We start from the raw sequence: 288358 nt of genomic DNA on the forward strand, positions 1-288358 counted from the left end.
ACAGAAACAAAAGTGTTTCAACGCCTAAATGGCAGAGAAACTAAAGGTGTATGGGTGGGGTGGTCTATACACAAATGGATTAAGCTAATTTTGTTGCCTCTTACCTATAGTATCCCTTTTAGTAGTGAATGGACATGTGTAAACTGCCTTTTATGGATAGTTTTGGACTTCAAGATTTTAAACTGATGTTTATTTCACATCAGTCAGTACCTTGTACTTTTTTGGTTGTTTTTTTCACTAAACTCAAAATTCTAGTGAACCAGAACCAAAAAGGCAAAGATCAAGCTAAAATTGGCAAGCTATGGCTACAAGGCGAGTTTGATAATTTCTCCATATTAGCTATTTTTACCTGCATTTTGCTCTTTGCTATAGTTTGGCATTTATTGAATAAACCCGCTATGTGTTAAATGAGTCTTGTATAACACATCACGTGTCTTAAATATTGCCTATGACACCCATGAGGCATGGGTTCATTGAGGTTGACTGGAATGAGAGAATAACCTAAACATGGCCATGTCCATGCCATGTTTAGGGTATTTTCTCCTTCCAGTCTACCTCTATGACCCTTGGGCCTTGTTCACACCTATGCATTTTTATTGTTTTTTTGCATTTTGCAGATTTGCACTACAGTCTATTTAACATTGTTTCCAATGAAGCACACTCTGTAGTGCAAATATGCAAAAAGCACTAAAAATGCATAGGTGTGAATCAGGCCTAAAAGTGGGATAGTTCTACAATATTTAAAAATATACTATAGGCACCAAAATAACTTTAGCTTAATGAAGCACTTTTGGTGTATGAATCATGCCCCTGCATTCCTACATGCTGTCCCACGGCTCAATTCTCTGCCATTTAGCAGTTAAATAACAGATTTTTTTATTTTTTTTGTCTTTCGGCTTGACTGAGTCTAGTCATGCCTTGTGTCAGTCACTCACACAGCCTCCCTAAAATTTTGCTGTCAAGAGACATCCAATGTTTAGAATTCCTTTACTGTACATTGGGGTTGATTTTCTAAAACTAGAGTGCAAAATATGGTGCATTTGTGCATAGTAACCAATCAGCTTCCAGGTGGTATTGTGAAAGCTGAACTGAACAAGCTGAAGTTGGAAGCTGATTGGCTACCGTGCACAGCTGCACCACCAGATTTTGCACTCTGTTTTGTGTTTACAATTTCTCATCTGATTCATGCACTGTAATTTGCCTGTAGGAGCCACCTCCTGTATGTCATGTGCTTAAGGTTCAATTTACAGAGGACTCAGAGGAGATTAAAAACCTCTACAGTGTGCAAATTCTTATGGGAAAATTAAACCCTTTTTTCATGGCTGTGTGAGTTGTCAGTCACATCCTGGGGACGAGGTTTAACTAGGGCTGCCTCACCTGCATCCATTCCATGGACAGAAACAAAAGTGATTAAACGCCTAAATGGCAGAGAAACTAAAGGTGTATGGTCTATACACAAACTGATTGAGCTAGTTTTGTTGTCGATTACTTGTAGTATCCCTTCTAGTAGCGAATTGATGTGTGTAAGCTGCATTTTATGGGTAGTTTTTGAATTTTATATTTAAACAGATGTGTATTTCACATCAGTGAGTACCTTGCACTTTTAAGTAGTGAATTGATGTGTGTAACCTGCATCTGTTTGTATTGGATGTTGATAACTTTGTTTTAAGTATAATAAAAATACAACTTATTAAGACATTTTGTATGCTTTTTTTTTTTTTACTTGAGACAAGTTGATAGTCTGAATTTACTCTTCTGCCAATGTGTTTTGGTGTGTGCATTGAACAAAGGGGATGTGTGTGCGCAATGCCCAAGCATATATTCTATTTTGCTCCCTGCATAAGATTACTACTGACTTAAACATAGGTTTTTATAATACTCGTCGTAGGTGAGGTCAGTGTATGTCAGTTAGCCAGGTCAGTGTAGTGTATGTATGTCAGGTAGGTAGGTAAGGTGAGGTCAGTGTATGTATGTCGGGTAGGTGAGGTCAGTGTAATGGTCAGTGTGTCAGTTAGGTGAGTTTAGTGCCCATCATTGATGGGCAGCACTGGTAAGCCAGGCAGCAACCAGCAAGTTAGCTTACCCCCCACCACACAACCCCACCACCCAGCCAAAAACACCCGTGACATGACAACCCCGGATCCCCCCATGGTGCCACCATCGGCCTTCGGGCTGAAGCCCCTGGTCTTTTTGACACCTAGCAATGCCCCTGGTCACAGTCCCTGGGCATGCTGGCATAAGGGGACGGGGTCTCCGCCTATATAAGTCACATCAGAGCGCTCAGAGACCAGTCCAGCCGGAGAGACCGTCGTGTCAACATCTGGAGAAGAGAAGAGGGAAGAAGCCAAGAAGCCAGAAGTCTGGACCTCCGCTGGCAAGAGAGCGGCATGAAGATAGCGGAGGGGCCGGCCGAAGAACTGGAACATCGGGAGAAGAGGAACCGAAAGGGACCCCCGAAGCCGGAAGAAGACCCCCCCGGAGCTGTCTAATAAATTACTTCAAAAACCTGTGTAGTTTGTTTTATTATTGACACTTTTCCCTAGGTGAATGGGTAGGGGTACCATGTACCCCATACTTATTCACATAGGGTGGGGGGCCGGGATCTGGGGGCCCTCTTATTATAGGGGGCTCCCGGATTCCGATAAGCCCCCCGCCCGCAGACCCCGACAACCAACAGCCAGGGTCGGGCGGACCTGGCCTGCCTGAAAGTCCGGTCGTGTGTAGGCAGGTCCGTCCGTTCAGAAAGTCCGGCGGTAGTCCGGCGGGAAGAACGTCGGACCAAGTTATGCCAGAAAGTCCGCTCGTGTTCGCAGCATTACTTTGCTGCCCTGGGTCCCAATCAAATTGTTGTCAAGCTACCATGTAAAAATGTTTGCTTTTGTCTCTGAAACATGGCATTGTGATTTTTTTCTTGTTCAGCACATCGACTGCCTAAACTCATAAAAAAGGGGTTTGAGGATTGTGGTTTGCGGCTTCTACACTGTGTTAGGTAGATCACAAAAAGCTATGGTCTGACTTGCTTGGCAATTTATATGATGATGATACCTATAGCTTTTTTTTTTTTAAGTAAATGCCTTACAATAGTTTTTTGCTCTGTTGCCTCTGCTGCTGCAATGCTCAATTATTACTGCTAGACAAGATGCATACTAGATGGCAAAAACTACCTACTTTAACTACTCACACTGAAGTGCTGCAAAAACTTCCGATAAAACTCTGGTAGTTTTTGCCGTACTTTTGCGGCGCTTTTGAAGCGCTAGCGGTGACCTTAAAATTAAACAAAAAAAGACTGTTTGTGGAGCTTTTGAAACACTTTTAAGGCGCTTTGGAAGCGCTGCCCATTCATTTTATTGGACAGGGGTGTTTTTGAGGCGTTTTGTAAAGCGCTCCAAACATGCCCCAAAGATGCTGCTTGCAGGACTTTCACTGCCCCGCAAGCACACCATCCCACTGTGAAAGCATCCATTGAAATGAATAGGAGGCAGTTTTCAGGCGCTTTTCAGGTGCTATTGTTAGAGCAAAAGTGCTTCAAAACTGCCTCAGTGTGAAAGGGGTGTAGCGCTGGTAGATGTGCAATCTACCGCATGTTAGGTAAATTTAGTAACTTGTTTGTTAGGAAGGTTAAGTTTGCCTCTGTTCCAACTTGGCTGACGTTGTGTGTATTTCCATGCTGACCGGTGGGCGTTGCTGTTATCACTGGTTAGTGTTGGAGAGGCAACGCTCTTCTGTCCCGCAGACAACTCGGTGGAGGTGGTCCTCCAAGTTGCATTCTGGGCGAGGGTATTTATGGGACAGACACCATATTTTGGGGTTCGTTTTTCAGCCACCTGATGGCCCTCCTGGCCGACAGGTATGCGTTAAGGAGCTACCTCGTGGTCCTCCATTCCGGAGGCCCATGATACTACGGCGCAGGGGTGGGTCCAGAGGCTTGTCTGGGGCCTACCCCCATGGCCGAGGAATGGTCCTGAGCTGTCGGTCCTGTGTTTAGCGAAGCTGGACAACCGAGGAGATCCCAGGGGAGGACCCGTCTTGGAGGGATCACGCAGCGTGCTGGTCTATAGAGGGGCCTGGTGACTCGGTTGGAGGACGTATCCGAAAGTAACTATACAGCATAGTGTTGCCGGGTTGGCTTAAAGGTTCAGGCACTGTGACTGACATTTATTACAGAAAATCTGATACATCCTGTGGCAGAGGATCGTACGGATTTTGTTCCCAAGCAAGTCTGTGTCAGAGACTTTGATTCGTGCTGCGTACTGGCTGCTAGGCTGGTGAGAGAGGCCTATCCAGACAAGCAAGGAGTGTGTCCCATGAGGGGAGCCCATTCCATACAATATCTGAATTCTACCCGAACATTTGTTAAAAGAACCCTAAAGGAAGATGTTTGAGTTTCTTCTGCAGTTTCCCTTTTGTCTCTTTCCTGCCATTTCCTAAGTCAAGTGTTTAATAAAGCATTGAAAACGTACTCCAGTGTTGGTGCGTGTATCGTCCAGAGGTAAACTCAACGGAACTGTCAGGAAATGTTCCATCCGCTGGTAAGACCTGTTATTTGGCATGCAGTACTGAGGTCCACCAGCAGGTGTATCCTGGCAGTTTGGAACTGTCAGGAGAGCTTTTCCCTGTTAATAATATATCATCTTTGGGCCGCAGTACTGGCATCCACCAGCGGATGGATCCTGGCAGTGTGGAGCAGATAGTACCTCCTACAATCAGGTGTCACTTGAGGCCAATCATAGGCCTATAAATACCCGGCAAACATTCACATGTTTGCCTTGATTTCTTCATTGCCTCCTGACCTGCTTGCAATCCTGATCCTGTGCCCTGAACCTGATCCTGTCTCGGACCCTATCCTGTCCCACCTGTTACCTTGTATCCCTGCCTGCAGTCTGACCCATCCATCCTCTCCCTGTCCTGCGTTCCTTCCCCCATCTGCTGATCTCCCTGTGTATGACCTTGGCCTGGCTTACGTTTACGTCTCTGGAACATCCCTTGTCTATCTGCTGATCTGCTGTGTATGACCCTGGCCTGGCTATTGTTTATGAACCTGGTATTTCCCATTTATTGCACTTATCTATCTGTTGTTATTTGTGGGTCTCTGTCTGTGGTTGGTTATTGCACTGTGTCATATTGGAGTTGGTTGTATTATATTACTCACTTTCTTTAATAAATTATTATATTTTCACTTATATACGTTTGGGTGTCCTCTGTCGCAGATCACACGGTTCTGGTCACACCTGTTCATGACAGGAACCCTAGACCTGGTGCCGGTGAAACAGAGGGAAGCAGAGTGAAGGTAACAGACCCGCTTAAACCAGCAGCTCCACCGAGAGTTATTGCTACAGGGGTCTAAGACATCCCCCAAGTATGTTAATAAAAGGACTTGCATTTTTTTATTTTGCCTTTTTTTCCCTTGATACAAGTCCCCCGAGTCAGTGCCTGGCCCTCCATGCAATTTTTTTGCCAATCCCTTGACTCTCTTAGCTTAGAAAATGGCCATTTATATCCCATTCATATTAAAGGGGTTTCGACTGTGGATCAGAACTTCAGTAACATTCTCTGAACCGAACCAGGGTAAATTTTGTTTATCACTGTTTATAACCCAACCATGCTAGGCAAAGCAACCATCCATGCTAGGCAAAGCAAAGCAACCCAACCATCTGCATATACTCACTCATTACCCTCTCTGACTTTCCCACTTTCCTTCCACGATGTAGCTCAGGGTACTAAAGCCACTAAGCACCAAGCCTGAATACTATCATTTGGGGATTGTTCTTAACCAAACTGACTTTGGACATACCTGTACATAGGATTTTTTTTTCTGCAACCCTGCAGGCAAACATGACTGGGGGAGCAAAAGGAAAGTGATCATAAGCATTGGGAGGAAGCAATTAAGTGAACATATTACTTTGTCCTGCATAGGCACAGCACAGGTCACCTAAGTGGCAAAAAAGTCCCTATCCATGACACAGGTGTCGGTAAGATGTGTGTATAAAGTGGAAAATTGCAAAAATTACACCCTAGATGTAGCAATATGGACTACAATTGCAACAAACAGTTATTCCCTGCCCTATCTGTATACTATATTATCCCCCTAGTGCCCGGTGTTACTAAACTGACATCATATTTGTGAGCCCAACCAAAGGGATTGTGGGATTAGTAGTTCCACCAGATGGCTATTCCCCTGCATGGCTACACGCTCGGACCACATATCCCAGGTATATTTGCTACCATCGAGGAGATAGCTGGGAAGGTCTATAAAAGAAACCAGAGACCCGCCCCGGCATTCTTCCTCCCAGGCCTTGTGTGTGATGGGTCTCTCTGTGCAGGGAGAGTGAGATTGCGGCCTACCATGTGGATGTACAACATTCCTGCCCGACTTAGAAGAGGTTCAGTGTTGCCTGCTGTACATCGGACATCTGACCAGCACCAACTTGACCATACAGCAACCCACACATTGTGTTCCAGATTCGGGTGATCACAAGCGGGTCCGCAGTCAGGACGTCTATTCGGGAGTCACTGTCTGGAAGGCGCTTGATCGGCCTGGTCGCTGGTGAGAGGGCAATTGCCCACCTTTGCAAGTCTTTCCTTGGTTGTTTTACTGGGACACTGTGTACAGACAGCTTTACTTTGGGAACACTTCACTGCCCGTCTACTCGAACACTGTACATAGGCATCTTTAACTGCAATAAGCACAATATATACTATCACTCTGTTACTACACCCTATTGGATACAGTTAAGAGCTAAAACTGCCAGTGAAGACCGTCAGATCTGCAACGGGGACATTCTGTCATTGCTACTTAAAGGGTATTATACCATCCTTGTTTAGCTTCATCTCTCATTAGGAAAAAGGTTGAACATGCCAGCCTGGATTTTTTTGTTTAATAGTATTGTCAGAATCTATGCTTAACTTTGCTTATCCTTTCAGGTTATGTTCAAGTGATATTCCATTGTACATATGTATATACAGTGGGGACAGAAAGTATTCAGACCCCCTTAAATTTTTCACTCTTTGTTATATTGCAGCCATTTGCTAAAATCATTTAAGTTCATTTTTTTCCTCATTAATGTACACACAGTACCCCATATTGATAGAAAAACAGTTGACATTTTTGCAGATTTATTAAAAAAGAAAAACTGAAATATCACATGGTCCTAAGTATTCAGACCCTTTGCAGTGACACTCATATATTTAACTCAGGTGCTGTCCATTTCTTCTGATCATCCTTGAGATGGTTCTACAGCTTCATTTGACCAGCTGTGTTTGATTATACTGATTGGACTTGATTAGGAAAGCCACACACTTGTCTATATAAGACCTTACAGCTCACAGTGCATATCAGAGCAAATGAGAATCATGAGGTCAAAGAAACTGCCTGAAGAGCTCAGAGACAGAATTGTGGCAAGCCACAGATCTGGCCAAGGTTACAAAAAAATTTCTGCTGCACTTAAGGTTCCTAAGAGCACAGTGGCCTCCATAATCCTTAAATGGAAGATGTTTGGGACGACCAGAACCCTTCCAAGAGCTGGCCGTCCGGCCAAACTGAGCTATTGGGGGAGAAGAGCCTTGGTGAGAGAGGTAAAGAAGAACCCAAAGATCACTGTGGCAGAGCTCCAGAGATGCAGTCGGGAGATAGGAGAAAGTTGTAGAAAGTCAACTATCACTGCAGCCCTCCACCAGTCTTGGCTTTATGGCAAAGTGGCTCGACGGAAGCCTCTCCTCAGTGCAAGACACATGAAAGCCCGCATGGAGTTTGCTAAAAAAACACCTGAAGGACTACAAGATGGTAAGAAATAAGATTCTTTGGTCTGATGAGACCAAGATAGAACTTTTTGGCCATAATTCTAAGCGGTATGTATGGAGAAAAGGAGGCACTGCCTATCACCTGTCCAATACAGTCCCAACAGTGAAGTATGGTGGTGGCAGCATCGTGCTGTGGGGGTGTTTTTCAGCTGCAGGGATAGGACAGGTTGCAATTGAGGGAAAGATGAATGCGGCCAAGTACAGGGATATCCTGGATGAAAACCTTCTCCAGAGTGCTCAGGACCTCAGACTGGGCCAAAGGTTTACCTTCCAACAAGACAATGACCCTAAGCACACAGCTAAAATAACAAAGGCGTGGCTTCACAACAACTTCGTGACTGTTCTCGAATGGCCCAGCCCGAGCCCTGACTTAAACCCAATTGAGCATCTCTGGAGAGACCTAAAAATGGCTGTCCACCAAAGTTCACCATCCAACCTAACAGAACTGGAGAGGATCTGCAAGGAGGAATGGCAGAGGATCCCCAAATCCAGGTGTGAAAAACTTGTTGCATCTTTCCCAAAAAGTCTCATGGCTGTATTAGATCAAAAGGGTGCTTCTACTAAATACTGAGCAAAGGGTCTGAATACTTAGGACCATGTGATATTTTAGTTTTTCTTTTTTAATAAACCTACAAAAATGTCAACAATTCTGTGTTTTTCTGTCAATATGGGGTGCTGTGTGTTTTGTTTATTAATGAGGAAAAAAATGAACTTAAATAATTTTAGCAAATGGCTGCAATATAACAAAGAGTGAAAAATGTAAGGGGGTCTGAATACATTCCCTCCCCACTGTATAATATCCTGCTGTTGCCAAATATCTTAACTGTTTTACTGGGGGAATCATTCTACTGAGCTGATGCTGTTAACCAAAGCTCAGTTGAACCATTACCCCTCTTGTACAACTATATCTTATCTGAAGCATTCCAGTAAACATTAACAGAATATAACCATATTGAGTGCTGTCAAAGGTGTTACAAGGATGTCTGAACCCAGAGTGTCAGGTTGTTTGGAATGTTCACAGGGTCATGGTGATGCAGATGAGCAAGTAAATCCAAGCAGTCCCCAAGTTGACCATGGTACATATATATATCATCCAGCCACAATGACCTGGGTGTGTAGGAACCCCCAGTGCCTACTGCCTGTACAAGGATATTTGAATCACATATTCTTGAATGATGATACTTGAGAGTGAAACAAAAGTTTTTAATTTCTGTTGAGCAGAAAGCTGTCATATTCACAAGTAATATTTATGATTAAGTTTTATGATTACACAATTTCATACAAAACACATAAATGAGGAGTTCTGATAACCTGGGGGTCCCCAAGGAATACCCTTAATTTGCAGAGATTTCCTCTCACTTCCTTATTGGCTATGGGATAGGATGTGAAGGGAAATGTCTCCAATGGGACATAGAGGGCGAAAAAAAAAATATGACAGGGGTTATAACACTCCCTTACTCTATCCAAACTGAAAAAAAAGTTTTGCCTATAGTTCTACTTTATAACTCCATAGTAATTTAGCGACTAATGCTCATTTTAGGAAATATTAGGTGTGATTGCAAGAGGGAAGTGAGGAATGGAAGGGGAGGGGAGGGATAGAGGGGACTTTTTGCCAGGTGCTCAATTGCAAAAAAAAGGAGAAAAATTGAATGAAGGAAAGAGAAGAATGGCAGCAAGGGGGAAAGATTGTAAGTGGGGAAAAAAGGAGAGTAATTGGTGTGGCAAAAGGGACTCCCAGTCACCTGTGGTTGGCTTCTTACAGGGTTGTCAGACTTTTAGCAATACAGGGTTGGGTGATAATATAAATTCCACAAACTCCACACCTTGAGAAACCTGTCATATCTATCTGTGAGAATTTTATTTTCTTTGTTGATAAAAAGGCATTGATAAATCTTCTATGTAAATTGATTTTTCCACATGTGTCACTATCCACAGTGCCACTATCTGTTTGATTATTTAATAGATTCCTCTGATCTCCGGGTAAGATTGTGTGAACCTTATTTTTCTTATAAATTGCATTCCAGTGTGGCAAACTGTGGTCTAGAACTGGCACCAGGATAGATGTGAGCTGGTTTCTTATGCACCAGCAGGTTTCCTTTTGAAACAGGGTATTTTTGCTGGTTTGCAGTTTTTTGATAGCTTGTATGTTTAGCATTTTTAGTTCTTTTGCTTGAAGAAATATTGGTCCCCTCTGCCAATGAGTTGAAACCCTGCTTTAATATCACAGCTTGACCTGGTATATTATCAGGTGCCGTATGTACATAAGTTGGAGCTTCTTTTTCATAATTGGCTGCTGCAAGCTTGAGTAGTACGTTATGTGCGAGACCAAGATTCCTGTAATCAGAACAGGTATAGCCCATGCGTATTTCCATGGAGTTCTCTATTAAGCCCAAGGCAATCGGTTGATCCAGCCCTTTTTTCCGGACACAGATGGTAGGTAAGTTCTGAATGCAACGTTCTATAAAGCGAAGACTTCTCTGGTTCATTCCAAATGCCCATCGACTGTTAACAAGTGGAGCTTCATGAACCAAGAGTGGGGTGTACCACAATTCGTTTGAACTGTGTAAGGAAAAAGGGGGGAAATTGTAAAGGTAGTGTAGTCTTTACTAGAAGTCTATTTCACTTTCATTTTGTTTCATTACAAAGTACTTACAAATTAGTTGGGTAGGTCGTTTTGTTTGAAAATGGTCTGGCTAACTGTGGAAGAACTGCCACTGATGGGAGGAAAGTCTCAGAAGATGGATTAGGCCCAAACTGGGAGTCCCATTAACCTACAAAGGAGATGATAATGTTCCAGTGCTTATGGGTATTAGTAAATACCTAAGCTGGTAACTCTTGTTATTAGCCTGAAGACTCTGGCTAATCAATATGAATATTTGATTTCTACACTGCTGGGGATTCCCTCCAGATTGTATTTCTATGACTGGAATTCTGTAGTTCTGTGATATAAGTATCAGTACTACAGAAACACAATAGGCTACAAACTCTCACACATCCCTCTGGACACTGAGGGGATATGCATGTCCAAGTGAAGATGGAGCCTACTGCCTGTTGCTGAAGTCTTTGCAGTAGAAGTAAGGGGTCTTGGGCAGCAGACTGGGCTGTGGTGATTAAACCTGCATTTTAATGACTGTCCCTTCCTGCTATTGTCCATTTACTGCTTCTGTCTTGGCACAACTGCTAATTTGTTACCCACAGTGTTGTGTTTTCATTTGTGTGGGACTAAGTTAGTGCTGAATGTTTTGGGGATTTGTAAGTGTAGGACTAAGCTAGTGTTGAATTTTTTAGGGATGTATTGCCATAATCCACCCACCCCTCACATCCTTTTAAAGCTTGTCGTCATCATCAACCAATGCCCTAAAAAGAGCAATATTTGGGCCGCAGCAACAATGTAACTGTTTTGAGATACACATCTAAAAGAATCATTTTTATAGAATTTCTAAATTGGTGATGGCCAAAATAAAACCAGGAAAAGACATGCATATCATAAAAGGCATAGTCACCTTTGAGGAAGCTCCATCCTCAGGGGCCCCATCTCTCACCTTAGTATTGTCACTGTGTCCCCTTCTTACACCAGGCTGTATAGAAGCAACACACTGCCACAGATACAGCCATGTGGTGTTCAGTTCTGGGCTGGGGCAGCATTAATAAACCCATTATTGTTGTCAGTAATAGTGGCAGAAATAATAAACAACCCCTTCATTGAGGTCAGTCTAAATCAACAATAATATCCCCCTTATTGGTGTCAGTGAAAGTACCAAGGTTAATTTTACTGTGGCAGTGTTAGAAATAATATAACGCTCTTTTCATTGGTTTCAGTCACAAAATGACTACCCATCATTGGTGTTCAGTGCCAGTATCAGCACTAAATATCCAAAATCCTAATTGGTGTTGAATGGCAGTGTCGGCAATAAATATCCCCCTTCACTGGTGTTCAACAGTAGCAATAAACATCCTCTCCCCTTCATTGAAGGCAATGGCAGCAATAAAATTATTTATTATTTATTATTATATAATTGTCAGATTTAAAAAAAAAAACACACCTTTTATTGGTGTTTAGTAGTTACTTTACTGAACACACACAGCTGCTTTCCCTTTGCCATCAGGTCAGAACTACGCTACACCTGTCGGGTGGAGGGATCAGTAGATAACTCCACCCAACAGACAGTGCCAGATGCTGGAACACAGACCTTTTCAGCAGATTTCAGGTTTCAGGGGATAAAAAAAACAAAAATCTGGATGGTGTGTTTTTGAAAAGAAAAGTTTTTTTTCACCCCGAAAAGTTGAGCATGTATTCTTTGGATATATCTTGGATTTAATAGTGTAGCAAATACTCATTATGTCTTATGCTGGTTGTTATACGTACATGTCATACTTGGATATTGGTGCTTCTATATATACTGAATACACTTTTATTGCAAAAGCATTCTCTGCATGTGGTGTGCTTACTCTATATATTATTACATTTATAACTGGAGCCTTTAAACACATGATGCTCATCTAATGCCGCGTACACACGAGCGGACTTTCCGGCATACTTGGTCCGGCGGAAGGCTGTGAAGACTTCGGCGGACTTTTTCTCCCCAAAAGTCCGCCGGACCTAGATTTAAAACATGTTTTAAATCTTTCCGTCGGACTCTTTTTCTGACGGAAAGTCCGTTCGTCTGTATGCTGGTCCGACGGAAAGCTCGCTCGTCTGTATGCTGGTCCGACGGACCAGATACGACGCAAGGGCAGGGTATTGCATCTCGCGCTCGCTGCTATAAGAAAAATAAATTTTCCTATTGCGGCGAGTGCGGGGCATACCAGGCCCTTAGGTCTGGTATGGATTTTAAAGGGAACCCCCTACGCCAAAAAAACGGCGTGGGGTCCCCCCTAAAATCCATACCAGACCCCGATCCGAGCACGCAGCCGGCCGGTCAGGAAAGGGGGTGGGAACGAGCGAGCGCCCCCCTCCTGAACCGTACCAGGCCGCATGCCCTCAACATGGGGGGTGGGTGCTTTGGGGGAGAGGGCACCCTGTGGGGCCCCCCCACCCCAAAGCACCTTGTCCCCATGTTGATGAGGACAAGGGCCTCTTCCTGACAACCCTGGCCGTTGGTTATCGGGGTCTGCGGGCGGGGGGCTTATCGGAATCCGGGAGCCCCCTATAATAAGAGGGCCCCCAGACCCCGGCCCCCCACCCTATGTGAATGAGTATGGGGTACATGGTACCCCTACCCATTCACCTAGGGAAAAAGTGTCAATAATAAAACACACTACACAGGTTTTTGAAGTAATTTATTAGACAGCTCCGGGGGGTCTTCTTCCGGCTTCGGGGGTCCCTCCGGTTCCTCTTCTCCCAGTGTTCCAGTTCTTCGGCCAGCTCCTCCGCTATCTTCATGCTGCTCTCTTGCCAGCGGAGGTCCGGACTTCTGGCTTCTTGTCTTCTTGGCTTCTTCCCTCTTCTCCAGATGTTGACACAATGGTCTCTCCGGCTGGACTGGTCTCTGAGCGCTCTGATGTGACTAATATAGGCGGAGACCCCGCCCCCTTATGCCGTCACAGTCCCTGGGCATGCCGGGACTGTGACGTTTTAGGGGGCGTGGTCACCGAGTGATGTTGACCACTCCCCCTAAAACGTCACAGTCCCTGGGCATGCTGGCATAAGGGGGCGGGGTCTCCGCCTATATAAGTCACATCGGAGCGCTCAGAGACCAGTCAGTCCAGCCGGAGAGACCGTCGTGTCAACATCTAGAGAAGAGAAGAGGGAAGAAGCCAAGAAGACAAGAAGATCCAGAAGTCTGGACCTCCGCTGGCAAGAGAGCGGCATGAAGATAGCGGAGGAGCCGGCCGAAGAACTGGAACATCGGGAGAAGAGGAACCGGAGGGACCCGCGAAGCTGGAAGAAGACCCCCCCGAGCTGTCTAATAAATTACTTCAAAAACCTGTGGTTTGTTTTATTATTGACACTTTTTCCCTAGGTGAATGGGTAGGGGTACCATGTACCCCATACTTATTCACATAGCATGGGGGGCCGGGATCTGGGGACCCTCTTATTATAGGGGGCTCCCGGATTCCGATAAGCCCCCTGCCCGCAGACCCCGACAACCAACAGCCAGGGTTGTCGGGAAGAGGCCCTTGTCCTCATCAACATGGGGACAAGGTGCTTTGGGGTGGGGGGGCCCCGCAGGGCGCCCCCCCTCCCCCAAAGCACCCACCCCCCATGTTGAGGGCATGCGGCCTGGTACGGTTCAGAAGGGGGGGCGCTCTCTCGTGCTCGGATCGGGGTCTGGTATGGATTTTGGGGGGGACCCCACGCCGACTTTTCGGCGTAGGGGATTCCCCTTAAAATCCATGCCAGACCTAAGGGCCTGGTATGCCCCACAACAGGGATTGCAAGGTGTCAATCTCGCCGATAAAAGCGGCGAGATTGACTTCCTTTTCTAGTCCCGTCGTACCCGAGTCACGTTCAAAATGAACAGACTTGTCCGTGTGTGGGCAAGTCCGTTCATTCTGAAAGTCCGCCGTAACTCCGTCGGAAAGACGGGCGGACCTGGCCTGCCTGAAAGTCCGGTCGTGTATAGGCAAGTCCGTCCGTTCAGAAAGTCCGGCGGTAGTCCGGCGGGAAGAACGTCGGACCAAATATGCCAGAAAGTCTGCTCGTGTGTACGCGGCATTACTTTGCTGCCCTGGGTCCCAATCAAATTGTTGTCAAGCTACCATGTAAAAATGTTTGTTTTTGTCTCTGAAACATGGCATTGTGATTTTTTTTCTTGTTCAGCACATCAACTGCCTAAACTCATAAAAAAGGGGTTTGAGGATTGTGGTTTGTGGCTTCTACACTGTGTTAGGTAGATCACAAAAAGCTATGGTCTGACTTGCTTGGCAATTTATATGATGATGATACCTATAGCTTTTTTTTTTAAAGTAAATGCCTTACAATAGTTTTTTTTTTGCTCTGTTGCCTCTGCTGCTGCAATGCTCAATTATTACTGCTAGACAAGATGCATACTAGATGGCAAAAACTACCTACTTTAACTACTCACACTGAAGTGCTGCAAAAACTTCCGATAAAACTCTGGTAGTTTTTGCCGTGCTTTTGCAGTGCTTTTGAAGCGCTAGCGGTGACCTTAAAATTAAACAAAAAAAGACTGTTTGTGGAGCTTTTGAAACACTTTTAAGGCGCTTTGGAAGCGCTGCCCATTCATTTTATTGGACAGGGGTGTTTTTGAGGCATTTTGTAAAGCGCTCCAAACATGCCCCAAAGATGCTGCTTGCAGGACTTTTTTCACTGCCCCGCAAGCATACCATCCCACTATGAAAGTATCCATTGAAATTAATAGGAGGCAGTTTTCAGGCGCTTTTCAGGTGCTATTAGAGCAAAAGTGCTTCAAAACTGCCTCAGTGTGAAAGGGGTGTAGCGCTGGTAGATGTGCAATCTACCGCATGTTAGGTAAATTTAGTAACTTGGTTTGTTAGGAAGGTTAAGTTTGCCTCTGTTCCAACTTGGCTGACGTTGTGTGTATTTCCATGCTGACCGGTGGGTGTCGCTGTTATCACTGGTTAGTGTTGGAAAGGCAATGCTCTTCTGTCCTGCAGACAACTCGGTGGAGGTGGTCCTCCAAGTTGCATTCTGGGCGAGGGTATTTATGGGACAGACACCATATTTTGGGGTTCGTTTTTCAGCCACCTGATGGCCCTCCTGGCCGACAGGTATGCGTTAAGGAGCTACCTCGTGGTCCTCCATTCCGGAGGCCCATGATACTACGGCGCAGGGGTGGGTCCAGAGGCTTGTCTGGGGCCTACCCCATGGCCGAGGAATGGTCCTGAGCTGTCGGTCCTGTGTTTAGCGAAGCTGGACAACCGAGGAGATCCCAGGGGAGGACCCGTCTTGGAGGGATCACGCATCGTGCTGGTCTATAGAGGGGCCTGGTGACTCGGTTGGAGGACGTATCCGAAAGTAACTATACAGCATAGTGTTGCCGGGTTGGCTTAAAGGTTCAGGCACTGTGACTGACATTTATTACAGAAAATCTGATTTATCCTGTGGCAGAGGATCGTATGGATTTTGTTCCCAAGCAAGTCTGTGTCAGAGACTTTGATTCGTGCTGCGTACTGGCTGCTAGGCTGGTGAGAGAGGCCTATCCAGACGAGCAAGGAGTGTGTCCCACGAGGGGAGCCCATTCCATACAATATCTGAATTCTACCCGAACATTTGTTAAAAGAACCCTAAAGGAAGATGTTTGAGTTTCTTCTGCAGTTTCCCTTTCCTCTCTTTCCTGCTATTTCCTAAGTCAAGTGTTTAATAAAGCATTGAAAACGTACTCCAGTGTTAGTGCGTGTATCGTCCAGAGGTAAACTCACCTGGTGCCGGTGAAACAGAGGGAAGCAGAGTGAAGGTAACAGACCCGCTTAACCACTTGACGACCGCCTCACGCCGATGTACGTCGGCAAGGTGGCACGGACAGGCAAAATCACGTACATGTACGTGATTTGCCTTCCGCGGGTGGGGGGTCCGATCGGTCCCCCCCCGGTGCCCGAGGCGGTCGCCATTTCTTCCCGGGTGATGAGGGGTCAGGGGGAGGCCATCCATTGTTGGCCACCCCCTCCCGATCGCTCCCGGCGAATTAAAATGCTTCCTTTCCCTCTGTAATGTAAACAGAGGGAAAGGAAGTGATGTCATCCCTCCTCGAGCCGGTCTTTTCGTCGCGGCGCCGAGGAGAGAAGACATCAAGTAAGTCTGCACAACACTACACTAACAGTAGAACACACCAGGCACACTTGTCACCCCCCATCACCCCCCCGATCAACCCCCTGTACCCCCTGTCACTCTGACACCAATAGCATTTTTTTTTTTTTTTTTGCATTGGTGTCAGTTTGTGTCAGTTACAAGTGTTAGGGCAGTTAGGTTAGCCCCCTTTAGGTCTAGGGTACCCCCCCTTAGGTCCAGGGTACCCCCCTAATAAAGGTTAACCCCTTGATTACCCCCCGTCACCAGTGTCGCTAAGCGATCGTTTTTCTGATCGCTGTATTAGTGACACAGGTGACGCTAGTTAGGGAGGTAAGTATATAGGTTCGCTGTCAGTGTTTTATAGCGACAGGGACCCCCATATACTACCTGTTAAAGGTTTTAACCCCCTGATTGCCCCCTAGTTAACCCTTTCACCAGCGATCACCGTTTAAGTGTTACGGGTGACGCTGGTTAGCTAGTTTGTTTTTTGTAGTTTATTATAGTTTTAGGGCACCCGCCGTTTATTACCTTATAAAGGTTTAACCCCCTAATTGCCCGGCGGTGATATAAATTACATTTTTAGGGTCAGCTAAGGTCTGCGTCGCCCCAGGCAGCGTCAGGTTAGCGCCAGTACCGCTAAAACCCACGCACGCAGCATACACCTCCCTTAGTGCTATAGTATCTGAGCGGATCGATATCTGATCCGATCAGATCTATACTCCCCAGCAGTTTAGGGTTCCCTGAAACGCAGTGTTAGGGGGATCAGCCCAGATACCTGCTAGCACCTGCGTTTTGCCCCTTGGCCCAGCCCTGCCCAGCCCACCCAAGTGCAGTATCGATCGATAACTGACACTTACAAAACACTAAGCACACATAACTGCAGCGTTCGCAGAGTCAGGCCTGATCCCTGCAATCGCTAACAGTTTTTTGGTAGCGTTTTGATACAGTCGCTGACAGTCAGGAGCTTTTTTGCCTGTGAGTCTCACTAGTGTACCCCTAAATTTAGAGCCCAAAATGGCAAATCGAAGGTACACTAGTGAAGAGGCCTACACGTTTCTGAGCATGACAGATAGTGAAGAGGAAGTCACTCATTTGTCAAGTTCAGGCTCAGAATACGAACCTGTAGAGGACAGCGGCTCCATGACAGATAGCTCTGACGACAGAGTTGTGGTCCCTGCTAGGGTCAGGCGTACCAGACCCCAATCTTCTTCTGTCCTTGAAGTTCAAGAACCGCAGGGCTCTCGTATGGAGCAGAGAAGTACTAGCGCCGCCATTCCTTCTGGTGAACTGGCAAGCACCAGCGGCCTAGTACACCCTGGTCGTACATCCAGCACTGCAGTATCACGTGGTGACGTGGCGAGTCCCATAAGTGCAGTTCAAGCTGGTGAGGTGGCAAGCACTAGTAGTGTCCCGCTGCCACCAAGAAGACAAAGACAGGCCCGTCGTGCCCATAGTGCCCTTCCTGCTGCATTGGCCAATCCGAATTGGGAACCCACCACTTCTGCAGCACCCGTACTTCCCCCTTTCACTGGCCAACCCGCAATTCAGGTGGAAACAGTTGACTTTACGCCACTGGATTTTTATTCGCTGTTTTTCACCGAAGATCTCTATAGATCTATTGTGGACCAAAGCAATTTATACGCTGGTCAATACATCGCCGTTAATCCCCAGTCCTCCCTTGCCAGAGATTGGAGACCAATTACGGTCTCCGAATTTAAGACCTTTCTGGGCCTTTCCCTCCTCATGGGGTTGATTAAAAAGAGTAAGTTGCGGTCATATTGGTCCACTGACCCAATTTACCATTCGCCCTTGTTCTCTGCTTCCATGGCCAGGGCACGATACGAACAGATTTGGCGGTTCATGCACTTCAACGACAATGAACTCTGTCGTCCTCGTGGAGACCCTGCATACGATCGGCTCTACAAAATTCGGCCCCTCGTAAACCACTTCAACCAACGTTTTGCAGACTTGTTTACCCCCCATCAAGTTGTCTGCGTTGATGAGTCCCTGATTAAATTTTCTGGCCGCTTGTCATTCAAACAGTACCTTCCCAGCAAGCGTGCCAGATACGGGGTCAAGATGTATAAGCTCTGTGACAGGGCCACAGGCTATACATATAGTTTTATGGTTTACGAGGGCAAAGATAGTCACGTAGACCTGACAAACTGCCCTGGCTACATAGGAAGCGCTGGCAAGATAGTGTGGGACTTGGTGTCACCCTTATTCGGAAAGGGGTACCACTTGTACGGGGACAATTATTATACGAGCGTGCCACTTTTTAGTCACTTGTTTGATCAGCAGATTGGAGCATGTGGCACTGTGCGACCTAATCGCCGGGGCTTTCCCCAGCGGCTTGTAGATTCCCGTCTTAGGCTGGGGGAGAGAGCCTGCTTGAAGTATAATAATTTGCTCGCTATGAAGTGGAGGGATAAGAAGAATGTTTTCGTTCTCACCTCCCTTCATGCAGACACGACGACCCAAATTCCTACGGCGACTGGTGTTGTGGAGAAACCCCTCTGTGTCCACGAATACAACCTTAATATGGGAGGGGTGGACCTCAACGACCAGTTGTTGGCGCCGTACCTAGTTGCCCGTAAGGCCAGACGCTGGTACAAAAAAGTGTCTGTTTATTTATTTCAATTGGCTTTGCTGAACGCTCATGTGCTATACAGAGCTTCAGGACGGACTGGATCCTTCCTTAAATTCCAGGAAGAGATTGTCAGAGCCCTTCTGTTTCCAGACGGTGCTCTACCTCACCTTCCCCAACCAAATGCAGTAAGCCGGCTGCATGAGAGGCATTTTCTTTATGCCATCCCGAGTACCCCTACCCAACGAGCCCCCCAAAAAAGATGTCGTGTCTGCAGCAAGCGCGGATTTAGGCGTGACACCCGGTCTTATTGTCCCTCCTGTCCTGGCAATCCTGGTCTTTGCATGGGTGAATGCCTTGAACGCTACCATACACTAGTTGAGTATTAGCGTAGGGTTCAGCACTGCACAGACTAGGCACACTAACACAGGGTCTCCCAAGATGCCATTGCATTTTGAGAGACCCAAACCTGGAACCAGTTACAAAAGTTAAAAGTTACTAAAAAAAAGTGTAAAAAAAAAAAAAATAAAAACACAAAAAAAAATATAAAATAAAAAAACCAAAAATAGTTGATGTTTTATTGTTCTCTCTCTCTCTCTATTCTCTCTCTATTGTTCTGCTCTTTTTTACTCTATTCTATTCTGCAATGTTTTATTGTTATTATGTTTTACCATGTTTGCTTTTCAGATTTTTTATACTTTGCTGTTTACTGTGTTTTGTTGGTAACCATTTTATTGTTTTCAGGTACGCCATTCAGTTGCAGCGCGGATTTATTTATCTTGACAGCAACAGCGTTTGCTCCCACGATATATAAAGCCGTGACTCCAGTGCTGTCGGAGGTGATTTCACCACCACAGTTACATACTTCAGCATATATGCCGAAGCGTGGGGGCAGCAGTGGGTGGAGGAGCAATTTGCTCCTGCCTTTTGCGGGAGGATTCCCCCATGCTTCGGCATATATATATTTTAGGCACAGGTTGCGTTAAATGTTTTATTTTTTACTATGTTTTTTTTTTGTATTTGCTTTGCAGGTATGGTAAGCCTTACTGTTATACTGTAATGTTACTTTGTTTTATTGTTAACCATCATTTGCTTAGCAGGTACGCCATTCAGTTGCAACGTGGATTTATTTATCTTGACAGCAACAGCGTTTGCTCCCACGATATATAAAGCCGTGACTCCAGCGCTGTCGGAGGTGATTTCACCACCACAGTTACATACTTCAGCATATATGCCGAAGCGTAGGGGCAGCAGTGGGTGGAGGAGCAATTTGCTCCTGCCTTTTGCGGGAGGATGCCCCCATGCTTCGGCATATATAAACGGTGCATGTATGCCCATCATTAGAAGTGGGTGGATGAAGGGAGGTATTCTAATGGTGGGCATACCCACCGATCAATATCTTTTTTTCGTTCAGCCCACAGGCTGCATGAAAAAAAGTTTACAATATATGCCCAACAAGGACCAGCAACGTACTGGTATGTTGCTGGACTTTGAGTGGTTATACCAGAATGATGCCTGCAGGTTTAGGTATCATCTTGGTATCATTCTTTTCAGCCAGCGGGCGGCTTTCATGTAAAAGCAATCCTAGTGGCTAATTAGCCTCTAGACTGCTTTTGCAAGCAGTGGGAGGGAATGCCCCCCCCCCACCGTCTTCCATGTTTTTCTCTGGCTCTCCTGTCCCAACAGGGAACCTGAAAATGCAGCCGGTGATTCAGCCAGCTGACCATAGAGCTCATCAGAGACCAGAATGGCTCCAAACATCTCTATGGCCTAAGAAACCGGAAGCTACGAGCATTTCATGACTTAGATTTCGCCGAATGTAAACAGCGCCATTGGGAAATTGGGAAAGCATTTTATCACACCGATCTTGGTGTGGTCAGATGCTTTGAGGGCAGAGGAGAGATCTAGGGTCTAATAGAGCCCAATTTTTAAAAAAAAGAGTACCTGTCACTACCTATTGCTATCATAGGGGATATTTACATTCCCTGAGATAACAATAAAATTAATAAAAAAAAAATAAAATGAAAGGAACAGTTTAAAAATAAGATAAAAAAGCAAAAAAATAATAAAGAAAAAAAAAAAAAAAAAAAAAAAAAAAGCACCCCTGTCCCCCCCTGCTCTCGCGCAAAGGCGAACGCAAGCGTCGGTCTGGCGTCAAATATAAACAGCAATTGCACCATGTAGACCTCCTCTGTAAATCTAAAGTGGTAACCTGTAAAGGCTTTTAAAGGCTTTTAAAAATTTATTTATTTTGTCGCCGCTGCACGTTTGTGCGCAGTTTTAAAGCATGTCATGTTTGGTATCCATGTACTCGGCCTAAGATCATCTTTTTTATTTCATCAAACATTTGGGCAATACATGTCTTTGGTAAAAAAAATGTCAATAAGCGTATATTTATTGGTTTGCGCAAAAGTTATAGCGTCTACAAACTAGGGTACATTTTCTGGAATTTACACAGCTTTTAGTTTATGACTGCCTATGTCCTTTCTTGAGGTGCTAAAATGGCAGGGCAGTACAAAACCCCCCCCAAATGACCCCGTTTTGGAAAGTAGACACCCCAAGGAAATTGCTGAGAGGCATGTTGAACCCATTGAATATAGTGAGTATTTTGCAGACCTCACTTTTTGTCACAAACTTTTGAAAATTGAAAAAAGAAAAAAAAATACATTTTTCTTGTCTTTCTTCATTTTCAAAAACAAATGAGAGCTGCAAAATACTCACCATGCCTCTCAGCAAATAGCTTGGGGTGTCTACTTTCCAAAATGGGGTCATTTGGGGGGGTTTTGTGCCATCTTGGCATTTTATGGCCTTCAAAACTGTGATAGGTAGTGAGGAGTGAAATCACAACATTACGCCCTTAGAAATCCTGAAGGGGGTGCTTGGTTTTCGGGGCCCCGTATGCGGCTAGGCTCCCAAAAAGTCCCACACATGTGGTATCCCCATACTCAGGAGAAGCAGCTAAATGTATTTTGGGGTGCAATTCCACATATGCCCATGGCCTGTGTGAGAAATATATCATTTAGTGACAACTTTGTGCAAAAAAAAAAAAAAATGGCACTTTCCCGCAACTTGTGTCAAAAAATAAATTATTCCATGGACTCAACATGCCTCTCAGCAAATAGCTTGGGGTGTCTACTTTCCAAAATGGGGTCATTTGGGGGGGTTCTGTGCCATCTGGGCATTTTATGGCCTTCAAAACTGTGATAGGTAGTGAGGAGTGAAATCAAAAATTTATGCCCTTAGAAATCCTGAAGGCGGTGATTGGTTTTCGGGGCCCCGTACGCGGCTAGGCTCCCAAAAAGTCCCACACATGTGGTATCCCCATACTCAGGAGAAGCAGCTGAATGTATTTTGTGGTGCAATTCCACATAGGCCCATGGCCTGTGTGAGCAATATATCATTTAGTGACAACTTTTTGTAAATTTTTTTTTTGTCATTATTCAATCACTTGGGACAAAAAAAATAAATATTCAATGGGTTCAACATGCCTCTCAGCAATTTCCTTGGGGTGTCTACTTTCCAAAACGGGGTCATTTGGGGGGGGTTTTGTACTGCCCTGCCATTTTAGCACCTCAAGAAAGGACATAGGCAGTCATAAACTAAAAGCTGTGTAAATTCTAGAAAATGTACCCTAGTTTGTAGACGCTATAACTTTTGCGCAAACCAATAAATATACGCTTATTGACATTTTTTTTACCAAAGACATGTGGCAGAATAAATTTTGGCCTAAATGTATGACTAAAATTGAGTTTATTGGATTTTTTTTATAACAAAAAGTAGAAAATATCATTTGTTTTCAAAATTTTCGGTCTTTTTCCATTTATAGCGCAAAAAATAAAAACCGCAGAGGTGATCAAATACCATCAAAAGAAAGCTCTATTTGTGGGAAGAAAAGGACGCAAATTTCGTTTGGGTACAGCATTGCATGACCACGCAATTAGCAGTTAAAGCGACGCAATGCCAAATTGGAAAAAGACCTCTGGTCCTTAGGCAGCATAATGGTTCGGGGCTCAAGTGGTTAAACCAGCAGCTCCACGGAGTTATTGCTACAGGGGTCTAAGACATCCCCCAAGTATGTTAATAAAAGGACTTGCATTTTTTTATTTTGCCTTTTTTTCCCTTGATACAAGTCCCCCAAGTCAGTGCCTGGCCCTCCATGCAATTTCTTTGCCAATCCCTTGACTCTCTTATATTAGAAAATGGCCATTTATATCCCATTAATATTAAAGGGGTTTCGACTGTGGATCAGAACTTCAGTAACATTCTCTGAACCGAACCAGGGTACATTTTGTTTATCACTGTTTATAACCCAACCATGCTAGGCAAAGCAACCCAACCATCTGCATATACTCACTCATTACCCTCTCTGACTTTCCCACTTTCCTTCCACAATGTAGCTCAGGGTACTAAAGCCACTAAGCACCAAGCCTGAATACTATCATTTGGGGATTGTTCTTAACCAAACTGACTTTGGACATACCTGTACATAGGATTTTTTTTTCTGCAACCCTGCAGGCAAACATGACTGGGGGAGCAAAAGGAAAGTGATTATAAGCATTGGGAGGAAGCAATTAAGTGAACATATTACTTTGTCCTGCATAGGCACAGCACAGGTCACCTAAGTGGCAAAAAAGTCCCTATCCATGACACAGGTGTCGGTAAGATGTGTGTATAAAGTGGAAAATTGCAAAAATTACACCCTAGATGTAGCAATATGGACTGCAATTGCAACAAACAGTTATTCCCTGCCCTATCTGTATACTATATTATCCCCCTAGTGCCTGGTGTTACTAAACTGACATCATATTTGTGAGCCCAACCAAAGGGATTGAGGGATTAGTAGTTCCACCAGATGGCTATTCCCCTGCATGGCTACATGCTCGGACCACATATCCCAGGGATATTTGCTACCATCAAGGAGATAGCTGGGAAGGTCTATAAAAGAAACCAGAGACCCGCCCCGGCATTCTTCCTCCCAGGCCTTGTGTGTGATGGGTCTCTCTGTGCAGGGAGAGTGAGATTGTGGCCTACCATGTGGATGTACAACATTCCTGCCCGACTTAGAAGAGGTTCAGTGCTGCCTGCTGTACATCGGACATCTGACCAGCACCAACTTGACCATACAGCAACCCACACTTTGTGTTCCAGATTCGGGTGATCACAAGCGGGTCCACAGTCAGGACGTCTATTCGGGAGTCACTGTCTGGAAGGCGCTTGATCGGCCTGGTCGCTGGTGAGAGGGCAATTGCCCACCTTTGTAAGTCTTTCCTTGGTTGTTTTACTGGGACACTGTGTACAGACAGCTTTACTTTGGGAACACTTCACTGCCCGTCTACTCGAGCACTGTACATAGGCATCTTTAACTGCAATAAGCACAAGATATACTATCACTCTGTTACTACACCCTATTGGATACAGTTAAGAGCTCCAACTGCCAGTGAAGACCATCAGATCTGCAATGGGGACATTCTGTCATTGCTACTTAAAGGGTATTATACCATCCTTGTTTAGCTTCATCTCTCATTAGGAAAAAGGTTGAACAGGCCAGCCTGGATTTCTCTTTTTAGAAGTATTGTCAGAATCTATGCTTAACTTTGCTTATCCTTTCAGGTTATGTTCAAGTGATATTCCATTGTACATATGTATATACAGTGGGGACAGAAAGAATTCAGACCCCCTTAAATTTTTCACTCTTTGTTATATTGCAGCCATTTGCTAAAATCATTTAAGTTCATTTTTTTCCTCATTAATGTACACACAGTACCCCATATTGACAGAAAAACAGTTGACATATTTGCAGATTTATTAAAAAAGAAAAACTGAAATATCACATGGTCCTAAGTATTCAGACCCTTTGCAGTGACACTCATATATTTAACTCAGGTGCTGTCCATTTCTTCTGATCATCCTTGAGATGGTTCTACAGCTTCATTTGAGTCCAGCTGTGTTTGATTATATTGATTGGACTTGATTAGGAAAGCCACACACTTGTCTATATAAGACCTTACAGCTCACAGTGCATATCAGAGCAAATGAGAATCATGAGGTCAAAGGAACTGCCTGAAGAGCTCAGAGACAGAATTGTGGCAAGCCACAGATCTGGCCAAGGTTACAAAAAAATTTCTGCTGCACTTAAGGTTCCTAAGAGCACAGTGGCCTCCATAATCCTTAAATGGAAGACGTTTGGGACGACCAGAACCCTTCCAAGAGCTGGCCGTCCGGCCAAACTGAGCTATTGGGGGAGAAGAGCCTTGGTGAGAGAGGTAAAGAAGAACCCAAAGATCACTGTGGCAGAGCTCCAGAGATGCAGTCGGGAGATAGGAGAAAGTTGTAGAAAGTCAACCATCACTGCAGTCCTCCACCAGTCTGGGCTTTATGGCAGAGTGGCCCGACGGAAGCCTCTCCTCAGTGCAAGACACATGAAAGCCCGCATGGAGTTTGCTAAAAAAAACACCTGAAGGACTCCAAGATGGTAAGAAATAAGATTCTTTGGTCTGATGAGACCAAGATAGAACTTTTTGGCCGTAATTCTAAGCGGTATGTATGGAGAAAACCAGGCACTGCCCATCACCTGTCCAATACAGTCCCAACAGTGAAGTATGGTGGTGCTGTGGGGGTGTTTTTCAGCTGCAGGGACAGGACGACTGGTTGCAATTGAGGGAAAGATGAATGCGGCCAAGTACAGGGATATCCTGGATGAAAACCTTCTCCAGAGTGCTCAGGACCTCAGACTGGGCCAAAGGTTTACCTTCCAACAAGACAATGACCCTAAGCACACAACTAAAATAACAAAGGCGTGGCTTCACAACAACTTTGTGACTGTTCTCGAATGACCCAGCCAGAGCCCTGACTTAAACCCAATTGAGCATCTCTGGAGAGACCTAAAAATGGCTGTCCACCAACGTTCACCATCCAACCTGACAGAACTGGAGAGGATCTGCAAGGAGGAATGGCAGAGGATCCCCAAATCCAGGTGTAAAAAACTTGTTGCATCTTTCCCAAAAAGACCCATGGCTGTATTAGATCAAAAGGGTGCTTCTACTAAATACTGAGCAAAGGGTCTGAATACTTAGGACCATGTGATATTTTAGTTTTTCTTTTTTAATAAACCTGCAAAAATGTCAACAATTCTGTGTTTTTCTGTCAATATGGGGTGCTGTGTGTTTATTAATGAGGAAAAAAAAATGAACTTAAATAATTTTAGCAAATGGCTGCAATATAACAAAGAGTGAAAAATGTAAGGGGGGTCTGAATACTTTCCCTCCCCACTGTATAATATCCTGCTGTTGCCAAATATCTTAACTGTTTTACTGGGGGAATCATTCTACTGAGCTGATGCTGTTAACCAAAGCTCAGTTGAACCATTACCCCTCTTGTACAACTATATCTTATCTGAAGCATTCCAGTAAACATTAACAGAATATAACCATATTGAGTGCTGTCAAAGGTGTTACAAGGATGTCTGAACCCAGAGTGTCAGGTTGTTTGGAATGTTCACAGGGTCATGGTGATGCAGATGAGCAAGTAAATCCAAGCAGTCCCCAAGTTGACCATGGTACATATATATATCATCCAGCCACAATGACCTGGGTGTGGAGGAACCCCCAGTGCCTACTGCCTGTACAAGGATATTTGAATCACATATTCTTGAATGATGATACTTGAGAGTGAAACAAAAGTTTTTAATTTCTGTTGAGCAGAAAGCTGTCATATTCACAAGTAATATTTATGATTAAGTTTTATGATTACACAATTTCATACAAAACACATAAATGAGGAGTTCTGATGACCTGGGGGTCCCCAAGGAATACCCTTAATTTGCAGAGATTTCCTCTCACTTCCTTATTGGCTATGGGATAGGATGTGAAGGGAAATGTCTCCAATGGGACATAGAGGGTGAAAAAAAAAATATGACAGGGGTTATAACACTCCCTTACTCTATCCAAACTGAAAAAAAGTTTTGCCTATAGTTCTACTTTATAACTCCATAGTAATTTAGCGACTAATGCTCATTTTAGGAAATATTAGGTGTGATTGCAAGAGGGAAGTGAGGAATGGAAGGGGAGGGGAGGGATAGAGGGGACTTTTTGCCAGGTGCTCAATTGCAAAAAAAAGGAGAAAAATTGAATGAAGGAAAGAGAAGAATGGCAGCAAGGGGGAAAGATTGTAAGTGGGGAAAAAAGGGGAGTAATTAGTGTGGCAAAAGGGACTCCCAGTCACCTGTGGTTGGCTTCTCACAGGGTTGTCAGACTTTTAGCAATACAGGGTTGGGTGATAATATAAATTCCACAAACTCTACACCTTGAGAAACCTGTCATATCTATCTGTGAGAATTTTATTTTCTTTGTTGATAAAAAGGCATTGATAAATCTTCTAACCCCGGTAAATTATGTAAATTGTTTTTTCCACATGTGTCACTATCCACAGTGCCACTATCTGTTTGATTTTTTAATAGACTCCTCTGATCTCCGGTAAGATTGTGTGAACCTTATTTTTCTTATAAATTGCATTCCAGTGTGGCAAACTGTGGTCTAGAACTGGCACCAGTATAGATGTGAGCTGGTTTCTTATGCATCAGCAGGTTTCCTTTTGAAACAGGGTATTTTTGCTGGTTTGCAGTTTTTTGATAGCTTGTATGTTTAGTATTTTTAGCTCTTTTGCTTGAAGAAATATTGGTCCCCTCTGCCAATGAGTTGAAACCCTGCCTTTAGTATCACAGCTTGACCTGGTATATTATCAGGTGCCGTATGTACATAAGTTGGAGCTTCTTTTTCATAATTGGCTGCTGCAAGCTTGAGTAGTACGTTATGTGCGAGACCAAGATTCCTGTAATCAGAAAAGGTATAGCCCATGCGTATTTCCATGGAGTTCTCTATTAAGCCCCAGGCAATCGGTTGATCCAGCCCTTTTTTCCGGACACAGATGGTAGGTAAGTTCTGAATGCAACGTTCTATAAAGCGAAGACTTCTCTGGTTCATTCCAAATGCCCATCGACTGTTAACAAGTGGAGCTTCATGAACCAAGAGTGGGGTGTACCACAATTCGTTTGAACTGTGTAAGGAAAAAGGGGGGAAATTGTAAAGGTAGTGTAGTCTTTACTAGAAATCTATTTCACTTTCATTTTGTTTCATTACAAAGTACTTACAAATTAGTTGGATAGGTCGTTTTGTTTGAAAATGGTCTGGCTAACTGTGGAAGAACTGCCACTGATGGGAGGAAAGTCTCAGAAGATGGATTAGGCCCAAACTGGGAGTCCCATTAACTTACAAAGGAGATGATAATGTTCCAGTGCTTATGGGTATTAGTAAATACCTAAGCTGGTAACTCTTGTTATTAGCCTGAAGACTCTGGCTAATCAATATGAATATTTGATTTCTACACTGCTGGGGATTCCCTCCAGACTGTATTTCTATGACTGGAATTCTGTAGTTCTGTGATACAAGTATCAGTACTACAGAAACACAATAGGCTACAAACTCTCACATGTCCCTCTGGACACTGAGGGGATATGCATGTCCAAGTGAAGATGGAGCCTACTGCCTGTTGCTGAAGTCTTTGCAGTAGAAGTAAGGGGTCTTGGGCAGCAGACTGGGCTGTGGTGATTAAACCTGCATTTTAATGACTGTCCCTTCCTGCTATTGTCCATTTACTGCTTCTGTCTTGGCACAACTGCTAATTTGTTACCCACAGTGTTGTGTTTTCATTTGTGTGGGACTAAGTTAGTGCTGAATGTTTTGGGGATTTGTAAGTGTAGGACTAAGTTAGTGTTGAATTTTTTAGGGATGTATTGCCATAATCCACCCGCCCCTCACATCCTTTTAATGCTTGTCGTCATCATCAACCAATTCCCTAAAAAGAGCAATATTTGGGCCGCAGCAACAATGTAACTGTTTTGAGATACACATCTAAAAGAATCATTTTTATAGAATTTCTAAATTGGTGATGACCAAAATAAAATCAGGAAAAGACATGCATATCATAAAAGGCATAGTCACCTTTGAGGAAGTTCCATCCTCAGGGGCCCCATCTCTCACCTTAGTATTGTCACTGTGTCCCCTTCTTACACCAGGCTGTATAGAAGCAACACACTGCCACAGATACAGCCATGTGGTGTTCAGTTCTGGGCTGGGGCAGCATTAATAAACCCATTATTGTTGTCAGTGACAGTGGCAGAAATAATAAACAACCCCTTCATTGAGGTCAGTCTAAATCAACAATAATATCCCCCTTATTGGTGTCAGTGAAAGTACCAAGGTTAATTTTACTGTGGCAGTGTTAGAAATAATATAACGCTCTTTTCATTGGTTTCAGTCACAAAATGACTACCCATCATTGGTGTTCAGTGCCAGTATCAGCACTAAATATCCAAAACCCTAATTGGTGTTGAATGGCAGTGTAGGCAATAAATATCCCCCTTCACTGGTGTTCAACAGTAGCAATAAACATCCTCTCCCCTTCATTGAAGGCAATGGCAGCAATAAAATTATTTATTATTTATTATTATATAATTGTCAGATTTAAAAAAAAACACACCTTTTATTAGTGTTTAGTAGTTACTTTACTGAACACACACAGCTGCTTTCCCTTTGCAATCAGGTCAGAACTACGCTACACCTGTCGGGTGGAGGGATCAGTAGATAACTCCACCCAACAGACAGTGCCAGATGCTGGAACACAGACCTTTTCAGCAGATTTCAGGGGATAAAAAAAACAAAAATCTGGATGGTGTGTTTTTGAAAAGAAGTTTTTTTTCACCCCCAAAAGTTGAGCATGTATTCTTTGGATATATATTGGATTTAATAGTGTAGCAAATACTCATGATGTCTTATGCTGGTTGTTATACGTACATGTCATACTTGGATATTGGTGCTTCTATATATACTGAATACACTTTTATGGCAAAAGCATTCTCTGCATGTGGTGTGCTTACTCTATATATTATTACATTTATAACTGGAGCCTTTAAAACACAGTAGAACATACTGCATGTGTTCACAATAGGTTTTTTTTCTAAATTGACCCTGCTACAAGAGTGCCAATTAGGTGCATAGTTCAATATGAATGTAATATGTTGTTCTCTGTGCATGTGCCAAAATGCTCACCATGGTTAATACATAAAAAAAAAAATTGTTAGTTTTTTACAGCATACACCAAGTCAACATACCAAACAGTCCATAAATCTAACACCCCATGATAAAGAAACTTATTTTCAAAAAAGTGACAGTTATTTTTATCTGAGTCCAAAGAAATTTACAGTCACATGTCAGAATCAGAAATCCATATTCTTGTTTTAAAGCTTTGTGAAATGAGTCTAATGTGTGGTGTAGAGCCACCACAACCAGGACCAGATGTATCTCAATCTGATATTCAGTCATGTATTTTGGTGGGTTGAATCACAGCTTGCTTCCCAAGATCACCCCACCACAGCCATTATGAAGCCATTTATGTTTTTTCACGCTTCTGTTTGGTTCCCTTCATTTATCAAACACAGACCTATTATTAAACTTCACAAATCACATTAATGTTAGAGTTAACACATCATACTCTAATTTTGTTTTAAAAAAAAATCTTTAGTTTGGCATAAATTAACAATAAAAAAACAACAATAAATGCAATCATGCATTTCATGAAAAAATATTATGTGAATTTTTATTGTAATGAGTGTAAACACCTGAAATTCCATTGCTTTGAGCCTCTTGTGATCCCTAATAAACTAGAATTCAGGCTGGGAGAGGGCACTAGGGGCTTAGAGGCTCTACTGCATGCACAGGTGCTGACAAGGAACTAGCTAGTGAGCAGAGGGTGGAGCTAATCAGTTTGCTGCTAATCCTTTACTGCCCAATCACAGGCTGGCTTAGAAAGGTGACCAGGCAGTATTTCTTGAACGAAGTGTAGAAAAGTGAGATCACCAAAATGACTCTGCAGTGTTGTAAATGTAAATCCCAGAACTGGATGGAAAAACACACATTCTTTGACAGGTTAATCAGCATACATGTATTTCTTGTAGGTATGTTAAAATGTTCTTTAGAAAATGCTACTTTCAAGCTCCATTGTGTGACCTAAAGTCTGGGCAAAGAGACCCTGATTGGTAATGAGTAGAATTATAGGGGTCTGATAATGTTTATATGTGTGTATATAGCTCTATCTCTATCTCTATCTCTATCTCGAGAGATAGAGACTATCACTTTAAAATTTGGTAATGCCATAGCTCCCAACTGTCCCTGATTTTGAGGGACTGTCCCTGATTTGGAGCAATGTCCCTCTGTCCTCCTCATTTGTCCCTCATTTTGGTCTGATCTATATAGTTGTATATAAAATGCACTTTTTTATCTATCAAAAAGTTTTTCCAGTGCTAAACCTTTCATCTGATTTCTAAATTGCTGCATTTGTAAATTCCAAAAGCCAATATAAAGAAATAGTAGTGGTAAAAAAAAGCAATTGTGGGTTTAACCAATCTTGTTTTTTTGTACAATTCTCCTTTAAGGGGGCGTGACTAGGGGTGTGTCCTTTGTCTGCATACTTTTGCTGATAGGTGTCCCTCATTCCCATCTTAAAAGTTGGGAGGTATGGGTAATGCACTTTTTTACTTTCCCTGGGTGTTTTTTTTTTGTTTTGTTTCAATTCCTGGGAAATCGAAATTGTTGGTTATGTGACGACACAAACTACTGATAAGAACCCAGAAAGCTGCTCAAAATAGGCTTTCGTACCAAAACCAGTCTGAACTGACCAGATACTGCTGAAATCTCTTTTTGCCAGTCACACGACGTAACCACCCATTTAACTGTCCCCTTGCTACTAAGAAGATATGAATGCTGATTGGACTAAACTATACAATCACACCTATAACAAGCCTAGACCTTATGCATGTTCATACTTATATATTGGTAAACTTGATGTTTGTAAGTCAGAAACACTTTCAGTTTTACTCGCTTATGTGTTGTGTGTTGTGTCTCACCACTGCGGTGTATGAATAAAGCACCTACTTATATTTTACAAAGATCTGAATCTACTATCTCATCTGAATGTCTTGTTTTGAAGAATCCCTAATCTGATTTAACAGTAAACATGCAGTGAGATAGGGGGAAAACTTTATACAACTTCTGTGCAGCACCACTATACAGAGTCTCCATATCTAATGAACAAATGTGGCTGTCCCATGTATAAAGTGAATAATGCAATTAACATGTATGCATAAACAGTTTTATACATTAAAACACATTAATAATAATATATATATTACCTGACTTTAAGAACACAGTGGAGTCCCCCTCTTTTGCATGGATCCTGGAACATACCTGAACTGAAATCTAGTACCTCTATAAGTATTTTTCAATAGTACCTGCTGGTAAAATCTAGTATTGCAGCATGACAATGAAAATCAGTAGTTCTTACTGAATTGTGACAAAGTACAACATATTTTTGCAAAGGGGTTATTTTTAATTTATAACATAAAATTAAATAAGTAAAATAAATATTTTATACACCTAACAGAAAGGTATAGATTGAACATCACTTTATAACCTTGAGAACATTTGAAAAAATGTTAAATAAAGGCTAAAAAAAGTGAATTCTATAATCCACGTTTTCAGATAGACAAGTTCTGAAAACCTATTATAGGCACATCATAGGCATCTGACGTGTCTTGTGAGCTACTGACTGACAAGCATTGTTTCACTTCTCCATACCTTATACTGTTGATGTTCTCCAGCTCTTCATCTGTCATTCGGTCTCTCATGTATAGAAAGTTACTGGATGTGTTTATCTGCCTTCCATGTTTGGAACTAACTTCTTGCAGTAAACCTCCCAGTGCTGGCTGGCAACCTGTGTATGTATAAATAATCCAATAATATTGGTTCAGTGGCTATGAAGGTTCTCCTTTACTATAGTGCACATGACTGAGGTGTAAAATGAACTAAACTATGGTTTAACTACCTCAATACTGGGCACTTTCACCCCCTTCCTGCCCAGGCCAATTTTCAGCTTTCAGCGCTGTCGCACTTTGAATGACAATTGCGCGGTAATGCAATGCTCTACCCAAACAATATTTGTACCATTTTTTTTAGACCGATAGAGCTTTCTTTTGGTGGTATTTAATCACCACTGGGTTTTTTTATTGTTTGGTAAACAAACGAAAATAGACCAAAAATTTTGAAAAAAATAAGAATTTTTCTTATTTTCTGTTATAAAATTTAGTAAATAAGTAATTTTTCTCCTTCACTGATGAGGCTGCACTGACAGGCACTGATAGGCTGCACTGATGAGGCGACACTAATATGCAGCACTGATGGTCACTGATAAGTGGCACTGATGGGCAGCATATATGGGCACTGATGGACACTGATAGGCGGCACTGATGGAGGCACTGATGGGCACTGAAAGGCAGCACTGATAGGCACTGAAAGGCGGCATAGCTTTTTAAAATGATTGCCAATGGGAATGTATTTTGAAGTGTATTTGTATACAGCCTAAGTCTTGGAGAGTAGCCCTCAGCTATAGAAAATTTGCTCTTTTAAACTATGAATATGTAAACCCATCATTTCATATTCCTGATATGTGCCTGCTGTACCATGTACTTGTATGAAAATGTATCCTGTTCTCTTTGTATTGCTTACTTTTTGTGAAATCTCTGGTGTTCCTGCCAGACCCTCTACTCTCCCAATAAAAACTTACCACGCTAAACAGGAGAACACAGTGTGGTCAGTTCTCTATGTATGCTGGGAACTGAGCCTGCTGTCCTCCAATGATCAGACTTGTCCTGACACTCCCCCATTCTGCACAGTCATTCACTGGGAAGTTCAGCGTGCTGCTGTTTCTCCTCTCCTAGCTCTTACAGTTTGCAGTTGAGAACAAAAGGAACTGATGGATCGATAGAGCACAGCAGGCTTGAAACAGAGGCGTCGGCTTCTAAACATGTTGCCACCCCCGACATCACTTCCTGTTTCATCATTTTCTGTCCTCACATGTGCACCATTGTTCCACACGTGCTACTTCCTGCTTCCTTTGCTGAGGCTGCCTTGTCACCCCTACTACCAAACTCCACTCCTTGCAGCAGCAGGATCTTGGGATCCTGGATGCCGCCTCCTCCCAGCTGCAGATGCACCAATGACTATAATGCATGAGATCATCCACGCACTGTGAGTTGACAATTATTCTGTGTTGTATTTACCTCTCCACCTTGCTGCACTTAGATTGGGTTTACTTCTTCTTTGTTTCCTGCAAAGGTAAAGCATAATGGGCTACTATGAATCGCATAGTAGCCCATTATGTGTCACTTACCTGACACAGGAGCCTGCGATGTCACTGCTGTGCCCTCTTCCATGAAGCTTCCATCTTCCTTCCGGGTATCGCTGCTCCGGCACTGTGAGTGGCCGGAGCAGCGATGACGTCACTCCGGCGCATGCGCGCAGGAGCCATCAGTGATGGCATGTTAGCCTTCACTAACGGCATGCTCAGTGCGATTGCACCGTTGTCTACGGCGCAACATCTGTGCCCCTTTTTAGGAAAATATCTCCTTAACCGTGTAGGTTAAGGAGATATTTCTTGCACTTACAGGTAAGCCTTAATCTAGGCTTACCTGTAGGTTAAAGTGGTCTGTAAGGGTTTGCAACCACTTTAAGGACCAGCCGCCGCAGTTATACTGCGGCAGGTTGGCTCCCCTGGGCAAATCACTGTAGTTGTACGTCGTGCTCTTTAAGACCACTAGGGGGCGCAACGACAGAGCCGATGCGCATGCCCGTGGCCGCGACGTCCGCCAGGCACCCGCGATCACTCCTGAGAGAGACAGAACGGAGATCTGTCAATGTAAACAGTCAGATCTCCGTTCTATCAGGAAAGAGGAAACAGATCTGCTGTTCATACTGATTATGAACAGCGATCGGTCTCCTCCTCCAGGCAGTTCCATCCCCCTCACAGTTAGAAACACTCCCTAGTACACAAATGTAACCCCTTGAATGCCCCCCAGTGTTAACCCCTTCCCTGCCAATAACATTTACACAGTAATCAGTGGCTATTTTAGCTCTGATCGCTGTATAAATGTCAGTGGTCCCAAAAAAAGTGTCAAAAGTGTCTGATTTGTCTGCCGCAATGTCGCAGTCCCGCTAAATTAAAAAATAAATAAAAAATGCCATAAATCTATCCCCTATTTTGTAGACGCTATAACTTTTGCGCAAACCAATCAATATACGCTTATTGCAATTTATTTTTACCAAAAATCTGTAGAAGAATACATATTGGCCTAAGCTGAGGAAAAAAAAATTTGTTTAAAAACATTTTGGGGGATATTTATTATAGCAAAAAGTAAACAATATTTTTTTTTTTTCAAAATTGTCAGCCATCTTTACTTATAGCACAAAAAATCCTGCAGAAGTAATCAAATACCACCAAAAAAAAAAGCTCTTTTTTGTGGGGAAAAAAAAAGGACATCAATTGTGTTTGGTTACAGCGTCGTACGACCGCGCAATTGTCAGTTAAAGAGTCGCAGTGGCATATCGCAAAAAATGACCTGGTCATTAAGGGGGCAAATCCTTCCGGTCCTTAAGTGGTTAATAAATGTTTATACACCCACTACACTAAAGCCTGGTAAACACTAGGAGTTTTTTCCATTCAACCCAGTGGGTTGAATGAAAACAAACTGTCTACTTTGGTCTGACGTTAGTACAGTGATCTCCCCCACTGAGCTGTTATGTTCTGACAGGGGGACAGCCCCCCCGCCAGAACACTCCGATCTGGAGGCGGTCAGCTGCTGTCAAACCGGCTGCCATACACAGGGGCCGAATGTCGGACTTTATTGAACCTGCCGATGTCACGTGGCATTCGGCCTGTGTGTACGGGGCTTTAGTCTGCACACTTTGCTCTTTTTATCTTTTGCCGCTTAGAGATCTCTTCAGTCTTTCAGAAGTGCTGCATTAAGAGTGCTGGATTGGATTCTTAAATGGTTCCTGAAGCCATAGGATTTATCCCGAGGATTTGGACCATGCTGTACTTTCCATCAAGTAGTCGTCCCAGCCTAGGCTGCACCCATCGCGCTATATTGACATTTTTTTTTATCATAGTAGCACTAACACAACTATCTCTCTGTCAGAAACCATGAATCAGACCAAGACAGAAGTACAGTTAAATCACACTTGTTTAATAATCAAAGTAAATAGAACAAACGTAGTCAAAACATAGCCAAAGTTCGGTAGCCGGAACAGATAGACAAGCCAGAAAGTCAGGAAACCAGGAACAGTGTAGTGGAATAGCAAGCAGGATCTGGAGTCAGAAGGAATGTCAGCCAAGCAAGTCTTTAACAGGAACGCAGTCTCTGTGATATAGACCAAGGCGAAGGCAGAGATCATCTGTGCTGGACGGCTTAAGTAGGCAGGACTGACGAGCAGGATATCATCAACAGGTGAGTCACTGTGGAGAGATAAGAGCTGGCAATTAGCTGACAGCTGAGCGGCCAGCTCAGAGAAGGAAGGGCTGAGCCCAGCCCTAAAAGTACCCCCTTCTCAATGACCCCCCCCCCCTCGGAGGCTTGAGGGGAAACGTCTATGGAAATCACGGAGGAGGACAGGGGCATGTACATCCGAGGATGGGACCCAAGAGCATACCTCCAGACCATACCCTTTCCAATGCATCAGGTACTGTATGCGCCCACAGAACCTACGGGAGTCAACAATGAACTGTACTTCATACTCCTCATGGTTCTCCACCTGTACAGAGTGAGGACAAGGCACCAATGTGGTAAAGCGGTTGCACACCAAAGGTTTTAATAAGGAGACATGAAATACATTTGAGATATGCATATTAGAAGGAAGGTCTAATGTGTAAGCCACTGGTTTAATCCTGCAAAGAATACGGAAAGGCCCAATAAATCGAGGTGTGAACTTCAGAGAGGGAACACAAAGTTGGAGGTAGCGAGATGACAGCCAGACCCTGTCCCCAAACTGGTAGGAAGGTGCAGGCAGGTGTTTGCGGCCAGCATGGAGTCTATACCTATCATTAGCATGTCGCAAAGCCTCCTGGACTTGTGCCCAAGTGGAACGAAGACCACGGAGATGCTCCTCTAATGCAGGATTACTCTGCGGAACAAATGAGTCAGGCAACACGGAAGCCATAACTCGGGACAATCAGGAAGCAGAATTCAAGGCACTATTGTGAGCAAACCCCCGCCCATGGCAAGAGGCCTGACCAGTTGTTATGATGGTCAGAAATATAGCAACGTAGGAATTGCTCCAAGGACTGATTGGCTTGTTCTGCGGCCCCATCAGACTGTGGGTGATACGCAGAGGAGAAAGCAAGCTGAATTCCCAACTGTGCATAAAAGGTTCGCCAGAACCGGGACAAAAACTGACTACCCCTATTTGAGACCATCACCTTAGGTAGCCCATGTGAGCAAAAGATCTCCCAAGCAAAAATGGAAACCAGTTCCTTAGAATTGGGCAACTTCTTAAGTGGAATACAATGAGACATTTTCAAGAACCGGTCAACGACCATAAGGATAACTGTGTTGCCCTAGGAGTTGTGTAACTCCACAATGAAATCCATAGACAGGTGGGTTCAGGGCCTCTCTCCCTTGGATATGGGTTGTAGGAGGCCCACTGGAAGGTGTCATGGAGTCTTAATCTGAGCACACATGGAACAGGCAGCTACGAAGGTGGTGACATCAGCACGTAGACTAGGCCACCAGAATTGTTGGGAAATGGCCCAAAAGAGTTGATTCTTCCCAGGGTGGCCAGCAGCCTTTGGAGAATGGTAAGTCTGGAGAATGGCAGTACGGAGACTCTCTGGGACAAAGCAGCGGTTACAAGGTTTCTCACGAGGAGCATGGACTTGAGCAGCAAGAATTTTGTCACCCAAAGGAGAAGTGAGACTGGTGCGAACCGTAGCCAGAATACGATCAGAAGGAATCACAGGAACTGGAACAGATACCAACTTGGAAGTGGAGGAATATTGTCGTGACAAGGCGTCGGCCCTTACATTCTTAGTACCGAGTAAGAATGAGACAATGTAATTAAAACTTGACAAGAAAAGAGCCCATCGCGCCCTTCTGGGAGAGAGGCGTTTAGCCTCAGACAAGAATGTGAGATTCTTATGGTCAGTAAGAATGAGAACCGGCACAGTGGTACCTTCGAGGAGATGTCTCCATTCTTTCAGGGCTAAAATGATCGCTAACAGCTCTGTCACCAATCTCGTAATTGCACTCCGCAGGTGACCATTTCTTGGAAAAGTAGCCAGAAGGATGCATAGCTCTCTCAGAGGTAGGATGTTGAGACAGAAGGGCGCCAACTCCAGTCCCAGAAGCATCAACCTCAAAGATAAAAGGTAACGTAGGTTCAGGATGTGCCAACACAGGAGCAGAAAAAAAGGCAGCCTTGAGACTCTATTAATGGACTCCGGAGACCAACTCTGTGGGTTACCGTCCTTTCTGGTCATATCAGTCAGGGGCTTGACCAGAGACGAGAAATTACGAATAAACTTCCAATAAAAGTTGGCAAAGCCAAGAAAACGCTGCATAGGACGTTAACCCATGGGTCGGGGGCCACTGTAGGACTGCTAAAAGTTTCCCTGGGTCTACTGAAAAACCAACAGTGGAAATTACATAACCCAGGAATTTAACCTGTTCACGATGGAATTCGCACTTCTCCAATTTACAATAGAGATTGTTCTCTCTTTGTTTCTCAAGCACAGGACAGACATCTGTGTGGTGGCTCTCCAGGGACTTGGAAAATATGAGGATATCATCGAGATAAACTACCACATATAACTGCAACAAATCTCGGAGGACATTGTTAACCACTTGACGACCGCCTCACGCCGATGTACGTCGGCAAAGTGGCACGGACAGGCAAAATCACGTACAGGGTACGTGATTTGCCTTCCGCGGGTGGGGGGTCCGATCGGACCCCCCCCCGGTGCCCGAGGCGGTCGTCTTTTGTCCAGCGGCGATCGGTGATGAGGGGGAGACCATCCGTTCGTGGCCCCCCCCTCGCGATCGCCGCCGGCCAATGAAAACACTCCTTTGCTGCTGTATGCTAAACAGCAGCAAAGGAAGTGATGTCATCTCCCCTCGGGTCGGTATTTTCCGTTCCGGCCCGAGGAGAGAAGACATCTATGTGAGTGCACCAACACACACACACACACAGTAGAACATGCCAGGCACACAAAACACCCCGATCCCCCCCCCGATCGCCCCCCAATCACCCCCCCCCCTGTCACAAACTGACACCAGCAGTTTTTTTTTTTTTTTTTTTCTGATTACTGCATAGTGTCAGTTTGTGACAGTTACAGTGTTGGGACAGTGAGTATTACCCCCCTTTAGGTCTAGGGTACCCCCCTAATAAAGTTTTAACCCCTTGATCACCCCCTGTCACCAGTGTCGCTAAGCGATCATTTTTCTGATCGCTGTATTAGTGTCGCTGGTGACGCTAGTTAGTGAGGTAAATATTTAGGTTCGCCGTCAGCGTTTTATAGCGTCAGGGACCCCCATATACTACCGAATAAATGTTTTAACCCCTTGATTGCCCCCTAGTTAACCCTTTCACCACTGATCACCGTATAACCGTTACGGGTGACGCTGGTTAGTTCGTTTATTTTTTATAGTGTCAGGGCACCCGCCGTTTATTACCAAATAAAGGTTTAGCCCCCTGATCGCCCGGCGGTGATATGAGTCGCCCCAGGCAGCGTCAGATTAGCGCCAGTACCGCTAACACCCACGCATGCAGCATACGCCTCCCTTAGTGGTATAGTATCTGATCGGATCAATATCTGATCCGATCAGATCTATACTGGCGTCCCCAGCAGTTTAGGGTTCCCAAAAACGCAGTGTTAGCGGGATCAGCCCAGATACCTGCTAGCACCTGCGTTTTGTGCCTCCGCCCAGCCCACCCAAGTGCAGTATCGATCGATCACTGTCACTTACAAAACACTAAACGCATAACTGCAGCGTTCGCAGAGTCAGGCCTGATCCCTGCGATCGCTAACAGTTTTTTTGGTAGCATTTTGGTGAACTGGCAAGCACCAGCCCCAGGCGTCAGGTTAGCGCCAGTACCACTAACACCCACGCACGCACCGTACACCTCCCTTAGTGGTATAGTATCTGATCGCATCAATATCTGATCCGATCAGATCTATACTAGCGTCACCAGCAGTTTAGGGTTCCCAAAAACGCAGTGTTAGCGGGATCAGCCCAGATACCTGCTAGCACCTGCGTTTTGCCCCTCTGCCCGGCCCGGCCCAGCCCACCCAAGTGCAGTATCGATCGATCACTGACACTTACAAAACACTAAACGCATAACTGCAGCGTTCGCAGAGTCAGGCCTGATCCCTGCGATCGCTAACGTTTTTTGGTAGCGTTTTGGTGAACTGGCAAGCGCCAGCGGCCTAGTACACCCCGGTCGTAGTCAAACCAGCACTGCAGTAACACGTGGTGACGTGGCGAGTCCCATAAGTGCAGTTGAAGCTGGTGAGGTGGCAAGCACAAGTAGTGTCCCGCTGCCACCAAAAAGACAAACACAGGCCCATCACCATAGTGCCCTTCCTGCTGCATTCGCCAATCCTAATTGGGAACCCACCGCTTCTGCAGCGCCCGTACTTCCCCCATTCACATCCCCAACCAAATGCAGTCGGCTGCATGAGAGGCATTTTTATGTCCTCCCGAGTACCCCTACCCAACGAACCCCCCAAAAAAGATGTCGTGTCTGCAGCAAGCGCGGATATAGGCGTGACACCCGCTATTATTGTCCCTCCTGTCCTGACAATCCTGGTCTTTGCATTGGTGAATGTTTTGAACGCTACCATACACTAGTTGAGTATTAGCGTAGGGTACAGCATTGCACAGACTAGGCACACTTTCACAGGGTCTCCCAAGATGCCATCGCATTTTGAGAGACCCGAACCTGGAACCGGTTACCGTTATAAAAGTTAGTTACAAAAAAAGTGTAAAAAAAAAAAAATATGAAATAAAAAAAAATAGTTGTTGTTTTATTGTTCTCTCTCTCTCTATTCTCTCTCTCTATTGTTCTGCTCTTTTTTACTGTATTCTATTCTGCAATGTTTTATTGTTATTGTTATTGTTATTATGTTTTATCATGTTTGTTTTTCAGGTGTGTAATTATTTACACTTTACTGTGCTTTATTGTTAACCATTGTTAACCATTTTTTTGTCTTCAGGTACGCCATTCACGACTTTGAGTGGTTATACCAGAATGATGCCTGCAGGTTTAGGTATCATCTTGGTATCATTCTTTTCAGCCAGCGGTCGGCTTTCATGTAAAAGCAATCCTAGCGGCTAATTAGCCTCTAGACTGCTTTTACAAGCCGTGGGAGGGAATGCCCCCCCCCCCACCGTCTTCCGTGTTTTTCTCTGGCTCTCCTGTCTCAACAGGGAACCTGAGAATGCAGCCGGTGATTCAGCCAGCTGACCATAGAGCTGATCAGAGACCAGAGTGGCTCCAAACATCTCTATGGCCTAAGAAACCGGAAGCTACGAGTATTTCATGACTTAGATTTCGCCGGATGTAAATAGCGCCATTGGGAAATTGGGGAAGCATTTTATCACACCGATCTTGGTGTGGTCAGATGCTTTGAGGGCAGAGGAGAGATCTAGGGTCTAATAGACCACAATTTTTTCAAAAAAGAGTACCTGTCACTACCTATTGCTATCATAGGGGATATTTACATTCCCCGAGATAACAATAAAAATGATTAAAAAAAAAAATATGAAAGGAACAGTTTAAAAGTAAGATTAAAAAAGCAAAAAAATAATAAAGAAAAAAAAAAAAAAAAAAAAAACACCCCTGTCGCCCCTGCTCTCGCGCTAAGGCGAACGCAAGCGGCGGTCTGTCGTCAAACATAAACAGCAATTGCACCATGCATGTGAGGTATCACCGCGAAGGCCAGATCGAGTGCAGTAATTTTTCCAGTAGACCTCCTCTGTAAATCTAAAGTGGTAACCTGTAAAGGCTTTTGAAGGCTTTTAAACATGTATTTATTTTGTTGCCACTGCACGTTTGTGCGCAATTTTAAAGCATATCATGTTTGGTATCCATGTACTCGGCCTAAGATCATCTTTTTTATTTCATCAAACATTTGGGCAATATAGCGTGTTTTAGTGCATTAAAATTAAAAAAAGTGTGTTTTTTCCCCAAAAAATGCGTTTGAAAAATCGCTGCGCAATTACTGTGTGAAAAAAAAAAAATGAAACACCCACCATTTTAATCTGTAGGGCATTTGCTTTAAAAAAATATATAATGTTTGGGGGTTCAAAGTAATTTTTTTGCAAAAAAAAAAAACTTTTTCATGTAAACAATAAGTGTCAGAAAGGGCTTTGTCTTCAAGTGGTTAGAAGAGTGGGTGATGTGTGACATAAGCTTCCAAATGTTGTGCATAAAATGCCAGGACAGTTCAAAACCCCCCCAAATGACCCCATTTTGGAAAGTAGACACCCCAAGCTATTTGCTGAGAGGCATGTCGAGTCCATGGAATATTTTATATTGCGACACAAGTTGCGGGAAAGAGACAAATTTTTTTTTTTTTTTTTTTTTTTTGCACAAAGTTGTCACTAAATGATATATTGCTCAAACATGCCATGGAAATATGTGAAATTACACCCCAAAATACATTCTGCTGCTTCTCCTGAGTACGGGGATACCACATGTGTGAGACTTTTTGGGAGCCTAGCCGCGTACGGGACCCCGAAAACCAAGCACCGCCTTCAGGCTTTCTAAGGGCGTGAATTTTTCACAGTTTCGGAGGCCATGGAATGCCCAGGTGGCACAAAACCCCCCCAAATGACCCCATTTTGGAAAGTAGACACCCCAAGCTATTTTGCTGAGAGGTATAGTGAGTATTTTGCAGACCTCACTTTTTGTCACAAAGTTTTGAAAATTGAAAAAAGAAAAAAAAAAAGTTTTTTCTTGTCTTTCTTCATTTTCAAAAACAAATGAGAGCTGCAAAATACTCACCATGCCTTTCAGCAAATAGCTTGGGGTGTCTACTTTCCAAAATGGGGTCATTTGGGGGGGTTTTGTGCCACCTGGGCATTCCATGGCCTCCGAAACTGTGATAGGCAGTAAAGAGTGAAATCAAAAATTTTCACCCTTAGAAATCCTGAAGGCAGTGATTGGTTTTCGGGGTCCAGTACGCGGCTAGGCTCCCAAAAAGTCCCACACATGTGGTATCCCCATACTCAGGAGAAGCAGCTAAATGTATTTTGGGGTGCAATTCCACATATGCCCATGGCCTGTGTGAGCAATATATCATTTAGTGACAACTTTATGAAAAAAAAAAAAAAAAAAAAAAGTGTCACTTTCCCGCAACTTGTGTCAAAATATAAAATATTCCATGGACTCAATATGCCTCTCAGCAAATAGCTTGGGGTGTCTACTTTCCAAAATGGGGTCATTTTGGGGGGTTTTGTGCCACCTGGGCATTCCATGGCCTCCGAAACTGTGATAGGCAGTGAAGAGTGAAAGCAAAAATTTACACCCTTAGAAATCCTGAACGCGGTGATTGGTTTTCGGGGCCCCGTACGCGGCTAGGCTCCCAAAAAGTCCCACACATGTGGTATCCCCATACTCAGGAGAAGCAGCTAAATGTATTTTGGGGTGCAATTCCACATAGGCCCATGGCCTGTGTGAGCAATATATCATTTAGTGACGACTTTTTGTAAATTTTTTTTTTTTTTTTTTTTGTCATTTTTCAATCACTTGGGACAAAAAAAATAAATATTCAATGGGTTCAACATGCCTCTCAGCAATTTCCTTGGGGTGTCTACTTTCCAAAATGGGGTCATTTGGGGGGGTTTTGTACTGCCCTGCCATTTTAGCACCTCAAGAAATGACATAGGCAGTCATAAACTAAAAGCTGTGTAAATTCCAGAAAATGTACCCTAGTTTGTAGACGCTATAACTTTTGCGCAAACCAATAAATATACGCTTATTGACATTTTTTTTACCAAAGACATGTGGCCGAATACATTTTGGCCTAAATGTATGACTAAAATTTAGTTTATTGGATTTTTTTTATAACAAAAAGTAGAAAATATCATTTTTTTTCAAAATTTTCGGTCTTTTTCCGTTTATAGCGCAAAAAATAAAAACCGCAGAGGTGATCAAATACCATCAAAAGAAAGCTCTATTTGTGGGAAGAAAAGGACGCAAATTTCGTTTGGGTACAGCATTGCATGACCGCGCAATTAGCAGTTAAAGCGACGCAGTGCCAAATTGGAAAAAGACCTCTGGTCCTTAGGCAGCATAATGGTCCGGGGCTCAAGTGGTTAATAAATTCCTGGAAAACTGCCGGGGCGTTACAAAGGCCAAAAGGCATTACGAGGTACTCATAATGACCTGTTCTGGTATTAAACGCAGTTTTCCACTCATTGCCCTCCTTAATCCTCACGAGATTGTATGTCCCTCCCAAATCAAGCTTTGTGAAAACCGTTTCTCCCTTGAGGCGTTCAAATAACTCCAATCAACTGAATCGTATAGGCATTCTTAATCGTGAAACGATTGAGACCCTTATAATCAATACAATCAATACAAGGTCTCAGATTACCACTCTTCTTCAAAAAGAAGAAACCAGCATCAGCATCAGAAAGCAAAGATATCAAGAAACCTACTTTGCTTTTGTCCATAGGAAATGCCTGGGGCAGCATCTCAAAGTATATCTCAACATGGTTGAGAAACCCTCTGCATTGGACTGGATCACCCCCAAATCATTGGGAAAGCGGAGCAGAATCAAAGTTACCTCCTATAGAGGTAATACTTGAGGCGGGTGCCTGCACAGAGACTGGAGCAGCAGGGACAGCCTGCAACACAGGTTGTACCGGAGCAGCCACAGTAGGTGATTCCAGGTGAGCCGTGTGACTCAGGAGCGTTTGTAACCCCATGGAAAACTGATCCATGCGGTGATCCTGCTCATCCAATCTGGAAAAAATATTAGCAAGTGGATGAATTCATGGCCTTCGTCTACTGTCAGAAACCAGGAATCAGACCAAGACAGAAGTACAGTTAAATCACACTTGTTTAATAAAAAAAGTAAATAGAACAAATGTAGTCAAAACATAGCCAAAGTTCGGTAAACAAAACGGATAGTCAGACAAGCCAGAAAGTCAGGAAGCCAGGGAACAGCAAAGTGGAACAGCACGCAGGATCTGGAGGCAGAAGGAATGTCAACCAAGCAAGTTTTTAATAGGAACGCAGGAGATAGTCTGTGATGTTGACCAAGGTGAAGGCAGAGATCATCTGGGCTGGACGGGTTAAGTAGGCAGGAATGACGAGCAGCATATTATCAACAGGTGAGTCACTGTGGAGAGATAGGATCAGGCAATTAGCTGACAGCTGAGCGGCCTGCTGAGAGAACGGGCTGAGCCCAGCCCTGACACTCTCTCTGATATCAACTTTCCTTCACTATTCCAACTCAAATACACACCAGTGAACTAGCTGATGGGATAGCTTTTTTTTAACATGGGGAGGGGGCAGGCACATTTTCAAAGCTTATTATTGGCCATAGTTTGCCACCTAGTTCACAGTTCATGCAATGAACTCTGGGAGGCTTCACTTTTTAACAAACCCATTAGTCCACCGTTTGAGCCAACTGCGAATGTCCAAGGTTTGAGGCAAAACTAACCCAGCGGTGAACCCAAACCTCATGCCAATTCATGAATCTAGTAGTTGACTCAGACCACCAGGCTCTGCTTACAGCTAAAATATCAGTCTTGGTGAATTGTACTGACCTTTCAATTTTACCAGCAGATTCACAAATTCATTCAGAACCTCTTCCTCACCTTGTATTTGAAGATCTTGTTTCCAGTTTACAACACGAGGATCTTCCAGAATTTGGCGAAGATGCTGAAGGTCTTTACTGAACAGAAAGTAGGTATTGGTATAGTGATCTGAGGGGTCCTTCATGTCCTATACAGGGAATAACAGACTATTCATTACAAATTTGATCAGATATAAAGGACAGACTGTAATAATTACTGTTCCTTTTAAAAGCCCTATTTAGATGGTATAGGTGGCCAAACATTTTAAACTTTATATACCTAATGTTAAGTACGCCAATCAATTTATTACATTTACCTAATATTTCATATTAGGTACAGCGTTCAAATCCTGGCGTATCGAACCTTATCCATTTGGGACATTTTATAGCCTCCTCACAATCCACTTTAACTCCTTGATCGCTGCACTAGTGTACTGCAACCACATCCATTGCAAATGGATGTGGGGCTTTGCAGAGCAGCCTCATTCACTTAAATAGGTCACATTCAATTTCCAACGAAAGCAGCAGGGGGTATAATTCCTGCTGCAGCTAATATATGCTCACCCAGCTGCTGCCTTTGCAGGTAAATAAGATAGCTGTTGGGGGGCAGTAAAAGTACGTCTCAACCACAGGGTTTTACATCCCCCAAGTTTGACATGTGAGCAACCCCTTACAATGGCCAGATTTCCATAACATCATGGATAATCCAACTTTCCAACTGTCATTTTGCTGTGTGATGAGACTGTCCTAGTGGTCAATAAAGGTTACTCCATTGGACAACAGAATGTCAGTTGGTGAGGGTTAGTCAAAAAAGTCAAGGAAAGTCAGCCACCAGTGAGACTAAATCAGAGCAGAGAATGGACAAAACTTTTCTGGTTAATAAGATTAAGAGCAGACATGTCCTAGGCAGGACTTTTAAAAATGGAATATATAGATTCACTTGAAATATGCTGTTCTTTGATTTGACAAAAACCAAAGGTAATCAGAATACAGCATCATGGTTTTACACTGACGCAGAATTACTTTGTCAGTATCTCCCATACTGGTGCCATTGTTTAAACCCACCTCCAATGAGGGACGACATATGACGGTGGAGAAGTCTGGCCACTGGTCAACCAGGACCTCTAGTTTGAATGGGTTGCCAATGATCACGTGATGCAGAGCTCCACATGCCTAAATGATAAACATAATAAGGATAAAGTCACACAACTAACGCACTCAGGGGATTTATACTTTAGGAGGATAACTCTGACCCACCTTCAGCGATTCTGGAAAGCTGTGGACTAAAAGTCGTCTCAGAGTAGCAAGCTTCGATGAACAAGTAAGGACAAGCATTCTGTGAAAAGAAGAGTACATTCAATTGATTTTCCTTCACATCCTGTCCCAAGTGATACCCGTACAAGAAATGGGGAGTGCAGGTGTCACCAGGACAGGAGGGCACAAAAGGCAAGAATTATTAGAACTTCTAACCCTTCTCCATGTTCCTAAAAATGTAATTTTATTTTTGTATCTGTCCCTATTGGAGAGATTTCCCATCACTTCCAGTCAGAGCAAACCTCCACAGTGGGGACACACACAGCAATAAAAACCTGACAGAGAATCTAAGCCTTTTCTGCTCAATGCAGAACTAAATAAAATATTTTGACTGGAGTTACAATTTAACTTGTTTGCTGACAGAGCTGTTTTTCTTTTTATGCTTGAAGATGAATTTAAAACCACAAACATTTATATACTTTTTGAAAGCAGATACCCTGCAAAATAAAATGGTTGCAATTCCAATTTTTTTATGTTACTTGATATTTGCGCAACAGTTTATCAAGTGCAAACATTTTCAGTAAAAACCACACGAAAGTTCATTTTGGGTCACACAATTTTTTTGGCAAAATATAAAAGATGAGGGTTAACCAAGTAGGTACCCAATATATACAGTTTATATGACATAAGATTATTTATTTGTTATGCTTTGATACAGCCGATACTTTATGGTAGTAGAAAATCTCCTGACAAAGCCAGATTAAAGGCAAATCATGTTGAGATGACTACTTCAGACTATGGATATGTTCAAAAATCTGCATCACTCTATGTACATTGTCTAATTGATATGCCTTTGGATATACAGTACAATATATATATATATATATATATATATATATATATATATATATATATATATATATATATATATATATATATATATATATATATATATATATAATTTTATTTTTATTTTTTTTACAAAACAACGTAGTTTTTATGAGATTTTTGTATATCAATAAAAATTTAGAATTTTATATTATGTATTTGTTAATACTCTGCGCCTCAAAAGTCCCAGATTTGAGGCATTCCTGTTTTGCCATTTAATTGGGATGTTGGTGCCCTTGGTTTCCCATCTATCTTTTGCATATATCCTAACCCATTACCTAGTCAATCCCAAAAATGAAATTATTACTAGTGGACTACTGGGCCAATATGTGTATCATGCCTTAAAATTATCTTGGCCCACACACATCCTCTGTGTACCAGAAGATGTCAAGGTAACATTCACATCTTACCTGCTGTAGTGTAGCTTCACACAATGCCCAACTGTATTGTTATCCTTCCTACCTCATATAATACTGGTGTCACATGCACTAAGATCTTCAAGCCAGATCCTGGATAAAGTAACATCAAGTGATGATAAGCCTTAATATTAAACCAAAGCTTCCAACTTTCAGCTTTTTTGGCTCTGTTAAAGCCTTGAGTTTTCCAAGGTAGTCTACCATATAACTTGCTAAAGTTATATATTAGTTTTTTTGGCAGTTCACTAGACTTTGAGACATGGAAGGTTGTTTAAAAAGGTTTTAAAGACTCCTTAAAATGTAACTTTACTTTAAAATCTAATGCCAGCCAGAAGCCACTTTCTGGTCCTGTTGCACCTGTACTGTGTAAGAAATGGAGGATGTGGATGTTACTAGAACAGGAAGCCATGGATAGGAAAACAAACACTGCCCATAGTTCTAACCCTTTCTCACTGTGCTATAAACATGTTTTTGTCTGTATCCCAAGATATTTTCCAGGCAAATCTCCTCCAGTATTGACATAGAGGGCAATAAAATAAAAAATAAAAGAGCTGCTAACCCAACCTTACTCTACCCAAAGCAACATTTATGGCTAGATTTGAACCCAATTTAGGGGAAAGCAATATAATAGTTCCATCTTTATATGTACAGGATTGTGTGCCATTACACTCTTTTTGAGCAGAGTCCCCTTTGTGTAAACGATATACATTGCAATGATTTTAAAGATGCATCTTTTCAGATTCATATCTTTCGCTGTTCTGAGGAAGCAGGTGTTTCAAGAAGATCTAAAGTGACAGCATACACATTTATTTCATAGCATCAGCATTGTAATAACAATACAAGCAATGGTTATTTTTTATTTTTTACAATCCAATATAAAATTTCCTTTCATGCTGTGAGTCCTGCCTGTCTGCTGCCTATCTCTTTCCACAACCTCCTGGATTCTCTGCATGCTTTGCTGCTTCGCCTCTGCCCATTCTATATTTTACGTTCAAAGCAAACAAAAAAGTGCCTCTAAGTGCAGCAATTCTAGACTTTAATAGCCCAAAGGAGTTAAAATACACTTACTAGAAGTGAGATAAAAACAAGACTCATCATGGTAGGTATGGTGGAATAGTAGTCCAGCGTCAGGGTGGTCCCGGTGGGGTGGACCTTGAGGTAGTCCAGTATGCAGCAGGAGATCCCAGCAGACCAGCAGAGGGGAGCTGCAGCAGTAGGAAACGTCAGGCGGGACAGCCACGCTGTCGGGACCAGCGTGGAACGCAGGACCCAGAAGTGACGTCAGAGAAAGAGGACCAGACCCAGCATGGAACGCATTGGCCAAAAGTGATGTAAAAGCGGTGGGACGCGTTTCAGAGCTTCTATTGGCTTCATAGGTATGAAGAAGGAGCCAATAGATGCTCCAAAACGCTTCCTGCCCCTTTTTAGGTCACTTCCGGACAATGCTTTACACGCCAATTCTGGTCCTCTTCTGCTAACATCACTTCCGGGTCTTGCTTTCCATGCCGGTCCCGGCAGTGTGGCTGTCCCTTCTGGCATTTCCTACTGCTGCAGCTCCTCTCTGCTGGTCACTTCTGATCAATGTGTTCCATGCTGGTTCTGATCCTCTTCCACTAACATCACTTCCGGGTCTTGCGTTCGACGCCGCTCCTGGCAGCGCGGCTGTCCCTTCTGGCATTTCCTACTGCTGCGGCTCCCCTCTGCTGGTTAGCTGGGATCTCCTGCTGCATACTGGACCACCTCAAGGACCACCAACCAGGACCACCCTGACGCTGGACTACTATTCCACCATACCTACCATGATGAGCCTTGTTTTTGTCTCACTTCTAGTTAGTGTATTTTAACTCCTTTCGGCTATTAAAGTCTTGCATTGTGGAACTTAGAGACACCTTTTTGTTTGTTTAGTTCTTAAAAGAGATTGCTTCCCTCTTGAAGTGCTGCCCAAGTGCTCTGAGACATAATTTTGAGTTGTATCCATCCCAGGCTGCGGACATTATCTCTGGCCAGTCCTGTTATCCAGAGCGCCCTATATCTCTTTACCTATATTTTACGTTCAATTTCTAAGGACTAAGCATCCCATAGTACCTTGCTGCCTGAAAGCAATGATCATGTGGCATGTTTCCTGTACTAATTGTGCCTCCTGCAGTTCAGACAGCAGTCTCAATGAAATGTGTGACACAGTGGTGCATATTTACAAGGCATAGTAAAAATGTGTCACAAATCTCAAGAAATATCAAGTTTCTGTTGTAATGCACTTTTTGCTTGCATTTTTAACTCCTTGTTTTTGGCAATTTAAGTGTGTTTTATGTGTATTTTCATTTGCTGTGTGTGTTTGCTGTTAACCAATGAGGATCCTGTAGGTAATTGAAACATGGGTGATTTTGCACCCCTGTTTACAGATGCCACAGCAAGTGTTGCAGTCTTTACTGGAGCTTAGCACATAGGGGGTATCCATGGAAGGTGCTTCTAACCATGGGATGACAAGCTGACATGTGCTCACCCACAGCAAGTTGAAATGCATGAAAAAATTTGCATGCAAATTTGGACAAGCCTGATTTTATACAATGCAGCGCACAGATGTGAACTGCCTAGTTGGACTCAATGGGGGAGATTTACTAGTACACAGAGAATCTGGTGAAGCTGCCCTAGAATTGAACAGTGCCTAGGTCCATGCAGGCATGTGCTGGCCATCAGGACTACCGGGAGTTTCCCGGTGGGCCGATGGCTCAGTGGGCCGGTTTCAGTGACAGGATCCTGGGTACTTTCATTCTGGGACAATACAGTGTCCCGGAATTGCCCCCTGTTCCGATCTGATGCCCCCTAAAAAGGCCACCATTGCCGCTTTACCGACTGTCACTTGTTCTGGGCGGGCAGGCCGGCCGAGACCCGCTTTACGTTGTAGTTCCACAGCTGCTGGCTCACTGCCCGAAATGGTTGCTAGCCACCTGCCGCCTGGCGTATAACAACCAGTGCAGTGACGTCACCAGAGAGATGCCCCAGAATACAGAGCGGAGGAGGATTTAACTTCCTCCTCCTCCGCGTGCGCCTAGTACTCCACCCGCCTCCCCTGAGCTGAAGCCGAAATTAGTGGAGCCTGGAGGACATGTGCGGGACACAGTGCACAGGGAGCCGCCACGCCAACCTCCATTTCCTGGTTCTGATCTGACAGGTATAATGTGATCTGTGTGCTCCGCTGCTGGAGCTACACTTTCTTCCCCCACAGTCTCTCCACCATGTATAGTTCCAGCACTGCTGGAGAACTCTTTCTGTGAGCGGGGGATCTGATGGTAAAGGGGGGTACTTTCTGTGAATGGGGGATCTGATGGTAAAGGGGGGTACTTTCTGTGAATGGGGGATCTGATGGTAAAGGGGGGTACTTTCTGTGAGTGGGGGATCTGATGGTAAAGGGGGGTAATTTCTGTGAGTGGAGGATCTGATGTTAAAAGGGGGGCTCATTCTGTAAGTGGGGTTTCTGATGGTAAAGGGGGGCTCTTTCTGTATGCATAGGACGACAGTGGCAGTCAGGGTCATATCCAGTTTTCCCTGGGGTGGGGGGGGGTGGTAAAATGCACCGTTGCCCAAGTACACAAAAATTCTTGCACTGGCCTGTCCTCAGGAACATGGATCAGGAGGCTATGTGTGAGTGGCCAGAGCCAGCTGTGCTGGAGCTGTCAGTTCACTTGGGGGGCATGGCCGCCAGCTAGCTGACGCACCCTGTTGCATTCTGGGAGTTGTAGTCCACACACTCAAGCTCCCGGGGGGGTTGAAGGCATTGCTGAGGTGAAAGACCCTGACACCCCCAGTGCCAGCTGACCCCAAATCCCATCTATCCACCCCTCCATTTACCCTGCCCCAGTGCCCACCCAGTACCTCAAAAAAGGCCTCAACACTATGGGTCCTGTTGGAAGCTGGCCATGGCCTGTGGCCAGCTCCTTTCAGGGCCCACAGATCAGTGGCCGGCTCCCAGCAGGACCCACTGGCCGCTTTGCAGGGCGATCCTGGGTGGGTGCACCTTGAGCAATTGCATATAGTTTATATACTGTTTTTGTGCATGTCTGCAAAATTAAAGTGGGCCAGTCTGGAAGAAGTCCAGGGCCAAATTTTTGTCCCAGTCCAGCCCTGGGTCCATGTGACAGCAGGATGGAATTCCAACACTCACTTTGCTCATATCTATTATAAATTGGCCTCTAAGTCACAGAGGGGCCTCTTTGCACAATTTACACACAATTTGTTCGCCTGACCATAGGCTAAATACTGATATTTAATTTGTGTAAAGGCAGCCCCCAAAAGGATTGATTTTTTTCAGTTGTATTGAACAGTTGCAACCTGTTGTTCACAAGTATTCAATAGAGTTGAACTCCAGCCAAAACTTTATTTTTATTTTATTTTTATTTTCATAAGGCAGGCTTGCTTAGAACCTTTCCATCAGTTCCCAAGACAGAGGAAGTGTCAGCAAATCTCCTAAATGGGAACACAAACAGCAATAACAACCTGACAGAGATCTTGAGCTGGGTATACACTAGTAGAATTTAGAACAAAATTCATAAGAAAATTCTCAGAACATTTGAGATTGTTAAAAGCAAACAAATTCTTTCAAATGACAATCGAATTTGAAATGAATTGTCTTTACCGAATGGAAACCACATGCACGGTTAGAAATTTGTACATTGGAAAAATGTTTCCATCGTGTTCCTTTTTTTGCCTGCCAGTTCACAACCTTCTATTTTATGAGTAAAGTTCTACTTGAACAATAGCTTAAAACTTCCTAACAAGGACAGACAGCAAGAAAATTATATCTAAAATATTACTGCAGCTAAAAAAGAGTATTGTTGATTGCAAGCTCCTAAAAGTAGATAGTGATATTCCTCTTTAGTATTGGCCTAAACGTATGCTCCTCAGCAGCTGTTTATGTTATCCAGGTAACCAAATTATATTTCTGAGCCACTCATGATTCTCCTGTGCATAAGAAAGGTCACCTGGCAAACATACTGCTTAATAAATAGTACATAGTATTTGGGAAAATGCTACCTAGCAGACAAAAATACTTTCCCCCTCTCTTTAACCACTTAAAGACCAGGCCTCTTTTTCAGACTCTGTGTTTACAAGTTAAAAACAAGTTTTTTTGCTAGAAAATTATTTAGAACCCCCAAACATTATACATTTTTTTCCCTAACACCCTAGAGAATAAAATGGCGGTCATTGCAATACTTTTTGTCACACTGTATTTGCGCAGCGGTCTTACAAGCACACTTTTTTTGGAAAAAAATTCACTTTTTTGAATAAAAAAAATAAGAAAAGTTAGCTCAATTTTTTTTATACTATGAAAGATATTGTTACGCCGTAAATTGATACCCAACATGTCATGCTTTAAAATTGTGCCCGCTCGCAGAATGGCGTCAAACTTTTACCTTTAAAAATCTCCATAGGCGACGTTTAAAAAATTCTACAGGTTGCATGTTTTGAGTTACAGAGGAGGTCTAGGGCTAGAATTATTGCTCTCGCTTTAAAGACTGTGGTGATCTCACATGTGTGGTTTGACCACCGTTTTCATATGCGGGCGCTACTCACGTATGCGTTCGCTTCTGCACTCAAGCTTGTCGGGACGGGGCACTTTAAAAAAAAAATGTTTTTCTTATTTTATTTTACTTGATTTTTAGTTTTTCCCGGTTTAAAAAAAAAAAATGGGTCACTTATTCCTATTACAAGGAATGTAAACATCCCTTGTAATAGAAAAAAAGCATGACAGGACCTCTTAAATATGAGATCTGGGGTCAAAAAGACCTCAGATCTCATATTTGGACTTAAATGCAATAATAAAAAAAAAAATGTCATTTAAAAAAAAAATGACAACAGAAAAATGGCCCTTTAAGACGTTTGGGCGAAAGTGACGTTTTGAAGTCGCTTCCAGGTTTAAATATACCTCTGTATAACAGTTTAGTGCTTACAATAAACATTTGTTCTGATTAATACAGTAATTTTATGCTTTTGCACCCTTTTCACTGTTCCTAACACATGCTGTTCTGAAACTCTAATTACAGCAAAACTATGGCATAAAATCTGCTGAAACTTTTCCTGCATCTGCTTAAGATGTTTGGGAATCTTTCTATCACAGTTTAAGGCCCCTTTCACACTGAGGCGTTTTTCATGCGTTTTAGCGCTAAAATTACCGCCTAAATACCGCATGAAAAACGCCCCCCATGTATCTCAGTGTAACCTTTCACACTGAGGCGTTGTGCTGGCTGTGCGTTGGAAAAAATCCTGCAAACGGCTTTTTTGGAGCATCTTTGGGGCGCATAAAATAGCGCTGTAAAAACGTCTATCCCAATTGAAATGAATGGGAAACGCTGTAAAACTGCGGTAAAACCGTGGTAATACCGCTTTAAAAACGCCCAGAAACTGTGGGGAAGATCACATGACCGCATGGTCAGGTTTGCTGACGCTAACGCTTAAAAAATGCTATAAAAACGTGATTAAAACGCATGGGCGTTAGCGCTATTTTTACTGCTGACGCGGTAAAAACGCTGCAAAAACGCTGCAAAAATGCGGTAATAACGCTCATCGTTTTTACCGCGGTTTTGCAACGCCTCAGTGTGAAAGTAGCCTAACACAGATTAGAAACAATTTAAAGTACATACCTGCAAAGAATTACACAAACAGGAGAAGATATGACCATTCATTCACCTTTATCGCTGAAGCAAGTTTGACTTCAGTCACATGGTGTGTGGTCTTATATAGACTCTGTTTGTGTGTCTTCTCTGCCATCTACTGGTTGTTGATAGAATAGCAATTTCCTTTGCTTAGAAATAAAAAAAAATTAATATGGACTTTGGGGTGTCTGTTTTGTCTTTTATGTGACCATCATAGGTGTGCGCAGCCTCTTGCATTAGGGTGTGCACCCCAAAGCTCAAATACATATGCATGTGTATATGTACTGATGGTGTCATTAGGGCAGTGGACAGTGTCAGTAGTTTTATTTTTATTCTTTTTAAATTATTTTATTTTGTGACATTTTTTTTTTTGGCTGAAATATCAGTGGTCTAAACAGGGGGGAATATGCACCACACAAGGCGATTAGGGTGTGCCCAGACACACCTGGCACACCCTGTGCGCACGCCTATGGTGACCATATAAACATCCCAGTCCGTCACACTCTCCCCTCCTTTAGTTAATGGCTCCCGACATTACACTCAATGGTTATCTGAACACTATTTAGTGATTTAAGCAATCCAAATAGGTACTTGTTGCCACCAAGGAGCTAAGTTACCTACCTGGTATGTCATGGGGGTAGCTACTAATGTAGGAGTTTGTACGGTGTGAATCTGACTTGGTCTGTACCTTGGCTGACCTAGTGTGTCATATGTAAAGATCTCTTTAGGCTTAGCTTGTCTGGTAGATCTTCTGACAGGAGTTGAGTCTTCTCCATCAACATCATTCTTCATTTGCATATCTTGGCTCACAGGCAAGTCTTGACTTAATGGGGGTAATTCTGCAGTGTCTAGTCCCACCATGTCTGTAGGCCAGATTTGGTCGCCAACTACTGTTGCATAATTTTGTTCTTGTTCAAGATTGGGTGTGGTAGTTGTAGGATAGAACTCTTCAGCAGAAACTCTTAATGGGGGTTTCTGTACGTTTTGAGAGTTTTGTTGAGACACAACACGATCATGACTTTCTGTAGTTTCTGGTATATAAGGATAATACCATGTTTCTTCATCTGAACATTCCTCCTCCTGGTCCAAATCCGTTCTGGTCTCCTTTCTGTTACTTGATTGTCTTTGGTTCATTGGTACTCTTGGAATGTGTCCTTCAATTGGTAGGTCATTTACTGGTAGTAAGAGATTTCTGTGCAGTACTCGGATAGTCTTTTTACCACTTTCAGGCTGAATTTTGTACACAGGCCCAATCTTTGATTCTTTCTACCACTTTGTGTACTGATTCTTCCCAGTATGAACGAAGTTTACCAGGTCCTCCTCTTTCAGAGAGATTTCGTACTAAGACCCGATCACCTGGTTGAAGAGGTGCTCCTTTTATCTTCTTGTCATAGTACTTCTTCCCTTTAGCAGATGATTTTTGGCTATTCTCAGATGCGATTTTGTAAGCTTCTTGCATTCTGGATGCCCATTTCTGAGTAAATGTTGGTTGATGTTTTGATTCCTTTTCCATTTTTAGGTTGAGCATTAGATCAATTGGCAAACGAGGAGATCTTCCGTACAATAGAAAGAATGGCGAGTATCCAGTGGCTTCATGCCTGGTGCAATTGTATGCAAGAACCATATGTGGATGATGTTCTTTCCAATCAGACTTTTTCTCTTCCTCTAAGTTGCGAAGCATCTGTAACAAAGTACGGTTCAGTCTTTCCACTGGGTTACCCTGTGGATGGTATGGAGTAGTTCTTGAATGAGAAATCCCTGCCAATCGTTGCAATGTCTGAAACAAGTTGTTTTCGAATTCTCTTCCTTGGTCATGGTGGAGTTTCTCTGGATATCCAAAACGTAGTATAAAATCTTGAAAGATCTTTTCTGCCGCCGTTTTTCCAGATTTGTTCTTAGTTGGATACGCTTGTGCAAAGCGTGTGAAATGGTCTACTATTACAAGTATATACTCATATCCTCCTTTGCTTCTCTTCAAATGAAGATAATCAATGGACACTAACTCCAAGGGTGAACTGGTAGTAATCGAACCCATAGGTGCTCTTTCAGGGATATTTGGACGCTTTTGTTTGATGCAGTTGCACTTCTTCAGCACATATTCATCAATGTCTCTTTGCATAAATGGCCAGTAAAATCGTTCACGTGCTATGTGGGTTACCTTTTCAGTACCAATGTGACCCATGTCATCATGAAGATTTCTTAAGACCAATGGTTTTAGCTTTTCTGGTAGAACTAGTTGTTTTCGGGTTCCAGAGTGTCGGTAGAGGATTCCTTCATCAACTCTGAGTTTGTTCCATTCGTGTATCAAACGTCTTGTTTTACTGGTCATACTCTCCTTTTCTTTGTGGTTTGGGATCCAATCGTTCTCCTTAAGCCAGACCACTTCTCTAATGTTGGTATCGTCTTGTTGCAATGCTCTGATATTTTCCTGTGTCATTGGGCAGATTGTCTGTCCTTTCAGCAATTCTTCAGCCACATCACTTTCTGAGTGAAGAGTCAATGAAGCCACCCATAGTGCCTCTTCTTCTTCAACAGCTTTGCCACATAGCTGACACAACCTCAGATGGCACAGGCTCTGTGTACTCACTCAGATTCTTCGTGAGTTCCACAGGAAATCGTGACAGTGTATCCGCGTCTGCATTCTGTTTACCTGGCCAGTACCATCGAAGTCGAAATCGGCCAACTCGCCAACCCAGCGATGACCCACAGCATTCAGTCTGGCAGTACTCAATACATATGTCAATGGGTTGTTGTCTGTGTAGACTGTGAATGTTGGAGTGTAGTACAAGTAATCTCTGAACATGTCACAGACTACCCACTTGAGAGCTAAATACCCAAGTTTACCAGAGTGAAGATGGTAATTGCGCTCTGCTGGAGTCAATGTTCTGGAGCCGAACCCAATAACATGAAGTTTTTCTCCTTGTCGTTGGTACAGTACAGCACCTAGGCCTTCATTGGAAGCATCAGTGTGTAAGACGAAGGGTAAGTCAAAATCAGGGTATGTTAGTATTGGTGGATTGGTTAGCATGTCCACCAATCTGGATACTACAGCTTGATGTTTGGGTGTTTATTGGATCGGTGTTTTAGATGGCACTTGTGCTTTGTTCCCGTTTCTCTTTGTAGGTTCTCCTCGATTGTTTTTGGTGATGGATTTAGTAGATTCTTTCTCAGTGTTCTGCAAAAGTTCATACAGTGGTTTAGCAAGTCGAGAGAAATCTTGAATGAAGGACCTGTAGTAGCTCAGGAATCCTAACAAAGATCTGACTCCTCCCACTGTTTTTGGTTCTTTCCTTTTCAACTAATACAGCTTCAAGATCTTTTGGGTCAATTTTTATGCCTTCTTCTGACACCATTCGTCCAAGGTAGCGAATCTGTCGTTTAAAGAGTTCACACTTCTTCGGTCTAAGTTTGATACCATGCACGCGCATTCGACTAAGCACTTGCCTAATATCATTGACATGTTCCTGAAAAGTTTTGGAGTAGCAAAGTACATCATCCAGGTATGGAGAACAACATTTGTCTCTGATGTCCTCTAGTACATCCTCCATGCATCTCTGAAAAGCTGCTGGGGCGTTAGTTAATCCGAACGGAATACGATTCCACTCCAGCAGTCCCCAGGGGGTGTTGAAAGCCGTCAGATGTCTGGAGTCTTCATGCACAAAGCCTTGATGATACGCACTACCCTGGTCCAAGATTGAGAACCATGTAAATCCTCCTAAGCTATCCAGCAGATCTTGTATTCTAGGTAGTGGATGTCTATCTGGGATAGTCTTTCGGTTTAACTCCCTAGAGTCAACACATAGTCGTAGGCTACTGTCCTTCTTTCGAACGCAGACAACTAGTGATGAGTATGCGGAAGAAGATTTCGTTACCCAACCTCGGTCAAGAAGGTTTTGGATATATTCTTTCACTTCCTTGTATAGGGGTTTCGGTATCGAATTGTAGTGTTTCTGGACAGAAGTTTCATCTTTCAGATTTATCCTCAATTTCAGGTTAGGAATGCATCCTATGTCTCCCTCATCTCGAGCAAAGACATCTGATTCGTCATATAACATTTGTCTCGCTATCTCCTGTTCTTTTTTCTGAGAGATCTTCCAAATTGACAGGTGGGTGCCACTTAACAGATTTGTTAGTGGGTAGCTGATTTCCAGTGTCCACTTGGTTCAACTGGTTTACATGAAACACCCTTTTCTTCTGGTCAATTTCCTTTCCATTGTCTTTGTTTGGAGACAATGGTAGAATCTCAGCTGCTGGAGAAATAGTACCCAATACTGTTCTGGGCGGAAGGTAGATGTCACGTTGAGTACGGTTCAGTATAGGTATCTTCACCAGTTTAGAGAAACCGTTTGGCACATCTACCACTGAAGGAAATAGTTCAAGTCCTTCTTCAACTGGATATTTTGGAAGTGGTTCAAATGGCACGATTCCTCCTTTTGGCTACGCTCTAATTCTGCATTTGACTTCACAGAGCTCGCCTCCTTTAATCTGGAGTCCCTTCTTCCCCACTTTGACCACACGACTATCAGATATTTCTCCTGGGTCAGTTGCTTGACTGACAGCATTGACAATGTTATTCGCTACACTCTGTCTTACTTTCATAGCTTCACTCAGCAAGATAGTCAGGTTGGGTGCTGTTTGGTCGATCACGGTTTTCTCTGATCAATTCTTCGATAACATTAAACCCAAGAATTGGATTGTCATTACAGCAGTCGCTCACCAGCATTGGCACATAGATGGCTGAGTTTCCATGTCCACTACTTTCGAATTCTAGGCGGACTTCAATCCATCCGATGAATGGAATGATAGAACCATTTGCAGCTGTAATGGATAAGTTGTCGTCACAAAGTAAATCTTGTATGTGCCTAATGGAGACACTGGGTAGAAACTTTTCTAACCATGCCTTCCCGACAATGCTGACCTGAGCTCCTGTGTCCATCAACATGTCAACCGAAACACCATTCATCCCACATGACAGTAGGCATTTTCCTCCAATTAATTGTGCTACGCGTTGTTTGGAGAATCCATTCTTTTGGGAGTGTTCTAGTTGACCAGTGGGTGAATACCCTGTTTACCTTAGCATGGGACAGATCATTTGAGGTGGTCACTGGTTGTCCCTTCCCAGTGACCGTCTGTCGTTTCCCGACTGCTTTCTTTTCTTCAAGCAGTCAACCGCTCTGTGTCCTGTCCAACCACAGTAGAAACAATGGTAGCAGTTCTGACTCTCTTGTTTGATGCAATCATCACACCTGGGTTTGCAGTGAGCTGTATCTGGAACTTGAACATTGGTTAGTGGCTTAGTCATTCGGTTTCCAACAACAGGAGTTTGCTTCATCATCTTTTCCAGGTTCTTCGTGAGAGCAGAGACCTGTGTTGTTAGTTCCGTTAATGCAGTGTGATTTGCTCTAGCATCTCCCTCGACTTTCTTTTGCAATGTGTCTTTTTCACTATTTCCTGGTGTCTGTGATGAATGAATAGTAAGAGGTTTATGTTTAGGTGCACTGTTTAAGCGTCTCTGCCTTTGTTTCCTCATCAACTGATCTGGTGACCTGCTCTATAATAAAGTCATCAGTTACTGTCGAATCAGACACGTAAGGCTTGATATCTCGTCTAACATTAGAATTTTTCTCGTTTAGTCCCTGATACAGTGTATGAAGGAATACGCCTTGCACCAGTTTTTTGTCATAGTTAAGCTCTCGCCTATCATGTTGTGATGTAGACAGAACTTTTAACCCCACTAGCCTATAAACAAATTGTTGTGCCGTTTCTCTTTCTTGCTGGGTAGCATTGCTAAGGTCCTGAAATAACTCATTACCACTTCGTTCTCTCATATGTGACTTCAACAATCTTTTCAATTCAGCAACAGTAAGATCATCTTTGTCAGTCAATATATCTTTAAAATGACCAGGTTTGATTATTCTCAACACTGTGCGTATAATTTCAGATTCAGGGAATTTTTCTGTTATACCCTCGTCAATTTGTCTGCACGTGCTACTGTACTCATGTCCGAACCATGATCTGAAATTGCACCACCATGCATTTTGAAATCTCTACGTGGTAATAAAGCAACAACATCAGTTAATCTCACCACCTCCGATACCTGTTCAGTCCTTGCAGTCCCACTACTTATTTTTTTGGCAGTGGTTGCAATGTCCACAGTTGGTGTACTTTCCTTGTTAAGTTTTAGTTCATTGATCTTGTCTTTGATTATGAGTAGGTGAGACATACCTAGATCTTCTAACTTTTCCAGCTGATCACTTCTCATGTAGTCTAAAATAAATTCAACGAGTTCCATTTCGTTGGTACCAGTCACTGATGGAATGTCCACGTCTCTTTCATCTTCCAGCGTAATAGCAAGGCTATGCAGCTGTTCTATACTAAGCAGATGAATTTGTTTCCGGATATCCCACATCAGCACAGGACAAGGAGACGCCATTCCTGTTGCACTGTGAAGACTTGCACTCACAAGGCAGACAACACTCACGACTCTCCTTGTAGCTCTGCAGTAAGCTTACGCTTGTATCGCGCTTCCCTCTCACTGGTAACACAACGAATCCCGGCAGACGAGCCCCCAAAATGTTAACGGTCTCAAAATATAAATTAAGAGCCGATGGTTGTGGACGCGATGAGGTAATGTGATCAGCTCGGCGGGTACTGCAAAGAATTACACAAACAGGAGAAGATATGACCATTCACCTTTATGGCTGAAGCTAGTTTCACTTTTACCTAACAATACATATATTTGCTGAATGCTCATGTGCTATACAGAGCTTCAGGATGGACTGGCTCATTCCTTAAATTCCAGAAAGAGTTTTAGTGTAGGGTACAGCACTGCACCGACTAGGACACACTTTCACAGGGTCTCCCAAGATGCCAACAGACCCGAACCTGGAACCGAACCGTTACAGTTACAAATAAAAGTGAAAAAAAAAAAAAAGAGTACAAAAAAAAAATATGTACAATAAAAAAAAAAAATAGTTGTTGTTTATTGTTCTCTCTTTTCTCTCTATTGTTCTGCTCTTTTTTACTGTATTCTATTCTGCAATGTTTTATTGTTATTATGTTTTATCATGTTTGCTTTTCAGGTATGTAATTTTTTGATACTTTACTGTTCACTGTGTTTCATTGTTAACCATTTTTTTGTTTTCAGGTACGCCATTCAGCTGCAACGCAGATTTATTTATCTTGACAGCAACAGCGTTTGCTCCCACGATACATAAAGCCATGACTCCAGCGCTGTAGGAGGTGATTTCACCACCACAGTTAAAAACAAAATGGTGCATGTATGCCCATCATTGGAAGTGGGTGGAAGAAGGGAGGTATTCTAATGGTGGGCATACCCACCGATCAATCTTTTTTTCATGCAGCCCACAGGCTGCATGAAAAAAAAAAAGATTACAATATATGCCCAACAAGGACCAGCAACATACTGGTATGTTGTTGGACTTTGAGTGGTTATACCAGAATAATGCCTGCGGGTTTAGGAATCTTTTTTTTCAGCCAGCGGTCGGCTTTCATGTAAAAGCAATCCTAGCAGCTAATTAGCCTCTAGACTGCTTTTACAAGCAGTGGGAGGGAATGTCCCCCCCCCCCACCGTCTTCCATTGTCTGCTCTGGCTCTCCTGTCCCAACAGGGAACCTGAGAATGCAGCCAGTGGTTCTGCCAGCTGACCATAGAGCTGATCAGAGACCAGAACGGCTCCAATCATCTCTATGGCCTAAGAAACCGGAAGCACAAGCATTTCATGACTTGGATTTCGCCGGATGTAAACAGCGCCATTGGGAAATTGGGAAAGCATTTTATCACAACGATCTTGGTGTGGTCAGATGCTTTGAAGGCAAAGGAGAGATCTAGGGTCTAATAGACCCCAATCACTACCTATTGGGGATCAGGGGATATTTACATTCCCTGAGATAACAATAAAAATGATACAAAAAAAATGAAAGGAACAGTTTAAAAATAAAATAGCAAAATAAATTAAAAAAAAAAAAAAAAAAAAGCACCCCTGTCCCCCCCTGTTCTCGTGAAAGGTGAACGCAAGCGTCGGTCTGGCGTCATATGTAAACAGCAATTGCACCATGCATGTGAGGTATCACTGCCAAGGTCAGATCGAGGGCAGTAATTTTAGCAGTAGACCCCCTCTCTAAATCTAAAGTGGTAACATGTAAAGGCTTTTAAAAATGTATGTAGTTTGTCGCCGCTGCACGTTTGTTCGCAATTTTAAAGCATGTCATGATTGGTATCTATGTATTTGGCCTAAGATCATCTTTTTTATTTCATCAAACATTTGGGCAATATAGTGTATTTTTTCATGTAAACAAAAAGTGTCAGAAAGGGCTTTGTCTTCAAGTGGTTAGAAGAGTGGGTGATGTGTGACATAAGCTTCTAAATGTTGTGCATAAAATACCAGGACAGTTCAAAAGCCCCCCCCCCCCAAATGACCCCATTTTGGAAAGTAGACACCCCAAGCTTAGAGGCATGTCGAGTCCATGGAATATTTTTTTATTTTGACACAAGTTGCGGGAAAAAGACAACCCCCCCCCCCAAACGACTACATTTTGGAAAGTAGACACCCCAAGTTATTTGCTGAGAGGTATAGTGAGTATTTTGCAGACCTCGCTTTTCGTCACAAAGTTTTGAAAATTGAAAAAAGAAGAAAACATTTTCTTTCTCCTTTTTCAAAAACAAATGAGAGCTGCAAAATACTCACCATGCCTCTCAGCAAATAGCTTGGGGTGTCTACTTTCCAAACTGGGGTCATTTGGGGGGGTTTTGTGCTATCTTTGCATTTTATGGCCTTCGAAACTGTGATACCGTAGGTAGTGAGGAGTGCAATCAAAAATGCACGCCCTTAGAAACCCTGAAGGTGGTGATTGGTTTTCGGGGCCCCGTACGCAGCTAGGCCCCCAAAAAAACCCACACGTGTGATATCCCCGTACTCTGGAGAAGCAGCAAAATGTATTTTGAGGTGCAATTCCACATATAACCATGGCATGTGTGAGAAATATGTCATTTAGTGAGAACTTTGTGCAAAAAAAAAAGTTTGTCATTTTCCCGCAAATTGTGGCAAAATATAAAATATTCCATGGACTCAACATGCCTCTCAGCAAATAGCTTGGGGTGTCTACTTTCCAAAATGGGGTCATTTGGGGGGGTTTGTGCCATCTTGGCATTTTATGGCCTTCAAAACTGTGATAGGTAGTGTTAGAAATCCTGAGAGCGGTGCTTGGTTTTCGTGGCCCAGTACGTGGCTAGGCTCCCAAAAAGTCCCAAACATGTGGTATCCCCGTACTCAGGAGAAGCAGCAGAATGTATTTTGGGGTGTAATTCCACATATGCCCATGGTATGTGTGAGCAATATAATTATGGCCTTCAAAACTGTGATAGGTAATGAGGAGTGAAATCAAAAATGTACGCCCTTAGAAATCCTGAAGGCGGTGATTGGTTTTCCGAGGCCCCGTACGCAGCTAGGCTCCCAAAAGTTCCACACATGTGGTATCCCTGTACTTAGAAGAGGCAGCAGAATGTATTTTGGGGTGTAATTCCACATATGCCCATGGCATGTGTGAGCAATATATCATTTAGTGACAACATTGTGCAAAAAAAAAAAAAAGTGTCATTTTCCTGCAACTTGTGGCAAAATATAAAATATTCCATGGACTCAACATGCCTCTCAGCAAATAGCTTGGGGTGTCTACTTTCCAAAATGGGGTCATGTGGGGGGGTTTGTGCCATCTTGGCATTTTATGGCCTTCGAAACTGTGATAGGTAGTGAGGAGTGAAATCAAAAATTTACGCCCTTAGAAATCCTGAAGGCGTGGCTTGGTTTTCGGGGCCCCTTACGCGGTTAGGCTCCCAAAAAGTCCCACACATGTGGTATCCCCGTACTCAGGAGAAGCAGCAAAATGTATTTTTGGGTGCAATTCCACATATAACCATGGCATGTGTGAGAAATATATCATTTAGTGACTTTTTTTGATGGGCTCAACATGCCTCTCACCAATTTCCTTGGGGTGTCTAATTTCCAAAATGGGGTAATTTGGGGTGGGGGGGTTGTACTGCCCTGCCGTTTTAGCACCTTAAGAAATTAGATAGGCAGTCATAAACTAAAAGCTGTATAAATTGCAGAAAATGTACCCTAGTTTGTAGACGCTATAACTTTTGCGCAAACCAATAAATATACGCTTATTGACATTTTTTTTTACCAAAGACATGTGGCTGAATACATTTTGGCCTAAATGTATGACTAAAATTGAGTTTACTGGATTTTTCTTATAACAAAAAGTAGAAAATATAATTTTTTCAAAATTTTCGGTATTTTTCTGTTTATATCACAAAAAATAAAAATCGCAGAGGCAATCAAATACCATCAAAAGAAAGCTCTTTTTGTGGGAAAAAAAGGATGCAAATTTCATTTGGGTATAACATTGCATGACTGTGCAATTACCAGTTAAACAGCGCAGTGCCAAATTGTAAAAAGTCTTCTGGTCTTTAGGCAGCCAAATGGCCCGGGGCTTAAAGTGGGATTCCGGCCAGCTAAAAAAATTTTTTAAAGTCAGCAGCTACAAACACTGTAGCTGCTGACTTTAAATAAGTTGACTTACCCGTCCTGGGTGCCCGCAATGCCGGGACCCAAGAGCCGACCTGTCCCTCGGCTCTTGGGTCCTGGCACCGCCATCCTAGGTAAGGGAAACAGACAGTGCAGCCTTGCGGCTTCACTGCCAGTTTCCTACTGCGCACGCGCGAGCGGCGTGGCGATCTGTGAATGGCCCCGTGGTTTTCCTGGAACACACACAGTTCCCAGAAGGCAACGGGGCCGCTCAGCTAGGAGCAGAACACGCTGCGGAATAGGAACAGGCAGATTAGGAAGACTGCCTAGCAACAAGGGTTCAGGTAAGTTTAAAATGTTTTTTTTTTCAAATGTTTTTTTTTTTTTTTTTTTAGGATTTTTGGTGCAATTTTTTTTTCAGGGTGGCCCTCCACTTTAAGTGGTTAAAATAACTCATGTAGTATTTATCTCAGAAGCAGGCAATTCACAAAAATATACTGCATGCTTTAAATTTTTTATTTTGTGGTATTTAATGTGTTTTTTTGCATCTTTTTTTTACAGCAGAACAGATCTCCGGCTGCAGTGGGAAATGAAACATTTAGCAGTGGATTTTTTACCACTGCTAAATGTTACACTTCAGCTCAGGGATGCTGGTTGTTAAAGCAGATCTTCACTGCATCTGAGCACCACAAGCTAAAAACATAATATTCTAAGCAAACTCCCCCATCCATCCATGTCTCCATGCTTTATTTTGGAGAGAAATCACTTTGAAAAACACTCCCTAGCATTTCTGGCCATGGCAATCTTGAGTAAGGGCAGATGATTCATGTAGCATTTACTTCCTGGAATCCATCTGCCCCTAGCTCAAGCATGCAGGCAGGAGGGTGTGCTTAGCTCAGAAAAGCACTCCCCCTCTCCTCCCCTTCTAAAGACTCCTCATTTGCCTAGACAAGAAACCAGGAAATAACTGTAGAAATGTAAAAAAAATGTTTAACACAAGTAAATATGGTATACTTTCATTTTTACTGATAGGGATGTCACGTACCTCTTACACCTCTGACTTGATGGTAGAGTAAACAGGAGGCGCAGGAGTGCAGAGTTGCACGAGTGCTTGGCAGAGTTGCTAGCAGTGGAGCTTGACCAGAACTGATGGTAGAGCCGGGATGGGACCAGGAACAACTGTCAGGCTGGAGACTGGAGCTCAGGCAGGTGCAGGCAGGCTGACTGGAGACACTGGTAAACAAGTCCAGAACAGACATGGATACAGGAGCAGAGTCAGCTGCAGGCAGGTTCGGCAACAGGCTGGCAGCAGGGCTGCAGAAGGAGAAGGCAGGAGCGTAGTGAAAGACAAGCCGAGGTCGGGTGCAGGCAGATAGCAGGAATAGTTCGCCGGGTAGGTCAACTGGAAAAGGTACAGGCAAACGGATATCAGAAATCACAGGGAACACTGTGCGCGCGTGCACCCTTGTTGGCATTCCGTTCTGTATTAGCGCACACACTTGCCAGCATTCCATTATGTATTAGCGCGTGTGCATCGGTGCACGCAAGCGTGCCCACGCAGCCCTTCTCAGTGGGACATGCAGTACAGGGGAACGTCTGTGGCTGCCATCTTGATTATTGATGTGCCCTGACTGACAAGGGATGAGCCGAACACCCCCCGGTTCGGGTTGCATCAGAACATGCGAACAGGCAAAAAATTTGTGCGAACACACAACACTGTTAAAGTCTATGGGACATGAAAAATCAAAATTTCTCATTTTAAAGGCTTATATGCAAGTTATTGCCATAAAAAGTGTATGGGGAACTGAGTACTGCCCCATGGGACATGAATCAATGCTAAAAAAAAAGTTTTAAAAACTGACGTTTTTTCAGGAGCAGTGATTTTACTAATGTTTAAAGTGAAACAATAAAAATGAAATATTCCTTTAAATATCGTGCCTGGGGGTCCCCTTAGTCTGCCTGTAAAGTAGTGCATTTTTCCCATGTTCAAAACAGTACCACAGCAAAAAAGACATTTCTAAAGGAAAAAATGTAATTTAAAACTGCTCGTGGCTGTAATGTATTGCCGGATCCCAGCAATATAGATAAAAATCATTGAAAAAAACAGCATAGGTTCCCACCCAGTCAATTACCAGGCCCTTCAGGTCTGGTATGGATATTAAAGGGAACCCCACGCCAAAATAAAAAAAATGGTGTGCCCCCCCCCCAAATCTGTACCAGGCCCTTCAGGTCTGGTATGGATTTTAAGGGGAACCCCGCGCAAAAAAAAATGCTGTGGGGTCGCCCCAAAATCCATACCAGACCCTTATCCGAGCATTCAACCTGGCAGGTCGCAGGAAAAGGGGGGACGAGAAAACGCCCCCCTTCCTGAACCATACCAGGACACATGACCTCCCAGGTCCCCCCCAAAGCACCTTCTCCCCATGTTGATGGGGACAAGGGCCTCATACCCACAACCCTTGCCCGGTGGTTGTGGGGGTCTGCCAGTGGGGGGCTTATTAGAATCTGGAAGCCCCCTTTAACAAGGGGGCTCCCAGATCCCGGCCCCCCCTATGTGAATGGGTATAGGGTACATTGCACCCCTACTCATTCATCAAAAATTGTCAAATAGGTAAAAATGACAGAAGACAGTTTTTGACAACTCCTTTATTAAAAAATAATTTAAAAAAAGTGTCCCGCGATGTCCATCCATCGTCAATCACGGCCCAGATGGTCTCGAACAATAGAAAAAAAAAACAGGAAAACTCCGCCTCCATGGGAGGCGTCTCATCAGCTGCCGTCTTTTTGCTTTGACAGCTCTTATATAGGCAAGGGCAGGGCCACCCGCTGATGTAACTGGTGACCCCACCCCTTTCTGACGCCCTGTGACGTCAGAGGGGGGCGGGTCACCCCAAAGCACCCTCCCCATGTTGAGGGCACGTAGCCTGGTATGGTTCAGGAGGGGGGGCGCTCTCTCATCCCCACCTTTTCCTGTGGCCTGCCAGGTTGCATGCTCAGATAAGGGTCTAGTATGAGTTTTGGGGGGACCCCCACGCCATTTGAAAAAAATAGGGTGCGGGGTTCCCCTTAAGATCCATACTAAATCTGAAGGGCCTGGTATGGATTTTGGGGGGACCCCCACGCCATTTTTTTATTTTGGCGTGGGGTTCCCCTTAATATCCATACCAGACCTGAAGAGACTGGTATGGATTTTGGGGGGACCCCCCCCCCGGCATTTCTAAAAAAAAATTGGTGCGGGGTTCCCCTTAATATCCATACCAGACCCGAAAGGCCTGGTAATGGACTGGAGTGGAACCCATGCTTTTTTTTTCCAATGTTTTTTATATATATTGCCGGGATCCGGTAATACATTACAGCTGCAAGCAGTTTTAAATGACATTTTTTCCTTTAGAAATGTAATTTTGCTGCTCTCATTCATTACACTATATACAGCTGCTATGTAAGCAGCCTTATATGGTGTGGGGCGTGGAGGTAGCCCCCTGAGCCATGATTGGCCAAAGGCACCCTGCCTTTGGCCAATTATGGGTCTCTTAGCAGGGCGCGCTGTGATTGGCCAAAGCATGCAGGTCAGGTGCATGCTTTGGCCAATCATAGGACGCCAATGCACTGCGATCTTGCAGTGCATCATGGGGTGTTCCGTGGCACTCGAATTTGCCGTGAACGCTTCATAATGTTCGGTACTCGCTGAACGGCAAACACCCGATGTTCTAATCAAACTTACGTTTCACTCGAACATCGGACTTATCCCTATTTTCTAATGATAACAGCATGAGGATTAAAAATAATCATGTTGATTAGGAGAGTGAAGTTCCACTTTAAGGAGCTTGCATTCGTCGGTGTCCTAACAACCAATGACTTTTCCCTGCCCTGCTCATATAGCTGTCAGCCGGGGATTCCCGGCTGACAGGTAAATATTAACAAAGGAGCGGAGACATTTAAAGTGGAAAAAAAAAAGAGCATGGGGGTCCCCCACAATCCATTCCAGGCCCTTTGGGTCTGGTATGATTTTTAACCACTTCAGCCCCGGAAGAATTTACCCCCTTCCTGACCAAAGCACTTTTTGCGACTCGGCACTGCATCGTTTTAACTGACAATTGCGCGGTCGTGCAATGTTGTACCCAAACAAAATTGACGTACTTTTTTTCCCACAAATAGAGCTTTCATTTGGTGGTATTTGATCGCCTCTGTGGTTTTTATTTTTTGCGCTATAAACAAATAAAGAGTGACAATTTTTTTAAAAAAGCAATATTTTTTACTTTTTGCTATAATAAATATCCCCCAAAATATATATAAAAAAAAAAAATTTTCCTCAATTTAGGCTGATATGTATTCTTCTACATATTTTTGGTAAAAAAAAATTGCAATAAGTGTATATTGATTGGTTTGCGCAAAAGTTATAGCATCTACAAAATAAGGGATAGTTTCATGGCATTTTTATTAGTTTCTGTGATTTTTTATCAGGACTGCGACATTATGGCGGACACATCGGACATTTTTTTACGCTATTTTGGGACCATTGTTATTTATACAGCAATCAGTGCTATAATTACTGTTTACTGATTACTGTGTAAATTACACTGGCAGTGAAGGGGTTGACCACTAGGGGCACTGAAGGGGTAAGTGTGTCCTAGGGAGTGATTCTAATGCTCCGTACACACGGTCGGACATTGATCGGACATTCCGACAACAAAATCCATGGATTTTTTCCAACGGATGTTGGCTCAAACTTGTCTTGCATACACACGGTTGCACAAAGTTGTTGGAAAATCCAATCGTTCCAAACGCGGTGACGTAAAACACATATGTCGGGACTATAAACGGGGCAATAGCCAATTGCTTTCGTCTCTTAATTTATTCTGAGCATGTGTGGCACTTTGTCCGTCGGATTTGTCTACACACGATCGGAATTTAAAGGATCGGATTTTATTGTTAGAAAATTTTATAGCATGCTCTCAAACTTTGTGTGTCGGAAATTCCGATGGAAAAAGTCTGATGGAGCCCACACGGTCGGAATTTCCAACAACAAGCTCTGATCGCACATATTCCGTCGGAAAGTCTGACCGTGTGTACAGGGCATAACTGTGAGGGGGCTGGACAACACACTGGACAGTGATCACTGCTCTCGATGACAGAGAGCTGTGATCACTGTCCTGTTACTAGGCAGAAAGGGGAAATTGTTTACAAAAGCATCTCCCCGTTCTTCCTCTCCATGACACGATCGCGGGCAGCCGGCGGACATCGAGTCCGCGGGACCCGCGGTGACACAGCTTCTTACCTGTACGCTCTTTTGCCTGCCTGTGCCATTCTGCCAATGTACATCGGCGTGCGCTGGTCGGCAAGCGGTTAAGGAGAACAAACCAAAATTTGGCATTTTCTTTTACTTTCACTTTCAATGACAGTGGTAAACAGGACGAATGGAGAAGGTCAATCTCCCTAACGGGGGGGCACAGAAAGCAAAAAGAAAAACTTTGCCCTCTAAAGGTTCCCCAGTCTCCAAAGTCAGGACCTCACAGAGTTGGCATGCATGGATTTCCTGTATTTGGACAAAATGATTGAACAAGACAATGTCTTTGCATAGACAGATCACTTCATATGCTATGTCGAGGCTTTTCAAATGAAGGACCAATGAGCCCCAACTGTAGCCTAAGTCTTGGTGAAGAAATTCAGTTACTATTGAGGTATATGGGTAACCCCAGGAAGCATAAGCTTTATAGCCAGTGGGGTTCTCGGCCCTACATCATCTTCAAGCAGCTGGTGAAGAGGGGAAGTCAGGGCTTTTTGAAAACTAGGCATCAAAACCACCATTTGCCCCTGACTGAGGCTGTTCAAGTGCCCACACAAACCGAGTCACCTCCAACTAGTCCACACTCTACAGGACAAAGGGACTGCGTGACAAGCAGTGGTGGCCCTTCCATTAGGAGCCACCTCCCCATGCATGCATCCGGCCCCCTAATCTACATGCAGGGCGCCACACGCATGGATTCCAATGAGGGGGTGCTTTTTTTTTTTAAGCACGTGATTAGAGCCAGAGGCTCTAATAGGCTTCAAAAAAGGGTGGGCTCGGGCGCTGATCACTGCACCATGAACCCACCCAGTTGTATGCAGGGGCTAGTTGTTTCACAGCTCCAAAGAACAGGTCTTCTCTCTTTTACTGCATCGGCAGAGCTCCTTCTCCACCCATTGGTCTTTCTCCAGATTGTAGGAAGATTCCCTCCAATCACAAAAACGGACCTTAGTTACACACTCTATTGGATAGAACAGGGCCTAAATTTATAGTGTCTTTCCATTTTTGCAATCAGATTTGAGAAAACCCAAATATACATTTGTTATGTGTTCCCATTCGCACCGCATACCTACAAATAATTAAAAAACACCCTGCACAGACTGCAAGCTACTCTGAACAAATTCAAATTTCAAAGTGAATGTGTCCCCAAACATGGACCGGAGCATACAGAGGAAATTAGATTTTACTTCCACATAAGGAGCAATAGGAGCTGTGAAAATGTGGAATAGACTTCCTCAAGAACTAGTTCTGGCCACCTCAGATTGTTTTTATAAAGGATCTGCATGAAGTACTTAACATCCAATATATAAAAGAATATTAACAAATTTTAGGTAATAACACCGGAGATTTTTAAACCAGGGAATATCCGATTGCCTCCTAGGGGATCAGGAAGGAATTATTTTCTTCACCGAAGCATATTGGATCATGCCTCATATAAGTTTTCTTTGCTGTCCCCTAGATCAACTGTGGGTAAAGGATTGTGTATATGGAGGTTTTACATTTATTTATTTTCAACTGTGAGTATAGGATTGTGCATATGGAGGTTTTATATTTATTTATTTTTTATATTGGTTAAACTAAATGGATTTGTGTCTTTTTTTCAGCCTGACTAACGTTAACACTTTATTAGGACAAACAGTGCTCAAATCTAGTGTAGGGATCTGCTGCCCTCTACTGTTTGAATTTGTAAATAGTTGTTTGTTAATTAAAGTGGATGTAAACCCTCAGATATACCCAGTGAAGTGAACAGCCTTGAGATGATACACAGAGATTAAACTAATTTCCCTACATAAGTTTTACATGTATATCTGCTGTCTTCAGCTTTCTAGACTGTTTAGAAAGTGCACATCGTGTTAGAATTTTCTCTTCCTGTTCCACCACTGGGAGTGGATTGTTGGCATACACTGTGTGACAGCTGATTGGAGGAAAGGCACACACCCCCTCTCCACATAGGCAGAGGAAGGAAGAAGTGTGCAGAGCTGTGCTGTGAATAGACCAGCTGTCTGCTAATCTATTTCTATGCACCCACCCCAACACAAATTTCAGACTTGTTTTATCTCATGTGTCGGAGACCTTGTCAGAAGTTATCATGCATCAGCATCGGTTCTTCTGTTATGAAACAGAAGAACCGAGCAGTAGAAAGACACAAGACTTAGGGCTTTGGAGAGAGATAAGTAAACACTACAGATAGATGTGCCCAGGTCACATTTCATGAATCCAGTTTACATCCACTTTAATACAGAGTTAGTTGGTTATAGACAGCTACTTCCTACCCCTGCTAGCAGGGTCAGAAACCCGACTGGGGGACTGTGATATTTTATATAAAAGGGAGTTCCCAGGAAGTAGAAATAGAACTGAGGCACATAACCTTACATACACAGGAGCTGCTGCTGCTGTATTTCACCTAGACCAGAAGCAGAGACTATTAGGCATGTTTTCCTATGTTCTAATATTACCTGCAGCTGCCAATTGATTTTTGAGTGTCTATCTGAATCCCTGTGATAGACGAGTCTCTGTCCTATTGCTATTTTCTCACATGCACAGTGCCATATAGTTAGGTCTGTGCTACTGTATGTGTGTGGCGTTCACCTTCCAGTATATTAGTAGGTGAACCTTGCTATTAGAGTTTATATGTAGCTCCTGTTATTTTAGTTAACTGTGTCCCCCCTGGTCTGGGATTATATAGCTAGTTTTAGTTTGGGGCTCAATAAGCAGCATGGGCTAGAGCCAGATTAGGCATCTGATGCCCACTTGATAGTTAGAGGTCTAGTTGCATGGCAAATTTGAAGCTAATAGGGACTAAGATGCAGAGAGTAGAAAGGCTGAATTCCAGTGCCAGGTGACAGTTCCTGCTGGTGAGAAGCTGCATTTAATCATTGATTATCTAGTCTTCAAGTCTCCAACACCAAGATGGATGCCACATCCTCTAGGTTCCTGCAATGGAGTTTTCTGTTACATGCATCTGGAGGTATCTTTATTAACAACTATATACAGTATATATGTATGTAGCGCTGGTAGATTTCTAATCCGCCGCTTATAGGTAAATTTAATTCTGTGATATACATTGTTCAGGTTTAATCTAAGGTTAGTTTAGCCTCTGTTCCAGCTTGGCTGTGTTGCATGCAGTTCACATTGCGCCTGTGGGTGTCGTTGTCATTGTGGGTCAATGTTGGAAAGCAACAAGCTGAAGTGTATGAGTGCTCTTCTGTCCCGGAGATAATTCGGCGGAAGTGGTCCTCCGAGTTGCATTCGGGGAGAGGGTATTTATGGGGCAGACGCCATGTTTCGGAGAGCTTTTTGCCTCGTGGCCCTCCTGGCCTAGAGGTATGTGACAGTGAGTGCTATCTCGTAGCCCTCCGGCTTGGAGGGTTACGCCGCTGCATCTGGGCGGGTAGGCCCAGAAGTCTGTCTGGGGCCTGCTACTGCTGGGATGGTCCTGTGTTGTCTGTCCTGCGGGAAGAAGGGGAGGACCCGTCTTGGAAGGGACCATGCAGAGGGCTGGTCTGGAGAGGGGCCTGGTGACTCAATTGGAGGATGCATCCTAGATTGCCCTACCGCACAAGTACTGCCGGGTCAGCTTAAAGGTTCTGGTACTATGTTTGCTGTTCATCGAAAACTACTACATCCTGTGGCAGAGGATCGTATGAGTTTGTCCCACCAAAGTCTGTGGCAGAGACTTTGTTCATGCTGCGTTCCGGCTGCTAGGTCAGTGAGAGAAACCTACCCGGGCGGGCAGAGATTTAATCCTAATCTGAGGATACATTTATCCTAAAGATTTACATTCCTTGACGCCATGCCAAGAAAAGGTATTTGAACACCCCTGCAACTCTCCTACCTCTTTCCTGCTACTTCTTCCAGTTATCCCCATTAAAGCATTGGAAAAGTACTTAAGTGACTGGTGCCTACATTGCCTCACAGTAAACTCAACGGAGACCCCTAGACCCGGTGTTGGTGAAATTACAGATAACAAGGTGGTGACGGTAACAGCCTGCTTTAAACCAGCAGCTCCACCGTGAGTTATTGCTACATGTACAATTCCACCAGGGCTCCTGTTGGCCCCTTTGCTGATAATACCGGTGTGTACATTGGATGTATATACTATTATTGACCTTTTATCATATAAAGCTTGTGTTATTTTGTTACCGGTGTGCATCTGTATTCCTATGGTTAATATTATATGCTGTTTGCAATAGTTCTTCTGATCCAAATTACTTTGTTTAGATTATTAAGTTCTCAGGAAGGGAATCCCCACTTTACTATCAAACCCACTCTTCCAATTAGCAATAGTTCTGTTTCTCTTATTTACTTACAGTTTTAGAGCAATATGTTGTTTGGGAAGGGTCATTTCTCCTAACGCCCCACCCCCCTAAAAGAAGACTACACTAATTTTACATATAATGAGATCTTGCAGCACAGTACAGACAGGGTTCATTATGGTAAACATTAACTCCCCAGTTCCCTCCTTAACATTACATAGGAGAGGAAAACTTTGAAATTTTCAGAAAAGAGCAAGTAAAATGTAAGCAGCCTTTTTAAGCTATGTAAATGAGAATACGTGACAAATATAAAGCAGGTGTTATCCCAATTTGGCTGTGAAGGTGGAAATACACTTCCATGTTCACCTGCTGGACCAACGTGAAAAGGAGAGCATGTGGATCTCCCCGTCATCACATGATAGACATCACAGTTCATTAACAATCGTTACCATACCTGAAATTTGTCACATGGGAAAGTGGAGATTGCTAAACCTTTGCAAGCTTCTGCCAGACAAACTTGGAGCTTACACAAGGCTTTTTTTTACTGCACATTGATAGCATTAACCCTTTCGCTGCCAGAGCCATTTTTGAATTTTTTGCACACGTTTAAAAAAATAATTTTAGGCCTGAAGATTAAACAAAACCAGGGGCAGACTGACCCATGGCCCGGCCCCATGAGAGGCCACTTGAAGCGGCTGTAATAATACCACTAACGGCGCGCTGATCTCCGCTGCTCCCTTCCCTCCATCGCAGGTGCTTGCACTGTACGCGACATCACCTGGGACAGAAGAGAAGAGAGGGGCCGGCGGGGAGCAGCGCGCCGTTAGCGGTATTATTATAGGCATCGGGTGAGTGAAGCTTTTTTTTAATGGAAGGCCACCATTGGAGGGAGGGGGCAGTACAGATGTACAAGATACTCTCCTGGTCCCCCCCCAGTGTCCTCCTGTGTGCTCTCCCCCCCACAGTGTCCCCCTGTGTGCGCCCCCCTCCACAGTGTCCCCCTGTGTGCGCCCCCCTCCACAGTGTCCCCCTGTGTGCGCCCCCCTCCACAGTGTCCCCCTGTGTGCGCCCCCCTCCACAGTGTCCCCCTGTGTGCGCCCCCCTCCACAGTGTCCCCCTGTGTGCGCCCCCCTCCACAGTGTCCCCCTGTGTGCGCCCCCCTCCACAGTGTCCCCCTGTGTGCTTTCCCCACCACAGTGTCCCCCTGTGTGCTCTCCCCACCACAGTGTCCCCCTGTGTGCTCTCCCCACCACAGTGTCCCCCTGTGTGCTCTCCCCACCACAGTGTCCCCCTGTGTGCTCTCCCCACCACAGTGTCCCCCTGTGTGCTCTCCCCACCACAGTGTCCCCCTGTGTGCTCTCCCCACCACAGTGTCCCCCTGTGTGCTCCCCACCCACAGTGTCCCCCTGTGTGCTCCCCACCCACAGTGTCCCCCTGTGTGCTCCCCACCCACAGTGTCCCCCCAGTGTGCTCTCCCCACAGTGTCCCCCCAGTGTGCTTCCCAACAGTGTCCCCCTGTGTGCTCCCCCCCCCAGTGTCCCCCTGTGTGCTCCCCCCCCCAGTGTCCCCCTGTGTGCTCCCCCCCCCAGTGTCCCCCTGTGTGCTCCCCTCCACAGTGTCCCCCTGTGTGCTCCCCTCCACAGTGTCCCCCTGTGTGCTCCCCTCCACAGTGTCCCCCTGTGTGCTCCCCTCCACAGTGTCCCCCTGTGTGCTCCCCTCCACAGTGTCCCCCTGCGTGCTCCTCCCCCAGTGTCCCCCTGTGTGCTGTGTGCTCCCCCCTACAGTGTCCCCCTTTGTGCTCTCCCCCCAGTGTCCCCCCAGTGTGCTCCCCTCCACAGTGTCCCCCTGTGTGCTCCCCCCTACAGTGTCCCCCTGTGTGCTCCCCCCTACAGTGTCCCCCTGAGTGCTCCTCCCCCAGTGTCCCCCTGTGTGCTTCCCCCTGTGTGCTGTCCCCCCCACAGTGTCACCCTGTGTGCCCCTCCAGTGTCCCCCTGTGTGCTCTCCCTCCCCCCACAGTGTCCCCCTGTGTGCTCTCCTTCCCCCCACAATGTCCCCATGTGTGATCTCCCACCCCCCACAGTGTCCCCCTGTGTGCTCCCTCCAGTGTCCCCCTGTCCAGGTGTGGCTTGAGTGTGGGCGGGGACACAGGGGGCCCCATGATCTTCTATTGCCCGGGGGCCCCATGAGTTGTCAGTCCGCTCCTGCACAAAACTCACAACTATTATATATTTTCTGAAAGCAGACACCCTAGATAATAAAATAGCGGTAGTTCCAGTTTTTTTATGTCATGCGATATTACTGCAAAGGTCTAGGAAACACAAAATTTCAGTGATAAAAACACTAACGTGAATTTTAGGGCAAACAAACGCAATAAATTACTAACATTTTTGGTAAAATATAAAAGACGAGGTTGCGGCAAGTAAATAGATACCAAACATGACAAACTTAAAATTTTTGTGCGCTCGTGAAATGGCATCAAACTGCAGTACCCTATATTTTCTATAGGTGACGCTTCAAAAGCACCCTATAGGTATCAGTTTAGTGTTTCGGAGGAGGTCTCGTGTTCGAATTATTCCTCTTACTCTACCATTTCACAGGCACAATTTAAACCTATACAAACAGCGGGGGAGACCATAGTTCTCAGATTGTGCATCGCTGCTGCTGGAGGGCGGCTAGTGGATGTGTTGAAGAGCTGGTTTTGTCTGTGTTGCAACCCACCCTTTCACACAGGCAAAACCGGTCGTTCAACACAGCAAACCCGCCCTGCAACACAGACAAAATCGGAGCATCAGCACACTGTAAAGCTGCCCCGCAACAGCGAGGCACAATGTGAGAACTACGGTCTCCCTCTGCTGTTTGTATAGGTTTCAATTATGCCCGTGAAATGGTATCTCCCATCGAGAGATGTCTCCTAAATGTGCGTTTGTGCCCTGGTCACGTCAGCTGATCGGCAAATCAGCTAAAGTGCGTCTCCGTCCTGCACATGCGCGGGCACTATTCGATGGGGAGCACTTCGACAGAACACCGGGAGAGGACACACAGACTGATCACTGTCTCTGTCCTGCTTAGGTACGAGTCCTGTTCACCTCAGGGCAGGCCCTTACACTCTGTGCCGAGAGAAAGAATGCACAGCATTCACATCGTTCCTGACAGTGAGTGATGCACTCCTTTGAACTGCAGCAGCTCAAAGGAGAGCATTTAGGAACCAGTGTCCTGCTCTAAATCTTGCCAGTGCCATAACAGAAGAGCAGAATAGCTAAGGTGCAGTGTGGAGGCAGATGTGAGCACTGATAAAAGTCTAACTTAATATTTATTTTAGCATAAAAGTATACTTTTCTTCTCTGTTAATGGTGGGGTGCAGAGGTGAACTGCAGGCAGGGTACAGGGGTGAGCTTTGGAGAGGGGTACAGGGGTGGGCTGCGGGGGCAGGGTACAGAGGTGAGCTTTGGAGAGGGGTACAGGGGTGGGCTGCGGGCAGGGTACAGGGGTGAGCTTTGGAGAGGGGTACAGGGGTGGGCTGCAGGGGCAGGGCACAGGAGTGAGCTGTGGGCAAGGTACAGAGGTGAACTGCAGGCAGGGTACAGAGGTGAGCTTTGGAGAGGGGTACAGGGGTGTGCTGCGGGGGGCAGGGTACAGGGTAGTGTTGCCACCTCATCCCTTTAAAGCCAAACACATATTAATTACACAGTTTCTGTGGCTGATTAAGGTGATAATTAAACTCGCTTGGTGCCTTAGCTGCATGAAATTGGCCTCAGAACCTGTGTAAGTAATATGTGTTCGGGTTTAAAGGGATGAGGTGGCAACTCTACTATGGAGCCTGTTCACATATCTCCATGGTGGCTGCGGTGCAGCTTGCACAGGGGTCCTGTGCGTCTTTGGCTCCATTTCAGGGCAGGATTCAGGCAAAAATTTGGCCCTGATTCATCCCTAAAATGAAGGACCAGACCTAGAGTTGCCACCTCATACCCTTAAACCCGAACACATATGAATTACAAAGGTTCTGAAACTAATTTAATGCAGATAAGGCACCAAGTGAGTTTAATTACCACCTTAATCAGCCACAGAACCTGTGTAATTCATATGTGTTTGCTTTTAAAGGGATGAGGTGGCAACCCCAGTACAGGGTGAGCTGCGGAAAAGGTACAGGGGGGAACTGCGGGCAGGGTATAGAGGTGAACTGCACAGTGCAGTCCCCCTTTAAATCACAGTGCAGTCCCCTTTATATCACAGTGCCCCCTTTACAGAGCAGTCCCTGATACATTAATGTAAGGGGTGCTGTAATGTAAAGGGGGGCTGTGGACAGACTCTGTTAATATCCCCTCCCCCAACCTAACCCCCCCATTCCCTGGGAAAATTGGCTGCCGTGAAACTGCTGGGTTAAAGGATAACTGAACCCAACAGCAGGGGCAGGGTACAAGGGTGAACTGCACAGTGCAGTCCCCCTTTAACCCCTTCCCGCCGACCGTACGCAGATATGCGTACTCGGCTTTCCGGGGTTATACCGGGATGATGCCCGCAGCTGCAGGCATCATCCCGGTACCGTTGTTTATAGCGAGCGATCGGCTACCCGTGTATAACAACCGATGTGGCTAAAAGCCGCTCGGTTGTTATACCGGAGGAGCGGGAGGGGACACCCCCCCCCCCGCAGCCTCCTGCCGCTGTTACCGGGCCTCCCGTGCGATCGGAAGGCCCGGTGTCCAATCGGGTACCTTCGGCGGCTGGGGGCGGGCTGGAACGAAGCTGTGAGCGGCTTCGTTCCAGCCTTCTCGTTGTAAACGCGGAAGCGACGTCATGACGTCACTTCCCGTTTACTCGGCTGCCAATGGCGCCGAATTTAAAAAAGTACACAGTATTCAGAATCGCCGTTTTCGGCGATCTGAATACTTTGAAGTGTAAAGGAGGGATGGGGGGTCTTTTAGACCCCCCATCCCTCCATAAAGAGTACCTGTCACCACCTATTACTGTCACAAGGGAACATTCCTTGTGACAGCAATAAAAGTAAAAAAAAAAAAAAAATTTTTAAACACAATTTATAAAGTAAAAAAAGAAATAAAATAAATAAAAAATTTTTTTTAAAGTGCCCCTGTCCCCGCGAGCTCGCGCAGCGAAGAAAACGCATACGGAAGTCGCGCCCGCATATGTAAACGGTGTTCAAATCACACATGTGAGGTATCGCCACGATCGCCAGAGCGAGAGCAATAATTCTAGCCCTAGACCTCCTCTGTAACTCAAACCTGGTAACCGTAAAAAATGTTTAAAGCGTCGCCTATGGAAATTCAAAGGTACTGTAGTTTGTCGCCATTCCACGAGTGCGTGCAATTATAAAGGGTGACATGTTTGGTATCTATTTACTCGGCGTAACATCATCTTTCACATTATACAAAAAAATTGGGTTAACTTTACTGTTTGGATTTTTTAAAATTCATGAAAGTGTCCCTTTTCCAAAAATTTGCGTTTAAAACACCGCTGCACAAATACCGTGTGATAAAAAATATTGCAACAATCGCCATTTTATTTTCTAGATTCTCTGCTAAAAAAATATAATGTTTGGGAACTCTAAGTAATTTTCTAGCAAAAAATACGGATTTTAACTTGTAAACACCAAATTTCAAAAATAGGCTTAGTCATGAAAAAGGGTTAAATCACAGTGCAGTCCCCTTTATATCTGTCAGGAAAGGTTCTCTGCTGGTAATATCAGCTATTTGGCGTGCAGTACTGAGGCCCACCAGCAGGTGTCTCCTGGCAGTTTGGAGCTGTCAGAAGAGCTTCTCCCTGCTGGTATTATGTCATATTTTGACCGCAGTACTGGCATCCACCAGCGGAGGGATCTTGGCAGTGTGGAGCAGGTATTACCTTCTGCAACCAGGCTTCACCTGACCTCGTTAGCAGCTATTGTATAAATACCTGGCAAGTGCACACTCATCTTGCCCTGGTATTGTCCTTTTGCATTGACCTGCAGCCTGTTTACCTGTTATCCTGATGCCTGATGTCTGATTTCTGTATTCCGTATCCTGAATCTGTTATATCTGTTCCTGTATCCCTGGATCTTTGCCCTGCAGCCTGATCCCTTCCATCTTGTTCCCTGTCTGTTTACTCCTGGCCCCCCATCTACTGATCTCCTGTTTATGACCCTGGCCTGGCTTGACTACGATTCTGGTACTCCCTTTTGCTACATATGCTGGTTGGTTTATTATCACTGTTTGGTTGTTTGGTTTGTTCACTCTGTTTGTATTGGTGGTGTGTTCACATGTATATGCATGTACCTTAATAAACTTACTTTCACCTATTTATGTCTGGTTCACTCTGTTGCAGTCCATACAGTTCTGGTCTTATCTGGTATATGACAATATCACAGTGCCCCTTTTACAAAGCAGTCCCCGATACATTAATGTAAAGGGGACTGTGCTGTAAAGGGGCACTGTAATGTAAAGGGGGGCCCTCCCCCAACCTAACCCCCCCATTCCCTGGGAAAATTGCCTGCCGTGAAACCGCTGGGTTAAACGATAACTAAACCCAACAGCAAAAATGTTAAATAAAGCAACTTACAAGACCTAAAATATGTTGGCTGCATCAGTTTTATGCTAAGACTATTTCAGCAAGTACAAAAAACCTGTTGATCTTGTCAGAAATGCAGTCCTTGTGCCATGGGCGTCCGCATGGGGGGGCAGCGGGGGAGAAGTGCTCCCCCCTGGAGCAAGGTGTCCGCACACGAACACTCAGGGCTGATCCTGGGCGGGTGCCCATGGTGCACCGCGCCCAGGCGCCTCAAGCTGCCGCATAAGGGGGGCGCCGAAGCTATAGCAGTCACTTACTGTTACATTCAGCAGCAGCGGCGCCGCTCCGACCCTAGACTTTTTATTCCACCATCCGCTGGCCTCTCTTCTGCCCGCTGCACTGATTGTTAGACTCTCCTGCCTCCTGGTGTCTAGCAACCAGTGATGTCACGTCATGAGGCCGAGGCGAGGCCCCAGCATTCAGAGCGGAGGAGAAGCTTCTTCCTCCTTCGCGCCTGGTCAAGTTTGGCTCCACCCACCTCCTCCATCTTCTCCAGACAGCGCGACTCAGAGCCTGAGTAAAAGAAGGGAGCACACCTGAAGTGCAGAGTGTGAGCTGTCCACCTGCACCAGCACCTGCCTGAGGTGAGGCAGCCTGTGTCCATGTTCTGGAGCTCATCTAACAGTACTATTTTATCATTTCGGTCAAAGTGTTAAATTAATTATTTCATGATAGATATGTGAGAGATATCGTTGCAAACCTTCTAAAAATGCTCTTTACCTGGCTGTAATGCTGACGATGGTTGTGAATGCTTTCTAAGCCAGAGCCTGTATGCACATCAATAAAGTTTAAGGAAAGTTAAAAATTCTTATCTGCATACCTCCTCCGGGTTAATGAATATAAATGTTGGAACAACTGAGCCATTTTTCTGGCATTTTCAGAAAGAAAAGTCAGTAGTGGAAACCTCTGTAAATATAAAAACAGATTAGAAATTGCTAATTAGACAATGGCAGCTTGATCCTTCTATTAAGACTTTGCATCAGGTTTCCCAAACCTTTGCATGCCTGCGTTTTATGTGATAATGACTAAGCCCCTCCTCTTCATGACATTGTTGAAATGTGGAAGAGCATGGGTAACCTTAAAATGATGCCCCCCCCCCCTCAAAAAAGTTTTGCGGACGCCCATGCCATGTGATAGTATCAAGGCAGTGACAGGTGCTCGTAATAGAGACAACAGGGGTCTATTACCTCCCTGATGTCTTCTGTACCTGCAAACAATGCAAATCTGCCAAAAATCTGACATTTCTGAACCAGAAGAGCCCAGCTCTAAATTTAATGTAAGCAGAGAACATCAGATTGCCTCTTGAGGGATCAGGAAGGAATTTTTTTCCCCTGCTGGAACAAATTGGACAAAACACAAAAGAAGAGAGCGCAAAGCCTCCCTAGTGTAACTTGGATTTAATATGGTAACGTTAAAAACACTACAATGGTCAAACTCACATTGTGTGAAGATAGATACAGTATAAGGGTTCCACTGTGGCCACACTCCTTTAACTGCTTAAGGACCGGAAGGATTTACCCCCTTAATGACCAGGCCATTTTTTGCGATACGGCACTGCATCGCTTTAACTGACAATTACGCAGTCATGCGACGCTGTACCCAAACAAAATTGACATCCTTTTTTTCCCACAAATAGAGCTTTCTTTTGGTGGTATTTGATCACATCTGTGGTTTTTATTTTTTGCACTATAAACAAAAAAAGCCACAATTTTGAAAAAAAAAAGCAATATTTTTTACTTTTTGCTATAATAAATATCTCCCCTAAAATATAAAAAAAACTAATTTCTTCCTGGGTTTAGGCTGATATATATTCTTCTACATATTTTTGTAAAAAAAAAAAAAAAAAAAAAAAAAAATCGCAATAAGCCCATATTGATTGGTTTGCGCAAAAGTTAGAGTGTCTACAAAATAGGGAATAGATTTATGACATTTTTCTTTTTCTCATTTCTTTTTTTACTAGTAATGGTGGCAATTAGCGATTTTTATCAGGACTGCGACATTGTGGCGGACAGATTGGCACTTTTCACACATTTTTGGGACCATTGACATTTATACAGCGATCAGTGCTATAAAAATGCACTGATTACTGTGTAAATGTCACCGGCAGGGAACGACACTAGGGGACTATCAAGGGGTTAAATGTGTTCCCTGCTTACATATCTAACTCCACTTTCTCTTCTCCAATGTCTCTTACCGTTGGGGTCCCCCAAGGTCCTGTCCTTGGACCTTCACTATTCTCGATCTACACGTCCTCTCTGGGTCAGCTGATAGCCTCCCATGGCTTCCACTACCATTTATAAGCCGATGACACCCAAATCTATGACTCTACTCCGAGTCCTCAGCTCACCCCATCAGTCTCCTCACACATCACTGATTTACTAACAGACATATCAGCCTGGATGTCACACTACTTCCTCAAACTGAATCTATCTAAAACTGAGCTCATAATATTTCAGCCACCACGTGCCCCTTCCCCTGACTGTCAAGATCAATGGCACAACTATCAGTCTGTCCCCACATGCCAAGGTGCTAGGGGTAACCCTAGACTCTGAACTGCCCTTTCAGGCCCACATCCAATCCCTGTCCAAATCATGCCACTTTAGCGTCCGCAACATCTCTAGAATACGCCCCTTTTTAACCAATGACACCACCAAGCATCTAATTCACTCCCTGGTTATCTCTCGCTTCGACTACTGCAACTCCCTCCTCATTGAATTACCTTTACATACACTATCCCCCTTCAGTCCATTATGAATGCTGCTGCAAGACTCATCCACCTTACCAACCAGTGTCCTCCACCCCTCTCTGCCAATCCCTGCACTGCCTTCCACTCACCCAACAAATAAAATTTAAAGTACTAACAATAATTTACAAATCCATCCATAACTCTGCCCTCAGCAACATCACTAATCCAGTCCCAAAATATCAACCAAACAGCTCTCTTCGGCCCTCCCAAGACCTTCTGCTCTCTAGCTCCCTTGTCACCACCTCCAATGCTCACCTCCATGATTTCTCCAGAGTTTCTCCCATCCTTTGGAACGCCCTACCCCAATCTGTCCGACTGTCCCCTAATCTAGCCATCTTTAGACGATCCCTGAAAACCCTTCTCTTTAAAGACGCTTATCCTGCTTCTAACTAATACACTGTTTTATTTTCTCCATCAGCTCATTCCCCACAGTTATTACCTTTTGTATCAATTAACCCTCCCACCTAGATTGTGAGCTCTAACAAGCAGGGTCCTCTGATTCCTTTTGTACCAAATTGTAATATAACTGCAATGTCTGCCTTAATTTTGTTAAGCGCTGCACAAACTGTTGATAAGATATAATAATAATAATAATCTAACTGTGTGGGGATGTGATTTACTAGAGGAGGAGCCAGATCACTGGTCCTACTTAGTAGGAGAAGACGATCTGTCTCTCCTCTCCTGACAGAATGGGGATTTGTGTTTTTATACACATCCCTGTTCTCGCCCTCGTGCCCGCGATTGCGCGTGTGTAACTGCACTTCCCTGATTTCCTCCCACTTTGCGAGAAGCCTGCTAATCACTGGGGCTAGCATCACTTTAAGGCCTCATGTACACTGCTGCTGGTAAATGGACGTTCAGAGGCAGTTGGCGGCTTTTTTCAGCTGCCCCTGAACTCATCCAATGTTATCTTATGTGTACATGTACACAGGTTCATTTAATGTCGTTTTTAGGCAGTTGCATTTATAGGCTTTTCTTTGAAGGCAAAAAAATGAGTTCAGACGCTGAAGTTTCCGACGCTTCGGACGCAAAACGCCGCTAAACACAGGTTGCCGCAATTACCGCGATTTCGTTTATAAGCGTTTTTACAGGTGCCCTATTTTTTAAAATTACAAAACTTTAAAATGATAGCAAATGATGAAAAAACACTAACAAAATTAAAAAAAACTTGTAAATGCTTGCTATGCTTCATAGACCATTTACATACCCCTAATGAGCATGATCCAATCCAATACACCACTAGCATTGCTGTTAGCCAAAGTTTAATTGGAATTTGACCTATATGTTGTTAGATTTCAAGCAGATGACCGCACCATTGAGCTTCACTCCTGACTTGATCAAACATAGTTGCATGAAGTTTAGGGTTAGGGGTTAGGGTTAGTGTTTCCTATTAGGGTTAGGGGGTTATGGTTAGGGTTTTCCCCTTGAAGAACAAGTTTAGGGTTGTGATAAGGGTTATGGTTTCCCATTAGGGTTAGGGGGTTATGGTTAGGGTTAGGGTTTTCCCCTTGAAGAAAAAGTTTAGGGTTATTGTAAGTGTTATGGTTTCCCATTAGGGTTTCTGGTTAGGGTTAGGGTTTCCCATTAGGGTTAAGGGTTATGGTTAGGCTTTTCCCCTTGAAGAACAAGTTTAGGGTCATGGTAAGTGTTATGGTTTCCGGTTATTGTTAGGGTTTCCCATTAGGGTTAGGGGGTTATGGTTAGGGTTTTCGCCTTGAAGAACAAGTTTAGGGTTATGGTAAGTGTTATGGATTCCTGTTAGGGCTTTTGGTTAGGGTTTCCCATTAGGGTTAGGGGGTTATGGTTAGGGTTTTCCCCCTGAAGAACAAGTTTAGTGTTATGGTAAGTGTTATGGTTTCCCGTAAGGGTTAGGGATTCCCATTAGGGTTATGGTTAGGATCAGGGTTATGATAAGTGTTATGGTTTCCCGTTAGGGTTTTCCATTAGGGTTAGGGGGTTATGGTTTTCCCCTTGAAGAAGAAGTTTAGGGTTATAGTAAGTGTTATGGTTTCCAGTTAGGGTTTTCCATTAGGGTTAGGGGGTTATGGTTAGGGTTTTCCCCTTGAAGAAGAAGTTTAGGGTTATGGTAAGTGTTATGGTTTCCAGTTAGGGTTAGGGTTTTCCATTAGGGTTAGGGGGTTATGGTTAGGGTTTTCCCCTTGAAGAAGAAGTTTAGGGTTATAGTAAGTGTTATGATTTCCAGTTAGGGTTTCCCATTAGGGTTAGGGGGTTATGGTTAGGGTTAGGATTTTCCCCTTGAAGAAGAAGTTTAGGGTTATGGTAAGTGTTATGGTTTCCAGTTAGGGTTTTCCATTAGGGTTAGGGGGTTATGGTTAGGGTTTTCCCCTTGAAGAAGAAGTTTAGGGTTATGGTAAGTGTTATGATTTCCAGTTAGGGTTTCCCATTAGGGTTAGGGGGTTGTGGTTAGGGTTAGGGTTTTTCCCTTTAAGAACAAGTTAGGGTTTCCGGTTAGGGGGTTATGGTTAGGGTTTTCCCCTTGAAGAACAAGTTTTGGGTTATGGTAAGTGTTATGGTTTCCCGTTAGGGTTTCCAGTTAGGGTTTCCCATTAGGGTTAGGGGGTTATGGTTAGAGTTAGGGTTTTTCCCTTTAAGAACAAGTTAGGGTTTCCGGTTAGGGGGTTATGGTTAGGGTTTTCCCCTTGAAGAACAAGTTTTGGGTTATGGTAAGTGTTATGGTTTCCCGTTAGGGTTAGGGTCTCTGGTTAGGGTTTCCCATTAGGGTTAGGAGGTTATGGTTAGGGTTTTCCCCTTGAAGAACAAGTTAGGGTTTCCGGTTAGGGGTTAGGGTTTCCCATTAGGGTTAGGGGGTTATGGTTAAGGTTTTCCCCTTGAAGAATGAGTTAGGGTTTCCGGTTAGGGGTTAGGGTTTCCCATTAGGGTTAGGGGTTATGGTTAAGGTTTTCCCCTTGAAGAACAAGTTAGGGTTAGAGTATCCGGTTAGGGTCTCCGGTTAGGGCTAGGGTTTCCAGTTAGGGTTTCCCATTAGGGTTAGGGGGTTATAGTTAGGGTTTTCCCCTTGAAGAATAAGTTAGGGTTTACGGTTAGGGTTAATTAAAAATATTTTAAAAATTGCAATTCAAATTTGCATAAAGACAAAATAAATTAAAAAAAAAATGAAATTACACATACAGCTTTTAAAAAAAAAAATAAACAAAAAATTCTAATAATCAATTGCAATTTAAAAATTAAATATATTAAAAAAATTGCAATTACATTTTGCATAAAAAAGACAAAATAAATAAAAAAAAAAATGTAATTACATATACAGCTTATAAAAAAAGATCAATCAATTGCAATTTAAAAATTAAATATATAAAAAAATTAGCATTTTTTCCTCACATATGCTCATTATGGGATCCATAGTAAAAGCACCGAAATTGAGGTAGATACAACTACACTGCTGCTCTCTCAGCTGCTGCTACTCACTCTGGTCTCACAGAATGGCTGAAATTGTAAAAAAGTAATACTGTTTTTTGGGCTTTGGGAGGGTCCTATGATGTTATCCTAAATAAACGCTCCTAGACGTTCCAAAACAGCATGCAAACGCAGCAAAGCGGGCATTTTTAAACGCCGGTTTGAAGCTGTCAAAAAATTTGTTCAGAGGAGGTTGCCTCAGCGTCCCATGTACATTAAGCCTAAATATAGAAAAGATGGTTGATATCAGCTGTCTTTTCTATGTTTGTGGGCCTACCAAAGAACTAGGTACAATCAGAACCAGTGAACCATTTGTGACTCCAAAGAGCAAACAGGGGGGCAGGGCAGTGAAGGTTAGATTAAAGTGATTATAAGGGATAGTTTTTTTTTTAAATAACAAACATGTCATACTTACCTCCACTGTGCAGCTCGTTTTGCACAGAGTGGCCCTAAACATCCTCTTCTGGGGTCCCCCGGCAGCTCTTTCGGCACCTCCCCGCATCAGATAACCCCCTAGGAGAAGCTCTCTCCCGAGGGGGTCACCTTGCAGGCGTGCTCCCGAGTCCAGCATTTGCGTCCACAGACACGAATGCCGGACTCGGCCCCGCCCCCAGCGCCCGTGTCATTGGATTTGATTGACAGCAGCGGGACACAATGGCTGCGCTGCTATCAATCTATCCAATCAAGAGCCGGGATCCTGTGGAGAGAGGGACAGCGCATCCCCGAAGAGATGAGGGGGCTCAGATAAGTAAAACGGGAGGGCTGGGGGGCCGGTGAAAAAGGTGAAAAAACATGAGGGTTTACATCCCCTTTAAGATAAGCAGCATGGGTTAACATTTAATCAAACTTATTGGTTTGCCCAGCATGAGAACAACCCAAGTCACCTAAATCAGGTACAGGTCATCTAATCAGGCATCCTAAGCCACATCCAGATGCAGTGACCTAGGACACCCTGAACCCTGCTTGTACTAGAACTTATGACCCACATATTCTTCGAAGACAATAAAGTGGGGTGAAACAAAATTTTAGTATGAAGCAGATGCCAACACACTATGGGGGTCATTTACTAAGATGAATGCACTGCGCTGGTTCAGACCTTAATTGGTGCCCTGGATAGATCCTTAATTCAGCATGTAAACCGGCGCACACACAGGAGTACCTACACGCGAGAATGTTTCCAGTGCAATGGGATCACACTGGTTCTCGGCGAGGTACATCTCACGCTCGCTGCAATAGGAAAAACACATCTCCCTATTAAAGCAGCGTGAGAAAAACCGGCATGGGTTCCCCCTCCAGGTGCATGCCAGGCCCTTCGGTCTGGTATGGATTGTTAGGGGAATCCCCTACGCCTAAAAAACGGCGTGGGGGTCCCCCAAAATCCATACCAGCCTTATCTGAACACACAGCCCGGCCGGTCAGGAAAGGGGGTGGGGACAAGCGAGCGCCCCCCCCCCGAACCGTACCAGGCCGCATGCCCTCAACATGGGGGATGGGTACTTTGGGGAAGGGGGGGCGCTGCGGGAAGACCCCCCCACCCCAAAGCACCTTGTCCACATGTTGATGAGGGCAAGGGCCTCTTCCCGACAACCCTGGCCGTTGGTTGTTGGGGTCTGCAGGCGGGGGGCTCATCAGAATCCGGGAGCCCCCTCTAATAAGGGGGCCCCAGATCCCGGCCCCCCACCCTACGTGAATGAGTATGGGGTACAGGGTACCCCTACCCATTCACCTGGGGGAGAAAAGGGTCAAGAAAAAAAACACACTACACAGGTTTTTAAAGTAATTTATTAGGCAGCTCTGGGGGTCTTCTTTCGACTTCGGGGGTCTTCTCCGCACTGTCAGGCCTCTTCTCCCGGTGTCTGGTATCTTCTTCCAGCTCTTTTGCTAGCGGGGCCCGGTCTTCTGCCGCTTTCTGGTTCTTCTCCGGTATCTTCTTCCAGCTCTTTTGCTAGCGGGGGCCCGGTCTTCTGTTGCTGTCCGGTTCTTCTACGGTATCTTCTGCCGGCCTCCCCCGCTATCTTCTTCTAGCTCTTTTGCTAGCGGGGGCCCATTCTTCTTCTTCTACGTCCTTGTCTTCTCCCCTCTTTTCTTCCGATGTTGACACGACGCTCTCTTCAGCTGTAATGCCGTCTGCGAGGTATGCAGCGACTTATATAGGCATGGGGCGTGGTCACCGTGTGATATCTGCGGGTGACCCCGCCTCTTATGACGGCATAGTCCCAGGGCATGATGGGTACTGTCGTTTTAGCGGCATTATTCGGCTGCTAGCGGGGCGGTTTTAACCCCCCTGCTAGCGGCCGAAAAGGGGTTAAATACACCCGCAAAACGCTGATGGAGCGGCATTTTGCCGGCAGTATCACACTGCTGCCCCATTGATTTCAATGGGGAGGAGCAGTAAGTTCACCGCTCCAAAGAAACTGCTGGCAGGACTTTTGGTGACGCCCTGCCAGCGCACTGCTCCAGTGTGAAAGCCCTCACTGGAGTGAATGGAGCCGCTTCTTTAGGGCATTTTTCAGTTGCTATCTTTAGCGCTGTAGCTCCTAAAAACGCCCCAGTGTGAAAGGGGCCTAAAAAAAAGTCCTGCTAGCAGCATATTTGGAGCGGTGTATAAACCGCTCCTGCCCATTGAAATCAATGGGACAGCGCAGCTATACCGCCGGCAAAACGCCGCTGCGGTGGCGTTGTGGGCGGATTTATATAAACCCCCGCTAGCGGCCGAATACCGCTGGTAAAGCGGTGCTAAAAATAGCGCCGTTTTACCGCTGACGCCCGCACCTCCCCATTGTGAAAGAGGCCTAAGGCCCCTTTCACACAGACGGACCTTTCAGGTCCGCCTCGGACCTGCGGACCTGAACGGACACTCCATAGACCTCTATGGAGGGTCGGATGTCAGTAGTGACATGTCCGCTGACATCCGACCCACTCCAATCCGAAAAAGTGTAACGGAGGAAACACCTATTTTTCCATCCCTCTGCGGATCGGATTGGGTGACGACGGACTCTACGTTCCGTCATCATCCGATCCCCCATAGAGGAGAGCTGCACTCTGACAGGTCCATCCTTGCACAGTGTGCAGAGACAGACCTGTCATCTGCCTGCACAGCGGTGATCCACGGAGCAATCCCCCGCTGAACAAAGCGGGCTCCGTACACGGACACGTCCGTGTGAAAGAACCCTAAGGCCAACTCCCTTTGTACAAAAATCCATGGGAAAGTTTGTACAAAGTCCCATCGTGTGTATGAGACTTAAACACCAGAAATTCAACTTTTCATATCTCTAAAGGTCACCATACACTGGCCAATCAGTTAGATCTTCCATAAATTGGATTCAGTGCAAGAGCCTGTTTAGTTTTCTACAATTAGAAGTAATTCTTACAGTGCACCTTCCTATTACCACTTTAGCCTAATGCTCTCTTTCCACTATTTCAACCCCAAAGTTGCGTGATTTACAATGTGCTTTTTCGGCTTGTTTTCCACTATTGCAACTTGTCATGCCACTAGGGACTGAAAAGTTGCATCACAAGTTCTACTCCATGATTTACAATGAGTACCGTTCATATGTCTGCGACTTCAAGTCGCAGCAACTTCAAAGTAGTTCCTGCACTACTTTGGTCCCACTTTGATGCAACTTAAGGATCATAGACCTCAAAAATACACAGGCATTGCTTCAAGTTTCGGCAAAAAACACGCAACTTTGGGCTTGCAATAGTGGAAACCGAGCCTTAATGCCTTGTCATGCGCCTAGTTCAAAACATCAGAGAAAAAGTCGCACTGAAGTTGGAATAAAGTATTGCAAGAACTTTTTTTGGAGTTGCACCAATTAGAACGGGGAACATTGAAATACATGTGTTTTGACTTGTCCTGTGACTTGACATGTGTCAAGTCGCACAATAGTCGCACTCGCAGTAGTGGAAAGAGAGCCTAAGTCCACTTGGGACTGAAAAGTTGCATCACAAGTTCTACCCCATGATTTACAATGGGTACCGTTCATATGTGTGCGACTTGCTTACGCCCATGCCGTATACACAGCGGGCACACATCTTTATTACAGAAATCCACAGTTGGCATAGAAATTAACCACTTGCTTACTGAGAAAAGACAGATTTTTAAAAATAATTTTGTATATTTTTGGATATTTTGATATTAAATTTTGCAAACAGGTAATTTGTCTCCTTCATTGATGTAGGCTGATGAGGCGGCACTGCTTGGGACTACTGGTGGGCATTGATAGGTGGCACTGGCAGGTGGTACCGGTGGGCACAGATGAGGCAGAATTGCCTCTTCGGGACCAATGTCCCTTGCAGCTAAGCCGGCGATTAGTTTTATTTTTATCCTCATGCTGTCAGCGTGAAGAGAAAAAAATAAACAATTACTGAGCTGTAGTTTACATCATGTGATCAGCTGTCATTGGCTGACAGCTAATCGTGTGGTAAGGGGCCTGGGATCGTCCCCTTACTCGGATCTGTGATCACCCGAGTCTCAGTGACTCAGTGAGCACATGGGGAGCCCGTCCTATGACAGCCTCCCAGAAATTCAGGTCCACGCTGTGGCGGTCATTTGGCTATAGCACAGACACCAAGTGGTTAATAGAAAAACAGATCCAGATTTCTAGGACTGGCCAAAAATAATGTTGAGTCAAAGGCAACTGATGACTTTCTATTAAAGGTCTAAATGGGCCATTAACATGCATCACAATTGAACTTAGGAATGTGTCTTTGCAAAGTAAACTAATTAAAATCCTTTCTTATTTTTGCTTGGGGATGGACTGCAGGGGGATTAGAAGTTTTGTCAGATGTCTACACCCCTGATAGGGTGAAGACACCTCCCAAATTTTTAAATTTCTCATTCAAAATTATTCACTTCCTGTCACATTGCCAAAGAGGAAATGTGGGTAAAACCCTACCAATGTATGTCCTTGGGGACACACAGGTCAATATAAATAGTTGCCCAATTCGGGAAATTGCACTCTAGCATTTTGCCATGTACATCCCAAATTATTATGTATTTTGGGGTTTATTTACTAAAAGGTAAATCCACTTTGCACTACAAGTGTACTTAGAAGTGCAGATGCTGGAGATCCGAGGGGGACAAGAAAGGAAAAGAAAAAAAAACAGCATCTTTGCCTCTACATGATTGGATGATAAAATCACCAGTGCTTCTCCTCAGATTTTCATCAACTACACTTGTATTGCAGAAAGGATTTGCCTTTAATAACCCCCAAAATACCTAATAATTTGGGGTGTACACAACACAGCGCTAGAGTGCAATTTGCATAGTGGGGGCACTAGTTAGACTGACCTGTGTGTCCCCAAGGAAAAAATATTGTTAGGGTTTTACTCTCATTTCCTGTTTGGCTATGTGACAGGAAGCGAAGCCAATTTTAAGAAAAGGGACACAAAGCCCAACCTTAAAAAATAAATAAAAATCTTGATTTCCCTCAAATGTCTACAATTAGAATAGGATTGTCTTCAGCTTGAGTTTAGTTCAGTGCTCTAAATCAGTGCTTCTCAACCCTGTCCTCAAGTACCCCCCAACAGGCCACGTTTGCACTTTTTCCTTCATCTTGCACAGGTGCTTTAAATCAAAGTCAATGGCTTTGTATTTTGGACAGCTATTTTAAATAAGATAAATTTTCTAAACATGTCCTGTGGTGGGGGTACTTGAGGACTGAGGCTGAAAACCACTGCTCAAAGAAAATTGAATACTTACCACTCTGAAATGTTACTTTCCTGGTCACTAGCCATGGCAGCATATGCACAATCCATGCATGTGCTACCATGAAGGCACCAGGAAAAGAACACACATAAAACAAAGAATTTGAAACAATTGTATTGGTCCAACCCCCCCCCCCCCCCCCCCCTCCCAAAAAAAAAAACCACAGGACTTGGAAAAGCAGCAAGGAAACCAAAATGCAAACATATATGTTAATTTGAGACACTAACAGAATAGGTTTGAGGTTTGACCCTTTTGCAGTATAAATTAACAGGAGTTAAAAGGATTGCACCCACAAATGGACATCTATTAAGGATTAAAACAACATTAGGCACAACATCTTGAGAAAGAATTTTAAAAATAAGGCAGCACAGACAGTTAAATCAAAGTGAATGTAAAAAAAACAAAAATTGCCAACATAAAAAAAATTTCATGGTAAAATAACCACCACCTGAAAAAAAACAAACCAAAGTAACAAATAAATTGCATAAAAACACATCTGTTTTGCAACAATATAACAAACAAAATACAAATAGAAAATACATGTGATAGAAACTTGATAAGGACACCCAAATGTACTCTCTAGCCCCCCCCCCCCACACACACACACACACACTCTTGGCTCTTTTCAGGGCAAAGTAAAGATTGCTATCTGCAAGCTTTAGGCTAGGTTCATACTATACTACATGACAGTAGTACGACTTTCATCCTACTTTGCTCTGTGACATCAGTCCTACATTGGTCCTACATTAATGCTACATTGGTCCTACAGCCATCCGACTTTCATAAACAGGATACTACTTTGATCCGACTTTTCAGATAGTACACTTGTCCTTTAACCAATCAAAACTAACACACAATGGGAGGTGGCTACAGCAGGGGGCAGGAAATAACACAATGTCGGATGCCAAAGTCGGATGGTTAGAACAAAGATCCGATTTTGATCCTACTTCATTGATAATCAATGGGCTGAAGTAGGATCAAAGTCGGACCAAAGTAGTACCGGGAGCGTTTCTAAAGTCGGAACAACTTGTGTTGGACCAGTTAGGACGGCTCCCATAGGGAAACATTGGATGTCATGCGACATGAGCTCCCAATGTCGGAGAGTTTGTCGGACCAGTGTGAACCCAGCCTTATATAAGATAGGTTTGTGTGCTAATGTGGCAATTGCAAACACATGGACAGTCCATGAAACACAAAATGCAAGTTCACCCAGAGACTGAGCTTCAAAGTAGGTACACCTGTTAAGGATCTCCTTAAATTACTAACCCAAAAAAACACACTCTGAGCATGCCCAGAAACATCCAAGTGCTGTTCACACACAAAAAGCGCCACCAAAAAAAAAAAAAAACAAAGTCCCTGAGCATGCCCAGAACAACCCAAATGCAGCTAGCACAAAATAAGCCACCCCACTGTCCAAAATTAAGCACATCATCCAGCATGCACCAAAATTACAGATGGGACAAAACACCCCCCAGTCCAGGGGGGTAACTAAAGAGCCTATCATGTGCAAAAGTTACACAACAAATACCATTGCAGTCTAAGGGAACTGACTTGGCAATTTTACTAGTCCCCACTTGGCTGGCTTATCTTCTAGTTGTGTGTCAGCTCAACCACATCTTCCACCGTTAAATGAAATTGGGATCTGCTTGCTGTCTCTGTGTGTGTGTCTTTGGTATGTGGCCTTCTCTATCTGTTGCCCTGTGTGCATAACCATGATGTTGTTTTTTTGTTGCTCTGGACTATCTTACCTAAGTTTTATGTGTTGATCTTATCTTGGTCTCTTGCTATTCTGACTTTAGAAGCAAAAAGTCCACTTTGCTTGTTAGGCATTCTTATATTCACTTATGATTAATTAACGAACTTCAACCCCACCCTTATAAGATTATAAATTTGAGCATCCTTAAGGGGTCAGCACATTGCTGGGGTGTCTATCCTTAAGGCTTCTATCTCTAAGTGATTCTTTCTACAAGTGATATGCATGTCAATCTCTGCACTTCAGCGATTGCACGAAGCAAACAAATACAGCAATCTGCACTGGCAAGCACCTAACCAACTGCAGGTGACCCTGTCTCTCTAATAAGCTCTCCTTCCACTCTGTAACATGCACTCTCTACCACTGCTTCTGACACTTGTGTCCTCTCCTCAAACTCTCTTACCTTCACCCCCCCTCTCTACCCGCCTGCTTATACATATCACCCTGCCTTCTGTCCTCTCCCTACTACTGCTCCTACCAACTCTTGCTCATTCTACATCCATATACTGATAAAAGCTCCAGTACTCTGAGACATGCCCCTTCACATAAATCACATTCCCACATTACCTCCCTCACCCTCCTGCTTCTCCTAATCTCTGGTGACATATCCCCAAACCCTGGGCCACCATCATCTGTCTTTGCCCAACGCTCCCATCCCCCTACACCCTATGGCAGGAGCCGCAACCCACAGAACTTGGTCTCTATTCCTCTTTCCAAAACCAGCCCCCCCTTTTCCTGTGCCCTTTGGAATGCACGTTCGTGTTTGACAATTCCTTTATTTAAATGCTTCTTCTTTCTTCTATCTTCCTTCTTCTTCTGGTTCTTCTGGTTCTTCCTCCGGTGTTCTCGTCCAGCATCTCCTCCGTGGCGTCTTCTATCTTCTTCTCCTCGGGCCGCTCCGCACCCCATGGCATGGGGGGAGGCTCCCGCTCTTCTCCATCTTCTTCTTCATCCTCTTCTCTTCTTCCTTCTTCTCTTCTTCATTTTCTCCGGGCCGCTCCGCATCCATGCTGGCATGGAGGGAGGCTCCCGCTGTGTGACGGCGTCTCCTCGTCTGACGGTTCTTAAATAATGGGGGCGGGGCCACCCGGTGACCCCGCCCCTTCTGACGCACAGGACATGACGGGACTTCCCTGTGGCATTCCCCGTGACATCACAGGGAAGTCCCATCAAGTCACCGTGCGTCAGAGGGGGGCGGGGTCACCGGGTGGCCCCGCCCCCCGTTATTTAAGAACCGTCAGACGAGGAGACGCCGTCACACAGCGGGAGCCTCCCTCCATGCCAGCATGGGTGCGGAGCGGCCCGGAGAAGAAAATGAAGAAGGAAAAAGAGAAGAAGGAAGAGGATGAAGAAGAAGATGAAGAGAAGAGCGGGAGCCTCCCCCCATGCCATGGGTGCGGAGCGGCCCGAGGAGAAGAAGATAGAAGACGCCGCGGAGGAGATGCTGGAAGAAGAACCAGAAGAAGAAGAAGAAGATGAAGGAAGACAGAAGAAAGAAGCATTTAAATAAAGGAATTGTCAAAAACTGTCTTGTCATTTTTAACAATTTTGACAGTTTTTTAGTGAAATGGTAGGTAAGTACTCCCTTACCATTTCACACTGGGGGTCCCCTTGTTAAAGGGGGCTTCCAGATTCCGATAAGCCCCCCGCCCGCAGACCCCCACAACCACCGGCCAGGGTTGTGGGGATGAGGCCCTTGTCCTCATCAACATGGGGACAAGGTGTTTTGGGGGGATACCCCAAAGCACCCTCCCAATGTTGAGGGCATGTGGCCTGGTATGGTTCAGGAGGGGGGGGCACACTCTCGTCCCCCCCTCTTTTCCTGCGGCCTGCCAGGTTGCGTGTTCGGATAAGGGTCTGGTATGGATTTTTGGGGGGACCCCACGCCGTTTTTTTTTTTTTTTTATTTTGGCCGGGGTTCCCCTTAATATCCATACCAGACCTGAAGGGCCTGGTATGGAATTTAGGGGGACTCCCACGTCATTTTTTTTTTTAAATTTTGGTTTGGGGTTTCCCTGTGGGGAATTCCCATGCCGTTTTTATCAATGAACTTCTATGTGTATTGTCGGCAATGCAATAGCCGCGGGTAGTTTTAAATGGGTTTTTTCCTTCGAAATGTCATTTTGCTGTCAGACTGTTCTAAACACGGGAAACATGCGCCCCTTTACAAGCATACTATAGACACCCCCCAGGTACGAAATTTAAAGGGATATTACACTTTTATTGTTTGACTTTAAGCATTATTAAAATCACTGCTCCTGAAAAAACGGCCGTTTTTAAAACTTTTTTTTGCATTGATCCATGTCCCCTGGGGCAGGACCCGGGTCCCCAAACACTTTTTATGACAATAACTTGCATATAAGCCTTTAAAATTAGCACTTTTGATTATTCATGTTCGTGTCCCATAGACTTTAACGGTGTTCGCGCAAACTTTTTTCCTGTTCGCATGTTCTGGTGCAAACCGAACAGGGGGGTGTTCAGCTCATCCCTAGTCTTTGCCCAATGCTCCCATCCCCCTACACCCTCTGGCAGGAGCCGCAACCCACAGAACTTGGTCTCTATTCCTCTTTCCAAAACCAGCCCCCCCTTTTCCTGTGCCCTTTGGAATGCACGTTCTGTCTGCAACAAACTCACCGCCCTTCACGACCTCTTTATCACAAATTCCTTTAACCTACTTGCCATTACTGAAACCTGGCTTCATAAATCAGATACTACTTCTCCTGCTTCCCTCTCCCATGGGGGCCTTCTCTGGACTCACTCCCCCAGACCAAGTGGACGGAAGGGAGGTGGAGTGGGAATCCTTCTAGCCCCATGCAGCACCTATCAGGTACTTCACCCACCTCCCACTCTGACACTCTCCTCTTTTGAGGCACACTGCATTCATCTATTCTCTCCCATTTCTCTAAGAATTGCTGTCATCTACCGGCCCCCTGGACCAGTATCAGCCTTCCTTGATGACTTCTCTGCCTGGCTACCCTACTTTCTCTCTTCTGAAATCCCCACAATTATTCTCGGGGACTTCAACATCCCTGTTAACACTAACACTACTATTACTTCTAAACTTCTCAGTCTAACCTCATCGATTGACCTGAAGCAATGGATACAGGCTCCTACCCACTCCAACGGCAACACCCTTGACCTTGTCTTCTCCTATCTCTGCACTCCGTGCAACCTTTCCAACAATACACTCCCACTCTCTGATCACCACCTTATTAGTTTTGCTCTCTCCCTGTCTTCCACCTCTTCTCCCTCCAACCGCCTAATAGTTGCACGTAGAAACCTTCGCCACCTCAACCCTTCTCTTCTCTACTCTGCTACTGATCACCTCTATGACAAAATCTCACCCCTGTCCTGCCCCAACCTAGCCACTTTAATCTACAACAGCTCACTGTCTTCCTCCCTAGACAAGCTTGCCACCCTCACTACATGCAGAATTAGGCCCCGACTGCTACAACCCTGGCAAACAGATTACACCTGAAGTCTCATAAAACGTAGCCGCGCTCTTGAGCGCCTGTGGCATAAGACTAAGATCCAGGAAGACTTCACACAATATAAATCTGCCCTCCTAAAATACTATTCCTGCCTACACACTGCCAAACAGACCTACTTTATCACACTCATTAACACCTTCTCATCCAGTCCACGTCAACTCTTCTCTACCTTCAACACTCTACTCTGTCCTCCACTGCCTCCACCCACCAACTCACTCACTGCCCAGGAGATTGCCAATCACTTCAAAACTAAGATTGATACAATTCATGAGGAGATCGCCAATGCGCAAAAACCTCCCCCATGCAACACCCCATGTCCACAGATACAATCATTACTTCCCTCATTCAACCCTGCTACTATTACTGAGGTTGCTAAACTTTTATCTAACACTCATCTAACCACCTGCCCCCTGGATCCTGCTCCCTCGCAAATGCTACGCTCACCCTCTGACTTGATTCTACACTCTCTAACTCACATTTTCAACCTCTCCTTCTCTTGTGGAATCTTCCCAAACTCTCTAAAACACGCGCTAGTCACCCCGATACTTAAAAAGCCCTCACTGGCCCCCACCAATCTCAACAACTTACATCCCATCTCCTTACTCGCCTTCTCCTCCAAACTTCTTGAAAGACTGGTCTACAACCGACTAAGCGACCATCTGACCATGAATAAACTTCTTGATCCCCTTCAGTCCGGTTTTCGCCCTCAACACCCCACGGAAACTGCTCTCCTTAAACTCTCAAATGACCTACTAATGGCTAAAACCAGTGGACACTATTCTGTACTACTTCTCCTGGATCTCTCTGCTGCCTTTGACACAGTGGACCACCCCCTCTTCCTCAAAAAACTCCATTTCTTTGGTCTCCATGACTGTACTCTTCGTTGGTTCTCATCCTACCTATCCCACCGCTCCTTCAATGTAACTTACAACTCTACTTCCTCCTCTCCTCTTCCTTTTTCCGTTGGGGTTCCCCAAGGTTCTGTTCTTGGACCTCTCCTTTTCTCAATCTACACCACCTCCTTGGGTCAGTTGATTGCCTCCCACGGCTTTAAATATCATCTCTACGCTGATGACACCCAAATCTATCTCTCCACCCCCCAGCTCTCTCCATCTGTCTCCTCATGTATTACCAACTTACTAGCAGACATATCAGCCTGGATGTAACATTACTTCCTCAAACTCAACCTATCCAAAACCGAGCTCATGATATTTCCTCCCTCAGGTGCCACTTCCCCTGATTTCTCTGTCAATATCAACGGCTCAACTATCAACCCATCCCCCCACGCCAAGGTCCTAGGTGTAATCCTGGACTCTGAACTAACCTTTTGACCCCACATTCTATCGCTATCCAAAACTTGCCGCCTCAACCTCCGCAACATCTCCAAGATACGCCCCTTCCTAACCAATGTCACCACAAAGCTTCTAATCCACTCCCTGGTGATCTGCCTTGACTACTGCAACTCCCTCCTCATTGGTTTACCTCTAAATAGGCTATCCCCACTTCAGTCCATCATGAACGCTGCTGCCAGGCTCATCCACCTCACAAACTGCTCAGTGTCTGCTACACCCCTCTGCCAATCCCTCCATTGACTGCCACTCAGTCACAGAATTAAATTCAAGATACTAACTATAACTTACAAAGCCATCCACAACCTGGCCCCCAGCTACATCTCTAACCTAGTCACAAAATACAAACCTAATCGTTCTCTTCGCTCCTCCCAAGACCTCCTGCTCTCAAACTCCCTTGTCACTTCATCCCATGCTCGCCTTCAGGACTTCTCCAGAGCCTCTCCCATCCTCTGCAATGCTCTACCCCAATCCGTCCGATTTTCTCCTACTTTATCCACTATCAGATGATCCCTGAAAACTCATCTCTTCAGAGAAGCCTATCTGGCCCCCACCTAACAACTGTACATTTATCTTCTCAATCAGCACATCATCCACAGTTATTACCTCTTGTATCTCTTGACCTTCCCTCTTAGATTGTAAGCTCTAAGAAGCAGGGCCCTCTGATTCCTACTGTATTAAAGTGTATTGTATTTGTACTGTCTACTCTCAACTTGTAAAGCGCTACGTAAACTGTTGGCGCTATATAAATCCTGTATAATAATAATAATAATAATAATAATAGTTATTGACCTTAAAATGAGTATGTGGCCCAGGTCCCACCCTAAGGGACATATATCAATGTCACCAATTGGACAACCGCAAAAACGAAACAAGGAGAAATGCCTTTAAATATGCCAAATTGCTTAAGGGCCAGTTCACACTAATGCAGTCCAGTGCATATTTTATGCATCAAAAATGCATGGAAATTCGGTTATCTGGTTTGCAATGGCATAGTTCACACCAGTGCTTGCCGTTCCAGTGCGTTCCAGTTCCAGAAAAAAAGTAGAAAATGCTGCATTTTTTCTGCACTGGACTGTACTGGAAAGCTGTAAAACGCATTAAAAAACGCACTTGTCATTATTTAAGGTTAAGAAAAAAGAGGGGGGAAAAAAAAGCACTGGACTGCATCAAAAACGCACCAAAAACGCACTGGAACGCATCAAAAACGTGCATGCAGAAAAGCACCTGGAACTCGTCCAGACTGCGTTTCTATGGTGTGAACTGGCCCTAAGGCTAAGGGCCAGATCACACCATAGAAACGCAGTCCAGATGCGTTCCAGGTGCTTTTCTTCATGCACGTTTTTTTATGCGTTCCAGTGTGTTTTTGGTGCATTTTTGATGCAGTCCAATGCTCCCCCCCCCTTTTTTCTTAGCCTTAAAGGACAAGCGTGTTGCAGTGCGTTTTTGGTGCATTTAGGTGTGTTCCAGTGCGTTTTTGATGCATTTTACAGCATTCCAGTACAGTCCAGTGCATAAAAAATGCAGCATGTTCTACTTTTTTTGGGGGGAACTGGAAACGCACTGGAACTGCAAGCACTGGTGTGAACTATGCCATTGAAAACCATATAACCTACTTTTCGTGCGTTTTTGATGCAGAAAAAAAAATGCACTGGACTGCATGTGGTGTGTACTAGCCCTTAAGGAATAAAAGTTATTTAAAACTACTCGCGGCTATAATGAAATGTCAGTCCGGCAATACACATTAAAGTTCATTGATAAAAACAGCATTAAGAAAAAAAAAGTGTGGGGTTCCCCCGAAATTCCATACCAGGCCCTTCAGGTCTGGTATGGATATTAAGGGGAACCCCGCGCCAAAATAAAAAAAATGGCGTGGGGGTCCCCCTCAAAATCCATACCAGGCCCTTCAGGTCTGGTATGGATTTTAAGGGGAACCCCGCGCCAAAATAAAAAAAATGGCGTGGGGTCCCCTAAAAATTCATACCAGACCCTTATCTGAGCACGCAACCTGGCAGGCCACAGGAAAAGAGGGGAGACGAGAGAGCGCCCCCCCTCCTGAACCGTACCAGGCCACATGCCCTCAACATTGGGAGGGTGCTTTGGGATCCCCCGCAAAGCACCTTGTTCCCATGTTGATGAGGACAAGGGCCTCATCCCCACAACCCTTGGCCGGTGGTTGTGGGGGTCTGCGGGCGGGGGGCTTATCGGAATCTGGAAGCCCCCTTTAACAAGGGGACCCCCAGATCCTGGCCCTCCCCCCTGTGTGAAATGGTAAAGGGGTACAAAAGTACCCCTACCATTTCACCAAAAAAACGTCAAAAATGGTAAAAATGACAAGAGACAGTTTTTGACAATTCCTTTATTTAAATGCTTCTTCTATCTTCTATCTTCCTTTGGTTTCTTCCTTCATCTTCTTCTTCTGGTTCCTCTGGTTCTGCCTTTGGTGTTCTCATCTGGCATCTTCCTCTGCGGCGCCGGCGTCTTCTTCCCTTCGTCTTCTGGGCTGCTCCGCACCCAGCATGATGGGAGGCTCCCACTGTGTGACGCTTCTCCTCTTCTGACGGTTCTTAAATAACAGAGGGTGGGGCCACCCAGCGACCCCACCCCCCTCTGGACGCACGGGGACTTCCCCGAAGCTTTCCCCGGAGGAGGCGGACAGGGAAGTCCCCGTGCATCAGAGGGGGCGGGGTCACCGGGTGGCCCCCGCCCTCCGTTATTTAAGAACCATCAGAAGAGAAGAGTCACACAGCGGGAGCCTCCCACCATGCCATCATGGATGCGGAGCAGCCCGAGGAGAAGAAGAGAAGAAGACACCGCGGAGGAAGATGCTGGACGAGAACACCGGAGGAAGAACCAGAAGAAGATGGAGGATACCAAAGGAAGATAGAAGATGGAAGAAAGAAGATAGAAGACTTTAAATAAAGGAATTGTCAAAAACTGTCTTTTGTCATTTTTATCATATGTGACAGTTTTTTTGTGAAATGGTAGGGGTGCTTTTGTACCCCCTTACCATTTCACACAGGGGAGAGGGCCGGGATCTGGGGGTCCCCTTGCTAAAGGGGCTTCCAGATTCCGATAAACCCCCCGCCCGCAGACCCCCACAACCATCGGCCAAGGGTTGTGGGGATGAGGCCCTTGTCCTCATCAACATGGGGACAAGGTGTTTTGGGGGCTACCCCAAAGCACCCTCCCAATGTTGAGGGCATGTGGCCTGGTACGGTTCAGGAGGGGGGGCGCTCTCTCGCCCCCCCTCTTTTCCTGCGGCCTGTGAGGTTGCGTGCTCGGATAAGGGTCTGGTATGGATTTTTAGGAGAACCCCATGCCATTTTTTTCTTTATTTTTGGCGTGGGGTTCCCCTTAATATCCATACCAGACCTGAAGGGTCTGGTATTGAATTTCGGGGGAACCCCACGCATTTTTTTTCTGAATTGTGTTTGTTTTCTTAATGCTGTTTTTATCAATGAACTTTTATGTGTTTTGCCAGACCGACATTTCATTAGAGCCGCACGAAGTGAACCAGCGTAAAAAAAAAAAAAAGTCTAGAGGTGCGCCCGTTCAACCTATGCAAATGCTTTTACGTTGCCTGACATTTACTAATATTTTGCCGGCGCACTGAACTAAAGTATTTGAACAAGCGCAAATGCCGTTTGAGCATGCGCAGTGCATAAATTCATCTCCTGCAGTTTAAATGTATTTGCCGGCGCTGCCGGCTTGTTCATAGAAAGTCACTTTCTCATTCTATTTTGGCCATATTTGTGACTTGGGCAGTTAGTACTACAGTTCCCCACATCACCCCCATATTATTGGCACTTCCAGCTTGTTTAAATTTGAAGTTAAAGATGCCGTGCACCAGGTCTATAGTGGCGTACAGATCACCTCTTCCCGTGCGCCGGGAAGAGAATAGTAAATGGGGGATCGCGCTGCGTTACCGGCGCAAATGCTTTGTAAATACGAAAATGTAATTTGCGCATCGGCGTGCGCCGCAAGTCATGGCGCAAATGCCTCGTAAATCAGCCCCACTATGTCTTCAGACTGATGGACTCCAGAACAGCTTTTTTGTACTTTTTTTTGCACTTTTCTTTTTTTTTTTTCTTTCTACTGTTTTATTCTGAACTCTTCAATGGTCACACTATCCAGGACTTTTTTTGGTCAAGTTTTGGGGAAAAAGCTGCATGTACTTTTTGTTGTGGTTTGCTACACAGCAGCAGGGAGTTACGGGGGTTTTGGGGATTTTTTCTACTTAGCAGGTGCAGTTTTTCATTTTAGACTCTCTGATCTACCATTGATATGGTGCACACAAGATTTGCATGGTCTACCTAGTTACCTATTTATGATGCGGGTACACTACATAATGTATGTTAAACTAAAAGGTGATCATGGCAGGAGCAACGGTTAATGTGGTTTCTTGGAATGTCCGAGGCTTAAATGACAAATTTCGTAGAGCCTTGATGGTCCAATATTTTTTTTTTATACAATCTTTTTATTGAATTTTCTTGCATTGAATACATACAACACATTTGTGTAAAAACACAACACCAGGCAGGTGTAGCGGGCACCTACTTTTAAGTATGTGACCTTTTTGCTAGTTTATAGTTTCAGGTAAATTTAGGCAGGCTTGTACTATTATAGCAGGCCTGTTTTGTTCATTTGGGATTTGAGTGGCAGGTAGTTTGTATGCGAGTCCCGGCCAATCATTAATTTGTTTGACAATGCCCCGTGACCCTCATATAAAAGCCGGGTCACATGGTCAGTCAGGAGTTTCCTGTTGGAGCTTGGAGAGGAGCCCAGCCTGGTTCCCGGAGGGGAGATGTTCCCCCTCTGGGGAGCCAACTGAGCCCCCCCTTGTGAGAAGGGCGGGGAACCGGCCTCCATATAGGAAGAGATGACACCATACAGCATGTAATCACTGGTGTCGTTGGCCACCCCTGCGGGGAAGGGAGCGTGCCATAAAGGAGAAAAGGGAGCAAGGAATCATTGCTGAAGAAGTAGCAACTAAGCGGAGGACAACTGGGCGATCGATCGTTTGAGTGGCACATGGACTATTGATCACATGAGTGAAAGCCCAGGGGAAGGGTACTGCCAGAGGCTGAGGGATGTTGGTACGCAAGTCAGTGAGACAGGTGGTCATGGCCTGTGACTTTGGGTTCAACAATGCCCCGGGATTCCAATCAGTCAAGCGGGAGGAGTTATTCAGAGTGACTTTTCTTTAGCTCAACTTGGAAGTACCATGCAGATGGGAAGTAGTGGTAAAGAGGTGGCTGTGAAGCTGCTAATACACATATAGAGAAATAAACTGTCCTTAAAAAGTTCTGCAGATGAAGAAGTTATTCAGAGTGACTCTTTATCAATTATTCTCTATTAAATCTACTTCCATCTTCCCTGATAAAGAAATCGCCTAAAGTGATTTCCTATTTTCCTATTATCTGCAATGATTCTAAGTCCTTGCATGAAAGGAACAGAAAAGATTACAAAGCAACAAAAGAGCATCTCAAAAGAAATCCTTCTCCTATCCCAGTTCTTGTTAATTAAATAAAAGCAAAAGAAAAATGCAATTTGGACTGTGTCTAGTCATCTGGGCTGTGATGGGTCAGGTGGTAAACGTGAATTACGGATATAACAATTAATCAGCCGCTCCTTCGGGGGTAAGCGCTACATGTGGGGGCGTCGTCCAGGATATCTGTTTCACGTTTGCCGCTAGCCATCTTCCATAGCAACGAAGTCCACATTTCAGTAACTGTTGCCAAGATAGCCTACAGTATAACAGTACCACCAGGGGTCGCTGGGGAGGACTTTGAAAATGTGCAGCTACAGTTCCTCGCGCGCTGAACCAACAAGTGGGGGATGGAGCCACGCCCCAGAGGAAAAGTCTCTCAGCATTCAGCGTGCCACATGCCAGACCGAAACAGGCGGAGGAAGATGGCGGAAGGTGTTGGGAATACACTTGCCATGCAGTGGTTATCTGACTTGCATGACTGGGTTCTGATCGATACCGGTGTTCAGTTGGAGCTCACCGGAGGACTGGCACTGGGTGTGATTGACGGAGTGGAGAGGCTTTGTATGTTGTGTCCCGGATGTCAGAGGCCTACAGTTGGAGTCACCGCCTGGGCCCAGTGTGGACATTGCGGTGTTCAGTTGACATGGTTGGGACCGGTCCAACAAGAAGTCAAGTATTACTCTGTCAGTATTGCAACGGGACTTTGTCTGCCACAAGAACAGGTGATTCGGAAGGCCGGAGAGGGTCGTGTATCGCCTGCAGCAGCAGTGGAGGAGCTCCCATCTGATTTGGCTGAATCGGAGCCATCAGAAGGTCAGGTAAGATCTAATGGAAAAGCCTGTAGCCTGGCTGGGGACCCAGGGACTGTTGAAGTTATTGCCCAGTCTTTGGAAGAAACCCCTGAGGAGACAGTTAGCAGTAAGCCCTTTGATTTGCCCGTCTGGAAGGAGCCTAAGTTACAGGAGGGGGATCCCTCAGATGAGCCGGACAGGGTAGATGGAGGCCGGGCTGTAGATTGGGGATCACCGCAGATTTTGCAAAAATATGGATCTAAGGACAATTTGTTTGAGTGGTCATCCCCTGCGTTTGAGTCAAGTGACGAGGAAGAATGTTTCCTAGAAAGTTCTAGAAAGGTTGTCAGAAAAGTTATCTGGTATATCTAAAACTCCAGTACCTCCGTTTAATGTTTCAAGTACTACCCTTCCTATCAGGGCAGCCACATTTCAACAGTGGGTGAAGTAAACGATATAATAATTAATATTATATCTGTGTATTAATTTGTCTAGTCCCTATAATTAGTTGGTCTATTAAACTCTGAGCACGTTACTGTTAATATCACAATAATACAAGGTTAGCTATGAAACCAAACACACAATTTATAAGTAATAAAGTCTTATTTCCCAAGGAAATAAGAAGCTAACATGAAATACTAGAGAGAGATATTACAAACACATACCAACAATCAGAACATATAATACAAGAACATCAAGGATACTTATCACAAGGCTCTCTGTAAGGCTTTGTTTCTTCCAGCTATGAGATAGCTGGAAGATATCTGGAAGACTGAGGCATAGTCCCAAGCCATGATCCAAAGGGGAAGGGGCTATTTCTCTTCCTTGCTCAGTCTTTTATACTTCGATCATACACCATTCAAACCCAACCCCATTGCCATACCATCTAGACTTTTGACGAATCACAGTATTTATGGGGCAGTCCTTCTCAACAGTACTGTCTGTCCTGCTGTACTTTGGCATTGTCCATGTCAATCTTTAGGTGTCTGTTGATCCTTTGATCTTTGCCGCCCACCGTCATCAATCATCCTGTCAGCCATGGCCCCTTTCAAGTTTGCGTTATAGCAATAGACGGTCCAGAGCCAAGAGCTGAGAAACGACATTCCAGACCGTCCCCAGGAAAGCAAATGCTTGGTTGTATCCACCAGAAAGAAACCCTTTTAAAACCATGGAATTGCAAGGATTAGCCTGGGTGATCTTTGGGAATAGGAAACAGATATGTATCGGATTTATGACAGATCCAATTCAAATTCTGAACAGTCCATAAATGTCTTAACGCGTGTCGTTTCCCATCCTGTGTTTCCGAACCAGTACCTATGGAACAGTCCTTAACTGTATTACTGTGTTGGGTTTTTCAACATGAACATCTCCTATGGAACAGTCCATAACTGTCTTACTGTGTTGCGGTTTTCAACATGTGCTTCAGAAACGGCTCATATGGAACAGTCCATACTGGTCTTACGGTGTTTCACTTCCCCACACGTGCCGCTTTGTTACTGGGTCTGGTGGTTCCCATTCTGCCCCTCCAGAGGAGAAACCCTCCAAGAAGGGCCTATAAGAAATTGACCTGTTTAAACTGGGTGGCGAGGTGGCGTTAAGGCGAAAAATCCACCTCTGCTCTCGTTGGAGCAGGGTTCTGTTCCAATCGCCGCCTCGCATTTTTCCCCCCTCTGCTGCCGCTGGACTCACCTACGTGTGTCGGTGCGTTGACCTACCCCGCCGGCTGGGGGCCTCGCAGGCTGACGGCTGCAACACATATTGTCTTTAAAGGACAAATTCTGGATAGGAAACTATTTCAAGAACCACACAGTTTGCACGGTCAGTTTCCAAACATTCACATGTAAATCATGGAGTGATTACATACGTACTTTTTAAAACTGCACCTTTTGTATAACCAATGTTACGTATTTAATGTGCGTTTATGTGTTTACTTGCAGACGTTTGTACGTTCTGCGACAAAATCGCACATACCCCTGATGAAGAAATAGTAAATTTCAAAACGCGTTGGGTTTTTTCTGTTGTGTCCACTATCAACCCAACAGACCCTTGCGATCACCAGCTGTCCTGTTTGAACTGTCACTCTATGACTAGTTTTGTCCAGAATCGAATTGTGTTTTTTGATAAGTGTATTGTTTATAAGTGCTCATTATTTTAAACCAATGTTTCTTAATAAAATCTTATATTTTTTATATACTTTTTTCATACTTCACTGCGCTATCTGCCTGTCTCCAAAAGTCCCACTTAGAGGAAATTTGACCTTTTCAATATACTGTAATTAGGGATGTGGGGTAGGTTAGCGCCAACTCTGTGACATATAGCACAGTTTCAATTATTTTTTTACTAAGTAACTATAGACCTGTTAGTTTAACTTCTATAGTCGGGAGGATACTGGAGCGTTTAATAAAAGACCACATAGACGAGTTCTTGCTGGAAAAAAACATTTTAAGCAACAGACAGCATGGATTCATGAAAGACAGAAGTTGTCAGACAAACCTGATTTCTTTTTATGAAGAGGTAAGTAAAACCTTGGACAGAGGGGTGGCTGTGGATGTGGTATACTTGGATTTTGCAAAAGCGTTCAACACAGTTCCCCACACACGGCTCATGTGTAAGGTAAAGTCTACAGGCTTGGAAATATCAGTTTGTAAATGGATAGAAAACTGGCTAAAAGACAGAATTCAGAGAGTAGTGGTTAATGATTCTTACTCTGAATGGTCTAAGGTTATCAGTGGTGTACCCCAAGGTTCAGTGCTGGGACCCTTACTTTTTAATACCTTTATAAAGGATATAGGGACTGGGATCAAAAGTAACATTTCTGTCTTTGCAGATGACACCAAGCTATGCAGTGGAATAACGTCCTTACAGGATGTCCCCAATTTACAAGCCGACCTCAATGCACTGTCTAATTGGGCGACTATGTGGCAGATGAGGTTTAATGTTGATAAATGTAAAGTTATGCTCTTGGGGGCTAAGAATATGCATGCATCATACATGCTAGGGGGAGTACAACTGGGGGAATCCGTGGTGAAGAAGGATCTGGGGGTTTTGGTAGATCATAAGCTCAATAATAGCATGCAATGCCAAGCTGCGGTTTCCAAAGCGAGCAAAGTCCTTTCTTGTATTAAGAGAGGTATGGACTCTAGAGAGAGAGAGAGAATTTTGCCCCTCTACAAATCATTAGTAAGACCTCATCTGGAATAGGCAGTTCAGTTTTGGGCACCAGTTCTCAAAAAGGATAATCGGGAAACTGGAGAAAGTGCAGAGAAGGGCAACCAAACTGATAAGAGGCATGGAGGAGCTCAGCTATGAGGAAAGATTAGAGGAACTGAATTTATTCACTCTTGAGAAGAGGAGAATAAGGGGGGATATGATCAACATGTTCAAATATATAAGGGGTCCATATAGTGATCTTGATATTGTTATTCTCTTTACGGTCAACCCAGAGGACACGGGGGCACTCTTTACATCTAGAGGAAAAGAGATTTCATCTCCAAATATGCAAAGGTTTCTTCACAGTAAGAGCTGTGAAAATGTGGAATAGACTCCCGCCAGAGGTGGTTCTGGCCAGCTCAGTAGATTGCTTTAAGAAAGGCCTGGATACTTTCCTAAATGTACATAATATAACTGGGTACTAACATTTTATAGGTAAAGTTGATCCAGGGAAAATCCGATTGCCTCATGGGGGATCAGGAAGGAATTTTTTCCCCTGCTGTAGCAAATTGGAGCATGCTCTGCTGGGGTTTTTTGCCTTCCTCTGGATCAACTGAGGGTATACAATTGGGTATTTTGGATTGTATGATATTTTTTATTTTATTTATTGTTTTTAAGGTTGAACTGGATGGACTTGTGTCTTTTTTCAACCTGACTAATAAGGATGAGCTTCGAGTTCGAGTTGAACTCATGTTCGACTCGAACATTAGCTGTTCGCAAGTTCTCCGAACAGCGAACAATTTGGGGTGTTCGCAGCAAATTCGAATGCCGCAGAACACCCTTTAAAAGTCTATGGGAGAAATCAAAAGTGCTAATTTTAAAGGCTTATATGCAAGTTATTGTCATAAAAAGTGTTTGGGGACCCGGGTCCTGCCCCAGGGGACATGGATCAATGCAAAAAAAAGTTTTAAAAACTGCCGTTTTTTCAGGAGCAGTGATTTTAATAATGCTTAAAGTCAAACAATAAAAGTGTAATATCCCTTTAAATTTCGTACCTGGGGGGTATCTATAGTATGCCTGTAAAGGGGCGCATGTTTCCTGTGTTTAGAACAGTCTGACAGCAAAATGACATTTGGAAGGAAAAAACCCATTTAAAACTACCCGCGGCTATTGCATTGCCGATAATACACATAGAAGTTCATTGATAAAAACAACGGCCCTTCAGGTCTGGTATGGATATTAAGGGGAACCCCGGCCAAAATTAAAAAAAAAAAGACGTGGGGTTCCCCCTAAATTCCATTGCAGACCCTTCAGGTCTGGTATGGATTTTAAGGGGAACCCCGCGCCAAAAAAAAACAAAAAAAAACGGCGTGGGGTCCCCCCAAAAATCCATACCAGACCCTTATCCGAGCACACAACCTGGCAGGCCGCAGGAAAAGAGGGGGGGACGAGAGTGCGCCCCCCCCACCTGAACTGTACCAGGCCACATGCCCTCAACATTGGGAGGGTGCTTTGGGGTAGCCCCCCAAAACACCTTGTCCCCATGTTGATGAGGACAAGGGCCTCATCCCCACAACCCTGGCCGGTGGTTGTGGGGGTCTGCGGGCGGGGGGCTTATCGGAATCTGGAAGCCCCCTTTAACAAGGGGACCCCCAGATCCCGGCCCCCCCGTGTGAAATGGTAAGGGGGTACTTACCCCTACCATTTCACTAAAAAACTGTCAAAAATTTTAAAAATGACAAGAGACAGTTTTTGACAATTCCTTTATTTAAATGCTTCTTCTTTCTTCTATCTTCCTTCATCTTCTTCTTCTTCTGGCTCTTCTGGTTCTTCCTCCAGCGTTCTCCTCCAGCATCTCCTCCGCGGCGTCTTCTATCTTCTTCTCCTCGGGCCGCTCCGCACCCATGCCATGGGGGGAGGCTCCCGCTCTTCTCTTCATCTTCTTCTTCATCCTCTTCTCTTCTTCCTTCTTCTCTTCATTTTCTTCTCCGGGCCGCTCCGCATCCATGCTGGCATGGAGGGAGGCTCCCGCTGTGTGACGGCGTCTCCTTGTCTGACGGTTCTTAAATAACGGGGGCGGGGCCACCCGGTGACCCCGCCCCCTCTGACGCACGGGACATGACGGGACTTCCCTGTGGCATTCCCCGTGACGTCACAGGGAAGTCCCGTCAAGTCACCGTGCGTCAGAGGGGGCGGGGTCACCGGGTGCCATGGGTGCAGAGCGGCCCGAGGAGAAGAAGATAGAAGACGCCGCGGAGGAGATGCTGGAGGAGAACGCCAGAGGAAGAACCAGAAGAGCCAGAAGAAGAAGAAGATGAAGGAAGATAGAAGAAAGAAGAAGCATTTAAATAAAGGAATTGTCAAAAACTGTTTCTTGTCATTTTTAACATTTTTGACAGTTTTTTAGTGAAATGGTAGGGGTAAGAACCCCCTTATCATTTCACACAGGGGGGGGCCAGGATCTGAGGGTCCCCTTGTTAAAGGGGGCTTCCAGATTCCGATAAGCCCCCCGCCCGCAGACCCCCACAACCACCGGCCAGGGTTGTGGGGATGAGGCCCTTGTCCTCATCAACATGGGGACAAGGTGTTTTGGGGGGGCTACCCCAAAGCACCCTCCCAATGTTGAGGGCATGTGGCCTGGTATGGTTCGGGGGGGGGGCCGCACTCTCGTCCCCCCCTCTTTTTCCTGCGGCCTGCCACGTTGCGTGCTCGGATAAGGGTCTGGTATGGATTTTTGGGGGGACCCCACGCCGGTTTTTTTTTTTTTTTTGGCGCGGGGTTCCCCTTAAAATCCATACCAGACCTGAAGGGTCTGGTATGGAATTTAGGGGGACTCCCACGTCTTTTTTTTTTAATTTTGGTTCGGGGTTTCCCTGTGGGAAATTCCCATGCCGTTTTTATCAATGAACTTCTATGTGTATTGTCGGCAATGCAATAGCCGCGGGTAGTTTTAAATGGGTTTTTTCCTTTCCAAATGTCATTTTGCTGTCAGACTGTTCTAAACACGGGAAACATGCGCCCCTTTACAGGCATACTATAGACACCCCCCAGGTACGAAATTTAAAGGGATATTACACTTTTATTGTTTGACTTTAAGCATTATTAAAATCACTGCTCCTGAAAAAACGTCAGTTTTTAAAACTTTTTTTTTGCATTGATTCATGTCCCCTGGGGCAGGACCCGGGTCCCCAAACACTTTTTATGACAATAACTTGCATATAAGGCTTTAAAATAAGCACTTTTGAGTATTCATGTTTGTGTTCCATAGACTTTAACGGTGTTCGAGCGAACTTTTTTCCTGTTCGCATGTTCTGGTGCGAACCGAACAGGGGGGTGTTCGGCTCATCCCTACTGACTAACTATGTAACTATAAATCAACCCCTTATCATAACATATACATATGTGTCCCATCCAGTTATGCATCCCGCTCTTAACCTCCTATAACTCCTCACTGTAGACACGGGTCGGGATTAGGCAGGCTTGCTCACAATGACCTTTCCTACCGCACTTTTGGCATGTCAGCGGTATTGCAGGGCTCTGACTTGGCAGCAAAGTCTCTAACTTGTACGCAGAGACCCTACCGTCAATTCGTCCCTCAGCTTGCATAGATAACTGGGCGACCCTTCTATATAAATATCGAGTCTAACAACACATATAAATTTGCAACAATGACAAAACCCACACAATTCCATCCCTGTGCCTGGATTTCAGAAACCATGCCCAGGGTATACCATGCACCTCTACCTATGGTTAGGTTCAAGGAACCCCCTAGTTCCATGACTAACATTACATTGGTATTCTTTAGGACAAAGAAACAAACTCTTCTATGTCCCAAATAATACCCAGGTGCTTCCTTCCCAGCAATGATCCCTCTATCCCGAATACAGAATGAAATATCTTCCCAACATTTTTCGTTCACCACCATGTATTGACCTGGCATACAAAGGACATCATGGTCATGCTTCCGACCGAGGGAAGTATCAACCTGCCTCCAGCTTCCATCTTCTCTGATCATATGTGGGCAATTAGCCTCAAACGCAACAAGATAGAATCCCCAGTCAGTAAGCCCATTAATGCCACCAAATATACAGACCGAGTCTGCACTTCTGTATATGAGATCATACAGCATAACACCTTTCACAATCCAAACTGGTACAGCCCATCCAGGCATTCGACCACCACTTTTTGGATCTGTGTAAGCAACGTGTTTGGCAAAGTCTTACTGAGCGGTGATACTAACTCATATGGAGACTGTACAATCAGCTCAATGCTGGTTGACACTTCCACCTGCCACTGCGTGCACGCCAGAGCCAATGACAGATTTTTGTCCTATACCATCACATTCTCTACCAACCTCTCAACATGGTTGACAAAATCTTGAGCCACTTTAACCTGGGTATTCATGTGACTTTGTTGAATGTTATTAAGGATGCCACCAATCTCTCTGAGTAACAAAGCCCCACTTAAGCTATGGCTGAGAGTTTGTTCCTCAGGATTCCGATGTCCACTCCATTAACACCCCCATTCCAGCTTCTATTCCCCCAATATCGTGCTGAATACATCCCTCCTCTTCCGGTTACTCCTCAGACATACGCGCCCTGCATGAACCTTATTCTGTGTCCGCACATCTCTGGGAGCAAGTCACTGGTACAATGATCGCACTTGATTCAGTGTATACTCAGCACATATAGGGTAATAGGTTTTTATCAACCACTGTGAGATGTTGCAGCGCCATGTGGTGAAGGCATATTGTACCCTGGTAGCCAACGTTTGTTCCCTTTATCTAACGGAGCATGCTCCTGTGTGTATTCACTGGCCTTCCCTGTGCCGGGTTTCAAACTCTCAAGTGAGACATCAACCAGGTGTATCTCCCCATACAAGGACATTTTAACCCCATTAATGTGTCACCTGGCCAGCCTCTAGTCTGGCCAACCGACACCTTATTATGTATAAGCGCCAGTCTCCTGGGTACCTGCACCATATTACTTCCGTTACGTCAATACATGTCATACATTAAAAACCTTTTCTTCTTTCAATTCCTTCCTCCAACAAAAAAAAAAACATATTTCACATTTAATGTTGTGACAGATTGGATGTGTATATTCCTTTTCCAACCTCCAACCCATCGCACATGTATTAATAGCATGATTGCATCCATCAGGAGAGACTCTGGCAAAAATGTTTCACAAGTCTTGTTGATAGGCACAGTCCTTCAGATCCAGCATTACCCCTAAATTGTCCATAAGCAAAAACAAGTATTAAACTGAATCTTTTTGTTTGTCCCTTCTCTCCTGATGTTTATCAGAACAAATTTGCGGTGTGGTATGGCACAGACAAATTGCCAACCAGATGAACATCTGTCATCCATGTTCCAGAGACCTCTCCAATCTCGCTCCACCAGGACTCTGGAATTGAAACACAAGAGCAGCATCAAATTCTTATCCATAATATCTGCTCACTTGCTACATTTATTTACAGTTCCTGCCTTGGAACCCAGGAACTTAGTATTCCTGGCTTCTGCAACTCTGACCAAACTATCAAAACAACCATGACCTCTTTACGCTGAACCCACTGTAAAATAGATCCCCATGGTATGATCAAAATTTAAATAATACAAACGTCAATGTTGACTCTCAGAATTCTCAGTTTAAACACTAAAAAACAATGCATTTATCTATCTTTAAGATCTATGCACTAACTCCCCTCTCAGGTGGACAAAGGCTAAACCTTTTGGAACTTTTTCCACCTGAATGAACATAAAACAAAGAGGAAAAAAAAAAAAAAAACGAACTCCAGATTCTAGAATGGCTTCCTACCAACAACTCTTAAATAAACAAAATGTATTCAGCTGGAGGACATATGCCCATGACCATCTATTCAGCTGCTAATTGAGGGAATAGCCAATTACCCCCCTTTCAGGTGGACTAAACAATAATTTTTCCACCTGAACAAAACAAAAATAAAATTGAAGTAAACAATATCATTAATATTATATCTGTGTATTAATTTGTCTAGTCCCTATAATTAGTTGGTCTATTAAACTCTGAGCACATGTTACTGTTAATATCACAATAATACAAGGTTAGCTATGAAACCAAACACACAATTTATAAGTAATAAAGATCCAATTCAAACTCTGGATAATAAATATGACCCTAGACCATGTTGCTATCCAACAGTGGGTGAGCAGAGCTTCTGACGCATGTGTTTTGCCTGGCAGAGGAAAGGCTAAAGATTTGCCCAGACTCTCAAGATTTCAGAGAGAGGTTCAAAGAAAAGTGGCTCAGAAGTGGGGCCTAGATTATCCCTATGTTCCGGAACACATTATGGAAGTTGTTGAAAGTTCCCGGGAAGCATGGGAGGATGATCTTGTTTGGGACTATCTTCATGTTCCTAAACCTAAAAGGACACCTGACAGTGAGGTTTGGGTTTCATTTAAAGACATCCACCATGAATGGAGACTTGGAAGAGCGATTCACAAAGGCCGGACAAAATACCTGTAGCTACTCGGTGCGAGGACCAGGGGACAGTCGGAAAAGGTTGCCTGACCCGAGGTATTATTTGTGAGCAGGATTGTTGAAAGTGCACTCACAAATGTATGTTACTACCCAGATTGACTGCAGGATGGCAGATGGGTTAGGGTGGGTTTTCCCCAAATACTTTGCCCAGCAGGAGACTCACATTCATGGTGCCTAACAAGGACAAAATCATGGACACTAGGGTGTGCTGTCTCTGCTAAGTCCCTTTGCTGCACAAGTACTTCTACAAGGACTCTTGTTTAAGAGCCAAACAGTAAGTTTATTTGCCAACGGGCAGACTAATTGAATTGCTGAGCATGTCTGTTTAGGGTGCGCTCTGCAGGAGGACTGCTGGACTCCTTTTGAGGGAACGATGATCCTAACAGAAACGTACATGCCATAAAAGATTGTATATTTGATTACCCAATAGAGGATGATAACCCCCTCTGTTTGGTAATGTATGTGTAGTTGTTAGAAATGTTTACTGTCTTCTTTTAGGTATATTGAAGATGTGACGACTGTCTATCTTACAGATGAAGGCCTGTGGTAAGCAGAGTATTCCTCCTGCGGAAGCAATGCTTTGGTTCCGCTTGTATGGAATGTTAGCTGTAGGGATCTACAGTCAGGCCATGTAAATAAAAAAAAAAAAAAAAGTGCTGATATTGTATACAATGACATTAATGTTATTCCTGTTTCAAGTTTATATTTCCTTTTCCCCATTCCCATCTGATTAGTGAGATGCTCTTTCCTCCTTAAAATTAAGGAGGTACTCTAAATTCATTCCCCACAACTGGGGACAGTTGTGATTCAAGTGGGGGGTGCATATAGCGGGCACCTACTTTTAAGTATGTGACCTTTTTGCTAGTTTATAGTTTCAGGTAAATTTAGGCAGGCTTGTACCATTATAGCAGGCCTGTTTTGTTCATTTGGGATTTGAGTGGCAGGTAGTTTGTATGCGAGTCCCGGCCAATCATTAATTTGTTTGACAATGCCCCAGGACTCTCATATAAAAGCCGGGTCACATGGTCAGTCAGGAGTTTCCTGTTGGAGCTTGGAGAGGAGCCAACCTGGTGCCCGGAGGGGAGAGGGGGCCGGGGAGCCAACGGAGCCCCCCCCTTGCGAGAAGGGTGGGGAACCGGCCTACATAGAGGAAGAGATGACACCGTACAGCATGCAGTTGCTGGTGTCGTTGGCCGCCCCTGCGGGGAAGGGAGCGTGCCATAAAGGAGAAAAGGGATCAAGGAATCATTGCTAAAGAAGTAGCAACTAAGTGGAGGACAACTGGGCGATCGATCGTTTATGAGTGGCACATGGACTATTGATCACGTGAGTGAAAGCCCAAGGGAAGGGTACTGCCAGAGGCTGAGGGATGTTGGTACGCAAGTCAGTGAGACAGGTGGTCATGGCCTGTGACTTTGGGTTCAACAATGCCCCGGGATTCCAATCAGTCAAGCGGGAAGAGTTATTCAGAGTGACTTTTCTTTAGCTCAACTTGGAAGTATCATGCAGATGGGAAGTAGTGGTAAAGAGGTGGCAGTGAAGCTGCTAGTACACATATAGAGATACAGACTGTCCTTAAAAAGTTCTGCAGATGAAGAAGTTATTCAGACTCTTTATCAATTATTCTCTATTAAATCTACTTCCATCTTCCCTGATAAAGAAATCGCCTAAAGTGATTTCCCATTTTCCTATTATCCTCAATGATTCTAAGTCCTTGCATGAAAGAAACAGAAAAGATTACAAAGCAACAAAAGAGCATCTCAAAAGAAATCCTTCTCCTATCCCAGTTCATGTTAATTAAATAAAAGCAAGAGAAAAATGCAATTTGGACCGTATCTGATCATGCGGGCTGCGATGGGTCAGGTGGTAAACGTGAATTACGGATATAACAATTAATCAGCAGCTCCTTCAGGGGTAAGCGCTACACTGGCAACATACCTGCCTTCGATTTGGCCATGCAGGGCCCAAACAATAGAGAACTAACATAGTTCAAACTACCCCCCCCCCCCCCCCCCCCATCCCGACCATCTGCCACAAACTCGAAATTTACTTATACATGAACTTCCGTCTTGATATAATTGTGCAATGTCCTCCGTAAACTCAGCGTAGTCATCTCTCTTTATTTACAAAAATAGTTCAGAAAGCAGAAAACCCTGAGATAAGACAAAACACCATCTAGCCTAGCAATTCCCACTCAACTATAACACTTCTTACTTCCTACATTGTGTTGATCAATTTAACCCACAGTTACTGATGAATCCAGCCATGCTTGCCAGACTTTTGTAAACTTTTTTGCACAACCTTTGGCTCTATAAGTAGCTTTGTATAGGGGTATCACTGAGTTGATCAATCCCTTCCAGAAAGGGAGTGCATTTGACTTTTTCCATTGTAATAGGATAGCTTTTCTGCCATAGAATAAACCTATATTTAGCAATGTGCGATGTGCCAGAGAGGGTACCACTTCTTCCACCAACCCAATGAGGCAGACCCCAGGAGTCACAGGTACTGGAATGCCGAGCACCTCCGACAGACAACCTGTGACCTCCGTCCAAAAGATATGAATTGCTGGACACCCCCAGAAGATGTGTTCTGCATCCACTGGGGAGTGTTCGCATCTCCAACACTGGCCATCAGCAGACGGATAGCCTAGCTGAGGTGAGATAAATGCGATGTAGAAATTTGAACTGAATTAGACGATCCCTAGCTGAGACTAGATGTTTAAAAGGGTGATCCCACATATCCTCCCCTTGAATATCTGGAATTTCCTTCTCCCATCGTTCCCTGCATCTGGATACCCCCTGCGGTGTTTTTTTAAATAGGGATTTATATATTGTTGATAAAGGTTTAGTTAGGTCCTCCTCCTTTAAAATGGATTCAAGTGTTGAAAGGAGATATTCCACCCTTCAGTCACCGAACTTCGCCCGAAAGCCATGGCGCAGCTGCAGGTACCAAAAGAAGGTACAGTTCGGTAGATTGTGTCTTGCTTTAAGTTGATCGAAAGTAATAAGATCTCCTTCTCTGGTGATATCCTCCAATATCTTAATGCCCCTACCAGCCCACACTGTTGGATCTGGGATGGAGCAGAAGTGTGACAGATTCGGGTGTAACCATAACGGTGCTGAAGGTGTGACTCCCAAATAACTAGGCGATGCCAATGTAGTAGCGACCTCCCAGGCCCTAATGGTGGCTTTCATTGAAACAGTTATAGGTAAGCTGGATTTCGGGCCCCTGTAAAGGGCCAATCTCAGGCTTTCATACGATCCCATGTGTGCCGCTTCCAGAACTGAGTCCCCATCATCTGCCGTTAGCCAACGCCTGGCAAACACCATCTGACCAGCCAGATAATATTTTTGCCAGTCTGGAAGTGCCAAACCCCCTTGCCCCCCACGGTTCTTGAAGGGTTTTTATACTAATTCGAGGTGACTGCAGGTACCAGATGAAAGATCCTATTATTCCATTAAGAGTGGCATAAAAAGCTTTTGGGATCCATGTGGGAGAGTGAAAGTATAAGTAAAAACAGTATAACCGATAAGAATTTCATTTTAATCAAACTAACTCTCCCTAATAGCGAGAGCAGTAATTTTTCCATATTTGGGTCTTTTGTTTCAATCTAGTCAACAACGGAAGAAGGTTCAGTTTCATATACTCTTGGATGTTAGCCGTGATTTTAGCCCCTAAGTAAGTGATAGAGGAAACCCATCGCAACGGTAGAGCATCATCTCTTCGAGCCTGTGCCTCGGGACCCAGTGGTAATATAGACGACTTGCTCCAATTCACCCGTAGGCCTGAATAGGCGGCAAATTTGTCCAAGATCAAGAGAGCAGCCCTAAGAGAAGGCCCCGGATCTCGAAGGAATAGGAGCAAGTCGTCCGCATAAAGCGCTACACATTCTGTAATTGTTCCCACTTGAATCCCTCCCACCTCTCTGGATTGCCTCAATGCCCTAGCAATAGGTTCCATCATCATAGCAAAAATAAAAGGGGAGAGTGGACACCCCTGCCTAGTGCCCCTACCTAATATAAAAAGTCAGAGACCGTCAAGCCCAACCTGATTGCCGTCCGAGGATCACTGTCTAACATCGCTATCCAGCGACGAAAACCAACGCCTCCAGTACCTTATGCACGTAAGTCCAATCTACTGTGTCAAAAGCTTTTTCAATGTCAATGGAGACAATGACTTTAGCTGGAGACTCAGAGGTGTCTAGTTGGAGATGGGTGAATAATCTTCTCAGATTTGTGTCCGTTGACATGCCAGGCATGAATCCCGTTTGGTTAATATCTACCACGGTTGAGATGACCTTTGCCACCCGTAATGCTAAAACCTTGGCAAGAATCTTCAGATCCATATTTAGTAAAGCAATAGGGCAATATGAGGAACACTCCTTGGGATCCTTGTCCGGCTTCAGGAGGAGCACCATATATGCCTCCATCATTGACGCAGGCAAGGCTCCCTGTTCCCAGCAGTATGCAAAAAGTTTGTTCAATCTAGGGGCCAACTGAGGCAAATATGCCTTATAGAAATCCGCAGGAAACCCATCTGGGCCCGGCGCCTTCTGAGGGGGGAAAGCAAGTATGGCTGCCTCTACTTCCAGAACAGAGATAGGTTCTTCTAAAGATGCAGCATCTGCTCCTGATAATTTTGGCATGGACATATTCTGCAATAACTCAACCAACTCTAAGGGGTCATAAGGAGGGATGGGTGAATACAACGTTGAGTAAAAACATACAAATTGCTCTAAAATGTCCACCGATTCAGTAATGAGGATCCCACCCTCCCCCCTCACCACAGGAATACTAACCGGCGTCTTTTGTTCAGCAACCAGGTTGGCCAAAAGCTTACCATTCTTATCCCCTTCAGCAAAAATGGTCTCCGCCCTTTGCCTGACCTCATTGCTGGCCAAAGTTGCAAAATGTATTGCGACTGAGCGTCTAGATTCTAAAAGAGATACATAACTGTCCTCTGAAGGAGAGTCTGCATGAGTCTTTGCATCCTCTCGTTCTTTGGTCAGGAGAAACTCACCCTCTTGACTCTGATCCTTTTTGGCCGATTTAATTGCAGAGATGCACTCCCCCCTCACCACTGCCTTAAAAGCATCCCATTCTAGGGTGGGGTTAGCCGAACCCTCATTTGACTTCCAGTAATTGTCTATGGATTTTTGAACATGAGTAACCACCTGATCTTCTAATAGCCAGCCTGGTAACAGCCTCCAACACCCTTTCTTAGTCTTGTGAATCGAAAGTTCGGCATATGAAGGTGTAGAGATTTCCGTGACCTTCACGGGAGACTCCATCGGCAGTCCATGTAAGGGAGGCTTGCATCTGACCTTACGTAGCAACTTGGTTGTATTGAAACTGATCAGGTGTATTAGCATGGTGATAAAAATCTTAACGCATCGTGTACAACCCAGAGCAATATGTGCTAAGCATGAAGAGCATTCCACTCTGGAGCATGTACTGTCATGTTGAAGAAATAACTTGTGTTATGCACTGGTAGCAGATCAGAGTTACCACAGGACATAAGCCCCAGTGTGTCAGTGAAACGGAGCTTGTAGAAAAAAAAACGCAGTGCAGCAAATAGTAGGGAACACTGATCGAAAAAATTAAATAAGACAAAAAAGACAAAGAAAAAGAAACAACTAGCAGAAGTAAGCTTTCATGGGTTTTGATCCAGCCAGTCACATGCATCTTGCGGTGTTTCAAGAAACCTCACCGAGCCTTTATATTGAACCCGGAGACGACTTGGATATAACATGCTGTATTTCAGCTCTTTTTCTCTGAGCCGTCTCTTTACTTTATCAGTGAAGGATCGACGCCTGCGCTGTCTCCGCTGAGAAATCAGGAAACATAATACGTGCGTTCTCATATTTTAGTTCCTGGTGCTTCCTCACCTCAGCCAACAACATGTCTCTGTCCTTATAATTTAAGAACCGGACCAAAAATGGACGTGGTGGGGCACCTGATGGTCTAGCCCCTGTGGGGACTCTATGCGCCCTCTCTGCCACATAAGTGGGGGGAAGGTCACTCAGGGTTAATAGCGTTTTAAAGAACTGTTCAGCAAAAGTTGATGGGGCTGACCCCTCCACCCCTTCAGGAAGCCCCACCACTCTTACATTGTTTCTGCGTTGGCGGTCTTCAGCGTCATTTGCTCTGTGTTGTAGTGACTGAACCATGTCTTTCAGATCATTTAGTTGCGAGCCCTGTGTGTGAGACATCCTCCACCTCAGAGATTCGATCTACCGCCGTCGTCAGTCTGCCTCTGATCTTATCGAGGTCATGGCGGACAAAATTGCATTCTGCCGCCAGGCAGTCTATACGATTAACAAGTTCCGTTTTTGAGGCCGCTATGGCTTCCAGGATTGGTCCTGTGATGGCACCCGTATCTACCTCTATCTCCTGTGGCAGGATGGAAGGGATCTCCGGAGCCTGCGGTGATGAAATCTCACGCTGCGCCATCTTCACTGCAGGGGCGAATCCAGAGCCTAGTCTCGGGAGGGGCACTGCCAGAAAATACTTTTTTTGGGGTAAATTTAATGGGGAAATGGCTGGTGTTAGCGCTTCAATCATCATGGCACCATGGTTGTTATGGTGTCAGGATGATTGAAGCGCATTATTACTATTATTACATTGTTATAAAAAAAGAAATAGTTCAACTCACCATAATGCAGAATCAGTGGGAGCCCCGAGCGTGTCACTTGCCACTGTCACCTGCCACACGTTGCGGATTGCCACTTGCTATGTCGCCTGTCACTAGATGCAGATTGTCACTAGCCACGTCCCATGCCACACGTTGCAGATTGTCACTTGCCACGTCCTATGCCACACGTTGCAGATTGTCACTTGCCACGTCCCATGCCACACGTTGCGGATTGTTACTTGCCACGTCCCATGCCACACGTTGCAGATTGTCACTTGCCACGTCCCATGCCACACGTTGCGGATTGTTACTTGCCACACGTTGCGGATTGTCACTTGCCACGTCCCATGCCACATGTTGTGGATTGTTACTTGCCACGTCCCATGCCACACGTTGCGGATTGTTACTTGCCACGTCCCATGCCACACGTTGCGGATTGTTAATTGCCACGTCCCATGCCACATGTTGCGGATTGTTACTTGCCACGTCCCATGCCACACGTTGCGGATTGTTACTTGCCACGTCCCATGCCGCACGTTGCGGATTGTTACTTGCCACGTCCCATGCCACATGTTGCGGATTGTTACTTGCCTGCTATAATCATCTCTTGCTGCGTCCCAGTCAAGCAGCAGAGAGACGATGTAATCTCTCTGCTGCCGCGGCTGCCTGCACACTGCACACACAGTGAGGGCAGAACTGCAGGGATGCAGGGCGGGCGCTGGGCGGTGAGAGATTATGTTATCTCTCTGCTCCTCCGCCCGCCGGCTCCCTGATTGGCCAGCAGCCACTCACGCTGCCTGTCACCGAGCCGCACAGCTGCTCACTAACAGTGCAGCCTGCTGTCTCTCCCCAGTCCCCACCAGAGTCGCCCGAGACCAGCTGTCTCTCCCCACCTCTGTCTTTCAGCCGCGGAGCCGCCCGCCGGCTCTCTTACGTACAGAGACGCCTGCCAGCACATTCATTCTCAGAGGGGGCAATTGTCCCGTTGCCCTCCCCTGGATCCGCCCCTGCTTCACTGTCTGAGTTTGGGCGCGCTGTGTAGCAGACACGGGAACCAAGATGGGAGGAGCTAGTCGCCATGCTTTCTTGTGAGCGTAGCTGCCTCTGGCCTGACGGCGGCTGTGAAGTCTGCTTAGTTTGCTTCCTTGTCGCCGAAGAAGGCATCATTACAATCCCGGTCCGTTCCCCTAGGTTAGGAGCACACTTACAGCGAGTGATAAGCGGTCAGTCAGGCGCAAACAGGATAGTTAAACGGATACAAGCCGGAGCTCTCAGAAGACACGTCCTGCCGCGATCACATCTGGCCACGCCCCCCGATGTTCCAATATTTAAAGAAGAACACACCACACGTGGTGTTTTTACAGGAGACACATCTGGATGGGAGCAGGATACTGGCATTGCATACAGCCTGGATACAGCGGGCAATACATGCGACATACTCCACCTATGCTAGGGGAGTGTCAATCCTAATTAGCAAGGTAGTACCCTGTACCATACACCATGTCATCTCAGAGCCTGGTGACCGTTTTTTAGTAGTTATAGCCGATATTAGCACGTGCAAGATGGTTTTGGTAAATGTCTATATACCGCCTCCCTTCCAGGTTCAGGTCCTGTATGATCTCCTTAGTAAATTGGCCCCTTACATGCATCTTCCTCTCATAGTGGCAGGGGATTTCAATGCCATATTGTCTGCCGCCTTGGACTCGTCTAATGCATCCAGGGTGGCATCTGCCGACCTTTCTGCCTGGGCGCGGCTATGACCTCCCTGACAGAACTCTGACGATGGAAGAATCCCAATACCAAAAGCTTTTCGCACCTTTCAAAAACTCATAGGTCCTCCTCGAGGATAGACATGGCTTTTGCCAATGTGCAAATATTACAGGTAGTGGGAGGCGCAAATTATTTAGTGGGTGGCATCTCGGACCACACACCACTTTCAATACATATTGGTATCCCCTCTGCTCTCGGGGGGGGGGGGGGGGGTGTGGAGATTGAACCCAGGCTGGTTGGAGGTAGAAGAGGTGTCTTCCCCGGTGATGCCACATTTTGCTGGCTACTGGAGGGACAACCTTGGCTCGGCTGACCCCACTACAGTCTGGGACGCATTCAAGGCATATATGCGTAGACATTACATTTCAGCCATTAAGCAGACAGGTAGAGTTCACAATAGGAAGGAGCAAGAATTGCAAGACAAGGAAAGGACTTGTGAATTGGCTCATGCCAATGCTCAATCCAAAACAACAAGTGAAGATTTATTGGAGGCATGCCGCATTTTGGCACTGCACTAAACTGAACTTACGCGTACTTCGAGCAAAAAGCGCAGAATCCATTTTTCGAGCAGGGGGACAAAAATGGAAAACTATTAGCTATGCTAGTGGCAGAGCAGAGAATACAGACCAATATACCATGTATTAAAAACGCCCAGGGAGACATTCTCACAAACCCAACAGATGTCATGGACAGGTTTGTGGAGTGCTACTAGGACTTGTGTGCTCCTATTCCAGCCTATGATAATCAAAATTTAGAGGCACTGTTGTTGTCTTTGAATGTCCCGGTGTTGTCAGAGCCAGATAGGGACATTTTGGAGGCTGAGATAACAGATAAAGAAATAGCCCAGATGGCTTCTGTATAGAATGGTATAGACTAAAAACACTGTATTGCCACTGTCTGAAACATAAGTGTCTCCCGGAATCTTTGTTAGAAGCCCAGGTGATTCTCTTGCCGAAACTGGGCAAGGATCCATTGGCCTGCTCCTCATATAGGCCCATAGCACTCTTAAATCAGGACCTCAAAACTCTAACAAAGATACTAGCCACTAGAGTCTCACAAGTTATCGCTACCTTAGTGGACATAGACCAGACGGCGTTCATACCCCAAGAATCTACAGACACCAACCTACGTAGACTGTTTGCGCATTTGCAAATTGACCACGACAACTCAGGGACTAGAGTGGTAGGGTCTCTGGATATGGCGAAAGCCTTTGATTCTGTAGATTGGAATTATATGCTGACAGTGCTTTTCCATATGGGGTTTGGGGATGTGTTCATGACCTGGGTCTCGCTACTATACAGTAAGCCTCAAGCAGCCATAAAGTTGGGCTCCTCGGTTTCCCCTCAGTTTCCTGTTTGTAGAGGCACACGACAGGGGTGCCCATTGTTGCCATCTATGTTTGCATTAGCGATAGAGCCTCTGGCCATAGCTCTGAGGAAATCTACTGAAGTAAGAGCACTAGAGGTGGGAGGTATACAGGAATGCATTGCACTCTATGCAGACGACATGCTCCTCTTTTTACAAGATGCAGGGCAGTCATTAGAGGCAGTGGTCGAGATATTGGATAACTTCGCCACTTTTTCAGGGATACGGGTGAACTAGGAGAAGTCCAGTGTGTTGGCTATCGACCCTGACACTCAGGGTCTGGCAACCAAAATGGTTCCCATTTCCTGGTTGTCAGAGTTCAAGTATCTGGGCATATGCATTTCATCCAGAGTGGGAGACTTTATGCCTCTCAATCTACTCCCCTTGCTGGCTGATGTCAAACTGCAGCTAGATGCATGGAAACATCTGCCATTGTCCTTGATCGGAAGGGTTAATTTACTTAAAATGAAGATTCTCCCAGTCTTCTTGTACTTCTTGCAGAACTCACCAATATGGATTCCCTGTTCCTTTTTTAGATGGGTAAATAGCTTATTTAGCTCCTTTTTATGGTCCACGGTACATCCTAGAATTAGCCTCCGAACCCTGCAGGAAACCTGGGGTCAGGGTGGACTGGCGCTAACGGACTTGTTTAAATATTTTATAGCCGGACAAATGGTAATTGTAAGACGCTGGCTGACAAGAGATGATAGGGATGCAGCAACAGTATTGGAGGTGGCCCTCATGGGATCATATGAAAGTTTATTTTACCTTGTACATAGGGGACCTAAGGCCTCCACTTCTTTGACTGGCTCGATGCGGGTCACTATACACAGCCTGGGATGGAGTACAAAAATTATTGAAATCTGCAGATGGGGGGTGGTCACAGGACATTCGTCTTTGGTTTAAACCTAGGTTACCCCATTTTGGTGCAATCCCTGACCCAATAATATGGGCCAGGGTTGGCATCAAACAACTGAAACACATAGTGGGCGGGAAAAAGTTGCTTGCCTTTGATCAACTCAAAGACAGATACAATCTGCCCAATTGGTATCTATTTAGATATTTCCAGCTACGACACGCATTCCTGACTCAGTTCAATTCAGACACACTGGAGCTGGGAGCATCTCCATTAGAGAATATGCTCTGTAAGGAAGACTTACAAAAACCACTAATCGACAGTTTATAAGGAATTATTTGTAGAGGCTGAAAATGCATACCAAATGCAGAGATACATGGAGTGCACTGGTGACAGATTTTGGAGGGGAGGACTGGGACGATATGTGGGATCACCCATTCCGGACTTTGGTGTCGGCCAGAGATAGGCTTGTTCAATATAAAATATTACATAGGGTTTATTATACCCCAGCAAGGATAGCCGGTATCTATGGTACCGGTGCAGCAGAGTGCTGGCACTGCACGATTAGCCCTGCGGACTTTGACCATAGATTCTGGCAGTGCCGGCTGATACAGGAGTTCTGGATGGGGGTATCACGCACTATACAGAAGCTACTCTCGGTGCCGATTCCTGTAACAGTCTCAGTCTGTCTATTAGGCCTGGTGGAGGACTTGGCGCCGAGGAGGACACAGAGAACCATGACTTCCCTTTCCCTCTTCTACGCACGTAAGGCTCTATGCAGATGACATGCTCCTCTTTTTACTCTTATTATATTGGAAAAAAACTGAACCGCCCACAGTGTCCTTCTGGAAGGATATAATCAATAAAGCACTGCCATTCTACAAAGCAACATACCTAAGCAGGGGCTGTCTGAAAAAAATCGAGAAAGTGTGGCAGTGCTGGCTTGATGCCAAAGATACTTTGAGTTGACCTGCTAAGATGAGGGAATGCTTTAAAAACAGTTATCTCTGATGTGGGTAAAATGACCTTGTAAACATGGTTAAATACTTCTCTGACTGATGATTGGGTGCACTACTGACTCCTGAGTCTAAAGAATCTTGTTTTGTTAAGCTTTTGATCCTGTGATTGTTGAAAGGCTGCACAAGGGATAGGGAGGGAAGGGGGGAATTTTGGTACTTTGTACTGTTTGTGTTGTTGAAAATTGTTCATACTGCCTTTTAACTTCTCTAGTTCTCTGAGGAACTTACCTCCAGGAAGGGGCGGCAAATGACAGAAGTGAAGTCCGGGCACTGGTCCACCAAAACATGCAGTCTGAATGGGTTTTTGTCAATCACATAATGCAATGCTCCATAAACCTGCAGGATGGACACTGTGAGGATTATGTGCTGTACACAGCTTTTATAACACAAATCCCATATATTTCTACTCACCTTTAGTGACTCTGGGAAGCTGTGGCTCAATAGTTTTCTCAGGGTAGCCAGTTTGGAGGAACAGGTTAGGAAAATCATTACTGTGAATGAAGAGCTAAAGGAAAGTTGTAATATAGATTATATGTAGAAAGGAGGAAGGGGACCTCTTTTTGTGACCTTTTCACATGGGCTTTACCTTCTATAAGAGCAATGTGAACAGCAAGCTTGTATGAGTTTTTCAGCAACCTTTTGCAAAGCTTTCGGCAAGCTTCCAGCAGCTTTCTCTAAGCCTTTAAAGGAAATGTTAAAGATAGATCATAATGGGAGTGCTGATTGTCACTTTGAACAATCATCTGCTAGCAGACATTCAACAATATTCAAGCAGTGCTGAAGCCTGCTAGTAGCTTGTTTAAAGTGGCAATTAGCACTCCCATTAGGATCTGTGTTCGACACTTGCAAACTGGAGCTGAAGGTGCACTAAGGCTGGGTTCACACTTAGTGCGGACACGGCTCACAGTAGGGGACCGGTGCGTCCCTGTTCTCCATTTCAGGGACGAATCAGGCCCAAATTTGTGCTTGAATTCGGACCTGAAATGGAACCAAATATGCATAGGACCCCTATGCAATCCGCTCTGTAGCCGCCATGGAGATGTGTGAACCGGCTCCACTAGTGTGAACCCAGCCTTAAAGTTTCAATAAAGCTTGCTGAACGCTTTTGTAAAGGTTTGCCGTTCACACTGCTCTTATACAAGCTGAAACCCATGTGAAACAGGCTTTTGACTGATTCCCTTTGACTGCTTTTTGATGTGTAAGGCAAAGCAATTAATACTAGATACACCAGGACAATAATAGCATGGTTAGTTTATTTTTAATAAATGCATGCTGCCTATTCCAGTTGCTATACAGGTGACTATCAGTTACTGAATATATTTAATCTTCTGATATATACTGATATACTGAGAGCAACAACAACCGTCAGTGCATCTATCATTAAGTAATCTGCTTACCTGCAATCACCTAGTTCAATGCAATTCTTCTGGGCCAGATATCTGCATGTGGCTAACAAATGTGAGCTGTGCCTGCAGCGGGAAGTGGGTTGTGTTCCAAAGTATCCTAAGTTTCCCATTACATTCCTTTTTTGGCCTGATCTGCACGCTCACTCTTCTTCCCCCTCACCTGGCCTCCTGCATTCACCCTGTACACATTGTACTAATTCTCTATGCAGTATTAACTGATTGTAGTTACTGTTTCATCCTTTCTTCCTTATAGCTGCCAACTTTAGTTAGAACTGAAAAATAAAATGGAACACTTTATTAAATGGAACAATTTTACTAGTCTGAAAAGTTTCTGATATGGCACAATATACTGGATTTACATGACTGTGCCATCTCTAAACAGACATACCAGTCCAAGAACTACTGTTGCAGACAAGAACGGGCTTGGACGCATTTGGATCAAAACCACCAGCAGAGATCCCAACCTGCAAAAACTTTCAGGGAGTTGGCAAACTTATTTCAGGGAGGTGACGCTTTGCGCCGGGGCCGACCCCCCCCCCCCCACCTCTAATGAAATGCAGCCTTACCAGAGCCCAATAAATGTAGCCTATCAGTGTCCATCCATGCCACCTCATCAGTGCCTATCAGCACAGCCCATCAATGTCCATCAATGCAGCATATCGCTGACCATCAGTGCCCATTCGTGCCACCTCATCAGTGCCCACCAGTGCAGCCCATCAGTGTCCATCAGTGCAGCCTATCAGAGTCAACCAGTGTCCTTCAGTGCCACCTCATCAGTGCCCACCAGTGCAGCCCATCAGTGCCATCTCATCAGTGCCCACCAGTGCAGCCTATCAGTGTCCTTCAGTGCCACCTCATTAGTGCCCACCAGTGCAGCCTATCAGTGTCCATCAGTGCAACCTATCAGTGCCCACCAGTGCAGCCCATCAGTGCCACCTCATCATTGCAGCCTATTAGTGTCAATCAGTGTCCTTCAGTGCCACCTCATAAGTCCCCACCAGTGCAGCCTATTAGTGTCCATCAGTGCAGCCTATCAGTGCCACCTCATCAGTGCTGACCAGTGCAGCCCATTAATGTCCATCAGTGCAGCCTAGTGTCCACCAGTGCAGCTCATCAGTGTCCATCAGTGCCACCTCATCAGTGCCTACCAGTGTAGCCCATCAGTGTCCCTCAGTGCCATCTCATCAATGTCCACCAGCGGTGCGCTCCCAGCTCTGTCCCGCCCCCTCCCCCGGCCACAGACAGAAGACATAGCAGCCCAAGCGGCCGCCGCTGCCGTACTCCATTCGGCCGCTCGGGCTGCTCTGTCTTCTGTCTGTGGCTAAGTGACAGGCCCAGCCCGGTGCTCGTGGGTCCCATCTCCCTGTGCAGGGAGAGAGGCTGTGGCTGTGGCCTACCATGCAGTGATTCCAACCTGGCCCTGGGGACCTAATCGTGACCTGCTGTTCGTTGGACATCCACGTGGCACCCACCCAGCAGATCTACACTACAGTCGCCTGCATCCATTAGCTATGGGTCATCGCTGGTCGCTTCACTGAAGGACGTCTCTTTCAGGATTGCTGTCAGCAAGGTGTAAGCCAGTCTGGTGGTTGGTGAGAGGGCAATTGCCCATCCTGTGCAACCTTTCTCTGCTTTAGCTGAACACTGTGTACAGACACCTTTTCCTTGGGAACACTTTACTGCAATACTGTTTGGAACACTGTACATAGACTCATTTACTTAAAACCACTTCAAGGAGTATCACTGGCCTGTTCAAAGGGGTTGTAAATCCTTGTGTTTTTTCACCTTAATGCATCCTATACATTAAGGTGAAAAAACTTCTGGCACTGAGCAGCTATCCAGCCCCCCCCCCCCCCCCCCCCCCATTTTACTCACCTGAGCCTGTTCCTTCCCTCGCCTCTCTGGCCGGGGTTCTTGATTGGATAGATTGATAGCAGTGCAGCCATTGGCTCCCACTGCTGTCAATCAAATCCAGTAACGCCTGCACTGGGGGGCCGGGCTGAATCCCGTGGCGTCTATCCGCACTCTCCAGATGAAGGTCCAAGCCCTGGAATTTAAGGTCGCCGCCGCCGAAAATAGGAACAGGAGGAACAACCCCCGGATCTTCGGCATGCCAGAAGGTGTGAAAGGGAAGAAGCCTACGGTGTTCGTAGAAGAATTGCTGAGAGGCCTATTACCTCCAGGACGGTTCGAGGATTACTACACCCAGAATTCACTACATCAAGGTGGGCTCCTAGTGATAGTTAGGCACCTTTCCCAGTTTCCTGTAAGATTGTAATTTACATTGGTGAGAGAGTCTTTTGATTGAAGACATCTTTACCTTGTTATTGTTTGCAGAACTGATCCTTGCGGAAAGTCACGGTGGAAGCACACTAGTCAGAAGCAGCTATTTTACATCTTATTATATTTTGCATCCCTGGCCCAATCTCCTCTCCCCCTCTTGGCTTTATCTCCACTGAGGTAGGATGTTATGGGGTGTATCTGACGCTTTGGGGTGATCTGATCTATATATTAAGTTTTGGGGTATTACTCATGGGAACATATAGGCGTTTAGCTCAATAATGTGTTAACTTTATTTTTAGATCTTATTTGGATCTATACCTGGGGGATTGACCACCTCGGGGAGGTTTCCCTGATCGGTGTTATCTGGGTGGACCAGTGTGGATAAGGTTGGACCAGTTGTCCACCTCAGTTTCCTTTTGGACACTGGGGTGATGTTTGTCTGACATAGCCGGCAGTGAGACTCTTACGTTGATATGTTTGGGTATGTTTTCCTTTTATGCGATTACTATGCCGAATGTTCTGTAATGCAAAGCAACTGTTCAATGTATTTATGCAATGAGTTATTGATATACCTTTTCTAATTTTGACTTCACTATACAGTGTGATCCTTCTCCACAAATTGCCCCTGATGAAGGGACGCCTTGCCAAGTCCTGAAACGCATAGGGACGTGTGGAAGACTTTATATGCATCACTACCATTTCATACCATTGTTTTTAATGGTTCTATTGTTGTATGTTCTCTCTGTTTTCTATATATATATTGCTGTTTTTTGTATATGTCAGTTTGTACCAATAAATTGCTCTTTTAATTACCAAGTTGCCATGAAACTCCCAATAACCGTTGGGGGTACTTTTATTCTCTTTGCTATAACAAACCCCAGGCTAAACTGGAACCCCTCTGCTTTCTTGTCACCCCTCTCCATGTTATTTACGTGGGATCACAGGGCTGCATTGGCTTGATCTCTTTACTGTACTCTGCTTGGGAGGTTAGGACTAGACTGGCAGTGGCCTCTATGGATTTATGCTCCCCAGTTCAGGTTTAGTGTTGATATGGGAGCCGCATTCACCTGACATTAACACATAGCCTGATCAGCACACATGGAGTTGGGGCAATACATGACTGTACCTGGTAGGAAAATAACATTTCCTGCTAACTATACACCATTGCCCAAAATCATACTGTACTTTTTCTTTTCCTCACTCCTCTGCAGGAGATGTTGTGTTTTACTGTCCCCTCAAATACTCGTGGAGGATGCTTAAGAGACTCCAGCTTTAAGGGATGTAATCTAACATGGATAACCAAGTTATCACAGAGCTGGAGACCTCCTGTTGGAATCACAGGGTTCTGCACCTTGCCGGGGGCCTGGCATTTTCTCAGTTATGACTTAAGTGCTGGGGCTCTGAATGTCGGAAACATGCTTGTGTGATGCAAACTGGATTATTGTTTGTTCTTAAAATCATAGCCATGAGCTACCTTTACAGCAGGTTGTTTTCAACTAATTCACTAGTGACTGTTACGCAGTTCTGAGTTTTGTTTAGTAACTAAGCTAAGTACCCCTGGGGTCACCTAGGAGAATAACTATGCAGCTTTCACCAGCATCTCTGTTGCCTTGTTAGGTAACACCTCTCGCTCTGAGCACGCACCCTTGATAAATTACTGTTCTTGTTGGATGTTGGGGGATATGATACATTTCTGTGGGTGTGGGGAGGGAGGCGGATTTTTCTGCCGTTGCAGACATTAAGGGAATTTTTTTGTTAAAGTTTTAAGTGTGGAGTTGCTTTCTTACATTTGGAGTCCTGCTATTTCGCATGTGCAATACGTTCATGATGCTGTACTATGTGTTGTGATATTACAACTAACAGGAAACGTACAATGGTTTGATTTTCTGCCTCTATGGTCCAGTTGGGATGGTGGGGGGACATGTGAATTACGGTCATTTATCTATACCCACTAATTAATGGCCAATCTTTCTATCATCTCTTGGAATGTTTGGGGCCTAAATTCAGCCACCAAAAGGTCTCTGGTCTTTAAATACCTACAGAAATATAATACCCACATATGTGTTCTCCAAGAGACTCACTTGATAGGCACCCGGATACTCGGCCTTCGGTCGGAGGGCATGGATGGGGGCTATGCAGATTGTGATGAGTTTTAATACACAGGAAGTTTTTCTGTTGGGTGATTTTAATCTGGTGCCATCACAGGACGTAGACAGACTGCATGCAACAACCCACCTCTCATCAGGTTTACAAATTTGGGCAGATACGTTCCCTCTCACTGACGTATGGAATCAATGATGGAAGCCATCTGTAACTTTTGGATGTTGAATGGGGAATGCGTTAATGCCGCTACACTATGGGATACATTTAAATCCTGGATTAGGGGGGGAATTCATTTCCTGCATCTCTTCACTGCAGAGAGAGGCCTCCCGGTCCCTAGAGACAGTGCGAGGCAACTTATATTCAATCCCCCAATGACACTAATCATAAGACATGGCAGAGGGCCCTTCGAGATCTCTCCCTACACAATGTTGAACAGACCAAAAAATCAATGCTGTATTCTAAACAGAGGATATTTGAACATGGGAACAAAAATGGTAGACTGCTGGCTTGGCTGGCAAAGGGCCAGACAGCCTTCACTCACATAGCTAGCATTCGGGATGCCCATGGGCAGATGGTATGTTCGCCTGAGGACATCAGTGCTAGATTCCTGGAGTTCTTTCGGGAGGTATACACATCTAGGACCCATCTCTCCCCATCTGAACTGCGGGACTATTTAGATGAGGTCCCTTTCCCTACTCTGTCAGAGGAGCATAGAACACAACTGGATGAGGATATCTCCCTGGAGGAGGTCCAGACTGCAATTGGGGGTCTACAGAGTGGTAATCCCCCAGGTGCGGACAGCCTACCTACAGAGTTCTACTCACAGCACGCAGACCTCCTTGCCCCTAGACTAAAAACTCTCTTCTCTGGCCGCACGGAGACAGATGCTTTGCCCGAGTCCATGGAGGAGGCCATAATTATCCTGATCCCTAAGCCCGGCAAGGATCCCTAAGAATGTGCGTCATACAGACCCATTTCACTGTTTAATGTGGATGCAAAAATATTGGCGAGGATATTGGCCACCTGTCTGTCTTCCGTAATATCCACTTTGATCCATGTCGACCAGATCGGGTTTATGCCGGGCAAAGGCACAGACAGAAATATTAGGCGCCTCTTATTGAATTTGTCTCTAACCCATAACAATGCTGGATCCCGGGCGACAGCCTCCCTCGATGCAGATTGGCAATCTGGAGGAAAAAATATCCCTCTATGCAGACGACGCTCTGCTGTACCTGAATGATGCTGGTCTGTCCCTGTTGGCCGCTCTAGAGCTGTTTGACAGGTTTGGATCACTGTCGGGTATTCGTATCAATTGGTCCAAATCGGTCCTCTTTCCTCTAGATGACCAGTCCCGGGCCATGCTTAGTTCCACGCCACTGCAATGGGTAACAAAGTTCAAATATCTCGGGTGAGGGTGGCCAGGGATACCTATCAATACTACGCCTTGAACATACTTCCATTGCTCCGACTCCTGAAGGAGAAATGCCAGTCTTGGTCCAGACTCCCACTAAATTTACTGGGCCGTGTAAATATGTTAAAGATGATTATACTACCCAAATTCAATTACATTTTTCGGAACGGCCCGGTCTGGATACCAACTTTTTTTTTTTTTGGGAGGTGGATAGATGTATCACTTCCTTTGTATGGAATGGATCCATCCCAAAACTGGCAAAATCCACATTGTACTCACCAACTCACCTGGGGGGTCTGGCCCTTCCAAATCTCTGGGTTTATTTTTGGGCAGCAATGCTGGTCACGACATACTGGTGGTTCGAGGCAAAACGCTCTAATGCTGCAGTTTGTGCAGAGGTAGCCTGGCTGGGTTCATTGCAGGCGTTACAAAACCTGGTGTATAGGGGTATAGGGGCATATGAGGATCTTCCTGCCCCAATCAAGGCGCTGATCAGGGTGTGGATTTGCGGCTCGATGCAGGTTCTCCCAGGCGGAGCGCTGGTCTCCGGTCCAGCCTCTCTGGGGGAATCCCAATCTACCTCATTTTAGGTCAATACCAGACTCAGGGGTCTGGGCGAGATTCAGCATTAAGACATTGAGCCCGAGTTCACACCTATGCGAATTAGATGTGCGTTTCCCCAGATCTAATTCGCATAGCAGGAGAATGTGACTGGCTCCCTATGGAGCCGGTTCACATATCTCCGGGGCGGCTGCTGAGCGCACTGCCCAAAAACGTTGTGCGTCTTTGGCTCCGTTTCAGGGCCGAATTCAGGCATAGAATCGGCCCGGATTCATCCCTGAAATGGGGAACAGGAACGCACAGCGCTCCTTTGCGATCCACAGCCCGTTATAGTGTGAACCCGGGCTAAGAGACATCATGCCTACAGGTACCTTGCTGACACTCCCCCAAGTAACTAGAAACTATGCCCCACCCCCAATTTTGCAATTAGACCTGGTAGAGGACCTCCTGTCCTGTGACGATCTGAAAAAGCCTCTCTCTCTGATCTTTATGGTACCCTGCTAACCATCGATACTCCAAAGATAGATAGGCTCTGGGAAAGGTGGAAGGCGGATATCCCAGCACTGGAGAGGGAAGATTGGGAGGACTGTTTGGAACAAGGCCCCAAGTGGGTTATTTCTGCAGGAGACAAACTCATACAAACAAAATTTCTCCATAGGGTGTATTTTACCCCAGTACGTATGTCTAGAATATATCCTGTAAGAGACCCACACTGTCCTCGATGTCTGACGCATTTGGGTACCTATCTACATATGTTCTGGGACTGCCCCATGCTGTCGACATTTTGGGCAGGTATTTTTGACCAACTGAACGTCCGTCTTGAACTCTCTGTCCCTATGACACCTGAACTAGCTCTGCTGGGTATTCCTGATGACGATCAAAGATCACATCATGGTAAACTGCTGATATCATACCCTCTTTTCTATGCCAAAAAAGAATGTAAATGTAAATGGACCTCCTCTGCCCCCCTGTATCCTCCAGGGAAAACAAAGTCAATGCTGCCCTTCCTCTCTATAAATTGACATACATTAGTCGCGGATGCCCCTGGAAATTTGATAAAGTGTGGTTGCCATGGACAGCTTTCTAAGTAATTGGATGAAGTGGACCCTGACCCCTCTTCTTCCCTCCCCCCTATCTTTATTTCTCTAATAATAATAAACCCTAATTGGTAGTCGACGCACTGACGAGAGAGAGAGATATATCCTTTTTCCCCTGTACAATTCATTAGTAAGACCTCATCTGGAATATGCAGTTCAGTTTTGGGCACCAGTTCACAAAAAGAATATCGGGGAACTGGAGAAAGTGCAAGGGAGTTTAAACAAGACACGTGGCCACTCATTAAAATTAGAAGAAAAGAGGTTTAACCTTAAACTACATAGAGGGTTCTTTACTGTAAGAGCGGCAAGGATGTGGAATTCCCTTCCACAGGGGGTGGTCTCAGAGGGGAGCATCGATAGTTTCAAAAAACTAGTATAAAACTACTATAAACTAGCTAAGCACCCGAACGACCGCAACATACAGGGATATACAATGTAATACTGACATATAATCACACACATAGGTTGTCTTTTTTCAACCTCACCTACTATGTAACTATATAACTATGCAGAGAAGGTCAACCAAACTGATAAGAGCCATGGAGGAGTTCAGCTATGAGGAGAAATAGAGGAACTGAATCTATTCCCTCTTGAGAAGAGGAGATTTAAGGGGAGATATGATCAACATGTACAAATATATAAGTGGTCCATATAGTGAACTTGGTGTTGAGTTATTCACTTTAAGGTCATCACAGAGGACACGGGGGCACTCTTTACGTCTAGAGGAAAAAAAGATTTCATCTCCAAACACGGAAATGTTTCTTTACAGTAAGAGCTTAGAATATGTGGAATAGACTCCCTCCAGAGGTGGTTCTGGCAAGCTCATTGGATCATGCTTTGCTGGGGTTTTTCACCTTCCTCTGGATCAACTGTGAGTGAAGGATTGTGTATATGGGATTGTATTTTTTTTTTGTTTGAACTAGATGGACTTGTGTCTTTTTTCAACCTGACTATGTAACTATGTAAAAATAGTTCATGTTGATTGAGAGTTTAGTTCTGCTTTAACCTCATTCTGATCTGCAGTTGACCTTTTTGGGGCTTTGCGTTCCTATAGACTTGTATGAGAATGCAAAACCCCCTTGAAATGAGAAAAGGCCAGTTAAAGCAGGGTTCCACCCACTTTATAAACTTTATCTCAATCTATATATCACTGGCCATATTTTCTTCAATGGGCATTATTTTTTTTTCTTTCTGTTAGTTTACCATGATTGTAAGCTTTTCCATATCGCTTCCGGCTTCTCCCACCCATGGATATCTCCACCATATCCTGCGGCACACCGTCTCCTGGGAGCTTTGTGTCATAATTCCCAGGAGTCAGTGTGGCTTGCCGCCTTTGCTCAACATCGCGAGATTTGAAAACCAGATCTTCATTGCAATCACAGCAGGGGCGGGTACTTCAGACGACGACGCCCGTTGTGATGGCAAACTGATATGTTTCCTGCGCTGCAAGCTGTGCATACTGCGCATGCGTGAGAATGGGCGGTGCATGCTGGTTATTCAGCAGCCCCGAATCCCGGAAGATTATGGTTGTGGGCTTCACATGCCCACAAACAAGATGGGAAATGCCAAGAAAGAAAACTATAATGTGATTTTTGATCTAAAATAATAATTTTAGCGAATAGGAATAATGCTTGCCATTTTTCCATATTATGATGTAAATATATAAATTTAAAAAAAAAATGTTGACATGTCGTTGGAACTCCGCTTTAAGGCCTTTCCTGTAAAGAATAGCTTCCTAAACTAATGCAAAGATATATATTTTTTTGCATAGGCAACTAATTTGTGCAGTCCTAGAGATGAAATAACAGCCATCGATGGATCTAAATTCCGCTTGTTCAGCTGGGACCGCGTGTATTTCGATCCATCTATGGGCAGGTTATACTACAGTGTGCAGAAGGTTCATCCAGAATTTTTAGTGCTAATATGTGGTCACACCCCTTTAGTACCTGTTGGATTATACAGTATATATGTAGAAGCTACTGCGAATTCAGCACTGGTATATCCATACATGGTTAAGCCAGTTTGATCCATCTAAAGGCAGACTTCTACACAGGTAGATCTATTGTTTGACTTGTGTACAACCAGCCTTTTTCCTGAACAGTCAGTGCCACCGGATATAGCTGGCATCACTAATCAGTGTGTTTTGACTATGGGGAAGGCTCATGATATAATACCACAGCAGGAGGGATTCTCTCATCCACATTGAACCTGTGGATGGGGAAATTGAGGCGTTTGCTTTCATTCAATCCGCTGGTTAAACTAAAAAAAAAAAATGCATAATTGGCTGCTTTATTTCTATTGCATTGCAAGTCAGTGACCAAACCTAAAACTTGTAGCCCTCCTAAAGCTAAAACTTGTGTCTATCTGCCCTATATTGGCACTATCTCCACTGTAGAATTTGCATTTTACAGAGCAGAGTAGGGACTGGCCAGAGAGGGATCCTTTTAAAGAGGAGTTCCACCCAGGGGGGCCGTCAAAAAAAAAAAAAATTAAAACTCAGCAGCTACAAATACTGCAGCTGCTGACTTTTAATTGGACACTTACCTGTCCCTGTTTCCAGCGATGCGGGGGATCGAAGCCCCGCTCGTCCCCCCCCTCCGCTCGTCGGCGCTGGCATTTCAACTGTGGGCGCCGGGCTGTGGCTTCACAGCCTGGCACCCACTGCGCATGCGCGAGCGGCGCCGCGCGCCGTGATTGGCCGCTCAATCACCTGGGACCTGTAATGGGTCCCAGATGATTGACAGGAGGGAGGGAGCAGAGCGGAGCCCTTCCTGTGCCGAGGGGGAAGTGATGTCACCAGCCCAGGCAAAGGAACAGGCAGACTACGAGGGACCACCTAGCAACAGGCATTTAGAGGTAAGTGAAAAAAAAAAAAATATCCAAATTTTTTTTGTTTATTTTTTTTTAGAATTTTTTCAGGTATTTTTGTTTTTTAGGTGGAATCCCACTTTAATACAGGTGTCCAGCTCAAACATGTATTACAATGTATGTGAACTAAAAATCCCTGTTTTGTATGGCAAGTTTAGTAGAAAGGGTGCATTGCAGTGTGCAGAGGGTAAGTATTATTTCACTGAAAGGTTGCTTGATGATTGGAATAAACTACCAACAGAGGTAGTGAGACAGTCAACAGCAAACAGCTTCAAGCATGCTTGGGATAAACTTAAATCTCTAGTCAGACAACAAGGTCAATGGAACCTTCCCCCCCCAAAAAAAAAAAAAACAACCCCTCCCCCAAAGAAAAAAAATTAAATAAAAAACACAAAACAAAAAAAGAAACAAAAAGAGCAAAAAAAAAAAAAAATGTCGGACTAGTCAGTGTTTTTCTGCCGTCACTTTTCTATGTTTCTAGTGTCACTCTCTCAACGCTACCTGTTTCCCAGCTCTGGATGTTTTCAGGTGTACTGAGACAGCCCTGTTTATTACATGCTGAGTATGTCTAAACCACTCCTTTTGAGTCAACCCCACTTTAGATAAGTCACATCCGCCCCTGTGGTTTTTTTTTTTCCCCTACTATGAACGGAAAGAAAGATACACTGTATCTTTCTCTGCTTGCCAGAGGATAAAAATGTCCATAAACAAAAGTGTGTGTTAAAGAAAACAAATAAATAAAAAAATAAAGAATAAATAACTAGGTCAGTGTCAAAGTTAGTGCTAGGGTCAAGGTCAGGGTCAAAGTTCAGGGTCAGTATATTTTAGGTAGGATTTAAAACAAAAATGTAAGTATCAGTGCCTGTGTGTTTTAGGTAAGACAAATGGGTACAAATAACACACACATGTGAGGTATCACTGCGGTCATCAGGAGCAGGAGAATTTATTTTGGGTTGTTCTTTGGTGGTAAGTTATGTTACCAGAAAGATATGTACAGCTAAATTGAAAAATATATTGTATTTTTTTACTATTGTACTCCAGTTTTCCTTTGATAATTAAAAAAAAAAAAAAATCAGGAGATACCTGTTACCATTTACCACCAAAGAAAAGTCAATTTGACAATGATATGTATAGTACAGTTTTACTAACACATGTCAAAGTTACAAAATTGTGTTTAGGCGTTAGGATTTGTTAACGTAGGGGTTAATCATGCCAGTGTTGTTATTTTTGAAAAATGAAACCTCTAAGTACCTGTTTAGATCAGCAGTATACAGCAGTCACGTGACTCCTATGAATAGCTTGACTGATTGCAGGGAAAAATCCTCGGAGCAGCTGCTAGTTCTGTGTCAGCTGAAGAAGCTGACATCACCCGGTGACCACTCCCCCTTATGACGGCACGTTCCCAGCATGCCCAGGGACTGTGACCTCATAAGGGTCTATATATATAGCCCGCCTATATATAAGTCCATTGCGGAGCGCTCAGAGAGAATTCCAGCTGGAGAGAGCATTGTGTCAACATCGGAAGAAGAGAAGAGGGAAGAAGACAAGAAGGCAGAAGGCATAAGTCCGGGCCACCGCTAGCAAAAGAGCTGCAGAAGATAGCGGAGGAGCCGGCAGAAGATCAGGACACCGGGAGGAGACGCCGGAGATACCCCTGAAGTCAGAAGAAGACCCCCGGAGTCGGAAGAAGACCCCCAAAGTCAGAAGAAGACCCCAGAGCTGCCTAATAAATTACTTTAAAAACCTGTGTAGTGTGTTTTTTCATTGAAACTTTTTTCCCTAGGTGAATGGGTAGGGGTACGATGTACCCCATACTCATTCACAAAAGTTGGGGGTCGGGATCTGGGGGCCCCCTTATTAGAGGGGGCTCCCGGATTCCAATAAGCCCCCCGCCCGCAGATGCCGACAACCAACGGCCAGGGTTGTCGGGAAGAGGCCCTTGTCCTCATCAACATGGGGACAAGGTGCTTTGGGGTGGGGGGGCCGCAGGGCGCCCCCCTGCCTCAAAGCACCCACCCCTCATGTTGAGGGCATGCGGCCTGGTACGGTTCAGAGGGGGGGCACTTGCTCGTCCCCACCCCCATTCCTGACCGACCGGGCTGCGTGCTCGGATAAGGGTCTGGTATGGATTTGGGGGGGACCCCCACAACGTTTTTTCGGCATAGGGGGTTCCCCTTAAGATCCATACCAGACCCAAGGGCCTGGTCACACCAGTGTGAACACAGCCTTACCACCAAAGAAAAGTTAATTTGACAATGATATGTACAGTACAGTTTTACTAACACATGTCAAAGTTACAAAATTGTGTTTAGGTGTTAGGATTTGTTAACAAAGGGTCATCAATCAAGATTTTATATCCACCCCCCACCCCCAGTGTGTTTTATTAGTTAGCAGGCATAGGGGAGGTTGTAAGAAGTGGGCTGTCATTTATCTTCTGCGTGTCACGTGACTTGCACAGCTAAAAATCAGGGAGAAAAATGCCCCGCATTGAAACACGCAAAGAGCAGCACATGGGTACTTGCTTGCCAACAGCCACTACAGAATCGGCAGCTGGAGAGGGGACATAGAATGACATGATCAACCAGGTTTGTAACAGAATACAGACGATTAACCATTCAGTGCCTGAGTGAGTATGACAAGCATGTAATATTGCATGTACTAGCAGATTTTATTGTTGTGGGTTTAGTGACACTTTAATGCTTCATTCACATGGCTGTAAAAATATGCACATACAAATGTTTTAAATTACAGATTTGAATGCAGCCAACCATACAGATGCATAAACATGAGCTACTTTCAGATCCGTAACACAGAATCTAAAAATCTGTGTCTAAGAACATGTGTTTTACGCGCTTACGCATATAAACACATGCATACACATTTGTAAAGGTCCAAACAAAAGGAAAAAACGAGTTATTATAAAAAACAAATTATGTATATGCATATTTATGCTTTTAAATACATTTACCTGCACATATTTTACTGATCATTATGCAGCAGTAAAAATTTTTTGAGTGACTGTAGCCTAAGGAAATTCTCTGTGCTCAACCCACGACGTCCTCCTAGCTATCATCTCCCATTTCATGGCAATAGGATGAAGCCAGGAGATGGAGCACCTCATGGGTTGAAGACTTGGCTTGTAAAGCAATGGCATAATGTGCTAGTATGCATTGCATACTAGCAGCATATTATGAACTACATACCTTAGAATGAAGCCCTCTAGCAGCACGCTGTCACCTCTGAGAGGACTTCCATCTTACCCTGGTTTCCTTCCAGGTTCGTGGGCTCCGGCTGTATGAGTGGCCGGAAGTCGCAATGATGTCACTCCAGCACATGCACGCAGGAGCCCAAGGCTCCGGCACAGAGATCTGAAGGTCTGGTAGGATATGCTGGTGTTCCGTCAAAATAGCCAATTCATTGAAATATCCAATTAAGTCACTTCCGGTTGCTGTAAACTATCAGTAATTGGAGATTTTGATAAATTGCTGTTTTGACACAATACCGGGCAACCGTGTATACACTATATGCTAAAGATGGTTTGCACCTAAATGGATGGGGGTCCCCTGTGCTGGGGAGAGGTTTATGGGAAGGCTGGAGGAGTATTTAAACTAGAATTGTGGGGGGAGGGTGAATTAGATTATAATGGGGCAGACAGGTCAGACAGGGGTCAGACCCTATTGGTGGGTGGAATGGGGAAACATGGGGGAGAGGGCTATGGCAGATGATATGAAGATTCCTATGTTACAAACAATGATTGGAAATGGTACTATTTGTACTAAAATAAAAAATATGCAACACATGTTTGCAAAATGTGACAAGAAATTAAAGTGTTTGTTTACCAAGGCCAGAAGCCTGCCAAGCAAAATGGGTGAGCTGGAAGCTCTGGTGCACGAGGAGAACTATGATCTAATTGGTATTGCTGAATCTTGGCTTTATTCTTCTCATAACTGGGCTATTAATATTCCTGGCTATGCTCTCTTTTGGAAAGACAGGGTAAAACAGATGGGTGGTGGTATCTGTCTCTATGTGAGAAGTGATCTCAAAGCGAGTGTGAAAGAGGACCTAGTTGATGGAGAGTGTGATGAGTCTGAAGCATTATCGGTGGAACTGTACATGGGTGTGCATTCTACAAAGGTTATAATTTAAGTTTGTTATAGACCTCCTAGTGTTAATGAGGAGGTGGAGACTCAGCTCCTTGCACTATTGGAAAATGCTGCAAGGGCTGGGACAGTGATAATAATGAGGGATTTTAACTACCCGGAAATTGACTGGCGTAATTGCATTGCTGGGACAGTTAAAGGGCAAAAATGTATGAACCTATATGTTGCATCTTTCTCAAAAAGACTCATGGCTGTATTAGATCAAAAGGGTGCTTCTACTAAATACTGAGCAAAGGGTCTGAATACTTAGGACCATGTGATATTTCAGTTTTTCTTTTTTTAAAAATCTGCAAAAATGTCAACAATTCTGTGTTTTTCTGTCAATATGTGGTGCTGTATGTGCATTAATGAGGAAAAAAATGAACTTAAATGATTTTAGCAAATGGCTGCAATATGGTAACAAGACACTGGTCACCGCCCACACCCATAACTGGCCTTCACAGTAAGGAGCACATGGAGGGCATATACATACAAGAAAAAGACAATTCCATAGCTCAACTCACCAACCAGTCTGCTGACCAACCAAATTTACCTGTCTAACCGTATGTTAAAAGCAGGGGTTTAGTTAGCACACATTTGCAAACGCATGTGAAAGCTGCAAGGCCTCGTCAAGGCACCCTGTATTACTTGCAGTCCTAACACTAAATTTATAAGTGTCTCCACAGTGGAAGCACATGCATTGAATGGATAGGTGTGAGACAGGTGAGCCAGGAGGCCGCCCTAGCCCCCTTAAAGGGACAGGACACACACTGGACACCCAGCAATAGCAGCAGAGGCGTCCAGTGTGTCCCCGACCCAAATATACAAACGGTAACAAGACACTGGTCACCGCCCACACCCTGCAAGGGTTAGCCCTGCTAATCACGGCCGTTTACCATGTGATCGCTCCGTCAAATGACGGAGCGATCACATGTAAACAAACCGGCGTCATGTCATGACGCCGGTTCCTCCCTCCCCTCTGTGTACCGATCGGTACAGAAGTGGAGGAGCGGGGGAGGGATCGGATGGTAGCAGCGTTGTGGGCTGCATCTGTAGTGCCCACAACGCTGCTCTGTGACAAATACAGTCACATCCAGCCATCCATCCCTCCATGCTCAGCCATCCCTCCATACTATAATACCCCACAATACTCTGCACTACTCTACAATACCCCGCAATACCCCGCACTACTCTGCAACACCCCACAATACCCCGCAATACCCCACAATACCCCGCACTACTTTGCAACACCCCACAATACCCCGCACTACTCTGCAACACTCCACAATACCCCACAATACCCCGCACTACTCTGCAACACTCCACAATACCCCACAATACCCCGCACTACTCTGCAACACTCCACAATACCCCGCACTACTCTGCAACACTCCACAATACCCCGCAATACCCCACAATAAACAGCAACACCCCACAATACTCCGCAACACCCCACAATACCCCGCAATACCCCACAATACTCCGCAACACCCCACAATACCCCGCAATACCCCACAATACTCCACAACACCCCACAACACCCCACAATACTCTGCAATACCCCACAATACTCTGCAATACCCCACAATACTCCGCAACACCCCACAATACTCCGCAACACCCCACAATACTCCGCAACACCCCGCAATACTCCGCAACACCCCGCAATACTCCGCAACACCCCGCAATACTCCGCAACACCCCGCAATACTCCGCAACACCCCACAATACTCTTCAATACCCTGCAATACCCCGCAATACTCTGCACTACTCCACAACACCCCGCAATACTCTGCAATACTCTGTACTACTCTGCAACACCCCGCAATACTCTGCAACACCCCGCAATACTCTGCAACACCCCGCAATACCCAGCCATACTCGGCGATACCCTGCCATGCGCAGCCATACCCTGCCATGCGCAGCCATGCTCGGCCATATTCAGCTGTACTCGGCCTCTGTATGTGGCCAGGCTGTGGAAGTCTCACACATGGGGTATCGCCGTACTCAGGGGGAGTAGGAGAATCTATTTCGGGGTGTCATTTTTGGTATGTACATGTTATGTGTTCGAAATATTGTATAACTGGACAACTTTGTGTTAAAAAAAAATGTGTTTTAACCACTTCCTGCCCGCCGGCCATCATACGACGTCCTTGACTTTGTGTGGGGATATCTGAATGATGGGTGCAGCTACAGGCATCATTCAGATATCATCTTTTTCAGCCGGCGATTCCCTACACCATAGGAATGATCATAGCGGCTATTCCACTGCTTGATCGTTCTTATGGGAGGCGAGAGGGGACCTCCCCCCCTTCCCGCCGCCCTCTGGTGCTTCTACCGCCTCACCACTACGATCGAAGCCAGGATCGTTTTTTTTTTTGTTTTTTTTTTGTTTTTTTATTTCAGGCTTCCCAGCCTAGAGGTGAGATGTGGGGTCTTATTGACCCCATATCTCACTGTAAAGAGGACCTGTCATGCCATATTCCTATTACAAGGGATGTTTACATTCCTTGTAATAGGAATAAAAGTGATCAAAATTTTTTTTTTTTGGAAAAAAAGTGTCAAACTAAAATAAAGTAAAATGAACAATAAAAAAAAAAAAAAAAAATTTTAAAGTGCCCCTGTCCGTGTGCTCGCATGCAGAAGGGAATGCACACGTAAGTCCCGCCCACATATGAAAACGGTGTTCAAACCACACATGTGAGGTATCGGTGCGAACGTTAGAGCGAGAGAAATCATTTTGGCCCTAGACCTCCTCTGTAACTCAAAACATGTAACCAGTAAAAAATGTTAAAGCGTCGCCTATGGGGATTTTTAAGTAGCGAAGTTTGGCGCTATTCCACGAGCGTTTGCAATTTTGAAGAATGACATGTTAGGTATCTATTTACTCGGCGTAACTTCATCTTTCACATTATGCAAAAACATTGGGCCAACTTTACTGTTTTTGTTTTTTTTTAAAGCACAAAACTGTTTTTTCCCCCAAAAAAAGCGTTCAAAAAATTGCTGCGCAAATACCTTGCAAGATAAAAAGTTGCAACAACCACCATTGTATTCTCTAGGGTCTTTGCTAAAAAAAACATATATAATGTTTTGGGGTTCTATGTAATTTTCTAGCAAATAAATGATGATTTTTACATTTAGGAGAGAAATGTCAGAATTGGCCTGGGTGCTCCAGAACGCCTGGAGGTGCTCCGTGCATGTTGGGCCTCTGTATGTGGCCACGCTGTGTAAAAGTCTCACACATGTGGTATTGCCATACTCGGGAGTAATAGCAGAATGTGTTTTGGGGTGTAATTTGTGGTATGCATATGCGGTGTGTGAGAAATAACCTGCTAATATGACATTTTTGTGGAAAAAAAAAAAAAGAAAAAAAAATCTTGATTTTGCAAAGAATCGTGGGAAAAATTGACAACTTCAAAAAACTCACCCTGCCTCTTACTAAATACCTTGGAATGTCTTCTTTCCAAAAAGGGGTCATTTGGGGGGTATTTGTACTTTTCTGGCATGTTAGGGTGTCAAGAATATAGATAGTCCGTCAGTAATTTAGGTATGATCAATTTTCAGATATTGGCACCATAGCTTTTGGACTCTATAACTTTCACAAAGACCAAATAATTTACACCGATTTGTACTTATTTTTACCAAAGATATGTAGCAGTATAAATTGTGGCCAAAATTTACGAAGAAAAATTACTAAATTTGCTAAATTTTATAACGGAAACAAAGAAAATTTCATTTTTTTACCGAATTTTCAGTCTTTTTTCTTTTATAGCGCAAAAAATAAAGAACCCAGCGGTGATTAAATACCACCAAAAGAAAGCTCTATTTGTGTGAAAAAAAGGACAAAAATTTCATATGGGTACAGTGTTGCATGACTGAGCAATTGTCATTCAAAATGTGAGAGCACCGAAAGCTGAAAATTGGTCTGGTTAGGAAGGGGGTTTAAGTGCCCAGTTGTCAAGTGGTTAATTGGCTCAACATATTTGTGTTAGAAAACATTCTCTGCTTTCCCTTAGATTGTAAGATCCATGAGGGATGTACTGGAAATGGAGCGAGTACAAAGAAGGGCAACAAAGCTAATAAAGGGTCTGGAGGATCTTAGTTATGAGGAAAGGTTGCGAGCACTGAACTTATTCTCTCTGGAGAAGAGACGCTTGAGAGGGGATATGATTTCAATTTACAAATACTGTACTGGTGACCCCACAATAGGGATAAAACTTTTTCGCAGAAGAGAGTTTAATAAGACTCGTGGCCACTCATTACAATTAGAAGAAAAGAGGTTTAACCTTAAACTACGTAGAGGGTTCTTTACTGTAAGAGCGGCAAGGATGTGGAATTCCCTTCCACAGGCGGTGGTCTCAGCGGGGAGCATTGATAGCTTCAAGAAACTATTAGATAATCACCTGAATGACCGCAACATACAGGGATATGTAATGTAATACTGACACATAATCACCCACATAGGTTGGACTTGATGGACTTGTGTCTTTTTTCAACCTCACCTACTATGTAACTATGTAACTATGAGCAGGGCCCTCCTATTCCTTCTGTATTTAACTGTATTGTAATTGTACTGTCCCCCTTTTTTTTTGTAAAGCGCTGCATAAACTGTTGGCGCTATATAAATCCTGTATAATAATAATAATAATGAACTTTAACAAGAACTGCGTGAGGACAAGACTAAGTGGATCTCACCTGCGTGACATTTTGCGCATCAAAACCACTGTCTTTGAACCAGACCTAGCCTATGTGCTGCAGTCCAGATCTCAGTTTCACCCTTCACATTAGTGCTTCAATTGAGAAGAATACATTGTAAAATCTCAGTTAATGTCAGTTGGTCTAAATCAGTTATAAATATATTTGGACACAACATGTATACTTGGTGTTATGTTCCTGTTTGTATAGTTTGAACTTAAAAGTTGCCAGACAACCTTTTTTACCAATAATATGAAATGTACTTTACAATGTTCCTGTCATGACCTTGCAGTAATACATTCATGACCTGTCTGTCTCTTACCTGGTCTGTGCATCAGCCTTGAGGTTTGTACTCTTACACCTGCATGCTTAAGTAATCTTCCCTCTGTGTGGCTCCACCATAGCCTCAACTGGAATCACTATTTAACACCGTATTCTCCAAGCCTGCCTTGCTGTGCAATATTGTGTGTTTGGCTTCCTGTTTGCCATGTGCTCTGGTTTGTCTCTGTCTTTGTCTCTGTTACCGATCTTGGCGTGTTCCCGACTATTCCTGTCTGCTTGTGACCCTGACCTTTGGCGCGTTCTCGACTATCCCTGTTTGCCTGTGACCCTGACTTTTGGCGTGTTCTCTGTTATCCTTGTCTGCTAGTCGCCCCAACATTTGGCTACCTCCTTACTATTCCTTGCTGTCCTGACTCGAGACCCAGGAATCTAATCAGACCCAGGTGATGCGATTCCTTCAGGATCTGGCTTCCCGCTTTGAACAACTTCAAGCCTCCTTAGGCTCCCCGGTTCCACAACCGCAATCGGCTGCCGTATCAGCTCCGCTTACAGTCGCAGCCGCTAACCCTTTGCACTTACCAGCTCCGTCCCGTTACTTTGGGGATTCCAAGGCCTGCAGAGGGTTCCTTAGCCAGTGTACTATTCATTTCGAACTCCAACCCCAAAACTTCAAGTCTGATCGGGCAAAGGTAGCCTATATTATTTCTCTCCTGTCCAGCAAGGCTTTAGCTTGGGCTGCCCCTATGTGGGAGAGGAAAGACCCAGTGGTTTCCAGCCTCTCTAATTTTCTGAAACTCTTCAGGAATATCTTTGAGGAACCAGGTCATGTCTCTTCAGCGGCCAGCGCCCTCTTACATCTCTGCCAAGAGTCTGCTTCTATGGGACAGTATGCTCTTCGTTTCCGCATACTGACGGCTGAGCTGAGCTGGAACAATGAGGCCTTAGTCGCAACCTTTCTGCATGGCCTTTCTGATAGAGTGAAGGACGAATTAGCAGGAAGAACCATCCCCACTGATCTGGACGAAGTTATCTCCCTGTGTAACCAGATAGATATTCGTTTTCAGGAAAGGACCTTAGAAAAGCGACACCAGCACTCCTCGGTCCTTAGTCAGCCCGAGCTCCCCTCTTTTCGTCCTGTGGAGCATCTCCTGCCAACTAAGGAACCCATGCAGCTGGGCCAGACCAGGCCATCCCCCGAGGAATGTGCTAGGCGCAAAACTCTGGGCCTGTGTCTCTGCTGTGGGGGCAAAGGTCATTTTCGTGACACATGCTCATTTCGTCCAGGAAAAGCTCGGGTAATACATCTGGAAGGTGGAGTATTGGACCCAGAAAAGTCATCTTCTCGTCTCCTTCTTTCGGTGTTTCTTCATGTTGGCGTTTCCTCCCACTCAGCCTTGGCTTATCTGGATTCGGGAGCCGCTGGCAACTTTATGGACTGGAGAACTGCATCTTCCATGAACCTTACCCTTTTACCCCTCACCACTCCATTGGTGGTCTCGGCGATTGATGGCACTGTTCTTCCAGAGGGACCTATCATCCGCTTCCAGACCCCTCCTGTTAAGATGTCAGTAGGGATATTCCACCAGGAGTGGATATCCTTTCTTATCCTTCCTAAGGTCTCAACCCCTATCGTATTGGGGCTTCCTTGGTTGCAGCTCCACTCTCCACACATTGACTGGACTTCTGGGCAGATCCTGGCTTGGGGTCCCTCCTGTTTTTCTTCCTGCCTACTCAAGGTTGCCCCTAAGGGGAGACTTCCCGTGGCCACCACCTCAGTATCCTCTGCCCTTCCCGCTGCATATAGCGATTTCCGGGATGTGTTCTGTAAAAAGTCAGCTGAGGTGCTTCCTCCTCACAGGTCCTTTGACTGTGCCATTGACCTTGTTCCCGGAGCAGCTCTACCCCCCCCTGGGGGTCTTCCTCCGTACCTTGGTCTCGGCTCATCACGATGATTGGGTCTCATTACTCCCGTGGGCAGAGTTCTCCCACAACAATCATGTCAATGTCAGTTCTCAGAAGACACCCTTTGTCACTGTTTATTGAAGACATCCTCAGCTCCCTCTTCCTATGACATGTTCTTCTGACATCCCAGCTTTGGCTACTGTTCAGGAATCATTCAATTCCTTGTGGGCTGACGTTCATGATTCCCTCCAGAAAGCTGCCAACAAGTTCAAAAGTTTTGCTGACCATCGCAGGCGTAAGCCGCCTTCTCTACAGCCAGGAGACAAAGTCTGGCTTTCTACCAGGAACATCAGACTCCGGGTTCCTTCTCTCAAGTTTGCCCCGAGATTCATTGGTCCTTACAATATAATTTCTAAGCTGAATCCTGTTTGTTTTAAACTCCAGATCCCTAAAAGCTTCAGGATCTCAAACTCCTTTCATGTATCCCTTCTGAAACCTTTAGTTTTCAATAAGTTCTCTCGACCTCTCCCTACCTTGGCTCCAGTCTCTGAAGATGATCAGGAGTACGTGGTTAGTCAAATTTTGGATTCTCGCTTCTATAAAGGTGTCCTTCAATATCTCGTGGATTGAAAAGGTTTCGGTCCTGAGGAGAGATCTTGGATTTCTGCATCTGAAGTCTTCGCACCTCGTCTTCTGAGGAAGTTCCATTTGAAGTTCCCCTCCAAGCCTGGTCCAAAGCGGGGGAGGGGGAGGCCTCGTAAGAGGGGGGGTACTGTCATGACCTTGCAGTAATACATTCATGACCTGTCTGTCTCTTACCTGGTCTGTGTATCAGACTTGAGGTTTGTACTCTCACACCTGCATGCTTATGTAATCTTCCCTCTGTTTGGCTCCACCCTAGCCTCAACTGGAACCACTATTTAACACCGTATTCTCCAAGCCTGCCTTGTCGTGCAATATTGTGTGTTTAGCTTCCTGTTTGCCGTGTGCTCTAGTCTGTCTCTGTCTCTGTTACCGATCTTGGCGTGTTCCTGACTATTCCTGTCTGCTTGTGACCCTGACCTTTGGCGCGTTCTCGACTATCCCTGTTTGCCTGTGACCCTGACTTTTGGCGTGTTCTCTGTTATCCTTGTCTGCTAGTCGCTCCGACATTTGGCTACCTCCTTACTATTCCTTGCTGTCCTGGGCTGCTGTTTCCTCTCCATCCTCCTGTAGCCTACCGTGAGCCTGAGCTGGGAGACCCTGGGGGCCGGAACCTGGAGCCAGTTGCAGCCCAATCCATCCTCACCACTAGAGGCTCTGGTGAACACCAACTGGCTCTTAGACTCCGCGCCCTGGGGAATCTATGCTCTAACTCACTGTGGGATTCGTGTTGGTGCTCCAGGGGACCTGCCTTCCTGAACCACCCCAAGTTCCATCTGCAGCACTCAGCCTTAGGGTCCACTATCATAGCGGTGCACTCCTGACCCCAACGGGGTGCATCTGTCACCTGGATACAGGTGACCTGACAGTTCCTGACATATATTTGAGCTTCCTGGATTTTTTTTTTTTTTTCACCTGGCCTTCAGATATGAAAGGCAGAGTGATTTAACACCTGTTTAGATTTGTCATCCATGTGACGAAATGAAAAGTATGCCGCAATAAACTTTGCATAAAATAGTTCATTTGCATTTAATTTTAATGGTTTAAAGAATGTCAGACAAAATGGTCGGCCCTCACGCATGTTCACTTCATCAAATCAGGCCCTCTGAAAAAAGTTTGGACACCCCTGCCCTAGAGGGTTAAAAAAAAGTATTTTTTTAATTGAATTCATGATTTTGATGGGCTTATGATAATAATAATAGGAATAGGTTCCTCATGTTTTACATGTCATTTTATAAATAATTTAAAAATGTATATATTTATTGTGTTAGTTCATTGTTACAGTATAGTAAGTATAACGTTTTTTTAATGTAGACGGCTAATTTATATTATTAGCTACAATCAGTGACAGAGGTGCCAAACAGCCAATCCCAGAAGGGAGTCCTGATGACGAAACGCGCTGGAATATGGCTGTACGGCAACCATTAGTGGAGGCAATACCTGAAGTGACGTTTAAAGGGTTACACTGGTCCACTGTGACCATGTCATGCCAGCCCCTTGCTGCTGCAGTGGATTTGTTACATGCTTTTATTTATTTGATTCCATGTGAGTGTAATGTTTGAAGTGTTTTTAACTTGAATACTTTTTCATCAAACGATACTGCACTATTGGAGCACTCTGTTTCTTTATATGTGGATTTTCCATGAGATCCACTTTCACGATTGGATATCGATGGATAACTTAACACTTTGTAGGTTGTTGTGTATTTGCCGAGCATGAGAGTGCAAGGCAACTTCATCTGGTGAGTGCACATCTAAAGGGGAGCTGAGTCACCATTTGCACGCGGTGTGGTGGATGATTTTTTAAGTCAATCCTTTCATACTACACAGTGTTGAATCACACTGAGCTTTCACGCTTGTTTAATGGACTGTTCAGTTGTGGGCTTTGTTTATTCATTCATACAATTCAGAATTACTCATTTATGTTAATGATTATCACTTGTCACTAGTTGATTTATTATTTTTGATTTAAAGTCGCTTTAACTCACAGCTCCGCTATTTACAATTAATTTACACGGTAAATGCTTATGATTATCTGTTCAATTTCAGTGGCAGCTTTAAACACTATATTTGCTCCTGGCACAGTGGGGGTACCTATAGTGTGGGTGTACGTAGCTTTTTGGACCTTCTGATTTTAAATATGTACATTTACAAGGATTTTACCAACTTTGTTGCAGATTTCTACCTTTTGTTATTCTGAAGAAATCCCTGTGTGTTTGTCTGTGTCCATGTGGAAAGTGTATCCAATGGGAGCGGTTTCTTAATTCAAAATCAACTGCTGCACCTGCAGGGCTTTAATGAGGAAAATTGCAGTGTCTGCATCCCTTTAGACATGATTTCCTATTGGGAGTATCTCACAAAAAATGAATTTTTTGTTACAGGGGATGCCTAAAATCTGACTTGTAGCTTAGTGTAGACTTCTGGCAAAAACAGTGTGCCGATCACACAAGCAGAATATGATGTTTCTGAGGGGTGTTCTGTAGACATTCTGTCTACAGAACACCCCCAGGCTGCCATATTGCATTTTACAGAAAATTACAGGACTGCAGATTGAAAAGGAAAAGTCATTTTTAATAACAGTCAATCACAATATGACTTGAGTCGCAATAATATATACTATATTATTTTTTATTTTATTTGCCATTTTATTCCCACAAAAGGAGAGTTACCCTTTAATTCATTTTAAAATAAATGCATTCATGGATTTACACTATTTGGTATTTGGTCTATTTTCTCTTATTGCTTGCTGTTTATCTACTGGATTGAATGTGAGCTAATGTAGGGTACAAGGATAAGAGCTGATGGGTTTTCCTTTACAACAAGCACTCTTTGACCACTCTTACTTAGGGGGCTGTACCTTTCTGATAAGCCGAAAATTTGACCACTGTGGGGATGTGAAGGTGGTGCGGGAAGCACAGTTGAAGATTTCACTTTTACAGTGTTGCACTTTCATGTGGCAATTGTAGTAGTGACAAGGGCTTTATGGAAGAAGACCCACTGCCCACATCCCTATAAGACTACACAATGGGAGATTTCCTCTTGTGGGACTTTAAAAGGCAGGAGTCTTCAAACAATAATGTATCAAAAATATGAATTTATTACAAAACCTTAAAACATGACAATAATAAAAGAGATGGATGCAAATGTGGTCAAATGGTAGCAAAAAAAGGTAAACATATATAGTACAATGATATAAATAACACCACACAGAACTGTCCAGGCAGTGGGCTAAGACAGGAAGGACTTCCTGTCTTAGCCCACTGCCTGGACAGTTCTGTGTGGTGTTATTTATATCGTTGTACTCTATATGTTTACCTTTTTTGCTACCATTTGACCACCTTTGCATCCATCTCTTTTATCATTATCATGTTTTAAGGTTTTGTAATAAATTCATATTCTTGATACGTTATTGTTTGAAGACTCCTGCCTTTTAAAGTCCCACAAGAGGAAATCTCCCATTGTGCACTTTCATGTGGCAGATTGTTATGAGGATTTTCACAATTTTTTCACTTTGCATTTATGTTTGTGCATTTGTTTGTGTTTTGTGGCAGACCCTGCCACTTAGAAGAATGCAAGTGCAGCAGCTGGTTAATTATTATAAAATCACTCCCATTCACATTGCATATGATTACAAACAAACTGATTTTCAGAATACCAAAAGGCAGGAATCTGCAACAAAGTTTGGTAAAAATCCTTGCAATGTGCATAGATCAGTCAGAGGTAAATGTTTTTTTTTTTTTTTCTCAACAAAAATGGAGTTGCTCTTTAAGTTTTTGGTAGGTTGAAGAACAGTTAGATTCTTTGTCATGTCTGTGCTGGGGAAAAGTGAAGGAGAATCTCTGTTACCAGGATATAACACCAGCAATAAAGCTTTAAGTGGGACATATACTGTAAATGGATAAATCTCCCAACTGCTGCTACAGACACCAAAAAACTGGGGGATGTTCTGTAACCCCATTCTATACAAAACTAAAAAATGTTTTGTCTGGAGTTACATTTTAGCATGTCCTGCTTTTACTTATTGAAAGTTGAGCACCATGAAATAGATGAGAAGGCACAGTCCCGATATTACAAAGGCTAAAAATTCCACTGCTGCCATCTTCCTGCCAACGGGAACCCAGCTGCCAGTGTAGCGGCTTGGCTGCTCTTGTTGTCCGGGGCCACATGACAGTACAGTGGAGTTCCAAGGGACTCCAACTGTGTGGCCAGTCTTCCAATCATAGTACGAAACACTCCTTGGCCTCGGTAAAGTTTGTCTGTGTAGCCCACGCGCATTTCTGCAGACTGCTCACTTATCACCCATGCAAGGGGTGCTCCTACACCTCCTCTCCTCATGCACACTGTGGGGAAGCTCTGGATGCATCGACTTAGGTAACGCTCACTTCGATCATTACCACCAAAACCCCAGAGGGCGTTCACGAGGTGTGCTTCATCTGAGACGAGCGATGAGTATTGCAGATCCCTGGAAAAAATGTGAAACATAAAAAGATAATTAAAGGGGCGGAAAAAATGTGAACTCCACTTAGAACAGAAAACAAGTCTTCCTTTTTTTTTTTTTTTTTGTTACGTCAGTAACACAATTTTTTTTTCCAAATAAACATTTAATACAGACTTGAATCTAATGCCGCATACACACGGTCGGACTTTACGGCAGACTTTGCCCGGCGGACTTTTCGACGTACTTTACGACGGACTTTCTGAATGAACGGACTTGCCTACACACAATCCACCAAAGTCTGTCGAATTCGTACGTGATGACGTACGACCGGACTAAAATAAGGAAGTTCATAGCCAGTAGCCAATAGCTGCCCTAGCGTGGCTTTTTGTCCGTCGAACTAGCATACAGACGAGCTGACTTTTCGACCGGACTCGGGTTCGACGGATAGATTTAAAACATGTTTCAAATCTAAGTCCGTCCAACTTTTGAGCAAACAAAGTCCGCTGGAGCCCGCACACGATCGAATTGTCCGACGAAATCCCGTCCGCCGGGCAAAGTCTGCCGTAAAGTCCGCTCGTGTGTACGCGGCATAAGACAGAAGGTTCACTGAGGATTGTGGGTGAGCATGTGCCCCTCGTTTGGAGTTTTGCTTTAGAGACTCCATTTCATTTTAGTTATCCCCTTAAAGTTTCCTTTCTTCAGCTGCGTTCTCATGAGAAAATAGAAGATAATCTTTTGTATTTCTAGGCATATAGCCAGTATTGACCTTGAGTGTCTACTAAGGCATAGAACTGTATTTTAATTGTTTTTATTTTCAGTTGGCAGTAACGTCGGCATCGTGATTTATGTTATATCTACTTCGGGGGGGGGGGGGGGGGGACATTTATTTTTTGTTTTTTAATAAAGTACTGTTGTGTTTTTTTTATTTACTTTTTACACTTTTTTGGTGAAGGAGTACCCCATACTCATTCACAGGGGGGGGGAATAACAAGAGGGCTTCTAGATTCTGATAAGTCACCCCCCGCACCCCAACAAGCACTGGGCCTGGGCATGTGTGTGTGTGTTGGAAGCATGTGGCCTGATATGGTTCAGGAGAGATGGGGAGGGGGGGGCACTCGTTCGCTCGCCCCCCCTCTTTTACTGACCTGGTGGGCTGCATGCTTGGATAAGGGTCTGGTATGAATTTTGGGGGACCCCACACCATTTAAAAAAAGAATTGCCATGGGGTTCCCTTTAAATCCAATGCAGACCCAAAGGTGGGTTGCTCATGCTTTTTTTTTCTCTGCATTTTTCATTTGTTTACATTTCAGAGAACCCCACTGATAGTGGTGAGTCATCGGTGGTTAAGGATGCGGTGGCCAGCTTCCCGGCTCGTTCCTTAACAACCAGCTATTCTTCACACAGAATTCGTATCAGTCAATCATTTTTCAACCCATCCGAATTTGAATCATTCTGAAAATTTGGAATTCATTAGCAAACGAATATACGAAACAAAGTGGATTTTAAAGAAATCCGTTACTATTTAATTTGGAGTTTCGGATACATGTAGATGTATCCGAATTGCAGAATAACCAAAAATTTGTCCGAATTTATATTTGGACCAAAACAAAATTGCACATGTCTAATAGTTGGTAAGGTTGAATAAAGACACCAGTCCAACCAGTTCAACCTGTGTGGGTGTGTCAATACCATTTCCCATATCCCTGTATAATGTGCTAGCTAAGATGTCCATCTAAGAGTTTTTGAACTTATCGACAGTCCCCACTGACACCACCAACTGTGGAAGCAAGTACCACATCCTTAATGCTCTGACAGTAAATAACCCCTTACGCAGTTTCCAACTTCATTGAGTGGCCACGTGTCCTTTTAAGTGACCTTAGACTGAACAATTTCTTCCTTATGCTAGAATCACCATTGAAATATTTGTATATGGATATGCATATCTCCTTTTAAGCATCTCTTCTCCAGGGAGAATACGTTTAATGCTTATAGTAATTCCTTATACCTAAGGTCCTCCAGCCCCCTTTTTAGCTTTGCTGCCCTTCTCTTCAGTTTTAGCACATTCTTTCTGAGGACTGGTGACCAGATCTGGACAGCATACTCTAGATTAGGGATGAGCTTCGTGTTCGAGTCGAACCCATGTTCGACTCGAACATCGGCTGTTCGATCGTTCGCCGAATTGCGAACGTTATGGGCCGTTCGCGCTAAATTCGTGTGGCGCGTCACGGCCCATAATTCACTGCGGCATCGCAGTGCATTGCTGGCTGATGATTGGCCAAGCATGCACTATGACCCGCATGCTTGGCCAATCACAGCGCCGTCAGTAGAGAGAGCTGTAATTGGCCAAAGCCAGGGTGGCTTTGGCCAATTATGGCTCAGGGGATTTAGTACACACCCCACACTATATAAGGCCGCCTGCACGGCGGCCCTGTGTAGTGTGTGTTCCGGTGTGCTGAGAGATAGAGAGAGAGAGAGAGAGAGAGACAGTGTCATTTGATTTGAGTTAGATAGATTAGGCAGAACAGTCAGTCAGTTAGCTGCACTTACAGTGTATTGTGTATATATATGCATCCCAGGTGTTGCATATATATATATACACTGTATTCAGTTTAGCTAGATCCGTTCCTGTTATCTTCTATCTAGACTATTTACATTTAATGCAGTGCGTCCTGCTCACAGTGTTCAGCTAGATCCGTTCCTGCTATTTACATTTAGTGCAGTGCGTCCTGCTCACAGTGTTCAGCTAGATCCGTTCCTGTTATCTTCTAGACTATTTACATTTAGTGCAGTGCGTCCTGCTCACAGTGTTCAGCTAGATCCGTTCCTGCAATTTACATTTAGTGCAGTGTGTCCTGCTCACAGTGTTCAGCTAGATCCGTTCCTGCTATTTACATTTAGTGCAGTGCGTCCTGCTCACAGTGTTCAGCTAGATCCGTTCCTGCTATTTACATTTAGTGCAGTGCGTCCTGCTCACAGTGTTCAGCTAGATCCGTTCCTGTTATTTACATTTAGTGCAGTGCGTCCTGCTCACAGTGTTCAGCTAGATCCGTTCCTGCTATTTACATTTAGTGCAGTGCGTCCTGCTCACAGTGTTCAGCTAGATCCGTTCCTGCTATTTACATTTAGTGCAGTGCGTCCTGCTCACAGTGTTCAGCTAGATCCGTTCCTGCTATTTACATTTAGTGCAGTGCGTCCTGCTCACAGTGTTCAGCTAGATCCGTTCCTGTTATCTTCTAGACTATTTACATTTAGTGCAGTGCGTCCTGCTCACAGTGTTCAGCTAGATCCGTTCCTGCAATTTACATTTAGTGCAGTGTGTCCTGCTCACAGTGTTCAGCTAGATCCGTTCCTGCTATTTACATTTAGTGCAGTGCGTCCTGCTCACAGTGTTCAGCTAGATCCGTTCCTGCTATTTACATTTAGTGCAGTGCGTCCTGCTCACAGTGTTCAGCTAGATCCGTTCCTGTTATTTACATTTAGTGCAGTGCGTCCTGCTCACAGTGTTCAGCTAGATCCGTTCCTGCTATTTACATTTAGTGCAGTGCGTCCTGCTCACAGTGTTCAGCTAGATCCGTTCCTGCTATTTACATTTAGTGCAGTGCGTCCTGCTCACAGTGTTCAGCTAGATCCGTTCCTGCTATTTACATTTAGTGCAGTGCGTCCTGCTCACAGTGTTCAGCTAGATCCGTTCCTGTTATCTTCCTACTGACAGGCAGGCTTGTCTGGTTACAGTATATAAAGCTACCTGAAGAAAATTACAGGTGTTCTATTTGATCCTATTAGTACCACGGTCAGGCAGCTAGACTATTTACATTTAGTACAGTGCGTCCTGCTCACAGTGTTCAGCTAGATCCGTTCCTGTTATCTTCCTACTGACAGGCAGGCTTGTCTGGTTACAGTATATAAAGCTACCTGAAGAAAATTACAGGTGTTCTATTTGATCCTATTAGTACCACGGTCAGGCAGCTAGACTATTTACATTTAGTACAGTGCGTCCTGCTCACAGTGTACAGCTAGATCCGTTCCTGTTATCTTCCTACTGACAGGCAGGCTTGTCTGGTTACAGTATATAAAGCTACCTGAAGAAAATTACAGGTGTTCTATTTGATCCTATTAGTACCACGGTCAGGCAGCTAGACTATTTACATTTAGTACAGTGCGTCCTGCTCACAGTGTTCAGCTAGATCCGTTCCTGTTATCTTCATACTGACAGGCAGGCTTGTCTGGTTACAGTATATAAAGCTACTTGAAGAAAATTACAGGTGTTCTATCCCAGCTTAGTGCAGCTACAGGCCATTAGTATGTCTGGAAGGCCAAGAAGGAGAGGCAGACAGTCACAAGCCAATAAGAGAGGGCAAGCAGGCTCTGTGTCTAGTGCTGGTCGTGGAGACGGTGCATCCTCATCAGCACGTGGCCATGGGACACGCTTGGCCTTTTTTTCGGCAGCTGGCCGTGTTGAGCCGCAACATGCGGAAGACTTGGTCGAGTGGATGACCAAGCCGTCCTCATCCTCCTCATCCTCTCTCACCCATGCCCAGGGTGCTTTGTCTGGCAAAGCAGCGGCCTCTTCCCTCAGCTCAATGTCATCAGTGACTCCTTCCCTAGCTCCACCATGTCCTCATGAGGATTCCCTCGAACTGTTTGACCACAGTGTTGGGTACATGCTCCAGGAGGATGCCCAGCGTTTGGAAGGCTCTGATGACGATACTGAGCTCGATGAAGGCAGTAACATGAGCACGGACAGAGGGGGTGCCCAAGAAGGACAGCAATCTGGCAGTCATGCTCCCCCTGCTGCAGCATACTGCCAGGTTTGCTCCAGTGATGAGGAGGGAGGGGATGATGAGGTCACTGACTCAACGTGGGTGCCTGATAGGAGAGAGGAGGAGGAGGAGGAGGAGGAGGAGGCGGCGGCACATCACCAACGAGGCAGGATGCCCTCCAGGGGCCAGCCTAAAGGCAGCACATTGACTGCATCACACCCCAAAGCTCCACATGTGCAGGGCGCTGCAGTCTCTGCGCGTTATTCAAAAAGTTCTTTGGTGTGGGCCTTTTTTGAGACGAGTGCATCAGATCGCACCGCTGCTATTTGCAACATATGTCTCAAGCGTATCTCGCGTGGCCAAAACATCTCCCGCTTGGGTACCACATGCTTGACCAGACATATGTTGACCTGCCATGCAGTTCGTTGGCAAGCGTATCTAAAAGACCCACACCAAAGAACAAAGAGGATCTCTCCTTGCTCCTCATCAGCTGAGATTTCCAACCCCACTAGACCTTCAGTCCTCTCTGAGACCTGCAGTGAGAGGAATGAAGGTGTAGAATTAGGTGTGTCACAGCCAAGTACTTGTGGGCAATCTGCTTTTGGTACACCGACGTCAGATTGTACCAGGCAAATTTCCCTGCCCCAGCTGCTGCACCGCCGAAAGAAGTTTGCTCCCAGCCATCCACATGCCCAGCGGTTGAATGCTAGCTTGGCAAAATTGCTAGCACTTCAACTGCTGCCTTTTCAGTTGGTAGACTCTGCCCCCTTCCGTGAGTTTGTGGAATGTGCGGTTCCTCAGTGGCAGGTACCCAAACGCCACTTTTTCTCGCGGAAGGCGATTCCGGCTCTCTACCGGCATGTGGAAGGCAATGTCCATGCCTCGCTGGACAGGGCGGTCAGCGGTAAGGTGCATATTACCGCTGACTCATGGTCCAGCAGGCATGGACAGGGACGTTACCTAAGTTTCACGGCGCATTGGGTGACTCTGCTGGCAGCTGGGAAGGATGCAGGACAAGGTGCAGTAGTGTTGGAGGTTGTTCCGCCACCACGCCTCCAAAATGCTGATTGTGACACACCTCTCTCCTCCACCCCCTCCTCTTCTTCTTCCTCTATGGCCTCTTCCTCGGAACCAGCGGTGCTCCGTAGGCGTTCAAGGGGCTACGCAAGTACGCAGGCCAAAAGATGCCATGCGGTGCTTGAGCTGGTGTGCTTGGGGGACAGGAGCCACACTGGGGCAGAGGTTTTGTCAGCTCTGCAGGGGCAGGTTCAGAGGTGGTTGACGCCACGCCAACTTAAGGCAGGAATGGTGGTTTGCGACAATGGCACCAACCTCCTCTCTGCCCTCCGACAGGAACAAATGACCCATGTGCCCTGTTTGGCTCACGTCCTTAACTTGGTGGTGCAGCGGTTCTTGGGCAGGTACCCGGGCTTACAGGATGTCCTGAGGCAGGCCAGGAAAGTCTGTGTGCATTTCCGCCGGTCATATAATGCCAGTGCTCGGCTGACGGACCTCCAAAAGGAGTTTAACCTGCCCAAGAACCGCCTAATCTGTGACATGCCCACCAGGTGGAACTCAACGTTGGCCATGCTGCAGCGGCTGCACACGCAGCAGAGGGCCATCAATGAGTACCTGTGCGACTATGGCACCAGGACAGGGTCAGGGGAGCTTGGTTTTTTTTCCCCACGCCAGTGGGCCATGATCAGGGATGCATGCACTGTCCTGTCACCATTCGAGGAGGCCACGAGGATGGTGAGCAGTGACAGTGCATGCATCAGTGACACTGTCCCCCTTGTCCACCTGTTGGAGCACACGCTGCGTGGAATAATGGACAGGGCACTTGAGGCAGAACAGAGGCAGGAAGAGGAGGACTTCCTTAGCTCTCAAGGCCCCCTTTATCCAGACAGTGTTCCTGCGTGCCCGCCGATCACACAGGAAGAGGACGAGGAGGAAGAGGAGGAGGAGCAAAATTGTGTCAGTATGGAGGTGGAGCCTGGCACTCAGCATCAGCAGCAGTCTTTAAGGGATCAGTCCCAAGAAACACATGGACTTGTACGTGGCTGGGAGGAGGTGGCTGCGGACCATGTCGTTCTTAGTGACCCAGAGGACTCCGGACCGAATGCCTCAGCAAACCTACGCTGCATGGCCTCCCTGATCCTGCAAAGCCTGCGTACGGATCCTCGTATTCGTGGTATCAAGGAGAAGGACCAATACTGGCTGGCAACCCTCCTTGATCCACGTTACAAGGGTAAGGTTGCGGACCTTATCTTGCCATCGCAGAGGGAGCAGAGGATGAAACATCTTCGGGAGGCCTTGCAGAAAGGTCTGTGCAACGCGTTCCCAGAGACTGGGAGGTTACAAACTCCTGTTTCTGGACAACGTGTTGCTGAGGCTTCGGTCAGTCAAAGAAGGAGCGGTGGAGAAGGTGGCCGTCTGACCGATGCGTTCAGACAATTTTTTGGTCCGCAGCCCCAAGGTATGATCGGTTCCAGCAACCATCGCCAGCGTCTGTTTTACATGGTGCAGGAATACCTAGGGGCAAGATCAGACTTGGACACCTTTCCCACCGAAAATCCTCTGGGTTACTGGGTCTTGAGGATGGATCACTGGCCAGAGCTTGCACAGTATGCAATTGAGCTACTGGCCTGTCCTGCATCCAGCGTTCTTTCGGAACGCACATTCAGTGCTGCTGGAGGCGTGGTAACCGATCACAGGGTGCGTCTGTCCACCGACTCGGTCGATCGGCTGACCTTCATAAAAATGAATGAGTCTTGGATCACCACCAGCTACCAAGCACCTGATGCTGATGTAACCGAATAATTTTTTTTGAAATCTCAGATCCCTTCAAAGACTGCCTATGCTGATGCTGAGTGACTATCCCTGAGTAATTATCCTCTTCCTCCTCAATCATCACGCTGATAGCTTGTAAGAACATTTTTGGTTCTGGGCGCCACCACCAGTGCCTAAGGCACAATTTTTCAGCCCCTGTTTAACAGGGGCGTGTAATTACAATTTTTGATGTAATACTTTGCAGCAGGGCTCGTTCCTGCGTTCCAACTAGAGTGTCTGTGAGGGGTTGCAGTGTTGTGGCACCAGCACCAGTGCCTAAGGCCCAATTTTTCTGCCCCTGTCTAACAGGGGCGTGTAATTACAATTTTTGAAGCAATACTTTGCAGCAGGGCTCATTCCTGCGTTCCAACTAGAGTGTCTGTGAGGGGTTGCAGTGTTGTGGCACCAGCACCAGTGCCTAAGGCCTAATTTTTCAGCTCCTGTTCAACAGGGGCATGTAATTACAATTCTTGATCTAATATTTCACAGCAGGGCCCTGTGAGGGCTTACAGTGTTGTGGCCACAGCAATACCTAAGGCCCAAATTTCTGCTGAGTATATAGGGCAGGACCCTACTTTCAAACATCTAACTTACAAATGACTCCTACTTGCAAACGGAAGGAGACAACAGGAAGTGAGATGAAATCTACCCCTAGAAAGGGAAATTCTCTCCTGTAAGAGTTAATATGGGAAAACAATTTCTCCTTTCCACTGATGCTTTCCAATCCTTGTTCCACAAAAAAACCCAAATTTTCAAAAAACATTTTTCATTGGGACAAAAAAGTGAGGTGAAATCTTCTGAAGAGGAGGAAAGACAGCAAAACAAATGTCACAGGGGTGATAACCCTTCCCTATGTTTTCCAAAAAGCTTAGAAAAGATTTTTTGGCTGGAGCTAAACACGTTAAAAATGTTCAAAATTACAAACAGATTCTACTTAACAACAAACCTACAGTCCCTGTCTTGTTTGCACTGCTGTTCAGAGTATATAGGGCCTGGTGGCCCCACACCTTTCCTTATTTTAATTTGGGTGCGGGGTTCCCCTTAATATCCATACAAGACCCAAAGGGCCTGGTAATGGACTGGGGGGTACCCATGCCGTTTGTCTCACTGATTTTCATCCATATTGCCATGACCCGACATGACATAAAACCCGCAAGCAGTTTTCAATAAATTTTTTTCCTTTAAAAATGACATTTGGTGCAGGGACTGTTCTAAACATGGGAAACACGCGTCACTTTACAGGCATACTATAGACACCCCCCAGGTACGATATTTAAAGGAATATTTCACTTTTTTTTTTTACTTTAAGCATCATTAAAATCACTGCTCCCGAAAAAACGGCCGTTTTTAAAAGTTTTTTTTGCATTGATACATGTCCCCTGGGGTAGGACCCGGGTCCCCAAACCCTTTTTAGGACAATACCATGCAAATTAGCCTTTAAAATGAGCACTTTTGATTTCGAACGTTCGAGTCCCATAGACGTCAATGGGGTTCTAATGTTCGTGCGAACTTTCGGTCCGTTCGCGGGTTCTGGTGCGAACCGAACCGGGGGGTGTTCGGCTCATCCCTACTCTAGATGTGTCCAGACCAGAGTTTTGTAAGGTGGTAGAAATATAGTTTTATCCCTTGCTGCAGCTTGGCATTGCATGGTATTGTTGAGCCTGTGATCTAAGATAAGCCCTAAGGTCCTTTTCCACATTCGATTTCCCCAGAGGTTTTCCCTTTAGCAAACAGCTTGCGTTCATATTTTTAGCCCCCCATTTGCCATGTAGATGCCACGCCTTTATTTTAATTAGGTCTTCTTGTATAGTTTATATATCCTGCTGTGAAGTTTTTACACTGCTTAGCTTTGTATGATCAGCTTACATTAAAATAGGGCTTTTTATACCAACCTCTATATCATTTCTGATTTATAATCAGTTAAGTTTTTCTGGCTTGTAGCTCTGAATAAGCACATTCTAGGCTACTCAATTCATCTTGAAATGTGGCCTATAAAAAAAAACACTTATATGGTGTGCTGTGTGTCAGCACAATATTTCTGGCTCTTGCCTGTGATCTAAGAAAATGAAATATATATTTTTTTTACCTTAATAAAATCTCTTTCATCTCTTCCTCTGACATCGTACAAATGCTTGCTTGATAGGCAATGAGTTGCTACAATACTTAGGACTGTTGTGTTTGGAATATCCTACTTTAATTGTATTCTTTTAAACTGATTCATATCTCTCTCTTACTTTGCTGCCTTGGGTCCCAATCAAACTGTTGTCAAGCTACCATGTGAAAATGTTTGCTTTTGTCTTTAAAACATGGCATTCTGATTTTTTTCTTGTTCAGCACATCAACTGCCTAAGGTCCTAAAAAAGGGGTTTGAGGATTGTGGTTTGTGACTTGTACAATGTGTTACATAGATCACAATAAGTTATGGTCTGACTTGCTTGGCAATTTATACGATAATGATACCTATAGCTTTTTTTTTACCTTACAATAGGTTTTTGCTGTGTTGCCTCTGCTGCTGCAATGCTCAATTATTACTGCTACACAAGATGCATACTAGATGGCAAAAACTACCTACTACAACTACTCACAATGAAGTGCTGCAAAAACTGCTGACAAAATCCTGGCCGTTTTTGCGGTGCTTTTGTGGCACTTTTGTGGAGCTAGTGGTGACCTTAAATGAAACAACAAAAGAGCTGTTTTGTGGCGCTTTTGAATAGCTTTTAAGGTGCTTTGGAAGTGCTGCTCATTTATTTTATTGGGCAGGGGTGTTTTTGAGGCGTTTTGTAAAGCGCTCCAAACATGCCCCAAAGATGCTGCTTGTAGGACTTTTTTCACTGCCCCGCAAGCGCACCGTCCCACTGTGAAAGCATCTATTGAAATAAATGGGAGGCAGTTTTCAGGCCCTTTTCAGGTGCTATTTTTAGAGCAAAAGCGCTTGAAAACCGCCTCAGTGTGAAAGGGGTCTAAGACATCCCCCATGTATGTTAATAAAAGGACTTACATTTTTTTATTTTGCCTTTTTTTCCCTTGATACAAGTCCCCCAAGTCAGTGTCTGACCCTCCATGCAATTTTTTTGCCAATCCCTTGACTCTTAGCTTAGAAAATCACCATTTATATCCCATTCATATTAAAGGGGTTTGGACTGTGGATCAGAACTTCAGTAACATTATCTGAACAGAACTAGGGTAAATTTTGTTTATCACTATTTATAACCCAACCATGCTAGGCAAAGCAAAAATACAAATTAATTACCCCCACTCAACCATCTGCATATACTCACTCATTACCTCATCTGGACTTTCCCACTTTCTTTCCACAATGTATCTCAGGGTACTAAAGCCAACAAGCACCAAGCCTGAATGCTATCATTTGGGGGTTTTTTCCTAACCAGACTGACTTTGGACATACCTGTACATAGGATTTTTTGCTGCATCCCTTTTGGGAGGAAGCAATTAAGTGAACATATTGCTTTGTCCTGTATAGGTGCAGCATAGGTCACCTAAGTGGCAAAAAAGTCTCTATCCATGACACAGGTGTCGGTAAGATGTGTGTATGGACGGTAAGATGTGTGTATGGACTACAATTGCAACGAACAGTTATTCCCTGCCCTATCTGTATACTATATTATCCCCCTAGTGCCTGGTGTTACTAAACTGACATCATATTTGTGAGCCCAACCAAAGGGATTGTGGGATTAGTAGTTCCACCAGATGGCTATTCCCCTGCATGGCTATACGCTCGGACCACATATCCTAGGGATCTTTGCTACCATCGAGGAGATAGCTGGGAAGGTCTATAAAAGAAACCAGAGACCCGCCCCAGGCACTCTTCTTCCCAGGCCTCGTGTGTGATGGATCTCTCCGTGCAGGGAGAGTGAGATTGTGGCCTACCATGTGGGTGTACAACATTCCTGCCCGACCGAGAAGGGGTTCAGTGCTGCCTGCTGTTCATCGGACATCTGACCAGCACCAACTTGACCATACAGCAACCCACACTTTGTGTTCCAGATTCGGGTGATCATCACAAGCGGGTCCACAGTCAGGACGTCTATTCAGGAGTAGCTGTCTGGAAGGAGCTTGATCGGCCTGGTCATTGGTGAGAAGTCTTTCCTTGGTTGTTTTATTGGGACACTGTGTAAAGACAGCTTTACTTTGGGAACACTTCACTGCACTTCTACTCGAACACTGTACATAGGCATCTTGAGCTGCAGTAAGCACAAGATATACTATCACTCTGTTACTACACCTTATTAGATACAGTTAATGAGCTCCGACTGCCAGTGAAGACCATCAGATCTGCAACGGGGACATTCTGTCATTGCTACTTACAGGGTATTATACCATCCTTGTTTAGCTTCATCTCTCATTAGGAAAAAGTTTGAACAAGCCGGCCTGGGTTTCTCTTTTTAGAAGAATCTATGCTTAACTTTGCTTATCCTTTCAGATTATGTTCAAGTGTACATACAGTATGTATATATAGTATCCTGTTGTTGCCAACTATCTTAACTGTTTTACTGGGGGAATCATTCTACTGAGCTGATGCAGTTAACCAAAGCTCAGTTGAACCATTACCCCTCTTGTACAACTATATCTTATCTGAAGCATTCCAGTAAACATTAACAGAATATAAACATATTGAGTGCTGTCAAAGGTGTTACAAGGATGTCTGAACCCAGAGTGTCAGGTGGTTTGGAATGTTCACAGGGTTATGGTGATGCAGATGAGCAAGTACATCCAAGCAGTCCCTAAGGGGGCCATGCTACCCTATATATCATCCAGCCACAATGACCTGGGTGTGGAGGAACCCCCAGTGCCTACTGCCTGTACAAGGATATCTGAATCACATATTCTTGAATGATGATACTTGAGAGTGAAACAAAAGTTTTTATTTGCGGATGAGCAGAAAGCAGTCATATTCACAAGTAATATTTATGATTAAGTTTTATGATTACACAATTTCATACAAAACACAAACAAAATTTCATACAAAACACAAACAAGGAGTTCTGATGACCTGGGGGTAATTTGCAGAGTTTTCCTCTCACTTCCTGTTTGGCTATGGGATAGGAAGTGAAGGGAAATCTCTCCAATGGGACATAGATGGCGAAAAAAAAAATATGACGGGGTTATAACCCTCCCTTACTCTATCCAAACTGAAAAAAAAGTGATAATATAAATTCCACGAACTCCACACCTTGAGAAACCTGTCATATCTATCTGTGAGAATGAAAGTTATTTTCTTTGTTGATAAAAAGGCATTGATGAATCTTCTAACTTCGGTAAATTATGTAAATTGTTTTTTCCACATGTGTCACTATCCACAGTGCCACTATCTGTTTGATTTTTAATAGACTCCTCTGATCTCCGGGTAAGATTGTGTGAACCTTCTTTTTCTTATAAATTGCATTCCAGTGTGGCAAACTGTGGTCTAGAACTGGCACCAGGATAGATGTGAGCTGGTTTCTTATGCACCAGCAGGTTTCCTGTGAAACAGGGTATTTTTGCTGGTTTGCATTTTTTTGATAGCTTGTATGTTTAGTATTTTGAGCTCTTTTGCTTGAAGTAACATTGCTCCCATCTGCCAATGAGTTGAAACCCTGCCTTTAGTATCGCAGCTTGACCTGGTATATTATCAGGTGCCGTATCTACATAAGTTGGAGCTTCTTTTTCATAATTGGCTGCTGCAAGCTTGAGTAGTATGTTATGTGCGAGACCAAGATTCCTGTAATCAGAACAGGTATAGCCCATGCGTATTTCCATGGAGTTCTCTATTAAGCCCCAGGCAATCGGTTGATCCAGCCCTTTTTTCCGGACACAGATGGTAGGTAAGTTCTGAATGCAACGTTCTATAAAGCGAAGACTTCTCTGGTTCATTCCAAATGCCCATCGACTGTTAACAAGTGGAGCTTCATGAACCAAGAGTGGGGTGTACCACAATTCGTTTGAACTGTGTAAGGAGAAAGGGGGAAAATTGTAAAGGTAGTGTAGTCTTCACTAGAAGTCTATTTCACTTTCATTTTGTTTCATTACAAGGTACTTACAAATTAGTTGGATAAGTCGTTTTGTTTGAAAATGGTCTGGCTAACTGTGGAAGAACTGCCACTGATGGGAGGAAAGTCTCAGAAGATGGATTAGGCCCAAACTGGGAGTCCCATTAACTTACAAAGGAGATGATAATGTTCCAGTGCTTATGGGTATTAGTAAATACCTAAGCTGGTAACTCTTGGTATTAGCCTGAAGACTCTGGCTAATCAATATGAATATTTGATTTCTAGGCTGCTGGGGATTCCCTCCAGGCTGTATTTCTATGACTGGAATTCTGTAGTTCTGTGATACAGGTATCAGTACTACAGAAACACAATAGGCTACAAACAGAGGGCCAACATTGCAGGGCAGGAAAGCACTCCTCTGCTTCTCACACTTCCCTCTGGACACTGAGGGGATATGCATGTCCAAATGAAGATGGAGCCTACTGCCTGTTGCTGGAGTCTTTGCAGTAGAAGTAAGGGGTCTTGGGCATTAGACTGGGCTGTGGTGATTAAACCTGCATTTTAATGACTGTCCCTTCCTGCTATTGTCCATTTACTGCTTCTGTCTTGGCACAACTGCTAATTTGTAACCCACAGAGTGTTTCATTTGTGTGGGACTAAGTTAGTGCTGAATGTTTTGGGGATTTGTAAGTGTAGGACTAAGTTAGTATTGAATTTTTTAGGGATGTATTGCCATAATCCACCCGCCCCTCACATCCTTTTAATGCTTGTCATCATCATCAACCAATGCCCTAAAAAGAGCAATATTTGGGCCGCAGCAACAATGTAACTGTTGTGAGATACACATCTAAAGGAACCATTTTTATAGAATTTCTAATCTGGTGATGACCAAAATAAAACCAGGAAACGGCATGCATATCATAAAAGGCATAGTCACTTTTGAGGAAGTTCTTCTTACACCAGGCTGTATAGAAGCAACACACTGCCACAGATACAGCCATGTGGTGTTCAGTTCTGGGCTTGGGCAGCATTAATAAACCACTTATTGTTGTCAGTGACAGTGGCAGAAATAATAAACAACCCCTTCATTGAGGTCAGTCTAAATCAACAATAATATCCCCCTTTATTGGTGTCAGTGAAAGTATTAAGGTAATTTTACAGTGGCAGTGTTAGAAATAATATGACGTTCTCTTCACTGGTGTCAGTCACAAAATGACTACCCATCATTGGTGTTCAGTGCCAGTATCAGCACTAAATATCCAAAACCCTAATTGGTGTTGAGTGACAGTGTCGGCAATAAATACCCCCCTTCACTGGTGTTCAGCAGTAGCAATAAACATCCCCTCCCCTTCATTGAAGGCAATGGCAGCAAAAAATTATTTATTATTTATTATTATATAATTGTCAGATTTAAAAAAACACACCTTTTATTGGTGTTTAGTAGTTACTTAACTGAACACACACAGCTGCTTTCCCTTTGCCATCAGGTCAGAACTACACTACACCTGTCGGGTGGAGGGATCAGTAGATAACTCAACAAAAGTTGAGCATGTATTCTTTGGATATATATTGGATTTAATACTCATGATGTCTTATGCTGGTTGTTATACGTACATGTCATACTTGGATATTGGTGCTTCTATATATACTGAATACACTTTTATGGCAAAAGCATTCTCTGCATGTGGTGTGCTTACTCTATATATTATTACATTTATAACTGGAGCCTTTAAACACAGTAGAACATACTGCATGTGTTCACAATGGAGTTTTTTTCTAAATTGACCCTGCTACAAGAGTGCCAATTAGGTGTATAGTTCAATATGAATGTAATATGTTGTTCTCTGTGCACGTGCCAAAATGCTTACCATGGTTAATACATAAAAAAAAATTGTTTGTTTTTTACAGCATACACCAAGTCAACATACCAAACACAGTCCATAAATCTAACACCCCATGATAAAGAAACCTATTTTCAAAAAAGTGACAGTTATTTTTATCTGAGTCCAAAGAAATTTACAGTCACATGTCATAATCAAAAATCCATATTCTTGTTTTAAAGCTTTGTGAAATGAGTCTAATGTGTGGTGTAGAGCCACCACAACCAGGACCAGATGTATCTCAATCTGATATTCGGTCATGTATTTTGGTGGGTTGAATCACAGCTTGCTTCCCAAGATCACCCCACCACAGCCATTATGAAGCCATTTATGTTTTTTCACGCTTCTGTTTGGATCCCTTCATTTATCAAACATAGACCTATTATTAAACTTCACAAATCACATTAATGTTAGAGTTTACAAATCATACTCTAATTCTGTTTTTAAAAAAGTATCTTTAGTTTGGCATAAATTAACAATAAAAAAAACAACAATAAATGCAATCATGCATTTCATGAAAAATTATTATGTGAATTTTTATTGTAATGAGTGTATAGAGTGTAAACACCTGAAATTCCATTGCATTGAGCCTCTTGTGATCCCTAATACACTAGAATTCAGGCTGGGAGAGGGCACTAGTGGCTTAGAGGCTCTACTGCATGCACAGGTGCTGACAAGGAACTAGCTAGTGAGCAGAGGGTGGAGCTAATCAGTTTTCTGCTAATCCTTTACTGCCCAATCACAGGCTGGCTTAGAAAGGTGACCAGGCAGTATTTCTTAACTGAAGTGTAGAAAAATGAGATCACCAAACTGACATGTAAATGTAAATCCCAGAACTGGATGGAAAAACATACATTCTTTCACAGGTTAATCAGCATACATGTATTTCTTGTAGGTATTTTAAAATGTACCTGGAATCTTTAGAAAATGCTACTTTCAAGCTCCATCGTGTGACATAAAGGCTGGGTAAATATCACATTTTGTAGCTACTAAGTGCATTGTGGGTGTTCTACATCATTATAATCTATTACTATTGTTTTCAAGTAAAGAGTCCCTGATTGGTAATGAGTAGAATTATAGGGGTCTGATAATGTTGGTATATATATATATATATATATATATATATATATATATATATAGAGAGAGAGAGAGAGAGAGAGAGAGAGAGAGAGAGAGAGAGAGAGAGAGAGAGAGAGAGAGAGAGAGAGAGAGAGAGAGAGAGAGAGAGAGAGAGAGAGAGAGAGAGAGAGAGAGAGAGAGAGAGAGAGAGAGAGAGAGAGAGAGAGAGAGAGAGAGACTATAACTTCAAAAATTGGTAATGCACTTTTTTACTTTCCATAGGTGTTTTTTTTTTTTTTGTTTCAATTCCTGGGAAATCGAAATTGTTGGATATGTGACGACACAAACTACTAATAAGAACCCAGAAAGCTGCTCAAAATAGGCTTTCGTACCAAAACCAGTCTGAACTGACCAGATACTGCTGAAATCTCTTCTTTTGCTAGTCACATGATGTAACCACCCATTTAACTGTCCCCTTGAAGATATGAATGCTGATTGGAATAAACTATACAATCACACCTATAACAAGCCTAGACCTTATGCATATTCATACGTATATATTGGTAAACTTGATGTTTTTAAGTCAGAAACACTTTCACTTTTACTTGCTTATGTTGCCGAGAACTGTGTCTCACCATTGCAGATTATGAATAAAGCACCTACTTATATTTTACAAAGATCTGAATCTACTATCTCATCTGAATGTCTTGTTTTGAAGAATCCCTAACCTGATTTAACAGTAAACATGCAGTGAGATAGGGGGAAAACTTTATACTTCTGTGCAGCACCACTATAAAGAGTCTCCATATCTAATGAACAAATGTGGCTGCCCCATGTATAAAGTAAATAATGCAATTAACATGTATGCATAACAAGTTTTATACATTAAATCACATTACTAATAATATATATATTACCTGACTTTAAGAACACAGTGGAGTCCCCCTCTTTTGCATGGATCCTGGAACACCTGAACTGAAAGCTAGTACCTCTATAAGTATTTTTCAATAGTACCTGCTGGTAAAATCTAGTATTGCAGCATGACAATGAAAATCAGTAATTCTTACTGAATTGTGACAAAGTACAACATGTTTTTACAAAGGTGTCATTTTTAATTTAAATTTATAACATAAAATTAAATAAGTAAAATAAATATTTTATACACCTAACAGAACGGTATAGAACATCACTTTATAACCTTGAGAACATTTTAAAAAATGTTAAATAAAGGATAAAAAAGTGAATTCTATAATCCACGTTTTCAGACAGACAAGTTCCGAAAACCTATTGTAGGCACTTCATAGGCATCTGACGTGTCTTGTGAGCTACTAACTGACAAGCATTGTTTCACTTCTCCATACCTTATACTGTTGATGTTCTCCAGCTCTTCATCTGTCATTCGGTCTCTCATGTATAGAAAGTTACTGGTTGTGTGTATCTGTCTTCCATGTCTGGAACTAACTTCTTGCAGTAAACCTCCCAGTGCTGGCTGGCAACCTGTGTATGTATAAATAATACAATAATATTGGTTCAGTGGCTATGAAGGTTCTCCTTTACAATAGTGCACATGACTGAGGCGTAAAATGAACTAAACTATGTTTTAACTACCTCAATACTGGGCACTTTCACCCCCTTCCTGCCCAGGCCAATTTTCAGCTTTCAGCGCTGTCGCACTTTGAATGACAATTGCGCTGTAATGCAATGCTCTACCCAAACAATATTTGTATCATTTTTTTTTTAGACCGATAGAGCTTTCTTTTGGTGGTATTTAATCACCACTGGGTTTTTTATTGTTTGGTAAACAAACGAAAATAGACAAAAATTTTTGAAAAAAAGAAGAATTTTTGTTATTTTCTGTTATAAAATTTTGTAAATAAGTAATTTTTCTCCTTCACTGATGAGGCTGCACTGACAGGCACTGATAGGCTGCACTGATGAGGCGACACTAATATGCAGCACTGATGGGCACTGACAGGCGGCACTGATATGCAGCACTGATGGTCACTGATAAGCATTTATGGGCACTGATGGACACTGATAGGCGGCACTGATGAGGAGGCACTGATGGGCACTGAAAGGCAGCACTGATGGGCACTGAAAGGCGGCATTGATTGGCATCACTGGTGGGCATCATTGCGATTTTTTTTTTAACCAAAATAATGTAGAAGAATACATATCGGCCAAAGCTGAGGAAAAAAAAAAATTGTTTAAAAAACATTTTTGGGGATATTTATTATAGCAAAAAGTAAACAATATCTTTTTTTTTCAAAATTTTTACTTATAGCACAAAAAAACCCCGCAGAAGTAATCAAATACCACCAAAAAAAGCGCTCTTTTTTGTGGGGAAAAAAAAAGACATCAATTGTGTTTGGTTACAGCGTCGTACGACAGCGCAATTGTCAGTTAAAGCGTCACAGTGGCATATCACAAAAAATGGCCTGGTCATTAAGGGGGCAAATCCTTCCGGTCCTTAAGTGGTTAATAAATCTTTATACACCCACTAAACTAAAGCCTGGTACACACTAGGAGTTTTTTCCATTCAACCCAGTGGGTTGAATGAAAAAAACTGTCTACTTTGGTCTGACGTTAGTACAGTGATCTCCCCCACTGAGCTGTTGTGTTCTGACAGGGGGACATCCCCCCTTGCCAGAACACTCCGATCTGGAGCTGGTCAGCTGCTGGTTTTCCAGATAAACGGCCAGCTTCTGTCGAACCGGCTGCCATACACAGGGGCCGAATGTCGGACTTTTTTATTGAACCTGCCGATGTCGCGTGGCATTCGGCCTGTGTGTACGGAGCTTTAGTCTGCACACTTTGCTCTTTTTATCTTTTGCCGCTTAGAGATCTCTTCAGTCTCTCAGAAGTGCTGCATTAAGAGTGCTGGATTGGATTCTTCAGTGGTTCCTGAAGCCATAGGATTTATCCTGAGGATTTGGACCATGCTGTACTTTCCATCAAGTAGTAGTCCCAGCCTAGGCTGCACCCATCGCGCTATATTGACATTTTTTTTTTATCATAGTAGCACTAACACAACTATCTCTCTGTCAGAAACCATGAATCAGACCGAGAAAGAAGTACAGTTAAATCACACTTGTTTAATAATAAAAGTAGATAGAACAAACGTAGTCAAAACATAGCCAAAGTTAGTTAACCGGAACCGATAGTCAGACAAGCCAGAAAGTCAGGAAACCAGGAACAGCGTAGTGGACTAGCAAGCAGGATCTGGAGACAGAAAGAATGTCAGCCAAGCAAGTCTTTAACAGGAATGCAGTTCCTGTGCTATAGACCACGGCGAAGGCAGAGATCATCTGTGCTGGACGGCTTAAGTAGGCAGGACTGACGAGCAGGATATTATCAACAGGTGAGTCACTGTGGAGAGATAGGAGCTGGCAATTACCCGACAGCTGAGCGGCCAGCTCAAGGAAGGAAGGGCTGAGCCCAGCCCTGACAGGTAGCGAGATGACAGCAAGACCCTGTCCCCAAACTGGTAGGAAGGTGCAGGCAGGTGTTTGCGGTCAGCATGGAGTCTGTACCTATCATCAGGCCCGGATTGGCCAAAGGGCAAACCGGGCACTTGCCTGGTGGGCTGCGGCTTCCTGGGCCACCAGGCTGCAAGTCCTTGCGGGTCACAGGGCTCTGTGAGCCCGCGCCGCTCATGCAGCCTCTCCGCAGCCGCCCAGCTGCCAGTTAAACTCCATCGGCGCTGGGGGGATGTAAACATAGAGGGGGTGGAGCTAGAGCCTTCTGCAGCCGCCTGTGTAGGTCAGCCGTCAGTGCCAGGCGGCGTAACTGCGAAGGGGGAGGAGCCAGAGCAGACACCTGCTGCTGCTAACAACTTGAAGCCGATAACAGAAAACGTGAGTGCAGTCCCGTGCTCTCCGCCACCCCCCTGTAACTTGGATAGGAGGATTGCTGGGTGCGGCTGAATATAGAACAATCATTCTCTCCATCTTCCTCCTGCAGTATCGGAATGCCTGCGAGAGGTAGAGGAGAAGCAGGAGACTGCAGGAGGAAGATGGAGAGAATGATTGTTCTATATGCAGCTGCCCCCACCGCTTCTCCTATCCTGCTTATTTCTGCTGCCCCCCCCAGGCTCTCCACACCACCCATACTCTTTGCCTCCTCATGCTCTTTGCCACCCCCCAGTGCTCTCCACCTCCCCCATGCTCTCTGCCGCCCCCCCCAGTGCTCTCCACCTCCCCATGCTCTCTGCCGCCCCCCAGTGCTCTCCATCTCCCCCATGCTCTCTGCTGCCCCCCCATGCTATTTGCCACCCCCCCAGTGCTCTCCACCTCCCCCATGCTCTCTGCTGCCCCCCCAGTGCTCTCCACCTCCCCATGCTCTCTGCCGCCCCCTCCCAGTGCTCTCTACCTCCCCCATGCTCTCTGCTGCCCCCCCAGTGCTCTCTACCGCCCCCCCAGTGCTCTCCACCTCCCCCATGCTATTTGCCACCCCCCCAGTGCTCTCCACCTCCCCCATGCTATTTGCAACCCCCCCGTGCTCTCCACCTCCCCCATGCTCTCTGCTGCCCCCCCCAGTGCTCTCCACCTCCCCCATGCTCTCTGCCGCCCCCCCAGTGTTCTCCACCTCCCCCATGCTCTCTGTCACCCCCCAGTGCTCTCCACCTCCCCTATGCTCTCTGCCGCCCCCCAGTGCTCTCCACCTCCCCCATGCTCTCTGCCGCCCCCCAGTGCTCTCCACCTCCCCCATGCTCTCTGCCACCCCCCGTGCTCTCCGCAACTCCCATGCTCTGCGCTCACCCCCCCGTGCTGTTCATATCCCCCACACGCTCTGCTTCCCCCCTGTTCTCTCCACATCCCCCCATGCTCTCTGCTGCCCCCTCATGCTCTCGACTGCCCCCCCTGTGCTCCCTACCTCTCCCCATGCTCTCTGCCGCCCTCCCTGTGCTTGCCACCCCCCATGCGCTCTTCACAGCCCCCCATGCTCTCCACCTCCCCCCATGCTCTCCACCAGCCCCCCTGTGCTCTCCACCTCCCCCCTGTGCTCTCCACCTCCCCCCATGCTCTCCGCCGCCCTCCCTGTGCTCTCCATCTCCCCCCATGCTCTCCGCCGCCCTCCCTGTGCTCGCCACCCCCCATGCGCTCTTCACAGCCCCCCGTGCTCTCCACCTCCCCCCCCATGCTCTCCACAAGCCCCCCTGTGCTCTCCACCTCCCCCCTCTTCTTTCCACCTCCACCCATGCTCTCCGCCGCCCTCCCTGTGCTCTCCATCTCCCCCATGCTCCCTGCAACCCTCCCTGTGCTCTCCATCTCCCCCCATGCTCTCTGCCGCCCTCCCTGTGCTCTCCATCTCCCCCCATGCTCTCCGCCGCCCTCTCTGTGCTCTCCATCTCCCCCCATGCTCTCTGCTGCCCTCCCTGTGCTCTCCACCTCCCCCCATGCTCTCCGCTGCCCTCCCTGTGCTCTCCACCAGCCCCCCTGTGCTCTCCACCTCCCCCATGTGCTCTTCACATCCCCCCATTCTCTCCACCTTCCCCCATGCTCTCTGCCGCCCTCCCTGTGCTCGCCACCCCCCATGCACTCTTCAAATCCCCCCATGCTCTCCGCCGCCCTCCCTGTGCTCTCCATCTCCCCCCATGCTCTTCGCCGCCCTCCCTGTGCTCTCCACCTCCCCCCATGTTCTCCGCTGCCCTCACTGTGCTCTCCACCTCCCCCCATGCTCTCCACCAGCCCCCCTGTGCTCTCCACATCCCCCTGTGCTTTCCACCTCCCCCCATGCTCTCCGCCACCCTCCCTGTGCTCTCCACCTCCCCCCATGCTCTCCGCCTCCCTCCTAGTGTTCTCCATCTCCCCCCATGCTCTCCGCCGCCCTCCCTGTGCTCTCCATCTCCCCCCATGCTCTCCGCCGCCCTCCCTGTGTTCTCCATCTCCCCCCATGCTCTCTGCAGCCCTCCCTGTGCTCTTCACACCCCCCCATGCTCTCCACCAGCCCCCTGTGCTCTCCATTTCCCCCCCATGCTCTCCGCCACCCTCTTTGTGCTCTCCACCTCCCCCTGCTCTCCACCAGCCCCCCTGTGCTCTCCACCTCCCCCCATGTGCTCTTCACATCCCCCCATGCTCTCCACCAGCCCCCCCGTGCTCTCCACCTTCCCCCCATGCTCTCCGCTGCCCTCACTTTGCTCTCCACCTCCCCCTGCTCTCCACCAGCCCCCCTGTGCTCTCCACCTCCCCCCATGTGCTCTTCACATCCCCCATGCTCTCCACCAGCCCCCCCTGTGCTCTCCACCTTCCCCCCATGCTCTCTGCCACCCTTCCTGTGCTCTCCACCTCCCCCCGTGCTCTCAACCTCCCCCCATGCTCTCCGCTGCCCCTTGTGCTCTTCTCTTCCTCCCTGTGCTCTCGCCCCACCCCATGTTCTCAAGGTTCTTCTCTGTGCTCTCCATCCCACCATGCTCTTTCCTGGTCCCACCTCACCTCCCCCCCACACCTCTGCTGGGTTCCCCCCTCCCCTCTCTCAGGGAATCTGTCAGGGTGGAGAGTTGGGAAGGGGCCGGTTAACATGTCATGGGCTGCTCAATCCAAAATGCCCGGGCGTATTTTTTGTCCCAGTCCAGGCCTGCCTATCATTTTTTTTTAAATCAAAAAAGGTTTTATTGAACATTCACATATTATCCATCGACCAACGTCACCAGTTTTGCAATTACATAGGATTTGTTATAGCAGATATCTTTCATGTACATACATACAATGTTTATTTCAACTTTGCTCTCCATCTCACTGCGTCACTCCTGCAAACCAAAGTTCACCTTTTCCTCATCTCCCCCCCCCCACCCGCACATCTTATAATATATAAACTATCCTGCATCTCCTCGTTTTATTTACAGAGATTGTAAGAGTCTGGACATCACTAGCTCTCTCGGGCTTAGCCCCGGTGTGTCCAGCCATTTGGACAAAATTAGTTCAAACCTGATAGGGCACCCTCTGTGTTGATATATATACTTCTCCCTTATGAGGGTTTGTCCCATGTGTTCCACCAACGTGCGACTAGTAGGTGGCTCCACAGACTTCCAACCCATAAGTATAAGTTTTCTGGCCTGAAATAAAGCTCTGGAGAACGCGACCCTGACCAATTCTTCAGGGATCTCATCCTCCAGGACCCCCAGTATACAGCACATGGGGTCCATGGGGACTTTCGTTTGAAATACCTCATTGAGCGTACCCATCACCTCCCTCCAATATCGGTGGAGCTTTGGGCATCTCCACAGGAGGTGGATAAGGTCCCCATCATGCTGACGACAGCGGGAACATAGAGGGTCTATCGTCCTGTCCATTTTAAATAGCTTTTTTGGGGTATAGTGCACTCTTAACGCTATAAACAATTGGGAAACCTTTTGTGCAACGTTAAGGGAGCACGTGGATATAGACTGCAAGGCCTCCTCCCATTGCTCCTCTGTAATCTGACCAAGGTCCCTTTCCCAAGCCAGCATTGCATTGCACGGGTATGCTCGCAGGTGCCTCACTAATAACATCTGGTAGCATTGAGATATAATTCCCTTGGTCTCACTACTGGATTGCAACACATGAAACACCGGCGTGGGTGACAGTGTCCAACCCCCGCGTCCCCCTGTGTAAGAATTGCATGTCGCAGCTGAAGGTAAGAATAGAACATGTTATCTGGAAGGTTAAATTTATCCTGCAGTTCTGTAAAGGAGAGTAGTTTACCGTTTGCGAATATTTGTGGTAGCAGTTTAACCCCATGTTTGCGCCATCTTGGCCCTTGTAATAATTTATCCAGCTCCGTATAAGAGCGATTGCCCCATATTGGGCTGAAATCAGTGAAGCCCTGCACCCCCTGAAGCTGTCTAACCTTATTCCAAATTTTTTGTACTAGTGATAATGTTGGGGTCTTTTTGTTGGACTTTGCAAATAGCTGTGCCTCAAGGCCCATGGGAATGGTCTCTGCCCCCGTCGCCATTAACATCAGCGGTGCCGACGAGCCTTTTGGTTCTGGTGTCATAGAGCCGACCAGCTGCTGCAATTGGGACGCTATATAGTACAACCAGGGGTTGGGAACTGCCAACCCCCCACTGTCCTTTGATTGCTGCAGCTGCTCCAGCTTAATTCTGGGGTTTTTGTTGTTCCATAGTAACCTACGGAAGAGTGTATTCACTATTCTGAAAATTTTTAGTGGGATCACTACAGGAGTATTATGTAGGAAGTATAGCAACTGTGGCATTAGGATCATTTTAATTAAGTTGGCTTTACCCGCCAAGGACATCTTCAGGTTGTTCCAGGTATTTATTTTGTCTCGAAAACGAGAAAGCAAGGGGTAGATGTTTAGGGCGCAGTAGTCTCCAATCCTGGGCGCCACTTGTATGCCCAGGTATTTGAAACCAGTGACCAGGGGAATGGGGCAGCTATCAGAGAGTACAACCCCGTGATCTCCTTCCAACAACATCAGAGCCGACTTGGACCAGTTGATGGTATAGTGACAGAACGTTTTTATTATGGACATCACCTCCACTAACGAGTGACTAGTGTCCCCTAAGAAGAGTAACATGTCGTCAGCATACAACATTATTTTTTCATGTAGATTTCCGTATTGGAATCCGTGTATCTGGGCATTATCTCTTATCAGGGCTGCTAGGGGCTCTATCGCGATCGCAAAGAGCAGAGGGGACAGAGGGCAACCCTGCCTTGTCCCCCTGCCCAGAGCGAAGGCGTGCGAAACCCTGTCTGTCACTCTAATATTGGCCTGAGGGGACGCATACAGCAACTTAACCCAAGCTATAAACCGTGCACCAAAACCAAACTTTTCCAACACTGCCCATAAATATCTCCAGCTAACGCTGTCAAAGGCCTTGTTGGCGTCTAGGGACAACAGCGCCCTTTGATCCCCGTTATCCGCTTGCATCTGCATATTCAGGAACAGTCTCCTAAGATTTGTAGCCGTTGACTTTTGCGGCATAAAACCTGCCTGATCCTGGTGTATAATGGAGGAGATGACCCCATTGACCCGGAGCGCCAGGACCTTTGCTAGGATCTTCACGTCACTCTGGAGTAACGATATAGGTCTGTAGGAGCCGGGGTCAACCGGGTCCTTCCCCTGTTTGAGTAGTAGGATTACGTTGGCTCTCGTCATGGATTCAGGAAGTCTACCCGCATCTAGGCAAGCATCAAAAACCTTTAACAGTTCAGGGAGTATCTGTTCACCATATTCATTAAACACCTCCATGGGGAGGCCATCCTCTCCCGGCGCCTTACATGTGGGAAAAGAGCAGGCCGCGGTCTGTAGCTCCTCCAAGGTTATAGGAGCATCTAACTGATTTCGAGCTGCCACCGACAGCGAGGGTAAGTCTATTTTTGTCATATACACGGTTAGGTCTGCATCCGAGTAGGCATCCCTCGATTTATACAAGTCGCCATAGAAAGATGCCAGCTCGGAGATAACAACCTCCGGAGAATTAACTATTTTCCCATTGGCTGCTCTAATAGCCCCAATGGCCGGTGACTGCTGTTGGGATCGTGCGATTTTTGCAAGTAAACGGCCTGTCTTTTCCCCCTCTTCATAGAATGCCAGTTTCGAGAAAAATCTCTTTCTCTCCGCTGTGGAGGATCTCAGCCGGTCCAGGGAGTCCTGGGCCGACATCCATGCCTCTCTGGCGGAGTCGGTGGGGCTGGTAACATAAGTTAATTCCAGTTGTCGCACCAAGTCCCCAGCCTGTTCTAACAGGACCGAGGAATTGTGTTTGACCTTCTGTATTTCCTGGATAAATGTCCCTCTTAAGTGTGCTTTAAAGGTTTCCCATTTCAAATGAGCATTAGTTAGATGTTGATGCATTTTAAAGAAAGCCTGGATCTGGGCGGCTATTCTATCTTGTGAAGTGAAAAGTTTCAACCAGAAAGCATTTAACTTCCAAGGGGCTCTAGGTAGGTTACTAGGGGGCCTAGTAGTTAGCCATACAGCTAATGGGGAGTGGTCCGAGACACCTCGCGGGAAATATTCTATTTTAGATATACTACCAACCAGGTTTGGGGTGCCTATGCATAAATCAATGCGAGATAGTGACCCATGGGTCTTAGAGAAACAAGAAAATTGCTTGTTATTTGGATTTCTGTTACGCCACATTTCCATCCATCCTATCTCTGTAAGTAAGCGGCTCAGAGCTGTGCCTCGTCCGCCCCCAGGAGGCTGTACAGGAGGGTGTCTGTCTAATTTTGGATCCAGGTAACAATTAAAGTCACCCATGATCAGTACCGGAATATCCGGTTTGTTGACTAAGTATGAGATTAATAGCTGCAGAACCTCTCTGGAGAACGGAGGGGGCACATATACAAAGGCTAATATCAATGTGAATGTGTACAATTTACAGTGCAAAAACACAAACCTTCCAGATATATCTATCAATGAGTCCAGTTCCTGGTACACTAGGGCTTTGTGTATCAAAACACTTACTCCACGCGAAAAAGCAGAGTAAGTGGAGTGATAGGCTTTACCTACCCAGGCATATTGCAAAAGATTGACTGTGTCGCTCTTCAAGTGGGTTTCCTGCAAACCTATTATGGCCGGGTGAAACTTCCGCAACCCAGCAGAAACCATGGATCTTTTTAATGGGTCATTTACGCCTCGCATGTTCCAGGACACTATAGGTGTATCAGACATAGCGAGGGTTTGGAGGATTTCTAATAGGCATGTCCTTGTCCTGTATCATTTGGCTTTGCACCCGGTGTCTTCCAAGACGCAGTCCACGTGCAGGCAAAGTGACCATCCTAATGTGTGGGGCATGGGACAGGTCGACGAGGCATAGTATGCAGTGGAGAAGCAACAAATCCTTGCAGAAGATAAACCAGCTCAGTTGTATGGTGACACAGATCACGTGGTGGATCCATAAATGAAGTAGAACTTGTAAAACAAGTCCCGCTGGCAGTGCCCAGCGGAAAGGCATTAAAAACTGTGGGGCTCCGTGGGCCCAAACCGTGCCAACAGGGCACACAAACTCAAGCCATATCAACAATGGCAACTTGTATTGTGCGGAGGTGAGGCACATTCACAGCCCACCCAGTTGGTTAGACAAGAAATGTGCCGAGCTCTGTAAGATTTGGTGTTCAATCGCCGTCACTGGATGATAAGGAAACGTCCTCTGTGTAAGGAGCAATATAAGAAGTGGAATGTATGCACCCTTTTATGCATGGAGTAAGTTGGTTAGTTGAAATCAGCCTTCCTCATTTTCACGTCTGCGGCGTTGTAGATCATGTTCGTTCTGGTCCAGCCATTCTGCTGCATCCTGTGCGGTTTCAAAAAAGTGATTCTGGTCTCCGGCCGTGACTCTCAGCTTAGCGGGGAACAGCATTGCATATTTGAGTTGCAGTCGTTGTAGCCTTTTTTTGACGTCAGCAAACTTAGATCTTCTGCGCTGCACTTCGGCTGAGAAGTCAGGATAAAAGGATATTTTGGTACCGTTAAACTGCACAGTCCCTTTTTCTCTGGCTAACCTTAGAACCACTTCACGGTCCCTATAGTTGAGGAGCCTGGCCAGCATCGCTCTGGGGGGGTTGCCAGGCGGGAGAGGTCTTGGTGGTACTCGATGTGCCCGTTCTACCGCATACAGTGGCGAAAATGCCTCTTTGCCAAATATATTCTGCAGCCATTCCTCAACGAACACCGTGGGGTCTCTGCCCTCAACTTTCTCTGGTAGCCCAACTATACGAACGTTGTTGCGTCGCAGGCGGTTCTCGATGTCGTCGGTCTTTTCAAAGGCCTGGCGTGCATGCTGTGCGGCTCCCCTCACATCCCTGTTCAAGTGGGGCATCTGGTCTTCTATATCACTGACCCTCCCCTCCACTGCCGTGGTTCTCTCTCTGATTTTCTGAATGTCCTGACGGAGGAGGGAGACAGTCTCCTTCAGCCCTCCAAACTTCTCCTTAAGGTCATCCACGGAAGCGGTACATCTGTGGACTGCATGGAGTATTTCACTCAGCGTGGGCTGGGGGGTGTCCTCCACCTGCATATCAAACAGGCCTGGCATAGGATCAGGTACAGACTCCATGGTGTCAGTATCTTCTGGCCTGTCTGTGTCCCCCCTGCCTGCCTGTCCCATAGAAGCTGCAGGAAGCTGTGTGCTGCTCTGTGTGGATTCTGCTGAGCCCGCTAACTTCTGGGCATAGTAGAGCATGTCCCTGGGCTGATCTTTAGTCTTAGGGGGTTTCTGTGACTTACCCCCCTGCTCCGTTTTCTTCTCCTGGCCTCGTGGTGTTCTCTGAGGCTGAGATGACCAGGCGCCATCTTGGAAGTCGGCCGCGGCCGAGGCCGAGGCCGCTTGTTCTCCGCGGTTCCCTCGGGTCATCATGTCCCAGTCTGGTGCTGTTACTGTGACCTGGGATGTCAGGGAGGCTGTAGGTACCGGTACCGTGACTTTTGGGCGTCTGGACAAGCGGGGAAAGGATCGGTCTCAGGATCAACAGCGGGAGCTCCGGTGAACAGGTCTGTTCACATGCCGCGCTAGGCCACGCCCCTGGCCTGCCTATCATTAGCATGTCGCAAAGCCTCCTGGACTTGTGCTCAAGTGGAACGAAGACCACGGAGATGCTCCTCTAATGCAGGACTACTCTGCGGAACAAATGAGTCAGGCAACACGGAAGCCATAACTGGGGACAATCAGGAAGCAGAATTCAAGGCACTATTGTGAGCAAACTCCGCCCACGGTAAGAGGTCTGACCAGTTGTTATGATGGTCAGAAATATAGCAATGTAGGGATTGCTCCAAGGACTGATTGGCTCGTTCTGCAGCCCCATTAGACTGTGGGTGATATGCAGAGGAGAAAGCAAGCTGAATTCCCAACTGTGCACAAAAGGTTCGCCAGAACCGGGACACAAACTGACTTCCCCTATTCGAGACAATCACCATGGGTAGCCCATGAAAGCAAATAATCTCCCAAGCCCAAATTTGAAGCCAGTTCCTTAGAAGTGGGCAACTTCTTAAGTGGAATACAATGAGACATTTTCGCGAACCGGTCAACGACCATAAGGATAACTGTGTTGCCCCAGGAGTTGGGTAACTCCACAATGAAATCCATAGACAGGTGGGTCCAGGGCCTCTCTCCATTGGATATGGTTTGTAGGAGGCCCACTGGAAGGTGTCGTGGAGTCTTAATCTGAGCACTCATGGAACAGGCAGCTACGAAGGTGGTAACATCAGCACATAGACAAGGCCACCAGAATTGTGGGGAAATGGCCCAAAAGAGTTGATTCTTCCCAGGGTGGCCAGCAGCCTTTGGAGAATGGTAAGTCTGGAGCACAGCAGTACGGAGACTCTCTGGGACAAAGCAGCGGTTACAAGGGTTTTCACGAGGAGCATGGACTTGAGCAGCAAGAATTTTGTCAAGCAAAGGAGAAGTGAGACTGGTGCAAACCGTAGCCAGAATACGATCAGAAGGAATCACAGGAACCAGACTGATACCAACTTGGAAGTTGAGGAAAATTGTTGTGACAAGGCGTCAGCCCTTACATTCTTAGTACCGGGTAAGAATGAGACAATGTAATTGAAACTTGACAAGAAAAGAGCTCATCGCGCCCTTCTGGGAGAGAGGCGTTTAGCCTCAGACAAGAATGTGAGATTCTTATGGTCAGTAAGAATGAGAACCGGCACAGTGGTACCTTCGAGGAGATGTCTCCATTCTTTCAGGGCTAAAATGATCCCTAACAGCTCTCTGTCACCAATCTCGTAATTGCACTCCGCAGGTGACCATTTCTTGGAAAAGTAGCCACAAGGATGCATAGCTTTCTCAGAGGTAGGTTGAGACAGAAGGGCGCCAACTCCAGTCTCAGAAGCATCAACCACAAGGATAAAAGGTAACGTAGGTTCAGGTTGTGCCAACACAGGAGCAGAAACAAAGGCAATCTTGAGACTCTCTTAATGGACTCCGGAGACCAACTCTGTCGGTTACCGTCCTTTCTGGTCATATCAGTCAGGGGCTTGACCAGAGATAAGAAATTACGAATAAACATCCAATAAAAGTTGGCAAAGCCAAGAAAACAATGCAGAGGACGTAAACCCATGGGTCGGGGCCACTGTAGGACTGCTGAAAGTTTCTCTGGGTCCATCGAAAAACCAGCAGTGGAAATGACATAACCCAGAAATTTAACCTGTTCACGATGGAATTCGCACTTCTCCAATTTACAATAGAGATTGTTCTCTCTTAGTTTCTGAAGCACACGACAGACATACAGTGGGTCAAAAAAGTATTTAGTCAGCCACCAATTGTGCAAGTTCTCCCACTGAAAAAGATGAGAGAGGCCTGTAATTGTCATCATAGGTATACCTCAACTATGAGAGACAAAATGTGGAAACAAATCCAGACAATCACATTGTCTGGTTTTTGAAAGTTGACTCAGACCACCAGGCTCTGCTTACAGCTAAAATATCAGTCTTGGTGAATTGTACTGACCTTTCAATTTTACCAGTAGATTCACAAATTCATTCAGAACCTCTTCCTCACCTTGTATTTGAAGATCTTGTTTCCAGTTTACAACACGAGGATCTTCCAGCATTTGGCGAAGATGCTGAAGGTCTTTACTGAACAGAAAGTAGGTATTGGTATAGTGATCTGAGGGGTCCTTCATGTCCTATACAGGGAATAACAGAATATTCATTGCAAATTTGATCAGACATAAAGGACAGACTGTAATAATTACTGTTCCTTTTAAAAGCCCTATTTAGATGGTATAGGTGGCCAAACATTTTAAACTTTATATACTTAATGTTAAGTACGCCAGTCAATTTATTTTTTTGGATAAAGCAGGCTTTTACTGTTGTCTCTGTCCTCACTGGGAAGATTTCTCTCAGTTCTTGTCCCAGTAACCACACAGCAAGCAAAGGGTCATCTCCCCATATATTCACAGAAAGTCATAAACAACTAGGGTAACAGAGGTTAAAAACCTACCCCTACCACAAAAAAAAAAAAAGTGGGCTCAAGTTACATTTTTGTATTGATAAAAAAGTGGCTTCTGAAAAAAACCTCTTCCCTTTAAATTATATACTGTAGCTTAGTGTCATCTGATTTTTTATATTGATATCTGTATTACAGTTGTTAGGAAATCCAGCTGCTTCATAATACTTTGGTGATTTAGCTTCTCTTACATACTGGCTCTTCAGTATCTGCTGCTCAGAATATGTTTTATCATAGTCCTATAGCTCTATGAATCTACCCAGATCCCTATAATTGCTTTTCTAACGATTTATTTTTTTATCATTTATTTATAACCAACATATTGTAAAATGTTACTTGATGATGGATAAAAGTCAAATTTTTTTCAATATTAGGCCCCTTGCACATTGGGCCGATCTGCTACAGTCTCGGCATTTGAATGCACCCAGAAGAACCAGGTACAGCGTCCAAACCCTAGCGTATCAAACCTTATCCATTCGGGACATTGTATAGCCTCCTCACAACCCGCTTTAACTCCTTGATCGCTGCGCTAGTGTACTGCAACCACATACATTGCAATTGGATGTGGGGCTTTGCAGAGCAGCCTCATTCACTTAAATAGGTCACATTCGATGTCCAAAAAAAAAGCAGCAGGAGGTATAATTCCTGCTGCAGCTAATGTATGCTCACCCAGCTGCTGCCTTTGCAGGTAAATGGGATAGTTGTTGGGGGGCAGTAAAAGTACGGCTCAACCACAGGGTTATACATCCCCCAAGTTTGACATGTGAGCAACCCCTTACAATGGCCAGATTTCCATAACATCATGGATAAGTCTTTCCAACTGTCATTTTGCTGTGTAATGAGACTGTCCTAGTGGTCAATAAAGGTTACTCCATTGGACAACAGAATGTCAGTTGGTGAAGGTTAGCCATAAAGTCAAGGAAAGTCAGCCACCAGTGAGACTAAATCAGAGCAGAGAATGGACAAAACTTTTCTGGTTAATAAGATTAAGAGCAGACATGTCCTAGGCAGGACTTTTAAAAATGGAATATATAGATTCACTTGAAATATGCTGCTTTTTTGATTTGACAAAAACCAAAGGTAATCAAAATACAACATCATGGTTTTACACTGACGCAGAATTACTTTGTCAGTATATCCCATACTGGTGCCATTGTTTAAACCCACCTCCAATGAGGGACGACATATGACGGTGGAGAAATCTGGCCACTGGTCAACCAGGACCTCTAGTTTGAATGGGTTGCCAATGATCACGTGATGCAGAGCTCCACATGCCTAAATGATAAACATAATAAGGATAAAGTCACACAACTAACGCACTCAGGGGATTTATACTTTAGGAGGATAACTCTGACCCACCTTCAGCGATTCTGGAAAGCTGTGGACTAAAAGTCGTCTCAGAGTAGCAAGCTTCGATGAACAAGTCAGGACAAGCATTCTGTGAAAAGAAGAGTACATTCAATTGATTTTCCTTCACAGCCTGTCCCAAGTGATACCCGTATAAGAAATGGGGAGTGCAGGTGTCACCAGGACAGGAGGGCACAAAAGGCAAGAATTATTAGAACTTCTAACCCTTCTCCATGTTCCTAAAAATGTAATTTTATTTTTGTATCTGTCCCTATTGGAGAGATCTCCCATCACTTCCAGTCAGAGCAAACCTCCACAGTGAGGACACACACAGCAATAAAAACCTGACAGAGAATCTAAGCCTTTTCTGCTCAATACAGAACTAAATAAAATATTTTGACTGGAGTTAAAATTTAACTTGTTTGCTGACAGAGCTGTTTTTCTTTTTATGCCTGAAGATGAATTTAAAACCACAAACATTTATATACTTTTTGAAAGCAGATATCCTGCAAAATAAAATGGTTGCGATTCCAATTTTTTTATGTTACTTGATATTTGCGCAACAGTTTATCAAGTGCAAACATTTTCAGTAAAAACCACACGAAAGTTCATTTTGGGTCACACAATTTTTTTGGCAAAATATAAAAGATGAGGGTTAACCAAGTAGGTACCCAATATATACAGTTTATATGACATAAGATTATTTATTTATTTGTTATGCTTCGATACAGCCAATACTTTATGGTAGTAGAAAATCTCCTGACAAAGCCAGATTAAAGGCAAATCATGTTGAGATGACTACTTCAGACTATGGATATGTTCAAAATCTGCATCACTCTATGTACATTGTCTAATTGATATGCCTTTGGATATACAGTACTATATATATATATATATATATATATATATATATAATTTTATTTTTATTTTTTTTACAAAACAACGTCGTTTTTATGAGATTTTTGTACATCAATAAAAATTTTGAATTTTATATTATGTATTTGTTAATACTCTGCGCCTCAAAAGTCCCAGATTTGAGGCATTCCTGTTGTTTTGCCATTTAATTGGGATGTTGGTGCCCTTGGTTTCCCCTCTATCTTTTGCATATATCCTAACCCATTACCTAGTCAATCCCAAAAATGAAATTATTACTAGTGGACTACTGGGCCAATATGTGTATCATGCCTTAAAATTATCTTGGCCCACACACATCCTCTGTATACCAGAAGATGTCAAGGTAACATTCACATCTTACCTGCTCTAGTGTAGCTTCACACGATGCCCAACTGTATTGTTATCCTTCCTACCTCATATAATGCTGGGTGTCACATGCACTAAGATCTTCAAGCCAGATCCTGGATAAAGTAACATCAAGTGATGAAAAGCCTTAATATTAAACCAAAGCTTCCAACCTTCAGCTTTTTTGGCTCTGTTCAAGCCTTGAGTTTTCCAAGGTAGTCTACCATATAACTTGCTAAAGTTATATATTAGTTTATTTGGGCAGAACACTAGACTATGAGACATGGAAGATTGTTCGAAAAGGTTTTAAAGACTCCTTAAAATGTAACTTTACTTTAAAATCTAATGCCAACCAGAAGCCACTTTCTGTCCCTGTTACACCTGTACAAGAAATGGAGGATGTGGATGTTACCAGAACAAGAAGCAATGGATAGCAAAACAAACACTGCCCATAGTTCTAACCCTTTCTCACTCTGCTATAAACATGTTTTTGTCTGTGTCCCAAGCTATTTTCCATCACTTGCTGCTCTGGCAGGAAGTGAGGGCCAATCTCCTCCAGTAGAGAAATAGAGGGCAATAAAATAAAAGAGCTGCTAACCCAACTTTACTCTATCCAAAGCAACATTTATGGCTAGATTTGGGCATTGAGCAAGTGTTAGTCATAGACGCTGTTTGGACACAATTCATGGGAAAGCAATATAATAGTTCCATATCTTTCGCTGTTCTGAGGAAGCAGCTGTTTCAAGAAGATCTAAAGACACAGCATACACATTTATTTCATAGCTTCAGCATTGTAATAACAATACAAGCAATAGTTATTTTTTACAATCCAATATAAAAATTTTGCCTGTCTGCTGGCTATCTCTTTCCACAACCTCCTGGATTCCCTGCATGCTTTGCTGCTTCGGCTCTGTCTATTCTATATTTTACGTTCAAAGCAAACAAAAAGGTGCCTCTAAGTGCAGCAATGCTAGACTTTAATAGCCCAAAGGAGTTAAAATACACTTACTAGAAGTGAGATAAAAACAAGACTCATCATGGTAGTTATGGTGGAATAGTAGTCCAGCGTCAGGGTGGTTCCGGTGGGGTGGTCCTTGAGGTGGTCCAGTATTCAGCAGGAGATCCCAGCCGACCAGCAGAGGGGAGCCGCAGCAGTAGGAAATGCCAGACGGGACAGCCGCGCTGCCGGGACCAGCGTGGAAAGCAGGACCCGGGAGTGACGTCAGTGGAAGAGGACCAGAACCAGCGTGGAACGCATTGGCCGGAAGTAATGTAAAAGGGTCGGGGCGCGTTTCGAAGCATCTGTTGGCTTCAAGAAGGTATGAAGAAGGAGCCAATAGATGCTCCGAAAAGCTTCCTGCGCCTTTTTACGTCACTTCCACTTCCACGCTGGTTCTTCCACTAACATCACTTTAGGGCGGCACAGTGGTGTAGTGGGTAGCACTCTCTCCTAGCAGTAAAAAAGAGTCGCTGGTTCAAATCCCAACCACGACACTACCTGCCTGAAATTTGAATGTTCTCCCTGGGCCTGCGTGGGTTTCCTCCAGGTACTCCGGTTTCCTCCCACACTCCAAAGACATGCTGGTAGGTTCATTGGCTTGTGTCCAAAATTGTCCCTAGTATGTGAGTTGGGGACCTTGGATTATGGGCTCCTTGGGGGTAGGGACCAATGTGAGTGTGCAATGTATGTGTGGAGTGCTGCATAAATTGATGGTGCTATATGGGTACCTTAAATAAAAAAAATTGGGATAATTGTAGACATGCGCCCACACTCTCTCAAGATGGACTGGTGTCTTTATTTAACCTTACTAACTATGTAACTTCTGGGTCTTGCTTTCCACACCGGTCCCGGCAGCGTGGCTGTCTCTTTTGGCATTTCCTACTGCTGTGGCTCCCCTCTGCTGGTCACTTCCGACCAATGTGTTCCACCCTGGTTCTGGTGCCCTTCCGCTGCCGTCACTTCCGGGTCTTGTGTTCCACGCCGGTCCCGGCAGCGCGGCTGTCCCTTCTGTAGTTACCTACTGCTGGGGCTCCCCTCTGCTGGTTGGCTGGGATCTCCTGCTGCATACTGGACCACCTCAAGGACCACCCCAACAGCACCACCCTGACGCTGGACTACTATTCCACCATACCTACTATGATGAGCCTTGTTTCTGTCTCACTTCTCGTTAGTGTGTTTTAACTCCTTTGGGCTATTAAAGTCTTGCATTGCTGCACTTAGAGACACCTTTTTGTTTGTTTTGTTCTTACAAGAGATTGCTTCCCTCTTGAAGTGCTGCCCAAGTGTTCTGAGACATAATTTTGAGTTGTATCCATCCCACACTGCGGACATTATCTCTGGCCAGTCCTGTTATCCAGAGCGCCCTATATCTCTTTACCTATATCTTACGTTCAATTTCTAAGGACTAAGTATCCCATAGTACCTTGCTGCCTGCAACCAATGATCATGTGGCATGTTTCCTGTACTAATTGTGCCTCCTGCAGTTCAGACAGCAGTCTCAATGAAATGTGTGACACAGTGGTGCATATTTACAAGGCATAGTAAAAATGTGTCACAAATCTCAAGAAAAACCAAGTTTCTGTTGTAATGCATTTTTGCTTGCATTTTAAACTCCTTGTTTTTGGCAATTTAAGTGTGTTTTATGTGCGTTTTCATTCGCTGTGTGTACTTGCTGTTAACCAATGAGGATCCTGTAGGTAATTGAAAAATGGGTGATTTTGCACCCCTGTTTACAGCTGCCACAGCAAGTGTTGCAGTCTTTACTGGAGTTTAGCATATAGGGGGTATCGAGGGAAGGTGCTTCTAACCATGGGATGACAAGCTGACATGTGCTCACCCACAGCAAGTTGAAATGCATGAAAAAATTGATAGAAATGCACAAAATGTGCATTTTATTGTATTTCCATAGATTTCAATGGACCAGAAAACAAAGATAATTGCATGCAAATTTGGACAAGCCTGATTTTATACAATGCAGCGCACAGATGTGAACTGCCTAGGACTCAATGGGGGAGATTTACTAAAACTATTGCACAGAGAATCCGGTAAAGCTGCCCTAGAATTGAACAGTGCCTAGGTCCATGTGACAGCAGGATGGAATTCCAACACTCACTTTGCTCATATCTATTATAAATTGGCCCCTAAGTCACAGAGGGGCCTCTTTGCACAATGTACACACAATTTGTTTACCTGACCGCAGGCTAAATACTGATATTTAATTTGTGTAAAGGCAGCCCCCAAAAGGATTCTGATTTTTTTCTGTTGTATTGAACAGTTGCAACCTGTTGTTCACAAGTATTCAATAGAGTTGAACTCCAGCCAAAACTTTTATTTTATTTTATTTTTTTTTAATAAGGCAGGCTTGCTTAGAACCTTTCCAACAGTTTCCAAGACAGAGGAAGTGTCAGCAAATCTCCTAAATGGGAACACAAACAGCAATAAAAACCTGACAGAGATCTTAAGCTGAGTATACACTAGTAGAATTTATAACAAAATTCGTACAAAAATTCTCAGAACATTTGAGATTGTCATTTGAAAGAATTTATTTGCTTTTAACAATCGAATTTGAAATGAATTGTCTTTACCGAATGGAAAGCACATACATGGTTAGAAATTTGTACATTTGAAAAATGTTTCCATCGTGTTCCTTTTTTGCCTGCCAGTTCACAACCTTCTATTTTATGAGTAAACTTCTCATTGAAAAATAGCTTAAAACTTCCTAACAAGGACAGACAGCAAGAAAATGATATCTAAAATATTACTGCAGCTAAAAGAGTATTGTTGATTGCAAGCTCCTAAAAGTAGATAGTGATATTCCTCTTTAATACTGGCCTAAACGTATGCTCCTCAGCAGCTGTTTATGTTATTCAGGTAACCAAGTTATAGTACTGAGCCACTCATGACTCGCCTGTGCATAAGAAAGGTCACCTGGCAAACATACTGCTTAATATACAGTACATAGTATTTGGGAAAATGCTACCTAGCAGACAAAAATACTTTTCCCCCCTCTTTAAGACTTACCTAGATTATGTCAGTTGTCAGCACAGTCCCAGATCCCCTTTTGGTTTCTTGTTTTTTAACTGTTCTCTGACCTTCCCTCAGCTTAGTGTCATGTACTTGTTCCTGGGCCAGGCAAGGACATCTGCCAAAACTTAGTTGTGTTGTAAGATTTTTGGCTCAGAAAGAAGAAAGGAGGAGGTCTTTTAGGGATCGAGGTTAACCAAGGCCCAAGGTTCTGAATTTGTTTTATTAGTGATCCAGTTGCTGGTGTGAGGTTTCAAATTCAAAAAGGAAAATCCACACTAATATAAAATACAGGACTCAATTCACTAAGAATTAAATAGCACATGAGTATTGACTTTAACCACTTCAATACAGGGCACTTATACACCTTCCTGCCCAGACCAATTTTCAGCTTTCAGCGCTGTCGCACTTTGAATGACAATTGAGCGGTCATGCTACACTGTACCCAAACTAAATTTTTATCATTTTGTTCCCACAAATAGAGCTTTCTTTTGGTGCTATTTGATCACCTCTGGGATTTTTTTTTTCTGCTAAACAAATAAAAAAAAGACTGAAAATTTTGTTTTTTTATTTCTGTTACAAAACTTTGTAAATAAGTAAGTTTTCTCCATCACTGATGGGCACTGATGGGGCTGTCCTGACGGGCACCGATGAGGTGGCACTGAAGGGCACTGGATGATGGGAACTAATATGCGGCACTGATAGGCGGCACTGATAGGTGGCACTGATATGCAGCACTGATGGGTACACATAGGTGGCACTGATGGGCACTGAAAGGTGGCACTGAAAGGTGGCACTGATGGGCACTGATAGGTGGCACGGATGGGCACTGATAGGCAGCATGGATGGGCACTGATAGGTGGCATGGATGGGCACTGATAGGTGCCACTGATATACACTAATGGATGGTACTGATAGGCATCACTGATTGGCAGGCATTATTGTTTGACACTGATTGGCATCCATTGTGGGCACTGATTGGCATTTATTGTGGGCACTGATTGGCATCCATTGTGGGCACTGATTGGCATATATTATGGGCACTGATTGGCATCCCTGGTGGCCACGGGTGGCATACCTGGTGGTGACTAGTGGTGGGCATCCCTGGTGGTCCTGGTGGCGTCCCTGGTGGTCCAGTGTGGGCATCCTGGGGGGGGGGTGGCTGCGCTTATAATCAATCGGCAAAGACCCCCTCTGTCAGATGAGCAGTCGATCGGCTCTCCTCTACTCACGTCTGACAAACGCAAGTAAAGAAAAGCCGATCAACAGCTCTTCCTGTTTACACTGTGATTAGCCGTGATTGGACATGGCTAATCACGTGAGAAAGAGTCTCCGACAGAGACTCTTTACCTAGATCAAAGTTGCGGTGTGTCAAACTGACACACCGCAACAACGATCGCCGTGATGCACGCCCCCGGGGGTGCGGAGTGGCTTGTTACCCTGAAAGACGTCATATGACGTACGATCAGGATAACACAACCACTTTGCCAACGTCATTTTGCTATATGGCGGGCGGCAAGTGGTTAACCACTTGCCTACCGCCTCACGCCGATATACGTTGGCAGAATGGCATGGGCAGGCAGAGTAATGTACCCGTACATTACTCCCCTTCTGCGGGCGGGGGGGGCGCTATCGTGCCCCCCCGGTGCCTGAGACGTTCGATATCGTTGCAGGAGTGATCCCTCCTGAGGGGGAGGCCACTGATTCATGGCCACCCCCTCACGACTGCTCTTGACGAATGGGAAGCTTCCTCTGCTTCTCAAGCTGTAAACAGAAGCAGAGGAAGTGACGTCATCTCTCCTCGTGTCGGTGTTTTCGCCCGGAGCCCGAGGAGAGAAGACATCACTGTGAGTTTGCTCCAACAGCACACTAATACTAGTACACATAGGCACACAAATCACCCCCAAATCACTCCCCCCCTGCACCCCCTGTCACAGTGACACCAATAGCAGTTTTAATTTTTTTACTGATTATTGCATTGGTGTCATTTTGTGACTGTTATAAGTGTTAGGGCCTTTAGTGGTAGGCCCCTTTAGGTCTAGGGTACCCCCCTAACCCCCCTAATAAAGGTTTAACCCCTTGATCGCCCCCCAGTTAACCCTTTTACCCCCTGTCGCCAGTGTCATTAATCGATAATTTTTCTGATCGCCATATTGGTGTCACGAGTGACGCTAGTTAGCCTGTTATTTATTTAGGTTCACCGTCAGCTTTTTATAGCGTCAGGTACCCCCATATACTACCTAATAAAGGTTTTAACCCCCTGATTGCCTCCTAGTTAATCCTTTCCCCAGTGATCACCGTATAAGTGTTACGGGTGACGCTGGTTAGTTAATTTATTTTTTATACCCGCCGTTTAATACCCAATAAAGGTTTAACCCCCTGATCACCCGGCGGGTGATATCAGTTAGGTTTTAGGGTCAGTTAGGGTCTGCGTCACCCCAGGCAGCATCAGATTAGTGCCAGTACCGCTAACACCCACGCACGCAGCATACACCTTCCTTAGTAGTATAGTGTCTGAACGGATCAATATCTGATCTGATCAGATCTATACTAGCGTCCCCAGCAGTTTAGGGTTCCCAAAAATGCAGTGTTAGCGGGATCAGCCCAGATACCAGCCAGCACCTGCGTTTTGCCCCTCCGCCCAGCCCAGCCCACCCAAGTGCAGTATCGATCGTTCACCGTCACTTACAAAACACTAAACACATAACTGCAGCGTTCACAGAGTCAGGCCTGATCCCTGCGATCGCTAACAGTTTTGTTGGTAGCGTTTGATACAGTTGCTGACAGCCTAGGAGCTTTTTTACCTGTGAGTCTCACTACTGTACCAGTAAATTTAGAGCCAAAATGGCAAATTGAAGGTACAGTAGTGAAGAGGCCTACATGTTTTTAAGCATGACAGATAGTGAAGAGGAAGTCACTCATCTGTCAGATTCAGGCTCAGAATACAATCCTGTAGATAACAGCGGCTCCATGACAGATAGCTCTGACGACGGAGTTGTGGTTCCTGCCAAGGTCAGGCGTACCAGACCCCGATCTTCTTCTGCTGTTGTTGAGGTGCAAGAACCGCAGGGCTCTCGTATGGAGCAGAGAAGTACTAGTGCCGCTCATCCTTCTGGTGAACTGGCAAGCACCAGCGGCCTAGTACACCCTGGTCGTACATCCAGCACTGCAGTAACACGTGCAGTTCAAGCTGGCAAGGTGGCAAGCACAAGTAGTGTCCCTCTGCCACCAAGAAGACAAAGACAGGCCCGTCGTGCCCATAGTGTCCTTCCTGCAGAATTTGCTAATCCTAATTGGGAACCCACCACTTCTGCAGCGCCCGTACTTCCCCCATTCACTGCACAACCTGGAATTCAGGTGGAAACAGTTTATTTTACGTCACTTGATTTTTATTCACTGTTTTTCACGGAAGATCTCTAAAGATCTATTGTGGACCAAAGTAATTTGTATGCTGGTCAATTCATCGCCACAAATCCCCAGTCCTCCCTTGCCAGAGATTGGAAACCAATTACCGTTTCCGAATTTAAGACCTTTCCGGGCCTATCCCTCGACATGGGCATAGTTAAAATGAGTACGTTGCGGTCATATTGGTCCACTGACCCAATTTACCATATGTCCGTATTCTCTGCCTCCATGACCAGGGCACGATATGAGCAGATCTTGCGGTTCATGCATTTCAACAACAATGAACTCTGTCGTCCTCGTGGAGACCCTGGATACGATCGGCTATACAAAATTCGGCCCCTCGTAAACCACTTCAACGAACGTTTTGCAGCCTTGTTTACTCCCCATCAAGTTGTCTGCGTTGATGAGTGCCTGATTATGTTTTCTGGCCGCTTGTCATTCAAACAGTATCTTCACAGCAAGCGTGCCAGATACGGAGTCAAGATGTATAAGCTCTGTGAGAGGGCCACAGGCTAGACATATAGTTTTAGTGTTTACGAGGGAAGAGATAGTCGCGTAGAGCCGCCAAACTGCCCAGACTACATAGGGAGCACTGGCAAGATTGTGTGGGACTGGGTGTCACCCTTATTCAGAAAGGGGTACCATTTGTATGTGGAGAATTATTACACGAGCGTGACACTTTTTAGTTACTTATTTGATCATCAGATTGGCGCATGTGGCACCGTGCGATCTAATCACCGGGGCTTACCCCAGAGACTTGTAGAATCCTGTCTTAGGCTGGGGGAGAGAGCCTGCTTGAAGTGTAATAACTTGCTCGCTGTGAAGTGGAGGGATAATAAGAATGTTTTTGTTCTGTCCTCCCTTCATGCAGACATGAGGGTCCAAATACAACCAAAATATGGGAGGGGTGGACCTCAATGAACCAGTTGTTGGAACCGTACCTAGTTGCCCGTAAGGCCAGAAGCTGGTACAAAAAAGTGTCTGTATACTTATTTCAAATGGCTTTGCTGAATGCTCATGTGCTATACAGAGCTTCAGGATGGACTGGATCCTTCCCTAAATTCCAGGAAGAGATTGTCAGAGTTTTAGTGTAGGGTACAGCACTGCACAGACTAGGACACACTTTCACAGGGTCTCCCAAGATGCCAAGAGACCCGAACCTGAAACCGAACCATTACAGTTACACAAAAAAATATATAAAATAAAAAAAAAAAAAATAGTTGTCATTTTATTGTTCTCTCTCTCTCTCTCTCTCTCTATTCTCTCTCTATTGTTCTGCTCTTTTTTACTGTATTCTATTCTGCAATGTTTTATTGTTAAATATGGTTGTGGCTAGATGGTACAATTGGATGCAGCACCTCATCCCAAAGTAATTAGATAGCTAGTGAATATAGGGACAGGGGATTATAACGGTGCTAAGGTCAAATAATGCAAAAGGGAAGAGAGGATTTAAAATGACAAAGTTACAAAATTTTATTGGTAATGTTACAGACATGAAAAAACACTGAAATGGTTAACACCTAAAACAGACTTATATATTGCGTGCGACCCAAAATGCAGTAGAGTAGGCCAGATGGAGATGGCCATCCAAATAAGGGCTCGGTTTCCTACATGTTTCGCCAAGGCATTGGCTTCCTCAGGGAACAAGAGCTCAGATTGGGTATAGAGAAGTCTGTACATAGGGATACAGAAAACATAATATGAACAGAAATATCTAACAATACAATATTTAGTACAAAGCTGATTAATGGAATATTGTGGCTGGACAGTCTCGCAGAGAGGCGGTCCCAGTGACCCCGGTACCGCAAACGTACCTGAAAGACCTACACCCAGAGGGGGCACGAAAAATGTCACCCAAGGGGGAAGGGCGGGCTGCACCGTGTATTGTGTCTGCAGGGGGCATGCAGTAAACCTGGCAAAGGAATGCATTGGAAATAGGTGAGTAGATGTTAGGTATATATTGAACGTTACGTTTAAGAGGGCACAGGAAGTGATGCAAATGTACATCGGTTGCATAGAGCAAAAAAATTTTTTTTTGATAAAAAACTCACACTATTGGTTAAAAACAGTTGATTGGAGGAGGGAAAAAGCGCCTGTAGGTAAGTACGCACACACAGCAGGACAGTTGGCAGGATTGGCAATCAAATGATAAATGACCTATATGAGAAGATAGGTTTGCTTTACAGATAGGCCTAATAGTCATCATAGAAATGGAGGAGAAAATAGCACAGGGAAAAGACTTACCTAATAAGGTGCACTGTAAAGCAAGTAACTAACTTAGATGTTTGCGTAATTTGTATGCATAAGAAATAATCTTTTAGGGAAGACAGCAGATACAGTGAGTCCTAGAGGGGAATAGATGGAGAAGGGCTGTATTAGGAAATCAGAGAACTATGCAGTGTGGGGCTAAAAAACTAGTTAAAAGGCAGGGAATGATTTACCTGATAGACCGTTTAGCAGAGTACGTGACTGTTAAGAAGTCAGTATTGGTGATTGCCAGGGAGATGGATGGTAGCTCCAAGATGGTAAATCCTAAAGGGAGTAATTGAAGGCTAAGTAAAGGGTAAGGTTAAGGAAAGTATTAAAGATGTGACGATAATCCCGGATTACCTGGTTACTGTGTGTGGGAACACATACAGGCACGTCCCTCGTCCAGCATGTGAAACGAGGGACTGGCCGGTTACTGAAATACCCCCCACACCTGATCAGATAGTGATCAGGTGTGCGGACGCGAGTGAGGGGCGTCCGCGCATGCGCGTTAGGCGGCGCCCCGGAAACTACATGTTCCGGCATGCACCGCGCGCGCACGCTCAGACACAACGGCGTCCGCCTGGCCAATGAGTGGATGAGACGCCGTGGATTGGGAGGTCCCAGGGTGCCGTCAACATTCATCTGCCGGTGGAATGGGGGAGGCCAGAAGGTGTGAGCGAGGCGCGGACACCCGGGGCAGACAATAATGTACTGCCCCGGGCGTCCGTACAGGCACGAACAGCGCTAGCGAAACCCCTGCCGATAGGGGGGCACGGCCGCGCCCCCCCCCCGCGGGATGCGGGAAAGCCAGTGAGCGAAAGCGATTCGGGGACGGAACCCACCTCAATGCGAGATAGAGTGTGGGCGGAGGCACAGGATGGGGGGACTGGTCCCCCACTAACCCGACGGTCCATCTGATCAGGTGTGGGGGGTTTGCTCTTCCCCCCACAGTGTCCCCCTGTGTGCTTCCCCCCCAGTGTTCCCTTGTGTGCTTCCCCCACAGTGTCCCCCTGTATGCTCCCCCCACGGTGTCCCCCTGTGTGCTCCCCCCCAGTGTTCCCCTGTGTGCTCTCCACCCACAGTGTCCCCCTGTGTGCTCCCCCCCCCACGGTGTCCCACTGTGTGCTCCCCCCTAGTGTCCCACTGTGTGCTTCCCCCCCAGTGTTCCCTTGTGTGCTTCCCCCCCAGTGTCCCCCTGTGTGCTCCCCCCCCCACACTGTCCCCCTGTGTGCTCCCCTCACAGTGTCCCCCTTTATGCTCTCCCCCCCACAGTGACCCCCTGTGTGCTCCCCCCAGTGTCCCCCTGTAAGCTTCCCCCCCAGTGTCCCCTGTGTGCCTCTCCCCCAGTGTGCTTCCGCCCACAGTGTCCCCCTGTGTGCTCCCCCCAGTGTCCCCCTGTGTGCTCCCCCCAGTGTCCCCCTGTGTGCTCCCCCCACAGTGTCCCCCTGTGTGCTCCCCCCACAGTGTCCCCCTGTGTGCTCCCCCCCACAGTGTCCCCCTGTGTGCTCCCCCCCACAGTGTCCCCCTGTGTGCTCCCCCCACAGTGTCCCCCTGTGTGCTCCCCCCACAGTGTCCCCCTGTGTGCTCCCCCCTACAGCGTCCCCCTGCGTGCTTCCCCACAGTGTCCCCCTGTGTGCTCCCCCCACAGTGTCCCCCTGTGTGCTCCCCCCCAGTGTTCCCCTGTGTGCTCTCCACCCACAGTGTCCCCCTGTGTGCTCTCCCCCCCACGGTGTCCCACTGTGTGCTCCCCCCTAGTGTCCCCCTGTGTGCTTCCCCCCCAGTGTTCCCTTGTGTGCTTCCCCCCCAGTGTCCCCCTGTGTGCTCTCCCCCCCACTCTGTCCCCCTGTGTGCTCCCCCCCACAGTGTCCTCCTGTATGCTCTCCCCCCACAGTGACCCCCTGTGTGCTCCCCCCCCGTGTCCCCTGTGTGCCTCTCCCCCAGTGTGCTTCCGCCCACAGTGTCCCCTTGTGTGCTCTCTCTTCTACAGTGTCCCCCTGTGTGCTCCCCCCAGTGTCCCCCTGTGTGCTCCCCCCTACAGCGTCCCCCTGCGTGCTTCCCCCCAGTGTCCCCCTGTGTGCTCCCCCCACAGTGTCCCCCTGTATGCTCCCCCCACAGTGTCCCCCTGTGTGCTCCCCCCCAGTGTTCCCCTGTGTGCTCTCCACCCACAGTGTCCCCCTGTGTGCTCTCCCCCCCACGGTGTCCCACTGTGTGCTCCCCCTAGTGTCCCACTGTGTGCTTCCCCCCAGTGTCCCCCTGTGTGCTCCTTCCCCCCCCATAGTGTCCCCCTGTGTGCTACCCCCACAGTGTCCCCCTGTGTGCTCCCCCCCACAGTGTCCCCCTGTATGCTCCCCTCCACAGTGTCCCCCTGTGTGCTCTCCCCCCCACAGTATCCCCCTGTGTGTTTCCCCCCTCCCCAGTGTCCCCCTGTGCCCTCTCCCTCCACCAGTGTCTCCCTGTGTGCTCTCCCTCTCCCAGGGTCCTCCTGTGTCTCTCTCCCCCCCACAGTGTCCGCCTGTGTGCTCTCCCCACCCCACAGTGTCCCCCTGTGTGCTCTCCTCCCAGTGTCCCCCTCCAGTGTCCGCCTGTGTTCTCCCCCTCCAGTGTTCCCCTGTGTGTTCCCCCTCCAGTGTCCCCCTGTGTTCTCCCCCTCCAGTGTCCCGCTGTGTTCTCCCCCTCCAGTGTCCCCCTGTGTGCTCCCCCTCCAGTGTCCCCCTGTGTGCTCCCCCAGTGTCCCCCTGTGTGCTTCCCCCCTCCCCAGTGTCCCCCTGTGCCCTCTCCCTCCACCAGTGTCCCCCTGTGTGCTCTCCCTCTCCCAGGGTCCTCCTGTGTCTCTCTCCCCCCCACAGTGTCCGCCTGTGTGCTCTCCCCACCCCACAGTGTCCCCCTGTGTGCTCTCCTCCCAGTGTCCCCCTCCAGTGTCCGCCTGTGTTCTCCCCCTCCAGTGTTCCCCTGTGTGTTCCCCCTCCAGTGTCCCCCTGTGTTCTCCCCCTCCAGTGTCCCGCTGTGTTCTCCCCCTCCAGTGTCCCCCTGTGTGCTCCCCCTCCAGTGTCCCCCTGTGTGCTCCCCCAGTGTCCCCCTGTGTGCTTCCCCCCTCCCCAGTGTCCCCCTGTGCCCTCTCCCTCCACCAGTGTCCCCCTGTGCGCTCTCCCATTCCCAGGGTCTCCTTGTGTGCTTTCCCCCTCCCAGTGTCCCCCTGTGTGCTCTCCCCCTCCACAGTGTCCCCCTGTGTGCTCCCCCCGACAGTGTCCCCCTGTGTGCTCTCCCCCCTACAGTGTCCCCCTGTGTGCTCCCCCTCCAGTGTCCCCCTGTGTGCTCCCCCAGTGTCCCCCTGTGTGCTTCCCCCCTCCCCAGTGTCCCCCTGTGCCCTCTCCCTCCACCAGTGTCCCCCTGTGTGCTCTCCCTCTCCCAGGGTCCTCCTGTGTCTCTCTCCCCCCCACAGTGTCCGCCTGTGTGCTCTCCCCACCCCACAGTGTCCCCCTGTGTGCTCTCCTCCCAGTGTCCCCCTCCAGTGTCCGCCTGTGTTCTCCCCCTCCAGTGTTCCCCTGTGTGTTCCCCCTCCAGTGTCCCCCTGTGTTCTCCCCCTCCAGTGTCCCGCTGTGTTCTCCCCCTCCAGTGTCCCCCTGTGTGCTCCCCCTCCAGTGTCCCCCTGTGTGCTCCCCCTCCAGTGTCCCCCTGTGTGCTCCCCCAGTGTCCCCCTGTGTGCTTCCCCCCTCCCCAGTGTCCCCCTGTGCCCTCTCCCTCCACCAGTGTCCCCCTGTGCGCTCTCCCATTCCCAGGGTCTCCTTGTGTGCTTTCCCCCTCCCAGTGTCCCCCTGTGTGCTCTCCCCCTCCACAGTGTCCCCCTGTGTGCTCCCCCCGACAGTGTCCCCCTGTGTGCTCTCCCCCCTACAGTGTCCCCCTGTGTGCTCCCCCTCCAGTGTCCCCCTGTGTGCTCCCCCAGTGTCCCCCTGTGTGCTTCCCCCCTCCCCAGTGTCCCCCTGTGCCCTCTCCCTCCACCAGTGTCCCCCTGTGCGCTCTCCCATTCCCAGGGTCTCCTTGTGTGCTTTCCCCCTCCCAGTGTCCCCCTGTGTGCTCTCCCCCTCCACAGTGTCCCCCTGTGTGCTCCCCCCGACAGTGTCCCCCTGTGTGCTCTCCCCCCTACAGTGTCCCCCTGTGTGCTCTCCCTTCCCCCACAGTGTCCCCCTGTGTGCTCTCCCTCCCCCCCACAGTGTCCCCCTGTGTGCTCTCCCTCTACCTACAGTGTCCACCTGTGTGCTCTCCCTCACCCCACAATGTCCCCATGTGTGCTCTCCCTCCCCCCACAGTGTCCCCCTGTGTGCTCCCCCTGTGTGCTCCCCCCTGTGTCTCCCTGTGTGCTTCCCCCCCAAGTGTCCCCCTGTGCAGGTGTGGCTTGAGTGTGGGTGGGGACACAGGGGGCCCCATGATCTTCTATTGCCCGGGGGCCCCATGAGTTGTCAGTCCGCCCCTGCACAAAACCCACAACTATTATATATTTTCTGAAAGCAGACACCCTAGATAATAAAATAGCGGTAGTTCAAATTTTTAATGTCACACGATATTACCGCAAAGGTCTAGGAAACACAACATTTCAGTGATAAAAACACTAACGTGAATTTTAGGGCAAACAAACACAATAAATTACTAAAATGTTTGGTAAAATATAAAAGACGAGGTTGTGCCAAGTAAATAGATACCCAACATGCCAAACTTAAAATTTTTGTGCGCCCGTGAAAAGGGGTCAAACTGCAGTACCCTATATTTTCTATAGGTGATGCTTCAAAAGCGTCCTATAGGCTTCAATTTAGTGTTACTGAGGAGGTCTCGTGTTCGAATTATTGCTCTTACTCTGGCTTTGTCTGGTGATGTAACATGTGTATCGCAATTGACGATTCCACACATAGGAGAACCGACGTATGCATTTACATTCATGCGTGTGTATATGTGGGGGTGGGGGAGGCTCAAAAAAAATTTTTTTTGGGGGGGGGGGGGATTTTATGTGCTTGGATGTAACTTTATTTTTTTGCAAAAAAAAAAAAAATTTTTTTTTTGCATAACTTTTTTCATCACATGGGGGACAAAAAGTCCCCTATGTGATTTTTTTTGGTGACAGGTTCTCTTTATTGATATTTGCCGGGCCAAAAAGACCCTACATGTCTCCCCTGTGCTCCACTGAATGTTTTGCAATGCATATAGCATTGTAAAACATTATTTCCCGGGTGATCTAGCCGGGGACACTGAGAGCTTGACCCAGAAGTGATGTCAGAGACGTCTCTTTCCAGGTCACAAGAAGAATGGGAGTAGAGCGGACGTGTGTCCACTCTTCTCCTTCCCCTCCAGCCGCCGGCACCCCCCCATGGAGCTCCCGGGCCCGCAGATGGGCAAGCGTAGCCTGGTAAGCATGGTGGGGCACGGCGGTGGAGGTGTGGCGCCGGTACCGGGCTGTGTGAGAGCGATCGAGCGGCAGCAGGGCCACACAAATGCTATTACCTGACATGCAGGAGACTGCCTGTAAGTTTCACTCACAATCCCGGTGGCTGCAGCCATCGGACTGTGTGTAATACCCCCCCCCCCGGCTGTCAGGTCCATGCGACGTACGGACCTGGCAGTGAAAGGGTTTTAAAGCAGGGGTCCCCAACCAAGTCCGTAGCCTGTTGCTGACCAGGCCACACAACAGGAGATGAGCGGCGACCGCGGTCCATGCAGGGCTATTACAGACCGCGATCCCCGCTCATATCCTGCTGTGTGGCCTGCCGTGTGTCCTTTCCCAGCTCCTCCGGCCAACAATATCATCTTAGCAGGGCAGGGGGCGGGAGGAGCAGCAGATCGAAATGGAGAGCTCCTCCCGCCCCCTGCCCTGCTAATAGGATGACATCGTCGGGATGGGCAGGAGAGCCGGTGTTCTGTGGTGAGGTGCCCCCCATCAAATAGTGCCCGTACGGAACAGCACAACAGCTGATTTGCCGATCAGCTGGGCTAACATAACCGGGGTGCATGCGCACATTGTAGGAGGTATCTCTCGGTGGGAGATACCATTTCACAGGCACAATTTAAACCTATACAAACAGCGGGGGAGATCGTAGTTCGTGCATCGCTGCTGCTGGAGGGTAGCTAGTGGCTGTGTTGAAGAGCTGGCTTTATCTGTGTTGCAACCCGCCCTTTCACACAGGCAAAACCGGCCATTCAACACAGCAAACCCGCCCTGCAACACAGACAAAATCGGAGCATCAGCACACTGTAAAGCCGCCCCGCAACAGCGAGGCACAATGTGAGAAATACGGTCTCCCTCCGCTGTTTGTATAGATTTCAATTGTGGCTGTGAAATGGTATCTCCCATCGAGAGATGCCTCCTATGATGTGCGCTTGCGCCCTGGTCACGTCACTCCAGCTGATCGGCAAATCAGCTGAAGTGCGGCTCTGTCCTGCACATGCGCGGGCACTATTCGATGGGGAGCACTTCTCGACAGAACACCGGGAGAGGACACACAGACTGATCACTGCCTCTGTCCTGCTTAGGTACAAGTCCTGTTCACCGCAGGGGAGGCAGACATTAGAACTGGGAAGTGCAGGGCTTTTTTTTCAGCCATCACCACTGTCTACTGCCCAGCTTCCGAGACAGCGCAGCTGAGCTAACCCAGTGTTTCTCCACAGTTCTCCCCCCCTTGGAGCAAGGTGTCAGCACACGAACACTCAGGGCTGATCCTGGGCGAGTGCTCATGGTGCACCGTGCCCAGGCGCCGCAAGCTGCCGCATAAGGGGGGTGCCGAAGCTATGGCAGTCACTTACTGTTACATTCAGCAGCAGCAGCGCCGCTCTGACCCTAGACTTTTTATTGCACCATCCGCTGGCCTCTCTGCTGCCCGTTGCACTGATTGCTAGACTCGCCTGCCGCCTGGTGTCTAGCAACCAGTGATGTCACGTCATTTATGTTGTAAAGCGCTGCGCAAACTGTTGGCGCTATATAAAACCTGTATGATAATAATAATAATAATGAGGCCGAGGCGAGGCCCCAGCATTCAGAGCAGAGGAGAAGCTTCTTCCTCCTTCGCGCCTGGTCAATTTTGGCTCCACCCACCTCCTCCATCTCCTTCAGACAGCGCGACTCAGAGCCTGAGTAAAGGAAGGGAGCATACCTGAAGAGCAGAGTGTGAGCTGTCCACCTGCACCAGCACCTGCCTGAGGTGAGGCAGCCTGTGTCCATGTTCTGGAGCTCATCTAACAGCACTACTTGTATAATTTTGGTCAAGGTGTTAAATTAATTATTTCATGATAGATATGTGAGAGATATCGTTGCGAACCTTCTAAAAATGCTCTTTACCTGGCTGTAATGCTGATGATGGTTCTGAATGTTTTCTAAGCCAGAGCCTGTATGCACATCAATAAAGTTTAGGAAAGTTAAAAATTCTTATCTGCATACCTCCTCCAGGTTAATGAATATAAATGTTGGAACAACTGAGCCATTTTTCTGGCATTTTCAGAAAGAAAAGTCAGTAGTGGAAACCTCTGTAAACATAAAAACAGATCAGAAATGGCTAATCAGACAATGGCGGCTTTATCCTTCTATTAAGACTTTGCATCAAGTTTCTCAAACCTTTGCATACCTGCGTTTTATGTGATAATGACTAAGCCCCTCCCCTTCATGACATTGTTGAAAGGTGGCAGAGCATGGGTAACCTTAAAATGATGCCGCCCCCCCTCAAAAAAGTTTTGCGAACGCTAATGCCATGTGATAGTAACAAGGCAGTGACAGGTGCTCGTAATAGAGACAACAGGGGTCTATTACCTCCCTGATGTCTTCTGTACCTGCAAACAATGCAAATCTGCCCTCTGCCAAAAATCTGACATTTCTGAACCAGAAGTGCCCAGCTCTAAGTATAATGTAAGCTGAGAACATCAGATTGCCTCTTGAGGGATCAGGAAGGAATTCTTTTCCCCTGCTGGAGCAAATTGGACAAAACACAAAAGAAGAGAGCGCAAAGCCTCCCTAGTGTAACTTGGATTTAATATGGTAACGGTAAAAACACTACAATGGTCAAACTCACATTGTGTGAAGATAGATACAGCATAAGGATTCCACTGTGGCCACACTCCTTTAACTACTTAAGGACCGGAAGGATTTACCCCCTTAATGACCAGGCCATTTTTTGTGATACGGCACTGCTTCGCTTTAACTGACAATTACAATCATGCGACGCTGTACCCAAACAAAATTGTTGTCTTTTTTTTCCCACAAATAGAGCTTTCTTTTGGTGGTATTTGATCACATCTGTGATTTTTATTTTTTGCGCTATAAACAAAAAAAGAGCCACAATTTTGAAAAAAAGCAATATTTTTTACTTTTTGCTATAATAAATATCCCCAAAAAGAATATATAAAAACAAATTCTTCCTCAGTTTAGGCCGATATATATTCTTCTACATATTTTTGGTAAAAAAATTGTAATAAGTGTATATTGATTCGTTTGCGCAAACGTTATAGCGTCTACAAAACAGGGAATAGATTTGACATTTTTCTTTTTTTCCTTTTCTTTTTTACTAGTAATGGCGGCAATCAGCGATTTTTATCTGGACTGCAACATTTCAGCGGACAGATCAGCACTTTTGACACATTTTTGGGACCAATGACATCTATACAGCGATCAGTGCTATAAAAATGCACTGATTACCGTGTAAATGTCACTGCTAGGGAACGACACTAGGGGACGATCAAGGGGTTAAATGTGTTCCCTGCTCACACATCTAACTCCACTATCTCCTCTCCAATGCCTCTTACCATTGGGGTCCACCAAGGTTCTGTCCTTGGACCTTTACTATTCTCGATCTACACATCCTCTCTGGGTCAGCTGATAGCCTCCCATGGCCGATCCCAAATCTATCTCTCTACCCCTCAGCTCACCCCATCAGTCTCCCCACACATCACTGATTTACTAACAGACATATCAGCCTAGATGTCACACTACTTCCTCAAACTGAATCTATCTAAAACGGAGCTCATAATATTTCATCCACCGCGTGCCCCTTCCCCTGACTTCTCTGTCAAGATCAATGGCACAACTATTAGTCCATCCCCACATGCCAAGGTGCTAGGGGTAACCTTAGACTCTGTCCTTTCAGGCCCACATCCAATCCCTGTCCAAATCATGCTGCCACCGCAACATCTCTAGAATACGCCCCTTTTTAACCAATGACACCACCAAGCATCTAATTCACTCCCTGGTTATCTCTCGCCTCGACGACTGCAAGTCTCTCCTCATTGAATTACCTTTAGATGCACTATCCCCCTTCAGTCCATTATGAATGCTGCTGCAGCCACCTTACCAACCATTCAGTGTCCACCCTCCCTGCCAATCCCTGCATTGGCTTCCACTCACCCAACAAATAAAATTTAAAGTACTAACAATAATTTACAAATCCATCCATAACTCTGCCCCCAGCTACATCACTAACCCAGTCCCAAAATACCAACCAAACCACTCTCTTCAGTCCCCCCAAGACCTCCTGCTCTCTAGCTCCCTTGTCACCACCTCCCATGCTCACCTCCAGGATTTCTCTAGAGCTTCTCCCATCCTGTGGAACTCCCTACCCCAATCTGTCCGACTGTCCCCTAATCTAGCCATCATTAGACGATCCCTGAAAACCCTTCTCTTTAAAGAAGCTTATCCTGCTTCAAACTAATACACTGTTTTACTTTCTCCATCAGCTCATTCCCCACAGTTATTACCTTTTGTATCAATTAACCCTCCCTCCTAGATTGTGAGCTCTAACAAGCAGGGTCCTCTGATTCCTCTTGTACCAAATTGTAATGTAACTGCAATGTCTGTTTTAATTTTGTTAAGTGCTGCGCAAACTGTTGGCGCTATATAAATCCTAAATAATTGTAGCGCTGGTAGATTTATGATCTACCAACTGATAGGTAAATTTAGTGAATTGCTCGTTAGGGGAGTTAGATTTGCCTCTGTTCCAGCTTGGCTGACGTTGCGTGTGGTTGCACACTGGCCCGGTGAGTGTCGCTGTTACCATTGGCTAGTGTTGGAAGGGCAACGTATCGAAGCGTATGGGTGCTCCTCTGTCCCGGAGACAACTCGGTGGAGGTGGTCCTCCGAGTTGCATTCTGGGAGAGGGTATTTATGGGACAGACACCATGTTTTGGGGTTCGTTTGCAGCCACCTGCTATCCCTCCTGGTCGACAGGTATGCGTTAGAGTGCTACCTCGTGGTCCTTCGTTCCGGAGGCCCGCACCGATGCGGTGCGTGGGTGGGCCCAGAAGCATGTCTGGGGCCTACCACAGCAGCCGAGGAATGGTCCTGAGCTGTCTATCCAGAGTGAAGAAGCTGGACAACCGAGAAGATCCCAGGGGAGGACCCATCATGAAAGGATCATGCAGAGTGCTGGTCTGGAGAGGGGCCTGGTGACTCGGTTGGAGGACGTATCCTAAAGTAGTTCTACAGCATAGTACTGCTGGGTTGGCTTAGAGGCCCAAGTACTGTGTCTGACATTCACCACAAAATTTAATACATCCTGTGGCAGAGGATCGTACGGGGTTTTTTCAAGCAAGTTTTGTTCGTGCTACGTACTGGCTGCTAGGCAAGTGAGAGAGGCCTATCCAGGCAAGCAAAGATTGTGTCCCACAAGGGGATTGCATCCGATTACAATATTCAGCTTTAAAGGACGTTCTCAAGAATCCTAAAGAAAGATATTTGAGCTTCCCTGCAGCTTCCCTCCTGCCTCTTTCCTGCTACTTCCTTCGTTACTTGGTTCAATAAAGCATTGAAAACGTACTCAAGTGTTGGTGCTTTTATCGTCCAGAGGTAAACTCAACGGAACCCTAGACCTGGTGCTGGTGAAGCAGGGGTGTCAAGAGTGAAGGTAACAAGCCCGCTTAAACCAGCAGCTCCACCGAGAGTTATTGCTACATGTGGGGGCGTCGTTCGGGATTTGTTGACAATCAATTCTCGCAACACAGAGAGGCGTTTCACCCGGGAGTTTACGGTGAGAGCTGGACTTTATCAAATTTTTCAGGAAGAGAAGAGGTTAAAAGTTGCAGGACTTTATTTCTGAATGAATAGGCGGTGGGTGACAGTAAAAGCCCGGGAGCTACATGATCAGAAGAACAAGTGGGAGGAGCCTACCCTACTTGATACCGCGTGGGACGCGTGTATGTGTTTGGCGCCAGAGAAGAAGAGAGGCCTCATGATCGTGCTGAGAAGATCAGAGGGTGGCCATGTCTTTTTCAGCGATGCAGCCAATTATGGGACCAAGAATGTTCCCTGCAAGCACTGCGTTGAATACTATGCTGACCGGAGCCCTGCTTACAGATACTGGTGTTCGTCTGAAGCCGCAGGGGAGGTTTGTTCTGTATACCTCAGGAGATATTGAGGGACTGGGCATGATTTGCCATAGATGTGAAGGACTGGCCGTACATCTCCGTCCATTTGGTCGATGTCCGCAATGTGGAGAGTATTTGTTTGTGGTGGAGCAACCTACTATGTCGCCCCGTGCTTATCGGATGGATTGGGCAACAGGTATCACCACAGTAAAAGCTGCTATTACTACAGAGAGAGAGCGGCAAGCCATTACTTTGCCTGTTGTTGCCGAGAATGTTCCGGAGAGAGACACTGCTGTTGCCGTCTCATCAGCGGACATTGCTTTGAATTCTGAGTCCACCACGCCTGTTTCTGTTGTACCTGTACAGAGGAAGGTGGGATATGTGAAGGCTTCCCGCGGCCGTGGCCTACCCCCGAGGTTACCCGAACCGGATCCAGCAAAGTCCACGACAGGAACGGGTAAGCAGCTGATGGGGAATGTATCTGGGACTGTAAATAAGTATCTGCCAGTAGAAGAGTTGGGAGATTCGGAAATAGAATCCATGTCGGATCTTTACGGTGATGATGACCTGTTTGAGACTATGTCACAAGAACTGTTATGGTCACAAGGCGAAGACATCGCCTCTGCTATGACTTTCCCTGAATGGACAGCCCTGAGTTCTGGGAAGACATCACCCTGTGTGGAGCCACACAGCACTGTAAATGAGACTTTGTCAAAAGTTGTTAGTTCACTACAGACACCGGCTGGGTCTATTGTGAGCAAATCCTTGGATTCCTCCTGGCATGGGAAAGAACAGATCCTTGCCCAAACTTGCACGTTAGCAGAGAATGTTAAACAAGCGTGTAGCTACGGAGTATGGCTTGGAGTTCCCCTATGTCCCTCAGGATGTAATGCAAGTGATTGAAGTTAACCGGGAACTTTGGTACAGTGACAGCTGTTTGGGACTACTTGTCTGTGCCTAAGCCTTTCCGAAAGACTGGATGTTCTGTTAAAATTGATGAACGTTTTGGTGGATGTTTTATGCACTGGAATTTCGGTCGGCACATCTATGCTGACAAAGTGGTCATCTGCAGGCCCGGAAAAGATGACGTTGTATATTTCATTACCACAGTGGATAAACTGGGAAAGACACTGACCTTGCCAGATCCCCGGTTTTATTGGTAACTATGGACAAATGAACTTTGAAGTTAGTTAGTTAGTGTCAGTATAAAGAGATCTTCGTGGTCAAGGTCTGGATTTTCGTCTCAGTGTTTTGAATCCAAGGACTTCTTTTTTGCTAGCCGGATTTCTTTCAGGTGAAAAAAAAATGTATACAGAGATGGACTCCTAAAGATTATTTTTGATAATAGATTATGGGAAGAGAGTCTCCTTTTTAAATGAGGCTTTGCTCCTGAAGTTGTACAGTATATATGTGTGTTTAACATGTTTTCCTTTTCAGGAACCATTTGATCTCCTATCAAGCTGTGAGGCTTTTCAGCTAGATAGTGAGGTTGTGTACAGTCATAGGATGGTTTTGTTTACGGACGTGAACATATTGTTTTATAGATGTTAATCTCATAATGTCTTTCCTTCTTCTCTATCTAATCCAAGTTTTAAGCTCAAATACCTACTCCCAGGCTTGGGAGTTATTATCATTATCTTTGGACAGACGTTGGGGACAACCTCTATTGTAGCGGGGGGAGTATGTAGCGCTGGTAGATTTAAGATCTACCAACTGATAGGTAAATTTAGTGAATTGCTCGTTAGGGAAGTTAGATTTGCCTCTGTTCCAGCTTGGCTGACGTTGTGTGTGGTTCCACACTGGGCCGGTGGGTGTTGCTGTTACCATTGGCTAGTGTTGGAAGGGCAACGTGACGAAGCGTATGGGTGCTCCTCTGTCCCGGAGACAACTCGGTGGAGGTGGTCCTCCGAGTTGCATTCTGGGAGAGGGTATTTATGGAACAAACGCCATGTTTTGGGGTTCATTTGCAGCAACCTGCTGGCCCTCCTGGCCGACAGGTATGCGTTAGAGTGCTACCTCGTGGTCCTTCGTTCCGGAGGCCCGCGCTGATGCGGTGCGTGGGTGGGCCCAGAAGCATGTCTGGGGCCTACCACAGCGCCGAGGAATGGTCCTGAGCTGTCTATCCAGAGTGAAGAAGCTGGACAACCGAGAAGATGCCAGGGGAGGATCCGTCACGGAAGGATCATGCAGAGTGCTGGTCTGGAGAGGGGCCTGGTGACTTGGTTGGACGTATCCTAAAGTAGTTCTACAGCATAGTACTGCCGGGTTGGCTTAGAGGTCCAAGTACTGTGTCTGACATTCACCTCAAAATTGAATACATCCTGTGGCAGAGGATCGTACGAGTTTATTTCAACCAAGTCTGTGGCTGAGACTTTTGTTCGTGCTACGTACTGGCTGCTAGGCAAGTGAGAGAGGCCTATCCAGGCGAGCAAAGACTGTGTCCCACAAGGGGATTGCATCCGATTACAATATTCAACTTTAAAGGACGTTCTCAAGAATCCTAAAGAAAGGTATTTGAGCTTCCCTGCAGCTTCCCTCATGCCTCTTTCCTGCTACTTCCTTCGTTACTTGGTTCAATAAAGCATTGAAAATGTACTCAAGTGTTGGTGCTTTTATCGTCCATAGGTAAACTCAACGGAACCCTAGACCCGGTGCCGATGAAGCAGGGGTGTCGAGAGTGAAGGTAACAAGCCCGCTTAAACCAGCAGCTCCACCGAGAGTTATTGCTACATAATAATAATAATAATCTAACTGTGTGGGGATGTGATTTACTAGAGGAGGAGCCAGATCGCTGCTCCTACTTAGTAGGAGAAGACGATCTGTCTCTCCTCTCCTGACAGGTAGTGTTCTCGCTCTCATGCCCACGATTGCGCGTGTGTAACTGCACTTCCCTGATTTCCTCCCTCTCTGCGAGAAGCCTGCTAATCACTGGGGCTAGGAGGCAGACAGAAGTGACAGCCACCAGCATCACTTTAAGGCCTCATGTACACTGCTGCTTGTAAACAGACGTTCAGAGGCAGTTGGTTGCTTTTTTCAGCTGCCCCTGATGTCATCCAAAGTTATCTTATGTGTACATGTACACAGGTTTGTTTAATGTCGTTTTTAGGCAGTTGCATTTATAGGCTATTCTTTGAAGGCAAAAAAATTAGTCCAGACGCCAAAGTTTCCGTTGTTTCAGACGCAAAACGCCGCTAAATGTGGTTTGCCGCAATTACCGCGTTTTGCCTCGATTTCATTTATAATCGTTTTTACAGGTGCCCTATTTTCTAGCGTTACAAAACTTAAAAATGATAGCAAATGATGAAAAAACACTAAAAAATATTTTAAAAACTTGTAATTGCTTGCTATGCTTTATAGACTATTTACATACCCCTAATGAGCATGATCCAATCCAATACACGACTAGCATTGCTGTTAGCCAAAGTATAATTGGAATTTGACCTATATGTTGTTAGATTTCAACCAGATGACCCCACCATTGGGCTTCACCCCCGACTTGATCAAACATAGTTGCATGAAATTTAGGGTTAGGGTTAGTGTTTCCTATTAGGGTTAGGGGGCTATGGTTAGGGTTTTCCCCTTGAAGAACAAGTTTAGGGTTATGATACGGGTTATGGTTTCCCATTAGGGTTAGGGGGTTATGGTTAGGGTTTTCCCCTTGACAAATAAGTTTAGGGTTATGGTAAGTGTTATGGTTTCCCGTTAGGGTTAGGGTTTCTTGTTAGGGGTTATGGTTAGGCTTTTCCCCTTGAAGAACAAGTTTAGGGTTATGGTAAGTGTTATGGTTTCGGATTAGGGTTTCCCATTAGGGTTAGGGGGTTATGGTTAGGGTTTTCGCCTTGAAGAACAAGTTTAGGGTTATGGTAAGTGTTATGGTTTCCCATTAGGGTTAGGGTTTCTGGTTAGGGTTAGGGTATTCCATTAGGGTTAGGGGGTTTATGGTTAGGGTTTTTCCCCTGAACAACAAGCTTAGTGTTATGGTAAGTGTTATGGTTTCCCGTTAGGGTTACAGTTAGGGTTTCCGGTTAGGGGGTTATGCTTAGGGTTTTCCCCTCGAAGAAGAAGTTAGGGTTTCAGTTTAGGGTTAGGGGTTAGGGTTTCCCATTAGGGTTAGGGGGTTATGGTTAGGGTTTTTCCCTTGAAGAACAAGTTTAGGGTTATGGTAAGTGTTATGGTTTCCCGTTAGGGTTAGGGGGTTATGGTTAGGGTTTTCCCCTTGAAGAACAAGTTAGGGTTAGGGGTTAGGGTTTCCCATTAGGGTTAGGGGGTTATGGTTAGGGTTTTCCCCTTTAAGAACAAGATAGGGTTAGGGCTTCTTGTTAGGGTTTCCAGTTAGGGTTTACCATTAGGGTTAGGGGGTAATAGTTAAGGTTAGGGTTTTCCCCTTGAAGAACAAGTTAGGGTTTCCGGTTAGAGTTAGGGTTTCTGGTCAGGTTTAGGGTTTCCCATTAGGGTTAGGGTTTTCCCCTTGAAGAACAAGTTAGGGTTAGGGTTTACGAGTAGGGTTAATTAAAAATATTTACAAAATTGCAATTAAAATTTGCATAAAAAATACAAAATAATTTAAAAAAAATGAAATTACACATACAGCTTTTAAAAAAAATAATTGCAATTTAAAAATTAAATACATTAAAAAATTGCAATTAAATCTTACATAAAAAAGACAAAATAAATAAATAAAAAAAATGAAATTACATATAAAGCTTATAATAAAAAAATAAACAAAAAATATACTAATCAATTGCAATTTAAAAATTAAATATATTAAAAAATTTGCACTTTTTCCTCACATATGCTCATTATGGGATCCATAGTAAAAGCACCGAAATTGAGGTAGATACAAGTACACTGCTGCTCTCTCAGCTGCTGCTACTCACTCTGGTCTCACAGAATGGCTGAAATAGTTAAGTAATACTGTTTTTTGGGCTTTGGGAGGGTCCTATGATGTTATCTTAAATAAACGCTCCTAGACGCAAACGCGGCAAAACACGGCATGCAAATGCAGCAAAACGGGCGTTTTTATACTCCGGTTTGAAACTGTCAAAAAATTTGTTCAGAGGAGGTTGCCTTAGCATCCCGTGTACATTAAGCCTAGATGATTGATGATATCAGCTGTCTTTTCTGTTTGTGGGCCTACCAAAGCACTAGGTACAATCAGTCAGAACCAGTGAACCATTTGTGACTCCAAACGGGGGCAGGGCAGTGAAGGTTAGATTAAAGTGATTGTAAGGGATAATTTTTTTTTTTTTAATAACAAACATATTTACGTAATCATATTTACCTCCAGTGTGCAGCTTGTTTTGCACAGAGAGGCCCCAAACATCATCTTCTGGGGTCCCCCGGCGGCTCTCACGGCACCTCCCCGCATCAGATAACCCCCTAGGAGAAGCACTCTCCCGGGGGGTTACCTTGCGGGCGTGCTCCCCAGTCCAGCATTTGCGTCCATAGACACGAATGCCTGACTTGGCCCCGCCCCCCACGCCCATGTCATTGGATTTGATTGACAGCAGCGGGAGCCAATGGCTGCGCTGCTATCAATCTAACCAATCAAGAGTCGGGACCCCGTGGAGAGAGGGACGGCGCGTCCCCGCCGAAGAGTTGAAGGGACTCATATTATTATTATTATTATACGAGATTTATATAGCGCCAACAGTTTACTCAGCGCTTTACAATGTATAATGGGGACAACACAATTACAGTACAGTTCAATACAAAAGGTACAGGAGGGCCCTGCTCGTAGAGCTTACATTCTAAAGGGAGGGGGTGGTGGTACAAAAGGTAATAGCTGCAAAGAATGATCTGATGGGGGTGACTCATATAAGTAAAATGGGAGGGCTGGGGGGCTGGTGACTGCCAGGTGTTTTCCCATAAGGTGAAAAAACACGAGGGTTTACATCCCCTTTAAGATAAGCAGCATGGGTTAACATTTAATCAAACTTATTGGTTTGCCCAGCATGGGAACGACCCAAGTCACCTAAATCAGACACAGGTCATCTAATCAGGCATCTTAAGACACATCCAGCTGCAGTGACCTGGGACACCCTGAACCCTGCTTGTACTAGAACTTATGACCCACATATTCTACGAAGACAATAAATTGGGGTGAAACTAAATTTTAGTATGAAGCAGATGCCAACACACAATGTGTTTTTTTATAACAATATTTTATTAGTCTGTATTGAAATTTTACTTTTTTGCGTGAAGTAAAATTCCATCCATGTGCCAATAAACCGAAATCCTATCTTGAGGCACATACATTGGATTGGCACATTATCAGGTTTCAAACATGCATAATATAGATCTACTTTTCCCTGATTGGCTGCACAAAACTTGAGGAACATGTTGTGTGCGAGACCAAGTCTCTTGTAGGCAGGGGACATGTAGATCGTGCGATATTCCATGGAGCAGTCAGGCAACAACCAGCCAATGGGTTGATCCAGCCCTTTCTTCCGAACACAGATGTTAGGTAGGTCCTGAATACAACGTTCTATAAAACAAAGACTTTGCTGCTTCTTTTGCCCGCACACCAATTGATTGTTTACGACTGGAGCTTCACTGACCAAGAGTGGGGTGTAGTAAAATTCATTTGAACTGTGGAAAGAAAGAGGGAAGACAGTGAAGCAATGATTATTGTGTTCATTAAAAATCTCTTTTCACTCTCATTTTATTATAATAAAGATACTTATACATATGTGTTGTAATATGTTCACCGATTTATGTGGGACATTATATTATTATATATATGTACACATACAGCACAATATTAACCAGGCCTAAAATTCAGTTGACAATGGTCGATTTGTCCAAGCCAACTCAATTTTAATATAACAGCTGATGTCCCTTTGATATGTTTATCTTATGCAAGTCTACCTAGGTGTGTGAGGTATGACCTAATTGAACATTTCAAATGATGTTCAGGTGGTATATGGTAATCTAATCTAATTACACATATCTAAGGGGACTTGTTGATGTTGATATGCGGGAGTGCAAATTGGGGCAGTTTATGACTGCAGCTCTTCACGGCTGGGGTTTGTTGTCTGTCTGAAAGACTAAAGCATATTAAAGGCCTGAATGGAGACGGCCAATAAAATTGCTCAGCCATTCAGTGTCTAGTGAATATAACATGGCGTTCAGTCTATAGTTTAATATAGTCTTGTCTGTGTATGACTATGAAGGCGCAGACCTAGGAAAAATGGGACTCTGAATTATATACTCTGTCAGATTTTTTGCCATCTGTGGACTTTGGACCTTGTTCTGTGTTGGAAGTCAATAAAGTGCATCTCTCTGGAAGAATTGGGTTTCTGCGGAAGAGTACTTACATCATCTTTATAATAATTACTAAATTAATCATCCACCCCAATATAAATTATATCATTACAATATGTTGGATGGGTAGTGCCAAAAAGTGGGAATAGGCCAAAAAACTGAAAATCCCATTGTCTTTACTCTGATTTAATGCTAGTAAAGTTGGATATACAGATGTTGGATATAAAATTTGTTTGGTAATAGCCTGGCTAATTGTGGATGAACTACCTTGGATTGTAAGGAAGCTCTGGCACCAGAAACCGCACTTGGCCAAACTGGGAGCTCTATTGGCCTATGGAGAGTAATTTAGGGAAGATAATAATGTTCCTGCACTTATAGGTATTAGTGATGACAGTATTAACCCAAAGACCCCAGCCCAGGTTATCAATATGATTATTAACAATCTGGGCTGCAAGAGTTCTTTTTGCAAAATAGCTCAAGCTCTGTCAGATTGGATGGAGAGCGTCTGTAAACAACAATTTTCATGTCTTGTCACAGCTTCACATAGTGGGCTGGAACAGACAGTAAAACTATATGGGAGGAGAAAGCTGAGAGGCAATATGGGCTGTGCTCTCTCCTCCAGCCTTTACTCTGACCACATGCATGTTTTCTAAGTGGCCAGGAGGCCACTCTAGCTCCTTACAAGGAGGTGCTAGAGAAGACAAGGTGGAAACTAATGCCGGCTCCAGGAATCTCTAAAGTAGACGTGATGCTGCATCACCCAAGAGAGCAAATACCATATGTAATAATTCAGAGACAAAAGCTACATATATTGTAAATATATATGGCTGGACAGTAAAGTGCCTTGAAAAAGTATTCATACCCCTTGAAATTTTCCACATTTTGTTATGTTACATCCAAAAATGTAAATGTGTTTTATTGGGATTTTACTGCATGTGGTAGACCAAGACAAAGTAGCACATAATTACAAAGTGGAAGGAAAATGGTAAATGGTTTTCAATTTTTTTTTTACAAATAAATATCTGAAAAAGTGTGGCGTCCATTTGTGTTCAGCCACTTTTACTCTGATACCCCTAACTAAAATCTAGTGGAACCAATTGCCTTCAGAAGTCACCTAATTAGTAAATAGAGTCCACCTGTATGTAATTTAATCGCAGTATAAATACAGCTGTTCTGTGAAGCCCTCATAGGTTTATTAGAGAACCTTAGTGAACAAACAGCACCATGTAGGCCAAGGAACACACCAAACAGGTCAGGGATAAAGTTGTGGAGAAGTTTAAAGCAGGGTTAGGTTATAAAAAAAAAATCCCAAGCTTTGAACATCTCACAGAGCACTGTTCAATCCATCATCCGAAAATGGAAAGAGTATGGCACAACTGCAACCTACCAAGATATGGCTGTCCACCTAAACTGACAGGCCAGGGCAAGGAGAGCATTAAATAGAGAAGCAGCCAAGAGGCCCATGGTAACTCTGGAGGAGCTGCAGAGATCCACAGCTCAGGTGGGGGAATCTGTCCACAGGACAACTATTAGTCGTGCACTCCACAAATCTGCCCTTTATGGAAGAGTAGCAAGAAGAAAGCCATTGCTGGAAGAAGGCCACAAGTAGTCCCATTTGCAGTTTACGAGAAGCCATGTGGGGGACACAGCAAAAATGTGGAAGAAGGTGCTCTGGTCAGATGAGACCAAAATTTAACCTTTTGGCCTAAAAGCAAAATGCTATTTGTGTGCTATCTGTGAGGAAAACAAGCACTGCACATCACCCTGAACACACCATCCCCACCGTGAAACATGGTGGTGGCAGCATCATGTTGTTGGGATGCTTTTCTTCAGCAGGGGCAGGGAAGCTGGTCAGAGTTGATGGGAAGATGGATGGAGCCAAATACAGGGCAATCTTAGAAGAAAACTTGTTTTTGAGTCTGCAAAAGACTTGAGACTGGGGCGGAGGGTCACCTTCCAGCATGACAACAACCCTAAACATACAGCCAGAGCTACAATGGAATGGTTTAGTTGAAAGCATATTCATGTGTTAGAATGGCCCAGTCAAAGTCAAAACCTAAACCCAATTGAGAATTGAAAATTGCTGATCACAGACACTCATCCAAACTGACAGAGCTTGAGCTATTTTGCAAAAAGAAGAATGGACAAAAATTTCACTCTAGATGTGCAAACTTGGTAGCTTTCCACTGGAAAGCTCTCCATATCTGTTTTTGCCCCCACCCCCATCTCCCACCATATGATGAAGACGCTGCCGATGGGATGTGGAAGCTGACAGGCCTGGGCGCAGAGGACTAAAAAAATGTTGAAATGCATCACTGAGCGGCCCCCTTCTCCACCGCTCCTCTCTTGACCAACAGAAGCCTCAAAACTATGTTTTCCAACAGACTGTAAGCTACCAGAGTCGGCAAAGGTGTTACATAAACTCCCTTTTTAAGGTGACCTCAAGAGCCTTCATCTTCTGCTCCCTCTGTGGATACGGGATGAGTTCTGAGACTTTCCCCTTTTAACATTGGTCAAGGAGGGTTGCCAACCAATAGTGATCCTTCTCCTTGATGCCATGTATTCTCGGGTCCTTTCACAGGCTTTGAAGAATGAGGGAGCCCATGCACCGCAAGTTTGCGGAGGCATGAGAAGCAGACCCCTCGGGGTCACTGAGGATTACAGCATCTGGAACTGCCTCCTCCCAGCTACGTACTACTCCCAAGGGTTCTGGGGATGGAAAACCATCTGTTAAGGGTTGACTTATGTCTTGCTCTGCTTGAATGCCTCCAAAGCTGCCAGAATCTTCCTCCTCCTTCCTCTCCTCTTGTGTGTTCTGTGGCATAGGAAGAATGGTGTCCGCATAAAGTGGGCTTTGAGAGGAAAGGAAGTCCTCCTCTTCCTCCCTCTGCTCTGCCTCGAATGCCCTGTCCATAATGCCACTAGGGATGAGCTTTGAGTTTGACTCGAACATCGGCTGTTCGATCATTCGCCAAAGATCGAGCATTATGGGGTGTTCGACTGTATACAGTTTAGCTAGATCTCACTGCAGACCGTTCCTGCTGTACTGTTTCTAATATACTTCAGGCAGGCAGTTGATTCAGTAAGCTGCAGTGTATTTAATATATATATATACACACACACACACATACATACATACATACATACATACACACACACACACACACACACACACACACACACATCCCGGCTTTGTATAAAATATATACACTATATATATATTACATACATACATATATACATACACACACAGTATCCAGTTTAGCTAGATCTCACTGCAGACCGTTCCTGGTGTACGTATTCAAATACACTTTCAGGCAGGCAGGCGATTCAGTGATCCACAGTGCATAAAATATAATACTGTCTCCTACATATATATCCACTGCATTGTAGTCTAGCCAAGCCTATATCTGACTGCAGGCCATTGCTGGTGTACGTTTTCAAATACACTTTCAGGCAGGCAGGCAAGTGATTCAGTGATCCGCAGTGCAAAAAATATATATACCGTCTCCAACATACTGTATATATATCCACTGCATTCCAGTCTAGCCAAGCCTATATCTGACTGCAGGCCATTGCTGGTGTACGTTTTCAAATACACTTTCAGACAGGCAAGTGATTCAGTGATCCGCAGTGCATAAACTATATATACTGTCTCCTACATATATATCCACTGCATTCTAGTCTTACCAAGCCTATATCTGACTGCAGGCCATTGCTGGTGTACCTTCTCAAATACACTTTCAGGCAGGCAGGCAAGTGATTCAGTGATTCGTAGTGCATAAAATATATATACTGTCTCCTACATATATACCCACTGCATTCTAGTCTAGCCAAGCCTATACCTGACTATAGGACATTCCTGGTGAACGTATTCAAAGACACGTTCAGGCAGGCAGGCCAGGCAGATGATTCAGTGATCTGCAGTGCATAAAGATATATATACAGTCTCCTACATATATATCCACTGCATTCTAGTCTAGTCAAGCCTATACCGGACTACAGGCCATTCCTGGTGTACGTTTTCAACGACACTTTCAGGAAGGAAGGGAGGCAGGTGATTCAGTGATCTGCAGTGCATAAAGATATATATACAGTCTCCTACATATATATCCACTGCATTCTAGTCTAGCCAAGGCTATAAATGACTGCAGGCCATTCCTGGTGAAATTTTTCTAGTAAACTTCAGGCAGTGTTTTGCTAATCCAATTTTACAGAATGTCTGGAAGGCCACCAAGGAAAGGCAGATGCTCACAGGCCACAAAAAGAGGCAAGCAGGCTCTGTGTCTACAGCCAGCAGTGCTGATCATGGACACGGTGCATCCTTAGCACGTGGTCGTGGGGCACGCTTGTCCTTTTTTTCGACAGCTGGCCGTGTTGAGCCACAACATGCAGAAGAGTTGGAAGAGTGGATTACAAAGCCGTCCTCATCCTCTGTCACCCGGGCTAAGACAAGTTTGGTTGCCAATGCAGCTGCCAAAGCACCCTATTCCATTGGCTCAGTGGCATCAGTCACTTCTTCCCTAGCCCCACCATTATGTCCTGAGGAGTCCCCCGAATTGTTTGACCACAGTGTCGAGTACATGCTGCAGGAGGATGCGCAGCGTTTTGAAGGCTCCGATGATGGTACCCAGGTTGATGATGAAGGCAGTAACGTGAGCCCAGAGAGAGGGGGTGCCCAAGAAGGACAAGAAAACTGGCAGTCATGTTCCCCCAGCTGCAGCATACTGCCAGGTTTGCTCCAATGGCGAGGAGGGAGGGGATGATGAGGTCACTGACTCTACGTGGGTGCCTGATAGAAGAGAGGAGGAGGCACATCTCTAACGAGGCAGGATGCCCTCCAGGGGCCAGCTTAAGGACAGCCATCCGACTGCATCACACCACATAGCTCTGCATGTGCAGGGCGCTGCTGACTGCGCGTTTTTTCAAAAGTTCTTTGGTGTGGGTCCTTTTTAAAAAAGTGCAGCAGATAGCACCGTTGCTGTTTGCAACATATGTCTGAAGCGTATCAAGCGTGCCCAAAACAGCAGCCGCTTGGGCACCACATGCTTGACCAGACATATGTCGAGCTCCCATGCAATCCGTTGGCAACAGTATCTAAAAGACCCACACCAAAGAACAAGGCGGACCTCGCCTTGCTCCTCATCAGCTGGGATCTCCAACCCCACTACACCTTCAGTCCTCTCAGAGACCTGCACTGAGAGGAATGAAGGTGTAGAATAAGGTGTCCCAAGCACTTGCGGGCAATCTGCTAGCGGTACACCTAAACCCGATTGTAGCAGGCAAATTTCCCTACCCCAGTTGCTAAACTGTCAAAAGAAATAAGATCCCAGCCATCCATATGCTCAGCGGCTGAATGCTAGTTTGGCTAAATTGCTAGCACTCCAACTGCTGCCTTTTCAGCTGGTAGACTCTGCCCCCTTTCGAGAATTTGTGGAATGTGCGGTACCTCAGTGGCAGGTTCCCAAATGCCATTTTTTCTCTCGGAAGGCCATTCCGGCTCACTACCGGCATGTGGAAGGCAATGTCTTGGTCTCGTTGGACAGGGCGGTCAGCGGTAAGGTGCATATTACCGCTGACTCATGGTCCAGCAGGCATGGACAGGGACGTTACCTTTCTTTCACGGCACACTGGGTAACTCTGCTGGCAGCTGGGAAGGATGCAGGACAGGGTGCAGTATTGTTGGAGCTTGTTCCGCCACCACGCCTCCAAAATGCTGGTAGTGGTGATTCTGCCACACCCCTCTCCTCCACCTCCTCCTTTTCTTCTTCCTCTATGGCCTCTTCCTGTGCAGATTTGACCTCGGAACCAGCGGTGCTCCGTAGGCATTCTAGGGGCTACGCAAGCACTCAGGCAAAAAGATGCCACGCGGTGCTTGAGTTGGTCTGCTTAGGGGAGAGGAGCCACACTGGGGCAGAGATTCTGGCAGCTCTGCAGGGGCAGGTTCAGAGGTGGTTGACACCACGCCAGCTTCAGGCAGGAATGGTGGTTTGCGACAATGGCACCAACCTCCTCTCCGCCCTCCGACAGGGACACTTGACCCATGTTCCCTGTTTGGCTCACATCCTTAATTTGGTGGTGCAGCAGTTCTTGTGCAGGTACCCAGGCTTACAGGATCTCCTGAGGCAGGCCAGGAAAGTCTGTGGGCATTTCCGCCGGTCATATAATGCCAGTGCTCGGCTGGCTGACCTTCTAAAAGGAATCCAACCTGCCCAAGAACCGCCTCATCTGTGACATGCCCACCAGGTGGAACTCAACATTAGCAATGCTGCAGCGGCTGCACAGGCAGCAGAGGGCCATCAATGAGTACCTGTGCGAGTATGGCACCAGGACAGGGTCAGGGGAGCTTGGCTTTTTTCGCCATGCCAGTGGCTAATGAGCAAGGATGCATGCACTGTCCTTTCACCATTTGAGGAGGCCACAAGGATGGTGAGCAGTGACAGTGCATGCATCAGTCATACTGTCCCTCTTGTCTTCCTGTTGGAGCACATGCTGCGTGGAATAATGGACAGGGCACTTGAGGCAGAACAGAGGGAGGAAGAGGACTTCCTTACCTCTCAAGGCCCCTTTTAACCAGAAAGTATTCCTGCAGGCCCGCCTATGACATAGGAAGAGGAAGAGGAGGAGGATTGTGTCAGCATGGAGGTGGAGCCTGGCACTTAGCATCAGCAGAAGTCTTCAAGGGATCGTTTTCAGTCCCCAGAAACACATGGACTTGTACGTGGCTGGGGATCATGTCATCCTTAGTGACCCAGAGGACTCCGGCCCGAATGCCTCAGCAAACCTATGCTGCATGGCCTCCCTGACCCTGCAAAGCCTGCGAAAGGACCCTCGGATTTGTGGTATCAAGGAGAGGGATCAGTACTGGCTGATCCATGTTACAATGGTAAGGTTGTGGAACTTATCCAGCCTTCGCAGAGGGAGCAGAGGATGAAACATCTTCGGGAGGCCTTGCAGAAAGGTTTGTGCAATGCGTTTCCAGAGCCTGGGAGGTTGCAATTTCCTGGTCCTCCTGGACAACATGTTGCTGAGGCTTCGGTCAGTCACAGAAGGAGTGGTGGAGAAGGTGGCCATCTGACCGATGCGTTCAGACAATTTTTTAGTCCGTAACCCCAAGGTCTGATCGGTTCCAGCAACCATCGTCAGCATCTGATTTACATGCTGCAGGAATACCTTGGGGCAAGATCAGACTTGGAGACCTTTCCAACTGAAAATCCACTGGGTTACTGGGTCTTGAGGATGGATCACTGGCCAGAGCTTGCACAGTATGCAATTGAGCTACTGGCCTGTCCTGCATCCAGCGTTCTATCTGAACGCACATTCAGTGCTGCTGGAGGCTTTGTAACTGATCACAGAGTGTGCCTGTCCACAGACTCGGTTGATCGGCTCATCTTCATAACAATAAATCAGTCTTGGATCACCAGCTACCAAGCACCTGATGCTGATGTAAACAGTTAATTTTTTTATGAATATGAGATCCCTTGAAGACTGCCTATGCTGATGCTGAGTGACTATCCTGTTATGCTGAGTGATTATCCTGTTATGCTGAGTGACTATCCTATTCCTCCCTAATGTTCATGTTAATAGCTTCTAAAAACATTTTTGGTTCTGGGCACCAGCACCAGTGCCTAAAGCCCAATTTTTCTGCCCCTGTTTAACAGGGGCGCGTAATTACAATTTTTGCTGTAATATTTCACAGCAGAGCCCGTTCCAGTGCCCACCTAGAGTAACTGTGAGGGCTTACAGTGTTCTGGTACCACCAACACCTAAGGCCCAAATTTCTGCAGGAGTATATAGGGCAGGCTGTACAGTATATATAGGCGGTCCCCTACTTTTAAACATCCGACTTACAAATGACTCCTACTTACAAACGGAGGGAGACAACAGGAAGTGAGAGGAAATCTACCCCTAGGAAGGGGTAGATAAGTCCTTTATTAATTTCTTCTTCTTTCGGCTTCTTCTTCCATCTTCTTTCTTCTGGTGTTCTTCTTCCTCCATTTTCTTCTTCATCTTCTTCCTCTGCATTTTCCTCCAGGCTCCTCCATGGCACAATTGTGTCAACCTTCCCTGTCTAAGGGCGGACAGGAGGTTTGTGCCATTATCGCACACCACCAATCCTGGCTCCAGCTTGCATGGTGTGAACCACCTCTGGGCCTGCCGCTGTAGAGCTGTGTCCCCTACACAGACCAGCTGAAGCACTGCATTGCACCTTTCAGCCTGACTCATTAAATAGCCCCTTGAATGCTTAGGGGGTACTAGCTGACAAATCTTTCATCATCACTACTAGCTGTATGGAGACATGGCGACACAGCAAGCTGCAGCACTGAGCCCTGTCCTGCATCCTTCCGAGTTGCAAGCAGAGTTACCCAGTGTGCTGTGAACTAAATATATCATCCCTGACCATGCTTGCTGGACCACATGTCAGCAGTAACGTGGACTTTGCGGCTGACTGCCTTGCCCAACAATGCCACAACATTGCCTTCTACGTGATGGTAGAGAGCTGGAATAGCCTTACGTGAAAAGAAATAGTAACTGGGAACATGCAATTGTGGTACAGCACATTCTGCAAATTTAAGGAAGGGGCAGAATCCACCAGATGGAAAGGCAGGAATTGTAAAGCCAACAGCTTTGACAAGCTTGAATTTAGATGCTGGACATGTGGGTGACAGTGATTGTATTTTTTTTTTCGCTGCAGCAGATGGGGCAGAGAAATTTTCTGTAGGTAGTGTGCTACTGGCAGACGTGCTGCCAGGACCTGGAACACCCTGAATCACGTAATGGCTGTGCATCATCAAGGGGCAAGTGGCTGACACTGTGTTCAAATAACTAAGCTGACTCCTCCATGTCTGATGCTGGGGCTATGGCAGGAGTAGCTGTGGACAAGGAGGCAGAATAAGCCACTCTGGCAGCTGCAGTGGACTGTGCACTAGTCTCTGCTTGGGTGAAGGAGGATGAGGAGGATGATGATGGTTTAGTAAGCTAGTCCACCACCTCCTCTGCATGCTGTGGCTGGATGGCACGGGCAACATGACTAAACAGAGGAAATGATGCCCTGCTTGAGGACAGACCGCGTCCACCTTTGCCTGTGGACACATAAGCTGCTGGTGCCCTCACAGTGCCATGGGAACCTCTGCCTCTCCTTGTTTGCCTCCCAGACATTATGGGGGGCATATTAACAAAATGTAATAAAGATGTGGAAATGTGTATGTGGATGCACTTTAATCAATGGAAAGTGGTGTTTAGTGCACTTTAACATGAGTACTCACTACACAGACACACTCCACTGACAAACTACAATAGACTGCACTGAGGCATTGCAGTATACTGTGGTAAACATGCACTAACGCACTGAAATATACTGTGTTAAACGTGCAGAAACACACTGAATATACTGCATTAAATGTGCAGAAACACACTGAATATACTGCGTTAAACATGCAGTAACGCACTAATATATACTGTGTTAAACGTATATTAAACGCACTGATATACAGTGAATATAAAAAGTATACACACCCCTGTTAAAATGTCAGGTTTCTGTGATGTAAAAAATTAGACAAAGATAAATCATTTCAGAACTTTTCCCACCTTTAATGTGACCTATAAACTGTAAAACTCAATTGAAAAACAAACTGAAATCTTTTAGGGGGGGGGAGTAAGAATAAAAAAAATAAAATAATGTAGTTGCATAGGTGTGCACATCCTCTTATAACTGAGGATGTAGCTGTGTTCAGAATTAAGCAATCACATTCAAACTCATGTTAAATAGTCAGTACACACCTGCCATCATGATTATCCCCAAATGAAGTTCAGCTGTTCTAGTAGGTCTGTCTTGACATTTTCTTAGTCACATCCTACAGCAAAAGCCATGATCTTCATAGAGCTTCCAAAGCATCAGAGGGATCTCATTATTAAAAGGTATCAGTTAGGAGAAGAGTACAAAAGAATTTCCAAGGCTTTAGATATACCATGGAACACAGTGAAAACAGTCATCGTAAAGGGGAGAAAATATGACACAACAGTGACATTATCTAGAACTGGATGTCCGCCCAAAATGGATGAAAAGACAAGAAGAAAACTGATCAGGGAGGCTGCCAAGAGGCCTACAGCAACATTAAAGGAGCTGCAGGAATATGTGTTAAGTACTGGCTGTGTGGTACATTTGACAACAATCTCCCGTATTCTTCATATGTCTGGGCTATGGAGTAGAGTGGCAAGAGGGAAGCCTTTTCTTACAAAGAAAAACATCCAAGCTAAATTTTGCAAAAACACATCTGAAGTCTCCCAAAAGCAACTTTTTGGCCATAATTCCAAAAGATATGTTTGGCGCAAAAACAACACTGCACATCACCAAAAGAACACTATACTCACAGTGAAGCATGGTGGGGGTAGCATCAGCCTTAGTCAAGGTAGAGGGAATTATGAACAGTTCCAAATACCAGTCAAAATTGGCACAAAACCTTCAGGCTTCTGCTACAAAGCTGAACATGAAGAGGACCTTCATCTTTCAGCATGACAACGACCCAAAGCATACATGCAAATTAACAAAATAATGGCTTCACCAGAAGAAGGTTTTGGAATGGCCCAACCAGAGCCCAGACCTGAATCCAATTGAAAATCTGTGGGGTGATCTGAAGAGGGCTGTGCACATTTGGAGTGTTTTTTTGCAAGGAAGACTCATACCCAAAAAGACTGAATGCTGTAATAAAATCAAAAGGTGCTTCAACAAAGTACAGGCAGCCCCAGAGTTACAAACACAATAAAGACTGTAGGTTTGTTCGTAAATCGAAGTTGTTCGTGAGTCGCAACACTGTATTTGCAAGTGTAACTTCCGGTCGGAACACTGCATTCGTAATTGTAACTGCCACCTGTGCATGGATGTGGGATGTTCCGGGCGCTTGCTATGTTATCTGGGGCATAGTACGGCAGTGTGGGATGTGTCCGGCGGTGCTCGAAAGGTATCCAGGACCAGCATGGAGCACAAGTGGCCGGCATTTGAGGCCGTTTGTAAGTAGGAGTCGTTCGTAACTTGGGTGTTCATAACTCGGGGACTGCCTATATTAGTTTAAGGGTGTGCATACTTATACAACCATATTATTTTATTTTTTTTTTTATTTTACACCTAAAAGATTTCAGTTTGTTGTTTAACTGAGTTGTACAGTTTATAGGGCACATTAAAAGGTGGAAAATGTTTGGAAATTATTTAATCTTTGTCTCATTTTTTACATCACAGAAACCTGACATTTTAACAGGGGTGTGTAGACCTTTTATATCCGCTGTATACTGTGTTAAACGTGCAGTAATGCACTGAAATATGCTGTGTTAAATGTGCAGTAACGCACTGATATATACTGCGTTAAAATTTCAGTTACGCACTGACATATACTGCGTTAAACGCGCAGTAACATACTGAAATATACTGTGTTAAATGTGCAGTAGCGCACTGATATGTACTGCATTAAAAGTGCAGTAACGCACTGATATATACTGCGTTAAACATGCAGTAATGCACTGATATAAAAGTGAAATATTCCTTTAAATTTCGTACCTGGGGGGTGTCTATAGTATGCCTGTAAAGTAGTGCATGTTTCCCGTGATTATAACAGTTCGAGAGCGAAATGACATTTCTAAAGGAAAAAAAAGTTAGTACTAGCGCTAGTGCCGGCTATTAATGAATTGTTGGTCCCAACAAAACACATAAAAGTGATTGAAAGTCATTGGAAAAAAAAAAAAAAAAAAAATGCGTAGGGGTCCCCCAAAATTCCAATACCAGACCCTTCAGGTCTGGTATGGCTATTAAGGGGAACTCCATGCCAAAATAAAAACAATAGCGTGGGGTTCCCCCCAAAAGTCCATACCAGACCCTTCAAGTCTGGTATGGGTTTTAAGGGGAACTCCGCGCCAATTTTTTTTTTAAAATGGCGTGGGGTTCCCCCAAAAATCCACACTAGACACTTATCCGAGCACGCAACCTGGCTGGCCACAGAAAAAGAGGGGGGCTAGAGAGTGCCCCCCCTCCTGAACCGTACCAAGCCACATGTGGAAGATATCCCCATGTTGATGGGGACAAGGACCTCATCCCCACAACCCTTTACCGGTGGTTGTGGGGGTGTGCGGGCGGGGGGCTTATCGGAATCTGGAAGCCCACTTAAACAAAGGGGACACCCAGATCCCGCCCCCCCATGTGAATTGGTAAGGGGTACAATGTACCCCTACCATTTCACAAAAAGAAAGTGTCAAAATGTTAAAAAAACCACAGGAGACAGCTTGGGACAAGTCCTTAATTAAAAATAAAAAAAGAGATTCCAGCGATGTAATCCAATAATTCCATGCTCCTACTCGGGAATCCTGCGTTGCATCAGAGGGGGGCGGGGTCACCCATACACCCTGGCGTTTCCCCTTGTCAGAGGGGGATGGGGTCACGTGACAGGCGGCCCCGCCCTCAGCTACATAAGAGCTGTCAAGCTAGCGCTGTTGGCTGGGTGCCTCCGGTGGAGGCAGGATCCTGTGCGTGTTCCTCGATGATCTCCAGCTGGAGTCACTGGAGATCATCCATCGCTTGAGTAGCAGCATGGATTTATTGGATTAAAAGGGGGCTTCCAGATTCCGATAAGCCCCCACCCGCAGACCCCCACAACCACCCGGCAAGGGTTGTGGGGTTGAGGCCCTTATCCCCATCAACATGGGGACATCCTCCCCATGTTGAGGGCATGTGGCCTGGTACAGTTAAGGAGGGGGGGTTGCTCTCTCGTCCCCCCTCTTTTCCTGCAGCCTGCCAGGTTGCGTGCTCGGATAAGGGTCTGGTGTGGATTTTTGGGGGGAACCCCACACCATTTTTTTAAAAATTTTGGCGCTGAGTTCCCCTTAATATCCATACCAGACCTGAAGGGCCTAGTAATGGAATTTTGAGGGACCCCCACACATTTTTTTTTTTTTTTCAATGACTTTTGTGTATTGCCGGCACTAGCGCTAGTACCGTATTTATCGGCGTATAACACGCACTTTTTTCCCCTTAAAATCAGGGGAAAGTCACAGGTGCGTGTTATACGCCGATCCCCTACGATCCCAAGCTGTGAAAACTTCAAAATCGCCGACCGCGATTTGAAAATGGCGCCGCCGGCGCCGAAATACACAGAGCCGGTCCTGGCTCTCGTTCACCTTCGGCTCCACTCGTAGTCCCGAGCGGAGCTATCCGAACCTACTCGGCTAGGTTCGGATAGCTCCGCTCGGGACTACGAGTGGAGCCGAAGGTGAACGAGAGCCGCCGGAAAGAGCCGAGCACCGGCTCTGTGTATTTCGGCGCCGGCGGCGCCATTTTCAAATCGCGGTCGGCGATTTTGAAGCCCAATATGGCAGGGACAGGGGATCGACGGCTGCAATGGGGCAAGGCTGCACTGGGGAAGGCTGCACTGGGGAAGGCTGCACTGGGGAAGGCTGCACTGGGGAAGGCTGCACTGACAAGGTTGCACTGACAAGGCTGCACTGGGGCAAGGCTGCACTGAGAAGGCTGCAATGATGGGCATTTAAATGTAAGTTTTTTTTCCCTTCAACTTCCCTCCTAAATTGGGGTGCGTGTTATACGCCGGTGCGTGTTATACGCCGATAAATACGGTACTTTTAAATAACTTTTTTTATCCCTTTAGAAATGTCATTTTGCTCTTGGACTGTTATAAACATGGGAAACATGCTCTACTTTACAGGCATACTATAGACACCCCCCAGGTACAAAATTTAAGGGAATATTTCACTTTTATTGTTTCACTTTAAGCATTTTAAAATCACTGCTCCCGAAAAAAACGTGAGTTTTTAAAACTTTTTTTTGCATTGATACATGTCCCCTGGGGCAGGACCCAGATCCCCAAACACTTATTACAATAACTTGCACATTAACCTTTAAAATTAGCACTTTTGATTTTTCATGTTCGTGTCCCATAGACTTTAACGGTGTTCGCGTGTTTGAACAAATTTTTTGCCTGTTCGCATTCTCTGGATGCGAAACGAACAGGGGGTTGTTCGGCCCATAATGTTTTTTATATCTATGCACAAATGTTTTGATTATGATCAACTGTGTCCAATCGAGTTCTGTTTGTAAACTGTGTGTGTGTGTGTGTGTGTGTGTGTACTGTGAACAGCGATCAGACAGTAAACTAAAAGCAACGCACATTACCGGCTGGTTGCTTGGGCCTCCCGGTGGGACGGTAGAGCCCGGCTAAGTGATGGAAGGTGGCGGGGGACGTCCCCTCCTGCTGCTTGTAATAATAGCCGAGTGGCTGCTGAGCCGCATCAGTTGTTATTACAATAAAGCTGACCGTCCGCTCTAAAGAATGGTACCAGGATGATGCATGCAGCTGAATGCATCTCCCTGGTAAAACCCCTTGAAGCAATATCGGTAATATCGGTCAGTTTTGTGAATATCGGCTGCCGATAATTGGTCAATCCCTAGTATTTACTGAACCATATTTTTTAGTGATTCTGCACCTTGTTACATGTGTGTGGTTCCAGCCTAGAAATCTTCCAGCTAGTAAGAGTTAATCAGTTTGGGGGTGGGGATAGGAGCATTCATTAGCGGCTTTCCCACAGCTAGTCAGGGCCGCCGATAGGAGGGTATCCCTAGTCCTCCTGTAGGGGGCCCAGACACACAGGGGGTGGGGGCCTGCACAGCAGGGGTAATTGGTGCTGCAGAGCTGGGGGACAAATACAGAACGATGCCCTGTGTCTGTGTTTCTCCCTGCAGCAGCTGAAAAGTTTCTCTCTCCCGCTGGATTTTAGCTGCTGCAAAGAGAAACACAGACACAGGGCACAGTTCTGTAATTGCCCCCCTCCACACTGATACCCTTCCCTGCTCTGCCAACATCTGATACCCCCCTGTGTGTCCGGGCCCCCCTCCTGCACCTCTGATGGCTTATCTGTGCTGTTGCAAGAAGTGCTTTGTTAGATAAGCTGGTGTTTTTTTTGTACCAATGGTTGTAAGAAACCATCCTCAAACAGATGGAGTCAATTTCATTGACAATAGGCTGTCCAGGAGGGCAGTTTCTATTTTTGTGTATCTTTGGCACCATGTAAATAACTGGTACCTTACATGTACATGGCACCAGATATTTCCCCTTCTGTTTTAAAATTCTCATTTTGACTCACCAGATTCTTCAATTCATTCCTATACATGTTAATGGGATTGTTCCTTAGAATCAGATATGTTTCTCCATCTCCAAGTAACCTACTTATTTCTTATGTTTTATTTATGGTGTGATGTTACCATGTAATGACTACATACATACAGTATGTACAATGTTTGGGCCTTTCACTGAGACTTCCTAGTCTGTTTTTCTATTATATATACATCCACAAATACATTATCTTTTTTCCTTACTCCAGGCTCCCCATCTACCTCATTACATCACGGTTGGCCATTGGGGGATCCCAGTGTGAGACGTCTGGGGCCCACTAAGGGGTTTGCTGTGTAGTCTTACCTGGAGGCAATGGTGAACATTGATTTTATACTTAATGGCTGTACTAGGTGATGCATATTGTTCGATGGTATGAAATTTCTGCAGCATTGAAGAATGTATATAATAAAATAAACAAGAAATACAGGACTGTGCTAAAGAATGTAAAGAGTCCAAAAAGCAAAAAAACAAAAATAAAAACACAGTCCAAGGTGAAATGTCCAAGGAAATCCTTCAGCGAGAGGGTTGATATCAATAGATTATCTCACACCACTCTCCTTGCAGCTCTGAGATCAGTGGGGAACTGACAGCTGTAAAAACATAAAGGGAGATACGAGCACACAGGCTCATGGTGAAAATAACGTTTGTTTATTTGATAAAGGACTAAAATCAACACACTTACAAGTGTAGATAGAACATAAGCATCTAGAATCCTCCTGTATGGAGCCCTGAACAGGGTCACATCAAAGTGCCAAGATAGATGGATCAACCACAGGATGGATGAGTACCTCCACAAGCAATGGCTTACCACACAGCTGCCGACAGGCTGTGAGCAAGCCAGTCACTGACTCCAGCTACGCCCTCTGAAACGCGTTGTCCTGGCAACCGCATAGAGTCCCGTCAGTTCGTTCCATCAGAAGCTCCCCTTGCATTACATGGTGGCGGCTTCCACAGCCTTGTCCTGACCGGCCGGTACATGGAGTCAGTGACCGGCTTGCTCGCAGCCTGTCGGCAGCTGCGTGGTGAGCCATTGCTTGTGGAGGTACTCATCCATCTATCTTGACCCTCGTATGTGACCCCGTTCAGGGCTCCATGAGCCTGTGCACTCGTATCTCCCTTTAACCACTTCAGCCCTGGAAGAATTTACCCCTTTCCTGAGCACTTTTTGCGATATGGCATTGTGTCGCTTTAACTGACAATTGTGCCGTCGTGCGACGTTGCACCCAAACAAGATTCACGTCCTTTGAGTTTTCTTTTGGGGGTATTTGATCACCTCTGCTGTTTTTATTTTTTGTGCTATATACAAAACAAGAGCTACAATTTTGAAAAAAAAGCTATATTTTTTATTTTTTGCTATAATAAATATCCCCCAAAAATATATATATAAAAAATGTATTTCTCAGTTTAGGCCAATATGTATTCTTCTACATATTTTTGGTAAAAAAAATAAAATCGCAATAAGCGTATATTGATTGGTTTGCGCAAAAATTTATAGCGTCTACAAAATAGGGGATAGATTTATGGCATTTTTATTATTAATTCTTTTTTAATTAGTAATGTCCACGATCTGCAATTTTTATCGTGACTGCGACATTATGGTGGATACATCGGACACTTTTGACACTATTTTGGGACCATTGTCATTTATACAGCGATCAGTGCTATAAAATGCACTGATTACTGTGTAAATGACACTGGCAGGGAAGGGGTTAAACACTAGGGGGCGATCAAGGGGTTAAGTGTGTCCTAGGGAGTGATTCTAACTGTACGGGGGATGGGCTCACTACAACATGATAGACATCACTGCTCCCGATGACAGGGAGCAATAGATCTCTGTCATGTTGCTAGGCAGAACAGGGAAATGCTACTCCGTGACAGGATCGCGGGACGCGGGCGGACAACGAGTCCGTGGGACCCACGGGCATGGAGTACGCGGCGGGCGCACTCCCCACCCGCGGCGCACGCAATGCCGCGTCTTAAAGGGGGCATACAGGTATGCCCATTTGCGCAGCCGTGCCATTGTGCTGACGTACATCGTCGTGCGCTGGTCGGCAAGCGGTTAAGAATGTATATAATGTCTGCGATACATATTAAATCCTTATGAATAGTAATTTCATTTTAGAAGTAATCCTACCATCTTTCCTCTATATACCCCCCCGATGAAAGAAATTATTTTTTTCTGAAATGCGTCAGTTGAAAGGGAACACACATTCACTCCTAATATTTATCCACATATTGAGTACTCCAGTATCATATGGTTTTCAGTTGCCCTTAAAGTCCCTTTTCTGGGGGTAGTCCTTTTGTTCCTGATTGAGGTGTTCTCTCTGGTGGATTTACAATTTACTTTTTTACTTCACAGTACCTTCTGTTGAACTTTGCCAACTCTTCATCTGTTAATTTATCCCTTGTGAGTAGAAAGCCACCGATTGTCTCCATCTGCCTCCCGTGTTTGGAACTGACCTTCTGCAACACGATTCCCAATTCTGGCTGAAAAGCTGTTTATGAATGAATAAGATAGTAATATTGGTTCACTTGCTCTATAGGTTGTCCTGAGGTGAGGCACACCAATGCTAAAGGGAGAAGCGGGTAGAGTTTAGAGGGCTTGGGTGTCATGTCAATTAGGTTTGGTGAAGCTTATGTGGGAGTTAGGTGCAGAGTGGTGTGGCGGGCAGTGAGCACACAGAGCACAACTTCTCAAAAACAATATATTGTAGAAAAGTTCAGCAAATACACACTAGCAGGAAGGCAAACCCATTCAGAGCCACTTACAAACTATAACAGCGATAGAACAGTGGTCTAAAACCCCCGAAGATGCAGACAGCATCTGCCACAAGAAGCGAATGTGGCCTGGCCAGTCGACACCCAAGGGGAAGACATCCTAGTCTGGGCAGATATATTCCTTGCACTCTCCCTACTCCTCTGAAACCTTTCCCTATCTCTAAGCATTGTCCCTAACAGACATGGAACCTGTCCCTAAGCTAGCCACTCACAAAAAGCGGGCCAAGCTTGGGAGTCTTAAATAGACTCTGCCTGACCCAAGATGGCTTCCACAGTCACATGGGGCACTAGCATCCAATCAGATAGCTGCCCTTATGTATTCAAGGAAATCAAGTTCCTCTTAACTTCCTCCCCTATATGGTCAAGGGCCACCTGCAATGGAGAGAACAGACTGCAGCTGCCTACTTATGAGTTAAAAGGAACTTTCAGACACTCTGAATAAAAACACAGATAGAGCTATATGGAGGGATGGGGGAAAGGGAAAAGGGAAGTTACCTATTTTCCTAGGTCTCCTTGTAGGGATATTTGTCAGACATTTCATATGTGCCTGGAGATACAGTGTCTCACAAAAGTGAGTACACCCCTCACATTTTTTGTAAATATTTTATTATATCTTTTCATGTGACAACACTGAAGAAATGTCACTTTGCTACAATGTAAAGTAGTGAGTGTACAGCTTGTATAACAGTGTAAATTTGCTGTCCCCTCAAAATAACTCAACACACAGCCATTAATGTCTAAACCGCTGGCAACAAAAGTGAGTATACCCCTAAGTGAAAATGTCCAAATTGGGCCCAACTGGCCATTTTCCCTCCCCGGTGTCATGTGACTTGTTAGTGTTACAAGGTCTCAGATGTGAATGGGGAATAGGTGTGTTAGATTTGGTGTTATCACTCTCACTCTCATACTGGTCACTGGAAGTTCAACATGGCACCTCATGGCAAAGAACTCTCTGAGGATATGAAAAAAAGAATTGTTACTTTTTGGGAAATTGATGTCTTTGGGAAATAGACATATGAGAAGGAAACCTCTTCTAAAGATGATGTACAAGAAAGCCCTCAAACAGTTTGCTGAACACAAGCAGACTAAGGACATGGATTACTGGAACCATGTCCTGTAGTCTGATGAGACCAAGATAAACTTACCGTAATTATCGGCGTATAACACGCACTTTTTTCCCCTTAAAATCAGGGGAAAATCGCGGGTGCATGTTATACGCCGATCCCCCGCTGACTGAGCGGAGCAATCGGCGACTGCGATTTGAAAATGACGCCACCGGCGCCGAAATACACAGAGCCGGTCCTCGGCTCTTCTCGGCCACTTTCGGCTTCACTCGAGCGCCGCCCGAACCTAGCCGAGTGTACTCGGCTAGGTTCGGCTAGCTCCGCTCACAGTCACGCCCAGTCCCGCCCTATGATGGACACAGGGACTGGGCGTGACTGTGAGCGGAGCTAGCTGAACACTCGGCTATCTCTATATCGGCGGCGCTCATCCCCGCTCACAGTCACGCCCATCCAGGGCGGGACTACGAGTGGAGCCGAAAGTGGCCGAAAGTGAACGAGAGCCGCGGAGGATCGGCTCTGTGTATTTCGGCGCCGGTGGTGCCATTTTCAAACTGCAGTGACATTGACATATCACTGCTGTTTAACTGCAGTCTGGGCAAGGCTGCAAAAGGACACAGAAAAGCTTCAGACCGGCACTGACAAAGCTGCAAATGGACACTGATAAGGCTGCAAATGACACCAAGACTGCTGACTGCAAGGCTGCAAATGACACTGGACAAGCATGCAGATGGACGCTGTGCAAGGCTGCATTGATGGGCATTTAAATGTAAGTTTTTTTCCTTAAAACATTTTTTTCTTTATAATTTCCCTCCTAAACTTGGGGTGTGTGTTATACGCCGGCGCGTGTTATACGCCGATAAATACGGTATTTGGTTCAGATGGTGTCAAGCGTGTGTAGCAGCAACCAGATGAGGAGTAAAAAGAGTGTGTCTTGTCTACAGTCAAGCATAGTGGTGGGAGTGTCATGGTCTGGGGCAGCATGAGTGCTGCCAGCACTGGGGAGCTACAGTTCATTGAGGGAACCATGAATGCTAACATGTACTGTGACATACTGAAGCAAAGCATGATCCCCTCCCTTCGGAGACTGGGCCGCAGGGCAGTTTTTCATCATAACAACCCCAAACACACCGCCAAGATGACCACTGCCTTGCTAAAGAAGCTGTGGGTAAAGGAGATTGACTGGCCAAGCACGTCTCCAGACCTAAACCCTATTGAGCATCTGTGGGGCATCCTCAAATGGAAGGTGGAGGAGTGCAAGGTCTCTAATATCCACCAGCTCCCTGATGTCATCATGGAGGAGTCGAAGAGGTCATCAGTAAGAAAGCTGTGAAACTCTGGTGAATGCCATGCCCAAGAGGGTTAAGGCAGTGCTAGAAAATAATGGTGGCCACACAAATATTGACACTTTGGGCTCAATTTGGACATTTTCACTTAGGGGTGTACTCACTTTTGTTGCCAGCGGTTTAGACATCAATGGCTGTGTGTTGAGTTACTTTGACAGCAAATTTACACTGTTATACAAGCTGTACACTCACTACATTGTAGCAAAGTGTCATTTCTTCAGTGTTGTCGCATGAAAAGATATAATAAAATATTTACAAAAATGTGAGGGATGTACTCACTTTTGGAGATACTGTGTATATATGTATGTATGGTTGCCTGAAATTATGGGAGGAGCCTGGGGGGTATTTAACCAGACCATCCACAGTGGTCTGTGTCGGTTCCAGTGCGCGGTATTATGTCACCAGGCCGGCTTTGCTAAATTACTGCGTGTCCGTGAGTTCCTGCTTTCCAGATCCAGCATGTTGCAGTTCCCCGTTCGCAGGTTTTCGTCGACCGTTACACACTCGCTTTTGCAGGTAGGACTTGTTGTTACCGTTCCTACGGAACTCAAATCCTTATGTTATCATGTTCCCCCCTTGTAAAGCGTCCTTACGGCTTCATAAGTCTTACTATGTCATTCGCATGTATTCGCACATTCTGCCTAGCTCTGTTCCTTAGTCGAGCCCAGTCGCATCTGCAACGTAACGACTCGTGGTAGCCCTCCAATCGGCACCACTCCTATTTAGCTGACTAGGCATTACAAACCATACGAATAGCGCCTCTTACGAATCAAGTCGCATTAGCGGCGCATGGTCCCAAACCTGCGTCCCATACACCACACCTCCTACTAAACCCCCACTCCACCTACTGACCCCCTACGCCTCCTATGAAATACCCACTTCACCTGACTCCCTACACCTCTTACCAGATACCAAACACTCACCAACAGCCGATCCGAATCTAGTCGCAGCTTCAGCACTATGGTTCGGATCCTTGGCAAACATAAGCCCCTTCAACCACCATCACCAACAGCCGATCCGAATCTAGTCGCAGCTTCAGCACTATGGTTCGGATCCTCGGCAAACATAAGCCCCTTCAACCACCATCACCATCAGTCGATCCGAGTCCAGTCATATCATCGGCGCTATGATTCGGCACACAAGCCCCCTTATCACCTCGCATCTACAGCCGATTCAAATCTAGTCGGATCCTCGGCAATACAAACTTCACCAACCGATCCGAGTCCAGTCGCATCACTGGCTTAAACGATTCGGATCCCTCACAAACACCACCGGTGCTCACACTCCAGCCCGGTTTGCACAAGTTGCATCGACAATACGAATACAGTAGTACTTACGATTCGCATCCCCAGCCTTACGTTCTATCATGCATAAACATACACAACTCACACCATCTATTTGTACAATGTTGCGCATGGTCATTCCTACATAATCAAAAAATTCCGCTAACTTTGTTTCGCCCTCCTAAAAGGCTGCTTACTTGCAATCGCTGCAAGCATTTCTGCAAATGGCTCAAAACGGCCACTCATCTCCACTAGCAACACAGCTACTCACCTATTTCTCTATCGCTTTCCCCTTTTTAGGTCAGTAGAGTTTCCAGTTGGTCCATCCTGCACCAGGTTTGGACAGTATCTTCCTCAGGTAAAAAAAAAAAAAAAAAAACATCGTCGAGGGCTTGCATCTCTTCACCAGGGGGCCAGCTTCTGCCCTGAACAGCTCTTAGCAATTCCCCTTCTCAAAATACAATTCCTATCTTACCCTACTACAGGTTCCCGGTCGACCCAGTTCTCAACCCCAACCGAGACTTCACTACTAGGGGCTTCAAGTCAGGTGCGTAGTTCAAAGGGATCCCCCTTGCTTTTCTCTTAAACACTCTTTTACGACATGTTTTTACTTCACATACACAATTTAACATGCTCCTGAGGCGTTAGTAACTGTCACATTCTTCTCTGCATTTCACTCTGTTTTCGAAGCAATAGCCTTCACTACGCAGACAAGGTCGCCTAATGTCTTGCCGGCAGTGCAAGCATTAGCAGACCGAACATATGTTATCTACAGATCGCAATGTTCCTACTTAGCATACCAAACTTCAGCTACCTGCCCCAGTCTGCCCTGGGGTGCTCTGGTTCATTAGTCTGTGCCGAGCACAGACGGGCACCCGAGCTATTGGTTACCTAGCCAGTCTCCTCCTGGCTCACCTTGGTTGTCACGCATTCTTTTGAGTTTTCTAAAACTACACTCAACATCGCTTGCACGCAAACTACCTGTCACTACGCCTGTCGCTTCTTGCTCTGTCCTTTATTTTTCTTCTGCCTTCCATCTTATCTACCCAAACACATCTATCCCCTCCTACCTTTGCAACTTACCTTAAACATATGCATTTCCCCCTATTTTAGCTGACGCCATGTTGCAGGTGGACAGCGATGACTTCGCCTCCGCCCCGCCGTCACCCGGTGCCGACTCAGCAAGCGACGGCTCGCAGTCTCCCAGAGCTTGGACCATCCCCAAGCTTACAGCAGAACTACGGAGCAGGAGTATTCCCTATCCTGCTACAGCTAGGAAAGCTGAGCTTTTTAGGCTGCTGTTTCCACCGCCAGTGGCAGCCCTACCAGGTACCCAGGTGTCACTGCGGTCAATGTCCTCAGCGATTACTCAGCTGCACTCCTTGGGGACCACACTGTCAACAGCAGTCACCGAAGTCCATGCCAAAGTGGGAACCCTGGAGGTACGTCAAGCTGCGCCCCCACCATCTACATTTTCCATCATCACCCCACTGCCTTCCCTTACAGCAGGCATGTCCAAAGTCTGGCCCGCCTGGTCATTTTAACATGTATATCTATTGTGGCCCCCAACAAATCTCCGAGCGCCAGGGGCCACAAAAGATGTACATGCTGGCTGCCTTGCATGGGACAGGGAGGGGGTGGGACGAGTGCCGTAGATACAGGAGTGTTTCCTGTTTACACGGTGACCTCTGTAAAAGGAAGTTCCGTCTCCTGCGCTGCCATTGGACGACTGTTCTGTCCATCACAGGAGGCGGGACTTTCTATTAAAGAGGCCACCGATAAAACAGGAGTTTCTCCTGTATGTCTGTCGGCGCTCGTCCTGCCCCCTCTTTGTCTCCTCCAAGGCTGCAGATCTGCATGAATCAGGCTGCACTGATGGCAATGGTGAGTCTGCATTCAGGGCAAGGGGGGTGCTGCATTCAGGACAACGGGGGGTGCTGCATTCAGGACAACGGGGGGTGCTGCATTCAGGACAACGGGGGGTGCTGCATTCAGGACAACGGGGGGTGCTGCATTCAGGACAACGGGGGGTGCTGCATTCAGGACAAAGGGGGGTGCTGCATTCAGGACAAAGGGGGGTGCTGCATTCAGGACAAAGGGGGGTGCTGCATTCAGGACAAAGGGGGGTGCTGCATTCAGGACAAAGGGGGGTGCTGCATTCAGGACAAAGGGGGGTGCTGCATCCAGGACAAAGGGGGGTGCTGCATCCAGGACAAAGGGGGGTGCTGCATCCAGGACAAAGGGGGGTGCTGCATCCAGGACAAAGGGGGGTGCTGCATCCAGGACAAAGGGGGGTGCTGCATTCAGGACAAAGGGGGGTGCTGCATTCAGGACAAAGGGGGGTGCTGCATTCAGGACAAAGGAGGGTGCTGCATTCAGGACAAAGGAGGGTGCTGCATTCAGGACAAAGGGGGTGCTGCATTCCGGACAAAGGGGGTGCTACATTTATGGCACTTGTGAGGCTGCATTGATGGGCACTGACCCTTTTTTTGCTTCACAGTTCTTTATTTAAAATTTAAGATTTTTTCCTGAATCTTCCCTCTTAAAGTGAAGGTGCAGGTTATACGCCAATAAATATGGTATATTTAAATAACACGCCCAAGCTCATCTCTTTACTCACACACAGCCACAAAGGCAAGAGAATTCTTGTTGGGCCGTGTATTAGTGCTTGGGTGAACACACTTATGTCCTGTACACCCGGTCGGATTTTCCAATGTAAAAAGTGTGATCGGATTGTGTTATCAGAAATTCCGATCGTGTGTGGGCTCCATCGGACTTTTTCTGTTAGAATTTCCAACACACAAAGTTTGAGAGCAGGATATAAAATTTTCCGATCGTTTAAATTCCGATCGTGTGTACACAAATCCGACGCACAAAGTGCCACGCATGCTCAGAATAAATTAAGTGACAAAAGCTATTGGCTACTGCCCCGTTTATAGTCCCGACGTACATGTTTTACGTCACCGTGTTCAGAACAATCGGATTTTCCAACAACTTTGTGCGATGGATTTTGTTGTCGGACTGTCCGATCAATGTCCGATCGTGTGTACAGGGCAATAGACCGAATTTAATGGTTCACAGAATGTCAGGCAAAATGGTCGGCACTCACTCATGTTCACGTCATCAAATCTGGCCCTCTTTGAAAAAAGTTTGGACACCCCTGCCTTACAGGTACGCCCGACATCTGCACTAACGTCTTCCCCGCACACATCGTCCCAGCTGGCATCAGGAAGGACAGCTTGGTCGGGAAGGATGTTAACTTAGCATCTCTCCTCATATCAGTACACGAGTTAGCCGAAAACAAGTCATATTCATGGGGGGGGGCGTCTCCATCGTCTTGAAGGCTAAAGACCATAGGCTTACTCGCAAACTCAGTGTCACAGAGTTTGTGCTGGCCTTTGGGATGCTCAGAGACGTACTATGCACGGTCAACCCCAACAGGAGGGAAAAACTGGACCTGTACTTACATGCAGTAGTGGATCTAGGTTACAAATATAGAGGATGCTCATTTTTGACTACCACAGGTCATTTTCAGCTAAGGCAGCAGCCAGACTCTCTCAGTTGCAGGTGACTACCTACTGGAGCACCATCGATACAGAGCTGTTCTGTCGCCATTTCGCTGGCCTACGCTACCCACTCTGTACTAAATGCCAGTCTTCCACCTGTAGCACTTACCCCCTAAGGAGCTGCTGGTTTTTTATTGGGCTTGTACTCTGCTCTAGCACCCCTAATACTTGGCTCAGTCCCCTTGACACAGCTGTGGTGCAGTGTTGGTGTGTAGCTAGCATCAAAAGGATAACCACACAATGTACAATAGTGTACCTTTACCTTTGGTATCCGTTGTTCCACCTGCAGGGAAAAAGGGACCATGCTTCACACCAACTGTAATTAACCAGAATGTATTTTTTACTGGAACTGGTATAAAACTATAATTACAATGCTGTACCGTCACACAAACGTAATGCAACAGCACAGTGAATATTCACAACAATCTTAACACATAAGGAACTCCTGGATGACCCATACAGGTGCGTCTCCAAGTGGGACCAATGCTCGGAATGACAATGTCTTGACTCTGAGCACCTTCCCACTTCCAGCACGCTGTAATAAACACTGTAAGGCAAAGTTATCTACCCAGCCCAACACAATTGATAAAGAGCTCCCCCTGTTTTATAATACAGTCCTTCCTTAGTGTGATGGAATGCAAGACTTTGCAATAATAGAGGTAGTCCTTTATCTTCTGTCTTCTGCTAGCTATTGTGTTGTAATACTTATAATCCGCAAGATTTCCGACCAATATAGCAGTGTAGAATAATATACAGCAGTAACTTCAATCATGTAAAGTATTTGTGAACTCCTTCCCTGGGAATGAACTTCCAGCGGCAGTCACTTAGTAATGAAATCAGGCTTGAGGCCTGTGTAAGTGTAACTCTATTTAACTGAACTGTTCCGTGGGACTACTAGTTCCAGCAACACTTTGCAATCAGTCTAAGTGTGTGAAATGTGTTACAAACTTCTGGGCATCAGCCCTCTCACCACACTAGGTCCAGACAGATGGATGCCTCCGCTCCACAAGATCTCAGTTTGTTTGCTGCAGTCACGCTGTTCCATTCACAAGATGACCATGAGTCTTCAGTTACCTCCGTCAAGGGACTCTGGATCCTTCCCGATCCGACCACACTGCTGCTCCAGCACGCTGTGGTGTGAACTTCTCCTCAGGCTTCAAGTTCGCTCCGCACAATGTAGGCCGCAGCTCTGTGGGACACACACACTCACAGGGCCCTGCTGGCAGGCCATGCGTCCCAGGAACAAGAGAAAGAAAATGGCCGCACTGGGCCTTTTATTGCCTCACCACACTAGGTCCAGACAGATGGATGCCTCCACTCCACAAGATCTCAGTTTGTTTGCTGTGGCCACAGCGTCACGCTGTTCCGTTCACAAGATGACTAGGAGTCCTCAGTTACCTCCGTCAAGGGTTTATGGATCCTTCCCGATTTGACCACACTGCTGCTCCAGCACGCTGTGGTGTGAACTTCTCCTCAGGCTTCAAGTTCGCGCCGCACAATGTAGCCCGCGGCTCTGTGGGACACACACACCCACCAAATATCATATGATGGGAGACTGTTCTGTGTACCCACAGCTGACACTATGGTGTCTGGTACAGATGTGTCAAGGGATGAGATGGGGTTTTCTCTTTCTGAATTGGCATTAGAAGGATCAGCCATTTTAGAGTTTCTTTTGCTAGTAACTTGGGTCACCTCAGAACATTCACCCAATGTATCGTAGGTTAGTCTTTTTGGTGGGAGAATGTCTCTTTTAACCCTTTGTCCTTTGGGCATTTTCACCACTCTTGAGCAAGCATCCTCATTTCTCAATTCAGGCTCTTGCACTTCACTGTCAGTAGGAGTCAACTGCTCTTCAGAGTGCCCAGTTAGTGGTATAAATTCTGAGGCTTTTGCCCTAAGAGTCATTATTTCCTCCTCCTGCCTGAGGACAAACACCGGCTTCAGCTTCGGGTATCTCCGATGACCACAGCCAGCTTATCTCTGTTTCTTCTCCCTCACATTCTTCAGTTTCTAAGGGTTCAGGCCAAGACCTAGTTACTGGTCGACGTACAGCGGTGGATGTAGATGGTAGATCCTCCAGTGAAGTTATCCTGACCGCTTCTGTGAGAGGTAGAAGGCGATTCCGATGCCAGTGGTCCAGTCCTCCCTTCTGGTCTGATCTCATACACTGGGATCCCTGGAAGCTGTCTACACACAACATATGACTGTGACCTCCAATGGTCAGCCAGCTTATGTTTCCCTGGCATGCCCAAATTTCTTAATAGGACTCAGTCACCAGGTTGCAGGTCCTGAATCCGTATTTTGAGGTCAAAGTTCCTCTTGTTCCTGATTCCTCTGGTATCTGACGTGGCTCAAGCTTTTTCATATGCGGTCTTCAGACTCTACCGCAATCTAATCACATATCCTCGATAAGAAGTCTCTGAGGTGTGATCCAAAGAGACTTTAAAAGCCAAGGCTATCAGTAACCTGGCTTCCCGCCCAAACATCAGACGGTAGGGTGAATACCCTGTAGCGTCACTCCTAGTGCTGTTGTAAGCGTGTACTAAGGCAGTGATGTGCTTACTCCAATGCGGTTTCTGTTCAGAGGCCAGTGTCCCCAACATGTTGAGAAGGGTTCTGTTAAACCTCTCTGGTTGAGGGTCCCTTTGTGGGTGGTAGGGAATGGTCCTAGACTTCTGGATACCTAGTAGATCCAACAGTCATTTGATCAGAGTGCTTTCGAAGTCTCTTCCCTGATCTGAATGAATCCATTGAGGTGGCCAAAGTGGATGAAGAACTTTTCCACCAGGATCTTTGCCACTGTAGACGCCTGCTGATCTTTTGTAGAGAATGCCTGAGCATAGCGGGTAAAGTGATCAGTGACTACTAGGATGTTTCCCTGCCCACTCAAATCAGATTATAGACATAGGAAGTCTATGTATACCAGATCAATTGGCCCTTGACGCTCTAAATGGCCCATTGGGGCAGCTCGCTGGGGCAAGGTCTTCCGTTGTATGCACCTGAGGCAAGAGTGACAGTAGCTCTCCAATTCCATCCTCATGTGAGGCCAATAGAACCTGTCTCTTACTAGCTGAAGGGTCCTTTCGAATCCCAGATGGCCATGATGGTCATGTAAGGTGATCAGCACCCTCTCTCTATGTTTCTCTGGCAGAAACAATTGCCACTTCTCTTCAGGGTCTTCAGAGCGGCCCCTTCGGTAGACCACTCCTTGCTGCAGCTGCAACTGATCCCACTCTTTATGCAGCAGGTGAGCTCCCTTCTGAGGGCTCTTGAGTAATAGATCAGGGTTTTGGCTCTCCAAAGCCTCCAGTGCCAGGCTACAGAGTGTATCTTCTTGTTGGTCTAACCGGAGGTCCTTTCTGGAAAGCTTAGGTAAACCCTCCTCCACAATCTGAGTGACATCACAGTAGCACTTGGGCACCCCCACAGCAGACACTCCGATTTCCTCAGCTCTAGCTCCACCTTTCCTTTTTTGCTCTGCCCCTTCACAAAGGGCTCTTACTTCTTCAGGGGTAAGTTGGGTCCATTCTTCTGGGTGGTCCTGGGGACAGCGAGGTCTTCTTGACAGTGCGTCTGTGTCCCGGTTCCCAATCCCTGGTCTGTACTTCAGGCTGAAGGTAAATGCTGAGAGGGCAGCCAACCATCTTTGGCCGGTGGCGTCCAATTTTGCTGTAGTGAGCAAGCACGTGAGAGGGTTATTGTTTGTCTTTATCACAAATTCAGCGCCATACAAATAGTCTTTTAGCTTGTCCACCACAGCCCACTTCAAGGCCAAGAATTCAAGTTTGTGGGTGGGGTAATTCTTTTCAGCAGGTGCCAAGCTCCGGCTCACATAAGCAATGGGTCTTAAAAGCCCCTCATGCTCTCGGTAGAGCACTCCTCCCAGCTCGTCTTGGCTGGCATCCACACGCAGTTCGTAGGGCCTGGTAGGGTCCGCATAAGCTAAGACCGGAGCAGTGATAAGGATCCACTTCAGCTGTCTGAAAGTCTCTTCACATTGCGGATTCCACTGGTCCTGGATGGACTCCTTCTTCCTGGGACGCTCTTTTGGTTTTCCAGGTTTATCTGAGTTTACACCAGCTTCCTCTTGGTTCTTCAATAACTCAGTGAGCGGGTGAGCTATCTTGGCAAACCCTTCTACGAACCTCCAGTAGTACGAACAAAACCCTAAAAATGACCTAAGCTCGGTCACATTCGTGGGTCTGGGCCAAGAGGTGACAGCTTCTAGCTTCTGTGGGTCTGTGGCCACTCCGTCAGCGGATACGATGTGGCCTAAGTAGTTTACTGAAGGTTGATAGAATTGGCATTTTTCTATGGAGAGCTTCAGGCCTTCATCATGGAGTCTCTTCAGAGCTTTCTCCAGGTGCTCTTCGTGCTTTTCCAGTGTTCTGCCAAACACTATGACATTATCCAAATACACCAGTACTTTGATCAAGTTCATGTCACCCACAGTCTTCTCCATAAATCTTTGAAAATTTGCTGGGGCCCCAGACAGAGTGAGTGAGCGGGCGGGAGGGCGAGTGTGTGGGTTAACGAGCGGGTGGTCCAGGTGAGTGGGCCTGAGCGGGCAGGTCGGCAGATGAGTGAGGGGGGGGGGGGGGTCGCCAGCTGAGTGTGTGGGCGTGCAGGGCAGACATCGAGTGAGGGGGCGGGCCGGACCACAGGTGAGCGGAGAGACTGGCCAGTCAGTGAGCCGGCGGGAGGGGAGCAGAGAGATGACATCTCTCACTGCCCGCCCTGCATCACTGCAGTTCCGCCCTCACTGTACAGCCATGGGCAGCGGGCAGCAGAGAGATTACATCATCTCTCTGCTGCCTGCCTTCACTCTGACAATCTGCACCTTAGCAGGCCAACGACAATAAGCAATGTGTAGCAGGTGATGTGACAATTAGCAACATGTGGCAGGTGACGTGGCAAGTGTAATCTGCAATGTGTGGCAGGTGACATGGCAATAGTAATACGCAATGTGTGAGATAACGTCGCAAGTGACAATCAGCAACATGTGGCAGGTGACGTGGCAAGTGTCATACGTAATGTGTGGCAGGTGACGTGGCAAGTGACAGCAACATGTGGCAGGTGACGTGGCAAGTGTAATCCGCAATGTGTGGCAGGTGACGTGGCAAGTGACAATCAGCAACATGTGGTAGGTGACGTGGCAAGTGTAATCCACAATGTGTGGCAGGTGACGTAGTAAGTGACAATCAGCAGCATGTGGCAGGTGACGTGGCACGTGACAATCAGTATCTGATGGCATGCAAGTGACAATCCACAGCCTGGGAGTGGCAGGGACGTGGCAAATGACAGGCTGCATCTGAAGGCAGGTCGACGTGGAAAGTGACACTCAGGGCTCCCACTGATTCTGCATTATGGTGAGTTGAACCATTTCATTTTATATTACAATGTAATAATAGAAATAATGCGCTTTAATCATCCTGACACCATAACAACCATGGTGCAGTGATGATGAAAACGCCAACACCAGCCATTGCCCCAATAAATTGCCCGCAAAAAAACATTTTCTGGCAGTGCCCCTCCCGAAACAAGACTCTGGTTTCGCCCCTGTCACACCAATTGTAATTAACCAGAATGTATTCTTTACTGGAACTGTTACAAAACAATAATTACAATGCTGTACCGTCACACAAACGTAATGCAACAGCACAGTGAATATTCACAACAATCTTAACACATAAGGAAATCCTGGATGACCCATACAGGTGCGTCTCCAAGTGGGACCAATGCTCAAAATGACAATGTCTTGACTCTGAGCACCTTCCCACTTCCAACACGCTGTAATAAACACTGTAAGGCAAAGTTATCTACCCAGCCCAACACAATTGATAAAGAGCTCCCCCTGTTTTATAATACAGTCCTTCCTTAATGTGATGGAATGCAAGGCTTTGCAATAATAGAGGTAGTCCTTTATCTTCTGTCTTCTGCTAGCTATTGTGTTGTAATACTTATAATCCGCAAGATTTCCGACCAATAAAGCAGTGTAGAATAATATACAGCAGTAACTTCAATCATGTAAAGTATTGGTGAACTCCTTCCCTGGGAATGAACTTCCAGCAGCAGTCACTTAGTAATGAAATCAGGCCTGAGGCCTGTGTAAGTGTAACTCTATTTAACTGAACTGTTCCGTGGGACTACTAGTCCCAGCAACACTTTGCAATCAGGCTAAGTGTGTGAAATGGGGTACAAACTTCTGGGCATCTGCCCTCTCAAAATCCAAGGGCATTTACTCAGCCATGCCAGGCAGACAGGTTAGGACGACCCATCCATGCACTAGGGGGTGCATCCATCTACAACATTTTCAACTACGGGGGTTGCAATTTCCCTCACTGCAAACTCCTTCATACGTTCCGGAGGCCAACGTCGCTGTGGCGTGTCGGTGGGCCCAGAAGCCTGTCTGGGGCCTACCACAGTAGCGGAGAAATGGTCCTGAACTGTCTGTCCTGAGTGAAGAAGCTGGACAGCCGAGGAGATCCCAGGGGAGGACCCGTCATGGAAGGATCATGCAGAGTGCTGGTCTGAAGAGGGGCCTGGTGACTCGGTTGGAGGACGTATCCTGAAGTAATCTTACTGCATAGTACTACCGGGTTGGCTTAAAGGTTCAAGTACTGTATATAACATTCATCGCAAGCCAATACATCCTGTGGCAGAGGATCGTATGGGTTTTATTCCAAACAAGTCTGTGGCAGAGACTTTTGTTAGTGCTGCGTACTGGCTGCTAGGCAAGTGAGAGGGGCCTATCTAGGCGGGCAAAGATTGAATTCCACAAGGGGAGTGCATTCAACTACAAGTGTTCAATTCCAAAGAATGTTCTAAAGAATACTAAGGAAAGGTATTTGAGCTTCCCTGCAACTTTCCTTCTGCCTCTTTCTTGCTACTTCCTTTATTACTTGTTCATTAAAGCATTGGAAAATATACTCAAGTGTTTGGTGTCTACATCGTCCAGAGGTAAACTCAACGGGACCCTAGACCCGGTGCCGGTGAAACAGAGAGTGAAGGTAACAGCCCGCTTTAAACCAGCAGCTCCACCGAGAGTTAGTGCTACACAAGGATGATCAGAAGAAATGGACAGCACCTGAGTTAAATATATGAGTGTCACAGCAAAGGGTTTGAATACTTAGGACCATGGGATATTTCAGTTTTTCTTTTTTAATAAATCTGCAAAAATGTCAACAATTCTGTGTTTTTCTGTCAATATGGGATGCTGTGTGTACATTAATGAGGAAAAAAAATGAACCTAAATGATTTTAGCAAATGGCTGCAATATAGCAAAGAGTGAAAAATTTAAGGGGGTCTGAATACTTTCCTTCCCCACTGTATATATAAAAAAAATTTAATTTATCCATATTTTTGTATGATTTATCACTACAGCGCTGTATTTATGAGTGATATCACTTTTATTGATGTAATAAGGATGTATTTACAACAGGGGCGTAGATAGGAAGGATCCACTGAGCATCCGCAGCTACTGCGGACAGTCTGCCTCTCCTTGAAGCCTCATTGGCTCTAGTCACATGACACATCCAAAGGGGGACTTTATCTCATTTTGAAATGCATGGCAAATATATATTTTTTTGGGGTGGGGGGGCTGAAGTGGGATCTTTACTAGGGATACATTTGAACTAGGAGGGGAACTTTACTAGAGGGTTGGGGATCTGTTCTGGTGAGAAGAGAGATCTGTACTTGGGGATGCAGTACTGGTGGGGATGATTTGTACTGGGGGAAGGAGATCTGTACTGGGGAAACTGTATCGGGAGGGGGATATGTACTGGGAAATATTTTAACTGGGGGGACTGTTCTAGGAGGAGATATCTGTACTTGGGGGAACTGTACTGGAGGTGGTGGTGTATTTCATAGGATGTGGGGTGCTCTACTGGTGGGGAAGGAGATCTGTTCTGGGAGAGATTTGAACTGGAACAGAAACTGTACTATGAGAAGGGATCTTTATTGGTGTGTAGATCTGTACTGGAAGGACATTTATACCGAGGGGAGCCGCGCTGGGGAGGAGGCTGTACTCTATATTATTATACTTATATATAATATATATTATTTTATGTTATAGAGAATGTAACCGAAGTAGCTGGAACACATAAAGGTGTTGAATAAAAGAGAGTCCAGGCATTTCCTGGTTGGAATATTGAGGACACATGAGAATCCAGTGGCACTTAAGCTCTACCAATCTCAATATCTTTACTTTGGGTTAAATCACCCTTACATTTCACATATACTGAGATTCATTCAGACCCTCTACTTCACCTTCTATTTGTGTATCTTGGTTCCAGTTGACAACTTGGGGATCCTCCAGCATTTTCTGCAGATTATGAGGGTCTTTAGTAAATATGTAGTATGTGTTCCTATAATGATCTGAGGGGTCCTTCATGGCCTACACAAGGAAATACAGAATATCCAGTGCAAATATGATCAATAAATGAACAAATATGATTCTTGCTCTAACACACAATTTCATAAAAAAAGTAAGAAAGTATAAAGCCTTGTTCAGATGTTATAGATGTCTGGGCATTTTACAGCTTAGATACCTCATAGTAAAGTCGAGTCCCAGTCAATGTATTTTTAAAATGCTTAAAATGTAGCATTGTAGAGAAGATTTCTACAGTAAACAGCAGTCAGTATGATGTAGGACAGTGGTTCTCAACCTCGGTCCTCAAGTACCCCCAACAGGCCATGTTTTCAGGTTTTCTTTTATCTTGCACAGGTGCTTTAAATCAGAGTCAATGACTTGGTATTTTGAGCAGCTTTTTTATCTAAGAGAAATTCCAAAAGCATGACCTGTTGGTGGTACTTGAGAACCTGATGTAGGATACATTCCATGTGACTGAAGCTGTAGCTAAAAAAAAAAAAAAAAAAAAAAAAAAAAAAAAAAAAGTTTAACTAAACATCAGCGTTAAACTACAGAGAGCGGTGCTCTGTCCCATTTTTATGTAATTTTACTGTGTCATATTGAACTGCATCAGGTTATTATTGTTCATTAGTATGGAGGTTTTGTGTCACTACAACTTGTTTATTATGGAATTTTTGTGTCTCCCTCTGTCTTCCTCTCCTGCTTAGTGCCAATTAGTTTAGTCCTAGCTAGACCCTCTTTGTTTTTTCTATGTTCCCTCAGTCAGTGTTCGTAATTCGCAGAGACAGGGCTTAGGCACTTTAACAGACTGAAAAAATCCTCTGTACTCCAATTAACTGAGGAAAATTTGCACGGGATTCAACTTCTGTAGCTTATTGAAGGGCTAATCAGCCTGTGGATTGTGCTTATTCAGCAGGTGACCATACTGCCTAGACAAAATGGGTCAAAGAAGGTATAGTAATGCATAAAGTGGCATTTAAAACAGAACAAAGGGCATTTTTTCTTTTTTTTATATCTGTGCCTAGGCTGGACTTAAAATTTTAAAATTGATAGCAGGACCGCGTTAAGCATGTCAGAGTGTTACTAAACCGAGAACCTGCATTCACTATATCTAGTCTTGCACAGTACACTGAACATGGAGATGCAATAGTTTTAGTAAATATAAACTGATAAATACCATTTTTCATCAGTATATGGCAGTCTTGTGAATTATATCAGTGTGTGGTGAAAGCTTGTAGGAGGAGTTTTCATTTCTCCCACGATTGTCCTATCAGGCTTCAGGATCCCTGAGCCTCTGGACAGTGCTGATTGGCCCTGTGCTGATCACATGCACTCTCCCAAGAAAAGAAAAAAAACCTCTCTAGCAATACACATTAATGCCACGTACACACGAGCAGAATTTCCGTCGGAAAAATCTTGGATGGTTTTTCCGACGGAATTCCGCTCAAGCTTGTCTTGCATACACACGGTCACACCAAATTCTGACCGTCACGAACAAGGTGACATATAACACGTACGACGGGACTAGAAAACGGAAGTTCAGTACACAGCGCGCCACCCTTTGGGCTCCTTCTGCTAATCTCGTGTTTATCTCATGTTAGTGAGAGACGAATCGCGCTTTTCAGACTTGTGCTTTTCAGTCAGTTACTGCTCTTCAGTTTGTGCTTGTGGGTTTGTATCTGGTTTTCAGTGCATGTAGTCAGTTCATATCTGTTTTTCAGTGCGTCCTTGTCTGCTCGTTTCTGATTTTTAGCTCGCTCTTCACAGGCCTTTCTGTTCTTCAGTGCGTTCCGTTAGTTCGTTCTGACCAGCCGACCGTTTTGAAGCCATGTTGCGGGTATGTGCTCGTCGTAGAGTTCGTGCTATGTGGGGCTTGGTGTTGGGGTTCTTGCTTTGACCCAAGCCCAGTCTATGAACAAGGTGGGGAGGAGTTCATTGACCAAGAATTGGTTGCTCCAGCGTGACCAATTCTCTCATATGCCTTTGCTCCGGGAGATCCAGGAGAATAACCCTGATTTCAGGAATTTTCTCCGGATGACGGACCCCGTTTTTCACCATCTGTTGGCTTTGCTGACCCCTTATATTACCAAGCAGGACACCTGCATGCGGCAAGCCATCACTCCGGAGCAGAGGCTAGTCGCCACGTTGCGGTACTTGGCGACGGGGAGAAGTCTACAGGACCTCAAGTTCTCTACAGGCATCTCCCCCCAGGCTCTGGGGATTATTATTCCAGAGACCTGTTCTGCCATCATACAGGTCCTGCAGAAGGACTATATTAGGGTAAGTTTTCTCCTTTAACATCACATTCTATGTATTTAATGTATGCTAATTTTTTTTTATTTCTTTCATCATTCCCTAATTACCATGATTGTAATATGCTGTGAATGTCCCATTTGTGCCCATGCATACTGTAAGCTTTTAATGCTCCTTTTTTGTCCTTCATGCATATTTGCCTTCACTAACCTTCCCAGCATGCTATCCTGAGCCCATATACACCTAGCCTAGTCACTTAATGTATTTTGTCAGCTCCATTGTAGTGCTTTACCCTAAACACTCCCTAAAATGTGTCCAAATGTTATTGTTGTCCTTAAATTCAGGCAGAGTGCCAGAGGCTTTTTTTTTTGGGTCCAAAACTCATTTATAACCCCCCCTAAATTTTTTACAATGGTCCATCAGAGGGGGTGAGGAATCTGATAAGTGGACCTTATATTTTGGTCTTTAAATACTCCTTAAAATAAATGTTTCTACTGATGTTGGCCAAAAATGTTTGTGTCTAATCTACTTGCAATGCTATGTGCAAAAGTTTTTTTTTTCCTTTTTGATTCCACAGTTTCCTTCAACGTCACAGGAATGGCAGACTGTGGCTCCCCAATTTGCTCAGCGTTGGGACTTTCCTAACTGCAGAGGGGCAATCGATGGGAAACATGTCCACATCGTCCCACCGCCCCACTCGGGGTCATACTATTTTAATTATAAGGGTTTCAATAGTATTGTGTTGATGGCGGTGGTGTCGGCGACATACAAGTTTCTCCATGTGTACGTGGGGAAGAATGGCCGGATGTCGGATGGTGGAGTCTTTGCCCAGACCGAGTTCTACCGACGTCTCCAGAGTGGTGGCTTGGGATTGCCACCTGCAGAAGAGAACGCTGAAGGACTACCATTTGTTTTTATCGCTGATGAAGCATTTGGTCTGGGTGATCACCTGATGAGGCCATTCCCCCAGAGGACCCTCACCCCGGAGAAGAGGGTTTTTAATTACCGGCTGGCCAGAGTCAGAAGAGTAATGGAAAATGCCTTTGGGATAATGGCCAGCCGGTTCCGCCTATTTCTTACAAACTGAACCACATAGTTCTAGCATGTTGCACACTTCACAACTTTTTCTGTTCAAAGTTTTTTATTAAAAAAGGAGACAAAGTTCAACAGGTAATATTTGTGTGACAAAAAACAGTGATAGTTACACAATTTCTTTTTGTGCATCTAATTAGTAACATGGACATTAAGATCGTTGTCATAACAAAAGATACAGAAGGTAAGCATTAAAGTAGTACGTGTGGACAATTTGGGTTTATCACAGTATGTAACGATAAAACGGGAACAATATATCTATACGCTTACATGAAAGGTAAATCCGCAAACATGTAGAAGGTCAAAACCTAGTAGACGTTGTGTAATCTATAAGAAATATTACCAGTGATGTGTCTGTAGGTAAGGTGGTAGTTAGTAAAGAGAGAATAAGAAAAGAGGAGAGAAAAGGGGACGCAGAGAGAGTCTAGAGAGAGGGAAAGTGGGGAGAAGAGTGGTCGGGGGTCGCATTGACTATCAGAACACTACTAAGTTAATCTGACGTTATCGCGGTCTAACTAGGGCTCTAGAAGATGTTTGTCGAAGTCCAGGGGTAAAAAATGTTCAGCCCAGGGGTTCCAAATTTTAAGGTGTTGGGGAATCCTATCCAGAATTGTTGCTTCAATTTTACTATGAATCATGGCTTGAGTGATCCTATTCTTAACTTCGGCGAGATTCAGTTTTGGGGATTTCCAGGCTCTGGCTATCATCTGTTTAGCTGCTGTAGTAAGTTGAAGGAGGAGACGGGTCTGGGATCTGGTGTAATCTGAGGGGATAAGGTTCAGCAATGCAACAGAAGGGTCAGAATCAATGGTACGTTGAAGTAAGGTGGAAGCCATTCGGAATATTGCAACCCAAAATTCCTGTACTATCGGACACGTCCACCATATATGAACGTGGGTACCCCTCTCACCACAGCCAAGGAAACATACTGAGGGGTAATCTGGGAGAAATTTAGAGATCCTAGCTGGAACCAGATACCATCTCATGAGTACTTTATAGTTTGCTTCTTGAGCGATTACATTGTGAGATGAAATTTTTGTGTTGGACCAGATACTAGACCAGTCCTCCGCGTCAAGATCTAATGCAAGGTCTTTGGACCACTGTACAGCGTAAGTGGGCAGGTTGGCTGGGGGAGAGGTCAAATGAGTGTATAAATGTGAAATAAGACCCGGAGCATGGGGGTCCGAGTTACAAATTCCTTCAAATATGGGGAAATCATCTAATGAAGAGTATGAACCTATAATTGTGCGAACGAAATGGGCTATCTGTAGATATCTAAAATATTCTGTCGGGGTATATCTGCTTGGTTTTGTAGTGAAGAGAACGTCTTTATAGAGGTTCCAGAGGTAAAATCGCATATGCGATATAGTCCTATTCTCAGCCAGATTTGAAATGATCTTGGATTAATGTGGGTAAAATTTCGGGTGATCTAGAAAAGAAAGTAACGGGGAGTGAGCTGATATCAGTTTAAACGGGCCTCAAAGTTTGTCCCATAACTTAAGGGAGTGCCCAGTAATGGGGTTACTTATTGGACCACGGGTTGAGGAGGGTAACCATAGTAGGTTAGACACAGTGAGGGGGTAAAGGTCAATAGCTTCCAGACTAACCCATAGTGGTATTTCAGTTTTTGCATGAAAGAGAGTGATCTGGGCTAGCTGGGCCGCGTGATAGTATCTCAGAAAGTTAGGTAGCCCCAACCCCCTATTGAGCTTACTACGAAGTAGTATGGCCCTAGACACCCTAGGTCTAGTGGAACCCCACATATATTTGGACACTCGCGTCTGAATAATTCGGTGGAAGTAAGAGGGAATAGGGATCGGGAGGACTCTATATAAATAGAGAAGTTTTGGAAGCAGTGACATTTTTATGGCCGCAATCTGACCAAGCCATGAGATACATAACGGTCGCCATGATTCTAGTAAGGCTGTTAAATGTTTTAACATAGGAAGGTAGTTGGCTCAAAATAAATGGGCTGGATCACTAGTTAATTTAATACCAAGATAAGCTATCGAGGATATAGACCAGGTGAGGGGGAAGAATTCTTGTATGTGTTCGAGTTCTGATTGTGGGAGAGACACGTTGAGAGCCTTAGATTTGGACTGGTTAACTTCCAGGCCTGATATTAGAGCAAATTTGTCTAATGCCCCGTACACACGGTCAGACATTGATCGGACATTCCGACAACAAAATCCTAGGATTTTTCCGACAGATGTTGGCTCAAACTTGTCTTGCATACACACGGTCACACAAAGTTGTCGGAAAATCCGATCATTCTGAATGCGCTGACGTAAAACACGTACGTCAGGACTATAAACGGGGCAGTAGCCAATAGCTTTCATCTCTTTATTGTGAGCATGCGTGGCACTTTGTGCGTCGGATTTGTGTACACACGATCGGAAATTCTGACAACGGATTTTGTTGTCGGAAAATTTTATAGCCTGCTCTCAAACTTTGTGTGTCTGATGGAAAATGTGTGATGGAGCCTACACACAGTCGGAATTTCCGACAACAAGGTCCTATCACACATTTTCCGTCAGAAAATCCGACCGTGTGTACAGGGCATTAGAGTTGTATAAGATTTGGGAGAGTAGTGCGTGATGAGGTGACAAATAATACTGCATCGTCGGCGAACAAGCATAGTTTATGGGATGTAGAGGCTATGTCTAGGCCTTTAATATTTGGATTTTCCCTAAGCAGGGCCGCTAGTGGTTCAATTGCTAGTGCAAACACTAGGGGAGAGAGGGGGCAACCCTGTCTCGTACCACGTTGTATTTGGAAACAGTCCGTAGGCCTGCGGTTGGGTGTAGAGGGAGTTTATCCATTGCAGGAAGTTGGGGCCAAATCCCCAACGTTGTAATATAAATTGTAGGTAAGGCCAAGAGACCGTGTCAAATGCCTTACATATATAGAGAGAAAGGAGGTGCATGGGGATTTGCCGTGTTCGAGCTAGATGTTGGAGTAGGATAACGCGACGGATGTTATCGCTGGCTTGACGTCGTGGTATGAAGCCAACTTGGTCTTTGTGTATGAGACCACCTATAATTGGGTTAAGGCGTAACGCCATAATCTTGGCCAGGATCTTTATGTCCAGGTTGAGTAAAGAAATGGGCCTGTAATTAGACCAAAGAGAATCTGTGTTGGGCTTGGGTATCATAGAGATGATGGCTGTCAACGTGGCTCGACCAAAGGTATGTTGTTTAAGGAGGGCATTAAAAGGTGTTGGTGAGAAGGGGAACCAGGATAGAAGCAAATTTTTTAAAGTAAGAGTCCATCGGGGCCTGGTCGCTTATGCGGTTTAAGGGTTTTTATAGCAAGAAGAACCTCTTCGGACGTAACGGGGCATTCCATTGACTCTCGATTGGCCTCTGATAGTTTAGGAATTGAAATATTCTAGAATAATGTTTCGGCTTGTTTCACCGAGAAGGTGCTTATTGAAGTGTATAGAACATCACATCGATAACCTTACAAGTACTATAGCTAGTGCTCATATGATCAAAGCAAAACAAAATAAGGGGGGGGACGGGAATATGACATTTGGGATTTGTAAGCATCAGAGTATTAGTGCTCAATTTAAAGACATGTGTTAACCAGAAAAAAGAAAAACTAATTTTAACCAAACAAAAGGAATGTGTCCAAAACCTATGTACCCCAATATAGGGTTGGAGGGATTTGCATAAGACATGTCCCATAACAGTGAGAATTCTTACCGCAGTTCAAACCCCTGTGACTTGGTTAGGAGAAGATCCACAAATATCGCAATTCAGTGTGGTACTAATTGTATGACCAAAAATTCACAGGTGGTGTTTAAGGAAGAGTAATAAACGATCAGAACGTGTTCAGCGAGATGTATGTGATTTCGGATCAAAAAGGCTTGCTTGGCGAGACGGGGTTCCTTTTCGAATCGAGGAAGGGCCTGGTTGGTTCCGCTTTGGAGTGGTGGTGTAAGGGTATGCGGCTGAGCGAGCCGGGGTAGCGAAGTCTCGCATTGTTGAGCAGGGGGCGTTAAGTGAAGAGATTCCAGAAGATGTTGTAGGGACTCTGGAGAAGTGGAGGAGTGTTACCCCTGGAATGTAAATTGGAGGGAGAAGGGAAAACGCCAGGTGTATTTTATCTGATGCTGTATCAAGATTTGTGGCTGCGGTTTCATGGCCCGTGGTTTAGCAATGGTAAGGGGGTGCCAAATCAGAAAAAAGTTGATAGGTGTGGCCTTGAAACAGGAGAGCCTCCTTGTTCCGGACAGCTGCGAGTAGTTGTTCTTTTGTACAGAAAAAGTGCAACTTAACCCAACCGGCTCCTGTACATTTACGACGGCAGAATGGCACGGCTGCGCAAAGTAATGTACCCGTACGTTACTTTGAATTTGCCGCCGTGTGCGCGCGCGAGCCTGCCGCGATCTCCGTGAGTCGGGCCGCGGGTCCCGCTTACTCGATCGCCGCGGGCATACCCGCGATCGCCTCGCGGCTGCTGAGGCGATCGCAGCTGCTCGTAAACAGCTGCTGAGTGTCCTCTTCTTGCATTACACTGAATCAAGTTTGCAATTCTTTCTAGTTCTAAACATATCTAGACAGCAATGTCCTAAACTTCTTTTAAGACAAATTAGCATGACCAAATGTAGTTTACAATGTTTTTGGCAGATACAGGGTTTTTAGTTGACGAACAAACGATGTTTACTACGAACAATTACTGTGCCCACAAGCCTGAAAGTTGCCATTTAAAACTGTACAACAGTAAAGAAAAGCAGCATGCAAGTAATAATAATAATAATAATAATAATAATAACACATGACAAGTACTTACTTTTTAGAAGCACTTTCTTGATCCTTCTGTACTGATCCTGCTCCCTCAATTTCAAGTCTGACCAGCGTTTCCTCAATTGCTTCTTGGATTGTCGTACCCCAAAATTCCTGTGCAGACTCTTCACAACTTTAGTCACGATCTTGGCCTTTCCCACATTTGGGTTTAGGTATGGTCCATACTTCCCATCATAGTCGGCCCTCTTCAAGATGTTCACCATCTCCACCATCTCTATAAAATTCCATATTTGAGAACTTGAAGCTCCAGCGGGATCGGGATGTTTTGGCTTCGGGCTTTCCTCCTTGTTACTGCTATTATGCACCTGCTGTGTCTCTGCCATGTTCCTCTCCCACTATGACGAAATAGAAGGAGCAGGGAATATTCTAGAAAAAACGTCAGGGGCGGGCGACGCGGGTGGAGTTTCACGCATGCGCAGTGTATATAAAGCTACGATCTGTGAGTGGAGGAAGCGCTGAACGTTCTAAAGAAGGTAACATTTTAACTTGGGACATCAGTGGCCTATACTGATTCGAGATTGAGGCCTATATTGGGATAAGTTTAGGAGAGTTTAGCCTGATATTAGTGTTTTGGTCTTGTGTTTTGTCTTGCAGCATATATGAAACAATTCAAAGACCCAGAATTCATGGGCCAGTTCATAGACAGATACAGGGATATCAGAAATTTGTGGGAGGTTAAAAACCCCTTATATCAAAATAAACCAGCTAGGAAGGCATCGCTGGAGAAACTGCTGCAATTTGTGAAAACGCATGTCCCCGATGCAGACATCAAGTTTGTGGATAAGAAAATTGGTAGCTTGAGAAGCACGTATAGGAACGAGCTTAATAAGGTTCAGGCTTCCATGATATCAGGAGCAGCAGCAAAGGATGTGTATGTACCCAGTCTGTGGTACTACAACATGATGTGGTTTCTGGAAGACCAGATTGAAGCCAGGGAATAACTTTCTACACTTCCATCCACCCTTCCCTCAACCCCAGCTGAGGCTTCCGAGGACCAACCTGGGCCTTACCTCCTGGAGCCAGGTATAGTATTTTTGAACATATTTATTGTCCAAAAATTATTGTTGTTAACTAGATGTTATTATTGATAACAAATGAATGATTTAACAAAAAGTGTTTGACATTTCAATAGACAGTAGTGGCCAAAAATGATTGTGACAAGAATGAAAAATGCTGGGCTCAGAATGATAGTCTTTTCTATTTATTAACATTCAATTTGCAACAGTCATGAGCTGAAAATTGTGTGTGATTGATGAAACAAAAACTATAAAAAATGTCCCTTTTTCATACACAGGAAGACCTCAGCCAGGACGAGGCTCTGGAATGTTGCAGCCAGGAGGTGGGGGTAAGTGTCAGCCAGGAGGTGGCCAATCCCAGTAGCCTCACCCAATCCCAGGTGCCTCCCCTCCGCCTTACAACAAAAGGGGCCAGAAAGGGGAGTAATGTGGAGGAGGCAGCACTGGGCCTCATTAAGGACGCTAATGCGGCCCTGAAAACACCCCCCCAACGCTGAAGAGGCCTATGATTGCTATGTAGCTGCAAAATTGCAGCAAATGGAGGAGGGCCAACGCCTCATCTGTGAGCAGATTATTTTTCAGGCCCTTCATAAGGGGTTGAGGGGCCAAATGACTGATAACATGCACTTATGTGCGCTCGCCCATCCTCCTCCTCCTCCACCTCCTGCCATAAGTCCACCTCCAGAGCCACAGCCTCCAAGGAAGGCTGCAGGGAAGCATGGAGGGAAGGCTGCAGGGAAGACAAGAAAGCGATGGCCTGGGTTCAGTCTGGTCTGACAGAAGACGCAGGCTGTTGTAGTACCACAGCCTGGGGACATATATGTCATCTGCTGCTGTTCATGATCATTGGGAGTCCTGGACCAGATTGTGCTCCCTATTATATGGACTTCTCAGGCTACCAATTTTTAGTTACAAAGAGCTGATGTGTGCCCTGGTGTACAAAGGCTTTGCAAATTCAAGCAGTTTCTCCAGCATTGCCTTCTTCTTTATTTTGTTATGAGCCAGAATAAATAGAGATTTTTTTTTTATAAGAAAATGCTTGCCTATGTGTTTTTCTTCAAATAGGACAGTTTGTGAGTAGGCAGGTACATTTCAAAAATACAATGTCTAATTAACAAGGGACACCAACACCAACCTCCTTGAGCTTTAAAAATACAAGATAATAATGTTGTTGTGTAAACTTGACACAAAAAAAAAAATGAAATTATGGAGATCACTAGAAAATAATTTAAAAATAATCAAAAAAACAGGAGATCTTGATTATATAAAAAAAAGAAGACTATAAAAAATAATTCTAAACATTATTATGGAGATCTGGCTTTAAAAAACAAAAAAGATTATTCAGGAGATCACAAGAAATAATTAAGAAATAAATTTGCCAGAACTCTGTGCGAATATCAGCAGCAAAACAAATTCATTCTTCTAGCATTATAAAGAACAAAAGAATGCGCTGCATTAAAAGATCCAAAAATTTACAGTGTGACGAATGTGCTATCTCCATTACGAACGCTAGTTTTACCAGACCGAGCACTTCCATCTCATACTTCATTCTGAGCTTGTGTGATTTTTTTGTACGTCCGAATTGCATACAGACGAATGCATTTTCGGATAGGAACTTTTCCCGGAATTCTGCCAGCAAAAGTCCGATGTAGCATACACATGGTCGCAATTTCCGTCCAAAACCTCACATCCGTTTTTTTAGGTGCTTTACAGGCGCTATTTTTAGCCCAAAAGCACCTGAAAGACGCCCCGGTGTGAAAGGGGTCAAAACTGAGCATGTGCAGCCTGATTCCATAGACTCTGTAAATAGCTGATTTTTTGGAGTCAGTGGAAGAAGGAGATGATCAGAGAAGACAGGTTCGAACAGCCTTTTTAAATTATGCAGAGTATTAACCCCTTAAGTTCCACAGTGAGTATAACAAGCATGCTTTACTGCATATATAGACTGATTTTACTGTTGTGGGTTTAGTAACACTTTAAGTATTCTGCCATCCACAATGTATTGGTTTTGTATTTAAAAAAGGAAAAGTAACAGCAGCATGTCTTAGACACAACTCTTTCGACAATCTCCCATATCTGTGCTATTTTTTAAACCTACCTGCAATGAGGGACGACATATCACAGTAGAGAAGTCTGGCCACTGGTCAACCAGGACCTCTAGTTTGAATGCATTGCCAGTTAACACATGCTGCAGTGCCCCATATGCCTACACGATAGACACAAAGAGAAAATCAAAACTCCTAACATATTCAACTGAAGTTCACCTCTAAACAGAAGTAAGCAAAGCTGCCTGGAATCGGTTTTGCTCAAAGTTCACAAATATGTCGGCATACCACACTAAAGTCTATGAGGGAGAATCTTATTCCGCTCTGTCCCCTTGTAGGTTTAGTAAGCAAGCTAATGGTAAACAAATAGTTATAGCTATAAGAAGGTTGCCAAGACCCTGAAACTGAGTTGTAGCTTGGTGGCCAAGACCATACAGCGGTTTAACAGGACAGGTTCCATTTAGAATACCCCTCGCCATGGCCGACCAAAGAAGTTGAATGCACATGCTCAGTGTCATATCCAGAGGTTGTCTTTGGGAAATAGAGGTATGAGTGCTGCCAGCATTGCTGTAGAGGTTGAAGGGGTGGGGGATCAGCCTGTCAGTGCTCAGACCATACGCCGCACACTGCATCAAATTGGTCTGCATGGCTGTCATCCCAGAAGGAAGCCTATTCTAAAGATGATGCACAAGAAAGCCTGCAAACAGTTTGCTGAAGACAAGCAGACTAAGGACATGGATTACTGGAACCATCTCCTGTGGTCTGATGAGACCAAGATAAACTTATTTGGTTCAGAGGGTGTCAAGCATGTATGGTGGCAACAAGGTGAGGATTACAAAGACAAGTGTGTCTTGCCTACAGTCAAGCATGGTGGTGGAAGTGTCATGGTCTGGGGCTGCAAGAGTGCTGCCGGTACTGGTGAGCTACAGTTCATTGAGGGAACCATGAATGCCAACATGTACTGTGACATACTGAAGCAGAGCATGATCCCCTCCCTTCGAAGGCTGGGCCGCAGGGCAGTTTTCCAACATGATAACGACCCCAAACACACCTCCAAGACCCCCACTGGCTTGCTAAAGAAGCTGAGAGTAAAGGTGATGGACTCGTCAAGCATGTCTCCAGACCTAAACTCTATTGAGCATCTGTGGGGCATCCTGAAATGGAAGGTGGAGGAGCGCAAGGTCTCTATAACATCCACCAGCTCTGTGATGTCATCATGGAAAAGTGGAAGAGGACTCCAGTGGCAACCTATGAAGGTCTGGTTTACTCCATGCCCAAGAGGGTTAAGGCAGTGCTGGAAAATAATAGTGGCCAGACAAAATATTGACACTTTGGGCCCAATTTGGACATTTTGACTTAGGGGTGTACTCACATTTGTTGCCCACAGTTTAGACACTAATAGCTGTGTGTTGAGTTATTTTGAGGGGGACAGCAAATTTACACGGTTATACAAGCTGTACACTCACTACATTGTAGCAAAGTGTCATTTCTTCACTGTTGTCACATGAAAAGGTATAATAAAATATTTACAAAAATGTGAGGGGTGTACTCACGTTTGTGAGATACTGTATGTATATATGTATATTGTGCCTTTGTACAGTTGAACTTTAACTAAGCTGCATTTAGGGGATTTCTCACCTGAGTCTTGGCTGTTATCCAGGACTCAGTTGATCAATAACCTCTTTTTTTACATATACCTTTATTCCAATAAAACCTAAGATAATATCTATTTGACTTCTGTTGGAGTGTCATTTAAAGGTGCCTGGAAGAAGATGTCTGAGCCCAGAGTGTCAGGTGCGTTTGAAAGTTCACAGGGTCAAGGCAGTGCAGTTGAACAGGTAAACTAAAGGGGGCAGTGCTACATCTCTGTCCTTAAATCTGAAAACCGACCAAAAGTTGCAAACCTTGTTGAGGGGGGGGGGGGTTCACAGTGAATCCATACCTCATCCCTACTTCCGACTTACCTTTAGTGACTCTGGAAAGCTGCGGGTTAGAAGTGTCCTCAGAGCAGAAAGCTTCAAAGGGCAAGTTAGCACAGACATTCTGTGGAAAGAAAAAGGTATGATGAAAAACAGAAGAAGGCTGATATAAAAAAAGGTGGCAAGCCAACCCCACCCCAGAATGTTCTAGTTTATGACAAATGAGGGTCTGTGCTGAGAGGTAACAGGGTAGGGAAAATTTAAATTTTGTGTTGGTTTTTTATTTCCCTCTGTGACCCCATTGGGAAGGTTCTCCCTCACTTTCTGTCCTAAATGTTTTGGCTGGGCTTTGGACTGGAGTTGGACATGCATGCATTCTCAGAACGTGACTAAAGAGGACCTGGACTGTGGAAGCTATGCTCAAAGGAGACAAGCAATATACAAAAGACTGAGCACCAGTGTTGCCTGTGATCTCCCTGCAGCTGATCTTTACTGATGTAGGCAAAGTTGGTAGTGAAACTTGAGTACCTAAAGCTGGCCATATATAGTTCAATTTTTTTATTCATTTAGCAGCTCACAGGAGTGGCTTGCGATTGTAGTCCAGGGTATTTCCTGTATCGGAGGGACATTGTAGGTAGAAGAGAGAAACTATGATTTAATTGGTATTGCTGAATCTTGGCTTTGTTCTTCACATGAATGGGCTATTATTATTCCTGGCTATGTTCTCTTTCGGGAAGACAGAGTAAAATGGAGGGGTAATGAAGTCTCCCTATGTGAGAAATGATCTCAAAGCGAGTGTGAAAGAGAACCTAGTCGATGGACAGTGTGATGATTTTAAAGCATTGTGGCTGAAACTGTAAATGGGTGTGCGTACTACAAAGGTTATCATTGGAGTTTGTTGTAGATCTCCCAGTGTCAATGAGGAGGAGGACTCGGCTCCTTGCACAGAAGGGCTGTAAGAGCTGGGACAGTGATATTAATGGGGGATTTTAACTACCCGGAAATTGACTGGAGTAATGGCACTGTTGGAACAGGTAAAGGGCAAAAATGTAAAAACCTAAAACAAAACAATTTTATGGTCCAGTTTATTGAGGCCCCTACTAGGAAAGATGCTTTGCTGAACCTGTTAATCTCAAACCATGCAGAGCTTATTACCAATGTTCATATAAAAGAACATCTGGGTGCCAGTGACTATAACATGATTTCATTTAATGTTAACCTTTAAGCAACAAGCTTGTGTGATGAAAAATGTGTGATGGAGCCTACACACGGTCGGAATTTCCGACAACAAGGTCCTATCACACATTTTCCGTCAGAAAATCCGATCGTGTGTATGGGGCATAAGACCCCATACACACTATTAGATTTTCTGCAGATTTTTGTCATCAGATTTACCAAAACCATATAATATGAGGTCAAACCTTAAGAGTTTCAATTTGTATGCAATCAGGAAGGCCCTTGCACTACATGGTTTTGGTAAATCTGAAGACAAAAATCTGCAGAAAATCTAATAGTGTGTATGGGGTCTAATGCCCCGTACACACGGTCGGATTTTCCGACGGAAAATGTGTGATAGGACCTTGTTGTCGGAAATTCCGACCGTGTGCAGGCTCCATCACACATTTTCCATTGGATTTTCCGATACACAAAGTTTGAGAGCAGGATATAAAAATTTCCGACAACAAAATCCGTTGTCGCAAATTCCGATCGTGTGTACACAAATCCGACGCACAAAGTGCCACGCGTGCTCAGAATAAATAAAGAGATGAAAGCTATTGGCCACTGCCCCGTTTATAGTCCAGACATACGTGTTTTACGTCACCGCGTTCAGAACGATCGGATTTCCCGACAACTTTGTGTGACAGTGTGTATGCAAGACAAGTTTGAGCCAACATCTGTCGGAAGAAATCCTAGGATTTTGTTGTCGGAATGTCCGAACATACTCCGACCGTGTGTACGGGGCATTAGACTGGGAGAGAATATTGATATCGATAAACACAGAACAGAAATGGGAATTCTTAAAAAAGACTGTATGCAAACTCATTGCAAAGTATATTCCCATGGGCAATACGTTTAACTACTTGATGAAAGACGGCTACAGCGTGGACCTCAAAAGGCCAGGAGGGTGTCCATGTACGTTTTGCCTTTCTCGCACTGCCCACACAGCGCACTCCGTGATCGCCAAATTCTTGGGACTCACAGAGCAGGGTAAAGTAAAGGGCCAATCACAGCGGGCCATTTACTACGTGATCAGCTGTCAACCAATGACAGCTGATCACGAAAGTAAACAGTTACTGGCTTTTTTTTTTCCCTTCACGCTATCAGCATGAAGAAAAGAATAAAGCCGGTAACTGGCTTCTGTTTGAGGGACATTGATCCCCTAAATGCCCACCAGGGCTGCTAATCAGTGCCCTCCAGTGCTGCAAATCCATGTCCACCAATGCCATCTATCAGTGCCTATCAGTATTGCTAGTCAGTGCCCACCAATGCCACATATCAGTGCTGCCTGATCAGTGCCCACCAGTGCTGCCTATCAGTGCCACTTATCAGTGCCTCTCAGTGCGGCCTCATCAGTGCCTCCTGATCAATGTCACCTATCAGTGCTCATCAGTGCCGCCTATCAGTGGCACATCATCAGTGCCTATCAATGCAGCCTATCAGTGCCCATCAGTGCCACCTCATCAGTGCTCATCAGTGAAGGAGAAAAATTACCTGTTTGCAAAATTGTATAGCAAAATATAAAAAAAAAAAAATCTTTTTTTTTCAAAATGTTTGGTCTTTTTGTTCAGAAAAAATAAAAAACCCAGTGGTGATTAAATACCACCAAAAGAATTCTCTGTTTGTGTGAAAAAAAATGATAAAAATTTCATATGGCTACAGTGTTGCATGACCGTGCAATTGTCATTCAAAGTGTGAGAGCGTTGTTAACTGGAAAATGGCCTGGGCAGGAAGGGGGTATAAGTGCCCAGTAAGCAAGTGGTTAAAAGGCTAAAAATGAAACCTATGTGGCTCACGGCCAAAGTTAAAAAAGCTATAAATAATAAGAAAAGAGCTTTTAAAAAATATAAAAATGAAGGAACACTATAATCGTTTAAATGTTACAAAGAATATAACAGAATATGTAAAACGGAAATCAAGGATGCAAAAATTCAAAACAAATGAGTTTTCAAAAGATAGTAGGACATAGCCCCCAAAATACTTCAAATATATGAATAGTAAAAGGGTCAGGTCTGAGTATGTAGGCCCTTTACAAAATAATTTGGAGTGGGTGACTGGGGACAAAAAGAAAGCAAATTAGATACTTTCTTCAGTTCTGTGTATACAAAGGAACATGGGGAGCTCATCTCCATAATGGGGATAATATTGACACAGCCCCAAATGATCCACAATGGCTCAAAAGTGATATGGTCCAGAAATATTTAGACAGAATAAAGGTAGACAAAGCACCTGGACCAGGTGGCATCCACCCACGGATCCTAAAATAATTGAGCTCTGTCATTTTAAAGCCATTGTTTCTAATATTTAGGGACTCTTTAATGACTGGAATAGTACCACTGGATTGGCGTAGGGCCTATGTGATGCCTATAAATAAACAGGGATCAAAGTCTTTATCAAGTAACTATAGACCTGTTAGTTCAACTTTTATAGTCAGAAAGATACTGGAGACTTTAATAAAAGACCACATGGATGAGTTCTTGCTAGAAATTTTTGCGAGAAGCAAATGATTTTATACAAGGAAAGAAAAAGCAATAGAAAGAAAGGTAGAACCTCTCACCCAGGAAATAAACCTAATTCCAGGAGATTAGCCAGGTTGCGAAAACCCCTGAAGATAGGCATCTGTAAATACAAAACGTTCCCAAGGTCTCCTCCCGATTGTGATAGGTAGCTGTAAGATCCTCCATATCCTGAAGTTCATTGACTTTGGAGAACCACAGAGATTTTGACGGCGGGTTCTCAGATCTCCAGCATAAGGGGATGCATGTCTTAGCCACATTCAATAACTGAATCATGAGGGAAGCTTTATATTTTTTGATAGGATGGTCCGAGATGCAACAGACATGCCACAGGGTTCCCCTATACATCAGCTTTAGTCAGGTGTTTGACAGTGCTAATCACCTCCCGCAAAAATGGCCTAAGTTTGGGACAGTCCCAAAAGACATGGAGCATCATTCCCTCTGCATTGCCACACAGTCAACATGTACTAGGGACCTGAGGAAAAAAGTAGTGCAAAGTGGTGGGAACCCTATACCAAGGGGTCAAGATCTTGTAACCGGTCTCCTGTATTCTAGTGGCCATGGAAGACCTTTGAGCAAAATGGAGGATTTTCTCCTTCTGCGAGTCACAGAAATGAGTTGCAAGGTCTGATTCCCATTTAGAAAGGAACCTAGGTACAAACCCTGTTGCTGGTTGGATCAAAGAAGGGTAGGTCAACCATAGACAGTGAAGGATTTGCTCCTTCCTGTGGCAGACATCTTCAAATTCCGTGAGTTGGTGGAGTATGCCCGGGGACCGTGAACACTGGTGAAGAAAACTGCGCATCTGGAGACTACTCTAGATGTCCAAAGGGGGATCAGCCGCCGTCGCACAGGCCGAAGAGAAAAGCTGGCCATCCGGCCCCAGAAAATCACAGGGATGGAGACGGCCCTTCGAGGCCAGACATTGAAAATTAGGGTTCTGGAAGTCTGGTACAGACTTACTTACAGACTTCTGGATTACCCAGTACTGCCACCACGGGGGAAGGTAGCGGTGATATTGAAGAGTGACAGAATGCATCCCTGGCAACCAACAATGTGCTGCCAAGGGTAGGATGGTCACTAAGGGCTTTCGGGAGGATAAAAGCGATCCAAGGCCAACTCTTCACCATGCCATTGGAGTCCTCCAATTCCATGGCCACCCATTGTTTAGCTTCGGCATGGCAGTGCCAGTCTATCACCCTGGTAAGGTGTGCTGCTCTGTAATAAGCCCGCACATCTGGGAGACCCGCCCCTCCCCTTATTTTCAAAAGATGCAGAAGTTGAAGCTTAAGGTGGGGCCTCCGATGGGACCAAAGTCTCTAAACATAGAGCTCACCTGTTAAAAGAACACCAAGGGGAGGCGAATGGGAAGTGTCTGCAGCAGATATACAGTAACACCTTAGGCAGCATGCTCATCTTAAGGGCACTGCAATGCTCAAACCAGGTAAGGGTGAGTGAGCGCCAGTGGAGTATGTTAGCTTTAATGCGGAGAAGCAATGGAGCAAAGTTGGCCGAATAGAGGGCGGACAGGTCGTAAGTAATATTGACCCCCAGATAATGTATAGAGTCAATCACCCACCGGAGGGAAAACGAGGAGCACAAGGATAGGGTCATGGCACTGTCTACCATAATGTTCAGGACAGAAGACTTGGATAAGTTGATTTGGAAAAAGGAGAGGGTTCCGTACTCATGCAGGTACTGAAGCAATTTTGGGAAAGAAACAAGCGGGTCCGTTAGGAAAAAGATGAGATCATCTGCAAATGCAACCACCTTATGCAATCCTAACGCTTTCTGATATCCAACTATGCCAGGGTCTGCCCGTACTGTGCCCAGAAAGGGCTCTAGAGAAAGTATGAAGATCAGGGGAGATAAGGGGCAACCTTTCCGCGTGCCATTGTGAATGTTAAAAAAAAAATCAGTTCTTTTCTCGTTGACCTTGACTGCGACTGAGGGATTGGAGTAGAAGGAGCGGGTCCAGCTCATCATAGACGACCTGAGCTCAATATGTTCTAGAGTGGCTCGCATGAATGTCCAGTTCACCCGATCAAAGGCCTTCTCTGCGTAGAAAAAACGGAAATTTGTATACTCACCTTTCCGAAATTTTCCTTTCCTGGTGCATCTTCATGGCAGCATACAGATGGGTTGTGACTCTGCACCAACAACCTGATAGGACTGTTAACTATAAATCAGACAGACCCAGCTCTCAGCTTTCTCTAACTCTCACCATTTGGGTGGGCATCTGTATGCTGCCATGAAGATGCACCAGGAAAGGAAAATTACGGAAAGGTGAGTATACAATTTTCAGTTTTCCTGGTGCATCATGGCAGCATACATATGGGGACTAACTCGCCACATGGGAGGGTGCAAGAAAAATTTTGTAATCATCAGTAGCACAAGTATGCATCATGAATTTTCCAAATCTTACTGGTCGCGAGCCGGGTTCAGCTATTAAAGTGTAATGAAGGTGTCCTGGGAGGACCATATTGCTGAATTGCAAATAATCTCAGGAGACACTCAGCGCTGAGCTGTCCACAGAGCTGGCACTGCCCTAGTTAAATGTGCTCTTAAGACCTCCAAAACAGGACGGCCTTGAAAAGTAGGCACTTTTAATTGTCTTAACAATCTAGGAGGTGACTGAACGTGTTGATGCTGACTGAACCTGCCTTAAGCCACGCTGGAACCAAGAACATATTTAAGTTTTCCTGAATGAAAAGGTAGCTGCCAAGCAGGTCACCAGCGTTAGCTCAACATCCAGGAGGATGTGGTTCTCTCACTCAACCAAGAAATATGGCAAATTGACTTCCTGGTTAAATTGGAAGGAGAAAGACACCTTATGGATAAAAGCAGTCTGGAGTTTTAGGACTATTCTGTCCGGGTAGAACATTAAGTGAGGCTCCTTGAGTACAAAGCCTGCAGTTCTGACATCTTTTTCACAGAAGTTGTAGCAACCAGAAATATGGTCTTTAGGATTTGCAGAGTGTAGTCAATTCTGTAGGATAGAAATGAGGCCTTGATAGAAATGAGAACCATAAGCAAGTTCCACATAGGGACCAATGGTTTCCTGGGAGGTCTATAACTTCATTCAAGCCCTTTAAGAGTTGCATCACTAAAGGGTTAAGGACTCCTTAAACCAGGGGTCTTCAAACTGCGGCCCTCCAGGTGTTCAGGAACTACAATTCCCATCATTTCTAGTCATGTCTGTGAATGTCAGAGTTTTACAATGCCTCATGGGATGTGTAGTTCTGCAACAGTTGGAGGGCCGTAGTTTGAGGATCCCTGCCTTAAACCCTTGCAAGTGCAGACAAGGCTGAACTTTGAGCTTTAAACATATTTGAACCTAGGCCCCTGTTTAGCCCCAGTTGTAAGAACTGTAGAAGCTTGGCTGATTTAGGTAATAAAGGACTCCGGGCTTTTGCTGTGTGAGATCTGCATCATTTTCCCATATTCCTGGGTAAATCTTATTCATGAAGACTTCTCTGGTTTTACACAAGGTAGGCACTACCTGCACTAAGCATGCTTGACTTGGTAGCCACTGCCTCTCAACTTCCATGCCATCAAAAGTATTCTCTTGGAGCTGGATGGCAAAACTTTCCATGAGAGAGCGAATCTGTCATCACTGGAAGCGGCAGTGGTGATTCAATGCTTAAGAGTAGGAGAGAGAGACACTAGAGCCTCCAAAGCCAAAATGGTATATTTGCAATTATTGACACAGGAAGCTCCACTGACAGCCTGAAAATTCTACCCTTCCACTGCTGTCTAGGCACAGTACAAATCTTGCTCCTCTTGCTAAAAGGAGTGAATAACAGAAGTGCTTTGAACACTACTCAAGAAAATTCAATACTATTCCTCATAAGCTTAACATCCCATGACTGAGCAGCCTGCTCTTTGAAATGCATCCCCCAACCTTTCTAGCTGGGGTCTGATGTGATAATGCTCCATCTGAAAACAATTGGTCAGTTATGAAGAACCAAGGATACTCCGGCACTGTTCTGCTGGAAGAGACTTCACTCCCAAAGCACCTTTGGCTTTCTCTATCAGAGGACGGAAATTCCCTTATGGAAGTTCTACTGAATTTTTCCCATCGCTATTGCAGACAGTAAGAACTTTGTGAATACCCTGGCGGAGATGTACAGACCGAAGGGGGAAGGACTCAAACTGGTGGAGGAACTGAGGATGAATTGGGAAGTAGGTGTCTGATAAACCTACAGGAGAATCCAGTCTCCCAGATTTATGAATAATATAATTGATTAGAGGTTTCCCATCTTGCACGGCTCTAACTTCCTGTATTGCTTGTCAAAATCTTTTTTTTTTTTTTTTAAACTTTAGCACTGGGCACAGATTACCTGTTTTTTATTATTTATTTTTTTGCTAGGAACAGAAGTGAAATCGAATCCTCATCTGCTTTGGGTAACCAGAACCTTCACGATTGTTCATTTTTTTTTTTTTTTTAATCCAGCTACAAACTGGACCAGAATTTTTTACTTTTCCATCATCAACTCTGGTAGCCTGGCTGACTGGAAGAGATTAAAAGGTGGACTTCCAGCCTGTCAGTGTTATATGATCGTAATGCTCATTGAATTATGCCCCTGCATTAGTGAGTTTGTCATGATGTTATACGTTTTCAATAAAAATTATTGCACCAGAAAGGCAAACCTCCCATAAACTTCCACCAATGTCATGCCAATATAGCTGATATGGCCCACTGATCCTAAAGGTTTTCCATCCAGGTGTGTGCATAAAGCTTCGCACAGGCACCCCCTGGATTAGTGCACCCTTAAAAAGGACTTCTGCTGTTCTAAGACAGGAGCCTTAGATCGTTAAGGCTTCAATACTGAAGATCGGGTACTTCTCCAGTTCGTTTACTAATCCTTTCCCTGGTCCGTAGGATTTTGCCTCCTGGTATCTACTTGGGAGTCGCCACCTGTATGCTGGACCTTCTGGGATTTTCAGTTTTTTTGTCAGATGATATTCGCCCTGACCTGCTAATGGTCACCCTTGAGATGGCTGCATCCTGTCTACTCCCAAATAGATTGGATCTGTGTTCTGGTGTCTTGCACTTTTTTTTTTTTTTTTTTGGCGGGATCCACCAACCATGGCTTCAGTCATAATACACTCCTTGCCGTGATTGCGAGGAACACCGCTCTTGAAAAACATCAATTGACATCTGACACATGCACCACAGAGTGTGCCGCCAATTTCAGCTCTTACAAAGCTGTTACCACCTTGTCTCTTCACTTCTTCCAGATGGGGTTATTTAACCACTTAAGCCCTGGATCATTTGGCTGGCCAAAGACCAGAGCACTTTTTGCGATTCGGCACTGCTAATTCGGAACTGATAATTGCGCAGTCGTGCGACGTGGCTTCCAAACAAATTTGACGTCCTGCTTGTATGACTGGTTCACTGATTTTCCCAGAAGTCTGCACCAAGATAAAAGTCAGATTTTTTGGCATCCACTGCAATAAAAATTTCATTTTAATGTGATTCTCTATTGGGAGTATCTTGTCTAAAGGGATGCAGACCCTGCCACTTTCCTCAGAGTCCTGCAGGTGCAGCAACTGGTTGATAATTATGCAACCACTCCCATTAGACTCACTCAACACGTGGGCTGGTTATTGCTGGTGTGCCAGCACCTGCAGATGCTACAGTATGTAGGAGCACTTCAGATCTAGATCTAATTTTCAGACTAGAGCCTCCTTGAATGTGACATGTTTTGCCAGCTACATTCATGATGCATCCATCAGAGGAGACTGCAGCAGGTTGACCTTTAGCATTTTCGGGGTATACAGTTTTGAAAGCCTGTTTAAAAGGGCATTTTTTTCTGACCCCTTCAATTCTTCCTGGATTAACTCTTCCAGTTGTTCAGTGAAGGAAATTAGTATTTTCTAACCTTGTGGAGAGCTTCCTCCACTTCAAACCAGGCAATTGCATCCTTAGCTGCCCTTGCAAAAAAGTCTCTATTGGACAATCAAAGCTTGTGGCCCCTTTAACGCTTTATTCTCATGGCAAGCTTTCCTATTTGGACACCACCTACTGGCTCTGACTGGAAGTGCGAGGCAATTCATGCACTGTAGTTTGTCAAGCAATGACTTTCCACCATGAATGCAGCAACCATTAGTGCTGGTAATCTGTGGTGTTTGTAAATGGGGAGCATACAAAATGAGAGGCGAGATGACGACATTGATCAATGTTGCCTGTATGTCTGCGCTTGAACGGTGACTGTTCTGGCTTTTAGCAGGCTCTCGTCACCTTGAGGTCCTTGCAGGGCTGTGTAGTGCTCCAGGCAGATTTGACATACTAGCTTGGCAGGCAATGACCTTGCACAACAAATGCAGCGACTATTAGGGCTGGTAACTTGTGATGTTTGCAAATGGGGAGCAATGATAATGAGGGGTGAGATGATGAGCTTAATCAACATCGCCTGGATATCTGTTCTTACATGGTGACTTGTCTTGACCGTCAGAAGGCTCCCTCCATCTTGTGGTCCTTACAGGACTATAGATATTGGCTCTCTTTTTCCTCAATCTTCACTACTTACCTAATCCCTATACCTTAAAGGCAATGGGTGGTCTGACTGGACAGCGTTTCCCATAGAAACAGAGCAAAGCAGCAGACTGAAATGAAAAAACAGCATAATGCTAAGTCTCCACTATTGCGACCTGAAAGTTGCATGATTTTGCCGCAAATTTGATGCGACTTGAAGCAATGCCTGTGTATTCTTGGTCTATGGACGCACATATGAACGGTACTCATTGGAAATCATGTACAGCTTGTCATGCGACTTTGCAGTGACAAGTCACACTAGTGGAAACTAAGCCCAACACAGTGATCCCAGAGCAAGCATTGAAAAGGGGATAGGAAGAGCCCAGGTGAATGTCATAAAGAGCACAATGATCCCAGAGAAACACTGAGAATGAGATAGGAAAAACACAGGTGAATGCCATAGAAAGGGAAAACATACCTGCAAACAATGACCACATAAGCATCTAGCATGCATGAGTAGAGAGCTCCACCATTTGTTGGCCAAAAATGCCATAAAACCATTTAGAACTCACATTTGCCATTAGTGATCATATCAGTACCTGAGCATGTTCAGATCACCATCCTGGAAAAGCTCTAGCCAGGAAACACAGAGGCCGCATCACTTCCTGCCTCTCATGCTCACAGTATACTTGCACTGCTGCAGCCATCTTGGGAATGGCAAACACCCATAACACAGAGAAAAGTAGTAAAAAGCATATGGAAAGCAAAAGGAAACGCTGTCACTTACGTCAAAGCTTGTTTAAAGCTTTCTTTGAGAAGCCTGCACCACCAGAATGGGGCTCCAACCATATAGCTCATTTAGAGACTGTAGATATGGTTGCCACCTCATCCCTTTAAACCTGAACACATATTAATTACACAGGTTCTGTGGCTGATTAAGTTGGTAATTAAACTCACTTGGTGCCTTATCTGCATTTAATTAGCCTCAGAACCTGTGTAATTTAAAGGTGTTTGGGTTTAAAGGGATGAGGTGGCAACTCTAACTGTAGAGGAAGGACTTCCGCCGGGGAGAGGCTGAAATATGCCCCCCGAGTTCACCAGAATGGGGCTCCAACCATATAGGCTCATTTAGAGACTGTACAGGAAGGACTTCCACCCACGAGAGGCTGAACCTGGCTGGGGCGACAAACAGTAAGGGATACCTTGCAATTTCAGTCCTGATCAGGTGAGGAAAAAAAGGAGAATGCTGTGAGCCGGGTCTGTCTTTAATTTATAGTTAACCAGTCCTATCAGGTTGTGGGGGCGGAGTCACAACCCATATGTATGCTGCCATGATGCACCAGGAAAATATTTTAAGCAACAGACAGCATGGATTAATGAAAGACAGAAGTTGCCCGACAAATTTGATATGAGGAAGCAAGTAAAACTTTGGACAGAGTGGTGGCTGTCGACGTAGTGTACCTGGATTTTGCAAAAGCGTTTCACACAATTCCCCACACATGGCTAATGTGTAAGGTAAAGTCTACAGGCTTGGAAAGATCAGTTTGTAAATGGATAGAAAACGAAAAGACAGAATTCATAGAGTAGCCGTTAATGATTCTTACTCTGGTCTAAAGTTATTAGTGGTGTACCCCAAGGTTCAGTGTTGGGCCCCTTACTTTTTAATATCTTTATAAATGATATATGGTCTGGGATTAAAAGTACCATTTCAGTCTTTACAGATGACACCAAGCTATGCAGGGGAATAACGTCCTTACAGGATGTCTCCAACTTGCAAGCCAACCTCAATACACTGTTTAATTGGGCAACTATGTTGCAAATGAGGTTTAATGTTGATAAATGTAAAGTTATGGACTTGGGGGCTAATATTATGCATGCATTATACATATACTAGGGGGAGTACAACTTGGGGAATCCATAGTGGAGCAGGATCTGGGGGTTTTAGTAGATCATAAGCTTAATAATAGCATGCAATGCCAACCTGCGGTTTCCAAAGTGAGCAAAGTTCTTTCTTGTATTAAGAGTGGTATGGACTCCAGAGAGAGAGATATCATTTTTGCCCCTGGTAAAATCATTAGTAAGACCTCATCTGGAATATGCAAGTCAGTTTTGGGCACCAGTTCTCAAAAAAGGATATCGGGGAACTGGAGAAAGTGCAGAGAAGGGCAACCAAACTGATAAGAGGCATGGAGGAGCTCAGCTATGATTAAGCTATGATTAACCTCCCTGGCGGTTTTCCCGAGTGTGGCTCGGGGTTAAATTTCAGTACCATTAGCGATAACCCCGAGCCACACTGCTAGTTTTGCAGGAACCTGGTGCAGTGTACTTACCTTGTCCCAGGATCCTGCAATGTCCATCCACTGTGTCTGCGGGCTCTGCCCTCCACCCGATGCCTCTGTGTGCTGGGCTCCATTCCCTGCGAGCACCGAGACGCACGGGGGCGAAGCCCGGTGGCAAATTCAAAAAATGTTTAATTCATAACACATACAGTACACTGTAATCTTACAGATTACATTACTGTATGAAATCGTTTCACATCTCTTCTGTCCCCAGTGCTTTGTCCATTGCTTTGCATGCAGTTTTATATTATATATACTGTTCTTTCTGCCTGGAAACTTGAGATTGTCCAAAGCAACTAAAAAGTGTCCCTTTACATCAAAAGTGGTTTTAGACCAGCTAGCTTATTTTATTATTATTATTTTTTATAATTATTTATAGTTATTTATTATTATATTATAATTTATGATTTTGTACTTCAGACTTTATAATACCGGGGATGTCTACTAGACTCTTGTTTGGACAGATTTAAGTGTGTTATTGCTAAGAATTACAGGCCTACAATATAAAACGCCAAATTTCTATGCAAAACAATTGTACCGCTTTGAGACACAAAAATCTACAGATTAGAGGAACTGAATTTATTCTATTTATTAAGGGGGGTATGATCAACATGTACATAATAGGTGAGGTTGAAAAAAGACACAAGTCCATCAAGTCTAACCTATGGACTATAGGGGTCCATATAGTGAACTTGGTGTTGAGTTATTCATTTTAAGGTCATCACAGAGGACAAGAGGGCACTCTTTATGTCTAGAGGAAAAGAGATTTCACCTCCAAATACGGAAAGGTTTCTTCACAGTAAGAGCTGTGAAAATGTGGAATAGACTCGCTCCAGAGGTGGTTCTGGACAGCTTAGTAGATTGCTTTAAAAAGGCATGCATTCTTTCCTAAATGTTAAAAGTAAAAAGCAGAGCTCAAACAACAAAAAAAAAAAAAAAGTGCAATGTGAAAAAAAATAAAGAATTATGCAAATACATAAATTCATAAATGCAAAATAAATTTTTAAGTGAAAAAAACATTTCCAAAAATGTTAGGTACATTTTATATGAAGTCCATTTAATATGTATGAATAACGTGAAATATCCGAAAAGTGCAAAAGAGATCCACCACCGAACACCAACAATCAGCATACGCCTCTTACCAGATATAGCATTATAATGGAAAGCTGGCATCAGAGGCAGACTATGGTTGCACAGAAGCAGCTCCAGATTCAGCGAAGGATGAAAGAACAAACATAGTGAAGCCCATTTAAACCGCCATTGACGACATCACGCACGCTGTGCCGACACTCGCGGCTTTGCATGTTTACGAGCCGTCAGTCTGCTGGGATTTGCCTTTGCATTGCATGTATACAAGTGACCTTAAGGTACTTTTAATACTTTTTAAATAAAAGAAGGAAGGTTTAAATAGGCTTCCTTTGAGTTAATACTTTGTAGAACCACCTTTAGCTGCAATTACAGCTGCAAGTTTTTTTGGGTATGTCTCTACCAGCTTTGCACATCTAGAAAGTGAAATGTTTTGCTCATTCTTTGCAAAATAGCTCAAGCTCTGTCAGTTTGGATGGAGAGCATCTATGAACAGCAATTTTCAAGTCTTGTCACAGATTCTCAATTGGATTTAGGTCTGGACTTTGACTGGGCCATTCTAACACATAAATATGCTTTGATCGAAACCATTCCATTGTAGCTCTGGCTGTATGTTTAGGGTCGATGTCCTGCTGAAAGGTGAACCTCTGCCACAATCTCAAGTCTTTTTCTTCTAAGATTGCCCTGTATTCTTCTCCATCCCTCTTCATATACACTCTGACCAGCTTCCCTGTCTCTGCTGAAGAAACTCATCCCCACAACATGATGCTTCCACCACCATGTTTCATGGTGGGGATGGTGTGTTCAGGTGATGTGCAGTGTTAGTTTTCCACTATACATAGTGTTTTGCTTTTAGGTCAAAAAGTTCAATTTTGGTCTCATCTGACCAGAGCACCTTCTTCCACATGTTTGCTGTGTCTCCCTCATGGCTTCTTACAAACTGCAAATGGGAATTCTTATGGCTTTCTTTCAACAAAGGTTTTCTTCTGCCACTCCTCCAAATAGGCCAGATTTATGGGGTGCACGACTAATAGTTGTCCTGTGGACAGATTCTCCCACCTGAGCTGATTTACCATGGGCCTCTTGGCTGCTTCTCTGATTAATGCTCTCCTTGTCTGGCTGTCAGTTTAGGTGGACAGCCATGTCTTGGTAGTTTTGCAGTTGTGCCATACTCTTTCCATTTTCGGATGATGGATTGAACAGTGCTCCGTGAGATGTTCAAAGCATGGGATATTTTTTTTTCATAACCTAACCCTGCTTTAAACTTCTCCACAACTTTATCCCAGACCTGTCTGGTGTGTTCCTTGGCCTTCATGATGCTGTTCGTTCATTAAGGGTACCTAAGAAACCTCGGAGGGCTTTACAGAACAGCTTTATTTATACTGACATTAAATTACACAGAGATGAACTCTATTTACTCATTCAGATAGTAATAGAGTCCACAAGTACAAACAAAGTACTGGTATTACTAAAGCAGCTCTCCTGTCATTACTTGATATGACCAGCTTTCATATGATTATAACATTTAATGAGAAAAAGAAAGGAATCACAGATGGTAATAAAAGTCCAGAGCAGACACAAGCTGTAGTCCTAGTGTGTTGGATGGATCAGCAGACAGGTAAGCAGACTGGGACTGAAGCTGGATGGCTGCAGTAGGCAAGTATAGCAGACTGGAGGAGAGTCTTGGAACGTCAAACAGGCCTGGGTCAATAATCCAGGCCTGTTTTCTTTGGAGAATTTTGCTGTTATGTATGGAGTGAAGTACCACCTCAACATAAGTTTCTGCGATAGTTCTTCATAGTTTGAGCATATTGAGAATTTGCGATTGGTATTAATTGCATTTTTCTATTGAAGATCTGTAAATTCTTTACCAATTTCTTTTTCCCATTTAATTAATGGTTTGTGTTTGACAAATGCATCTTTGGATTGCAATGAGTTATATATCAGTGTTATACCTTTCATTTTGGGTTTGTTTGACTGAAGGTAGGACCATACTTTCCCTATAATTGATATGTGGGTGGTTTTCATTGTTTGGAAGTAGGAGGAAATTTGTGTATATGTCAAGAATTCTGAGTTCGGTAGTTTGAATCTCTGCTGTAATGTTGTGAATGGCAGCAATCTATCACCACTAGAGATATCCACTAAGTTTAATGGATTTTTCTATTTCTTGTATTGTGAAGGGTTGGTTCAGGAGGGATATGTCTTCTTAGGATATTTTAGGTAGGTTTACTGTCGCTAAGAATTCAGAGATTAACACGTCATTTGGTTGGTGTGTGTCTGGATCATTATTAAGATTATACAGTGTATCGTAGTAATCGCTAAATGCCTCTGCGATTTCTTTTGAGTTGGTGACTTTCCGTTTAGATTTAGGATTAATTATGTAAGGGATTTTCTGTTTGATAATTTTTTCTTTGAGTTGTGTAGCTAATAGCTTCCCTGCCCTGTTCCCATATCTGTATGACTGGGCTTTTAGAGACCTTAATTGGTGGTTATGTTGTGCTATCAGGTGGGTTCTTAGGTCTTGTCTGGTAGTAAACAATGCTTCCCTGATTTTCTGTGTGGATTGCTGTTTGTTTGTATTTTCTAATTGTTGGATTTTCGCTAGCAGTTCATTTAACCATTCTGACCTTTGTCTCCTTGCCCTTGCACTCATCTGTATAAGCAAGCCTCTAATATAAACTTTATGGGCATTCCATAACGTGAAAGGATTGTCAACCAAGGGGGCATTGATGGTAAAGAATTCTTTAATTGCTTTCTCAATTTTTGCTAAATTTTGAGGTTGAGATAATGTGTATATGTCGTTTCGCCATCTGTTAGCCCTGGTCTCGGCACAATGATCCCCCACATCAATAGAGATCGGACCATGGTCCGACCATGTAATACAGTGCAAAACTGACTTCGTAATTTGTTGCAAAATAAACTTATCCACCAAAAACATGTCTATTCGAGAATATGTGTGATGTACATTGGAGTAAAACGTATAGTCTTTTTCCGATGAGTGTTGGCATCTCCATACATCGTACAGACCTGAGGAGGAGATGAAATTGTTTAGAGTTGCTCTTCTTTGTTGAGTTTTTGTATGGCTGGACACGTCCATATCTCTGTTTGAGACTATATTGAAGTCTCCGCACTTGATAACATGACCTTGCCTCATTATTGAGACTTCTTTCCAGACCTTTTTTACAAAGGAAATTTGTTTATTGTTGGGAAGGTACACATTCACCAATGTGTATTTTTTGCTGTTTAGTTCACACACAAGGACTATGTATCTTCCTGAATCGTCCAGATGAACATCCAAACTTTTAAATTGTATAGTGTCTTTAATTGCTATTGCTACTCCTCTTTTTTTTTAAGTATAGTTTGCTCGAAAAATATGAGGAAATTGACGGTGTTGGAAAATAGGCGGTTTGTGGGAGATAAAGTGGGTTTCTTGGAAACAGATTACGTCACTATGGAGACTTTTGGCTTCTTTCCATGCCATTTGCCTTTTGTATGGACTATTTAGGGATGAAATTTTGATGGTCATGTTGGATTTATTCGAGTGACTGTTTATGTATAGTTGCAATAAAGCGATACGGTATCGGATTACCTGGATTTAAATAGGGAGTGTAGATGGTTCCAGTAGGTTGGTGTTCGGCTGGTTATTGTATGCTGGTCATCGTTATAGTTCGCAAAGATGTGTAGATCTGCAGGAAACTCCGGGTCAGGTTGGAGAGTGTAGATGGTCCTGGTAGGTAGATCTTTAGTTGTGAATGGTATGTCGATCTCCTTAGTAGTACACAAAGATGGATGGGTCTTTTGGAAAACTTGGAACAGTTAGTAAAGTTCAGAAAGAATAACAATAATAACTTGCGATTCTGATAAGAATCTGTGCGGTAGTAACAACCGCTCAACTTATGGGGGGTTTAAAAGCTAAACAGAAAAAGTGGCAATCCCCTGGGCCATCAGGGAATTAATATGAGTACGATACTCATGTGAGTGATGTTAGCCTGCTAGTGCTGCATAGAGATTATTGTATCACAGTTTAGCCATGGTTGTCACTGTCAGTAGTATCAGATGAGATAATCTGCCATTCCCGCATGAGGCGGAGGCCATCTTTTATGTTGGATATCGGATGCGTAGTACCATCTCTTGTGATCATTAGTTTCGCTGGATATATCCAACGATATGTGATGGTTGTTTAGAGGCTTCATAATGGTAGCTAATTGTCGTCTTTGCTGCATGGTGAAGGCCGACAGGTCAGCATAAAAGGAAAGATCCTGCAGATCCGCTGGTAAAGAATCCCGATTTCTAGTTGCTGCCATAAACTGATCCTTAATGTGATAAAAGTGGATTCTGACAATAGTGTCCCTGGGTAGGTGTGCAGCAATATGTTTGGGCTTTGGTAGCCTGTGGATGCGGTCCACAATAAGTTCTTCCTGGGGTACGTGTGGAAGAACTGTTTTCAGCATTTGTATGAAGTGGGATTTTAGATCTGGAGGTTTAACTGATTCAGGGATCCTTTATTTGACGTTGTTCCTCCTGGACCTGTCCTCTAAATTTGCCAGTTTAAGTTTCATCTGCAGCATTTCATCTTCCCTGTCATTGTGGGCGTCCACAAAGTCATTAAAGGTACATGCGAACTCCCCCATTTTTGTTTCTACATGAGATATTCTTTTATTCACCGTGGAAATTTCTGATTTAAATTGCCTGGTTAATGCTTGGATGTCTGCATGTAACCTGGATCTTAGAGATATCAGCATGTCTTTAAGGGTGGTGTCCATTATTGGTGTGTTAGCAGTGGGGAAGTCAGTTATAGAATCCTGCAGTTCCCTAGTATCATCTTGGGAAGAATTCAGACTTACCTCCTCATCTTCTTCCTCAGTGCAATCCAATTTTGGTTTGCTTTTGGCTGGGCTAGATGAGGCTGAAGGAGGTGGAGAGTAGTTCTCTTTCCCTGGTGTATTGTAGGAGCGGCCCGAGTGTCTCACCTGTGCTGTGCTGCTCTGTGAGTGAGAGCCTCGTGTGCCTTTCCCCTGCTTGCCGCCGCCATCTTGCTCCAGAGACCGGCGCTGCCACATGAAGTAATCCGGCAGTTTGTTCGGATATGTTTCTTCCTGGAAGACAGTCTGAGGGGTCCCCGAGCTGATCCGCACTGTCTGTTCTCAAAAATGAGGCTTCTAGTCGCTGTATTTTACTCCTGATGGCCCGTGGCAGAGAGGAGCTCTTTCAGTGAGCGTCCATTCACTGCGCCAGTTAGCCACGCCCTGTCCTCCCTTTTTTACTGTTTATATACTTAACCTCCCTGGCAGTATGATTATGTTGGATTTTAGGTACAATTATTTTGCATGGAAATTTGGCGTTTTATATTGTAGGCCTTTATTTCTTAGGAATAACTCACTTAAATCTGTCCAAACCAGAGTCTAGTAGACATCCTGAGTATGATAAAGTTTAAAACACAAAATCATAAATTATAATATAATAAATAACTATAAATAATAACAAATAATATATAATAATAAATTTTATTCAATACATTTTAGTCAATAATATAATCAAATCAAAAAAACAGAAATTTTTTTGGGTCAAACAAGGGTGCAATATTGCTAGTCATATTGCTTCAGTAAACATCCCGGGTATGGTAAATTTTGAAACATGGGACTGCACAAAGTCCAACGTCACAATCAGGACAATAGAACCTGGTTTCCTTTCGGATTTTCCTTTCCAGTGTCATCACGCTTTGAGCAACAAACTATGCACATCCTTGTGGGTGCTGCCTTTTTTTCAGTTGGTGGGATGTGGTCCATAAAGTGATGACCAGTCAGGCGTTCCAGGTTGACAACACCAGCAGCATGACATCCAGCTCTGTTTGCAGTCGTTGGTGTTTGGTGGTTCAGAAAGATACGTTCTGGAACTTTCCAAACAAAGTCAGCATGAACCACAGGCTGGTCACTCTTTTTTTTAGTAGAATGAAGGCATTCCATAGGCATTGCTCAAGAAGATGCCTGAAGATCTTCTTATAATACTTTTTTGTTGTTTTCTCATGGCTGAATAAAATGTCATTGCCTGGTCGGCTCTGTCAACACCTCCCGTGGTGTTGTTGTAGTCTATAACCACTTGTGGTTTCAAGATGTCCTTCCCACCTTTTGAGTGTACCATGACAGTGGAGGTGTTATGGATTGAACTCATTAGGCACATATCTTTTTTGTCACGCCATCGCAGTGCCATCATTTTGCCTTTCTGCCAGGTAACCATTTCTCCTGTCTTGCGCTTCTTATTGCCAAAGCTTGGCAGCATGTCACGCCGGTTAGCCCTAATGGTTCCATAGGCGGGGTTTTTAGGCAGCTAGCTATAGATATGAGCAAGGCATTAAGTAAAATATTAAAATTCTTTATTGAAGGGTAATGAATAAATGTAACAACATATAAATATAAATTGGGAGCTCAAGTGGGAAAATACCCATACCAAATATATATAATAGCAAACATAGGTTATACACAGCATGTGATAAGGCTATTGCATAACAATGCTGACGCGTTTCAACCCATGAATTTTGGGGTCTCTTCAGAGGATGAGTTTGCTAAAGAAAAAAGAAATTTATAATAGTATGTCCAGCTTATTTAAAAGAGTTACAGCATAGGCAAGTTTGTTTAGCAACATGCTTAGTAACACTTTGCACATAATTACCACTGAGTTTGGATATACCCCTCGATCAGAGCCTCCCCACATAGCAGCCAGACCATCCAGTGTGCCCACACGTAGCAGCACCCTGTAAGAGGTGGGGAACAGGAATCCACTTGATATGGCTTGCAAGGAGTCACACGTATAATTGTCCCCCCACCAACATGCCACGGGGGAGGTGGGGCCGGAACCTACGAAAATTGTCAGAGCGTTAGCTCATGAATATACCCATATAGGTTAGTGATTAGATTTAACTGGGACAATTATACGTGTGACTCCTTGCAAGCCATATCAAGTGGATTCCTGTTCCCCCCCCCCTCTTCTGGGATGGAATGCACTGGCTAATGCCCTTATTTAATATGCTCTTAAAGCAAACCCATCTCTCCTCCGTGTTCTTTGTCTCTAAAATTTTATCCTAATTTATATCTTCTAGAAAGGTTCGTCGTTTAGGGAAGTTGGCCCTTTTGAAATTCAGCGTCTTTGTGTTCCCCTTGTGTTTCCTATTTGTGTGATTTATACTAAAGCCAATTGACCTATGATCGCTTTTTCCTAAATTGTATTGTTGGTAATCAGTAGATCTAGTAACGCCTTGTTTCTAGTTGGTGCATCTACCATCTGACCATCTAGGTCTTTGCTCAAACTCTACTTACTAACTAGGTGACTTTTGAAGGCAATTGGTTCCACTGGATTTTAGTTAGGGCATCAGAGTAAAGGGGGCTGAATACGAATACACACCACACTTTTCGATATTTTAAATTAAATTAATGTCCACACAGATGGACTCTATTTACTAATTAGGTGACTTTTGAAGGCAATTGGTTCCACTAGATTTTAGTTAGGGGTATCAGAGTAACGGGGGCTGAATATAAATGGAGGCCACACTTTTCAGATATTTATTCATAAAAATAATTGGAAAACCATTTATCATTTTCCTTCCACTTCACAATTATGTGCCAGTTTGTGCTGGTCTATCACATAAAATCCCAATAAAATACATTTTACGTTTTTGGCTGTAACATGAAACAATGTAGAAAATCTCAAGGGGTATGAATACTTTTTCAAGGCACTGTACATAAGGAGTTCATATAGTGAACTTGGTGTTGAGTTATTCACTTTAAGGTCATCACAGAAGACAAGGGGACACTCTTTACGTCTAGAGGAAAATAAATGTCCTCTCCAAATACAGAAAGCTTTCTTCACAGTAAGAGCTGTGAAATTGTGGAATAGACTCCTTCCAGAGGTGGTTCTGGCCAGCTAAGCTTTAAAAAAGGCCTGGATTCTTTCCTAAATGTACATAATATAACTGGGTACTAACATTCATAGGTAAAGTTGATCCAGGGAATATATACGATTGCCTCTTGGATCAGGAAGGATTTTTTTTCCCCTGCTGTAGCAAATTGGATCATGCTTTGCTGGGGTTTTTTGCCTTCCTCTGGATCAACTGTGGGTATAGGAGTGTATACATGGGATTGTATGATTTTTTTTTTTTATTGGTTGAACTAGATGGACTTGTAACTTTTTTCAACCTGACTAACTATGTAACTATCATCTGGCCAATACCATCCCTACAGTGAAGCATGGGGGTGGCAGCAACTGTGAGACTAGTCAGGATCGAGGGAAAGATGAATGCAGCAATGTACAGAGACATCCTTGATGAAAACCTGCTCCAGAGAGCTCTGGACCTCAGACTTCCAACAGGACAACAACCCTAAGCACACAACCAAGATAACAAAGGAGTGGCTAGGGGACAATTTCTATGAATGTCCTTGAGTGGCCCAGCCAGAGCCCAGACTTGAACCCGATCGAACATCTCTGGACAGATCTGAAAATGGCTGTGCACCGACGCTCCCCATCCAACCTGATGGAGCTTGGGGGGTTCTGCAAAGAAGAATGGGAGAAACTGCCCAAAAATAGGTGTGCCAAGCTTGTAACATCATACTCAAAAAGACTTGAGGCTATAATTGTTGCCAAAGGTGCTCCAAAATGTATTGAGGCTGTGAATACTTATGTACATGTTATTTTTTTGTTTTTTTATTTTAAGAAATTTGCAGAGATTTTAAACAAACTTCTTTCACGTTGTTATTGTGGTGTATTGTTTGGAGAATTTTGAGGAAAATAATACATTTAAACCATTTTGGAATAAGGCTGTAACATAACAAAATGTGGAAAAAGTGAAGCATTGTGTATACTTTCCGGATGCACAGTATTGACTACTCATCTAAGGCTCATAATTTCTTGAATGTCTTGCAGGACAATTTCATGTGTCAATTGGTGGATGCCCCAACTATAAATAATGCTCTGCTAGACCTACTAATTACAAACCACACAGAGCAGATGTGGAAGTAGGAATAACTTAGAAAACAGCGATCAAACAGTAATTATGTACATAATAAATCATAGGAAAAGGAGACACGAGAGTAGGATGAGAAAACGACATTTTAAAAAAGCCAACTTTACTAAACTGTGTGCCATACTACATGGGATCAGATTTTAGAATAAAAGAACACTGAGGAAAAATGGGAGTGCTTTAAGGACATATTAAATATTGGCATTGGTAAGTGCATTCCAATGGGCAAGAAATATGCAGGAACTAAAGATAAAACCGAGTGGCTAAATTCCAGTGTAAAAAGGCATATGAATGAGAAAAACTGTCCTTTAAAAAATATAAGGCAGAGGGGTCACCATTGGAATTCCATCACTACAAAAGATGCAATAAGAAATGTAAGAGCGTGATCAGGGCATCTAAAATAGAACACGAGAATCACGTAAGTGGAGGAGAGTAAAAAAGTCTTCCCCACAATTTTAAATATATTAATAGTAAAACAGTGAGGTCAGAGCATATTGGCCCCATAAAAGATAATCAGGGAAAGTTGATTACAAGTGGCAAGGAGAAGGCAATTGTATTAAATGCATTCTTCTCCTCAATGTTTACAAAGGAAAAGGAGGGTTATAATAAACAAGATTGCATTATTAATCACTTCAGCCCCGGAAGGATTTACCCCCTTCCTGACCAGAGCACTTTTTACAATTTGGCACTGCGTCGCTTTAACTGCTAATTGCGCGGTCATGCAATGCTGTACCCAAACGAAATTTGCGTCCTTTTGTTCCCACAAATAGAGCTTTCTTTTGATGGTATTTGATCACCTCTGCGTTTTTTTATTTTTTGCGCTATAAACGGAAAAAGACCGAAAATTTTGAAAAAAAAGGATATTTTCTACTTTTTGTTATAAAAAAAATACAATAAACTCAACTTTAGTCATACATTTAGTCCAAAATGTATTCAGCCACATGTCTTTGGTAAAAAAAAAATGTCAAGCGTATATTTATTGGTCTGCGCAAAAGTTATAGCGTCTACAAACTAGGGTACATTTTCTGGAATTTACACAGCTTTTAGTTTATGACTGCCTATCTCATTTATTGAGGTGTTAAAATGGCAGGGCAGTACAACCCCCCCCCAAATGACCCCATTTTGGAAAGTAGACACC

The 288358-nt window shown here is 45.0% G+C and overlaps 2 protein-coding genes across 9 annotated transcripts; both read right to left on the reverse strand.

Moving 5' to 3' along the window:
• Positions 1–26799: 26799 nt before the first annotated feature.
• On the reverse strand, positions 26800–193755 carry LOC141106334 (glycine N-acyltransferase-like). Of its 8 annotated transcripts, XM_073597019.1 has the most exons (8): positions 129167–129268; positions 128181–128274; positions 127998–128105; positions 47100–47178; positions 46908–47015; positions 45865–45991; positions 32783–32918; positions 26800–28148 (listed from the first exon to the last, which is right to left on the reverse strand). In XM_073597019.1, exons 3-8 carry the CDS (start codon positions 128054–128056, stop codon positions 27746–27748), a joined length of 912 nt encoding a protein of 303 aa, XP_073453120.1. In that variant the 5' UTR covers positions 128057–128105; positions 128181–128274; positions 129167–129268; the 3' UTR covers positions 26800–27745. The 8 variants fall into 8 exon arrangements, 7 of the variants coding, with proteins under 7 accessions (XP_073453120.1, XP_073453119.1, XP_073453124.1 ...); XR_012235711.1 differs by lacking the exons at positions 26800–28148; positions 32783–32918; positions 45865–45991; ... (3 more) ...; positions 128181–128274; positions 129167–129268 and adding exons at positions 152177–154195; positions 154657–155619; positions 173472–173607; ... (2 more) ...; positions 188375–188453; positions 193623–193754; XM_073597021.1 differs by lacking the exons at positions 26800–28148; positions 32783–32918; positions 45865–45991; ... (3 more) ...; positions 128181–128274; positions 129167–129268 and adding exons at positions 168046–169128; positions 173472–173607; positions 186566–186692; ... (2 more) ...; positions 189618–189717; positions 193623–193753.
• Positions 193756–216754: 22999 nt separating this feature from the next.
• Positions 216755–264721, reverse strand: LOC141106729 (glycine N-acyltransferase-like protein 1). The gene is made up of 5 exons (XM_073597662.1): positions 264619–264721; positions 262708–262815; positions 251335–251461; positions 235395–235527; positions 216755–217193 (listed from the first exon to the last, which is right to left on the reverse strand). The coding sequence occupies exons 1-5, from the start codon at positions 264694–264696 to the stop codon at positions 216755–216757; spliced, it is 885 nt and encodes a 294-aa protein (XP_073453763.1). The 5' UTR covers positions 264697–264721.
• Between the last annotated feature and the right edge of the window lie 23637 nt (positions 264722–288358).

Source organism: Aquarana catesbeiana, linkage group LG08, assembly GCF_042186555.1.
Source record: "Aquarana catesbeiana isolate 2022-GZ linkage group LG08, ASM4218655v1, whole genome shotgun sequence".
In the NCBI taxonomy this organism is placed as follows: domain Eukaryota; kingdom Metazoa; phylum Chordata; class Amphibia; order Anura; family Ranidae; genus Aquarana; species Aquarana catesbeiana.

Coding starts and splice junctions, on each gene's coding strand:
- LOC141106334 (XM_073597019.1), bottom strand. CDS start 128,056: ATGTTTTGGTGGACCAGTGCCCGGACTTCACTTCTGTCATTTGCCGCC. Junction 47,179..127,997: donor TTTGCCGCCCCTTCCTGGAG/GTAAGTTCCTCA, acceptor TTCTTTTCACAG/AATGCTTGTCCTTACTTGTT. Junction 47,016..47,099: donor GCTTTCCAGAATCGCTGAAG/GTGGGTCAGAGT, acceptor TTTATCATTTAG/GCATGTGGAGCTCTGCATCA.
- LOC141106729 (XM_073597662.1), bottom strand. CDS start 264,696: ATGTCTGTGCTAACTTGCCCTTTGAAGCTTTCTGCTCTGAGGACACTT. Junction 251,462..262,707: donor TATGTCGTCCCTCATTGCAG/GTAGGTTTAAAA, acceptor TTCCTTGTGTAG/GCCATGAAGGACCCCTCAGA. Junction 217,194..235,394: donor TTGGCAAAGTTCAACAGAAG/GTACTGTGAAGT, acceptor TTCTTTCCACAG/TTCAAATGAATTTTACTACA.